A 288,358-nucleotide genomic window follows, 5' to 3' on the forward strand; every position below is an offset into this window, starting at 1 on the left:
AGAGGAAGAGGTGCAGTTCAGGGTGCAGTTTTTTCCCTTTAAAGAAGAAATGCTGCTAAGATCCCGCATCGTCCCTCACGTTTCGGGGTGTCTGTCTTGTCATTCCTGACCGTCTTGTTGTGAAGTCTTTTGTAGACACCCCAGAGCACACAACCTCACTTAGTCAACCAGTTAGGTGTCTTTCTGTAGAAAAATCAGGGGTGAGTAGCCGTGTTTTCTTAGGGCAGGGGGTGGGGGCGGAGGGCAGCTGCAGGCTGGGCAGGGGCGCTGGCTCCAGGCACCATCCTGGTCCCGGCTCCGCGCACTGCCGGGGATGGGCGTTCTGCCCCCAGGAAGGCAGAGGGCAGGGACAGAGGCAGCAGGACAGGGGAAGGTGAAGGCACCGAGCGGCACGGCGCGCTTGGCCAGCCGGCTGCCCCGCAGCTGCCCCTGGCCTGGCAGTGTGCGGTTCCTTGCTGCCTTTTACCCCAGCGTGGGCCCTGAGCTGTGGCCATTCCCGGGGGTCGTGCTACCCCAACCCTGAGCAGCTCTGCCCCTGCCCCGGCGGCGTTCAGGGCCCAGCAGGTGTGACAGGATTGTAGGTAGGTGTGGGGGCACCTGGGCCCTGGGCCCAGCCCTGGCTCTGCCCCAGCTCCCTGACCCCCGGCCGGGTTACCTGCAGGCCACAGTCTCTGACCCCGTCTGCCTGTCCCTGGGCCTCGGGCTCTCGTCTCCACTGGCCTCCCAAACAGGTTCCAGACGGCTGTGTTTTATTTGAATAGTTATTCATTTATTTCGGTATTTATTAGAAAAAATAATACATTGAACCCGTATTCACAGAAATATTGCTTACGTCGAGGCTCGGTTTTAAAACGTGAGTGGACTTTTTCTCTCGAGTCAGTTTAAACCAAAAGGTTGGGGATGTGGGTGGTGCTGACGTGCAGTGCCACAGGTGGCGCGAGTCTGGGGGATGCTGCGCGTCCGCGGTTGCCGGGCCCCTTGCCTCTGCTGAGGTCTCCTCTGAGGGCTGCCGCTGGGCCGAGAGGGGCCTCGTCCCTGTTCCCAAACCCTGACTTGAGAGAACTTGGCCTGCGTCTGGGCTGGCACATGTGCAGGGTGGGCTGCTCGGAGGGACCCTGGGGGCCTGGGCACCGCAGCGCAGGAGGCAGCGATGACCTGAGCTTCGTCTGTGCAAAGCCCTTCCCCTTAGAGCCGAGGCGTGAGGGGCAGGGAAGGGTCGCCAGGCCAGCGGGATCTCTCAGGGCCCTGGCGGCAGGGGGGCCGGCACCTAAATGCCTGGGCTGTGAAAACGCAACCCCAGTGAGTCAAAGGCAGGCAGATTCCCAGGGTCCAGCCAGGCCCGGGCCCCTGGTGGCACCACGGGGTTGGCCAGCTTGGCGGGCAGGCGGGATTGGCTCCTGAGCCCCTCTGAGCACCCCTCCTCCCCCGAGAGCGGCGATGCCAGCAAGGTCTGGTTCAGGGCCAGGCCCGGGAGGGCTCCCGGTGCGCCTCCTCTCCCTCGGGGACAGGTGAACCTGTGGGGGCGGCTGGGCCCAAGTCTAGCACTGCCACCTGCTCCAGAGCGCCTTGGCCCTGCCCCACTTTCCCCATTGACTGTTTTAAGGGGGGCAGAGGCCCTTGTCCATGGAAGAAGCGGGTGCGGGAAGGCCTGTCTGGCGTCTCGCTGGCCGCTGCATTGGCAGCTGGGAAGGAGGCAGACACGCACGCTTGGCAATGCTGCTGGAGGGCATGCATGTTGGGGCCTTCCAGGTGAAGGGACAGGTGTGAGCAGAGGCTCGTGGGCCAGATGGCAGGTGCACCCAGGAGGTGGGGACAGCTGGGTGTGGAGGCAAAAAAGCTTTGCCTGGGGGAGTTGAGGGAGATGGGGCTCGTTCCCAGAGGGCCCCAAATGCTGATCCCAGGCACTCGGCCTCGTTCCTGTGGGCCAAGGGACAGGGAACCAGGGAAGCTGTGACTGGCTGGCGAGGACAAGCTGAAATGGAAAGGGTTGGGCGAATGGCCCTTCCTGCCTCCCCAACCCTGTGGCCTGGGGCCCTGGGCTCAGGCCCGTGCCTGTCCATCGCAAAAGCACAAACCTACCCTAAGCCACACGGGCTGGCCGTGGGGAGAGTGGGCATCCAGCTGCCAGACACCTCAGGCCGCCTGTCTGCCCGGCTCTGCAAGGTGATGGCTGGCAGGCGCCACGGCATCTGCACGGAGGGACCCAAGACCAGACGGGCCGTGGCCTACCCTGGCCAAACTTACTTCTCCCCCCTGCCCTGCCTTCTGCACTGGGCAGCGCCTCAGAGGACGAAGCGTGTGCAGTCCCCGCCTGTCTGCCTGTCTTCCCCCCACATCCTCCCCCTGGAGCCCTCTGCCTCCAGGGCCACCTCCGGCCCCTTTGCTGAGTTGTGTAAGGGCTCGGGGTCTCAGAAGCCGCTCTTTAGCCCAGACACACACACTCTTTTTGTCTTTGTGCGATAATCCGTGTCCCTGGCAGAGCCGGGGTGAGCTGGGGCCTGGGAAGAGGCAGAGGCTACCTCCTCCAGGAAGCCCTCGGCCTGCCCCGCGCCGTGACTAGGGCACCCCCGTCACTGTACAGTTTCTATGGTGTGAATGAACTTCCCCCTAGTTGCTGACGGCGCTGGTACCTGCTGGCCCAGATGGCCTGGGTGTAGAGAAACCAGGCGGCAGCCACCACCAGTGTTGTTTTGAATAAAAACCCAGAAGCCTATTTAAGAATGTCGGTGTGTCTCTGCTGTTCCTTCCCCTGTGGGCAGGTGTCACGCTGGGGCTTCTCCCGGGTGGGTTTGCGGGGGCGGGAGCAGAGCTCGGTAGGCCCAGGCGCGGCCCCTGCCTGCGGGGGTCCTCACCGTCCTCGCCTGTATCTACCCTTCCCTCCTCCTGTTCCTCCCGCCCCACCCGTCCCGTGAGTGCCCGACGTGGACAGTTGTCTTTGCCTGGAGCACTGAACCCCAAAGCTGGGCAGTCGTGTGAGGGACACGCTGTGGCCACTTGCCGGCCCCCACCCCTCCTCGGCCCCCTCTGCCCCGTTTGTTCAACCTTGTTCCTTCCTTCCGCCCTGTCTCTCTCCCTCCCCTCCCCCCCTCCTCCCCTCCAGCAACTGCTACGGTTCTGGAGGTTCTGCCCTGGCCCAGCCCAGAAATGAGCTGGGTGTGTCCTTGCCCTTGGGGAGCCCCCAGTTTCGTGGGGAGACAGCCTTGGAAATGAGTCCCAGGAGTCAGTGTGCTCCATGGCATGATATGATGACTGGAAAGTCAGACGGCAGAGGATAAAAGGATGCACTGTCACTCTGAGGTCCCCTTGAAGTCTGGGGCGGGTGGGGGGGTCTCCCCAGGGGGCAAGGGGCAGATGGAGGGAAGCGGGAAGGCCGCCAGGGGAGAGCAGCAGGAGCGGAGGCTGGAGAGGGAGGCTGGGGGTGGTGCATGCCCGCTGAGGGGTCCGGACTTTATCTCCAGGCCATGGAGAAGGGAGGGGTGGGGGGCTTGGTGGGACCAGGGCACTGGCCCTGGGCTGGGAGGGCTGGCGGTGGGGGTGACAATCCAGGGCCCTCCAGGGCGATGAGATCTGAGCTGGCAGTGCATGGAGAGGACAGGAGAGGATGCCCTGGGAAGTTCTCAGGAGGCCGAAGCGATGGGCCCACAGCCAGGGAGGCGGGGGGAGGAGTCGAGGCCAAGCCAGCGGGGGTGTGCCTTCCAATATGGAGGCGCCAGGAGGGACATGGGTGTCGGGCGCGGAAGGCAATAGGTGGGCTTTGTGCACCTGGAGTCTGAGGTCCCTGGAGGGCATCCCAGGGACCGTCCTGCAGGTCTCCACAGGGGGAGAGAAGGGGCTGAGGACAAGCTGAGGATCGCTGGGGACCCCTCCCAGCCATGACGTCCACCCTGGGCAGCTAGGCCAGGTCTCCAGTGAGGAGTGAGGCCTGAGCCTCACGTCCAAAGACCTGCTGTCGACGCCGGGCCCTGGCCTACTCTGAGCAGGCCTGGCTCTGCCTCAACTTCTTTGGGAAACGGGGGTGAGATCCCTCTCTGGACAAAAGCTGGTGGCCCAGGAGCTGGGCCAGGCCTGCTGTCACGGCCTCAGGGCATTGTAGCAGCACACATGTGTGCACACATACACGCAGACCTCAGTGTCTCTCTGTCCCACAGGGAGGTAGACGCCTGGGGTAGAAAAGGCCTTTAAAGTTGTCCCCTGCCAGCCAACGGATTTGAGCAGGGACCCCCAGTGCTACGAGCAGTCCTGCCTATGGTCAGGTCTCAGCTCAAATGTTGCCTCTTCTGGGAAGCCTTCCAGGCTGCCTCGTGGCTTGGGCAGGTGTCCCTTTGTCCCACAGCTCCCACTTCTCCCTCCATACCAGCCCTCCCTCCCCACACCCTTGTCTGTTTTCCAACTGAGTCCCCTGTCAGACTGCGCTGGCCAGAGGACAGTGACCATGTTTACTTCTCCCAGCCAGCAAATGTCAGCTACTGGCTGAGTTTTGGAAGCAGTAGGGATTTGAAAGACCAGTTAGCCCCTACTCTCGTTCTCCACCTGAGGACACAGGCCTGGACAGGCAGCGCGGCACGGTCTGGGCTGCAGGGTGAGGCAGAGGCTGGCTGACCCGCACAGCGCCGCCACCTCCGGGGCCTGGAGCTCTCGGCCCGCTGTCCTCTGTGGCGGCCCCCGGGGAGCAGAGCCTGATGTGTTGTCCTCTCTCACCCATTAATAATGGGATTAAAAGCAAGTTGCTGCCAAGGAGAGAGACAGGCTTTAAAAAACATTTTAAGAGAACGAAAAACTTCAGCCATCAGCACTTTTTATTTAGACCTGAATTCATGAATTTTAACCAAATAAACAGAGGCATGTTAGGTATTAATATATGTACGATTATGCAAAACCACTATTATGGCTGTAATGAAAATTAGACTCTGACTCAGTGGTGGAGTTCCAGGAGGGAGGCATCCTCTGGTTTCTGGCGCTGTGACCTCGGATTGCCGTTGCCATGGTAACAGGGCTGCCATGGGAATCTGTGGCCAGGAGGCTGGTCCTGTGGGGAGGGCGGGGACAGGGCCAGGCCGGCTGTGTGGACCTGCAGGCCCATGTCTGGGCCGGGCCAGCGGCATCTGGGTCCCCTGGGCAGAGGCCAGCAGCCCGAGCCTCGGAGGACAGGGGACCGGTCCCCAGCTAGAGGGGACTGGTCCCCAGCGAGAGGAGCTGAGTGGGCGGAAACAGCAAGTGTACAGTGTCCCCGCTCAGCCACATCCTCGTGCTCCCCGCTGGACTGCCCCCCAGGGAGGCACTCTGCCATCTTTATAGCAAACATCAGTAGAGCACCTACTGGGTGCCAGGCCTGTGGTAGGCGCTGGGAACACAGCAGGGAAAGGTCCCTGTGCTCGTGGAGCCCGTATCTCAGAGCGGGAGGCAGAGCGTAGACAAAAAGCAAACAGACACGTGAGCTGGGCCATTTCTGAGCCTGCCAGTGCCATGAAGATGACAGAGCAGGTAAAGTGACCTGGGTGGTCCGGGAAGGCCTGGCTGGGGAGACCTGAGAACCAGAGGGAGAACCCTGCCAAGGCAGCGGTGACCTCTTTCCAGATAAGGGACAGGAGGCTCAGAGGGCAGAAGCCAGATAAGATACTGGACGCAAGTTACATTTGAATTTCATATAAACCATGAATAATTTTTTAGCGTAAGTAGGTCTCATGCAATATTTGGGGCACACTTACACTAAAACGTTATTTCTTGCTTACATCTGAGATTCAGATTTAACTGGGTGTCCTGTATTCTTCTTTGCTAAATCAGCAAGGCCATCAGAGAGGGGAGATGCTTGCCCAGGTCATGTCAGGGATGGGCCACGTTCTGCCCATTCACCCTGACACCCCTGCCCGGGTCCCCCTAGGAGGCTGCTGGGGGGTCTCGCACGCCCCTTGCCCCTGCAGCGCCTTCTCACGCTGAGCCTTGGGGTGGGGGGATCGAGGTGAGACGCCATCTGATTCCCTCTCATCGTTCCGTGGCTCCCGTGGCTCCCGGCGCTGAGCCCTGCGGGCCCTGCGTGTGCTTGTCCTCACCCACTGTCCAGTGTGACTGCATGGACGGGCCACACCCACCTGCTCTGTCCTCCCTCCCCCAGCCTCTTCCTTCCGCAGCCTTCCAGCCCCCACTCAGGCGTCACTGTCTCGAGAAACTTTCCTGCAAGTCCAGGTCTTCCCCACTTCCAAAGACTCTCTGCTCCTCACTTTAAAAAAAATCAGCCATATGTGTCTTTATTGTGATAAAATACACACGATGTGAAATTTACCATCTTAACCATTTCAAAGTGTACAGATCAGTAGTATATTAAGTACACTCATAATGTGCACCCACCACCACCCCCCACCTGCAGACCTTCTATCATCCCAGACTGAAACTCTGCACCCAGTAAACACTCCCCATTCTCTGGCCCCTGGCAGCCACCACCCCACTTTGTGCCCCTCTGCATTTGGCTGCCCTAGGTACCCCACGGGAGTGGAATCATACTGTATTTGTTCTTCTGTGACTGGCTTATTTCACTTAACATAACGTTGTCCGGGTTCACCCATGCAGCAGCAGCAGGTGTGAGAATTCCTTCCTTTTTTACGGCTGCATAGTATTGCGCTGCGTGTCCAGACCACACTGTGTGATTCGCTTTGTTGGTTCCACCTGTCGGCTATTGTGAAAAGTGCTGCTGTGAACACGGGTGTAAAATGTCTCTTCGAGTCCCACTGTCACTTTAGGGCGCGTCCCCAGCGGTGGCATTGCTGGGTCATACGGTGAACCAGGGCGTTGATTTTTGTGGGACCCGCCGTGCTGTCTCGCGTGGCTGACTGTCCCACATTCCCACCGCAGCAACTCACTTGTATGTGAGCCTGGATTGGTACTTGGAAATTTTATATATAGATTTCTTTTTGCCTCCTGTATGTTTCTCTTCCCATTTTCCCTCCTCTCTTTTTGGCGCACTTTTGCCCGCTTGCCTTGGGGGACATCTGTGACTTGCCTTGCGTAGTCCTCAAGACTTCCTGACGTTTATCTCCAAAAGCCCAGAGGAAAGCCTGGAGGGTTTGCAGAGAAGAGAGGAGAGGGCTCACAGCGAGGAGGAGGAGAGAGGGGCTGCGTTCTGGCCCCAAGAGGAGTGGCCGTGGAGAGCTTTGGCCTGGCCAAAGTCCCCAGGGCCACACGTGATCTGGAAGGAGGCAAAGCCACCAGTCCAGGCTCAAGCCCTTGGCCGCAGGGCTCACGGGTAGGACATTTGCCTCCAACTCGGGACAATGCGTGAGGAAGCGAAGCTCCGGGGTTTCACCCCAAGGAATGACCAAGCTGATTTGTAGAGAGCAGAGAAGCGGCATTTGGGCTTCTCTGAGCTTGTGGGCCGAGCACTGTCCCGCCATGTGGGGGGCTCCCCTAGCCGGCCACAGGCAGCTCCCGCCGTCTGCTCGTGGCCCAGGGTCTCCTTAGCTCCAGGGCCCCTGTGAGCGGAGGGTTCACAGCGGTGTGGTCGCTGCCTCCTGAAACCCGTGCCCGCGCGTCATCCCCTCCCTGCGTATGCTGGACCTGGTCACGTCCCTCCAATGATAGACTATGGCGAAAGTGACGGATGCCACTTCTGAGAGGAGGTGACAGAAAACCGCTCCCATCCTGCCCTCCCTTGCTGTCACTTGCTCTGGCGGAAACCAGCTGCCATGTGGTGCGCCGCCCTGCGGAGGAGGCCACGGGACAAGGAACCAAGGATGCCTCCCTCCAGCCAATGTCCAGCAAGGAACTGAGGCCTCCGTCCAGCAGCCCTCGAGGGACTGAATCCTGCCCGCAGCCCCTTGAGTGAGCTTGGAAGCAAAGCTCTGGCAGTGGAGCCTCCAGATGACACCGCAGCCTCGGCCGATGCCAGCGGGGCCAGAGGAGGCCTGCAGGGCTGGGCGTGCCTGGGCTGGGGGCCCTGCGTCAGCCTGGGGGGGGCTCAGACAGGCAAACGACCCCGCCAGGGCCCCCTCACCAGGACTAGCCCTGACCAGCCAGCTCCAAGTCTGAGCTCTTCCTGGCTGGATCCACAGGTTTTAAGGAGGATGTAAATGAGACTAAACTGCCCTTCCCAGACATCTGCGGGCTTCTGGGCCTTCTTAACTGCTGATTAATGGCCTGGCCGAGCTCACAGCCTCCCGCTGCTGTCTGATCCTAAAACCCGGAGGTGCTACTCTGAAATGGGGAGGCACAGAGGAGGAGCAGCTTCTCTCTGCCCTGCGGTGCAGCGACCAAAATAGATCCCCATGGAGGTCAGAGGGCTGGTCCAGGCTTCAGGGAGGCGGTGGGCTGCAACCCAGTTCCCCGGGGCCTTTGCCCGCAGCCGTGCGGGGCTCTGGGTGGCTCTGGGTGTGACCTGGCCCCCAGCCCCCAGCGCAGGCCTCCTCTTCCCGCTAGGATTTGTGTTCTGGGGCACATGGGGTGGGACGGGCAGGAGATGGCCTCCCCAGTCACTGTGGACTGCGTGCTGAGCGACAAGACCGGCAGCCCTCGGTTTTGAGGTGGGAAGGTGGTCCCAGAATCCTGCGAAGCTTCTGGGCTCTGCTCCCCTCTCCACTTAGAGCAGCGAGGAGGCCGGGCCTGGGTGGCCCTGCACTTCCCGCAGAGTGGGGCTGGGGCTGGGGCTGGGGCAGGCCAGAGCCTGGTGCAGACTCACCTGTCGTTGGAGGCTCATCCCACCCTGCGCTGGACCTTTCCTGGTGCTGAGTGCACTCTTGGGCTGTCCCCATCACCTCACTTTCCACACGGGGCCCAACTCCTGCAGACGCAGGACCTCCAGAGCCCCCTGAGCCTCCGGCAGATCAGCCTGCCCTGCTCTGGGCCCTTCCTCTCATAAGGATGCTGTTCCCGTCGTGGAGCTGCGCTTGTCACCTCATCAATGCCACATCACCCCTCATACTGTCACACTGGCAGTTTGTGCTCCAACATACAAATCTGGGGGGACATGAACATTCAGTTCATAACAGACTGACCATGAACTCTTGAAAGACAGGGACTGCGGCCTCAGTGTCTGGGGCACAGGAGGCCCTTGAAGGACTGTGGCCTGGCTGAGGAGGCTGCGCAGCAGGCAGGGGAGAGTGCTGGTGGTGCTGAGGGCTCTCTGGGGACATGGACCACACACACATTTATACACACAGATGCACAACATATACACATGTATGTACACGCAACACACACATACATACACGTATGCACACACACACATACACACGTATACATATATACACATATGCACACACACATGCACATACACATATATACACACACACAGCTGACCCTTGAACAACGCCGGGGCAGGGGCACTGACCTCCCCTCCCCCACCGACACGCGGTCAAAAATGCATACATAACTTTTGACTCCTAATAATCTTAACTACTAATGTGAACCGGAACATTACTGATAACCCAACAGTCAATTTTCACATGTTTTGTATGGTATATGTAGTATATGCTGTATTCTTACAATGAAGTAAGCTAGAGAAAAGAAAATGTTATTAAGAAAATCACAAGGAAGAGGAAATATATTTACTCTCCAGTAAGTGGCAGTGGGTCATCACCCTCCTTGTCTGCACGTGAGTAGGGTGGGGGGTGGGGAGGAGGGGAAAGCAGGGGAAGAGGGGGAGGAGGGAGGGGGAAGAGGGAGAGGGAGGAGGGGGAGGAGGGAAGGGGAGGAGGGCGAGGAGGGTCCGTCTTGCTGCCCCAGGGGTGGCGGAGGCGGAAGGACATCTGAGCAGAAGTCACCCACACAGTTCAAACCCCTGCTGTTCCAGGGTCAACTGTGTGTATATAAATGGGGGGGCTCATGCGTGGAGGGGGCTGACAAGTCCAAAATCTGTAGGTCAGGGAAGGTTGGGAATTCAGGCAGGATTTTTATGGCATGGTCCCGAGGCAGAATTCACTATCCCCCGCGAGCCGCGGTTTTCACTGAGGGCCTCCAGCTGACTGGGGGCAGCACGCAGCCATCTGAGCTCAGGTGCTCATCAAAACCACAAAACGCCTTCACAGAAACACCTGGACTAGTGTTTGACCTAATGCCTGGGCACTGCAGCCAGCCAGCGTGACACGTAAATCACCTGGCACGACTGGGCTCAGCCCGCTCCCCACCCCCCATGCAGTGGTGGACCGTCCACTCCAAGAGCCTTGGTGGCAGCAGGCTGGTGGCCCTTCTCTCACTTGGCCGCTGAGAGGAGCAGAGAAGGATGTGTGTGTCAGGGTCCTGGCGGGCCCGGACACCTGTCCTTTGGCCTGCCATGTCACTGCAGACCCGGCGCTGGCAATGTTGCCACTGCAAGAAGCCAGTCCTGGGAGAAGAAACTCTGCAGTGAGCAGAGGTTTGGTGGCCTCTTGATGACATGTTTGCACAGTGGGGACTCCAGCGACTGCCAGGCAAGGCCTCATTAGGGCTGCAGAGATGAGGTTTTCTAGCTCAGGGCAGGCCTCAAAGTCCTGCCACCTCTGGAGCGTGTCTAGCCTCCTGCCAGGTGAGACCGGGCTGCCCTCTGCAGTCCTGTCTGCTCCAGCGTGGGGCGAGGCCTGCCTGGTGCTCCGTCTTCAGTGCTCTGGACCACGTGATTCCCGTGCCGGGCACAGCCCCTCCCAGAGCCTGGAACCTCGGCCTAAATGTGCTGTTGCCTGAGAAACCACAGCCCCGTCCTCCAACCTGCAGCAGCCACCACTCTCTTGTCCTGGGGCTGCCTGTGTGTGCACATGTGTCCCCAACCACCCAGGAAGAGCAGGGCCACGACGGAGTCGTCTGGAGACCCGGTGGCCAGCACAGGGCCTGGCCCGGAGCTACAGTCGGCAGGGAGGGCAGGGGAAGCTTTCTCAGCACCGTCTTCCCGTTTGCAGTGTCCCTGAGCCAGGCCAAACACCTTCGACATCCCTAACCTTGCAAAGACTCTGTGCGTAACGCGAATCTGTGGGTTCGTTATAAGTGAGACTTTAATTCTGGCAAAATGGTGGGCCCGTACGGGTGAAGTGACGCCAGCTGCCGTAGCAGATACACGCCTAAGTCCCAGTGGTTTCTCCTGCTCACGTGACGTCTGAATCGGTGGGCAGCTCTCTCATACGCAGGGATTAGGGACCCAGGCACATCAGTCTGTGGCTCCACCGTCCTCACCCTAAGGCTTCCAAGGTCACTGGGGACAGGGAAGTGCAGGGAAGATCGTAGCGGGGTGCCCACCACCCAACCCCGTCCCGCTGCACAGAACGCACACAGGTGGCCACGCTCAGCTGCAGAGGACGCTGGAACCGTGGTCCAGCTGTGAGCCCCAAAGGAAGAAGAAATCACTGGGTGAGCAGGAAGACCTGCTCTGCTACAGCCAGATCTTCCTCGGGGTGGAGGGGAGGGTCTTCTGCTACAAAACACCTAAAAAGCAAGACAAGTTACCATAAACTTCTTTATTTTATGCATAGATAAATTTGCAAGGAAATAAGGAAAATTTCTGAGAGCCAGAAATGAAGAGGGAGCCGACCCCAGGACAGGAAGCAGATGCCCCGAGGCACGTGCCCTAACGGGAACCTTGAACCTCAGGATTTAATGCTCTGCAGGGAAAAGACGACACTGTGTAGACTGAGCTCCCAGGACGGTGGGAGTGGGAAGCGAGACCCTTTCTCAAGCTGGGACCCTAGAGGCTGTACCTTCAATGCAAGGGTGGGTTATAAAGAACACAACCTTCTAGCAAAGAACCATGAGAAGGACAGTCATTTGTCCTGGCCTTGGCAATAAATGAGGATAAAAGGATTCCTTCCTGAGAATGTATCAGTTTCGGCTGATGTTCATTCGGGATTGGGTTCAAATTTATAAGCTGCATGGTCCAGAAACCCCAAGCCAAGAAATTGACCTAAAGTGGTGTTAGGCTGGTGCACCTGGGCACACGGCCAGAGCCCCCACCCAGGTCCTTCGGGGTTCCAGAGATCAGGCTCAGTCTCAAACCGCAAAACACAGGTGAAAACACTCCACGATGAGTCGGAGTCAGCAGAAACCAGACGTGCGAAACGAGATCAAAAGGTGTTTGAATCATCAGAAATAGAATAAAAATAAGTTTGAAAGTTTTAAAGAAATAAAATAATTGAGGACATAGACAAGGAAAAACAGAGTAGGAAAGTGGTTCCAGAGATCAGGCTCAGTCTCAAACCGCAAAACACAGGTGAAAACACTCCACGATGAGTCGGAGTCAGCAGAAACCAGACGTGCGAAACGAGATCAAAAGGTGTTTGAATCATCAGAAATAGAATAAAAATAAGTTTGAAAGTTTTAAAGAAATAAAATAATTGAGGACATAGACAAGGAAAAACAGAGTAGGAAAGTGATAAGAGAGGGATGAAAAAAGCCAGATAGAACTTCTGGAAGTGAAAAATGTAACAACTGAAACGTGAAACTCGGGCTGGGCCGCACGGCAGAGACCCGGGAGGAACCGCGGAGTGGAGGGTGCGCCGAGGCGATCACAGGCTGCGTGACGCAGGACGGGGCCGCGTGACGCAGGACGGAGAGGAAGGACGGGGGCCAAGGGGCAGGCAGAGTCGGAAGGATGATGCGCGTCCACTTGGAGAATGAGAAGAGGGTGACCGTCATTGTTCACAGAGGTAACAGCCGAGGATTTTCCGGAATTGTTAAAACAAGACGCAAATTGCGGCTCAGGCAGCACAATAAAGCCCAAGGAAGGCACTCAAAGAAATCCACACTTGGACCCGTCACGGTGACGCGGAACAGCACAGAGGAGGTTTTACAGGAAGTCAGAGAGCAGAGACAAGCCACCTGCGGGTGGCTGCTGGACTGAAACTTCTCGACGGTAATAATTGAGGCCAGAAGCCTGGAAAACAGAGTCATCAAATACTGGTGTCAACAAAATAAAATAACCGTCCACCAGCATCTGTACATCTGTATTGAGCAAAAACATCTTTCAAGAACAAGATGAAGACATCTTCAGACAAAGCTCAAGCGAGCGTAGAGCCTCCCTGGAGCCGTTTCTAAAGGAAAATAATTCCAGAAGGAAGGTCCAACAGGCAGGACCAGGGGAGTAAAGAAATGGCTAAATGTGCTGGAAAATCTATTAATAAACACACATTCACTTTGTAGAACAATTGTATTAATAATAATGTCTCATTTGGGGAGATAAAACAGACCAAATGTTCACCATGGCGCTAGTACTTCCCGTGATGATTATTTGGATGTTTTCTGGAGAAATACTAAATATCAGATTCTTTTAGGAATGTTTCTGCTTTGCTGATGCCCCAAGTATGAGCGTCGTCAACCTACAGGATGATGGAGCACCTTGACCGGAGCCCAGAAGTTAAGGCCCTGTCTCTCACCAAGAAATCTCTCACACACACACACACACACACACACACGTGCGCACACACGCATGCACGCACCTTTCCTCTTCTCCCCCACTTTGGCCAAAGGTTTGCTCAGCCTTTTAGCAAGAGCCCACCGTGTGCCAGGCCTGGTGCTGGGCTCTGGTCAGTCCTCCCGCCCTCTGCTCTGGACACTAGGGGTCCCTATCGGGCCCTGGCGAGCCTCGGCTGCCCTCCACCCTGCAGACCCCTCCGGCCCTGCTGCACTCTGCATGCCCCAAGGGAGGCCACGTCCTCGCTCCCACTAAGGCTGTCAGCCGCCTGGCAGGGGGATTAAGTGACCGCCACGGGCAATTGCTCCCAACACACTTAAGACGTCCCCGTTCCAGGAGAAGGCCCTGCTGACAGGAAAGGTGGCTGCGAGCCTGCTGGTGGGATCTGGCAGCAGCAGCCGCGAGCTCCCAGCTGTCACGGGGAGAGGGACAGTGCTGGGTATGTTGGGGGCCTGGCTGCCCCCTCCACAGCAGGGGAGCTGCGGTCCTGGGGCTGCTGGAGAGGTGCCCAGAGCATTCAGGAACTCGGAGGTGGGGCGCCTGGGGGTGCCCAGGGGGCTGATTTATGAGGCCAGATTAAGAAGACTGATGGCCTGTCCCTTAGCCAAGAAACGAGTCCCACTGCAAACCTTTGAAGGGCACGCAGGCGGGGGCAGGAGACGCTTTGTGAAGAGCCGCGCAGGGAGTAACGAGGACTAACGGGCTGACACGGAGCCAGGTCCGCGAAGCTGCCTCGGCTGTGAAGGCTGTCGGGGCAGGAAGGTGGCTCTGGCAGCCAGTCGGGGCTGCTGGCTGGAATCGCAGGGCACCTGACTGGACAGGCGTGGGCGGCGCGGACGAGGCGGAATCGGATTCGGCGCAAGACCATCGTCTGCGGCTGAAATGGCCTGTGCCGTTGCCCCCTCCCTCCGGGCCGCCCAGCCTGCGGGGGGTCAGGGCCAGCGGCGTCCCCACCCGAGGGAGCACCTGCGGGCTGCCCCGGCCCGGGAGCTGCCAGGAGGGGTGACGACCATCGAAGGAGGAAAGCTTGGGCCCTTGCTCTCCTGGGTGACCTTCCTTAGCCTTGAGCCTGAGCCCGGCCCACGTGTCACAGGGGCCACCTTCCGGCCACAGGTGCACGGCAGGGCGGGGTGCATGCACCGGCTTTCTGCCTGGGATTCCTGAAGCAGATTCTGGTTCCGCTCACGGTCCCCAAAGCAAACGACAAGAGGTGGTCTGTTTCCTGCCTGCTGAGTGACCTACGGGGAAAGCACCGGAAGGCCAGGAAGGCGACCTCACCGCTTTGCTCACGGGAGCACCTCGGAGCTCCGGGAGCCGCATGGGGAGCTGAGGAGCTGCAGTCACACTGGGGAGGCTGCTGCATCCTGACTCCTCTATGCTGTCATGCGTGGGTGGTTTGAACTTTCCTAAACTAATGACCAGGCTGCACAGAAACTGGGGTTCTCCCAGGCTGCGGAGGCCACCCCCACGCAGGGCCCCAGCCATGGTTCCCACGCGAGTTCCCTCACTGGAGGAAGCAGCCTCTGGACTCGGGCTCTGACTCAGCGCCCTGCCCAGGCTGGGGCACAGGCTGTGTGGCTGCGGTGCCCTTCCTGGAGGCGCGGGAGCCCGAGGAGGAGCAGTGTGGGCGGCCGGGCCTGGCCTGGCGGGGGTGGGGGGACTCCCGGGGCGCCTGTGTGGGCCTCATGACGCCCGGGAGGCAGCTCCGCATTTTGCAGGTGAGACGGCAGATAGCAGGAGAGGAGGGGTGAAGCACCTTGCCCAAGGCCATGCAGGTTCCGTGGGTTTGAGCCCAGGTTTATCTGCCTCCCGGCTCATGCTCCTCCCCACCCCTCCTGCTACGCCCCACACCTCCGCAGGGTGGGTGCACGGCTGTAGGAATAGGGGTGAGATGGCCACAGGGGCGTGTACACACCCTGTCCAGAGTCAGGCAGGCCTGGGTTGGCATCTTGCTCTGCTGTTAGTAAGTCACGTGACTTTGAATGACTTGCACCCCTGTGCCCAGACTCTCCCAGAAAAAGGAGGCGGGACCTGTGGTGGGAGGGGTCCAGGGAGGTAACGTATAAAACTAAGGTCCAGCTTGGCCCTTAGGAGGTGCTTTTATATGTCCCCTGCCTTCTGAAGACCAGCTCGTGCCTCCTCCCCGGGTCCTGCTGAGGCCCCTGGGCTGTGGGACAGGGCCGACATCCCCTCAGCAAACGGCTCTCCTAGGGTGGGCCCTGCTGCCCCCACGCCGCAGCAACCTGCTCTGATCTGTCTCCTGGGACGGTCTGTTCGGCCATCCTGGGCCTGATGGTCCGGGAGGTCCTGCAGCCACCCTGTCCCCTGTCCCCCGCCGCTGCCCCCGGTCCTCATGCTGTACTTCATGGCAGCCCTGCTGTGGCGTCTGTGCCCTCCCCCCCCCAGAGAGCAGCCTCGGGAACACAAACTATTCACCTGTGGGGTTTTTATTCCCCCACAAAACGTGGTGCTTGGCAGACAGGGGTGAGAGGGGACAAAGTGCCGGCGCCAGCCCCGCGCCCGCTGAGCAGAGCCACCTCAGCCCTGGTTCCTGGGGCCAAAGCCGCGGCTTCGCTCCCGAGGCCCCATGCAGATTTGTATTCCGGGAAGGCTTTGGGGAAAGTAATAAAAGAACGGGGGCGGGGGTGGGGGTGGGGTGGGGAGCCCAACACACCTGAACAAGATTTCTCATTAGTTTGAAAGATGGACTAGCTGCTGGTCTAATGAAGGAAGTGGATCGTGTCCTGATTAAGTCGGCTGGCACTTGGAGGCGGCCCGACCTTCACAGAGGTCCCAGAATCACCAGCGTCGAACCCTAAGGGGCGCCGCCTAGTCTGGGGGGCTTTGCAATTCCTCATCAGCCTCGCCCATCGGCCTGGCCTTCCCGGGCGCAAAGCAGACGGGGAAGGAAGGGAGGGCACCGGTGGGAGGGGCCGGGTCTGCTCCAGGCCTGCCGTGTTGGGCCCGTGACTTTGTTTCTCCGGCCTCAGTGTCTTGCTGTTGGTTGGCGATCGTCGTCCTGCCTGTAGAGCGGCCCCAGGATGCCCAGTGCCAGCCGGGGCAGGCTCTCCCAGCAGCACCCTGCCCTCCTCCCTGGCGACACCCCATCTGGTCATCTGGCGAGAGGCCGGCTGCCCGGGCTGGTGCCCGGATGAGCCGCTTCCCACAGTCCCTGCAGCCGGGCCACGCGTCCCCTGCTCAGGCTTCCCTGCAGTTTTAGCTGGAGGCCGGGAGTGTCTCTGCAAGGTCCCCAGGAGGCGGACCACATTAAGCGGGGCCTGCGTAACCCAGCCCGGGTGGGCAGAGCCATTTCTCAGCCCAGATACATCTTCCTCCCGGAGAAAGATCTTGAAGCACCTAATAAACAAGGTACAGATGCAGCTCAGATCCTTCTGCTATTTATTCTCTGTTTTTGGAACATAAAAGCAGATTCTTAGGACTGTGGCTGTAATATGTTAATGGAATTTCTGCCACCTAGAGCTGACACGCAGCACCCTGCCTTTCAGAAGCAAGGCCTCTGGGGACAGCCTGTAGCTATCATTAGAGCAGATTCTACATGCTCTTAAATTAATGACCAGGTTTAACAGCTGTGGGGGCCTCTCCCTCCCTCAGGCTCTGAGTGTAACGGCTTTCCTGGTCGCCTGTCACTGCCCGAGGCCTCTTGCCTCAGCCTGTTTCTCTGCTACTGTCTCCATTGCCACCTGCAGGTCGAAGCCCAGCCCTGGTCTGGGACCAGCCCAGGCCTCGGTTTCCTGAGCGCAGGCCCTGAGCCAAAGGGAACTGAGCTTCAAGCCGTGAGAGCTTTGCTCCTGAACGTCTCTGCTGGCAGGACGCTGCCCTGGGCCCCTCACCCCGCTCTGCAGCACAGAACCCACTCAGTGTGAAGGGCCCACCCACCAGCCTCTCGCCTTTGGCGGCCCCCCAGGTGCTTTCAGAGTAAGGCGCTCTCTGCCCACTCTCCCAGCCCCTCTCAAAAAGGCGTTTGGATCATAATCCCAAAGACACAATCCTGAATGCCATAATCCTGAATGTGGAAATCCAAAAGATCAAAATCCCTAAAGTCTAAATCCCTAAAGTCTAAACCTCTAATGTCTAAAATCCTGAAAATCACAATCACAGGATAGTTGCATCATGTGAGGTGGAGCTATTGCCCTGCTATTGTCTTTATTTGGGAATTTATTATGGTTTGAGGAGATGCGTTTGAGGGTGCCAAGCTGACAAACGGAAGATCTGTGGACTTAATTTCAGGTGTCAACTTGACTGGCTTAAGAAATGCCTAGAAACCTGGTAGCGCATTATTTTGGGTGTGTCTGTGAGGATGTTTCCAGAGGAGGCTAGAGTGTGAGTCTGAGTGGACCAGGTGGGGAAGAGCTGCCCTCAGTGTTGATGGCACCATCCAGTCCGCTGGGGACCCGGACAGAACACAAGGTAAACTGGTCTCTGAGAACTGGCACAGACTTTTCAACTGCTGCTTGGACGTCAGCACCCCAGGCTTGCTGGCCTTTGGACTCCAGGACCTAGCCGGTGCCCTCCCCCGACCCCCGGCCCTCGGTCCTGAGGCTTTCGGCCTCAGACTGAGAGTTACACCCTCGGCTTCCCTCGTTCTCAATGTAAAAACATCGAAACTTCCTCAAAAATGAAGAGGAAACTCTCCCTTTGTTCATATGATGACCACAGTTAAAACTGAAGTATCCTTTTAGTGTATGTGCCTTTGTGAAAGATAAAATTTGTTGCGATCTTAGCTCTTTGAGTGACTGCATAGGTGGTGGCGATCCATTGTAGGTTTATTATTATTATTGTTATTACTAGAGACAGAGTCTTGCTCTGTCACCCAGGCTGGAGTGCAATGGCTCAATCATAGCTCACTGCAATCTTGAACTCCTGGGCTCAAGCAAAACAATGTTCCTGCCTCAGCCTCTGGAGTAGCTGGGACTACAGGCATCTGCCACCACACCCAGCTATTTTTTTTTTTTTCCTGTAGAGACAGGGTCTTGCTATGTTGCCCAGGCTGCTCTCCAGCTCCTGGATTCCAGTGATCCTCCTGCCTGGGCCTCCCAAAGTGCTAGGATTACAGGCGTGAGCCACTGCACCCTGCCCCACTGTAGTCTTTGATCAATCTCATCAAAAGACTTATATTTTTGGTCATGGTATTTCAGATGACTGCAGTTATAAAGCTGGGTGCATGGAGTTTATATTTCCCTTTATTATCTATTTCTTTACAAATGTGGTTCATTTGCTCGTACAACTGGGTGTTTATGCAAAAATATGTATGGCATTATTACCTATTTTATTGTTAAATTGGCCTATGGAGTGTTGTGGTATTTTTATATGTTTCTCAAGTAAATTCTCTTTAAAAATGTAAATAAATGTCTTTTAAAGAATTTTTACATTATTTTTTCCAGAATGATATTTTTGGGATTTTGATCTTTCAGGATTTCAGCATCAGGATAATGGTGTTTGGAATTATGTCTTTCAGGATTATGATCGACACCTCTCAGAAAGCCATGCTATGAATAGCTACAGTACCCTGGGTGGGTGTTGTGTTGTCCCCTGCCCCCCACCATGCCTCTCCCCAACTCCTTGTGCTTTGCTGATGAGCTCCTGCTAGTTTTATAAGACCTCTTAGTTTCTAAGAGGTGTCTGTGGCATCTCCTCCTCCAGGAAGCCCTCCCTGAGTTGCTGAACCCCACCAGCCTCTCACCACATTGTATAATGTCATTGCCTGTTTGGGATCCATCTGTCCCCAATGTCCCATCTCCCCCAGAAGGCTAGCTCTGCCCCAAATCCCAGCCCAAGAGACTGCCTGGCTCTGTCACTCCTGACTTCCACTTACATGGAGCCCCCAACAGAGAGTGAGATGCTCGCTGAGTCCTGAAGGACGGCGGCAGCCTGGAGGGCTCTCAGGCCAACGTGCCCCTCGGCTCGGCTCCTGGGACCTGCTCTGCTGTGTCTCTCCTTGGAGACCAGCTGCCCTGCCCTGAGGGCATGAAGGAGCCACCTGGGATTTCTGCTCAAGGGCAAAGAGCTCTGAGTCCAAACCCGCCCTGGCCAGCAGCCTTTTCTCCTAGATCCTGCTGGGGACGGCTGCTTGACATCTTCTGTGAACGTTGTCAGAATTAAAATGGAGTCACTTGCGTTAAAAATCCTGACAAACAGAGCCAGGGAAGGCCATGAAGGGAGGGTCCTCATGCACGAATGCCTGAGATCAAGAACTATCACAAAAGTCTCTGCAAAACCATAACTTTGCACAAAGGCCATTGCAATCTTACACAAAAAACTACTTCTGCAAGGACATCTGCCCTTGCGGACAGCAACTGCCTGTCCAGTCTTGGACTGGGGCCACCCTTGTCATTGATCCTTGTAGCCAAGGATAATTATCTCAGCACAACCAGGTAAGCCTCATTTTCCTTAAAAACCTTTGTCTTCCTCTACCCCGCTGAGTGTGCGTCTAGCTTACCATGTGTATTCGCAGTGCAACGCCTATTCCTGGGAATAGGAATTTTTCTTTTAGAGAGTCTCTCTCTGTTATTTAGGTTGACACTTCTTTCCCATGGAGGGGGCCGCTCAGCTCTTAGAATCCCCTGTCCCCTTTGCTCACACACTGGAGAGTCACAGCATTTTGGTCTTCATCGTCTGTTCTCACCAGGAGGGCCTGGGAGGACCAGCGTGCTGGGATCGGATCCAGCTGGAAACCCCTCAAGCGCCTGGAGAAGCGGCCCGGATTCCAGGAGTCCACGAGGAGGAGATGACGGCGACCCAGATGGATGTGCCCTGAATGTGCCCGTCCTCCCTGAGAGCGTCCCTGTCGTCAGGATGATGGGGTGGGTAGGGAGTCGGGGGAGGTTGTGAAATGTCACCGTGGGAGGAAACTTTTTTATTTTTTGACTTATATAAGCCTTAGCCACAATGTGCTCCTTCAAGACACAGTGTTCCCTGATCTTACACTGCAGGAGCCTCGGAAGGACAATAAAGTCCGTGCTCATTCCGGAGCGAGGTTGGTCTCCGCCGTCTCTTCCTCATTACCCCACGACCTCAGGGCCCAGCAAAGGGCTCAGGTGCAGCAGGGCAGCTGCTCACAGCCCTGGGGGCCTTTCGGAGTCACGGTGTCGCAGGCTCAGCTCCCCGGGGGCAACACCGTGCTGTACGGCCTGATCTCTCGAGGACAGTGTATCTGCCTTGTTCATATGCGTGTTTGGGCCCCTTCCGTGGGGACGACCGTGTGCATCTCCTCTCTTACAGGCGAAGAGATGTGTGGACCATTCACCGACTGCTGTGGGAGCCCAGAGTGGGGGCAGAGGCCCTGCTTAGGGGATCCCAGGAGATTTCCCAGAAGAGGAAGAATCAACCCAAGGCCACAGGCTTCTGAAGGCCGGGCCAGGCCTTGTGTGAATTCCCAGGCAGGAGCCTTGGCCCAGAGGAGATTATGAATGAATGAATGGCTGTCTAAACATGGGTGGGCTTAGCTTTGAGGCCTGCAACGGAGTGGACCGCGCCGGGCAGGGCCAGCGCAGGACACCCAGCAGGCTGTAGGGCCGAGCCAGGGTGCGGCATCCGGGGAGGCCTTGTGACCTTTGACCCAGCAATTCCACTTCCAGGAATTTATTCCATGGAATTATTTGCACAAATACACAAGCTATTTACTACAGCTGGGAAGCAACCTAAATGCCCCTCAAAATGGGATTCAAACACTATACCATGGAGCATTCATACAATGTCATCCCAGGGAGCCATTATCGAGAATAAAGTCGATCTGATGGGCAAAGATCTGCAAGTCTCTTGTTAGATGAACAACAGCATGTGCAGGATCATTCGTGTAAAAAGAAAAAAGAAAGTGAGGTGGGTGGGACCTTGCTCCTGGCAGGAGGGACCTAGGGCTGGGCAGGTGGCTGGCTGAGCGGGGCTGGGGCTGGGAGGGAGGTGACCAAATCATAGACCCTTCTGCTTTTACCCTTCTCATTTCTGCCTCAGTTTAAAAAGCAGTTATTAAAAATGGAAAATAATGACAACAAACAAAACTTACTTAATACTTTTCTGGCAGGAAGGAGCAGGTTGCTTGCTAGTAATGTGATGAATCTTTAAAAATTTCCCCCAAACTTAGAGGCAGGGTGACCTTGGTCTAGAACAGGGCCACGGCTGGCTCTGGAGGAGACGAGGGTTGGCCCTGCAGGGGGGTCCAGGACGGAGTGGCCACCAGGTGGGCAGGGGCACCGGAAAAGACCCAGGGCAGGGGCCGAGGGAGGGAGGGGACGGCCGAGGCTGAGCGGGAGCCAGGGAGCGAGCCGGGCAGGTCAGGGCCATGGGGTCCAGCTGGGGCCCGGGGGCGCCCAGACCAGGGCACTGCAACGGAAATAACTGCATGAACACGGGCAGTCAGAATATAATAATATAAAGATAATAACTGCTGCGGTGTGTGGCACGTCCACACAATGTGCACTTCGCCTGGCACTAGGTCCTTTTCACGTCATCTCACTGAATCCTCTGAAGATCGTGGCGATGAGCACTGCTACGATCCCATCTTTACGGACAAGGAAGCTGAGTTTCCAGCAAGTGGTGCTCAGCCAGCAAGTAGCAGGTGGGATTTGAACTCAGGACCGTGCAGTCCCAGTCTGTGCTGTTCTTCAGGGCTGCTGAGGGCCCCCGACTCACAGCCAACACCAGGTGGCTGCAGGGGCCACAGACACCACTGGGAACTCCTGTGACTACGCAGCGCAGAGCAGGCCGCGCACGATGCCCACTCTGTTTAGTTAGGGTCGTGGTGACCTCCCCGCAGAGGCCTGTTAGCGGGGTCTGTGTCCTGCTGGGCCCAAGTCCTACGGGAATTCTCCACCCACACGTGGCCTGGGAGGTGGTGGCTCTGCAGAAAGATTTGCTGTTTCCTGCACAGGTGTCTTTGCCAGGCAGAGGTGTGGGCGTCACAAACTTGACCGCTAGGTGCCCTTGAGAATGGAGGGGTCCAGAGGAAGCAAGGGAGGGCGCGGGGAGAAAGCCTGGCTGTTCCTCTCTGTGAAACACCGACCCCTACCAGCCCGGGCACTCGATGACGGTGGCCCCTTCGCTACCTGTGCAGCAGACGAGGTGGCAGAGGTGGGCTTGGAGAGGGGCAGTGCGGAGGTGGGGGAGCAGCACCCCCAGCTGGCAGCTGTGGAATAGGATAGGCACATACACTGGCAGGACTGTGCTCATGTTGAAGAACTTGGTGAATTCATGATTTTTAATAAAAGTACCTACAAAGCAGGATAAACCTGGGTACATCGTGTTCTTCAGGGCTTCAGTGAGTTCCTGTGCAAGCACTGAGGGACGGCCTTCCCTCCCCTGCTTGGGCCACCCCACACCCCTAGACGCTCAGGCATCGTGAGGCAGGAACATTGAGTATTCGTTTATTTTTGCTGGGCAGGCTTGGCTGGACTTAACGTATTCAGTGAATATTTCTGGAATAGCTATTGTGTTTTCATACAGCCAAGAGCTCTGCCTGGTGTTTTACACACATCACATCTCTTAATCCAAACACAAAATGGGGGTCATTGTCCCCATTACAGATGAGGAAATAGTGGCAACTTGCCCAGGGTCTCATGGCAGGCTGGGCCACCAGGACGCTGACTCCCTCCCAGGAGCGACCTTAGCAGCAGCTCCCGGGCAGGCGGGATGCTGAGACACGCTTGCGTCTCCCCTCGCTCTGCCACGTTTCAAATTCACCCCAAGTCTTGACTCCTTCTCCGTCGTGGGTCCCCAGGGGCTGATCTCAACAGCAGGGCCCTGGGGGAGTCTTGCGGGCGGGATCCTGGCACGGGGCCTCTCTGTGCTCCCTCCCCACATCCCAGCACTGCCTGCCCACCAGGGCCGGTCCAGAACCCCTGCAGACCCCAGGCCTGCCCTCCGCAGAGCCTCCCAACTCCTGGATGGAAGACAGGGGTTCAAATCCTGAGCCTGGGACTTCTAGCTCGGTGAACCTGGAGAAAGCTGCTTCCCCCCCCACCCCCCGCCGAGCCTCAGTTTCCTCATCTGTCAAATGTGGGCAAGAATAGGCAATTGAAGGAAATAATGCAGTTACAGCACTTAGCACAGTGCCTGCCCCCTGTGAGGTGCTCAGTGATTGTTAACTCTCATTACTGCTGCGACCCCTTTAGGTCCCTTCTCTTAGCTGCAAACAGGAGCTGAGCAGCCCACAGACCAAGACGCCCGGGGGCTCCGGGCCTGGTCTCTGGCAGACGCACGACCACGCTCCTGGTCCCTGCCCCAGCGGCTACTGGGTCCTTCCCTCTTGTCCTCCCTGATCCTACCAGATGCCAGGCCCTGCAGGCACCACATCGAGGCCGCCCCCCACAGCCCGCCTTCCTCCTGTCCCTGCAGTCTTCGGGAAACTGCGCCCCACCCCCTCCCAGGGGCGTCTCACCTGGGGTTTTGAGTAAATGAGCTTGAGAGAATGACTGTGATAATGTGGGCTGGCCTGGCCGTCAGCCATGCCCGGCTTTGGATTCGGATCCTCCAGGGCGGCTTCTTGATAGAACATCCTCGTTCAACAGTCAAGCACTTTTCTCGCACCCAGGTCTGCCCTCAGTGCTGGGGGAGGAAGGCGGTGAGCAGCGGGCAAGGCCCTGCTCTTTGGAGCTTACAGCACCTACCCACGCGACCTGGAACCTCAGCTGCTGTGCATGGCTCAGTCCCCCAAGGCTCGAAGGCCTCAGAAGGCAGGGATGGTGTGGAGGACGCTTGTCATTCATGTGGCCACCCCAACCGCTTCCTGTGGCTGGGAGAGTCTCTATTTTATGAGTGTTGATGGGGGTGGGGTGGGGTGGGAAGATCACTTCCTCTAAGGGAGCTAAAAGCCCCGCAAGTTCCCTCTCCCTGCCTTCCTGGCAGCCGGGGTACAGAGCACACGTGACTGGGGAGCTCGAGGAGCTCGAGTGAGGGGAGGGCCTTTCTCCTCCCTCCCTGGCGCAGCAAGCCTTGGCTGCCAGGCCTGGCTCTTGGTGCAGAAGCGGCCGTGGTGTGGACTGCAGGGTCCAAGGCTCACTGAGAGCGAGTTCTTGCTGGACAGCTCTGCACATGGTCTGGGACAGTGTGAGGCATTGTTTCTGGAAGCTCCAGCCCTCCCAGCGATGCCCTTTCAACACATCCTTTATCGCCTCCTTACACAGTTGGCGCCGGTGCTCACAGCCAAGAGCCCCAGCGGGTGGCATCTGGCCCGTGCCTGCTCACCGGGCCGCCTCCCCCGCCCCAGTGCGACACAGAGCCGTGCGCTGCTCAGGCCTTGATACGTGCCTGGGCTCTGTTGATTGGTTGGTTGGTTCTGAAGGACATTTATGGGCCTCTACTCAGGGCCAGGCTTAGAGCCCGCCCTTCCACACACGGGGTTCCACTTACACCTCTTTAACAGCCTCTACGGACCTGTGCGTTTTGTGTGGACAGTGGCGCGTGGAGCCTCTCAAGCCCGGGTGTGCTGTGGCTGGCAACGAGCTGCTGCTCCGAGGGCCTGAAGCCTCCGAGGAGGACACATCTGTCCCCAAGAAGTGTTCCTTGCCAACCTTCCAGCTCTGCCACCTCCTCTGGCTGGGCAGGAGGGTCTGGCGTCCCCAGGGCTTCCCCGCTGCTGTCCTGATCCCTCCTCTCTTCCCTATTCCCGTGTCTGCCCACCTGGTGCCAACACGCCCCTGGGCCCTCCATCCTGAGACCCTCCCGGACTCCCCGTTGCCCACAAGAGAAAGTCCAGGCTCCCATGTTTGTTAGTCGTCCTCCAGGGCCTTGCAGACTGTGGCACCTGCCTGCTTTCCAGAACACCCTGCCACTCACCAGCCGGCCCTTCCCTGCAGACCTGCTTGCTGATGCATGGCCCGTACGCCGCCCCTGCTCTACCTGGTGAGCTCCTCCTAGGAGACCCCGCTCCGAGAGCATCTCCTCTGCGAGGGCTTCCCTCCCACCCAGCACAGCTCGGCAACCTCTGGACAGTCTGCTGTATGGCAGCAGCGTGGACCTGTCTCTGGTCTGGCCCTCAAGGTCACAGACAAGGTCTCGTTCATCTTGGCATCTTCAGTGCCTAGCCTTGAGCCTGGTGCGTAGCAGAGGCTCTCAGGAAATGTCTGCGGTTTAACTACATTTAGTGAAGAACTATCTCAGTGCTCGGGACTACCATCACTAGCTTCCCACCTGAAAGTGGTCCAGAAGAGAACATGAGGTGGATGACACTCTGAGGCCCTGGTCCCTGAGGAGGGGTCCCCAAGCCTACCATGGTGGCAGCAGTAGAAGGAGCCTGATTCTGGGCCTTGTCACAGCCGCCTACTCTGCAGCGGGATGTCTAGGTTGGCCTTGCTCTTCTTCCTCCACTCCCCTCCTCGGGGTGGAGAGGCAGAGTGAGGAGGAAGACGGGGCAAGAACCCCTCCCTGTGGGCTACTGTGAGAGGTGCAGACGCTGCATGGGGCCTGGCAGAGTGCCTGGCCCAAGTCGGTGCCCGTCCACCACGGGCTGGGGCTTGTCCCTGGCTAGCTCTGACCTGGCCGGGTGGGCCTCTGCTCCAGCCTAGACACAGTCTAACCTGAGTCAACGTGCATCTCGACGGGCTTTGCATGCAAATACGAGTCCCTTCTGCTCCATTTGCCCGGGATCACTATGATTTTATCTTTGAGACCCCCACGATGTCACGAGATGGTGGCTGGATGAGGCCGGGGCTCTGGAGAGAGAGGCCCAGGAGAGTCCCTTAGCGTCTCAGAGACTGGCCCGCGGTAATCACTCTGATCTCCAAATCTCATTGGGGGACCTAAAGGGAAAAACAGTGTATCGCTGCGAGCCATGAGGGTCCTTTACCATTTAAAATAGATGAGCTACAGCTACAGTGGGATGGTATGCAGCATTCAGAGGAAGGAAATCCTGACACCTGCTACAACCTTGGATAAACCTTGAGGACATTATGCTGAGTGAAATAAGATAGTCACAGAAAGACAAATACTGTCTGATTCCCCTCATATGAGGTCCCCAGAGCAGTCAAAGTCATAGAGACAGAAAGCAGAATGGGGGGTTCCAGGGGTTGGAGGAAGAACGGGGAGTTCGAGTTTAAGGGGTGCAGAGTTGCAGTGGGGAAGACGAGAAAGTTCCGAGGATGGGTGGTGCTGACAGCTGCCCAGCAATGGAATGTGCTTAACGCCTCTGAACCGCACATCTAGAAATGGTTAAGACGGTAAACGTTACGTATATTTTACCACAATAAAGAAAACAATGTGTGACAGCCACTTTGGGAACAGAAAATGAAGGGATGGAAACATATTCCTCATTTCTAGAAAAAAAAATGTACGTGGATTTCCTTTATATAGATGACAAGTAAAATAAAGGGAAAGCAGAGGAAACCAGAAGGAAGGTTGTCAGCCCACGAGGCTGTGGTTTTTATAGCCTCTGGGTCAGTGTCCCTCACGTTGGAGAAAAGCTGATAGTGCCGTAACATTTTTAAAGGTCAAAACCAGCCGGAACTTCAGCCCACCGTCTAAATGCATTATAATAGCAAATTTAAAAATTAATTACAAGGTCTCTCCCGCTGACACCTGGGTGCCAGCTCACCCGGTGCAGGGCCAAGAGGGGCAGCGGCTCTCAAAGGTGCCACTGTTCTCAGAGAGCCTCTTCACTGCCTGCTTCTATTCTCAGGAGCCAGCTAAGTCCTGCTTTATGTCATTGTCCCTGGACAACAATATGTTTTGAAATGAAAACCATTCTAATTGGACACAAAGGAGACGCCTTCCAGCTTCCAAGCCCAGAAGAGAATAAAGGCTCTGCTTGGCTGAAGGGCGGCAGGAAGAGCAGTTCACGGGGGGTGCTTGGGAGTCATCTTCAAACGTCCTCAGCTAAGTGGAAGCCTTTGCAGCGTGGTCCAGCAAAGCAGACAGAGCACTAGGCCCGGGGTGGGGAGCGCCTATGGAGCACCCCCTGTGGCCTGAGTCGTCTGACCTTAGCTTTCCCCACCGCCCTGTGGAGTGATGCCATCCTCTGTTCCTCAGAGGAGCATCACAGCGCCCACAGAGGCTGAAATGGCTCGCCCAAGGCCATCAGCTCTAACAGGTAGAACCTAGATGGAGTCAATCTTTGCTCTGCCTAATGGGAAAGTCCTTTCCAACTCATTATGGCGCCTGCCTTTTGCCAAAGAAGCAAAAGACCTAGATTCCATTCCAAGCTTATATCTAGGAGGCCTTGGGTAAATGTTTACTCATTTCGAAAATGGGGATAATTTCAGTACCCATCAGTCTGGCTGGGCTTTGCTGCAGTGACAAACACACATTCATGCTACGCCCATTGCTGGTTAACTGGGGACTCTGTTCAAGGTGTCCTCCCTTGTGATACTCCAGGCACTGTGCTAGGTTCTGACAACCCTGTCCTTAGAGGACTTCTGCTCTAGAAAGGAAAGCGAGAGACTAGAAAAGGGATCGGGGTCCCTGCCTACTTCTCTGACTTCCTTCTGTGTGGGCCTGCCCTGCACTCAGCTCAATTGCCCAAGCCTGACTGGCCTTAAACTCATCCCTGCCTCAGGGCCTTTGTACGTGCTATCCTCTCTCCTTACATCTTCTCAGGACTGGCTCCTTCTCATTATAGAGATCTCAGCTCAAAGTTACCTCTTTGGAGGTATCTTTCTTAATTCCACTTTCTTTTCTTTACAGGTCTTAGCACTGAAATTCTTAGTTCTGTACTGTGTCCCACTAACTGGAATGTAAGGTCCACGAGAACAGAGATCCTGCTCGTCTTGTTCTCCATGTGTTCCTAAAAGCTATCCTGGAACAGCCTAGAATAGTGCCTGGCACAGAGCAGGCGCTCAGGAAATATTCATTGATGAATAACGTTCCACGGACACCTATGAGCTCAACTCTGTGCCAAGCGGCACTGTGCTAGGCACCGGGACATTTCAAGTCCATTTATAACGTACCATGCTGCATGCTGTATTTCACTCCATCTTTGTGAGAGCCCCAGTAGGAGGGAGCTGATATTACTTCCATTTTGTAAACCAGAACGTGGAGACCAGAAGCGTGGATAACCCATGATGATTATAACCCAGGTACCGGCTGCCTTGACTCGAAAGAGTTCCTGCGACCCTGCCCCAGTGACTGCAGACTTGGCTGTGTGGCTCCCTTTGGCCGACAGAGTATGAAAGAAGCAACCCTGGCGAGAAGTTTTGAAGGTTACGGCGTGGTTCCACCCTTTTTCTTTCTGCTCTGCCAGAGAATGTGTCTGGAGAGGGGCTGCTCCCTCAGCCCAGATCCCAGGAAGGAGATGTGGGTCAGAGTTGCCCCCGGTGAGAAATGAACCGTGGTTGCGAGCTGCTGAGAATCGGGTTGTTTGCTCCCACGGTGTAATTTATCAAAAGCTGACGAATGCATGGGCTTTGAGGATCTCGAGGAGGGCACGCCTTTGCTTAGCTACTGCCACCCTAGAGAGGAGACCCATGCTGAGCAGCAGGGTTTGCTGACCCGAGCGTTCTGGCCACAGTTTCCCCTCTGGACTCACAGTGCCCGGGATGCTGGCGTATTGTTTTGCTGAATGGGCGCCCCTGGTATACAGTTGATCCCACCCACCTCTCTAGCCAGGTCTTCCTGCAGCTTCTCTCCTTGGTGTCCTGTGATCTTCCTGCCTTTATTCTGTGCCCACCGCAAGACCAGGAATCTGGGAAAATCACTTCATCTTTTAAAACTCAGTTTCCCCACCTGCAAGAGGGAGGATGCTGACATCTCTCAGGATTATTTTTAGGATGAAATGATTTAACATGGGCAAGTGTCTAGCCCTCCTAGATGTTTACTGAATGACTGAATAAACAAACAAATAAACACTGGAGCATCTGGTGTAAAGAATGATCTGTTTTATAGGGCAGTTTCTTTGGATCTGGGTTATTACAATCCATTCTCTTTGGGCTTGAGCCCCTCGGGAAGAGCTGTTTTGCTAAAGCAAGTGTTTCTGAACCTACAATACTGAGGTGGCGGTGACCCCAGCAAGGGGCAGCCCTGCGTCATTTTGAAGCAGGCTACAGCCTCACTTGCCCAGAGGCAGCGGTGGGGGTGTCAGCTGGAGCCCCCCGAACAGAGAGATGCCTGCCTGGTGCAGCTCTTCTCTTCTGAATGCAGCTCCTGGGGACCTGAGCTCCTGGGAACAGGGCAATTGATTTCTGCAAGGCAGACACAAAAGCCCCTGCCACATGGGACCTGGAGAGCCAGTGCAACTGTCAATCAAGGCCAGGCATGGTGTTTGGCCTGTGTCCTTTTCAAAGGAGGCAGCCATCAGTCAGCTTGGTGCCCCTTGGTGGATTCTGAAAACCCAGGCACTGAAAAACGTTCTCGTCAATTAATTGAACCACAAATTCAGCTCGAGGAGCACATGCCTGTTGCAGAATCACCTGTATAGCAATGTCAGGTCAACCTAAAATCCCAGGACTATGCGAGATGTGTGGGAAATGTAGAAATGGGAGAAGGGCACTAATATTTATTGAGCATCTACTATGCACAAGGCAGCTTGTAGGCGTGATTTCATTTAATTCCCACAATAACTAGGCAAGGTGGATGCAATTACCTTCCCACACAGGTGAAGGAACAGAGGCTTGAAGGTCTGAGCAGCAGGCCCAGGGCTGTAGAGTAGGAAGGGGCAGAGCCGGTACAGTCTGATCCCAAGAACATTCCTGCAGGGCCTGCCTGCCAACGCCCCTGCACAGCCTCTGAGCAGTGAAGAGGGCCAGCCCTGGGTGACTCTGCGCTCCCTTGGGATCAGGGCTGGGCTGAGCCAGGTGGGTGCCAGGGAGAGTGCCTGCTTTTATTGAAATGTTTGTTCACGCCTGAGCAGAGGAGAGGCCGTGTATGGGGAAAGGAACTATTATGAGCCAAACTGTATCCCCCCAAAAAGATATGTTGGAGTCCCAACCCCAGGTATCTCACATGGTGACCTAAAGAAATAGCGTCATTATAGAAGTAATAAAATACAATGTGGTCATCAGGGTGAGCCCGAAGTCAACATGCCCGGTGTTATTACCCAAAGGGGAATTTGGAGGCGGAGACCGCTGTGCAGAGGGAACGCTGTGCAGAGAGGCAGGGAACAGCCACGGGAAGGCAGGGGCCAGAGCGCTGCATCTACAAGCCCAGGAGCGCCAAGGATCGCCGCTGCCACCACCAGAAGCTGGAGAGAGGCCTGGAACAGACCCTCCCTCGCACCATCAGAAGAAACCAACCCTGCCAACACCCAGATCTCAGATTTCTGGCTCCCAGAACTGTGGGACAATAAATTGCTGGTGTTTTAAGTCACCCAGTTCGTGGCACTTTATCATGGCAGCCCTAGCAAACTAACACAGGGACTGCGATGGTGGCCTCAGTTTCCCCTCTACTGTTGGAGCAATCATCTCTGTTCCCAACTGGAAAGGCCTCTTCCTCAGCAAAACCAAAGCCCTGCAGCCAACAGCTCAACCTCTGTCCCAGGTTTTAGTGACATTTCTGGTAACACCAGTGTTCCCACTGGCAGTTTCCTCCAACCTCTGTCCCAAAGGAGCTGTGATACAGACACCGCTCTGGTCTCACCACCTTGCCAGTGCTGTCATGTTACCCAAGGGACAGACGGACACGCCATATGGACTACAGACCTGGGCGTTGGCCCAGCAGGCTCTGTGCTGGCTGGCTGTGAAGAGGCAAGAGGGAAATCACAGAGAAGGGTGCATGCTCGCTCCCAACCCTATCCCAGCCCCAGGATTATTTAAAAATTCCTTAAATTTGCGATTTTAATTAATTAATCACTTGGCTATTAATATTTAAGCATCTGTATTGACTTGACTTTTCCATGCGGTAACGGTCCTGTGCTCAGAGGCTGCAAGTACTGCCATGTTCTAACGTTCAAGAGCAGAATAGAATCATTGCAAACCTCAGCAGATTCATCGTTGAAATTCACGGACCAACTGTCATTTAGGCGTCTAGACAAAATCAGAATGATAACCGCCCTCCCCCTTGGACTCATCTGCAGACTGTGAGGTGTCCTGGTTTTGTGTAATATTGTTTCCAATAACTCGACCTTCTTAGGGGAAAAAGTGGAGATTAATGAGCCACATGAAAACACTAATTTCCATATATTAGAGATGATGATGAAATATGTTAATGGCTTAAACAAAGCTAATCTACAAGATTAAGACTATAGAAGGCAATTTTAAGGGCAGAGACTCCATACTGAGTTTTTGGCAGCTGATTGGAATCCCAAAGTGTCCCAGTGCTTTAGGGGAGGGGCTGGGGGCTGTACAGCTAGTGGGAGAGGAGGCCTCTCATTCTGGACTGAATGTTTGTGTCCCTCCCAAACTCATATGTGGAAATCCTAACCTCCAATGTGATGATATTAGGAGGTGGGGGCCTTTGGGAGGTGATTAAGCCACCACGGTGGAGCCCCCATGATGAGATTAGTGCTCTTATAAAAGAGACCCCAGGGAGTTCACTTGCCCTCTTTCCACCATATGAGGATATGAGTTTTCTAGAATTGTGAGAAGTAAGTTTCTATTGTTTGTAAGCCACGCAGTAGATGATGCTTTGTAATAGCAGCCCAAACGGACTACGACACCTCCGGCGTGAGTAATCTTGGGAGAGGCAGCAGCTCGATGCTCAGAGCTGTGTGACCCTGAGCCAGTGACTCAGCCACGCCAAGGCCCTAATTCCTCTCTGCCTTACTCTCCGGAGAGCTACAAGACTAAATTGAGACGCATTCAAGTGCTCTGCCAACTGTAAAGTGCTCTACAAGTGTTAGGAAGTGCAAGGCCCGAGGGATTTGAACAGATTGAGCAGTGGAAACCTTCTGACATAAATAACCAGGAAGCACAGCTGACTGGTGTGTTGCGTTTTCCTCCCGTAGCTTCTGACATACTTTACAAGAGGAAATCTACAGGTCTCCGGATCAGGCTTGGCAGCCAACCCCCGCCTACACGGCAGCAGGTGAAAGGGACTTCGGATGTCTTGTTCACAAGCCATGTGACATTACTGTCCTTAACCGGGACCCCGGCTTGTTAAGACGATTAATGCAGCCCTCCCCTTCAATAGGGCAATGGCAATTTAGCGGCTGAGGCGGCAGAGGTGTGCCCAGTAGCGCTTCCTACAAACGAGTGAGCTGGCGCTGATCTGTTGAGCTGCAGACCCAGTTGCCTGGGAAGGAGGAAACGCAGCTGGCAGTGAGCAGGGCCTCCTGTCCCTGTCTGCTCTGCAGCCTTTGCGGAGAGGGCTGGGGAAGCCTGTCCCCCTATGGGGTCCCACGGCTTCCAGTGGCTCTCTGGGGGCCCACATGAGGATCTTGACGGACAGGGCTGCAGGTGCAAGCGTGTGTCTCCGTAAGGGCCCCTTCCCTCCTGAAAGCGTGAACACAGTTTCAGCTAAATGGTTCCTGACAGCCCCAGGGGCGACCAAGCTCCTCTTTCTCCTGCCTCCAGGGTGGGGCAGTGCACCTGCTGTGCCTCCCACGGAGACCCCCCACCCCATGCTCCCAGGCCTCCCCTCCGCCCCCGCCTCGAATCAGCTCCCCAGTGATGTCTCTTGGGGACCCTTCGCCACGGGCTTTCCGGCTGCCAGCCTGTGCTGTCTGTAGTGGGTCTGTTGTCGACTCGACCTTGTGAAGCGGACAGACTCCACGCGCTGACGGGTTCTCTCGTGAGAACCGCCCAACCTGGCCTTCTTGCCAGTGCAGGGGGACCTGCTTGTTTTCTTCCCTTTTGCTAGTTCTCTTTATCCTTGACTTTGTGCTTTTCAAGCTGTGTGTTCATTTTCATATTGGGATTAATCTAGCCTGGTACTGTTTCTAGTTCAATCCTCCGACTTTTGTTTTGGGGGCAGGGGTACAGGCAGAAGGGAACAGGTTTAGTGCTGCCAAAGCTGGCTCCTTGGGGTTGGTGTCCCGCTCTGGCACTCTCCCGCGCAAGTGTGCAGGCACAGCCAGTGCCCCGTCACCCACACCGAGACAAAAAACCAACTGACAAGACACACTAGTACGTGCCCCCACTTCATTTTTTAAAAGAAGTATGAGCATATTACTGCTTTATGTAACTGAATTCAAAGTAGTTTTTTCCCTTTAGTCTCTGTTGGCTATTTCTGGGGTGCTCTGTGTGGTTTTCAAGCGCATATTACACACTCCCCGAGGCAGAGACCCAACGCATGATAGGAAGTGAAACTTCTCCACTGCCAGGGTGAACCAGTGAAAATATTTCCCAATTAAAATCAAGTTGTATGCGTGGCTGCATGACATTTTCACGGTTTAATTAGGTGGGAAAGAGAGAAATTGGGACAATCTCTTCAGCTCCAAACTAGCTCTAAGGATGTCCTACCCCTGCCCCAACATCTGCTAATTTGGGTCTTGACATGAAAGGGCAAGGAAGGGCTGGGGGCGTGTGGTGGAGACTGAGGCTCTGCAGAATCAGGGAGCCAACAAAGGAAGATCCAGAGGGCCGGGTGGCAGCTGCAGCCAAGCAGCTCCTAGAAGGGCAGAGGACCCAGCTTGGGAGCAGGATGTGCCTGAGGGACAAGGTGAAGGGCAGAAGCAAGGCAGGGCCAGGCCAGGCCTGTCCTCCCACTTGTCTCTCCCGGCCAGGGGCACTGACGGTGAGGCAGTGACAAGCTCCAAGCAAGAAAGGCCAGAGTTCAAGGTCTGGCTTTGACCTGACACCTGTATGACCGCGGACAAGCTCCTCAGCCCTTCTTAGCCTGTGTTTTCTAACATCCACCATGGCAAAACTAGTACCTTCCTAGTAGGGTTGTTAAAAGGATTAAAAAGCACTCGCAACATTGTCAGTGTTCATTACGTGTCAGCTACTACTATTCCTATTAAACTAGAATTCTGGACCTCATCCTTGACTCGTTCCTACCTCTCAACCCTCATTTTCAGTTAATCCCAGAGCCCTTAAACTTGTACCTTTCACGCGTCTCTTTCCTCTCTCCACACTCCTACTGCCTCTACCTTCCCTCAGGCCCTGGCCCTGGCTCGCTGGGACGGCTGGGCGCTCTGTTTGCAGGAGAGAGGCGGAGGGCACCGCCTACACATTGCAGGCAGCAACGTGCACAGTGGGTTGGGAAGGACTGAAGCAGGGAGGGAGTTAGGCCGGGTGACAGCCGGGCGAATAGAGAAAAGGGGACAGAACAAGGCACTGTGGGGACAGGATGGGCCAATAGAGCCCGGGAACTGCCTGGGTGCTGGGGAGAGGGGAAGAGGAAAGATCCAAAGCGGATTCTGGAGCTAGGTCGCCACTGTCAGAAACAGGAGAGCCAGAGGAGCCGGCTGGGAGGAAGATAATGAACTCGTGATTTGTTGTGGGCTTCATAGCAGAAAATGCGTGCAAAAGTGCTTTGACATCTACAAATTGCTATACAAATGTAAGTTATTATTTTTCGACATTTAGATAATAACATGATAATCTTGGCAACGATACATGCTTTAGGGATTGATAGCTATTAGGCACATTCTGTTAGGAACTGAACAGAATAATTCATCTGTCCAAAGCAGCAAATGTATAATCCAGAAATAGAATGCAGGTTTTTCGCCCAACTCTAAAACACATTTGTTCCGTCCTTTTGAATCTACACGAGAAATTCTTACCGCATGTGCTCGTTCTCACTCTCTCTACGGCTAAGAGGGTGGGCTCTGAATTTGAATCCTGGCTTTGCCACTTAGTAGCTGGGTGACCTTAGACAAGTCACTTAGAGTCTCTGTGCCTCAAGTTCCCCATTTATAAAGTAGGTATAATAGTAGCCCTCACCTTAAAGAAGTATGGTGGGAATTAAGTGATTAATACATCTGAAGCACTTTTAAAATAATGCAAGACCCACAGAAGGCTCTGGGAGTCTCCTAAACACCCTCCCTGTCCTGCCATGGCCCTTCTGTGTCTATTCTTGACACAGCAGCCAGAAGGATCTTTTGGAGCCCTACGTAGAACATGCCATTCTCTGCTGAAAACCTCCAACGTGCCCCTTCCCCTCAGGGTGAGACTGCAGGCCTATTGTAGCCTACAAGCCCTACCTAGTCCCCACTCCCTTGCCCCTCTGTCATCCTCTCCTGCCACATCCCACCCCCACACGCTCCCCATCTGTGAGCACATTGGCTATTAGCCAGGGCCCCCACACTGGCTGTACCCCAACCTGGGAGGCACATCCCAGAGACCCTTACCTCCCTCCTTCTGTCTCGCCCAAATGTTCCCAGACTGCGAGCCTCCTCCGGTCGCCTGGCCCTTCCCATCCTTCCCAGCTGTACTGTCTCCACAGTACGTGCCGCTCTCTAACACACTACCTAAGTCACCTATTGATGGTGTTTATGGCGGATTGTCTCTCTCTTGCCCGTGAGAATGCAAGCTCCACAAGGGCAGGCCTTTTTTTTTTTAATTTGTTTTATTAACTGATGCATCTTAAACACCCCCAACGGAGGGTGTGTAGATAGTAGGTACTCAATAAGTATTGGCTGAATTGAACATATGTTCAGTTTTAACAGTCGAGGCAGTCTCCAAGTTGTTCATCCACCCTTTGGAGCTCAGAAAGCATCTCCACAGACACCCTCTCCCAGTGGCGGTCAGCCTACTCGTGCTGTGGCAGGCGTGACAGACACGCTCACGTCTCACGTCTCACTCCTGCTGTCCTGCTGGTGCCTCCACCTGGAAAGCCCTTTTTGTTCATCTTGGTAAATCCATATCTCTTATTTTGAAGGGGGAGATTTTCCCAGCTACCAAAAGCTTAGCCTTCTAGTTCTGTCCAAGAGAAGGCATTTTTCTAAATCAATTAGAATGTTTTCTAAATCCCAAATAGTCTATCTAGATGGAGACTCATCTTACTAGATTCAGATTCAGAACAATCTTTACAAATAATGACCTGTAAGATGACTCAAAACTTAAAAATATATAGACTTTTCTTTGAGGCAGAGTCCCGCTCTGTCCCCTGGCTAGAGTGCCGTGGTGTCAGCCTAGCTCACAGCAACCTCAAACTCCTGGGCTCCAGCAATCCTTCTGCCTCAGCTTCCCGAGTAGCTGGGACTACAGGCATGTGCCACCATGCCCGGCTAATTTTTTCTATATATTTTTAGTTGTCCAGCTAATTTCTTTTCTATTTTTTAGTAGAGATGGGGGTCTCGCTCTTGCTCAGGCTGGTCTCGAACTCCTGACCTCGAGCAATCCTCTGGCCTTGGCTTCCCAGAGTGCTAGGATTACAGGCGTGAGCCACCGTGCCTGGCCAAAAATACATAGACTTTTCAAACACTGTTACCTCTGCAACAATATGGACTGATGATTTGCTTATTTTATTGATGGTTGATTTAATCAGCAATAGTGAATTAAAAAATGCTTACTTTACCAACGGACAAGCTGATCTTTCTATTTTGCTAATCATTGTTTTTATCATCTTTGTGATGTGCTAAAAGCTTTTCAGTTAAATAAATGGACCATTAGGTAAGAACAGAAATGTTAAGAAAGTATTAATATAATTTATTAGGTTTCTGTATAACTCGTTTGAGAATGCTACAGGGACCCAACAGGATATTGGACCAAAAAGTGTATGGGCAGTAATTTAATGACTTAGCTTCACTATGAAGCATCTGGCAGGTGTAATACAATAATATACCATTATCTTTGCCTTCTGTGATTAAGGTTCTAGGCTATCTCTTCCTCCATGCTACAGGTGTTCTGTGTTATCAGAAAGATGTGGTATATAGTAGAGGGGACAAGTTCTCAACTGCAGCACGATTGAACACATAGATTGTGATATTTTATAATGGAATTTTACTGTTTGAAGAGCTGCAAATGCCCGAAGCCATAATTCTGCAATAATTACCATATCTTTGAGAACTTTCTGCACCATCGGTGAGAAAACAGAATTTGAAATTACCAAACAAAATCATCTTGAAAACCTAGTTTCTTCTGAGCCAATTTACTCTTTTCTAAGCCTGCCTGCTGATAAAAGGTGGCACATATAACAATAGTATGCTTGGCCTCCTCAAATTACTTGGTGTTCTGCAAAAAATAAAAATCTCTCAATTCCACATATCTACACCCTTTTATCACATCTCAGACTCGACTCTATTAAAAAATAAAGTAAAACCTAGAAAACCAGGACCCTGTTTACTGAATATGTATCTGGTTCACCAAGTTGTTCTCAATACTCCCTTTCTCTTTAAAATGAAGGCACACAGAAGAGGGGACTCCTTGCACATTTAGGACAAAGCACTGTCACAATGAACTCATTGGGAATGGATTTTGGAAACCCTTTAACCCCCAAATTGCTATGACACTTTCTTTTCAATATGATACATTTCCATGTCACCCAGTCTTTTTCTTTTATTCAGTCTGTAAAGGCCACCTAACCATCACCGACTGTGTCACTGCATAAAGTCTGAAACTAAAGTGCTCAAATTTCTGACCTGCCAGTTTTGTACATGCTATATTCAAACTCATCACGTTCTCTCTTGCTCCCAGGTTTTATATGTGCTGTCCTCTCTGCCTAGAAAATTGTGTCTCCACCCTAAGTCCCTTTGTTTGCCTAACTTGTGGTTATCCTTCAGAACTCCGTGTGGACGTCACTTCCCCAGGCAGCATTCCCTGTGCCCCTAGTCAGAGCTGGTTGTCGCTCTTCATCAGGCTCTGCCGCATACACTGTGCCTCCCAAGTCCTTAGGACCCATATGTTTACAGAGACTACCCGTTTAGCTGTCTGTATCTACACTAAACCAGCTCCAAGGACAGGGAGAACATCCATCTTGTTCACTATTGTATCCCCAGTGTCTAGCAAATTGCCTACTCATAACGGGTGCTTAATAAATAAAGAATGAACACATGAGTAATTTGACAGTAGGTAAATGGTAAAATATTTTTATAACTGCCTTATAATAGGATCCTCAAGTTCCAGGTAAAATACTTAAGAGAATAACATCTAATGAAGTATTTTTAAACTGAGATAATTACAAAGTCAATCAGAATATAGCCTTTCTTAATTTAAGCCAAGTTTGTTCTATTCATTTAACGGAGTTGGCTAAATAAAAGCTCAAATAAGTGTTTGTTAATTATACTAATTAACAAATGGTTGCATTAAAATATATGAGCTATGTAAAACCTAGTTAAAAATCTGAAGTTACTATGTGCATGTAGTAAGCACATAGTAAGTAAGGTAGTTAGTTTCTCAAAGGGACAGTTTTTGTTGCCTTAGTTGTTTGTAGGGTTTCTCTGAGTATTCAAGATATCTGATGACGCACCTTTTGGAAAGGAGCAAAGGGAGGGAGGAATGCTCTAACTCTGGAGGTTTTTCCTCCACTCTTAGCAACATACGACTAAGAAATTTTATAGCCAGTATCAAAAAGGAGATATTGCATCCTACTACCCCTTAAGAATCTACTGGCAGATCTCCCAGGTATATGACGAAAGCCTTAAGATCATCCTTATTTTACATTCCATCTTATTTCATAAAGAAGTTTATTTGTCCAACACGTCATCAGTATCATTTATTTTAATAATCCTGGAATTCACATTTCATCTCAAAAGTTACTTCCTTAACTGAATTCCTTGTCCAGGTCAAATCCTAATATCCTTTCCCAGCACCATTAGACTTTGACATTTTTGACAACCGATTAATCTATCAAATTCCTCCAGAACTCTAGACCTCAAGCTCTATGAGGACAGGAACTGTTACCTGGTTTTTGCTCCCCTCGTATTCCCAGGGCCTGGTACAGAGTAGGTACTCAAAAAGACAGAGACCTGATAGGTAAATGATCACAGAAGTCACTTTTCCCTAAGGGCATTTGCTGAGTCCAACAAATTCCAATTTCCATTTTGATGGCTTTGAAAGGTGATAGGAACAGAAATCACCTCATAAAAGGTGGGAAGTTTAACAAGAGATGCTCCTTACACTGAAGTGGAACATAATGGCTACCTAGTGAGAATGAATTGGAAACTAACCAATTCTTATGAGGAACTTAAGTCTGGGATTAATTTAGGTATTCCAGAGAACTTCAAACCGTGACCTTGATTTACTTAACCAGTGTGGTAGTACAACAGGCACTTGGCAGAAGCAAAAAACAAGTTCTTGTATTATTCATACAAATAATTTTTCAAGTGTTATGACCAGCACATAGTCAAAGATAATCAGGCACACAAGGAAATACAACAGCATGAGCACGAACCAGAAGAGACAACAAGTAACAGAAAATAACATCTAAACTAACATTTTGTTGTTAGTTTATCAATATGCATGGAAATTAGGAAATACATCTCTACACTTCTTCATGATAGGAATTAAAATATACTTGGAACCAAAAGACAGTGAAAATATTACACACCAAAACTTGTGGTAAAATGGTACAGCTACTTTGAAAAATAGTTTGGCAGTTCCTCAAAAAGTTAAACACAAGAGGTACCGTACGACTCCGCAGTTTCACTCTTATACATCTAAGAAAACCGAAAACATGTTCACATAAATGTTCACAGCAGCATTATTCACAACAGCCAAAAAGCATAAATGACCCAAATGTCCATCAACTGATGAATGGATAAACAAAATGTGGTATATCCACACAATGGATACTATTCAGCCACAAAAAGGAATGAAGTACTGATGATGGATGCTACAACATGAATGAACCTCAAAAACATTATGCTAAGTTAAAGTCAGACACAAAAAGCTATAAATTATATAATTCCATTTATATGAAACACCCAAAGTAGGCAAATTCATGCCAGCGGCTTGGAAGAAGAGAGAGTGGGGAACAACTGCTAATGGGTTTGACGTGCCTTTCTGTGGCGATGAAAATGTACTGGAATTATAATGGTGATGGCTATACATACTTGTGGATATACTAAAAATCACTGAATTATACACCTTAAAAAGGTAAATTTTATGGTATAGCAAATTTTAAAAGAACCAAGTAGAATTCTAGGAATGAAAAATACAAAAAATTTAAAAACATGATAGGATAATTTAACAACAGACTAGACACAACCGAAGAGAAAAGTGGTTAACTGGGAGGTTAGCTGGACAATCGCCCTTATTCATGTAGTATGTTCACCGTAAGTGTGACGTGTCATGATGCCTGCAATTTATTTTCAAACTGTTCAGCAAAACGTGTTTCTCTATCTAATGTGTATATAATATAAAGATGTTTAGTGAGAAAGTGAGAAAAAGCAAACACAGAAAAATGTTAACAATTGGTAAATCTATGCAATGGGCACATGGATATCCAATGTACGACTAACTGTATACTCTTGATTTCCAAACACCACGTTATTGTTTTGTTTCTACTTCAATGGTGGCTTTTTCTTAGCTTCCTTCATTGGTTCTTAAACTTTTTCCTGATCTCTGTATGTTATAATGACCCAGGGCTCAGGACTTTAAGTTCTCTCCACTATCACAACCACTTCCTGGATTTCATTCAGTTCCATAGTTCTAAATAACAATCAAAAACTAACTGCTTGCTTCCATTCCAATCTAGACCTCTTTCTCAAACTCAACTGTCATACCCAGGTGCTTACTTGACATCTCCACCGGGTTATCTAATAGACACCTGAAATTTAGCATATCCAAAAATGAATACCTCAAAATTTTCTCTATCACTTTCCTCATCTCAGTTAACGGCACCTTTAATCTTGAATTTAAGTTGCTCAGTCCAATACCTGGGATTCTTCCTTTTCTCCTCTCCTTCTCTCATATATTTATCCAGTCCACCAGTGAGTCCCTGAACTAATCAATTCCCATACACCTTCACGATGCCCACCTTGCTCTGAGCCACCAACAGCTCTCACCCGGATACCAGTGGCCTTCTAATTGGCTTACCTGCCTCACATTGTGTCCCTGCACCATTTCCCCTGCCAAAGCCAGAGTGATCTTTTATTTTTATTTTTTATTTTTTTTTTAGAGACAAGATCTTCTCTGTTGCCCAGGCTAGAGTACAGTGGCATGATCACAGCTCACTGTAACCTCAAACTCCTGGGCACAAGTGATCCTCCCGCCTCGGTCTCCCAAATAGACAGGGCTACAGGTGCATGCCACCACACCCGGCTAATGAAAAAAAATTTCTTTTTGTAGAGACAGGGTCTCGCTATGTTGCCCAGGCTGGTCTTGAACTCCTGACCTCAAGCAATCCTCCCTCCTCAGCCTCCCAAAGTGCTGGGATTATAGGTGTGAGCCACCGTGCCCAGCCCAGAGTGATCTTTTAGAATCTAAGTCACTTCATGTCATTTTGTACCCTAAATCTCTGTCATTTTTATTTCACGGAATAGAAGCCAAAATCTCTAATGGTCTTTAAGAACCTGTGTCACCTGGGACCAGGCCCTGCTCTTTGATCCATGACCTACTCTCCTGCTACTCTCCCCTTTGCTCACTTCACTCTAGCCACACCAGTCTCCTTGCCATTCCTCAAACATGCTGAATTTCTTCCCACTTTAGGGTCTGCACTGACAATTCCTTCTATCTCCTAACCCAGTTTGCATGATGAAAACTAGTTTCAGTTTGTCTGGGAGCAAGACTTGGGCATTAGTGTATTTTAAAAATGTTCTGTATATCTTCAAAATAATCAAGATTATTTTAGCCTTGAGTTGATAATCGTTGAAACTGAATGATGGGAACATGGTGACCATTACACTATTCTATCAAACAAATATAAAACAAAATTAAAGCTTCCATGGTGATTCTAATGCCCAGCAGGGGTGGGAATCACTGGTCTATAATTCCCAAACTAGATCATTTTGCCCATAAATAATCGAGACATTTCTATAGGAAAGGCGGTTTTAATGAATTAAAAAGATACACATAAGATGAAAAACATCAAATTTATTTTCTGAAATGGAAGGAAAAACGGTTATGTGTTTGAATTCACTTTGCAATACACATTAACAATAAAGACGCCTGTCCCATGTCCTACTTGTTTCAACTTAACTCCCAACACTGTGGCGTCTGAAAGAAGGAAAAGATTTCTGGCCCTTGGTTTGCAGACACTGAAACTTGCAAGAGAACATGTGAAGCGTATACCCCAAACTCAATCCTCCTAGGTCACTGCAAAGGCTTGTTAACAATGAAGCACCAGACAGTCGAACACTCAAGGGCTTCTTACTGCCCACCTATCCAAGCTCTCTAGTAGTCATCTGCAGTTTGAGGTCTCACTACAGCTTCCACTAATGCTTCACCCACTTTGAGGGAAAGTACAGAGCATGGAAGAATGAAATTCTCTTCAGTTTCAAATGAACTAGTATCTAAATCTGAAATCATCAAAGGTGGCATTTTTCTTTTTTAAAAAATAAACCACTCAAATGAAATTACTGGTTTGAAAAATACTTGTTAATAACCTAACAAGGAAAAATTAAACCACCGCTCCCCTCCTTTTTTTTTTTTTTTGCCATAGTAATGCAAATCTATAAAATGTTAACTTAAGTTCTAGGGAAGTGGAACCACAGTGAGTTCTACCGAAAATGGCTATTGAGATCATTAGACTTCATCTGAGCTCCCCTCAGAAGACTGGGGGCCCTGCAGAGACTGGCTTACTTGTGGACTGCTTTCACTCATGCTTACCAGATGGCTATTGATGACATGAAGCTGTTGTATCACCATGCTCAGATCTTCATGTAATCTAACTATTGCACTTTTTACCTCCCCTAGAAGAACTACAATGGAATTGTTTGCTTCAGGTTCCCTGGGCAAGCCTTTGGTTGTCTGAAAACTAGAACAGGACAGAGAGGTAAAGTGGTCTACATTTTGGGTGGAAAACTCTACCCAATTACTGCTAGAAATATGACTTTTCTTTTTAGCAGAATCAGAGTTATCTGGAATAATTTCCAGTTGATTGAGGTTGTCAACTTCCTCTTCATCATAAGACACTGGGCCCTTAGGAGCAAAGGGGGAATGAACTTTGGCTGTCTTATCTCCATCTTTAAAGGAGGCAGAAGACAACTGTTGATGGGACAAAGTCCAGAAGGAAGTTCCAGCCAGAATTGGGGGTAACAGATGAACTGACTTCTCTGGAGAGGCTGAATCAGGAGATGACATGGATAAAGTAGAAAAGGAAGATGTTCCCTCAGAGGTAGTTGAAACTAAAATGTATAAATGAGAAAGATTTATGCAACATACAAATGAGAGTAATAGCTAAAATAATTTTATAATGTAAAAGCCTATCTGGAAGGTCTCAACATAAATAAACTAATTAGAATTTTAAATGTTAAATATTCACAATAAGCCTAAAAAAACCCAAAGCAGGAAACTGAGAAAATCTACGGATGTATTATATATCAATAATACCATGGAAATGAAACTAAAATAGATTTATCAATATTCATCTTGATTCCCAAAACCTGCCCAACATATTTTTACGCTAAACTTAATCAGAAAGAGCAGAAAAGTATTAAACCCCATTCTACTGACTGCCAGCATTTTAAGTTGGTATTTAAAGTAGAAAGTCTGAGAAACCTGTTAAGTTTGATTCCTTCATCTTTTTTCCCCCTGCAGTGATTATTATGGCAAAATGAACTACCAACCATAAGACTACAAATACCCAAAAGTTAGTAAAATTAATCTTTTTCTCTCTATGGTCAAATATAATCAAGACTGAAGTGCAATTCATCTGACATCCAGAACACCTTAGCACATGTATATGATTTTTTTTCACTAAGAAACTGTAAGTAAAATAAAAAGCATTCTAAACCTATTTTCCATAAAATTAAAGATTTGAGAAGATTTTTACTTCCTTTTAGGCAAAATCATATTAAATCTCTTCTTTCACACTTCATTCTAAATCATTATTTCCCAAACTGTTCTGAGGAACACTGTGTTCCTTAAGATGTTAGAAGATGTTTTGTAAAAACAGGGCTTCCTAGTCAAATAAGAGCAGGCAATTGCATATTGTGCCTCCCAATAGGAGATTAACAATGTCCATTAGCATATTTAAATTTCTGAGAACTCTATAGTCATTTAATTTCTTCAAGTGTTTTCCAAACTTTCTTTCTTTTTTCTTTTTTTAACAGTCAGGGTCTCTAGCCTGAGCAAGAGCGAGACCCTGTCTCTACTAAAAATAGAAAGAAATTATATAGACAGCTAAAAAAATATATACAAAAATTAGCCGGGCATGGTGGCACATGCCTGTAGTCCCAGCCACTTGGGAGGCTGAGGCAGGAGGATTGCTTGAGCCCAGGAGTTTGAGGTTGCTGTGAGCTAGGCTGACGCCATGGCACTCTAGCCTGGGCAACAGAGACCTTGTCTCAAAACAAAACAAAACAAAACAAAAGAGACAGGGTCTCACTCTGTTGCCCACACCAGGCAGGCTGGAGTGCAGTGGCATGATCATAACTCACTGCAGCCTCCAGTTCCTAGGCTCATGTGATCCTCCTGACTCAGCCTGTGGAGTAGGTTGCATGCCACCACACCAAGCTAATTTTTAAAAATTTTTGTAAAGATGGGGTCTTGCTATGTTGCCCAGGCTGGTCTCAAACTTCTGGGCTCGAGCCATCATCCTGCCTCAGCCTCCCAAAGTGTTGGGATTATGTATGAGCCTCTTTGCTTGGTCTCCCAAGTTTCTTAAACACAGAACTTTTTTTCCTTAGAATATCTATTTACATTCACTTGTGATATGTGGTACATACAAATCAGTGAAATCCAGTTCTAAAGTCTTTGCAACTAACTCTCAACTTGCTACTTAAAAAGGCTTATTGATTGTAAATCATAGAACAGGGAAATTGATGCTTACCACTTAGCACACATGACTTATATTTCTATATTATTTTATTTTGCTTTACATATTCATGTACCTTCTAAAGTAAATTAGGCCTCCTATAAAAATTATGGCTGGGGCAGGCAGTTTCTATTTTCTGCTTCAAAGCTCTCCCTGGTCTGTCTCCTGTTCTCAGGAAAAATTCCAATCACAAAACTTTTGGGGAATGAAATGAGAATTGTCAGCTGATGAGGCAGCAGGACATGAAAAGGAAAGCAGGAACTTCCTCAGCACACGGTCAATGCAAGCCAAGAACACTTAAGAATCTAGGTCAGGCTAATCCAGACATTCTATCCTTGGGTTAAAAGATGGTACGATGGTAGTCGGTATGTCAGTGATGACAGCCTCATGTATTAGTGTCCCAAATCACACCGCTATACTCTGAACTGGGTATGTATGCTGTGTGTCTGGATAGCACTTGTCACATGACATGTCCCTCCACCATTCTCCTGTGTTGGCTCTCTCATTTTCTGTATCCCATGTCTTTCTCTTCCTCGGTGTACTCTCATTTTGGTATACATATTCTCCAGTAAGTTAATGAAAAAGGATGGATGAGAATTAAACCTTTTAGAACCTGTGTGTCTGAAAATGTCTGTACTTAGTGATAGTTTGGTTAAAGAATTCTAGGTTCGAGATTCTTTTCTCTCAGAATTTTGAAGCCCGCATCTCACTTCTTCTTGTCTTCTTGTTTCCAGTATTGCTGCTCAGAAGTTGGAGCCATTCTAATTCTTATTCATTGCATATAACCTATTTTATCTCTGAAGTATTATAGAATTTCCTCTTTATCCCTGGTGTCCTGAAGCTTCTCAAAGATGTGCCCTGAAGGGAGACTATTTTCATTCATTGAAGTAAACTGAAAGTGCTAGTTTCAATTAGGGAACTTATTTCCTTCAACTTCAGAAAATCTTCTTAAACAATTCAATCAATTATTTTCCCCTCTGTGTTTTCTCTATTGTCTCTTTCTGAATGTCCTCTTGTTCAGACGTTAGAGCTCCTCGACTAGTCCTCTAATTTTCCTATTTTTCTTTCCCATTTTCCCTACTTTTGTCTTTTGCTCTACTTCCTTGGAGATTTTGTCAACTTTAGCTTACACTCCTACCATTGAGTTTTTTCATTTCTGCTATTATAATTTCCAAGAGCTATTTTTTACCTTAATAAATTCTTTTTGTAACACCCTGTTCTTGTTTCATGGATATAAGATATTCTCTTATTTCTTTGAGGGTACTAATGATAAGCTTTTAAAAACAGTTGTCAGAAATCAGCATATCAAAGAGACCATCATGTTTATGGCAGCACTATTCACAATAGCCAAGATATGGAATCAACCTAGGTTCCAATGTAGGGGTGAGGGGAAACTTCCCCTTTCCCCCAAAAGTTCGCTGAAAGATCAACTCACAATTAAAGCAGATTAATAAGAGAAAGGTTTATTCACCGTGTACATGGGGAGAATCACAGAGTGATTACTCAGTGTCTCAATGGGATCCAGATATTTTTGTACTGATTTTCAGAGGAGAGGAGATGAGCAGTATAGGTAATTCTTTTTAGGGGCAATAAATGGTTGCTAGGGAGGGTGAATGGATGGGGGAAACAAATTGACTTGTAAATTAACCTGAGAGACAGGTATTATGTTTTAAATGATCTAGGCCAGGTCTGGTTACATTCTTGATCTTCTTTCCTGGAATATAGTGAGATAACAGGAAGAGGAAGGAAAATTCGTTGTTCTTTTTGATGTGTCAGTTGGTTTATGCAGATAGAGGGCAAGCTTCTTCCAAGGATCTGTTAATCTCTCAGAGCCTTTAATTTAAAATATTCTTTATACCAAGGAGTCATATTCTAGGGTGAAATTTCCTGAGCTCCTTCACCAACAACAGAGGAGTGGATAAAGAAAATGTGGTATGTATACACAATGAAATATTATTCAGCCAAAAAAAAGAATGAAAGCCTGTCATTTGAGGCAACATGGATGGAACTGCAGGACATCTCTGTCAAGTGAAATAAGCCAGGAACAGAAAGTTAAACACTGCATGTACTCACTCATATGTGGAAGCTACAAAAAAGTTGATCTCATAGAAGTAAAAAATAGAACAAAGGATACTAGAGGCTAAGAAGGGTAGGGAGAACAGTTGGTGGGAGATAGGGAGAGATTTGTTAAAGGATACAAAGTTACAGCTAGATAGGAGGAATATGTTCTAGGTGTTCTATAGCACTGTAGTGTGAATACAGTTAATACTAATACATAGTTTCAAATAGCTAGGAGGAGGATATCGAATGTTCCCAGCACAAAGAAATGATAAATATTTGAGATGATGGATATACTAATTACCATGATCTGATCACTATACACTATATGCATTACAACATCACTATGTATTCCATAAATATGTCCATTATGTGTCAATTAAAAAAAATTTTTAAGTTTTCCTTTCTCTTCATAGTACATGTTTCCTCAAAGTTATTTCTTTTTGTTTTTGTCTTAGTGTTCCATGTTAGAAGTTTTTTTCAGACATCTGATACTCCTTGCTAACTGCTTATGATTAAGAATATAGCCTTGATTGTGAGTATGGGACTTGTCAACTTTCAGCTGCAGTGTATAGTCATTTGTTGGGAAACAACAAATGTTCTTTTCTCTGAGGTGGGTTAGGTTCTTATGAGACTAGTTTTCCTGTCTCCTCCCTAGAGGGTGAAGGTCTAGCTACCAGTGTGCTGGCAGGCCAGTAGGGAAAGGGGGCTGCAGCATCAGCATTGGGTGTGCACAGTCACTTAATTCTGTGGTTTTGATTACAATACCCACACCCTCAGCACTACCTAGCACTCTCATTTCAGAGACCTTCCATCTACCCTCTCCAGAAAATAAATCTCCAGATTCTTCCAAGAGTTGTGGAGGTGGGCGGGTTCAGGGTAATTGTTCACCTGCTTGACAAAGTAGAGAAGTCTAAGAACTTAACTACTTTTCAAATAGTCGTTTTCTAATTCTCTTTATTTAGCACCAGATGTGGAGTAGGTTTTATAATCTCATTTTAAATATGAGGCAAAGCAATCTCAAAGAGGCTAAAAGACTTTCCCAAGATCGCAAGGTTAAAAAAGGGCAGAGATGTGATTCCAATTCAAGTCTCTGTGATGTCAAAGTATATGGTCTTAATCACCATGTGCTATACTTCCATACCATGCTACTGTATTATAATTACTTTTACTCTATTACAGAATTATGTTAAATTCTGGGTATAAAATTTAGAAGGCAAGGACCGGGTGCAGTGGCTCACGCCTATAATCCTAGCACTCTGGGAGGCCGAGGCAGGAGGATCACTTGAGGTCAGGAGTTCAAGACCAGCCTAAGCAAGAGCAAGACCTCGTCTCTACCAAAAAAAAAAACTGAAAAATTAGCTGGGTGGTGGTGCATGCCTATAATCCCAGCTACTTGGGAGGCTGAGGCAGGAGAATCGCTTGAGCCCAGGAATTTGAGGTTGCTGTGAGCTGGGCTGACACCACGGTACTCTAGCCCAGGTGACAGAGTGAGACTCTGTCTCAAAAAAAAAAAAAAAAAAAAAATTTAGAAGGCAGGCAACCAGAATGGTAAGGGGACTTGACATCTTATCTATAAGGAATGGTTGATGGATATGCTAATCTTATCCAAACAGATAGTAGGAGAAAGGAGAAGAGGCTATATTTAATTATTTGAAGACAGTTGCGAAACCTAAGTAATATCTTCTATTTCTCATATTGTGCATGAGCTAGGACTGGGAACAATAGGTGAAAGTTATAGAAAACATATTTTAGCCCAATTAATAAAGAGAATTTTCTATTAGTCACAGTTCTCCATGTGTGAAACGAGCTGCTTTGGGAGACGGTGAGTTTCTTGATACGCACAGAGCTCATGCACAGCCCGAATGGCCATTTGGCAGGGATGTTTGAGGCAAGATCAGTGCATCAGGTGATAGAACTGTATGTTGTTGATGAGATTCTGAGGTTCTAGGAGCCAAAACATTCCGGTTAAAGGACCAAGAAACTATTCTAGAAATAGAAGAATTGAATTCACTCTGGTCAAAAAGAATGATTTAATAAGAAACATTTAAGTAGACCAAGAGGAAAATGATATTTGAGTCAAATGTTAATGTCATGTTATCTTATATATTTAGACACGCAGTTATGTTAGTCACCTATAATACAATATGACTAAAAATCCTGGTATTTAACTTTATGCCGGTGATTCTCAGAGTGATGGCGGCAGCATCACCAGGGAATGTGTTCGAAGTTCTCGGGCCCCACCCCAGACCTACTGAATTGGAAACTGGGGGTTGGGCCCAGAAAACTAAGTGCTGTGTGTGTGTGCGTGTGCGTGCGCGTGTTTGTGTGTGTTTTGTATTTGTTAATTGTTTATTTATCAAGAGAAACTATTCCTTAGCCCACACATTCATGTTTCATAGTTCAGGAACACAGGTCAGTGACAAACTTCTATGTAATTGAACCCAGAGAAGTTCTTTATATTCTAGAATTACTTTGCACTCTGAAAGATTCCAGCCTTTCTCATCTCTCCAAAATCCTTCAGGGAATCATAATTGCTGTAAAAATCTGTGCATACCTTCTTTCTTGGTTCACCCACAGCAACCCCCCGGGAATACAACGAAAGCTCCAACAATAGGAAATTGCAGACCCCTGGCCGGAAGGCCACATATCAGAGGTTTCACCAAAGTACTGGAGGCCATGGTAGTTATTGTCCTTGATAGGAATGTCAACCTCGACACGTCCTGCCTGGCTGATGGAGAAGTGAACTGCCAGAAAACTCATTTTTAACAAGCCTCCAGGTGTTTCTGAGGCATGCTACAGTTTGAGAACCACTGCTTTCTACTATCTATCCACCTTGCTTTTGCTTTGTGGCCACAACTGCTGACTAAATAGCTTATCAGTGTTTACAGTTATGCAGCTTTGATTCACAGGCTACAAGATGCTTTTGCTTATAAAGAGCCACTTCATCTCTAATTGCCGCACACCAATTTACTTTTGTTTCCAAACACTCCACAGCTGTACACACACTTCAAGCAGCTCTTCAGGGCGCATCTCCACTGCCCATTTAGTTCCCCTTCCAGAAGTTATTTGGGTATCTTGTTAACATTCATACTCGACAACAGAGCTGAGATGCAACAAATACTGCAAATAAGCTGCAATAATGGCTGTATTTTAAAATCTCCTTGTGTGATATACGCATACCAATTAATGCTGGGCTTGCTTAAAGATAGCACTTATAAAATTATCCTAAATGCTGATGTGTTATCTTTAACTTTTTATACTCATAAACAATGCTGGGCCAGTTAATTGTGATATTAAAACTTTCCCTTTTAAAGCATTTAGAAGAACTGTGCTGCAAAAATAAAATAAGTACTTAATAAATTTCTAGAACTATTTAAAAACCCTTCTAAGTTACAAATGTAAATTTTTCTGTAAGCAGAAGGTCTTTAGTCAACTAAACACTTTGAACAGTTCACTGTACAACAGAGGGTTTTCTTTTTCATTCTCTAATGCTGCTGCTGTAGTCCCTAAACCCCAGGCCCTGGCCCGGTACCGGTCTGTGGCCTGTTAGGGACCGGCACGTGTATCACCGCCTGAGCTCTGCCTGTCCCCTTCCTCTCCCTACCCCCCAAGTCCTGTCCATGGAAAAACTGTCTTCCATGAAACTTAGGAAGTGGGCTGCTGAGCGGCAGGCGAGCAAGCAAAACTTCCTCTGCATTTATAGCTGCTCCCCATCGCTCGAATCACGGCCTGAGCTCTGCCTCCTACCCCATCCTGTGGAAAAACTGTCTTCCATGAAACTGGTCCCTGGTGCCAAAAAGGTTGGGGACCACTGCTCTAATGCATCTCTTTCTGTCCTCCTTGCTGATATATAATGGCTGTCAAGTTAACTAGACGAATTAAAATATTCTGATTTTGTTGTGTGGTTTAAAATATAACATTGCACACAAATGTTCACAGCAGAATTATTTGTAATAGCCAAAAAATGGAAACAACCCCAATGTCCATCAACTGATGAATGAACAAAATGTGTACAGCTGACCCTGAACAACACAGGTTTGAACCACAAGGGTCCACTTACACACAGATTTTTTTTCAACCAAACTCAGGTTGAAAATACAGTATTATTTGTGGGATGCAAAACCCGTGTAATACAGAGGGCTGACTTTTCCTGTAATTGGTTTCCCCAGGGCTGACTTGAGTATGCACAGAGTTTGGTATATGTGGGTGGTTTTGGAATCAATCTTTGGCATATACCAAGGGATGACTATACATCTTCACAATGGAATATCATTCAGCCATAAAAAGGAATGTCATACTGATACATGCTACAACACGGATGAACCTTGAAAATATTATGCTAAGTAAAAGAAGCCAGACACAAAAGGCCATGTGTTGCATGATTCCATTTATACGAAATGTCCACATAGGCAAATACATAGAGACAGACAGTAGATTAGTGGTCACCAGGAATTATGGAGAGGGAGGAATGGGGAGTGATTGCTAATGAGTCCAGGACTTTGTCCAGCTGGAAGAGTTGCTGGGGGTGCTTCCCTGGCCTCCCTGGGGAGAGTGAGGAGGGCTCCCTTCAACTCTCTGCTCTATATGGTGCTTTTGAATCAGTCTGACCAGTAGCTCAGAGATAACTGGGACAGTTTGCAGAACTGTTTTCTACCATTTTCCTCATTTCTTTTAGGGAAACTATTAATTGTTCTGGCTCTGAAGACATTTATAGACAAAAAGAAAAGGGCATGGTTAATAGGTCTTTGTGTGTGTGTGTCTGTGTGTTATGTTTCTTTGTTTTCACTAGCAAAGGTGACCTGAAAAATAGGTATACAGAACAACTACTACTGAAGTCCATGGTAAAACACAGAACCAATGAGATAGGAAAAAACGTCGAAGCCAGTGAGAATGCCCACTGCTATCCAACATGAGAAAGTATAGTTTTTTTCCCTTCAAAAAAATTAGAAAAGTCTGGTGTAGTTGAACACACTTGCCATAACATGGCTTATAAGAATGAAAGCTGCTTGACACAATATCTGGCTTGTAAGCATCTACTAACTCCTTCTTCTCTTTTTAGTGCACATTATCAATTTAATTTTGTAACACATTAAAAGAATAGCTTGAGCTACAAATAACTTAAAATTTAAATTGAGGAGGACAAATGAACTGTTCCAGGAACAGAGTTATTTAGTATCAAAAGGTCAAATGAGGTTGCTATAGCTAATCTGTCCTTCTCATTCAGTAAAAATATTCAGGTGTGTTAGGTGGCTGCCTTCACTCCCCTGACATTTGAGATCCACTAAAATATGAGTGTGCAAATATTTTAAAATTTGCCTACCTCATGCTCTCCAAAGAGTTTATAACGTCAGACCTGGACCCTTCATATAAACAAATACTTCTTAAAACAAAACCAGAAGAGACACCATCTTTATTCTCCAGTGTGCTGAGTGATCTCAGTGTCTGTAGAGACCAGCCATCCATCCTAGCCTCATTGTTTCTTGAAATCCTCAACCACAATGACCTTCAGTCCCTTCTCTGAGTACCTCCTAGAACGTGTCATCACTCAGGACTGCCCTACTCTGAAATCCTGTTTTCCAAGATTACTTTCCTTCTCACTTACTTCCAGCCTTCCTGTTCCTTTCAATACACCTACACTTCGGCCTCACTGAGACACCAGAGCCAATGGTCCTCTCGTTTCCTCTCACTCCCTCAATGCCCGCCTGGCTTTACCTCCTTTTGTGTCCAGTCTAGATCCCCACCATCCACCTCTTCAACTGCTTTCTCGCTGCTCCCTTGCTGCTGTGGATCCTGCCTTCCTGCTAACTTGTAATGCAGGGATCAGCAAAGCTTTCTGGGGAAGGACCAGATTGTACATATTTTAGGCTTTGTGGAACATACAGTTTCTGTTGCAACCACTCAGCTCTGCTGTTGTAGCACAAAAGCAGCCAAACAAATTAGCATGGTTGTATTTTAATAAAACTTTATTTACCAAAACAGGCCTTAGCCAGATTTGACCCACAGGCTGTAGTTTGCCACCCCTTGACCTAATCCTATTTCGGTTTAAATATCCATCTTTTTCATTCCCATGCCCAGGCTCCTCAGCACTACTGAAGAAAAGCACAGAACTCTGCAACTAGGATGGCACAAATTACTCCTCTCTCAGCGTCTTACCCACTCCTTCCATTTTCTACAGTGGCTATTCTAAATCTTCACCATTCCTTTTACGGCCCCCATACCACGCCAAAGCCCTCAGCCCTGGCAGGTGACTTCTGATGATAAGAAATTGAGGCCGTTACTTACGTTGTGTGGCACATGAAGGCTCAATACATCTTTGTTACTAAAAACAACAAACAGCCACAAGGTGCCTTCACATCTGATACATTCTTTCTCCTCTTTTCTTACAGGCTCTCAGGATGGGTGAGTCTCTTTCTGGGATTCTCAATTCCACCTCCCCCAGGTCACTCTTCCCCTTGGACTCCCGGCTACTCCTCCCCGTCACCCTCTGCTGTCTCCCATCTCTCACCTGGATTCCTGCAACAGCCTTTGAAATGCTCCCCTCCTCCAGTTTCACTCCCCAATTCAAACTTTCACATTCCTAAAACACATCTGCAAGGTCACTCTGGCTAAGGACCTTTAGTGACTTGAGCTATCTTCAAATTAAAGTCCAAACTTTTTAACCCAGCACACATAGCTCCTCCTCATCTGACTTAATTTTCCAGTGTTTTCTTCAATCACTTCTTCATGCGCACTTTCCATTTCTGCTTTAATAAGCTGCTTTTAGTTTACTTATTAGATACTAATACCCACTATGTGCAAGAAACTGTGCTTGGTGCTGGGGATACAATAATAAATGGCGCAGACAGGGTCCCTGTCCTCATGAAGCTGACATTCCAGTTGGGGAGAAAGACATTAAACAACTCAGAACATATGTAATTATTATTTAATTAGAATGACAGGAAGTGCTATGAAGGATAATTATAGGGTACTAAGACAGCATTCAGTTAGGGGGATTTCAAATACCCTAGGGGGTCAGGAAATCTTGAAGAAGTGATGTTTGAGCTGACCTCTGAAGCATGAGTGGGGTGAACTGGGGGAAGGGGTCTGGAGTGCTCTGGTCAGAGGGAACAGCAGTACAAGGTGGTGAAGCAACGTGGTTTATCTGACAAATTGAGGCTGGAGAGAGAGGCAGAAGTCAGGCTGCCCAGGGCTTGGCAAGCTATTTGACCCTTACTCTAAGAACATGGTGAGATGTCCTTGGCTTAAGTTGGGCAGTACTAGTGCTCAGAACACTCTGGCTGCTCAACGCAGAACAAACTGGAGCTCCCCAGAATCTCTTTGCTGAGTCACAGCTCTGTATTATTCCTCTGCCTGAAATGCCCTTTCTGGAAGGACAGGAGCTTACTTGTTCCTGACAACAAATGAGAAATTCCTGGGTACTTTTGGAAACAACCAGAGTGGATTTTGAGGGTTAGGAGGGGGCTGAGGTTCTGCAGTTCTAAAGGTGGAACTAAAAATATGTACATTTGAGTAATAACAGCCAATTTTTATATTGCACATACAGAGTACTAGGGTCACTCTGAGCACTTTACATTTGCTAATCCATTAAATCCCCACAACAGCTCAATGTGGTAGTGCCATCATTGTCTCTATTCTATAGATGAAGATGGTGACATGCAGAGAGGTCAGGTGCCTTCCCTAAGGTCACACAATTCGTGGCTGAGCTGGGATTATGACTCTAGGCAGTCTGACTCCCGAGCCTGTGCTGTCAGCAATTATGTTATTCAGCCAAGTATGAGCCCTAGTTTGACTTCTTGGTGAGGTTCAGGGACATTTGCTTTATTCTCCAATCTCCCTCTAGAACTGGGAGCTCTGCCATCATCTCCCAACAGGCTCATGCTGCCTCTTCCAGGGAGCTAACCAATTTTCAATCATGAAGCCCTCAATCAGGGAACCAAGCCATGTTCTAAATAACCAATACAGAAATAATTTGGCCCTAATTTATCAATAGAGAAATACTGTATTCTACCCTCTCTATTAAGAATTTGCAAGAAATGTTACATTGATCAATGTCACACACATATATTATGCCTCTCTCTCTCTCCCCCTTCTTCCTTATTTCCTTATTAACTACATTGGTATGAGAAATTAAGGGTCAAATGAGTATTTAAAAAAATCAATGTTCAACTTGTCGATTTCCACCAAAAAAAAAAAAAAAAAAAAAAAAAAAGCCTTCTGGGGATTGCATTGATCCTACAGAGCAACTTGGACAGAAATGACATCTTAACAATACTGAGTCTTCCAATCCATGAACATAGTATGTTGTCTCAATTTATTTAGGTCTTTAATTGCTCTCAGAAATGTTTCCTAGTTTTCAGTGCAGAGGTCTTGCATGTTTTCTGTTAAGTATTTTGGTATTTTTATGCTACTATAAGTGGTACTGCTGTTTTAATTTCAATTTCTGATTGTTCATTATTGGTGGATACCAATGCAATTCATTTTTTATGTTCACCTTGTATCCTGAAATCTTGCTAAACTCACTTATTAGGTCCAGCAGCTTTTTTGGTAGATTCTTTGGGATTTCCCACATAGATAATCATGTCACCTTTGGAAAAAAAACAGTTTTATTTCTTCCTTTCCAATATATGTCTTTATTTCTTTTTTCTGGCCTAACTTCACTGGCCAGGATCTCTAATACAATGCTGAATACAAGCAGACATTCTTTCCCTGTTGCTGATCTGAGTGGCAAAGCATTCCGTCTTTTATCGATTATGTCAATAGTACCTAACAAGTTTTTTTTTATATGCCCTTTATCAGCTTGAGGGACGTTCCCTTTTATTCAGTCTGCTTAGATTTTGAAAAAATTGTAAATGAGTATAAAATTTTGTCAAATAGGCCGGGTGCGGTGGCTCACGCCTGTAATCCTAGCACTCTGGGAGGCCGAGGTGGGCGGATCGTTTGAGCTCAGGAGTTCGAGACCAGCCTGAGCAAGAGCGAGACCCCATCTCTACTAAAAATAGAAAGAAATTATATGGACAGCTAAAAAATATATATAGAAAAAATTAGCCGGGCATGGTGGTGCATGCCTGTAGTCCCAGCTACTCGGGAGGCTGAGACAGGAGGATCGCTTGAGCTCAGGAGTTTGAGGTTGCTGTGAGCTAGGCTGACGCCACGGCACTCACTCTAGCCTGGGCAACAGAGTGAGACTCTGTCTCAAAAAAAAAAAAAAAAAATTTATCAAATGCTTTTTCTGCATGAATCAAGGTAATTATATCATTTTTCATCTTATTCTGCTAATACGGTAGATTGCAGGGTTTATTTTCAAATGTCAAACCAACCTTACAACTCTGGGAAAAAACCACTTGGTCATGATGTATTATTCTTTTTATAAATTGCTGGATTTGATTTGCTAATGTTTTATTAAGAATTTTTACATCTATGTTAATGAGGGATATTGGTCTATAATTTACTTTCCTTGTAATGTGTTTGTCAGGTTTTGGTACTAGATTATGCTGGCTTCATAAAATGAGCTGGGTACTGTTCCTTCTTCTTCTATATTCTAAAACAATTGGTATAAGATTGATGTTACTTCTTCCTTAGAATTCACTAGTAAACCTATTTAATATATGGGACTGAAGTTTTCTTTGTGAGATGTTTTTATAATATGTGTGTGTGTGTGTGTGTGTGTGTGTGTGTATTTTTCCGCAGCTTATTTGACAAACACAAAGGTCTTCTCAGGGCAGTTTTAGCCAGTTGTCTTATCCATTTCAACTAAGGTATCAAGTCTATTGCCATAACATTGTTCACAATACTCTCCCATAATCCTCTAATATTTATAGCATTTTTAGTTATATCCTATTTTTCATTCATACAATTGGCAATTTGTAATTTTTCTCCATTTTTTGATCAGTTCTGATGGGGGTTTATAAATTTAAACCTTTTTAAAGATCCATCTTTAAAAAATTTTTTATTTCTTTTATTTAATTTATTCCTATTCTTTGTTATTTACTTCCTTTTACTTTGGGTTTAATTTGTTCCTTTGTTTCAAGTATCTGGTTAGAACCTTATATCATTGATTTTTAAGGTGTTCTTCCTTTCTCATATACGCATTTAAAGCTATAATTTTCCCTCTAGCAATTTGCCACTAGTTTCACTGAATCTCACAATTTTTTATTTTCATTATCATTGTCTGAAGTATTTTCTCATTTCTCTTTTGATTTATTGTCTCATGGATTTAGAAGTATATTGCCAAATCTCCAAATACTTGTGGTTCTTCTAAGTATTTTATTGTTAATCAATTTCTAATTTAATTCCATTGTGGTCAGAAAACATACACTTTAAGATTTCAATCTTTTGAAATGCATTGTTGTTAATACTTTTTGTTTTTAATGATGCAGTTGTTAACACATGACCATGAGATCTATGGAAGAAGGAAAAGGAGAAAACTTTATTTTCAGAGAGACAACCTGCAGATTGGGGGAACGTAGGTGGAATTTGGCTCTTTATGTCAAAAGATGAACTATAGGGCACAAAGGCATTTTATGCATAATCTCTGTAAATTGGCTGAAACTAGCTCTGTAGCTGTTTATCAGGAAAGAATGTCTGCAAGGTGGGTCTCTTGTCCAGCTAGAGTTGCTGGTGGGCTCGCAAGGCTGCTGGGGGGAGTCCAGTCAGTGGCGTGTGGTCCACCAGGGTCAGCTGGGAAACCCCTGGTTGCAACTGTTTTAGCAATATTTTTTTTTCCTTTTTTAATTTTTTAATTATTATGGGTACACAATAGATGTATATCTTTTTAGCAATATTTTCTTAAGGGCTAGTTTCTTCTCAGTTTCAGAAAAGAAACTTTATGGCAGTTAGTAACATAGAGGTATGTGACTAATCCCTCTCCCTGCTATGGCTTCTTGATTCTGTTTCTGGTGCCTTGTTTTAGCCACAGGGAGTCCATTTCATCTGTCAGCTGGGGGTATATTTTAATACAGTTAAAATATGTTCTTTCTTGGTCAATGTTCATTTTGTACTTGAAAATGAATGTTTAAAAAAAAGGAAAAAGAATGTATTATGCAGTGGTTGGATGTGGTATTTTTTCTTCTTTCCCCCCTATCTTGGCATCTGCATGTATGGATGTGGTATTATTTTACAGAAGTCAATTAAGTTAACATTTTTGTTAGTGTTGTTCACATCTATATACCAAAGGATTTTTTTTATTGAGTTGTTCTATCAATTACTGAGAATGTTAAAATCTCAAATTATGATTGTGGAATTGTCTATTTTCCCCAATAATTCTGTCAGTTTTTGCTTCATGCATTTTTGAAGTTCTGTTATTAGGTGCATACATACGTACAGTTGCTATATATTCCTGCTGTGGTGACCTGTTTATCAATATGAAATGTCTCTCTTTATCTTTAATAATTATCCTTTTCTTGACATCTATTTTATCTGATATTATTATAGCCACTCCCACTTTCTTATGTTTTTAAATCCTTTTACTTTCAATCAATTTATGTCTTTGTATTTAAAGTGCTTCCCTCATATATAGCATATAGTTGGGTCCTGATTTTCTATCCAATCTGAAAGTCTTTTCCTCTTAACTGGAAAGCTTATTACATTTAATGTAATTATTGAAATGGTTGGATTTAGGTCTTCTGTTTTGCTATTTGTTTTCTATTTTTGTCTGATTTTTGTTCCTCCTTTCCTTCCTTTTTTTGGGTTAACTAGATATATTTTCAGAATTCCATATTAATTCCTCAATAGGATTTTAGCTATATCATTTTCCTTTTTAAAAAAGTATAACTAAATATGCATGTTTAACTTATCATGAGTTAAAAATTTTTCAGTGGTATAATTCCATGAACTCTCTATTATTTGTGTTATGTTGTAATATAGATCTACATATATTTTAAACCCCAAAATATAGTATTATAATTTTTGCTTTAAATAGTTATTTGTACTTTTTTATTCAGAAGAAAAAAATACAGTATTTTATATTTACCCACATATTTATCATTTCCAGTACTCATCATTCTTTTCTGTAGATTCAAGTTACTATCTGGTGCATTTTCCCATTAGTCTGAAAATATTCCTTCACTGTTTCTTGTAGTATAGATTTCCTGATGATTAGTTTTTATTCATTTGAATATGTCTTGTTTTCACCTTCATTTTTGGTTTTGTCAGATATAGAATTCTGGGTTGATCTTAACACTTGCAAGATGACTTTTCATTGTCTCCTTGTATATACTGTTTATGATGAAAATTCAGATGTCATTTATATTATTGTTCCTCTGTATGTATTATGACAATTTTTCTTGCTGATTTCAAGATTTTACCTCTGGAATTTAGCCATTCAACTATAATGTGCCTAGATATAGTTTTCTTTGTATTTATTCTGCTTGGAATTCATTTAGCATTTTGGATCTGAAAGTTTATTTCTTTCATAAATTTGGGGAGTTTTTGGCATTATCTCTTCAGATAATTTTTCTGCCCCTCTTTTCCTCACCTTCTGGAACTCCAATGACACCAATGTCAGACTGCTTGATATTGTCCTCCAAGACTGAGTCTCTGTTTATTTTTCTTTAATCTTTTTCTTTTCATTTTTTAGATTAGATCATTTCTATTTATCTACCTTCAAATTCATTTGCTCTTTCTTTCATTTTTAATCTGCTGTTATGCCCATCAAGTAAATTTTTCATTTTAATTATTTATTTTTCAGCTCTAAAACTCCCACTTAGTTTTTCTTTTCTTTACAGTTTTTATTTTGTCTGCTGAGATTCTCGTCTCTGCTCATTAAGTACTTTAAGTTCTTTAATAAATTTATAGTAGCTGCTTGTAGAACTTGTTGGCTAAGTGCAACATCTAGGTCATTTAATGGTCAGTTTCTATTGACTTCTAATATCTTCATTATGACTCATATTTTCCTATTTCTTCACATATCTAGTGATTTTAAAAATTTTATACTGGACATTTGGATGATTGTAAAGTCTCTGGATTCTGCGATATTCCTCTAAGGAGTGTTGACTTTTGTCCTAGTAGGAAGATAACTTACCAGGCCTCTTCAAACTGTCACCCCTCCAGTGAGCAGAAGTGGAAGTGTCTTCTCAGTTCTTTTGGTTTCTAGCAGGATTTTTTTTTTTTTTTTTTTGGTCAGACTCACTGGGGTCCCCCTACGTGTATAGCTTAGAGGTCAGTCAAGGATCTGGGAGGGGTTTACACAAAAACTATGGGGTTCACCTCTTCTGAAGCTTCCTGCCTTTTAGAATTTCCTTCATAACTTCCCAGCTTCTCTGCCAGACTGAACTTTCTCTTTCAACACCCAGGCCATATGGTATGAAGAATACCTTCACAGTTTTAACTTCAGCCACTGTAATTTTTAGCTCTAAAATTTCCATTTGATCTTTTTTAATAGATACCAATATTCTGATGAAGTTCTCCATTTTTTAATCTGTTTTCTTGATCATATTAATCATAATTGCTTTAAAATACTTATTAATATCTTACACCTTCAGAATCTAGATTATTTGTGGATTTATTTTTATTGTCTATTTTTTCTTCTATATTTATGGTCATTTGTTCATTTATTGGTATGTCTGGTAATTTTCTGTTGAATGCCAAAAATTTTTCATGAAAAATCATAAATGCCCCCAAGAAAGAATTTAAGTGTTTTCCTGAAGGCAGATGGAATACAAATCAATCACTTTGCTGTAGGTGAAGCTAGGTTTTAGCATCTGTAAGGGCTGTTCTATTTCTGGTTTGTCCTTACTCCTGGAGTTTAATTTTGAGCTCAGGGTGTAGCCTGCTAGAGGTCCCAACTGAAAGCCTGGAACATTAACCAGGGCCCCTACAATTTGGTATATCCTGAACTCCAATCTTTGTCTTCTTCTAATACAAGATTATCAGAATCTCTGCTTAGCTTGCTGACCTCTTAGAAGCTGCTTCCCATTTAGTTTCTTGGCATTTCATCCAGAACATATGTAGCTTAGCAGCAGGCAAATGTTTCAGTAAGAAATTACACAAAGACTTTCAGAATTTCTTCTCTTTGCCTCCTTCCCCTCTGGAATATGGGTCCCTCAAGTCCCTGAGTCCTGGGAAGCCCCATCTTTCTGCCTCTCTGGCTCAGTGAGACTGTGAAAAGCCCAGGCCTCAGATTTTTCCTCAGCTTCTATTGTCTTGCTCGGTTAATAGGCAAATGACCCAAGGGGGGAAACTGAGGTAAATGTGGGACTCATCTCAACTTCCTTCTCCCTGGGATCTGAACCCATTATGTGTTTTCTACCTTGGTTGTTTTATGATGACTTCAAACCAGCTTTTAATAATTTCCCAGAGTTAATAATTACTTTTGGTGGCAGGATTAGACCAATATTATCTATTATAACCAGAAGCAAAAGTCCTCATTGCTAACTGGTTTTAGAGGAACTTCTTGCTAAATTTTATTAAAAAAAAATTTTTTTTTGAGACAGGGCCTTACTCTGCCACCTAGGCTCAGCCTCCTGAGTAGCTAGGACTATCCGCACATACCACCACACTGGTTGATTTAAAAAAAAAAAAAAAAAAAAAACAACTCTTTTTTTCAGAGATGGGTCTTGCTATATTGCCCAGGCTGGACTCAAACTCCTGACCTCAAATGATCCTCCCACTTTGGCCTCCCAAAGTCCTGGGATTACAAGTATGAGCCACTATGACCAGCCCCTATTTTAAATTATGTTTTTGTGGAATTTGTGAAAGAAATGAACCAAAAGTAACAACTTCCCAGGGGACAGCCACACACATAAGCCATCATAGCCATCATAACCAGTAATAACTGGTTTCCACATCAGCAGTCTCAGCAGAAAAGTGAATTTGGTGACAAAACTAAGAATGAGTTTTATTACCTTTAGGCTATTCAATACCAAAAATTCTTTTTTTTTTTTTTTTTTTGAGACAGAGTCTCACTCTGTTGCCCAGGCTAGAGTGAGTGCCGTGGCGTCAGCCTAGCTCACAGCAACCTCAAACTCCTGAGCTCAAGCGATCCTCCTGTCTCAGCCTCCCGAGTAGCTGGGACTACAGGCATGCACCACCATGCCCGGCTAATTTTTTCTATATATATTTTAGCTGTCCATATAATTTCTTTCTATTTTTAGTAGAGATGGGGTCTCGCTCTTGCTCAGGCTGGTCTCGAACTCCTGAGCTCAAACGATCCGCCCACCTCGGCCTCCCAGAGTGCTAGGATTACAGGCGTGAGCCACCGCGCCCGGCCAATACCAAAAATTCTTGAAAGAGAAGTAAGGAGAATCTTTTATTATTCATTGATCTTACTAGCACCAACATAAATTTCTTTAACCTCAACATGGTGCCTTCCATTATTTGTATTTATATGTACTTTCAATCTGAGTTTAAGGCAGTTTAAAAGATTCATATTAAAAGCTTTGTATTTATACGAGTTGGTAGGCATTATTATATATAAGAACCAATAAAGTAGTATTTAGTCTTTGAAAAATGTATGAGCAAACAAATTATTCTTTTACTAATTAACTTTAAAGAAGAAATCATAATTATATGATGCTGGATTTAGTGACAGCCAACAGCCTGGAATCTCAATTGGCTTTATCCTTTATCACCCTGTCTACACAATATTACAACCCTTTTAATGTTTTATAAAGACAAAAAAGTACAATGTCCTCTGCCTCATTTGTGCTATCAGTATACAGCCCTTTTATAAAAGGGTACACAAACATATATATGTGTGTGTGTACACAAAAATATACATAACAACCAACTCTTTTTCATATAGTCTCTTAACAAGTAACCTAAATTCTAACAGGAAACTCTTATTTCATGCTAGTTCCTTCTAATTTGGTCTGCACTAAAACTGTTCAGAACTTATGGTAACCTATTCAACCAAGTACTCATAATCTACAATGATGAACTAACTATCTATTAGCCCTTTAATAAAAGGGGCACTTTCCCAAGAAGTACCTGTATGACACGTACATTTTAATATCCCTGATATCACTGATGACAAGTGAAAGGAGGGAATAAAAATAGAGATCGAAAACAGAGAAAAGTAAAAGAATGCTTCAAAAGAATCAGATTTTTTTTTTTTGTAGACTCACCCCATGTGGTTGTCTTGAGGTTTTCATCACCTGTCTGAACAATGCTGGATTGTGTTGGTTTCTGATTGTCCTTATTGATTACAATCTCCTTTGCTGGCTCAAATATTTTGAATGAGGGAGAGACATAAAGTGTCTCAACAGAGGCCTGGTTATAGAAAGTGGAATCTGACTTGGACATCCTTAAATTGTGACTGATAAATTCTTTACTTGATGACCAAAGTGCTGGTAAAGTTGTCAATGTTTCAAAACTTTTTGCAGCTGATTGCTTTTCTAGAGGCATTTGCAAGGGGTCTTCTGTTACAGCATTTGTAATGGTATGGGTACTGTCTGATTTCTTGTCCAAACTCACATTTGTCTGCAGAGATGGGCTTTTTTCTGAAGGAGTAGGCACAACATCTATAAAACAACAAATAAGAACTATAATCAAATAATGAAACTGAAAATACTCTATTTCAAATCTGTTGCAATCTTAATAAATAAGATTTTTTAATGCCTTAACAGAATTCTTTCCTATTTAGTCCTTCTGCTTTCTTACTATGCTTCCATATTCTGCCTATTTAAAGTACACCCAAGCTATAATTGATGCCTTAGTCATTTGGTAGCTGCCTTCTCCTCTCTCCTCACTGAAACACAAGGCAAGGAAAGCTTCAAATACCTTGTCTTTAAATATTTCTCCCTTCACCCACTTATCTGTCTCTGAAACCACCATATTTTTAGTACTTTCAAACTTTCATCTTTTACACGATAAACTAGGGGAAATATGCCACATCATACTGGTCTATCCTTATAGAACCCTCAGCTACAAAAAAAGTCTTTTTCCCCAAAATAAAGAATGTCTTTTTCCCCTCAGTGTCTATATGAGGCACATTAAAGAAACTCAGTACTTTAGGCAGCAGAATAATAATAATCCATGAATTATGGACCTGGTCTGAATTTCTAAATGCAAACTGCCATCAACATTCTCAGTGCTGGGGCTTGCTGTCATATATTTTCATCAGAACCTGGATATGAAAAGAAATAAAATTATTTTTAAGAGACTGAGTTCATGAAATTAGAAGGGTAACTAGGTGAAAGAGGACAAAAGGAAGATTGTAAGATTTAAAGCTCCCCAAGGGGAAGAGGATGCAGAAATTGTATAATTTGCTATGAAGTGATTATATATCACAATATATATAACACTTCATAATACATATTTATATGCTATCCTCATCACTTCTAGGCTCCGAGTTATTAAAGAAAAGAAAATTTTCTTTGACTCTAAAAACGTTCCTTTCCATTTTCATCCACAGCTAGAGGTTAGCCTGAACAAAAAAGCTGCTGGTATTTTATACAGTATTAGACAATTCAAGAAACTTATATTGATTTCTCCCTCAGAAATTCCATTTTTCTTCAATCCTCTCATCTTTTAAAACTCAATTCAAGTATCACTTTCTCTTTAAAGCTTGCCCTGACCCTTTTCTTTCCTCGCCTATTCTATTATTGTCTATCATACCATATCCTGTTTGAAGCCCTGTAGGTAATTATAAAACTTCTTATCTCATTTACTACAAGTCTTGCCCCCTACCTGACAATAGTCTTCTTGAGAAGACCTTACTTAGGAGTCATATTTGTATCCCAGCACCTAGCAGTTCCATTCCTAGAGGATGTATTCAATCAATGCTCATTGAATGAAAGGAAAAACTGAAGCACAGGGATTAAAGAAAAAGTAATGCCGTCTTTATTCTAAATTGAATATAGTTTACTTAATGATGAAAGGAAACAGAAAATAGGTAGAGGAAAATAACCTCTCCTAAAATATTCCTAATTTGCATATGACCATATTCTATTTAGTTGGTAAAAGATTCTGTTAAAAATACTAATATAAGGACAGGCATGGTAGCTCATGCCTGTAATCCTAGCACTCTGGGAGGCCAAGGTGGGAGGATTGCTTGAGGTCAGGAATTTGAGACCAGCTGAGCAAGAGCGAAACCCTATCTCGAAACCCTAGCGAAAAACAGAAAAATTAGCTGGGCGTGGTGGCATGTGCCTGTAGTCTCAGCTTCTCGGGAGGCTGAGGCAGGAGGATCACTTGAGCCCAAGAGTGTGAGGTTGTAGTGAACTATGATGATGCTACTGCACTCTATCCTGGGAAATGGAGCAAGATGCTTCGTCAAAAACAAAACAAAACAAAAAATACTGACATAAGCCAGGTGCAGTGGTGCATACCTGTGGGTTCCAGGTACTCAGGAAGCTGGCCCAGGAGTTTGAAGCCAGCCTGGGCAACATAGTGAGACCCCTCGCTCAAACAAAATAAAACCAAATCCCAATATATTCCTAGTAGAATACTGGATTTATGGTATTCCAAAGTGCTTGTATTTATCACCATATTTACATAAAAGTATTCCTTAAAAGTGAATTTCAGTTAAATATTTTTCTACTGACTTTCATTATACATGTGAGAAAAACAGAAAAAATTCAGAAAAAAGTCTTATTCTATATGTAATAAAATCATCTTAAAATTTAGCAATATGCAAACTACAATGATTCAAAATGACAATGACTTTCTGATGAAAATATAACAATCTAAATCTCAAAATTGGGATGCATGAAGTTGTCTGAATAGCTGTCATTTTAATGGTCAGTACAAAAGTTTAAAATTAAACAAACAAATAGAAGTCGTTCTATTTCCATCAACCCCCTTTCCCAATGGCCCAGAACAGACTGCAATCTTCGGTTGCTTGAACTTTTGTTAAAACTGCTTTTTTAATGTATCAAATGCTATGACCTAAAAGAAGCCTGATGACAAATCAAAAGCAATGATTTTAAATGCATAGTACATTATCTCAAATAGAAAAATGCACATAGAGAGCTAAGGAGTCTGGAAGACTCTAGAAAGCAAGTTGTACTAGATTTCTCTGCCATCAGCCTTGTTCTACCTCTGCTGTCTATGCAATGTGCCACATTAATTCTCTTCAATTCAATCATGGCTTTAGTTATTTATAGTTTATACTCAAAAATACTTCAAAAATTCCCTCTTGTATCACTGACAAAGTCGAAGTACCTTGGGTTTTAAAGGCCCTCCATTGCTTATTTCCTATTGCTACTCAACAGCAAACAAACAGGCCATTCTCATCACTCACATCCCCATGTATGCTCTGGTCCCTTTCGCTTCATTCTCCATGCTAATGTAGGTCTCCTGATCTTCATCACCACTGGTTTCTCACCGTACAACACTGGAACACCTTCCCCTTCCCCAGCTATTTAAATCCTACTAATTCTCAAGGCCCATCTTAAGTAATTGCTACATGTGGATGCTATTTCCAATCATGCCTACCACTCCATTCTAATCCTTCCCTTCTCTGACATAATGAAGTATTTATTTCTGTAAACTCATCTTTTTCACTTAATTATATACCATTTAGTGCCAAACATGCATCATATTAAGATCCTGCATTCAGACTTTATAGCCTGCATCATGCTTTTGCATATAAGAGGTATGCAAATGTTTGTTAAATTTAACCATTTCTTAATTTATAAATGATCTAATATCAACTTTTTATGTTGGTTTTGTGTATAACAATGTATACTGTATGTGAAGCCTAAAAATAAGAAAGATCAATCAAGAAACACTTGCTAGTACCTCCTGTTCACACTGGACTGGACTGTATCAGACCCTGGAGATACATGTAAGTGGAAGTCATAGTTCCTCCTGTTAGTGAACTTAAGATCAAGTGTGGATGATGTATAATATATGTAGATACATATATGCATGCATACCTGTGTATATGTATGATAAACACATAAAAATAACTAATAATACAAGTTACCAGTTCAATTTCAGAGTATCTAGAAAATTTTAGTTTTTCAAAAAATGAGTAAATGTAAAGAATATAGTTGTGTAACACAGCAATTTGAACACGTTTTAGTTTGAGTTCCCCAAAAAGCAGACTATGAGAAAAAGACCTGGATGCAAGTAGTTAATTTGGCCAATGAGCCCAAGAAGCACAAGTGAAGGACTGAGAAAGTTCAGGCCAAGAAGGGACAAAAGTCAATAAAGAGTGTGTTGAAGAGCAGGTCACCATTATGGGCAAGTGAAGCTCAATCCTGCTGGGTGCCTCAGAATTGTCCTTCCAGGGATGGGAAAGTGGAATATATTTTCAATGACTCTTGCCCTCACTGGCTGAATGTTGGCCCTGGGCATTAAGTTAATGGCACTTCCAGGCTGCCCTGCACTTAGGCTGAACAAGTTTAAGGGCCCCAGAGAAAGCTCTCAGGTAGAGAAGCAGAGAGACACAGGCACTTTCCATGTATATGGGAACTGGTCACCAAAGCTACAGCTGTACCCAGAGGTAAGCCAGGAAAATATGGGGTGGGGCAGCAATAGTATCAGCTGCAAGATAGCATCATTATCCTCTCCTCCCCAAACCCACTGAAATGACATAAGTGGAATAAAAAGGTATAAACCTACAAGGGGAAACAGAAGAGGAGAAGAGAGGACAAAAAAAGATGAGAAATGTCAACAAATGTTTTAGAAAAGGAAAAGATGATGGAGAAGTAGAAGCAGAAAAATCCTAAATGCCTACAGGGGGAAAGCCAATGTGAAGGAAACCAATTCTCTCCACAGAACTTCAGAAAGTTTCAGGAATTAGAGGACTTGGTACCTTGGAAATTTGAGGACTTTATGACTTTATGGGAAAGGATCTTCATTCAAAGATAGTTGAATCTTGTTAGGCAGAAAAAGAGGATTGTTTTTGTCACTTGGACATTCAAATATGTGTAGAAGAATGTGTATGATGCTGAATAGCCAACAGGTGGGCTGTGGCAGCCACTAAGCTACTGTCCATCAGCTTCATACCTACACCCTTCTACACTGTTTTGTGATACCTAGGCTACGACACCACAAACCACATGTATGCTTTGCAGTTTACTTTTTGTTGGGTTCTGACAATAAGAGGAGCTAGAAGGAGACTATAAGGCTGGAGTAGGAAGAAAGAACTTGCTCCTTACTGTTTGCCTTCTGCCTCTTCGAGTATCACCCTTGCGATGCTCCTTCTCTCCATTAACAGCATTCTTCCCAGTCTGCATTTTTACAACACTTGTAGAAGCAGCTTTATCATACTCTCTTAATAACATCAGCATCAGCTAGCTGGCACCCCTTCCTAAGAGGCCTGGGTCACTACCCTCACAAAGCTCCTTCTCCAAGATTCTAAATTGTAATAATTCCAACCTCTTCCCTTTACTCCCCCAGCCTTAGGGCTGGCAGCTTATCCCTGTAGCTGCTACCTCCGTATCTTGGTATAGGTTGAGTATCCCTTATCCAAAATGCTTGAGATCAGAAATGTTTTTGGACTTTGGACATTTTCAGACTTTGGAGTATCTGCATCATACTTACTGGTAGACCATCCCTAATCTGAAAATCTGAAATCCAAAATGCTCGAATGAGCATTTCCTTTGAGCATTACCTTTGAGTGTCATGTCAGCACTCAAAAAGTTTCATATTTTGGAGCATTTCGGATTTTGGATTTTCAGATTAGGGATGCTCAACCTGCATTCTCTTTTCGCCTTTTCAGTATACTTAACATTCTTTATATTAAATTCTCTCTATTGTATTATAATATTGTGAAAATGGCAGAGTAATTTTAATCGAACAAACTCTCCTGGGAATAATGGATAGAAACTTACACAATATACAAAAACTCACAACCTGAGGCAGAGGACAGTGACAAAAGTCGGTAGAAACTGGAGGAGGCTCAAGACTTAGAAGACAGAAGAATGCTGGGTGAGTTTCCTGTTTTTCCAACTCGTCACCTGAGTTACAGACAGCTCTACACTGTGCAGCTAAAATTGGGTAAACCCACAGTTTACTGGCTTGAAGAAGCAGAGGACAGGATTTAGAGCTACCATACCACTGGAAAACAAGGCGGGGAATCCTGGTAAAGAAAGAGCTCTGGAGAATACCACACCTACTCTCATCACAGTCAAACTGCTGATAAGCAAACATAAAGAAGAAAACCTTGAAAGTAACCAGAGAAAGATGACACATTACAGACAAAGGAAGAGTAAGATGAATGGGGGCTGACTTCTCATCAGAAATAATGGCGGCTAGAAGACAGCAAAATTACATCTTTTTTTAAATGCTGAAAAGAAAATTGTCAACGTAGGATTCTATATCTAGCAACAACATTCTTCAAAATTGAGGGCAAAATCAAAACACTGTAAGATAAACAAAAACTAAGAGAATGAATTGCTAGCAAGCCTTTATAATAAGAACTGTTACAGGAAGTACTTCGGGTTGAAGAGAAATTATACTGGATGAAAAGCTGGATATTTGGGAAGGAATAAAGAATGCTAGAAACGGAAAATATGTAGGTAAATGTAAAAGACTGCTTTTCCTCTTATTTTCTTTAAAATATTTACATGTAACTGTTTAAAAAATCGTAACACTGTGTGTGGAGTGTTATAACAAATATATATGTGATTTATGTGACTATAACACAAATGATGGGGGTGGTAAACAGACCTATGTGGTTACAACATTCTTATATTTTACATGAAACAGTAATACAATACTAACTCCAAATAGACTGTGATACTTAAGGGTATATAATTGAATCTCTAGAGAAACTTCTAAAATTAATCCAAAGAGATATAACCAACAAGGCCAATAAATAAGACAGAATTCTAAAAAATACTGAATTAGCTCAAAAGAAGGCAGGCAGGCAGCAACAGGGGAACAAAACACAGATGGAACAAGCAGAAAGTAACAGTAAAACCGTAGATATAAAGCCAACCATTTCAATAATTGCAGTAAATGCAATTAAAAGGCATAAACTTTTGGATCGGATAAAAGAGATCCAACTATTAAATATATGAGGGTACAAGAAACACACTTTAAAAACAAAATTGCAAATAGGTTGAAAGTAAAAGGTTCTAAAAAGATATACCATGTAACACTAAGCATAACAAAATGGAGTGGCTATATTAATATCAGATAAAATAGGCTTCAAGATAAGGGATATTAGTAGAGTTAAAAAGGGATATTTCATATAATGACAAAAGGGCCAACCATCTGGAAGATATACACATTACAAATGTATATATACACCTAATAATAGAACTTCAAAAAACATGAAGCAAAACCTCAAAGAATTAATGAAAGAACTGGACAAATCCAACTAACTCATAGCTGGAGATTTTAACACCCCTCTCTTAGCAACTGACAAAACAAGTAGACAAAATATCAGTAGGGACCTAGAAGACTTAAACGACATTATCAACCACCTTGACCTGATGGACATCTATAAGGAACCACACCCACCATGGCAGAATACACCTTTTTTTTTTTTTTTTGCAAGTTTTCAAAGTATACATGGTCTATTCACTAAGATGGTCCATATACTAGGCTACAAAGTAAATCTAATAAGCTTTAAAAGCTTGAAATCTTATATTAATAGTAGGTTCTCTGACCACAATAGAATTTAATTAAATGATATACTTAAAAGAAACTCCTGAATATTTGGAAATTTAGAAAACATAATTCACATACCCATGGGTCAAGGGTATGTGTAGTTTATTGAGTAGTAACCAAACGTCAATAAAGCTGCTAAAACCATAGTTGGCGCATTTTTTGTCTCCTGACTAGACTCTGGCAGATACAGTGCTTTAGGAAAATTTTTGCTATATCTTTAAAAGAAATGCTCTGGGGCTGGGAGAGACTAGAAATAAAGAAACCAACTAAGAGATCAATGAAATAATTCAGATTGTAAGGCTAATTTAATATCCAAACAAGTACAGAGCAACTACAAATTTAGTTACTATGTTAGAGGTATAAAGATGTATAAGAGATTCAAAGAAGTCTTCTGAAAGAGGTGATGTCTGAGCCATGCTATAAGGATGAGAAAAAAATCAGGCAAGAGAAGAACAATATGGAGGTGTCCAAGTAAAGGGAACAACTTCAGTGAAGAAATGAAGGCTGTAAACAACGTGCCGTGTGGAGTGGCAGGGCAGGTAGGAAGCATTCAGTATCACTAGTGCAAAGTGTACATCAGAGAGCAGAGGGGTGAAATACAGAGAGACAGGAAGGAGCCGGGGCTGGTGGACCTCTTGACCAACAGGCAGGGGTGATGAGGAAGAATGAAATCAAAATCTTAAGACAATGTCTTTGAAACTCATTCCCCTTGAGATGCCTCGACTGAACTTTGCTGGCTCACCTGTATCTGTCTAAGCAATCTATTATTATTGTTCCCTAGCTATGGTGCCTCTGAAATGTAGATAGTATATCCTTGACTCTTTCCTCTTCAGCCTCTACAATCTCCCAGGGTGATGTCATCTGCTACTACACTTAAACTAGAACTAGACTGTCACTTGAATGCAAGTAATTCACACATTTTAATCCTCAACCCTGACTTGTGCTGAGTTCTAGCCCTGAATACCTACCTATTGCTCTGTGCAGAAAGGTCTTACAATCCTCCAGTCTCCTCATCCCTGGGTGCTTGCTTTACTTCTATTAATATGACCATCAACTTCCCAGTCACCCCGGTTATTCTAGAGCTATGATTGCTACCACAGCCTCTAAGAGGTCTCTCTGCCCTGCCTCCTCAGTTCATTCCATACAGCTCAGCCACAGTGACCTTTCTAAAATGAAAATCAGACCATGTTATTTTTCTCCAATACTTCTTCAAACTATTTAACATGGTTTACAAGGCTCTGCGTAAATCAGTCCCCATTTACCTCTCTTGCCTCATCTTGTACCACTATTGTCCTAAAACTGTATGATCCAGCTATACTTCTTTCAGTTTTTCAAATTCCTGCTCCCTCTTAGCACTAAGCCTTTGCCCCATGCTGTTTCTTTTGCCTGAAGTGTTCTCCCTCTCTTTATATCTAACTAACTGATTTCCAACTCCCAGGCTGATGTCGCTTAGAGGTGGACATATATTTTCATGCCTCTATGTTTTTGCTCATGCTGTTCCCTCAGCCTAGAATATCCTTCTTCCCCACCTTTCTTCTCCATCAAAAACTATTTCAATATTCAAGGCTCAATGCAAACACTGCTTCCTTAGTAAAATCTGTTCTTTATCCTCCAAGTTAAAATGAATCTGTTTTCTTTGCTACTGCATAATACAATTTGAATACTCACGTTTTTTCCATTGATTTCATTATTTCAAAATTATTCATTCATTTGACAAATATTTATTAAGCACAAAGATAAGCTCCAGAAACACAGATTTGTTGTTTATAACTTCTTATAATTTCTTGTTTACAGATGTGTCATCTACAGTATGCTGCAAACCTCTCAGGGCACAAACTCTGTTCAACTTGCTCAACCCGTGGGTGACTAGCAGAGTACCTGATAGTCATTTGATAAATGTGTGTTCAATGAATCATTATCTAGATAACCTAGTCATTAAAATAAACTCAACTGTAGAGAAAGGACAAGTCTTAGGGGACATCCTAATTTACTCCCTTCATGATACACATGAGAACCTGAGACATCCAGAGATAAGTGACTTGCTTAGGATCACACAACAATTAATGGGCAGAATTAGGACTAGAATGCCAGGTTCCTGAATTCCAATGTTCTTTTTACTAGGGGAATAAAAGAAGGAACAAAACTATGGTAGAACCAGCTGCACCAAGTTCTTTACTGATGATTCTTCTAACAGTTTGACGTGTATGTATTCATAACTGACTCAGTTCTGCCTCAGGATCACTCCATTTGTCCCTGATGCTGCTTTTGAAGGTGCAGAACCACGTGAATGGGGTGGAGCTGAGTAAGTACACAGCTGGCCTATGTATCTGTGCCTGTTTACCTTTTCCCAGGGTGAGGGCTTTGTGGTGGATGCTTTCTTGAATACACATAAAGAATGAACAGCATTCATGGAAAATGTTCTGAAGCCCACAAAAACTTGAGGGGATTTGACAGAGAACAGCAATGAATGCTGTCTTTATATGTTTGAACACAAACATGTAAATGTATACTCTTGTAAACACTAAAGCAATTGTTTCATGAGGGCTTCCCAACCTTTTCTGGGAGAGAATTTCTCTGAATTCCACTGAAAAAGCAGAGAAAAGTACAGAGTGAATTAATTTGGTTGGCTTGCTTTATCGGGTTTCTCATTTTCTTTCAATTTAAACCTGAATGTCAAAGAGCTTTGTTCTCAAGTATCTATCCAGCTGTCTCCTAGATGGGAAGCCCAGTATTAAATTATGAGACTATACCTAGTTTTCTTTGTTGCACAGTGCTTTTATACCTGCCAATATACTTGATTAATGCAAAACAGGACCTTGAAACATGAATCTTATTAAAGCTGGTTTGATTATTCTTGAATTATCCTTTAGGAAGAAACTTATTCCCTATGTAAGACATCAGATTGCAAACTTAAATACAGACTATCATGAAAACACCTGAATAAGAATAAAACACACCAATAAATACCTCCATGCTTTCAGCCTAAGGAAAAAGAGAATAGCTATGCTGTTAAAGGTACTAAGAATGTTTTCGCCAGTTTGCAGATGATGATTAAATCTGTTGAAAGAGAACTTCAGATTTGATTCTGAGTTAAGAGACTTTGCCTACAGATAGGAACATTCCACACTGGTATCTCTTTTTCATTTTTCAATAATCCTACTGCCTTGTTTCAGGTATTATAACCATTGTATATTATTTTGTGTTCATTATTGTGAATCTAATAATGGGGTATTATATTCCAACAGGGGTACTGCTGTGATACAATCTCTTGTTCTGATGCATAGTATCCAATTATGGCCACAAAGCAGAAAGCTAGCAAGCATGACAAAAAAATAGATGGCAAAATATGTCTTTCTGTAGTTTAAAAATATATAAGTAAAAGGGCTTCTACTTTCATAATTAATAAAAGGAAATAGAATCTGAAGACAATAATAAGGCCATTTTGCTAAGAGGCTATAGCTATAAATTATGAATGTAAAGGAGTGATTTAAATTGTTTATTAATGTATTTGTTTAAAGTAGACAAGCCACTAAGTTAAAATGAATATTGAATGTGCAATTTAAAATAACATCATTGACATGAAAATTTTAATATATTTTTTCTTACAATATATGCATAAACCCTAAATAATCATGTTAGAATAGCTATAATCTCCCTGTGATCTGTGTTAAGGGTGTATATGTGTGTACACAAGTTCTAGGTGCTGAGAATTTCATCTCATCACATATCATTACATTTAATTGTAGTGTATAGTATACCCAAGTATTGAAAAAAGAAAATAATATTTTAAAAACATAGCTATGAAATATGACAAGCATATTTACTTTTTTCAATATAAACTTGAGATAATTTAATTTCTCATAGGAAAATGGAGATATAGACACACATAAACGTGCTTTTTAAAAAAATGTCTCTTCAAATGGGACAGCTAAAGACTTTCATGCCATGAAAATATGTCAAAATGAATGGATTATAAAATAGGTACAGGGTGCTCATTATTAAAGTTTATATCATAGTTAAGCTTCTACCAATAATAAAAATCATAATTTCCCTCCATAGACTATAGTTATAAAAACTAGAGCTGAAAATGTCTTTGTGAAGCTGGTGGTCTCTACCTATTTCAACGGTTCCTGTCTTTTAGGCTACAGTTTAGATGGAACCCGGTCTCTGGCATGTGGAAGGTCTCCGTGCTCTACAGAGCACACTCCAGGCTGAAGGATGAGCAGGGGCCTGAAGGCATCAGTGGTTGTGACCATAAGACCAATCCCTATAATGACAATAAAACCCTACAGGTGACTCTAGAAGAGTAAAAATTTAAGCTAAATTGGGTCAGAGGTTTAATTCTGATATGAATTAAATATATCAAATGTTTGAAATGGTGCCCGGCACACAGTAAACACAAGCTACTTATTTGGGTATTGTTATCATGAAACAGTCTGAAGAAGTGGAATTACAAGGAGTTCCTGCCATGGCCCTGACTGGAAGCAGATGGGAAAGTGAACAAACCAGGTGTGCTCTCTTCCCCCAGAAACTCCTGTATTTATGGACAGCAAGCAGGACCCATGCCCCTGAACCTATCAATTCATGGAAGGTGATATTTGAGATCAAGAGAACTGGTGTGCTATGGAAAGATGATAAAATGAAGAATTATAATTCTCAAACACCTTCCCCTATTAGATATACAGACAAATAATAAACTTTTTTACTTCAACATGGAGTAAAAATTATGTCTAAGTCTGCAGCACTGCAATAAATCTTTAAATATCATTTGAATCATAAATTCAGATGAAGTGTTATTTCTCATGAAGCATGAAATGCTCTATTATACAAAATAAGCCCAAAAGACACCTAGTAAAACTTTAAATATTATAGTATAACAGAGAACATATCCCTTTGGAAAAATCTTACTGAATACCAAAGATAACACATTACTCTTCCCCTAGACAGAGGCAGTTGTTTGGTCCTTGTTCTTATAGCTCTTTGCTTATATTTTTATAGTATGAGTTATAGCACTTATGCTGTAATATATCTATTAATGTTTCATTTACTCTTTTATTCCAGTGTTTTCCACATATTTCATTCATACAACAAATACTTTGAGGATGGACCATGTACTATGCGCTGTGCCTGAGAATACAAAAACCAGCAGAATTAGACTTGCAAAGCCTTTAGACATTGGAATTATTAAATACAGAAGATAAAATAACTACAGATATAATTAATGTAAAGAAATAAAAATCTTTCTGAAAGACAGGGAATAGAGATTATAAAAATAAAACCAAGCAGATCTGATAAAGATCCAAGTAGAAATTCTAAAAATGAAAAATAAAATAACTGAAATTTTAAAATAAAATGGTGGATTTAAACAGCAGATTAACCTCAGCTGAAGAGGGAATTGGGAACCGCTACCTTCCAGTACAAAGAAATGATTCAAGGCCAGGTGTGGAGGCTCATGCCTATAATCCTAGCACTCTGGGAGGCTGAGGCAGGAGAATTACTTGAGCTCAGGAGTTCAAGGCCAGCCTGAGCAAGAGTGAGACCCCGTCTCTATAAAAAACAGAAAAATTAGCTGTGTGTAGTGGCGTGTGCCTATAGTCCCAGCTATTCAGGAGGCGGAGGCAGGAGGATCGCTTGAGCCCAGGAGTTTGAGGTTATAGTAAGCTACAATGATGCCACCATACTCTAGCCAGGGTGACAAAGTGAGACTCTGTCTCAAAATAAAAGAAAAAAAAATAGAAAAGAAAGAAAAGAAATAATTCAAAAATACAGCACAGAGATCAAAGAGATAGCAAATAGGTAAGGGAGGTTAAGAGAGATGGTGGATGGAATGAGGTCTAACATCACAACTAATCAGAGTTCCAGCTCTCCTTCCAGTGTCTAACCACGGCCCGATTACATATCAGCCACTCTGTACTTGAAACGTTCCCCAACATGGCCTGTGCCATCTCACCTCTGCTTTTGCACTGGCTGCTCTCTCTTCCTGCCCTGCTCTTATACTTCTCTCCCTTCCCTCATCTGGAGGTTGACTTTCATCTGCTTTGATCTTCCCCCACACCCTCTTAGCTCCGCTCCTCCAGGGCGTTAGAACAGAGGAGAAAGAATAAAGGGACAAATGTCTGTCTCCTCCTCGTCTGGCCACTATTTGGTCACCTATTTGTTGATTGTTGCTGCTGCTTTGGCTAACATGGCCATCCATGCCCTGTGTATGGCAGGTACCCAAAAGCTGGCTTTCTCAAGAGTTGAATGTGAGAGTTTTTTAGGGTACCCTGGGGAGCCCCCTAGCTCCCCAGTTCCCTAACGTGGGATATCCAGGCCTGGTTCAACTTATTCAACTTATTCCAACTCCCTCTTTCCCCAGACTGCATCTAGCATCTTGGGACTGGGTGACAGACACTGATGCCAATTCATGGAATCCAAGTCATCTGGAGCCTCAGCAGTGCCCATAAATCCTTTTGCTTGTCCTTAGCTCTCCCGTTTCTCTCAAAGTCCATTCCAAGCCCTTGGTGCTCTCAAGCACCTTTGTCAACTTGACCGTTTCCTTCTTACTTTTAGTAGGTGACGTCCCCTATTCATCAAGAAAAGAGAGGCTTTTCAACTAATCTGCTTTAGCTTCTCACCTTCCTGCTTACCAACCCAACCACGTCCACAACTCTTCCTTCCCTGCAGTCTTGAGGATCAGAAACCCTCCTTCTCAAGTCTATTCAGGCCTGTCCTGCATCTGTCACTGAAACATCCACTCAGGTCAGTTCTTCTCTTTCCTGTCTTCAACTTTATTAGCTTTCTCCCCCTAGCCCACAGAGGCGCCCAGTCCCTTCCATTTTATTTTTTCTCATTGTTATTAAAAGTATAATTGACGAATAAAAATTGTATATATTTACAGTATACAATGTGATGTTTACAACATACAAGCAAATATACATTGCGAAATTAAATCAAGCTAATAAATATATCCATCACCTCACATACTCATTTTTATGAACATTTAAGATCTACTCTCTTAGCAATTTTGAAGTATTATAATATACTTTTACTAAAGTCACCATGCTATACAATAGGTCTCCAGAAATTATCCATCCTGTCTAAGTGAAACTTTGAACTCTTTGGCCAGCATCTCTCCAGTCCCTTCATCCTCCTGTAATCCCTGGCAACCACCATTCTACTTTCTGCTTCTGGGAGTTTAACTTTTTAAGATTCCACATATAAGTGAGATAATGCAGTATTTGTTTTTCTGTACCTGGCTTATTTCACTTATCATAATGTCCTCCAGGTTCATGCATGTTGTTGCAAATGACAAAATTTCTTTTTTCTAAAAGGCTGAATAGTATTCCATTATATGCACACACGTGTATGTGCATATGTGTACACACAAGCATACATCATTTTATTGTACTTTGCAGATACTGCATTTTTTACATATTAAAGGTTTGTGGCAACCCTACATTAAGCAAGTCTACTGGCACCATTTTTCCAACAGCATGTGTTCTTGTCTCTGTCACATTTTGGTAATTCTTGCTATATTTCAAACTTTTTCATTATCATTATATCTGCTATGGTGATCTGTGATCAGCGGTCTTTGATTTTACTACTGTAATTGTTTTGGGGCGCCAAAAGATCCAAACAGCCACAACATTCCCTTAAGCCAAAGCCTAATTTAGAGCAAGGCCCTGACTCTCTTCAATTCTATAAAGGCTGAGAGAGGTAAAGAAGGTGCAGAAGAAAAATTTGAAGCTAGCAGAGGTTGGTTCATGAGGTTCAAGGAAAGAAGCTATCTCCATAATGTAAAAGTACAAGGTGAAGCAGCAAGTGCTGATGTAGAAGCTGTAGCAAGTAATCTAGCTAAGATCACTGATGAATGCGTTTAATCTAAACAGCAGATTTTCAAAGTAGACAAATAGCCTTCTACTGGAAGATGACATCTAGGACTTTCATAGCTAGAGAAGTCAATGCCTGGCTTCAGAGCTTCAAAGAACAGGCTGACTCCCTTAGGGGCTAATGCAGCTATTGACTTTAAGGTGAAGCCAATGCTCACTTACCATTCTGAAAATCCTAGGGCCCTTAAGAATTGTGCTAAATCTACTCTTCCTTGCTCTATAAATGGAACAATGAAGCCCAGATGGCAACACATCTGTTTACAGTATGGTTTACTAAATATTTTAAGCCCACTGTTGAGACCTACTGCTCAGATAAAAATTGACTCCAATTTTGAAAGTAGTTCTAATGTGAGAAAAATACTATTTAACAGCATTTCATGCTATAGAGAAATATTTCATGAAGGGAAGAGTCAATTGATGGCGGCCAACTTTATTATTGTCTTATTTTAAGAAATTTGCTACAGCCACCCCAACCTTCAGCAACCACCACCCTGATCAGTCAGCAGCGATCAACATGGAGGAAAGACCCTCCACCAGCAAAAAGATTATGACTTGCTAAAGGCTCAGCTGATCATTAGCATTTTTGCCAGTATTTTTAAATTAAGGAATGTACATTGTTTTTATATAGTATGCTATTACACACTTCCTAGACTACAGTATAATGTAAACATAACTTTCAATATGTACTGGGAAACCAAAAAATTTGTGTGACTTGCTGTATTGCAGTGACCTGGAATCAAACCTGCAATATCTCTGAGGTATGCCTTTATATATACATACATACTACATTTTATTTATTCATTTATCAACACTTAGGTTAATTCCATATTTTTGCTCTTGTGACTATGCTGCAAGGAACATAGGAGTGCGGATATCTCTTCAACATACTGTTTTCAATTCCTTTGCATATATACCCAGAAGTGGGATTGCTGGATCATATGGTAGTTCTGTTTTTAATATTTTGAAGATAGTCTCTTCCATTTGAAATACTTCTTCCCTGGGCCCCTCAGATTGTTGTATTTCATCTTTCTCTTGCTTCTCTCACCCAAACACACTGAAAAAAACAATCTTTTTCCCATTGAATTAATTTCCTTCTTTCCTGTTCACCTCCTCAAAACACTATAATCTGGCCTCCATTCCTACATTTCAACTGAAGCTGACCTCTGTGAGGCTATCATTGACTTCCTAATTGCTAAATCCAGTGGAAATTTTCCAGGCCTTATGTCTCAGGACATCTCTGTGGCATTTAACATCGTCTAATCTCTCTCTTCCTTTTGCACCCTTCGTTTCATACATTCACTCATTCAAAAGGTATTTATTAGGCAGTGCATCACGCATTATTCTAGGTACTAAATTATTCTAGGCACTAATTCTGGGAACTATTATTCTGGGTACTAAGCTAACTATTATTCTAGGTACTAAAAATACAACAGTGAACAAAAAGACAAAGTCTTTGCCCTCTTAGAACTTACATTACAGAGGGGTTAGAAGAAATGAACAATTGAACAAGTATTTATATATAGGAAGTCAGATAGTGATAATTTCTATAGAGGAAAATAAAGCACTTAGGGGCACAGGGAGGGTCAGGGAATGAGCAGGCTGGTGGGGGACATGGCAGGGGACAGTGTTACTGTTTTATATAGGGTGATCAGAAAGGCCTTGCTGTTAAGGTGACATCTGAGCAGTAAACCAAAGGTCAGAGAGAAAATCACACGGACCAGAGGAGGGCAGAGTGTTCTAGCTGGAGGGAAGAGTCACTGCAGGAGGGTGCAGGACATGTTCCAGGACAACCAAGACGTGTGATATGGCAGTGCCAGAATGAGCAGGAGGAGAAGGGGTGGCAGAGGAAGTCAAAGAGGTAGCTGGGAGTCACTTCACAGATGTCCTTGTGTGAGGTGAAAAGTCCTTGGGAGGTTTTTAAGCAAAGGAAATGATATATTTTCTTTTTTATAGAATCACTTTGGCTTTTATGTGAAAAAGTATATACAGGGTAAGGGGAGAAGCAGGGTCACAAATTAAGAGGCTACTAGAATGACCTATGGAAGCAATAATGGTGGGCAGGACCAGGGTGACAGCAGTGGCGGGGATCTGATTCTAGATATATTCTGAAGGTAGAACTGATATGAGAGAAAGAAAAGAGTAGCGAGGACAGATTCAGATTTGGAGTGGATGAGCCTCTATTCCAGGTTGCTATTTATGACACCTTCCTGTTGGACCTCTAGCATCTTTCTGCTGAGGACTTTCTGCCCTCTGGGTAGCCCTACTTGACAAGATCCAAAATGACCGCGACAGCTCTCTGTTCTGCATAACCCACATCTGCGCAGCCCATGCTCTGACCAACTTGGGGGCACGGGCCAATCCCAATTCAGCAGGCCTCTGTGCCTTCAGCAAAGCTGTGGGTCAGCTTTTCTCTCTCCCAGGCAAGAATCAGATCCCAGGCATGAGTCAGGCACTAGTCCTTGGTGTTTCCAACTCCAGGGAACATATTTCAAAGCCTCTCTCTAGGGTTAGAGTTAGTGAGTAGCAGTCTTCCCAATGCTCACCTAAAGCGGGGTTGGGTGGAGAAACAGTATGGCAACAGCTTCTTCCCAAGAAATCTCATCAACTACCTCCTCATCAGATTCCCCATCTTCCACCACACTGTCTCTTTATAATATTTTCAAACTGTGTGTGTGTGGTGAGGGTGGGGCTCAAGAGTCACAGGGCAGGTTTTCATCCATTTCCTTAAAAAAAACCCTCCACATGTGGATTTGGTGTCTGATATCTATTTTATTATTAGCACCTAAAGCAAAAGAGACTCAGAAAGATTCCCATTTTAATATCTTCATGCACACACACAACGTGGTGAGTCTTAAGTTAACATATTAACCCACCTTCTGAGACATCACAATCCTGTAAGTCTAATTCCCTCCTCCCTCCTCAGTTACATGCTATTGTTACCTAGAATTTTAGTTCTTAAAACACCACAAATTAGATGTTATAATTACTTTTTAATCTGATTTTTGTTTTCAATTATCTTATACCTTATGATCATATAATTTGCAAATTTGTGCTGATGGTATATCTCCTCTACCTTAATCCTTCTAGTGAGTTGGCAAAAGCGCCATTACCAATTACATACATACAGTAGTTCTACACTCTGCCCTGTCTTCTTAATGCCACCAAACACCATTTTTCATTCTAGGGATATACCTCTTGGGATTCTCCAAATACTCCATCAGTGTCTCCTTTTCCCAGATGATGCCTTTGTTCTTGTTGGTGCACACACAGGAGAATCCACAGGCCTGACCTGTTTTCTGCCCAAACAGACCTGGAGACTTGGCCCAGTCTTGTGCTTGCCTTTCTTTTCCATGGTGAGGCACTGGGCACACTTCTGAACAAAAAATCTTCTTGCCCTTTTCCACATCATCTAGTTTTAATTCAGTCTTCTGTCATACACGCCATGAAGGTTCCCACTCGGGAGCTGGACATTCTGCTGTCTCAGATGTTATGATTATTTTATACAGAGGACATTTGTTCAGATTTATCTAATATTTACCAATTTCTTTGCTTACCATTCCTTCTTACACCTCATCTTCCTTTTGGAATCATTTCCATAATCTGGAAATATATGTTTACAAGTTCTTTTAGTGAGAAGGTCTGTGGTGGTTAGATTAACCAGTAGATTTCTCCCAGAATTTTATTAAAGGACTAGGCATGCTTGGTGATGACCTACATTCAAGGTTTGTTGTGTGTTTTTTTTAATTTTGAGATAGGGTCTCACTCTATTGCCCCGGGTAGAGTGCAGCGCCATCATAGCTCACTGCAACCTCAAACTCCTGGGCTCAAGCGGTCCTACTGCCTCAGCCTCCCGAGTAGCTGGGACTATAGGCACTTGCCATCCCGCCCAGCTTGTGCTTTTTTTTTTTTATAGTTATGGAATGTTCAGATTTCTGCAATGCACAGCATTCAAACACCATCTAGAAAGTTAATTTTTTTTTTTAAATTAGGTTTCTCAAGGAAAGAAAGTCTGATTAAAGAAGTAGGAAAAACAATCATCTTAAGTTCTGATTTGGTTATTTTAGTGTACTGATATTCAATATTCCCAGAAAAGCATAGGATTTTAAATGGATGTCTAATAGGCACCTCAAATGTAACATATCCAAAATGTAGCCCTTAATATGTCCCCAAAACCTGTTCTCTGCCCTGTCTTTCCCTTCTCAGTAAATGAAACTGTAGGGATGGAAAACACATGGTTTTTCCTCCCCATTATGAGGCTCATGGCTGCCATACCTATAACAAAAGACAGGTTAATAAGAGAAAAGCATAATAGATTTGACTTAATCAAAGTTTTATGTGAGACGGATAGCCTTCAGAAATGAAGACTCCGGGAAAACTGTTTTTTTATGCTTAGGTTCAGTGAAGAACAGACAAGACAGCTGTGGAGAAACGTGGTTGGACTAAAGGGAATGATCTAATGGTAACAGACTGTGCGGTGACGCCCAGCAAGGTCTGTCTATTCGGACTCTTCTTGATCTCTCTGTGTGGCATTCCTTCCTCCCAAGCATAGGGCAGGACCCCTTCCAGAATGAAAGTCTTATAACCTATTATCAGACAAGGCAGGTCAGAGAATTTCTTTATGGCCAGCTCCTACCCAGAAAGGCCCCTGCAGAAGGTTGGAGTAATATTTCTAGTTGCTGTGACCCACCTTGGGAAAGAGGAATTCCAGTTTCTGTGACCTGCCTTGGGGGGAACGGAGACGCAGAAGGAAGAAGGGCAGGAGAGGGCAGGGAGAGACTTTGTTTCCGAGGCCCTTCCCGTGTCCTTTGGTTCAAAGTTCTCAGCCCGCCAAAGCGCTATACTTTGGGTGTCTTTTTCTGAGCCCTAATAGCACCTTCACACGCTCACTTCCCAAAGGCAGAAAACCAGGAGTCATCTTTGTTTCCATCACTCTGACAACCAAACACCAGGAAATCCTGAGGGCTGAACTCCAAAACATATCTCTAGGCTGCTCACTTTCCTCCACAGCCACAGCCTCTGTCCGCAGTCACTGTCACCTGGATAGTCAATACAGCTTCTTCACTACCTCTCTGCTTTGCTCCCACTCCCTCCCCCAAACTTTATCCTCCCTGGTTTATATTTAAGTAAATATAAATCAGATTATATCACTACCCTGCTTCCAATGTTTCCACCGTTCTCAGAACTCCGTCCACACCCCTGCCCACGGCTCCTGCTGCTTGCGGAGCGCTCCTGCCTGTCTTTCCCTGGTCTCCCCTCGTTTGCCGTGTTCCAGCCACGCTGGCTCCTTGCAATTGCAAGGGTAAAGTAAGCTTTCCCCACTCCTGGGCCTTTGAAGTTGCTCTTCCCTCTGCTTGGAACATGCCTTTCCAGGCTGCTTCATCCTTCTCATCTCTCTTCATGTCATCTCTGCAGAAGTTTTCTCAGACTACCCTACTTAGAGCGGATGCTCCCATCATCACTTTATGAAGCTCCCTGTTTATATTCTTCATAGCACGTGTTACAGTCTACAATTATTTTATGTTTACTGCCTGCTACCTTCACCAGAACAGAAGCTCCTCAAGGGTCTGCCCTGCTGACTGCCATTAATCTGTGGCTACCACAGTGCCTGACACATGGTAGAAACTCAATAGTATTTGTTGAATTAAAATCTAATTTCTCAATCTTTCCTTCTGGAATTTTATGATTATTTTGCAATTAACACCTAGTTGTTGATAGCTATTTCAGTTGATGCTTGTAGCAAGCTGAACAATCTCTGGGTTTTAACTTTAATTTATAGAGTTAATTTACTAAGTTGGGGTCTAGAGAGCACAGCACCTACCATACTGCCAATCAATAAATGTAATAACAACATTCCTTATTAGTATCAAAATTAACAAATTATATGGCCTTATTGAATAGAATTCTGTATCAACAAAAAATAGGTTGTACTGAGCATTCCTTCTCTATATCCCATTCCATCTTTACCCTTAAGCTTCTGCTCTTCTCTCTTCAATATCTTACCTGTTTCTGACTCATCCTATATTCAACTCAACAAAGATTAATTGAAAGTCACCATGCACAGGGCACTGTGCCAGGAACTGGGTATACCAGGGTGAAAGGATGATGAGTGAAGTATTAACACAGTCTTACTTTCCACAACTCCACACATCATTGAATCTCCAGGGCCCTTTCCCAAGCATAGTCACCTAAATATGAAGCCACCACTGCCCAAGAGGAAGTTGCATGATGGGTGCAGAGTCAAAAGACTCAAATTAAAAATGAATAAACAAAAGCCAGATTCATTAATAACAGGGAGACTTGGAAGAATACTGGCTTAGCTTGTTTTTTTCTCCCCAGTCTAAGCTTCCACCCCAGACTAAAAATCCTCTGAGGGAAAAGATAAACAGAAGCAGCAAGAGCTAGATGTGGTGAGGGAGGTCTTAAGTCCCAAGCCTGTCCAGGGCCAAGCCTTGGGAGTTGGGGAGACAAGGGAGGGGAAAGTCCTCCATCCATCCAGCAAGTACTTCTTGAGCACCTCCTATTAGATAGCCAACGTTCTGGGCACTGGGCATTCAGCAATGAACAAACAGAAAAATCCCTCTCTCATGCTGCTTTCATTCTGAGGGTAAAGAGGGTTTCTCCTTGTTCCCCAGGCAGAGCCTGAAAACAGTGGGCAACATTTCCAAATTCCCTCACCCCTCTTCACCCCACAGCAGCAGAATAAGATAGAAGAAGTAAAATAGAAGTGGAAATTAAGTTGGTGTTAGAAGAGAGTATCTGAGTCAGCCACTCAAAGTCCCCTACTATATCAGAGTGTGAGAGATTCCAGCAGATCCTGGGGGCTAGAGAGATTTAGCTGAGAGACAGTGGCAGAAGTGAAAGGGCCTCAGGATGGGGACAAGGAGGATGCAGAGTGCATGACTTAACTGTCTTAAGCAGGGCAATACTGGTAAGATGTCAAATGATGCAAGCAGAAAGAGAACAACCAGGGACCAGATATTTTTCCCCAATCCCCAAAGCCATGATGCCAAACAGGTCTCCAGAACTTTGATGCCATCCTCAAGAGGATGAAGAAGAAAGGGAAATTCTGAATTGATCGAATTTAGGATAGGAATGACTAAGAAAACAGAATAATCAAGGTTACATTTTCTATCAGCAGGAAATTTAAGATTATTTTGAATGATAGAAAAATATAGCTACTGCTCTGGGTATACCTGAGGTCATGGTTTGAAAATATTGTGCCCACAACTCAAGCCTGAGTAAGATGCCATTTCTGCCTTTGAGGGGCCCTTCCAGCTTCTTGACAGCCCTCTGTTCCTTCTCCACCCACCTCTTCTAATTCACCACTAAGAAAGCCCCTCCACCTCCCCTCCGCCCTCCAGCCTTTCCTCCCTCACTTGTAGCCCTCTACAACCTACTAACTGGAGAGGCTACCCCAACATCTAGCAACTAGGGGAAAATCAATGCTGCGCCTCTGGGCTCCTGCCACACCAGACAGAGATCCTGGTTTCGGACCAGACTTGAAGTGATATGAAAGGAAAAGCTAAATAAACAACACCTGGGCCAACACCAATGCTCACGTGCATTCCCTCACTATATCCTTAAACATTATTTAAAATTCTATGTATTTTGAGCACTTCCTCCTCTTAGAAGATGTTAGCTAATATAGCAATCAAGTGTCAACTGGGGATGAGGAAAATTCTACAAAATTTCAAAGGACTCTGCTGGCAGTGAACCTCATCGGTGAACTTAGGGCATTCCCATTGTGCTACTCATGATGCTCTTCTTTTAAAAAACCATGATGAATCTTCTTTGAAGACACTTTTAAAGTATATGCAAAAAGTTCAGAAAGTACTGTGATGATGACTGTATTAATATAAGGGCATTCCAAATGATACTTATTCAGCCAAACATTTAATGGGGTATTTACTATATGGCGAGCACTGGATTAGAGGCAGAGACTATAATCATGAGCAAGACACAGCCCAGGCTCTCAAAAAATTATAGTCTAATTGGTTGGGGAGATGATGATGACCCAGCAGAATCAGCACCATATCTGGAGCAGGCAGACGGTGCCCTCAGAGCCCAGAGGAGGAGAAGCAACAGCCCCCGCCCTTGGCATGTGAGGGAAGGCTTCTTGGGAGAAGTGACATCTTAGCTAAACCCTCAGGAGAGCAGGATATGGACAAATGAACAGCAATGGAGGGTGGAGGCTGAGGAAGTGGCATGTGCAAAGCACGAGCGAATGTGATGTTTGGGGCAAGTAGTTCAGCATACACAGCTGGACCATCATGTGTTGCGGGTAGAAAGGAGGTGAAAGGTGAAGCTGGAGAGGTGAGCAGAGGCCAATGCAGGAAGGAGCTTAATTGCCATGCGAAGGTGTTAAGACTTTATCCTAAGGGAGCTTCTTAGAGCTGTGACCTGATCAGAGTTGCATTTTAGAAATATCTTAAGTCTCTACTTCTGTTTTGACCCTTAACTTTAGCTCTCCCTAACTTGCTCACCTGCAATGCTTTCTTTACAATGCACCTGCCGTCATCTTCCTAAAGCAAGGTTCTGGTTGTATCATGTCCTTGCTTAAAACACTTCAAAGCCTTCCCATTGTTTTTTGGACACAATGGAAACTCCTCAACATAGCTTGTCAGGGTACTGGGCATACATGCCACTACACCTAGGAAGCTCCAGGCTTACATCTGTTATCCTGGCACAATGATTAATTGTGCCCCCTTTCACTCTCAAAAGTTCCTGGTTTGGACAAGAAATATATGGTAACCTTTACTACACTTGATTTTAGCCAAAAAGCCAAGAAGCAATGTATGATCACCTTTACTGACAAGACCTTGCTCGCCTCTCCAGTACCTTTCCTGCCATCTACTTCATCCTAGGGCCGTGCTAAACTTCTTTCAGTTCTGCAAACCCGCAATGTCTCTCTTGCCCCTACCCTCCTGTTCCCCCAGCCCTGGCCTCTCCCACAGCGTTCACTTTGCCTCAGATATTCTCTTCTATCCTCACTTGGTTTGGCTCATTCTACACAGTAGGCAATATAGTGCAGTGAACTGTTTTTCAAACTGTGGGTGGTGACTGATGAGTGGGTTGTGTAATCAATTTTGTCACATCAAATCTATTTTAAAAATAAATTTTGTCACATCAAATTTATTTTAAAAAATAAAAATAACTAGAATAAAATAGATCAGAGTACACTGTCAATAAATAGTGTTTTGTAAAACTCTTTCAGGGGTGTGGGTGTGTGTGTGTGTATGTGCGCACGCATGCACTGAGTCATGACGTAAAAGGCATCTGTGACTGTGGGTCACGGTCAAGAGGTTTGAAACACATCAGCATAGGCTCTGGGATTAGACTGGCCTGGTCTAAATCCTGACTTTGCCAATTCCTAGCTCTGTGACCCTTGGGTAAGTTATTTGAACTCTCTGTGTGAATTTTCCTCATTTGTCTCAGAATATTGTTATAAAGATTAAATGAGTTAAGTAAGATGTTTAAAAGTATATGAAACACACATGACATCACTGTTGGCCACTGTTACTATCACTACCCATCCCTCAGGGTCTGGCTTGGACATCACTTTGTCCAGAGAGCCTCCCTGATACCCTCAGGCAGGGTTAGGTGCCCTCTGTGTGCTTCTGTGTCCTCACCTCATTTGTCTGATTAGGGCTGTTAGACCACCAGCCTAGAAGCTCCATAAAGGCAAGATCTTGCTCACCGTTGAATGTGTAGCAGTTGGCATATGCCTGGCACACAGTAGTCATTTGGTAAATTTTTGTGGGATGAATAATTTACTCACTCTTAGAAATAAATAAATAGCTGTTTGTTTCATTCAAATAAAAAAGTCAACTTGGGACTTCTATACTATCGAAGTCATGGTCATTTTAATAAAGAATCTGTTACCTTCATTTAGATTAAGCCTGATTCTCTTAATCTGAACTGTCAAAGAGGATGTATGATCTTTTTATAACACACACACTCATTAGTAATGCAGAAAAGAGTTTAAGTTGGATGATTTCTTGACCTAAAATTCATAAATAGCTCAAAAGTCAGTATCTCTTAATATTTCTCTTGATCATGACAATGATGAATAAAAGCTGACCACTGCAGATAGATAAAAGTGGCATCTTTAAAGGTACTTACTCCCCAGAATATTCTGAAATTAAATAAATAAATCAAATTATTTACCACCTTTCTAGTCTTTTGACTTCTACTGTAAGTGATTATGGCTTTGTTCTATCTACTCATTCATTTCAATGAAAGCCTTCAACAGTTTCATTTATGTCTGTTTTTCAGGCATGAATCATGTTTTCCCTTATTTTTAAAGTTAAAATGAGGGGGAAATTAAATTTAAAAAGATTTAAATTAGATTTCTTAACGTCAACCACATAATACAGTTACTATGTTGATAACCTCTCAAATTTCTACAGTCAGTTCTATAATTCAAGGCATGCTTTGCCATGCTCTGGTGACTGACATAAAGATGCTTTCAGGGAAATGTGAAGGCACACAGCAACAGTCCTCAAAACGGAAGACATTAGTAAATGCACCCAATTCACGAACACCACACAAAAAATTGTATGCGACTGTTTGAAAAGCATCCTATGTACCTAGAAGTGGCCAAAGAACACAGCCCAAAGTCAATGCTATGCTAGTGGCAGATTCCCTATGATACCTGAGAGTGGTCTGGGGACTCCTGGGTCAGATTATTCCCCTCTTAAATCAGAGAGACACATAAATCATACAGTATGTCAGATGCTGATAAGTGCTACAGAGAAAATAAGCAGGGAAGAAGGAGAGAGAGGGCCACTTGTGGTGGGAGGGTATAGATTTTTAATAAAACGTTCCAAAAGCCTCCCTGAGACTATCACATTTCAGCACAACATAAAAAGAATGAGAGTGTGAGCGAGAATGTGCCACATATGTGGGACTCAGGAGTGGTCTTCAGGAAAAAAGGCACTTCTCTGGCACACTGGAAAGGAAGCTAAAGGCTCCAGGAGATGGGATTTTGGGATGGATCTATTACATACAACGTGTTCATCCACCTTCTACTTGCTCTGGAAGATACTCCCTTCATCACGGCATTTAAAAAGTGTACTGGGATGCGGCACCAGCATCACTGAAGAGCTTTGTAGCAGCTGTCATCTGAAGGCTGGAGATGACAATAGGGATAATGCAATGGGATTGGGTTCCCTGATCTCAATGGGACTGGGGTCCTGGAAAAAGCCAAATAGCAGTACTTAACTCTTGGAGACAAGCTAGGCACAATAACCAGTAAGTCACAGGGATGCAATGACATCAGGGTTTTTTGTTGTTGTTGTTGTTCTTGGTTTTTTGTTTTTGTTGTTTTTTTTTTTTAATTTCAGGGATGTGTAGTGACATGAATCATAGGATCTATAACAAATAGATGGGCGGCCTACTAAGTACTGCTTGACGTTTATAGGTGGGAATCATAGTGTTATCAGAGGGGGATTCATGGCCTCTGACCCAACTTCTAAACCTAAGCCAGTTCACAAAGCCAAAAACCACTTGGTTGAGGGGAAGATCAGATCCCTTTGAGGAAGAATCCTGCAACGCAGCCACAGGTGTATATCGTAAATCTTCCCCGAAGCCTTCCCTAGAGGTACCTGAAGCCATTTACAACAATCCTCAGAGAAATACACAGACTTTTCAGGTCTTATTAGATACTGGTTCTGAACTGATACTAATTTCTAGAGATCTGACAATGCTACTATAGTCTACCGGTCAGAGTAGGGATTTATGAAAATCGGGTGACACATGAAATCTTGGCCCGGTTTCCACCTCACAATGAGCCCAGAAAAACCACAGACCTACTTGTAGTTATTTCCGTGGTCTCAGAATGTATAGTGGGAACAGATACACTTAGTAACCTGCAGAATCCCCACATTGGCTCCTCTACCCATTGAGTTCAGGCTATTATGGTTAGAGGAAGCAGGCAGAAACCCATATAAAACCCCTTCATCAAAATATCTTTCTGGAGAAACAGGAGAGACTAGTGCCACCATCAAAGATTTGAAAGTTGTAGGGGTGGTGATTTTAAACCCAATCCAGTATAACTTGCCAGTTTTTCAGAAAAGGCAGATGGATTGTGGAGGGTGACTGTAGAGTACTGAAAATATAATCAGGTGGTGATACCAATCATAGCTGTAGTTCCAGTTGTGGTATCTTTACTAGAGCATACCAACACAATCACTGGCACCTAGATATAGTTATTGGCCTAGAAACTTAAAAAAAAAACCTATTAATAAAGATAATTAGAATCAGTTAGCTTTCATGTGCCAGGGATAACAGTATACCTTCACTGCCTTGCCTCATAGCTATGTCAACTCTGTTTTCTCTTTTAATAGAGGCCAGACCAGAGGGACCCGAATTTTCTTGATATCCATTCCCACAGAACATCGCACTGGCCCATTACATTGATGATACAATGCTAACGGGACTTATGCAGGAAGTAGCAAGCACTCTTGGTGCTACATGCATGCAGAAGGTGGGAGGTAAGTCCTGGGAAAGCTCAAGGGACTGCCACACCTGTGATGCTTTTAGAGTATTCAGTGGTCTGGAGCATGTCAGGATATCCCTTCCAAAGTGAGAGATAAGTTGTTACGCTTTGAACTAACCAATATAAGGAAGGCATAATAATCATGGGCCTCTCTGAATTTTGGAGGTCATGAGTGTGCTCTTCTCCCCATTTACCGGCAGTTTAGAGTGAGGACCAAAGCAAGAAAAGGCTCTGAAGCAAGTCCAGGAAACTGTATAAGCTGTCCTGACTCTTGGACCATATAACCTAGCAGGATCAATGGTAAGGCAAGTGCCTGAGGCTGTCAATGGAGCCTCTGAGCAGCCGCAGTAGGAAAATAACAGAGCTGACCCCCAGGGCTTTGGAGTAAAGCCATGCCTTCTTCTGCCTACAATTATTATCCATTTGAAAAGCGACTCTTGACTTGCCACTGGACCCTGACAGAGACTGAATGCCCGACCAGAGGGCACCACGTGACTATGTTCCCTCATGTAATGGCTGTTACCTGTCCATAGAACATGAAACTGGACATATACAGTAGCATTCCACTGTCAAGTCAAAACAGCATATACGAGACCAGATAAAGCCAGTCCAGAAGGCCTATGTAAACAACACAAGCAGGTGGCTTAGACACCATGGTACATGTTCCCATTCCTTCACTGCCTCTCCCTCAGCCTATGCCTATAGCTCCATGGAGAATTCCCTATTGCCAGTTAAGAGGGGTAAGTATAGGACTGGTTTACAGATGAATCTGCGAGTCTGCCAGCACTACCCAGAAGTGGATGACTGCTAAGTTATAGCCCAATTCAGAAATGTCCCTGAAAGACAGTAGGAAAATCCTCCTAGTAGAACTGCAAACACTACATTTTTACACAGTGCACCTTGGAAGGCAAGATGCCTAAGAATTAACAGCAATTCCTTGCAGTGGCTAATGGGTGCTGGCCAGGGTCTTGGAATAAGATTAGAAGATCGATGACAAGGAGCCATGTAAATGGACCTCTCAGGATGTGCACATGATATGAAGATATTTATGCCACTAAAAATGCCTGCCAGGGGGACAGCCACTGTGGAGGAGGCTCTCAAAAATCAAGAGGGAAAAATGCTCCATATAGTGGCTGTTAATAATTCTCTTTCCCTAGTCATTCCAATGGTTGTTCAGTGGGCTCTTGCCATGCAGCAGGGATGGCCTTAATAGTCATGAGCTCAACAACATGATCTGCTCCTCACCAAGGTGATCTGGCTACTATAAATGCTGAATACCCAAACTGCCAAGAGTGGAGGCTAATGCTACATCCCTAGCAGAGAAAACAGCCAGTTACCTGGAGGCAGGTTGACTATATCGGACCTCTTTCATCATGGAAGGAGCAGTGTTTGTCTTCATACGGAGAGAGACACATTTTGGATGCAGATTTGCCTTCCCTGACTGCAGCCCTTCCGCCAGCACCACCACTGGTGCACTTACAGAACACCTTCTCTATTTTCACAGCATATCGCAAACAACCCTAAACAAACTAGTCCAGAGTATGAAAAAGAACAAATACTTTTCAACTCTTTTTATGAGTCTAGCATGACCTTAGTATCAAAACATGACAAAGAGAATTTTAGAAAAGACAATCCTAGCTAATTTTACTCACAGACACAGATGCAGAACTCCTAAACAAAACATTGGCAAATTTAACCTAGCAATATATAGAAAAGATAATATATCATGACCAAATTGAATTTATTCCAGGAATTCAAGGTTTTTTAATATTTGGAAATCAACTGATTTGTGAAATTAAGACCTAAAGGAGAAAAACCTATAACTGTCAATATAAATACTAAAAATGGGGAAAATTCAACATATAGCCAAAACAAAAATGTTAACAAATTAGGAGTGGAGATCTGCAAAAACACACAGAAAACCTCTCTCTTAATGGCAAAATGTTAACATAATTCTCTTTAAGATAAGTCTAGGAATCCAATGATCACACTTTCATTCAGCACCGTATAAGTAGTTCTGCTTAGTATGGTGAGGTAAGAAAATGAAATACAAATTATATGATTTTCAAATGGACAAATAAATCTGACACTATTCACAGAAGAAATGATTTTCAACGTAAGAAACCCGGAATAATCAACAGATAAATTAGGAAAATTGGTAAAGTTAAGCCAGGTTGCTGGATACAAAATCAATATACAAAAATTAATTCCATTTATTTTTATCAACAATTATAAATTAAACATAATTTATAAAATGAGATCTTTCACAGTGGCAATGAAAGTATATAAACTACCTAGGACTTAATCTAACAAAAGATATACAGTAGTTGTATGTAAAAAACTATAAAACATAATACATTAAAGAAAAATTAAATGAATGATTTGATATTGTAAAGATGTCACTTCTCCAAATTGATTTAAAGATTCAATGCAGTGCCAATCAAAACCCCCACAGGTTTTTTTTCAAGGAACTTGACAAGCTTTCCTGTGGGAAAGCAAAGGGTCAAAAATAGCCAAAACACTCTTGATGAAAGAAAAGTCACCAAGAATTATTACAAAGGTAGCATGATTAAAACTATTTACTGGTGCAGGGACACTGATGGAAGAGAATAGAATAGGGATCTCAGAAACAGATCCATGCATGTGTGTAAACTTGCTTTCAGATGCAGACAGTAATTGCAGTTCACTGGGGAAAGGACAGATTTTTCAATAACTAATGCTAGGACGGCTGGCCATCCACTTAAAAGTAAAATTGGATTCATGCCTCAATCATACACCAAAATCAATTCCAGATGCACTAAAGATTTAATTGTGCAAAGCGAAACTATAAAAATTTTTAGCCTATCTAGAATTATCTTTATGGTCTTGAGACAAGGAATAATTTTTTTAAATAACACAAGATTCAAAAAGTACAAACCATAAAGAACAAAATTCTACCTTATTAAAATTCAGAACTTGTTATTCAAAAATTTCATGCAAGCAAAAAGACAAGTCATAAACTGGAAAAACATTTACATCTTGTAAATGATTAGTTTCCAGAACAAAGAACTCCTGCAATTTAATTAAGAAAAAGACAAACAAACAGAAAAATGACCAAAGGAAATGAACAGACATTTCACAGATGAGGAGACATGAATGAATCATATCTATGAAATGTTTTGACATATAAAAAGATGCTCAATTTCATTATAAAAAATACATTTTAGAAAAAATGATACCAATTGTCACCCACGAGACTGGTAATTTTTTAATAATAACAATAGTAAGGGTTGCTGAGGAAACAGAATAAGTAGAACTTTGGAAAACAATTTGGTATTACCTAGTAAATTTGAAGATGTTCATATCTAACCATATAGCAATTTCACTCCCAAATATGTGCCCTAGAGAAAGTCTTGTCCAAGAAAACCAGGAGTCTTGTACAAGTAAACAAATTCATAAACTGTGCTGTTTGTAATACAAAAACTTGACATATAATACTGATGACAGTATTCCACAAAATAAATAATTATAATATATACATATAATGAAATACCATACAGCAGTGAAAAAATAGATGAATCTTGAAAGGGGTGGCCCTGCAAAAATAACAGGAAAATATCTAATCCCACATAGGAAAATACCTAATCCCACAGTTTCCCCAGTAACGGTTACAAAGATCAATCCTCTGAGTTGTGTAACAGGTACCCTGCAGGAGCTCTGTTTTGCACAACTTTTGAAAAAGCTGAATGAACAGAAAAGACATGTACATCTCTTTCTTTCGAAATTGGTTTGGTTTTTTTTTTTGAGACTCTGCTTTTACAGAGTTCATGAGTAAACAGCAGAAGAACGAGCTACAGCCTCAACCATATCTCGAGGACAGAGTCACATCTCCTGTGATAATCCATTCTCCAAGGAAGGGCAGGAAATCAACTTTTGGACTTTGACATCCTTGCAGTTTTTGTTATCTACCCACTGCAGCTGCCGTTTTTGTTCTCAACTGACAGCCGTCACAATGTTTTTCTCTCTTCATCCCCCTTAAAATCAGGGAGCGCTTGGCCTCGCTGCTGGCACCCCCTTCTCTTTCTTTGGGATGCCACGCCATCTCCCTGCTCTCTTTCTCTTTCTCTCTCTCCCTCTCATTCTCTGTATCCTTCTGAGAAGATAAACTTTTTTTACTTTTATATCTTAATCTCTGAGGACTCTTTCTCCACCCATGCCGTGAGCACCTACTAAGCTTTCCACCCTAACATATCTTTCTTAAGAAATAATAATTAGTGATAAAAGAAGTCACAGAAAAATAAATTCACAACGACTCCATTGATATGAAATTTAAGAGCCTGTAAAACTAAATAATATACGGTTTAGAATATAAACATATGTACTAAAACTATAAAGAAAAGCAAGGAGTGATGAGGACAAAATTCAAGAAATTGGTTCCTCTGCAGGTGAAGGAAAGGGGTGGGCTCGGTGAGGCCAGTATCAAGTGCTGGCGAGGGGTTTGAGGAAGTAAGTCCTGTATTATGCAGGCCACGGTGTGAACAGCAGGTCACTGTGGGCCTGTGGAGGAAAAGGCAAGGGAGAAAAGAAGAACTGAGGATGCTGTACCAGAATAACTTTCCTACTTTATTTTTGTCTTGGGCTGAAGTTGCCAAAATCATAACATGGAAATTAGAACCATCTGTTGACAGGATAAGTTAGTGAACTGGACAGAATTTACCAACAGAAATTCAGAATGTATTTTAGAATCTGTGTCAAATCATGGGAAAGTATAAATAAAAGCCTACTTTATTTGAGAGGGGAGAAATGATGTCATTTTATTATTGTTTATAACAGCAAAAATATGGAAATAACCTAAGTGACCATTAATATAATACTGGTTAAATAAAATAGAATACATTAATGCTATGGTATACTTTAATAATAGTCACAAAAAATTAAACAGACCAGGGAAAGAAAAGGGAATCAATGGAAAAGAATAGAGTTGTGAAACAGGTACTATTTAGTACAGGTTAAAAAGTCATTTCAAAACAATAGAGAAAAATGGACTAGTCAATAAATGTTGTTGAAACAACTGGCTGCCCACTGCCCTTATCTAAAACCATTCACAAATACTTTAAATCCAGATAGATTAACGAACTAAAACAATTAAAACAAATATTGGTGAATATGTACTGTGAATTTGGTATAGGGGAAGCCGCCTTAAAAAAACAAAAAACAAAAGCTATGAAGAAAAAGAGGAATAAATGTGACTATACAAAACATAAAACTTCTATCAAGATACCATTAATAAAGTTGAAAGACAATTCACAGACTGAAAGATGATATTTGCAACACAAATAACAGAGAAAGAATAACATGTATATAAAATGCTACAAAATCTACTGAAATGAATAACCCAAAAGAAAAAATATATTAATTATAAAAATAGGCAATCCACAGAAGAGGAAGTAGAATATATGTAAATTATACTATGTAATACAACTTTTACACAAGTGATAAAAATATAAGATTTGAAAACATCAAGCATTGGCTAGGGTATGAGTAAATACGATTCTTGTGCACTGCAAGCCAGAGTGTAAACTGGTATGGATATTTTGAGGGGCTATTTTGCAGTATTAATTAAAATGAAAATGGGCATACATTGTTAGGGATTCCATTTGTAGGAAAACACCCCAAAGAAACACATGTGAGCACAAGGCTTTTCACCAAAGCATTATCTGTAACAATGAAAAATATAAAACATCAAAATGTCTGTCAGTGAGGGAATAAAATATAATATCCAGGTGTTGCAGAATTTTAAAAAAATAACATGGTAAATCTCTACATACTGACATACATTGAAGGATAGCCAAGTGACAGTCTTAAATTTAAAAAAAAATTTCAGAAAAATACAGAATAATGTTCTAAAACAAAGTCAATTCTATACAGTTCTAAAGGTACATGTATGTATATAAATGCACAGAGAAAGGTCTGGGGGGTAACCACCAAACTGTTAACAGTAACTCTGGGGGAGGGACTGTGTTGGGGTTAAGGGACACTCAAGAGAGGTTTTAGCTTTATCTATATTACTTGAAGTTTTAAAAATAAGAGTATATTCACTTATTACTCATGTAATTTCAAAATAACATTTATAAGATAATTATGATACAAAATTATAAATTTTGGGGTTTTGGCAAAGGCCTGGGGGAACACAGTGAAAGGAGAAACTAGTTTAGCATGCAGAAAGATCTTATAGCAGTAGTCACATTTTCATTGGGCCTGATGTTTAAATAGGATTCAAGCATTTATAATTTGATGGAAGATTGTGGCAGATTATATTTTCCAAAGATGACTGTGCCAACATACATCCCATCCAATATGCTTTTCTTTCAACATGACATTGACACTCCATGGAGAGTTGTGGGGGGGGGGTGTCTATGTCCCTGCCCCCTTGAACTTGGGCAGGACTTTATGATTGCCTTGATGAACAGAATGAGGTAGAAGTATCACAGTGTGACTTCTGAGATTATTCAGCTTCTGCCTGGTTCATTCTTTCACAAAGTGCTCACCCTTGGTATTCAGCCATCACACTGTGAGGAAGCCCAAACTAGCCCATGAGGAAAGACCACATGAAGAGGTTCATGTGGAGAGGAACTGAAGCCCCCAGCCGATAGCCAGCATCAACGCCAGACACGTGAGCAAGCAAGCCTTCAGATGATTCCTGCCCTAGCCTTTGTGTTCCCCGGCTGAGGCCCAGATATGCATCATGGAACAGAGACAAGCCATCCCCACTGTGCCCTGTCCTCATTCTTGACCCAGAGAATTCAAGAGCAGAATAAATGATTACTTTATACCACAAAGTTTTAGGGCAATATGTTACACAGCCAAAGTAACTGGAACAAAAAACACTCTAAAGAGAAGAAACTACACAAGTAAATAGAACGTCACAGAGCATCATGAGTATCAGCAGTTTGGGGTGATGATACCCAACGTCTGGCTGGGATCAGACTATGAAAAGTCTTATATAGTACTATTTTAAAAATTAAGACTTATCCTGTTGCCGGTGAAAAATTGTTGAAAGTTTTTAAGCTGAAAAGTAAAATGCTAAGATCTACATTTTAGCAAGATATCTCTGAGACTACTGTCAAGGAAATATTACAGAAATGAAAGACTTAAAAACAGAAAAAGCCCCCCTGATTAGGATGGGTCCTAGCCAAATAAAATGGTGGGATCACCCCTCAGGCTACATGTTTTGTGACTTTTTTCCTCTTTACCGTTGCCTTTGATGTTCATTTATACTCAATTTCTCCTGTGTTAAAATGTTTTGAGGGAAAACTTTTGTCCACACGAAAACCTGCCACAGATGTTTATAGCAGCTTTATTCATAATTGCCACAACTTGTAAGCAAGCAAGATGTACTTCAGTAGGTGAATAGATAAATAAACTGATACAATCCTACTCAGCACTAAAAAGAAAAGAGCTATCAAGCCATGAAAAGACATGGAAGAACCCTAAATGCAAATTACTAAGTGAAAAAAGCCAATCTAAAAATCACACATACTGTATGATTCCAACAATGTGACATTTCGGAAAAGGCAAAACTATGGAGACAGTAAAAAGACCAGTGGTTGCCAGGGGTTGGAAGAAGGAGAAATGAACAAATAGAGCACAGAGGATTTGGGGGGCAATAAACTACTTTGTATAACATAGTGATAGTGGATACATGTCATTATATGTTTGTCCAAACCCACAGAATGTACAACAGCAAGAGTGAACCCTATTGTAAACTATGGACTTGGGGTGATTACCATGTGTCAATACGGGTTCATTGATTATACAATAACAAATGTGTCATTCTGGTGTGGAATAGTGATGGTAGGAGAGGCTATGCACATGTGGGGGCAGAGGGGATATGGGAACTCTACTTCCCGCTCTATTTTGCTATGAACCTAAAATTCTCTAAAAAAGAAAATCTCTTTCAAAAATGTTAGGAGGGAAAAATATTAGGGGATATTAGAATCCAAAAAAAAATTTTTCTTACTGCTCTTCTGTCAGGCTTCTGGATCTGTTTAAGAATACAATGCAAGCTGTCTAAAAATGATAACCATTATAACTAATTATTCATATAAATAATGCCATCCTTATACGAATATAACCATAACCCCCAATTTCTTATTTTTGTGTTCATTAAAATATCTTCATCATTCTCACAACTGGCTTTATAAGAAAACTTTATAAATTTGAATTTGTAAAATAAAATAAATCTATGCTAATAAATTATTGCATTTACAGTTTGGATATTGTGAATCTATATAAGGGGAAAATTTGAGGTTCATGGTCCAAGAAGAAGGAGAAGATGGAACTCAAAATATAAGGTGCCACCTCTCTGATAAGGGAAAGGATGCCTGGATGAATAGAAAAGCAAAGATTTATGAAAGGATGAAAAATACTATCAAGAACATTTCATCCTCTTCTTGGCAGATCTTCCATCCTACTTTCTGAAAAAATCAAGAGAAAGAACACACTGAAAATTGAGAGTTCACGGAGAATAAAGACAGGATGGAGTGAATCAACCAGATTCTAAAGGATCTAGAGTGGTAGCAGAGCCCAGCTGGAATTCAACAGTGTAATTTATTGGAGGCCAGTTTTGTATAATTTTATACTATGTCTTTCTCTGGTGTTAACCATTCAAGAGATGATTAACCAATTTGCAGGATACTATGCATCCTGTCTTTTCACATTTTCACTTAAGGCCTGCTTATGTAAGATGTCATAATTTAGATTCTTTATCAAATAGGAGTTAATAAAATAAGAAAAGGAACGAAAATTAATTTTCTGCTTTTTTTAACCAGTTGAATAAGATTTAAGGCTTACGTTAATTTTTGAAACAATGAAAAAGAAAAAAGTAAAATAGAAAGAGAAAAACACTGAAACAAATGCTAAGATTATAGGACCACATTGTGGCTTGAATTTATCCATGCTAGTCCTGTTCCTCATTATGAAAGCTACATAAACGCCAACTGCTGCTATGTTGCACAAAATAAATCTGACAAAAAACAAATCCTTCCCAGTGTTTCTTATTCACATTTCTTTGAATAAACTTCCTATTCCTTAATCAACTTACCTGGATCCGAGAGGATACAAACTTCTGTTTCCCCTTCTGACGATGATGTAGTTGAAGGGATAATGGAAGGAGGTATTGTTGGTAAAAGTGGCTTCGGATCATCGTCATAAAATAGTATCAGGTCCTGAAAAAAACACAAGAATGGGAAAATTGAAAAAAAAATTAAACTTACTGTATAAACAATTTATAGAGCTACAAAGTGTCTATATGTGCAAACATCATCATAAACATATTTTAAGTAACTCACACATAAGTTATCTATATATTTGGGTGTCTACTGAATATAGGGTGGTTTTCTACCTTTGGGAATCCCCATTCCTTGCTGAAGACACCTTGTGTAGATAGCAATGATTTTGTTTAGGGTATTACCTTTCTATACCATTCCTTGAGCATCCTCATAGCATACTATCTCAGAGGTCAATTATTTTGTTTCACTGGTAATAATTAAGCTACCTGTATCTTTGATTCATATTTTAAATTTTTAACTTTTTATCATGGAGTAAAATGTGGACAGAATAGATAATCGATCCAATCATGCAGGTTAAAAAATAATCAACTCATAGTTAATCTTGTTTCATTTATATCCCTACCATTTATATCCCATCTGTTTTACTTTGAAGTAAATCCTAGAATACTTATTTCAGTATGTACCTCTGTCTTAGTCCATTTAGGCCACTAAAACAAAATATTAATACCATCAACTTGGTGGCTTACAAATAACAGAAATTTCTTTCTTATAGTTTTGGAGGTTGGCAAGTCCAAGATCAAGGTGCTGGCAGATTTTATGTCTGGTAAGGACCTGCCTCCTAGACAGTCATCTTTTCACTGTAACCTCTCATGGCAGAAAGTGGCCAAGTAGCTCTCTTGGGCCTCCTTTATAAGGGCACTAATCACCTGCGAAAAGTCCCACCTCCTAATACCATTACTTTGGGGGTTAGGATTTCAACACATGAAATTTAAGACAGAAACAAATATTCAGACCATAGCAATCTCTAAATGATAAGAACTCTTTTACATAATAATTGTATTAAACTGATAAACTTCACAACTCCTAATGTCATCAATTATCATTGATTTCCAATTTCTCACAAATGTCATAATTAGGATTTTCTACTGCTTGTTTGAAAGAAGATCCAAATAAAGTCTATAGAATAGGATTGGTTGGCATGTCTTTTTTTCTGTGAACTGAGGATAATTTTCTTCCAGTACATTGTTGATGTATAATTAACATAGAGTAAAATGCACAAACTTTAAATGTAGATCTCAATAACTTTTATCATGTGTATGCCTATCCACGCTTCCTTCACTCCAGAAAGTTCCCTCAAGCTCCTTTCCAGTTGATACCATACCCCCCACACACTGTAAACACTATTCTATCTCTATCACCATTAGTGAATTTTGCCTGTTCTTGGACTTCAAATGAATGTAATCATTCATTTGTGATTATGTGATTACATACTGCAACAAAATGTTTGTGCTATCCATCCATGTTTTGTTGTATTACCATACTGGTTATCCCTCTCTCCCTCCCTTCCTACATGTAAGAAATATTCCATTGTGTGAATATATCACGATTTGTGTATCCATTCTCCTGCATTTGGATACTTGGCTTATTTCCAAATTTCAGCTATTACAAATAAAGCTGCTATAAACATTCTTGTACAAATCTTTTTGTGGAGAAATGTACTCATTACATTTAGCTGTACCATTCTGCATTCCTACAATATATGAGTGTTCCAATTTCTCCACATTCTCACCAGCATTTGGTGTTATCACCATTTATTTTAGCCATTTTGATATTTCATTGCATGTTTAAATTACATTTTCCTAAAGGCTAATGATGTTGAACATCTTTTCATATGCTCACTTACCATCTGTATTTGCTGAAATGCCTGTTCCTATCATTTGCCCATTTTCTAACTGGATTGTTTGGTTTTTAAACTGGTGAGTTTTGACAGTTCTTTATATGTTACAAGTATTAGTCCCTTACCAGATGTGTAGTTTGCAAATATTTTCTTCCAGTCTGTTTCTTGCCTTTTCATCCTCTGAACAGGGTCTTTTGCCAAATAATGTTTTTTAATTTTGATGAGGTCTGATTTATCAATGTTTTCCTCTTAAAGATCACACTTTTGCGGCCAGCTCTAGATCTCAAAGATTTTTCTCCTGTATTTTCTAAAAGTTTTATAGTTTTATGCTTTACATTTAAGTCTGATTCATTTGTAGTGAATTTTTGAATAAAGTTTAGGTTGGGATTCATGGTTTTGTTTGAATGTCCAGTTCATCATTTGTTGAAAAGACTATCCTTCCTCCACTGAATTTCTTTTGCACCTTTGTCAAAAATCCACTGGCCATATTTGCATGGGTCTATTTCTGGGTTCTCAATCCTGTTTCACTGATCCAAGTGTCTATCTCTCCACTGATACCGTACTCTCTTGATTACTGTAGCTACACATAGGACTTAGTATCAGGCAGAGTGATTACTCCCATTTTATTCTTCCTTTTCAAGATTGTTTTAGCTATTTAGGGCCAGTGCCTTTCCATATCAATTTCAGCATAAGCTTATTATCTATATATACAAAAAACCTTGCTGGGATTTTGATAGGAATTACATTAAACCTATAGAGTAATTAGAGGCATCTTTATTATGTTGAATTTTCTAATCCATGTACATTTGGGCCTTCTTTATTTGGATCTTCTTTAATTTTTCTCATCAGTATTTTATAATTTTCAACATACAGATCCTGTACATGTTTTATTACATTTATACCTAAGTATTTCAATTTGGAGGAGTGATTATAAATGGCATTACATCTTAATTTCAGTTTCCACATGTTCACCATTAGCATGTAGAAATTCAACTGATTTTCGCGTGTTAATTTTATATCCCACAAGCTTATTGCTTATATGAGGGTTTGCTTACTGGTTCTATGAGGTTTTTTAGTTTTGTTTCCTTGAGATTTTTTATTTAGACAATCATGTCATCTCTAAACAGGGGGAGTTTTCTTTCTTCCTTTACATTTTGCATGCTTTTTCTTTCTTATTCTTGCCTTATCACAATGCCTAGAACTTCCAGTATTATGTTGAGAAAGAGTGGTGAGAGCAGACGTCCTTGCTTTGTTCTTGATCTTAGAGGGAAAGTATTCATCAAGCATAACGTTAATTGTAGGTTTTCTATAGATGATCATTATCAATTGAAGGAAATCCTCTTCTATTTCTAGTTTGCTAAGAGTTTTTTTAATCATATGTGGGTGCTGAATTTTGTCAAATTTTCTGCATCAATTGAGATCATCCTATGATTTTTTTTCTTTAGCTTGTTGATAATTATACTGATTGATTTTCAAACGTTGAACCAGTCCTCCATACCTGGATTAAATCCTCCTTGGTCATGGTGTATAATTCCTTTTATATGTTGCTGGATTCAACTGGCTAATATTTTTTTTGAGGATTTTGACATCTAATTTCATGAGGGATATTGGCCTGTAGTTTTCTTTTTTTGTATGTCCTTGTCTGACGTTGGTATCGGGATAATACTTGCCTCATAAAATGAATTGGGAAGTGTTCCCTCTTCTATTTTCTGGAAGACATGGTGTAGAACTCCTGTTAATTCTTTAAATGTTTGGTAGAATTCTCCAGTAAAGACATCTAAGCCTGGAGGTTTCTGTTTCAGGAAACTTATATTACAAATTCAATTTTTAAAATGATTATAGGATGACTATTAAGGTTCTAGTTAATCTTGATTATACATTGGTAGTTTACGTTTTCTGAGATATTGTTCTATTTCTTCTAAATTGTAAGCATAAAGTTGTTGGAAGTATTATCCAACAATTATCCTTCATTATCCTTTCATCTTTCATGGTTGAAGGAACTGCAGTGATATCCTTTGTTTCATCATCTTGATATTGGTGATTTGTGTCTTCTCTATCTTTGTCAGTCTTCCTACAGGTTTACCAACCTTTATTATTTTTTAAGTCATTTATTGTTAGTTTATGTTTATTAATATTATTTTAAAATTTTTTTCAAAGAACTGGCTTTTTGTTTCATTCATTTTCTCTGTTGTTTTCCTGTTTTCAATTTCATTAATTTCTGTTCTTTTTTATTAATATTTCCTTTCTTCTATTTTTTGTGGTTCATTTCACTTTTCTTACTTTCTTGAAGGAATTTAGATTGATTTTAGACCTTTCCTTTTTTCTAATGTAAGCGCTATAAATTTTCCTCTAATACTTTAGCTGTATTTCACATATTGATATGTTGTGTTTTCTTTTCATTCAGTACTATGTATTTTGCAATTTCCTTTGAGACTTCCTCTTTGACCTATGAATATTTAGAAGTGTGTAAAATTCCAAAAATAATTTTTAAGGTAAAATTTATCATGGGTTTATACTGACATACTTCCAATTCAATTCAAGTCTATCAGGTTATGACGCTCTCTTCTCTCTTATATCCATTATCTCCTTTCTCCCATGCGGAGAATACCAGTTCTCAAGCCATCAAGGATGATACAAATATAGTATCATCACATGATTATCCATTTGATTCATCACACATTATACTCACAATAATCTCAAAGCAAAATACCAACATTGCAGAATGAAAACACTAACTAAATGCAAGATACATTCATTTAATTTTACTTTACATTTTTAAGGATTACTTTTTATAATTATGCAAAATATTTCCAGGGTCCCCATGACAAATCTAAAAGCAAGGTATATTCAAAGAAATCCTGCTTTTATTCTTCCTCTCCACCTTATTCCCTCTACCTCATTGCTGCCGAAAGTTCAGTACTTGTCCCCAAGACTGCATCAGAAGATCAAGGACAAGTGGTTTAAGGAGAAGGAAAGAGTTGTTTATTATTAATTTGCTGGCACATGAGGAGGTTGGCAGACTCCTGTCTCAAAGTACCAATGTCCTGCCTCTGAGCAGAAGTACAGAGCTTTTAAAGGTTCTCATTAATCCCATAATCCCATCTTTGGCTAAAACAATCTCACTATTTCTGCCTGGGCAATTCCCTTGAGCCATTTCCTGTGGCACAAAGAACAAAAGATACTTTCCTGTCCCTCCTGACGACTGGCCTGAGGTAGGGATATAGGTTTTAGTTCTCAAAAAGGATGAGGGGGTTTTGAAGAGATAGAAAACATTTTGACGCTTTTCCAGCCATTTTCTCTGTTACACCATTATGGGTAATTTCTTCTAATTTAAATTTTATAGTTTATCTTTAAATGTTAGTTCTTTAATATGAGAAAATGAAAAATCCAGGAATGGAACTAAACATAAATGAAAACTTATTATGTGATAGAAACCACAATTCAAATCAAAGAGAAAAGATGAATTATTCAACAAATGACACTGAGACAACTGATTATCACTTGTATTAGGTAAGCATGAAATGTCTGATTTCCTTAAGTACTAAATTTGATTATCAAAATTGGTATCTCTGACATTTAACTTTCACACTTTTTTTTATATTTATTGTGAAGGTACACCTCATTCTTTCAAACGCATGGTTTGGCTTGTGATTATCTTTCAAAGTTTTTTTAAGAGCAATTTTTGTGAAACCATGGGTAAGTAAAAAATTCATGTTATTTTCAAATATGAGTTCTGTAATGGAACCAATACTAAGCAAACAGTTCAAAATATCAACAAAGTGTTTAGGAAAGATGTGGCTAATGAACGCACAGTATGTAGATGGTTTGAGAAGTTCTATTCTGGCAATTTTAATATTGAAAATGAGCCATGTGGGTGACCTGAGACTGAGGTGGATAATGATGAGCTGAAAGATATAGTGGAAGCAAATCCATCTCAACCTATGTGTGAATTAGCAACAAGGTTTGACGTTACTATTCCAATAATATTGGACCATTTGAAATACATCAACAAGGCAAAAAAGTTGGATAGATGGGTGCTGCATGAATTAAACTAGCATCAGAAGAGAAATCATCTCAAAGCTTGCCTTTCTTTGCTGTCAGGCCATAAAGGTAAACCATTTGTACACCGTATTGTTACATGTGATGAAAAATGGATTCTTTTTGACAATTGCAAGCATTTGGCACAATGGCTGCATAAAGATGAAGGACTGAAAACCAAATATTCATCAAAAAAAGCTAATGGTGTCTGTTTGGTGGTCCAGCGCTGGTAGTATTTACTATAGCTTCATGAGTCCTGGTTGATCAATTACAACCAATGTCTGCTGCAATCAGGTGGAAGAAATGATAAGGATGCTTGCAATTAAGCAGCCGAGATTGGTCAATAGAGACAGGCCAATTCTCTTGTAAGACCATACTGGATGACATGTCACACAAACAACACTGCTAGAACTACAGAGGCTTAACTTGGAAACTCTCTGTCATCCACCATATTCACCAGACCTTGCACCAACTGACTACCACTTTTTCCAGGCTTTGGACCACTCCTTGCAAGGAAAAATATTCAATTCTCAACAAGCTATGGAAAACACCTTTCACAATCCCATCACTCTCCAGGCTTCTTTGCTGCTGGCATGAACAAGCTACCATTAAGATGGCAAAACTGTGTCAATAGTTTAGGTGTATATTTTGATTAATGTTTGAGATATAATAAACTAAAACTTTTGATTCAAAATTGGACATTTCATACTTAATGACCTAATAAAAATAAAATTTAAAAAGCAGATCTCTTTGATCCATTCATCAAAACAAATTCCTGATACGTAAGTTTTAAATATACAAAAATATTAAAGCATAAAAAGCCAGGGTGATACAAATTACTAAGGGAAAGAAACCAATCTGAAAGACTACATACTATATGATTCCAACTATATGACATTCAGGAAAAGGCAAAAAACTATGGAGACAATGAAAGGATCGATGGTTGCCAGGCACTGGGGGGAAAAAGGAAATGAACAGGTGGTGCACAGAGGATTTTTAGGGCAGGGAAACTACTCTGTATAATACTATTAATATAATGGTGGATACATGTCATTACACATTTGTCCAAACCCACAGGATATACAACACCAAGAGCAAACCCTAATGTAAACTAAGAGCTTTGGATGATTATAATGTGTCAATTCATCAATTGCAACAAACTTAACACTGCGGTAGAGGATGCTGATAGTGGGGGAGGCTGTGCATGTAGGATGGGCAGAGGGCCTAAGAGGAAAAATCTCTCTATACCTTATACTAAATTTTGCCATGAACCTAAAATGGCTCTAAAAAAAAATAGTCTTTTTTTTTTTGTTTAAGTCAGGGTGAGAGTAAGGAAGGTTTTTCTAAGAAATGACTTAAAATCTAGAAGCCATTAAAAAAAGCTGGCAAATTTGACTACATAAAAATTAAAGGTTTCTATAAGGCAAAAAAAAAAGTCATTAACAAAATTTAAAAATAAAATGAATAGACAGATAAAGAACAAGACAATGGGCTAATTCTTTAATAGACAAATAGCTTTTAGAAATTGGTAAGAAAAAGATGAGAAACCAAACAGGAAAATAAGCAAAGGACATGAATAGAGTTAATAATAAAAAGAAACACAAATGCCCAATAAACACACAAAAAGTTGTTCAACTGCAATAAAACAAATTAAATTTTTTTACCTTTCAGACTGACAAAAATGTAAACATTTAATAAGAGTATTTGCAAAGATGAGGGAAGTCAATCTGACATACTGTTGATAAATATAAATTGGTGCAACATTTGGGAAGACAATTTCGCATTATTTTCAAAATGAAATAGAATCTTCCAGCAATCCCCCTTCAGAGACAGTATCATAAAAATATATGTACAAGAATTATCATTGCAACACTGCTTTAAAAAAAAATCCCCAAATGATTGCCAATGGGAAATGGTTAAATTAAGATTCATTTATATGTCAAGAATACAGCATAGCTATAGGTACTGATATAGAAATATGTCCATAATATGTAGTTTAGTAAAGAAAACATATTTCAAAACAATATACATTGAATGATTACATTTATTATACAGAGAGATGTCCAAGATACATTGCTTGGTTCAAAGCATGTTGTGGAGCAATATATATTGAATAATTCCATTTAGGTAAAAGAAATGAATGGACACAGAATTTCTCCAAAAACTTCATTTAGAAACTGTCATAGTTGCCTCTGAGGAAAGAAACTCAGAATAGAGGATTAAGGAGAAACTCTGTTCTTCACTCTTTATCCTTTTATATTTTTGAATTTTTCAATAAGTGTTTTCTAATTTAAAATAGAGTAATAAAACACAAATATGAAAATAAAACAGGATTTTTAAGCATACAACAATGAGGAAAAAGGAATAATGAAATAACATAATTAGAATAAACATAATTTCCATTTCTCTAACAACTTTGATGAGTTCAATTTTTGCAAATATAATAAATGACATGCTAATAAACCAAAGGATAAAAATTGTATAATCTCCATTTAGCAAAATAACAAATCTAGGCAGTAGGAAAGAAACATTTATTGTGTATCACTATCAATTTAGTAACTCACAACTAGACTGAAGGTTTTGGTCAGCTTTAATTTTGTGTGGACCAATTCACAGCATCCCTATCTGTTTCTATGGAAACAACTGTAACTGAAAAAAATCACAACCTCATTGTTGAATCCCCTCAAACAGGAAAAGAAGGTCTTTTGAGGTGATGAAAAGCTACCAACAGCCTTATTAATTAGCAAATCAAATAATAAAAATTCTGGACAGTATATATAGAGAAAACAGATCCATGTCTGTCAGAAATTTAAAGGCTTTCCTTAGTTTGGAAGTATCACTTAGGCAAGCACTAGTCTGCTTTTAAAAGTTCTCTTCTGTTACAAATTTTATTTACTGTTTTTCAGATAATTTATGTTTCATTTGTATAAAGAGAATAGTTAAGGAGGTTTCTATCTAAATTTTTTAAAAGATATTTTAAGCACCTCTCATTCTGCCTAAGCAATGAACAATGTCATTTCTTTCTCATTCTGTATTAGGTACATGAGAATTTTAACGTAGATGCAGCACCTCTTATGCAGTACATTTGGCAACAGCAATTAGATTTACTGTTCAACTTGCTACCTTTGCCTTCTGCTACAAGAGGAAACTACTGAAAAGGACATAATTGGATTGCATGAAATGCTCCTGACAATAATAAGAGGAGATGCTTGTCAATGGGATGACAGGATACTGTTACAATATAGTAATGCTTTGAAAAAGGAAAATCCAGCTTCTAAACTTAAGAGTAGGGCACTATTTTTTTCTCACTGAAATAAAAATGGAATGATGTAAATCAGTAACAGTGGGTTTCTCTAAAGTAAGAAAAAACAACAATAATCAGGACTTAGAGACTTTTACCAAAAAACTAGGTGACATTTTATGTCTTTGGTTCTAAAGCACATAGGATTATTCAAGTCTATCTTCTACCTCAAAAGCCATCAGCAGCAAATAGACTGATCTCAAATTTAAAAATCATTTTAATTTAATGCCTTATCTTTTTTTTAGAGACAGGGTTTCCCAGGCTGGAGTGCAGTGGCTATTCACAGATGTGATCACAGTGCACTGCAGTCTTGAACTCCTGGCCTCAAGTGATCCTCCTACCTCAGCCTCCCGAGTAGCTGGGACTACAGGTGCATGCTATCTTGTCCGGCTGTCTTATTTTTTAAAATAATCTATATATTTTCAATCTGTGAGCTATTATGCAATTAAGGAACACGGAAAATTTAATTGTATGTACTTTTCTGAGCTACCAAAAAGCAGTTGAATCCAATACCTAACCGGATTGAGGAAAGGGGCTGGGAATAGAAGGTCAAGGAATAATTCCACCCTCTCTCATAGGAATTGTGGCAGGGAATAGTAAACAAAGTACTTGGTGCAGAGGACCAAATGAGCATCTTTCATAGGAAAGGAAGAAAAGCTAACATTTATTGTCTGTTATTCATTCATTTCTTCATTAACAAAAATTTATCAACCGAAGATTCAATAATGAATAAGACTAAAAAGGTCTCTAGTCTCAAGAAGCTTTCCTGTCAGTGGGAGATACAGACAATAAAGAGGAAAACAAATGAGTGAATGAGGTAATCTCATGTAGTCATGAGTGAAATCGATTTCTAGTTAATATGGTTCTCTATGTTCATTATTTGGGGATATCTCCCTTCTCCAAATACAGAGCAATGAAAGTGAAAATACAAATGTGAAACTTAAAAAGACAGAGTTATGTTCAAAAATATGATTAACATATTGATAGATCAGAGCATGAACAGAAACACGTAATGGTAAAGAGAGGCTGAAGCTGTGGACTTTTGGAGCTCTGGGTCCAGAAAATGGCAGAGAAAACCAGGAGCTCAACTCCTAAGGGCTAAAAGTGTCCATCCAAGATACAAAGGCTGAATATGGCCTCACTGCTTAAAATTATGCCCAGGCATTAGGACGCCCTGCTTATAAAGGAAGCTGAAATAACCTGTCATCAATCACAGCCTGGGGTTATAACTTCTAAATGTGTTATAATCAGGTAGGTGAGAGGATACAAACTTCTCCAGCAACTGAACCACGTCATCCCTTGGTCTAGGGACCAGAGACCAGATCTGCAATATCTCTGATAGCAGCAAAAGAAAGTCACCTCCAGCTACCAGTATAAGTCTTGAACATGCATGGGTAGTCCCAGGTGTCAGGTGGAAGCAAATGAAAACTTAGGTAGGGAGAGGTAAGCATACAGAGAGACAGAGAAAGAAAGGTTTTAAAAAACAAAACAAACCTTGAGCCACTCAACATGAGCTCACAATCCAACATTCCAAAACACAGAAAGAAAACTGAGTTCACTCCTGACAAAATGAAAATAATAAAGAAATCTAAAAAGTATTTAAAACTAAGTATGCTTACGGTCTTCAAAAAGATAATGGGAAGGATAACATTCATTTACAGGAATAAGAAAACAAGAAACAAAAACAGGCAGAGATGAAATATTTACAAATGGATACAAACAAGAAACAATCTTATATAATAAAATACTAGAGGACATATGGACCTCAACTTTTACAAGAAAAAATAAGAGATTTTTTATCACATTGGGATAAAAAAGAATTTAAGATTTTTTTAAAAAACACAGATCATAAAGGAAAACTTTGATAATTTGACCTTATTAACATTTAAAACCCTGTATAACAAAAGACGTCAAAAACAAAGTTAAAAGACAAGCAGAGCTTCTCTTAGAACACACAAAGCTGGAAAAGGCAAAACAAACAAACAAACAAAAAAAACCCTAGATTGTCCCTTAGGGCACTGGTCTCCAACCGTTTTGGCATCAGGGGGTGTTTTCATAGCAGATAATTTTTCCACAGACGTGGAGGGGGCAAAGCAGAGGCGGAGCTCAGGCGGTGATAGGAGGCCTGGTTCCTAACAGGCCACTGACTGCTACTGGCCACAGCCTGGGGGTTGGGGGCCACAGCCTTAGGGCCTCCAGAAAGGAACACAGCCCTGAGGACAGCTTAATTTTAGCCCAGTGAGACCTGGGTCAGACTTCTAATCTACAGAACTGTAAGATAATAAATTTGTGTTGTTTTAAGGCACAAAATTTGTGGTAATTTGTTAGAGCAGCAATAGGAAACCATGACAATGACTTACGTCTGTTGATTTCCAAGCATTAATCTTGAGTGGAAGTGTTTCCTGGGACAACACAGTTCCCGTGGGCAACAGAATATCTTGGCACTGCTCTTGTTTTAATCCTGCCTTGGAAGCATTTTCTGTCAACAACATAAAGCTAAGATTTTATTATGGCAAAAAACAGTAATGTTTTCATATTAGTTCACAATTTTTAAGTTAATCACTTCTGAAGATTCATTTTGCCTGCTAAATATGCATCATCTGCCAATGGTAACCTATAAGTATTAATCACTAATATATCCCTTTATAATAATTGACAAGTTCAGAATGATTTAAAAAGTATAACTTTTCTAGCCCTTTCCCACATCAACTCTGTTATAACTTCATTATTTGAAACATATTTTTTAAAATAAGGTATAATACAGTATAGAAAATAGTCTGAAAATGTGAAAACTATTCAAATGAAATTTTAGCAAAGCAGGAACTATAACTATAATTACTCTAATTAATATTTAAAAGAACTTTATTACTTCAGTGTGACTTTCATGTATTCTAAGAGAGACTGATCAGAAATATACAGATTTGATAAGAAAACTTGTAACACAATTTTTAAAATTTAAGCATAAAAGAAAATACACTAATGAAAATAAACTGATATTTCTGCTTACATATTTTTACTAAATTTAATGTTTTTGCAGTCTCATCACTTCCTTCCTCTGTTAATTGCTATGTATTAGTACCAATTCTAAAAGTCTAACTCTAAAGGTATTTAGTACCAACTCTTATCTCAGTACATTGTTGGGTACATTAAGTATAAGAAAGCAAACTTCAAACTGGTGGTTGACAGTACGGAGGTATGTAAAGACCTCCCAAGGACTAGGTGGGCATAGTTTTACAGGAATCAATTTCCAGATTAGCAACTTCCACATATATTCTTTCCAAAAACAAACATGCCTGAGAATGTGACTGCACAGGAGCATCAGGCTAGTTCTTCCCCACCCCCTTCCCTCTCAATCACTTTTCTCCCATTTTACAAAAGACGGACATATCCTCACCCATCTTATGGTACATCTTCCCAAAGCAAAAGAAACTCTAAGGCACCAAGCAATAGTAAAAAAAATACTGGTATAGGGGAAGCCTCCTTTAATTAAGGCATGGAAAATCCAAGGTAGAGCTTCAAGATTGTCCTGTCTTTCAACAGTAAAGCATGGAATAAGTAACAAGGTACTTTGGTCCATACCAAGATGTTTGGTATTCAGATATAATACAGTATGGAGCAGCAGGAGAGCTGAGGAGTTTCATTTAATGTCCTTGCGCTTTTCATCCTTCAACTACTGTCAAAGAATGCTTCACCCCTAAGGCAGGCTCCCCAGAGAGCAAAGCAAAGAAAGCCTGGGAGGCAGGGATACCTGTGTTATCAATGCAACAAACTCAAGGCAAAGCTCCATGCTTTTGCTACTCATCTTAGGAAAAGAATTCAGGAGTGTGAAGACAATCAGAGCAATGCTTATTTACACATTTATTTGAATAAATAAAGTAAGACATTTCCTGAAAAAAACTTAAGATCTGATTTGGCTAAGTTGTTTTGACAATGACGGTTGGTGTTGTCAACTAGGTTATATGGTAAATCTTTTCCAAAAATTAAATGAGTCAAATCTGCAGTTCTGAAGAGTTGATGAAAATATATTTAAAGCATATGATACAATAAAATCATTTTCTCAGAAATTGTTATATTGACAGACACATTGTAACTAATATCTTAATTTTCTCCATATTTTCTGAGTATATTGGGTTAAATTAAAGTATAACAGATATAATTAACAGTTATTTTGATAAATTCGAGTAAAGCTTTTTGGTATTATTCCCAGAAATTGAGAACGTAAATTACTCCTAATGACTGCTTAACAAATCTTTTTCTAAGTAGGGTGGTTCCAATTCTTGCTTTCAATAACACTGAAGAAAGACCTAATCAAGTTAACTGTCAACAAGACACGAAAAATATTTTTATAATAAATTACCATATAATTTTTGGCATATTACTTGGAAAGAATTCATAGAATTGTCATTGCTATAACAAAACACTTTCTAGACTCACTACAATTTAGGTGAACAAGTTTTCTAAGCATTTACATCTATAAAAATGTAAAACAAACAGAATTTATGCTGAACTCTGCTTGTATCTAGCAATAAGTAATACTCTTATGTGAGTAAACACGCAGTCCCATGTGTCTCATAAATGAATTTCCAATTATATTCTTTGATAAGTATTCATAAAAATTTATAATACATTTATGTGGTTCTGATGAACTGTACACTAACAATGATTATATTGATAAATCAATCTAGAAGAAATATTAAAACCTCTGGTCATTTAGAAAATTTAGAAAAATAATTACAATTAATATACATATTTGACATAGAGAAGATTTCCAAGCATAAAAACACTTTATATTAGATAAAGCTCTGTGAGGGATGTGGAATAAAAATATGACTTCAAGGAGAAAAGGGAATAATTTAAAATTTCCAACAGTTAAGGAAGACTTCATGTGTTTTTTTCAAGTGAATAACTACAGGTATTGATTACAATGCTATTTAGATTCCTTTAGAAGACTGATATAACAATTTTGTTTTGTTTTTCTTTTCTGTCTTTAATGTCAATATTAGCAATATGCCAGAATTATATCCTTTGCAGTTTATTATAAAATTTCACATGTCAACTTAAAAATGTGTGAGGTATGTAATTTTTCAATATTATTTTAGAGGTTGTGTAAGAAAAATATCTTGAAAAACAATGATACAAGACATGGTTTTTACCTTCAAAAAGTGTATACCCTTAGTAGCTGAAATACAGACTTACAGGAAACAATCAGAGAACAATTATATGCTAAACTTTCTTGAATTAACTAACTTTAGGAATATACACTCTAAGGAGGAAAAAAAAGCAATGTGCACCAGAGTAATCAGAAAGATTCTCAAAAAGGAAGTAAAATTTGTACAAGGCTTTGAAGGATAAATGTAGAGGAAGAGAAATTATTCCAAGCAGAAGGAACTATGTGGGCAAAAGGAGCAAGTATGGTAGATGCCAGAGATACTAAAGAAACAACAAGACTCTTTCATCTATAGCTGTAGCTTTTCATTTTGTTGTAACTTCACATGAAAATGAATAATTAAAATGGACTTATTTTGGAGTTGGAGATTTTATAATTAACACTGGCAAACAGTGATGACTTGGGGCTTAGATCACCTATCTACTTTCATTGGATTTATTCAGGAACTATATTATCACTCCAGCATTCAGCAATAATCTTTGAAATGATAAGGACTCAGGTTTTAGACATCACAGAAGTAAATTAATATAAATTTCAGAAAGTCAATTTTGAAGTAAACTGCGAGAGATACAGAATTGTGAAAAACATCTTGCATTTTTGGAGATGTATTTTTGCCTAGAATAGCTAAAATGTTATAAACCTATCTTAAGTTATTTTATGGGGCAAGAAGGAAAGCTATGGAATTTCATTAAATTTTTCTTTGAGTATCAGATACCCCAACACTGGAAGTGAGGTGTGCTGAATTAGATTAGGTGTTATACATTTATTCCTGGATTTTCACAAGCAAGTGGAAGTGGAGAACACATATTTAGTTCCTTGGTGGAAATGAAGTCCCTTTGGTATGGTAAACTACTTATTAATTCAAATTGTGAAGTCACAAGCCAAGAAGGACTAGTATGTGAATGAGAAACTTCAGGGGAAAAAGTGAAGATGCTGCAGGAAATGAAGCTATTGAGTCACTCAAAGATGAATGTTTAGATAGCAAGGCTGTAAGTACTTTGTAGAAACTATCTAGAGAGAAGCTGTGGATCTCATTGAGCATGTACCACTCAGATAATACCACAAAGCAGAACTGGTAAGCCCTGTGATGATATTTCCTATCAAACTGACATGCAAACTATTGATGCAAGAGTACATTTTGGAACTGAAATGCTCCATAGATTGAACAAATTTCCGAACTCTTCCATTTATTAATTAGCATCTAATAAACACTGCTGCTATGGATTGACAGTGTCCTTTCAGGTGTAGTTTAAGTAAATTAAGTAATTTACTTAAAATTAATTTTTAATAGAAAAACATATTTCATCATAGAAAATACTCAGTGGGCTAATGATGAACTGATAAGATATAAAAGTAAAGTCTCGTGGTTAAGTTTATATCTGACTTTCACAGAATCATGAGTTTGAAACTTTGACTCCGTTGTCTTGGCATATAATTATACTTAAGCATCTTCAAGTAATTGATATTTGTCCTGTTTTTTAAAAAACTTTCATTTGGTAATAATTTCAAACTTACAGAAAAGTTGCAATATTACAATGTCCATAAATTCTTCATCCAGAGTCACCCATTGTTATTATTTTGCCCCATTTGCTTTATTCCCTATTCTCAATTTATGTACACATATTATTATTGCCCTATATTTTAAATCTAGAGGAAAAGTCATTGTCGTAGGTTGGGTTCCCCAGGAAACAGACTCTCAGACTCCAATGTGTACGTGGGAGAGGTCCATTAGAAAGCACTCTTAGAAACGGTATCTGCAAGGAGCGAAGGATGCAGGATTGGGCCAAAGGAGAAACTGAACTGTGAGCGGCTGCAACAGAGGACTCAGCAGATCCTTGCAGGAGCTCTGAAGCTGGAATGGCTCTTCACAGTTGTCCAGCGTTGAAGTCCAGATCACATCCACAAGTCACTGGATGTAGGATCCCGTAGGGAGGGGGCATGAAATTGAGTGAAGAGGCTCTCTTCAACTATTGGGAATTCCCAGAAAGGGACTCAGCCGAGAGCCCATAGCCACCAACCTTCCCGGCAGCAGAGGGAATGAGTGCCTCGATCCTGAAGCAAGGATCTGGGAGACACACACAGCATCCATAAACACAACCTCTATGCTTCTGCTTTATTACTCTGCTTCTATTTACTTCTGAGAAATGCTTCAAAAGGACAGGAGATACAGTATACAAATACTGTAAATCTTTCTTGACAGGTGAGATTAGTGGGGGAAGGGCATGTTTTTTAAAAAGGTGAAAAGAGAAAGACAAAGAACAAAAAAGTAGAGATGTTTAAGCAGATGATTTTTTTTTTTTCCAGAGATGGGGTCTCATTCTGTTGCTCAGGCTGGAGTGCAGTGAGTGGCACAATCATGGCTCACTACAGCCTCAAGCTCCTGGGCCCCAACGATCCTCCTGCCTCAGCCTCCTGAGTAGCTGGAACTACAGATGTGAGCCACCATGCCCAGCTAATTATTTAATTTTTTGTGGATACAGGGTCTTGCTATGTTGCCCAGGCTAGTCTTGAACTCCTGGCCTCAATTGATCCTCTCCTGCCTCAGCCTCTCAAAGTGCTGGGATTATAGGCATCAGCCACTGCACTCAGACCAAGTTTTTAAAATTAAATTTGAAATAGGTAGATAAGAAAAAGTGAGAAAGAACCAACTTTTATTGCTGGAGATCTTAAAGAGGGATTTCAAGTAATTTTATTTCAGCATTTTGTTAACAATAGTATATAAAATTGAGTCACTGCCAATAGTTCTCACGTAAGAATAATGGGAAACAGGAAAATTCGCAAACTATGTTAAATGCTCAGCTCCAGGGACAAGGAGAAATAAACAGTCACTACAAAAGCAGGCTTTGATATCCAGGTTTGATATCCCGGGTTAAGATAATGTGAAACCACAACACAGAATTCCCATCACCCAATACTTAATGAGATTTTTTTAAGGTAACACTAATCAAAAAATTTTACAATAGTAATCTAACATGGAAACAGATATACAAAAGTAATTTCTAAAAGAAAAAGAATAAAAATAACTGGTGGCTGAGAAACAAAATCTAGGACAAATAACAGCCAAAGTTTATTGTGCTATATCTACATTAGCTATATTGCTTCTGAGATAAGGGTAGGATTGCAAAAGAATGAAATTGGACCCTTATCTCACAAAAATCAACTCAAAATGGATAAAAGACTTAAATGTAAGACCTGAAAGTATAAAACTACTAGAAGAAAACATAGCGAAAAAGCTTCTTGACATGGGTCTGGGCATAGAATTTTTGTATATGAAAAAATTTAATATAGTTTCCTTAGTTTTATATTGCTGCTATAACAAATTACCATAAACTTATTGGCCTAAAACAACACCCATTTATTATCTCATAGTTGTGTGAGTCAGAAGCCAGGCAGGTTGACTGAGTTCTGTTTCTGGGTCTCAAGACTAAAATCAAGGTGTTGGCCAAATTGGATTCTTATCTGGAGACTGTGGGAAAGAGTCCACTTCCAAGATCATTCAGGTTGGCAGAATTTAGCTCCTTGTAATTGTAGGACTAAGGTCCCCATTTACTGGCTGGCTGGCAACCAGGGACCATCCTTAGCTTCTTCTAGAGGCCACCTGCATTCCTTATCACTCTATCTTCAAGCCAGTAGTGCCTCAAATCCTTCTCACACTTAGAATCTAACTTCCTCTTCTATGGCAGCTGAAGAAAACTCTCCGCTTTTAAAGGACTCATCTGATTGACCAGGCCCACCTAGATAATTTCTTTTTTGCCATATCAATGTAACAGTCATGGACGTGATAATTCATCATATTCACAGGTTCTACCCATGCTCAAAGAGGAGGGGGTTATTGAAAGGCAAGGGTCATTGGGGCTTATTCTCAGAATTCTGCTTACTTGTAAGAGTCAAATTTATAAATGCTTTTTAAAAATAGTTTGCACTTTTATGTTCAAGAACTCCTTCTCTATCTCAATGTAAAAAAGATATTCTCCTGAATTTTCTTCTAACATTTTAAAGTTTAGCTTTTTTACTTTTAAATCCTTCATTCATTCAGAATTTTTTAATGCATAAGGTAGAGACCTAATTTCATGTTTTTCAATATGGATAAACAATCATCCTACTATTATTTATTGAGCAGTTCATCTTTTCCCCACCAATGTGAAACACCACCTTTGTCATTTACTGAGATTCCGTGGTCACACAGGTCTGTTTTCTGGACTTAGAGCTCATTCCATTGGTCCATGAACCCATCCTGCATCAATACCACTGTCATGATTACTATAGTTTTAGTCTTATTATTAGAAAGGCAAGCATTTCACCTTATTCTTCTTCAGGAATGCTTTGGATATTCTTGACCTTTTGATTCTTCCAGATAAATTTTGGAATCAGCCCTTCAAACTCAATTTTTAAAATCCTTTTTGGATTTTGATTGCAATTGCACTGAATGAGTGGTTCTCAAGTGGGAGCAATTTTGGCCCCCAGGGGACATTTGGCAATGTCTGCAGACATTTTGATTTTCACAACAGGAAGGGATTTGTGCTAATAGCAACCAGTGTGTAGAGGCCATGGTCGATGCTTAACATCCTACAATGCACAGCCCCCACAACAAAGAATAACCTGGCTCAAAATATCAATAGTACCAAGGTTGAGAAACTCTCCACAAAATTTAGACAATTTGGAGAGAACTGACATACTTGCATTATTATTTTAATAAACATGGAATATATTTCCATTTATATAGGTCTCCTTTAATGTATTTCAATTATTATAACCTTCAGTGTACAGATCTTATACATTTTTTGTAAGATTTATTCCTAAGATCAAGATTTTTAACTATTACAAATGGTATTTTTAAAAAACTGTTTACTATTTGTTACTGATACATAAAATATAATCTGATTTTATATCTTGATGTTATAGCCAGCCACTTTGCTAAAACTCTTATTTTTATGTTTATAAATCTTCTCGAGTTTTCTATAGAAAAATCCTATCATCTACAAATAATGTTTGTTTTTTCCATTCCAATACCTATTTTCTTTTACTTGTTTTACTGTGATGGCTAGGACCTCTAGTGCAAAGCTGAATTAGAAGGAGAATGGGAATCCTTTTCTTCTGATTCTAAAAGAAATATTTTCACATTCAAAAGTATGGAAACTTATTTATATTTTTTATTGACTTCAAATTCAATGGTATTTTGGTCAGAAAAGGTGGCCTATGTGATACAGATTTTTTCAAAATGTAAAGACTTTCTTTATAATAAAATCAATTATAAAATCTATATTTTAAAAAATGTTTTATATACTTCACCTATCAATAGCTGAAAGAGATGTTTTGAAATTGTCTACTATGGGCTGGGTGCGGGGGCTCACGCCTGTAATCCTAGCACTCTGGGAGGCTGAGGCGGGAGGATCACTTGAGGTCAGGAGTTCGATACCAGCCTGAGCAAGAGCGAAACCCCATCTCTACTAAAAATAGAAAGAAATTAGCGAGCCAACTAAAAATATATAGAAAAAATTAGTCGGGCATGGTAGCGCATGCCTGTAGTCCCAGCTACTCAGGAGGCTGAGGCAGAAGGATTGCTTGAGCCTGGGAGTTTGAGGTTGCTGTGAGCTAGGCTGACGCCATGGCACTCTAGCCCAGGCACCAAAGTGAGACTCTGTTTCAAAAAAAAAAAAAAATTGAAATTGTCTACTATGATGGTAGATGTTTCCATTTCTGCCTGTACTTTACCAGCTTTTGCTTTATATACCTTGAAGTTATTTTATTGGGTATATTCACATTTAGAAATGCTGTATCTTCCTGGGGAATTGAACATTTCATCGTTATTCTTAATAATGGTCTTTGCTTTAAATTCTACTTTGTCTGATATCAATATAGCTACACCAGCTTTCTTCTAGTTAGTATATCCTGATTTATATTTTTCCACCATTTGCTTTCAACTTGCCTGTGAATTTATACTTGCAGCATATATCTGGATTTCTTTTTCCCCAATTTGATAATCTCTGCCTTTTAACAGATGAATTTAATCTGTTGTTATTTATTGTAATTATTAATATATTTTGACTTGTTTTTAAAATTTTACTTTTTAATTTCCATTTGTCCCATTTTATCTATGTTTATTGCCCTTCATAAAATTTAAAATTTTTTCTTCATTCCACTTGCTCACCATTTGTTTGTAATTTATTCACTCTATTTCTCCTCTTTTAAAGCCTATTAAGGTCATCATGCACATTTACCTTTAAGAGTTTAGAGTCAGATGTTAACCTTCTGTCAAAAAATACAAGGGCTTTTAAAACACAACTATGCTGAGCCACTCACCCCCAACTTACATACTATGACTATCCACTATTTTAGCTGTCTTTTTTAACTCAAAAATTAGACATTATTTAATACAGAAAATATTTATTTAATTTTTACATGTTTACCATTTGTTCATCATTCTCCCATGCATTTCCAACCATCTTTCTGGAAATATTTTCCACTTTTTGAAGTACAGTCTTTAATCTAGGTCTCATGGTAGTAAACTCTCAGTTTTTCATTCATCTATAAATAACTATTTCACCCTCATCTTTAAATGATAGCTTTGCTGGGTACACAATTACAGGCTGTTATTTTCTCTTAGCATTTTGAAGATACTATATGACTGTCATCTGGCCTCTACTATAGCTGATGAAGAGAGTTTGCTGACATGGTAACTGTCATTCCTTTGTAGCAGTATCCTCCATATGGCTTAACATAACTTTCATATTTTCCATTTTCTTTGGATATATCTTCTAGTTCACTAAGTTTTTCAGTTCAGAGGTATTCTCATTTCTATGAGTTCCCTTTTTTCAAATTGAACCATTCAGTCTTAACAATCTCTTGATAATTGGTGATATAGCCTTCATTTATTTAAATACATAGCTGTCATACATCCTGAATCTGACCTTAGCAATATCTACAGTCTTTGGGGAACTAAATACATTCTTTGCTGCTGACTTTCTCCTGTTTCGGTGATATTGGATTGTGAGGTCATTGCTTGCTTAAACTGGTGAAAATCCTAAGGACCTAACTTGGGAATTGAGTCGATTTTCTTCTTGCAGAGAGAACTACCCAGGACCACTTCAGCCTCTGAGGATCTGGGTTCAGTATAGTAATCCAAGGTTTTCCTTCCCAATGTTCAAGACAGGCCCCATTTCATTTTCTGAATATTGATGACTTCCCTTAGGCAACTCAACCCCTATAGTCACATGCAGCATCCCACAGGCAGAGCTCCAAGTCACTCTGACCCCAGTTCACATGTTCTGTTCTTATTTTTTTTTTTAATTTACTTACTTATTTTAAATCATTTGAAGGAGAGATCCCTGAAGACTTCGCATACCTCCTGTGAGGCCAGTAATATCCCAAATAGTGTGTCATTTCCAGGCTTTGGTTATTCTGCGATAGATGGAGCTCATACTCTTATTGCCATAAGTAGACCTTTAATACTTTTTACTAAAAAACAGCATATGGAGGCCAAGGTGGGAGGATCACTTGAGGCCAGGAGTTCAAGACCAACCTGGGCAGCATAGCAAGACCCCATTGCTAAAAAAAAAAAAAAAATCAGCCAAGTATAGTGGTGCATGCCTGTAGTCCTAGCTACTTGAGAGGCTGAGCCTGGAGGATCACTTGAGCCTAGGAGTTTGAGGTTGCAATGAACTATGATTGTACCACTGCACTCTAGCCTAGGTGGTAGAGCAAGACCCTGTCTCAAAACAAAACAACAGCATATAGTATATTTTTATAAAAATAATCTCTAATTATTCATCTCTCTATGTGTATGTATGGATAGAAAGACACCTAGAATTACATTCATCTAATGTTAATAATGGCTATTTCTGAATCATGAGACTGGAAGTGATTGATTCTCTATAACAAGGCTGTATTGTTTTTGTAAGAATAGAATGATTTTCTAAAACAAAAACAAAAGAAGAATAAGCAGAATGGAAGCAAATATAGGCATATGTAGCTTAAGAGCAGGGATACGTTTTGAGAAATACATTGTTAGGCAATTTTGTAGTTGCGCAAACATCATAGAGTGTACTTAGAAAAACCTAGCTGATAACACACCTAGGCCATATAGTATAGCCCATTGCTCTAGGTTACAAACCTGCGCAGCATGTTATTGTTCTAAATACTGTAGGCAATTGTAACACAATGGTAAGTATTTGTGTACCTAGACATATCTAAACAAAGAAAAGGTAAAATAAAAATACAGTATTATAATATTATGGTACTATCATCATGTACGTGGTCCATTGTTGACCCGAAAGTCATTATTCATGACTGTACTCAAAGAGGTTAAGAATGGTTGGTTTGGGGTGGTAGGGATAGTAAGTTATTGTTATTTTCTTTTTTCTACATTTTTAAATTTAAAAAAACAAACTGCTTGACATTTATCAATGTAATTGTTTTAGTAACAATTACAATTTGCACCATAAGATTTGCCATCTCATCTGTATGTGAAAAGACAACCAAGTATGACTCCACATCAACTCTGTTAGTAATGTTCATTTTAAGAAGTAATAACATCAACATTGATGTTTTTGATTATAAAAGCATAACAACTGCTTAACAGTACAGTAAGTCCTTAATGACATCGACAGGTTCTTGGAAACTGCAATTTCAAGTGAAACGACATGTAACAAAACCAATTTTACCACAGGCTAATTGATATAAATGAGAGTTAAGTTCCTATAGCATATTTCTGGTCATAAAAACATCACCAAACTTCTAAATAAAGACCAAAACATTTCTAATATTAAACATTGAAATAAATGTGAGCTATACATACATTTAAGAAAGATTAATAAAAACAAGTAACATAATTACTTACCTCCTGTGTTCAGTTCAGGGTCGTGGGTGGATGGAGCCTGCCCTAGCAGCTCAGGGTGCCCGGCAGGAACCAACCCTGGGCAGGACACCAGCCCATCACAGGGAGCACACACACAACTCCCTTACACTGGGACCACGCAGACATGCCAATTTACCTAACACGCACATCTTTGAGATGTGGGAGGACATTGGAGTACCTGGAGAGAACCCACACAGACATAGGGAGAACATGCAAACTCCACACATACAACCTTGGCCGGGAATTCATTGTTTTTCTCATCAATGTTATAACAATGTTAAATGAAACATTATTCAAGGACCTGTTGTTTAATTTTTGGTTCAACAGCAATCATACAGTTTGCAGGGAAATATTTCCATGATACAGAATGCTATTACATTTAACATAGACCAGAGCAATCTTTCCTTAATACAGGTTCCAATGCAAAGAATGATTCTATAACACTAAAGAGCTCTTTATGAAAGATCAGATGACCAACATGGGTAATGTTTTGCTGATCTGCTTGTAAGCAGCATCTCTGGAGATAGTTTGTGTAATAATCATCTCCTGTAAGGAAAGAGCCTAACTCTGATGCTCACGGCTGAGTTACAACTGTGCTTTTTGTAGGGTTCTGCGTTACCATCAAACAGCAATCATCCTTCGGCCCATCTCTGACTTCAAATATCAAAATCACCTAAACAAAAACCACCCAAAACTATCTACCAGAATTAAAATGTGGGGAAAACATCCAGGAATAGAAAAAAAAAAGAAGTGGTGATGTGTGTATAACACCTTCTTTAAAGTATCTCTTTTCCCTTGCTAATTTACCACAAAGAAGCAAGGCACAGCTGTTTTAGTTCTACAGCCTAAAGCCTGGGAATCAGATTTTTAGCAACACATTCAATTTTACATTTCACTGTAACTAAATAACTCAGAGGCGTCTTTAAATTCCTTCTGATGGAAATTTACCTGTATGATACCATCACTTGCCTCCATTTTCTCTAACTCAAATGTTAGAGTAATTTTCAATTTCTCTCTTTCTTTTCCAATATATCATCCACCTACCCAATGCCTCTCTATACTCTATCTTTAAACATTACTGTTCCCCCATTTTTATAACCCTAGAGCAGATCCGGGATATCTAGATTGAAACAACTCTTACAAAGCTTCCTTCAATTTGTATCTCCTTCGTTTCTACACAAAGCAATAAGAATTATCTTTCACCAACAGCTGTTTTCAGTAAAAAGAAAGCTAAGTTCTGTGACTAAGCTAAACATCCCTTCTGTTCTCCAAGCCCTACAATGGTTCCTAGTTGCTAGCTGTATCAAATTGAAATTTCCAAATACTATTAGGTCCTTTATGAATTGCTCTGAGTATTCTCAACTGTCAGTATTTTTCTACATACTCAAATAAATATTTTTTGTTCCATTTAGTCAGACAACCATATATTACCATGCTTAATTCACTCCTTATTTGTATTCTCTTCCATGATGATAGAGACTATTTGCTATCTCCAATACTTATTCTCCCTATCTTCCTTAACAATACAATCTCTTCACTTTCTTTCTGGGCACACAGCTGCCCAGTATAACGACTGTATCTCTCAGCCTCCCTGGCAGCTAGGAGCAGCCATGTGACTAAGTGCTAAACAGAAGTGTAAGCAAAATGTTATGAGCAACTTTGAATAAGTATCCTTGAAAGGACATATATTCAACCCTTCCTCTCTCATACTGGCTAGAATGCAGCTGTGATGGCTAGAGCTCAAGCAGCTATGAATCTGAAGTGGGGGTTAAACATTGAGTTTGGTAGAGCAACAAGACACAAAAAGCCCTGGACACGACATCACAGAGAGCCATGTCAATCCTAGAATGCCTACAATGAATTACTTTAGGAAAGAAATAAATTCATATTATGTTTAAGCCACTAGCATTTTTGTGACCTCTACTACTGTCACTTGTGGATACACCTAATTTTCACTGATCTACCCATCTTTAAGTTTTCATTTGCTACTTGCCCTGTCCCACTAAGAATACCCCCACTAAACCTTGCTATCTTTTCCCACCCCACCTCCCAAACTGTTGGTTCTCTTTTTTCTTTTAAAATACAGCTACACATTCAAATGCCCACATAGAAATAGCATTGCCAAGTTTACTTAACCCAATTGCTCTTTTTTGAACACAAACACACATATCTAAATAACTAGTATGTATCCGTATAGATAGTAGATAAATGAAATAAAAATAATGCACTAGGTTAATAAGTACGAAATGTCCAGTTTCCTTAAGTTTGACAGTTGGTCTCTGTGACATTTCACTTTGATCCTTCTTGTTTTATTTTTATTATGAAGGTACATCCTCAGTCTTTCAAACACATGTTTTGGCTTGTGATTATCTTTCAATTTTTTTTTTGAGACAGAGTTTCACTCTGTTGCTCCAGATAGAGTGTAGTGGTGTCATCATAGCTCACTGCAACCTCAAACTCTTGGGCTCAAGCTATCCTCTTGCCTTAAGTCTCCCCGGTAGCTGGGACTGCAAGCACATGCCACGGCACCCAGCTAATTTTTCTATTTTTAGTAGAGATGCAGTCTCACTCTTGCTCAGGCTGGTCTTGAACTTCTGAGCTCAAGCAATCCTCCCGCCTTGGCCTCCCACAGTGGTAAGATTACAGGTGTGAGCCACCATGCCTGGCCCCAATTTTTTTAGAGCAATTTCTGTGAAACCACAGATAAGTAAAAAATTCATGTTATTTTTGAATATGAGCTCTGTCATGGAACCAATGCAGCACAGACAGCTCAAAATATCAACAAAGTGTTCGGGAAGGATGTGGCTAATGAACGCACAGTATGTGGATGGTTTGAGAAGTTCCGTTCTGGTGATTTTAATCTTGAAAATGAGCCACATGGGCGACCTAAGACCAAAATGGATAACGATGAGCTGAAAGCTGTAGCAGAGGCGAATCCATCTCAACCTATGTGTGAATTAGCAGCAAGGTTTGACATTACTATTCCAACAATATTGAACCATTTGAAACAAATGGGCAAGGTAAAGAAGCTGGATAGATGGGTTCTGCATGAATTAAACAAGCATCAGAAGAGAAATTGTCTTGAAGCTTGCCTTTCTTTGCTGTCATGACATAAAGGTGAACCATTTCTTCATCATATTGTTACTTGTGACGAAAAATGGATTCTTTTTGACAATTGCAAGTGCTTGGCACAATGGATGCATAAAAATGAAGTGCCAAAACACAGTCCAAAACCGAATATTCATCAGAAAAAGCTAATGGTGTCTGTTTGGTGGTCCAGCGCTGGTATTATCCACCACAGCTTCATGAAGCCTGGTCAGTCAATCACAGCGATGCCTATAGCAACCAACTGGATGAAATGAGGATGCTTGAGATTAAGCAGCCAAGATTGGTTAACAGAGACAGGCCAATCCTCTGGCAAGACAATGCTCGACCACATGTCCCACAAACAACGCTGCTCAGACTATAGAAGCTGAGCTTGGAAACTCTGTCACCTGCCATATTCACCAGACCTTGCACCCACTGACTACCACTTCTTCCAGGCTCTGGACCACTTCTTGCAAGGAAAAATATTCCATTCTCAACAAGCTATGGAAATGTCTTTCACGATTTCATGGCCACTCACTCTCTAAGCTTCTTCGCTGCTGACATAAATAAGCTACCGTTAAGATGGCAAAACTGTATCGATAGTTTAGGTTTGATTAACTGTCCTGCTTGAGATATAATAAACTACACTTTTGATTCAAAATTGGACGTTTCATATTTAATGACCTAATACCAGATTTTTTTTTCCTTTATCAGCAATACTATTTATTTATTTATTTTATTTCAGCTCATTATGGGGGTACAAAAGTTCAGGTTATATATATTGCCCATGCCCCCCCCATCCAACCAAGTCTGAGCTTCAAGCGTGTCCATTCTCTAGACAGTGCACATCGCACTCATCATGTAGGTATTTACTACAGCTTTTACATCCATTCTCTATTCACATTAAGTGGTACTCTCACTATAGATTTGCTTCAATGATGCTATCATTGACCAAAACTCTTTTGTAACATCTTTTAGTGAAACAGACTTGAAAGCAAACAGTACATCACAAGATATACACTCCACTAGAGCAGAAATACACTCGATTTGCTTACCATGCCTAGAATAGTGTCGAGCATTAAGCAGCTAGTCAATGTGTTTGTGGTATTAAAAAAATAAATTGTAGCAAAAGTTGATTTGAAGATGGACTGATTTTTGTAAAAATAGTCAAAACCATTAAGAGCTCAGTGTAGGAAATAAGATGTGTCATAAAGCTGGAGAATATCATTATGAAAAAAAACCTACAATCTATGACTATAAAACAATACACTAGAATTTCTTGTATGAATCCTAAAATCAGACTTGAGTTACTTCTGCATCTATTTAGGGACTCACTTCTGAAGCTTACAATTAACCAGGCCAAGTCTGCTCCAGTTTCAGAGCATCTGCCCCTGCTATTCCCACTGCCTGATACACAGGCACACCTTAAAGATACTGCAGGTTTGGTTCCAGAGCACTGCAATAAAGTAAATATCACAAAAAAATAAGTCACATGAATTTTTTGGTTTCTCAGTGTACATAAAAGTTATGTTTGCCCTATACTGCAGTCTACTAAATGTGTAATAGCATTGTCTTAAAAAATGTACATACCTTAATTAAAAAATACTTTACTGCTAAAAAATTCTAATGATCATTTGAGCCTTCAGTGAGTCATAATCTTTTTCCTGGTGGAATATTTGCCTCGTTTGGGTGGGGAACCTGTGGCCTTGGGGCTACATGTGGCCTCTGGATCCTTTAGGGCAGCCTTTTGACTAAATCCAAATTTTACATAACAAATCCTTTTATTAAAAGGGGTGCAGCACAGAAAGATGAAGCTTTTCTTGTGTCCTTTGGTGCATTAAAAAAGAACAATCTTGAAATCAGAAGGCTGCAGGTTCCCCACCCCCTGGCAATGCTGTTTGATAGCATTTTACCCACAGTAGACCTTTTTCCAAAATTGGAGTCAATCCTCTCAAGCCCTGCTGCTGCTTCATCAATTAAACTTATGTAATATTCTAAATCCTTTTTTGGCATTTCCACAGTGTTCACAGCATCTTCACCAGGAGTATATTCCATCTCAGGAAACTAGTCAGGAATGATGGCAGGTGTCCGTAGTCCCAGCTACTCAGCAGGCTGAGGCCGGAAGATGTCTTGAGCCCAGGAGTTAAAGGCTGAAGCAAGCTATGATTGCACCACTGCATTCCAGCCTGGGTAACAGAGCAAGACCCTGTCTCTAAAAAAATAAAAAAGAAAGAAAGAAAGAAAAAGAAATCACTTTCTTTGTTCATCCATAAGAAGCAACTCCTAATCCATTCAAATTTTATCATGGGATTGCAGCAATTGAGTCATATCTTCAGGCTCTACCTCTAATTCTAGTTCTCTTGCTATTTCCACCAAATCTGCAGTGACTTCCTCCACTGGAGTCTTGAACCCCTCAAAGTCATCCATGAGGGTTAGAATTAACTGCTTCCAGACTCCTGTTAATGTTGATATTTTGGCCTCCTCCCATGTATCACGAACGTCCTTAAGGACATCTATTAATAGAATGGTGAATCCTTTCCAGAAGATTTTCAATTTACTTTGCCCAGATCCATCAGAAGAATCACTATTCACAGTAGCTACAGTCTTATGAAATGTATTTCTTAAACAATAAGACTTGAGAAAGTCAGAATTATTCCCTGATCCATGGGCTGTAAAATGAATGTGTTCTCAGGCATGCTAACAACATTAAACTCCTTATACATCTCTATCAGTTAATTATAAACACATATCCATTAATTAAACAACATTAATCTCCTTGTACATCTCCATCAGTGTTCTTGGGTGACTAGGGACATTGCCAATGAGCAGTAATATTCTGAAAAGAATTTTAAGGGCTCTAGGATTTTCAGAATGATAAATGAGTATTGGCTTCACCTTAAAGTCACCAGCTACATTAGTCCCTAATAAGAGAGTTAGCCTGTCCTTTGAAGCCAGGCATTGACTTCTCTTCTCTCGCTGTGAAAGTCCCAGATGTCATCTTCTTCCAATAGAAAGGCTATTTTGTCTACATTGAAAAATCTGTTGTTTAGAGTACTTTCATCGATGATCGTAGCTGGACCACTTGCTACAGTTTCTACATCAGCACTTGTTGCTTCACCTTGCACTTTTATGTCATGGAGATGACTTCTTTCCTTAAACCTCATGAACCAACCTTTGCTAGCTTCAAAATGTTCTTCTGCAGCTTTCTCATCTTTCTCAGCCTTTATAGAATTAAAGAGAGTTAGGGTCTTGCTCTGGATTAGACTTGGCTTAAGGGAATGTTGTGGCTGGTTTGATCTTCTATCCAGATCTCTAAAAATTTCTCCACATCAGCAATGAGGCTGTTTCACTTTCTTATCATTTGTGTGTTCACTGGAATGGCACTTTTAATTTCCTTCAAGAACTCCTTTGCATTCACAACTTGACTGTTTAGCACAAGAGTCCTAGATTTCAGCCTATCTCAGCTTTCAACATGCCTTCCTCACTAAGCTTAATCATTTCTAGTTTTTGTTTTCAAGTGAGAGACATGTGACTGAGACACACCACTCCTTTCTTTACTTGAAAACTTAGAGGCTATTGTAGGGTTATTAACCGGCCTAATTTCAATACTGCTGTGGCTCAGGGAATAGGAGAGAAAGAGAGACAGGGGAACAGCCAGTCAGTGGAGCAGTGAGAACACACGTAGCAATTAAGTTTGCTCATCTTTTATGGGCATATTTCACAGAACCCTAAAACAAATACAATGGTGCCGTCAAAGATCACTAATCACAGAATCATAACAATGAAAAAGTTTGAAATATTCGGAGAATTACCAAGATACGACACAGAGACACAAAGTACAAACATTCTGTTAGAAAAATGGCACCAATAAACTTGCTGGATGCAGGGCAGCCACAAACCTTTAATTTGTTAAAAAAAAAAAAAAAAAAAAAAGCAATATCTGTGGAGCACAATAAAGTGAAACACAGTAAAATGACATATGCATATACATGGCCTGCTCCCTCACTTCATTCAGGTCTGTTTATTCACTTCCTCTAAAAGGCCTTCCTTCCCTCACTTCCTGACCTAACATAAAGCCATGCCTGTTACTCTCTGTCCCCTGATGCTGCTTTCCTTCTCTTTATAGGACTTGTTGCTATCTGACATGTTTAAATCTATTTTCTTTATGTGACAGAGACACCGTGGTCTCTTTCACTAGAATGTTAGTTACATGATGAAAGGAACTTCATTTTATTCACTGCTATAGCTCCAAATTTCTGCTGGATATCCAAATTTTAAATAGTAAATTCAATAATTATGTGTTTATAATTAAAAAGAGAAGTGAGAAGAGAAATGGAAAAAGAAAGAGTAAGAAAGGTAACACAGAAGTAGCAAAAGAGGTGAAGAAACTCTGGGTGAGTCATAGCTGGTTGTTTTGCTCTGTTACTCTGTTTTTAGTGTCAGTTTGAATTCAAGGCTTCCATGAGAAAATTTCAGGATGGGTTGCTGTCACTTTGAAGATTTATTTCAAAAGAAATGGGAACTCTAAAGAAATAAAGTCCACTGCTTTTAGAAGCATTTGGGTAGTGTTCACTACTATAATTGCAATGGCCACCTCTTTTAATGTCTTTCTATCTCCCCAGTCCACAAGTATAAACTGAAGGAATATTTGAGGACTCTTGACTAAGAGATGTACTTGAATGAATTTTAGCATGATTAGTTTGTGTTGGTATTACTATTAACATTTTTAAATTTCCATACTTAACTGACATTTGGAATTATCTATTCATATTGAATACCCGAAGCTCTTTTAGGATCTTGCTTAACGATGTCTTAGCTCAGAATGCTATAACAAAGGATCATAGAATGGGTGGCTTATACACAACAGACACATTTATTTCTCACAAACACACATTTATTTCTCACAGTTCTGGAGGCTGGAAATCCAAGATTAGGGTGCTAGTACGATTGGTCAGGTTCTGGTGAGAGTTCTCTTCCAGACTACAGACTGCTGAGTTGTTCTATCCTCACATGGCAGAAAGAGGGTGCGATAGCTCTCTGGAGTCCCCTTCGTAAAGGCACGAATAACTTTCATGAAACCCCCACCCTCGTGACCTGACCACCTCCCAAAGGCCCTACCTCCAAATACCATTACACTGGGGATTCGATTTCAACATATGAATTTTGGGGTGACACAAAGATTCAGTTCATAACAATAGACTTACAAGATAAAGCTAGGAGGCAAGCCTTTGAAAATACTTGGTACTATATTACTCCTACTGTGACCTTCACTTAAGGCACAAAGTTTAGTTCCTTTCAAGGGTCAGCTGTGTATATCACATTTCATTAATGTTTTTGCTTCCTCAAATTGTTCATTCCTCATACATAATTTATCAACAGTGTTTGTACTAGAGAAGTTAGAGCAAAATGACATTCTTTTAAGTTTTAGCAAATTTGGCAGAAAACACAATACCGCTTTCCTGCTGATTTCTATTATAATATTATAAATAAATTCCTTTTTTAAAAAAGGTCAGTAGTCCAGATTTAAAGTTTTAGACAAAGGAAAAAGTATTGTCCCGGAAGAATTTTTAGAGCACCTTTAGGATTTTGAGGCACATTTCAGAATTCAATTTCTTGATTTATAGGATCAAATAGCACCCATGCACACATACCCAGACACCTAGTCTCAGAAAACAATACTCCTTCACATTCTATTTATGAATAAAATCTTATAACTGAATCACATCTTTGTTCGCTACATTATGAAGTCTAATACAGTAATAACGGTACTAATATAGTATTAATAATAATTTAGTAATAAAACATAACATTTTATGCTTTTTAACTGTTCTTAAATGATATCTATTGCATGTTAGGCCAATGTTCATTATACGCACTTTGATTACGTAGCCTTGCAACCTTAAGAAGCTTATGCTTCTTCTCTGAAGCAGGAACTTCTGGTGTAGGGGCAGAAGCACATGCTGTTGGTGAGTTACCTCTACCAGGTAATTTTTTAGGAAATGCCATAGAGTAGGAGGTACGCCGTCTAGTCCGACATGCCACTTCCCTCTCTTTATATAGCAACTGTTCATCCATCAGCAATGTTATGACTTGCTTAGATTTTTCTCGAATATGATAACCTGAAAAATACATTGAATCTGCTTAGAAAAGAAAATACTAGTTAAGGCTGTAATAACTTTTTATTCTATAGAAAATTAAGAAAAAATAAAAACGTGAGCAGTGAAAAAACCTATAGCAAATAAGGAATTGTCAATAAGTATACTTCCTTTCTTAAAGTTTAAGTAGTAAAATCATTAATATATGATAAAACCGTATCATACGTTGGCATTACATTTTCACTTTAAGCACATTATTGGATTTTCCTTTTAAAAGCAATGCATACTCTGCAATAATCAAACAACCTAGGCATACAAAGAACAGGAATGAATTAGATCTAGATATACTGCCCTAGATGTACGACGACCATGACATATGGCTAAAGATTTAAAGTAATATACATAGTATGGTTTAAAGCTGTAAAGCATAGGGGAAAATAAAACACTATATACATACATGGAAGGGAGAAGTAAGTAGAGAAATACATAGATTGCTATGGTTTGAATAGATGCCCTCCAAAATTCAGTTCTTACCAATGTGATAGTATTAAGAGGTGGGGCCTTTCAGAGGTGATTAGCTATTAGGACTCCTCCTTTGTGAATAGGATAAAGGCCCTGATAAAAGAGAACATTTGTCTCTTGCCTGCCTTCCACCTCCGTCATGCAAGGACATAGCATTCCTCCCCTCCAGAGGATGCAGCATCAAGTCCCCATCTTGGGAGCTGAGAGCAACCCTCTCCAGACAACCAAACCTGCTAGTGCCTTGACCTTGGACAATCCAGTCTTCAGAACTGTGAGAAAATAAATTTCTGTTCTTTATAAATTACCCAGGCTATGGTATTCTGTTATAGCAGCACAAATGACTGACTGACAGGCAGGCAGGCAGGCAGGCAGGCAGACTGTGTACTCACAACGTTGTTAGTATCTGTTGCATTAAAGGTGTACAATTGGGGTGAGACAAGAAAAGGGAGCACAATTGGCTTCTGACATACATCCTATCAAAAAAACTTGTTGCCATTAATAGAGTGACAGAGCACAAAGACCAGAATTCTAGTGATGGCCCTGCCTTAACCAGCTGTGTGACTTTGAGCCAGTCAGGTGATCTGTCTGGACCTGAGTCTCCTATTTGAAAAGCAGTTCATCTGTTCAGTCTAATTCACAGATACAAAAGTACACTGTAACCTATAACTCACTCAAATATAAGGTATTAGTATTATTTTCAACCTTCTCCCACAAGAAATGATAAAGGAAATCACCTACCTCTCTGCATCTTGGGACCAACCTACATAAACATGTTAGGTCTTCCCAAGCCACCTTCCAGAAGTAAACCAAAAAGTCCCTGAATATCCACTAGTATGTTTATTTCGGCCTCTAGTTATGATGAATAAAGTATTAATGTTTCCTAACTATAATTTACTAGCAATAGGAGTAATGAGAAATGGTCAAATTCAGGGTATATTTAGATGACAGGGGCCAACAAACAATGTTCTCTAACTGCCAGTCACTTCATTAGGCTTGATATGGACAGTGTCAGAAACCTTTGCTCAAGTTGCCATCTTTTCCAAGATTATTTCATCTAACCTCACTTCTTAGTCATTTCTTTCTTCCAAATTTATTTTATAACTGCTTCAAATCTTATCATTCTAAACAACCTTAACTTCCTATGATTAGTTTGCAGTCCATAATCAAAAAATCCCACAACGTTTTAGGTTACCACTTCGTGTCACACGGTAAGTCTGCTGTGAATTTTAGCCTTTGGGGACAACATGTCAGACACTATCTTTTCCCTGGAAAATTGACATACCTTGGTTTTGGAGGCATAAAAAACATGTTTTCCCATTCTTAACCTCAGAAACTCATCTCCTTCCATTTTCTCCCTCACTGCCTCTACTGTAGCCACCCCAGTGCCTTATTCTGCAATACTACCATGCTCTTCATCCGCTTAGAGCCATGTACTGGCAGTTGCTTCTGCCAGGAACTCTTTACGTGGCTAAATCCCTGAGATTCATTCAGGACTCTACTCTTCACCTCCTCAGAGAAGCCTTCCTTCTGCCCACCCTCGCTAACTAAAACAGCCCACCCCTATCATTCTTTATTCCCTTAGCCTGCTTTATTTTCCATCTTGGCATTTATCACTACATAATATTATATATTCATTGTTTACTTGTTTGTTTCCTCACCAAGAATATAAACTCCATGAGGGCAGAGAAATCTAGAAGAGTGATTGGCCCATAGTAGATGCTCAATAAATATTTACTGAGTGAATTAATCAATAAAGGAACAAACTACCACAAAGTCTCTAATTTTCCCTTGACATAGTGCAAATGGCACAAGATTGATGAAAAATACTGTGAGCCAATTTACAACTTAGCTGCCTAAAAAGTTGTTTATCCTTAAATAATTTCTTGCAACACTCCTATAATTAGGTTAGAACTATTATAGAAATTATGGGACAGATGTGGAATACTCTCCTGGGAGTCTGTGTGCATTGGTGCAATTTAAGGGCAGCTGCAATAGTTCTAAGAGACAAGCAGTTACACCAAGCAGAAGTCCAGCTGCAATGGTGGAGGACTTCTCCCAGAGCCTCAGGGCCCCTCCTTGAGGTAGCAGTCAGCAGCACTAGCAAGGCCAGGCCACAGCAGTTTACCAAAAACAGGGAAGAAATCACCCAGAAGAAAGCTTCTGGCCAATGCCCTAGCTGCCTCTCTCCCACCCTAGAAATGCTGGGTATTAACCTGGCTGTTCTAAAGCATCAAAGCTAAAAGTGAGAAAAATCCAAGAACTCAATAAACCTGCTTCAAGAAGTGAAATAATAACAAGAGTAATAATAAGATGGCATCTACTGACTTCTAACCAATATGTTTCTTTTCTTCTGAAAAGAAGGAAGGAGGACATTGTATAAAATAGAATAGTACTGGAAATAGAATAAACTTAGGCAGCAAAAGGAAGAAATGGAGGCAGGGAGGTAGAAAATACAGATTCTCTGAAACAAGAAACTATGCCAAAAGATTAATATCCAAAGACATTACATAAAACACATCGAGATGAAGGGGTTGTTAGTTGAACAGCAGGTTAAAATGAAGATAAAGTTAAATACTGTTTTGATCAGGAATCTTTTGGTTATAAGTGACAGAAATTCTACTTGAACTGGGTAAAGCAAAAGTCACGGGAAAATCAAGGTTGCAACTAGGTCTCAGGTACAAATGAAACAGAGACTAGAAAACCACAAGAACCTTTTTCCCTCTCCCATCTCTGCTTTTCTCTGTGTAATGCCTTTTTTTTCCTTTCTGCAGATTGGCTTCTTTTATCTGGGCATGGAGATGGCCACCAACAGCTCCAATTCACACCTCACACTGCCACCTGAGAAGTCTCCCTCTTCCTTACTTTGAAGTATCAGGAGAATGACTCTGAGTGGCCCACCTTGAAACAGTCACATGTCCATCACTTTGGCCACAGAGTGCAACATGAAAACTAGCAACCTCCATCAGAACACAGTGGATGGGATCCCCATGATAGAAAAATGAACAAGTACAAAGCCAACTTGAAGAGTCCTCCCAAACACAAAGTAAAGGACAAGGAGATCAAATTACTAGAGCAACTTATAAGAGATCAACATCCAAGGACATTCACTTACACAGTCAGTTAACCATTTCTTGAACACTTCAGTTTCAGGAAATGTACTAAGCAACAGGAGTGCAAGTGAGGAAAAAAAGAGACAAGGTCCCTGCACTTGTGACACTTACACTGTAGTTGGCTGAAATATCCAATAATCATAAACAAGGTAATTTCGGATAAAAAATAAATGCTTTAAAGGAAACAAAGAAGGGTGATATGTTAAACATTAATTTGGGGTGCAGTCATGGAAAGTCTTACCGAGGAGATAATATAGCTCAGTCTTGAACAAGAAAAAGCCAGCCACATAAAGATAGAGCACCAAGCAGTGGAACAACAATTCACTTCTTCGGGGAGGCCTTCCTCTGACAGTTAGCCACCCTCCCACCGTGCCCTATACATAGACCCAGGCCTCCGACTTGGTCAGGCTCTGCTTTCATACACTCCATAGCACCTTACGCTTGCCTTTTATAGTACTTCCAGTTTATAATTGCCCATTTAATAAATGTCTTTTTCCTCCATTAGTCTATAACATCGATGAAGGCCAGAACAATATTTGTTTAAGAGACACTTAAGAAACGTTTGTGAAATGAATGAATATGCTGAGGAAAAATTTCCCAAATGCTGGAGAGGAGTCTATTTAAGTTTACAAAGGAACATTATGTAAAGAGATTTGTAAATATGGTAAATTCAAAGATTTGGGGCATTGAGATGCATCACCAGGAAAAACACATATCATAAAATCTTTTTTAAAAACTAGGTATTAGGCTTCAAATAGTTATAAAACATCTTAATACTCCTATCTCTACTCCTGGCCCATTGCCCTACTAAAATCTACTCTTCTTCTCATATTCCTTTGTCAGTGACTTTTACCTCTATTCTAAGTTAGCAATATAAACATACATTTCCCCAAATTTAGTTATTCACATCTATTGATTACACCTACTAAGTATCTTCCAAATCCGCTCTCTCCTCTCCATCTCCCTTGGTTCAGATCTTAATCACACTGGTGGCCTGTGGTGTCCTAAATTACTTATCTTTAGTCTCCCTTCCAAGCTACCTTCCACAATGCCTCCAGGGGTTGGGGCAGGGGTGCGGAGGGAGGGGAGAAGTATCTAAAATATCTGATTAAGTTGTTTTCAAGTTAAAAAACCTTCAGTCAAGTTGGCACAGTAAGTTCATGCTTCAAAGTATCCCTCTGTTCTGCTCCAAATACACAGCAATAATAGACACTACCAGTCTCAAAAACAAGATAAAAACCTCCATGAAGCAGAAATATAAGAGAAATGAAAAAGCAGTGAACAGGGCTAAAGTCACAGGCTGCTGGGTTCTTGATCTGGCAGCCAGGAGTTCAACTCCTCAGGTGCTAAGGAACCACAGCTGGTCTCATTCGCTGATGTTAGGCCGTCTGTGTTTGTGAGAGAAGGCCATGGAAAGAAATGAAAAAGAAAAAAAAATAGCTGCTAACTGCTTCCTAGGCTATAACTTATTCATAGCTGTGGGTCTGTTTAAAAGCAGGAAGACACACATGCAGGCTTAAGACTTGAAACTAAACTAAGCCGTTTACTTGCTCAATCCCTGGGTCTGTGACACTCTACTATTGTCCTAAGGCATGAGCCCTGAGCACTTTTATAAGGCCTGTGCTGAGGCTCTAGGGGAGCTGGTAGAGGGAACTGAAAAACCAACATAAAGGAAAAAGTGAACATGCGTGGTTGTGGGAAGAAACTCCCACTCAAGGAGCCTAAAAACTAAAATTCTAAAATACATTTTTTTGAAAAATCTAATACTATGAAAGACAGCCAATATAATCAGCAATGGAAACATAAATTCATTCCAAATGAAATCAATGTTTCTATGGGATCTTCTAAAGACTCAATATCCTGTAGGATTTAAAAATCTAACAAAGATTTTTAAATAAATGACTGAGAGAGTAATACATTACTCATATCTACAAGGAATATGAAATTATAAAACAAAACAAAGATAAGCAGAAATGAAACAAGAACAGACAGATATGAAAAGAACCAATTAAAAATCCTAGATATGAAAACTATAGTCACTGAGATTTAAAAAAACCCTTAACATCCAAGATAAACTCCGGACTCGAACAGTTGAAGACAGAATTGGTAATTGGAGAACAGTACAATTCTTCCAAAGTACAGCAAAAAAAGATAGGTAATAAAATTTAAAAGATTAATTACTAGTCATAAAGGATATATCATAGACCTACATATTCATGTAGAAGAAATTTCAAAAGAAAAAATTCAAGGCAGTCCCAAAAAGCAGGAGACAAGAGCTGAGAATTTTGTAGAAAAAACATGAATCCTCACATCAAAGATGATCTCCAAAGACCAAGCAAGATAAATAAAAATAAATCTATACCAGAAACATCACAGAAAAATAGAAGAACATTGAGGATGAAGAAGAAATCTTAAAGGCTACCAGTTCCTTCTTTGGGCTTATAACAGCACACTTGCCATTCAGTCAGCCCATCAGTCAGCAAACATTTATTCCACCCCTCACCACAGCAAGTGATGAAACAGATAAAGATTAAGTAACCTCAGCTCTCCAAACCCAATGAAGGAGGCTGACATGTGAATCAACAATTATAGCAGTGTGATGGGGCTACAAGGGACATGTAGACAAGGTACTAGGGACAAGCAAAGGAGTGACTGCTTAACTCTACAGGACAGCAAAAAAGACCTTCCTAGTGAGTATTTGCACTGAGCTTTACCTGAACACGAACATATGTTCCAGGAAATAAAAACGATAAAAGTCCCAGCCTGAGCAAGAGCGAGACCCCGTCTCTACTAAAAATAGAAAGAAATTATCTGGCCAACTAAAAAATATATATAGAAAAAATTAGCCGGGCATGGTGGCGCATGCCTGTAGTCCCAGCTACCCGAGAGGCTGAGGCAGTAGGATCGCTTAAGCCCAGGAGTTTGAGGTTGCTGTGAGCTAGGCTGACGCCACAGCACTCTAGCCCAGGCAACAGAGCAAGACTCTGTCTCAAAAAAAAAAAAAAAACAAAAAAAAAAAAGTAAAAATCTATCAAGGACTAACAGTATTAGCTAACATTGACAGATGACTTACTATGTGCCTAACTGTCAGATATATCTCTAATCCTCACCCCAACCCTTAGAGTGAATTATTCAGTCCATTTTACAAAAGAGAAAAGTAAGATTTAGGGTGATAAAGTAACCTTCCCAAAGTCACAAAGCTAATAAGCTAGAAAGCAGAGATTGGCTCTATGAAAATAACAAAATATAGACTTTATTATCTTTGAACTTAGTATATAATTATAAGCTGTTTTATATGATGAGAACCTTAAGGGAGAATAATTCTGTTGACACAGCACTGAAAGGGCTAAACTGGTTGCCCTCCCTTTTATGTTTACTGTACTTTGTCATCCATGTGAGTACAATAAATAAAGAGCACTATAGGAAGACTAGCCAGTTGCACAAAGGTCACATGTAAGTTTAAACAATTTCATGCTTTGCTCTTGCTACCATGATTACCAATAACCACATGTGCTGAAAAGAAAGACAAAGCTATCTAAAATATTCAACTATTTTAAATAAAAAATTTTTGTTTAAACTCACAATAACATAACTTCTAACTACAAGGCATATGATGATGTAATGCCTGTAACATATGTTTGTTAAAGGAAACTATTTGTTCATCAAAAATATTTGTTACAGGTTGTGTGGGACGGTTCGCACCTTTAACTCCAGCACTTTGGGAGGCTGAGGTGGGAGGATCGCTTGAGGACAGTTCAAGACCCACCTGAGCAACACAGCAAGACTCTGACTCTACAAAAAAGAAATAAATTAGCCAGGTATGGTGGTGTGTACCTGTAGTCCCAGCTATTGAGGCTGAAGCAGGAGGACTGCAAAAGCCCAGGAGTTTGAGGCTGCAGTGAGCTATGACCACGCCACTGCACTGCAGCCTGGGCAACAGATTGAGACTCTGTCTCAAAAAAAAAAAAAAAAAAAAAAAAAAAAAATTTGTTACAGGAAATTACATTTACTCACTTAAGCTATAAATGAACACAGAAGCCTTGTGTTAGTTAACCCACCACCAATGAGCATACCCACATGGCATTACTTTATTAGTCAACCACCATATGTCAGGTAGGTTCTCTGATTAGAGAATTTTGACTAGTGCTGACACTGGCAGGAAAAAAATTAAGTCTGCTCCACTTTGAAGCTAGATTTTTTTCTTATAGTGCTTAGCCACTATATCATACTGACTAGGAACTGCCTGCCTCATGCTACCCCAAATCCAGTTCCTTCTGTAAAAGTGGTAATATCCCCAAATTTTGGTTATTTGGCTTTATAGCCTTGACATGGTTAATCAACATCTAATTTTTTTTACACTTTTTTAATATTTTCTTTTTCTTGAACTTATTCTTTCCAGGTATCTTGGTTCTATCCAATTCATTATAGCTGCCTTAAAAAGGAAAATCTTAGTCATTTCTTTTTCCTCCTACTTGCTCAAGTTCCTTCTTTGTCTAAATCATTTCATGGACCAAATACCTGGTGTATTCTCTCCTTCCATGGGAACCTAAACTCAAAAAACCAGCTTCCCTTCCTCTCAAAAGAGATCTTAATATTTTATAACCTAGTGTAAATGTATTAAATAAATAAATACATTATGTCTTCCAGAGTATTAGCCTTTTGCATTTTAATTTCTATCCCTTAACATGGCTTAAAAGGCAAAATTCTTAGTTCAAGATATTCAAACTTTGGTGAGCAAACTGGTAGGTGACTGGTATGAGCATACCCCTGAGTTTTGGACAAAACAATGGGAAAGGCAGTCTACACATAAAATCAGCCATGAATTTAAAGTATATAATTCCTAACTTAGGTGACTGATAATAGTGAAAAGCTAAAATGGCAGGAATGTCACCACTGCATGCTACTTCTCTTATAGTAAAATAGCTTAACTTGTTAATAATGTTGAAAATATATTTCTTTAAAATGTACCCCTTTTTTAAAACTATGTGTTTTAAATTTACATGTGTATGTATATATGAAATAGCCTATTTAAATGAAATTAACTGCAATTTCATAACTTAACCTAATTGAAAATAAAACAGCATATAAACCTATAATTCACACATTTCCTAGAATCTGAATTGGTTTAATGAATACCATAATTTGTATAAATATATACTTTGATGATATTAAAACGCTTTCACATTTTATTGTATATTTTCTAGACAATTATTAAGTTCGTTTAGTAGTTTAGTGAAACGCCAGTTGAGAGACTATTTAGTCTCTCAATTAGGATACATGAGTTCTAATTGTGCTCAGTCATTAATTAGCTGTGCAACCTTACTCAAATAACTTAATCTCTCTGAGCTTTGGCTGTTTGTGTAAGAGAGAGATAATATATACCCTTCTTTTCTCATAAGATGCTTTAAGGATCAAATTAGATAATGTAGTGGAAATGTTCTATTATCAAAATCTAGTAATTCTCAACTGGATACCTTAAGAAGGACTTTGACAATGAAAATAAACATGAAAAATAAAATTAAATTTAAAAAATTGGATACCATATGGAAAACAATAAACTCTACCTCCGTCTAGATAGATCACAGACCTAGTTAAAACTATAAAATGCCTAAAAGAAAACACTGGAGAATATCTTCCTTAGCATCGGCAAGTTTCCCAGACAAGGTACAAAACGCATTAATCATAAAAGAAAAAATGAATAGGACTTCATCAAAATTACAAATTAAAAAAAATTTTTTTTACTCTATGTTCTCCTACAAATGAATCTTGAGATCCTGTTTGGAGGTTCTAAAAGGGAAGCGCAGTTACACCTATACCTTGACTGAAGAACAATCCTCCTCTATCAGGAAAGGTCATCCTCTTCGACCAAGCGTGCCACTTTGGGAGAGACACACATGGAGGAGTGAAGGAGTAAAAGGAAACCTGCCTAGACATCCAGATGAGATGAATCAACCCTGGCAAATTGAAGAGGTCACATACTGCAGCCAGATCACTCTCACATGAAAAATAACAAACTTTGCTCATCAAAAAACATTAAAAAACTGAAAAGACAAGCTAAGCTGCAGACTTTTTTTGGAGAAAATATCTGTAATATATCTATTTTACAAAGAACTCATATCCAGAATGTATAAAGAATTCCCACAAAAAGACAAAAAAAATTTTAAAATAGGCAAAATACTTGAACAGGCAAAAGATGTCCATATTGCCAAAAATCATATGAAAAGGCACTCAACAACTTTTCAAGGAAATACAAATTAAAACCAAATTGAAACAACATTATACACCCATCAGAAAGGTTAAATTAAAAAGAATAACATTCCTAAGTGTTGATAAGAATGTGAACAACTCTTATACACTGATGGCAAAATTACTTAAGAAAGCTTTAGTTTCTATTTTTATTTAGTGGCTCCTCTGACCCAGAAATTCCACTTCTAAGTATACACCGAAGAAAAATGAATGCATATGGCCTAATAGAATTGAATACATATTATATAAGAATGCCCATAACAGCTTTATTCATAACCAAAAACTATAAACAACCCAAATATCCACCAATCGAAGATGGATGAACCATAAAAGAAACCAGTTTTGTGGTGTATTTATACAATGGAATACAACTCAGCAATAAAAAGAAATGATACCATTGATATATACAACAACAGAGATGAATCTCAAAAACATTGTTGAAAGAAAGAAACTAGAAACAAAAGAACACAATACTGTATGCTTCCATCTATATGAATTTTAAGAACCGCAACAAATCTATTAATATATAGTTAAAGAAATCAGAAAAGGGGAGGAGGGCAGACTGACCGGAAAGGGTGATGAAGGAACTTAATGGGGTGACGGAAATGTTCTTTATCCTGATATGGGTGACAGTTACATTCATCAAAATTCATCAAACTGTGTATGCTTAAGATTTGTGTATTTTAAAATGTGAAAATTATATTTCAATAAAGTATGATTAGCATGAAAACTACTTTTAAAGTTTATAATAAAGAAATGGAAATTTTTTATTAAAGTAGTCAACTCTGACATTTATTTTTTATCATTCTAAAAAAAGTCAATTGCTATAAATTTGCTAAAGCTATAATAATATCAAGGTATTAATCATTCATTCATCAAATATGTATTGAGTGATCCTACCCCTAGGCAAGGTACTAAGTGCTAGGAACACTGTTCCTGCCCTTGAAATATTCACGGTTTTGCAAGGGATACAGACATGTACATAAATGGACTATGACAGAGGTATATAAACAGTGTGGACATAAAGGAGAGAGTATCAGACTACCTGAGAATGTCAAGGAGATTCAGGACTATTAGCTGGGAAGCTTGAAATATCTGTGGCAACATGGGGCCCATTCTCATGAGGCTGAGCCTAAACTGTAACAGGCTCTAACCAAAGATAAAAGAAACTAACCCAACCAGGCCAACTGTTTCTAGATATTTGCCCAAGACCATCAAATTATCTAGACTTAAGTGAAAGATTTTTTCAGCCATGAGAGCCACAATAAAGAGAATAAGGTATATATTTCTTAGACCATCTTTGACCTAAATAATTTTGAAAGATACAAAAAAGGATAAACTTGACTTCCAGTCCAAAAATGTAAGAAGCTGGAGTTACCACTCCATCCTAACAAGTAAAAAACTGAATCAACAACTCTTCTTAGATCCATCAGAGAGGTGTAGTCATAGAGCAAATCACTGAGCCCCAAACTGGCAAGAGTGACAGGCAAATACAGTACAGAATTGTAGCTGCTGGAACAGAAACCCGCAAGCACAAACCTCCAAGGGAACAAGTGCTGCAGGCTCAGAATGGACAGGTGTGAGAGATAAAACTCCAGGGGGGTCTCAGCCATCAGGAGCCCCCACACTTTTGTGGGTTTTACCTCAAGGAGCTTGACCAAATTCTCACAGTGAATACTAGAGAAAAAAATCCCCTTGTGCTTGTGGTAGGGGGAGGGGAAAAAGGAACCATTTTGAAATATTTCAGAGCATTCTGTTCTTAAGTTCTGCCATCAGAACTAGTTAACCAGAGCCTAACCTGATGGGGTATTATCAGAGCCGAACTGATGTGGGAGAAAGGAAATGCCCGACTCCAATCCACTCTAGCCATCCTGCCCCACTGAAAGGGGAGGGGGATGGGACAAGAAAACACTGAGAAGCACATGTGAAGTTCACGGCCCACAGGCACAGGCTCACTAAAACAGTGAACTTGTTCACAGGACTATGGAACGCTTCCCCGCCCTCACACCTTACCACCACATTACTAAAGGCCTATTTACTGGCCTTCCTTTCACCTGTACCTCATGACCAGTAATTAAGAAAAAAATTACTTTGTCCTTGCTTTGTCAGTTTGAAAAAGAAAGAAAGAAAAAGAAAAATTGCAAGATATACTAAAAGGCAAAAATCACAATTTGAAGAGATTGAACAAGCATCAAAACCAGATTCAGATATGACAGGGATGTTGGAATTACCAGATAAAGAATTTAAAACAACTATGATTAAGATGCTAAGGTTTCCAATGGATAAAACATACAACATACAAGAATAGATGGGCAATGTAAGCAGGGAGATGGAAATTCTAAGAACCAAACAGAAATGGTAGAGATAAAAGGCACTGTAACAGAAATAAAGAATGCCTTTGGTGGGCTTGCTGGTAGACTGGACACAGCTGAGGAAAGAAATTCTGAGCTTGAGCTCAATAGAAACCACAAAAATTGAAAAGCAAAGAGAAAAAAGACCAAAAAACCCAGAATATCCAAGAACTATGGGACAACTACAAAAGGTATAACACATGTATAGTGGGAATAAAAGAAGAATAAAGAGAGAAAGAAACAGAAGAAATATTAGGAACAATAATTAACAATCATGAAGATTTCTCCAAATTAATGCCATACACTAACCACAGATCAAGGAAGCCCCAAAAACACCAACTAGGAGAAATGCAAAAACAAAAATAACAACTCTACATCTAGGCATATCATTTTCTTTTCTTTTTTTTTTTTTTTTTGAGACAGAGTCTTGCTCTATTGCTGCCCAGGCTAGAGTGCCACGGCATCATAGCTCATAGCAACCTCCAACTCCTGGGCTCAAGGGATCCTCCTGCCTCAGCCTCCTGAGTAGCTGGGACTACAGGAGCACACCACCACACCCGGCTAATTTTTCTATTTTTAGTAGAGATGGGGTCTCACTCTTGCTCAGGCTGGTCTTGAATTCCTGACCTCAAGCGATCCTCCCACCTCTGCCTCCCAGAGTGCTAGGATTACAAATGTGAGCCACCATGCCCGGCTGGCATATCATTTTCAAACTACAGAAAATCAAAGATAAAGAAAACATCCTGAAAGAAGCCAGAGGCAAAATATCATCTTACCTATGATAGAAAAAAAGGTAAGAATTGCATTCAACAATTCCTCAGAAACCAAAACAAGTGAAAGAGAAATAAAGACTTTCTTAGACAAGTAAAAATTGAGCGAATTTGTTGCCAGTTACCTGCTTTGCAAAAAGTATTAAAAGAAATTCTTTAGAGAAAAGGAAAATGATAAAAGGTCAGAAACTTTGATCTGTATTAAGAAAGGAAGAGCATCAGAGAAGGTATAAGTGAAGGTAAAATCAAAACTTTTATTTTTCTTATTCTTTATTAATCTAACAGATAATTGTTGAAAATAATGATAGCAACAATGTATTTGATTAATATTTATGCTTATGTTTATATTTTCTTATGCTTATGTATAAGCAAAATGAATGACAGCAATGATACAAGGGATGGGAAGGAGGAATTAGAATTATTTTGTTATTATAAGGCACCAGCACTACCTATGACATACTATATAGTATTACTCATTAAAATTAAAAATTCCTGCTCTGCAAAAGACACTGTGAAGAAAGTGAAAAGACAAGCCACAGACTGGGAGAAAATATTTGCAAAAGGCATATGAGATAAAGGATTGTTATCCAAAATATACACAGAATTCTTAAAACTCAACAATATGAACATATAAAAAAACCTGATTTTTAAAATGGGCCTAAAACCTTAACACAGCATTCCCCAACCTCTAGGCACCGGGGACCAGTTTCAGGGAAGACACTTTTTCCACGGATTGGAGGGAGGGGGAGGCATAGTTTTAGGATGATTGAAGCGCACTTCATTTACTGTGCAGTCAAACCTCTCTGCTAAGGCTAATGTGTATTTGCAGCCGCTCCCCAGTGCTACTGCCACTGCCTCAGCTCCACCTCAGATCATCAGGCATTAGATTTTCACAAGGAGCGCTCAACCTAGATCCCTTGCATGCGCAGTTTACTAGGTTTAGCACTCCTATGAGAATCTAATGCCACCACTGATCTGACAGGAGGCGGAGCTCGAGCAGTGATGCAAGCGATGGGGAGCAGCTCGCTCACCCACCACTCACCTGCTGCCTCGCAGCCCAGTTCCTAGCAGGCCACAGACCAGTACTAGTCCATGGCCCACGGGTTGGGGACCACAGCCTTAACAGATACCTCACCAAAAATATATACAGATGACAAACTGGCATATGAAAAGATGCTCTAGGCCAGGTGGTGGCTCACACCTGTAATCCTAGCACTCAGGGAGGCAGAGGAAAGAGGATCGCTTGAGGTAAGGAGTTCGAGACCAGGCTAAGCAAAAGCAAGACCCTGTTCTCTACAAAAAAATAGAAAAATTAGCTGAGTGTTGTGGTACTGCCACCACTCCCATCACCCCCGCCCAGATCCATGGAAAAATTGTCTTCCATGAAACCGGTTCCTGGTGCCAAAAAGGTTGGGGACTGCTGCCTTAATATAAACTTTGGACTGTGGGTGATAAATGATGTGTCATCGTGTATTCATCAATTGTAACAAACGAACCACTCTGGTGGGGATGTTGACAATGGTGGAGGCTATGCATGTATAGGGGGAAGGGGGAGGGGGAACTCTGTATTCTCTCAATTTTGCTGTGAATCTAAAAATGCTCTAAAAAAATAGTCTATTTTTTACAATTTTAAAAAATTTAAAAAGGATAAACTTCTCAGCTTCTGTTCCAGGTCAGTGAACAGAGCTAGTTCAGTTCTCAGGCCCTTCCATCCTACTATATATGTCACTGGTTAAATACTCGGTCAGGTCTGGAAACATGACACATGTGAACAGGATGGAGTAAAAGGGTGAACAGAATGATCGGGACGGGGATAATAACATAATTCATTTATCCATTCATTCAACAATATATTGTAGCTATTAAGAACATGGATTCTGGAGCCAAAAAGCTTAGACTGTAATCGTGACTCTGCTATTAACTAGCTGCGCGAACGACTTATTCAATCTATTTGCACTTTGGTTTCCTCATCAGTAAAATGGAGCCAAAAACATCACCTATCTCAGAGGGCTGCTGTGAGGATTACAGTGCTTATCATAGTTCAGTGCTATCAACTGCTTGCTCATAAAGGGGTCCAAAAAGTCAGCAAATATAAAATAAATGTATTTTGAAACAGCATGTTAGTTACCTTTTCAAATAATATGTCAATGTTTTTCTATAGTCACTGTTTCAGGTAAAGTACCTCTAAATGTGAAACAATGTGTCCAACTATTGATTTTTTAAAACTACAATAAATATAGAATGTCCCCAAATTCTGGAAACATAGGGAAAATCATGTATTTATTTTTCAGATTAACAACTGGACTTATTGTTTAAATTTAGAGATACATTACCTGAAAAGCTGTCTAGACATTAGAGATTAAAGAAAATTGTATTGATATTATTTGAAAAACTCATTATTTAAAAATAACTTTCTCTTATGTTTCTCAACTTTTCTGATTTGTTTTCCCTACTTTTTTTCTCCTGTAATAATTATTAATCACTGAGCATGTACCACATGTTAGGCATTGTTAAAGATACTGGAGATGGAGCACAGACAAAGCAGCCATAAAATGTCCCTGGCCCTCGTGAAAATTACACTTTAGCAAGAAGAGATAGTATATATTCTATTTTATCAAAGATCTGACATAGTGCATATCTTATGTGATAGATATGAGAAGTGCTACAGAGAAAAAGAAAACAGAAAACGTGGCTAGGACATGTGAGTGCAAAGGGGAGGGTGGGGCTGCTTTTCTATAACTAAGGGAGACCTAGAAGGACTCTCTAGTAAGACCTTCTGAGAGAGGCTGAAGGATGCAAGGGAACTATGCAGGTTTCTGGAGAACAGCGCTGCAGGCAAAGGGAACAGCAAGTGTAAAGAAAGCCAAAAAAGTCTTTTTTTCTAAAATACCTTCTATTATCCTTCTGTCTTTTTTTTTTTTTTATTTTTGTCCCTCTTGATAACCTGTATCTAGAGTAGACTCCAGATATCGATTACTTGGATCACTACAGTTTCTTACATTCACTTCTCAGTACAGACTTCACACTCTGCCTTCCTCTCTCATTCAACAGAATCATTTTTATTGAATAGTTTTTCTCTTGCTTTTTTATGACTTCCATTTGATAAAAATGTCCTGTCTGTGTGCAGGCCTGATGGTGAAAAGATGATTAACATACGGTACATGCCCTAGGAATCTAGTTAAAAAGACATATATAAAAATAGATAAAATAAAATATACCATAAAAAGCAACACACTGATACAAACAAAACTTATAGCAATTAATTCTGCCCAATGAGGGAAACAGCAATTGGGGGTACAGAGAAAGAGGATTCTGAGCTAGGATTTGAGGACTAAGTAGTTCAACAGACAGTTAGCAAGGAAAGAATGCTCCAGGAGAAAAGAAACATCTTAAGTACAACCACAAGGATGTGTAAGCAAATATATTAGGGATGATTATTAACACCAATGTGCTAGATTGACTAAGGTAAAAAGAGCAGAAAGGCAGATTGGAAATATGTTCAGGGGCCTGACTTTATCCTGAGAGCCAGTGGTTTCCAAATTTCTTTGACTGTACACCCCACCAGTAACAAATTGTGCATGTATCCATCCCCAGTAGATGCACATTTAAGTAAAAATTAGATTACACCAAGAGATACTTTTCTATATCACATTCATTAGAAAATAAACACAAAAAGATAAACATGAAATATTCCCGATAGAATCTCTTCATTAATTTTTGTTAATATTGGATAGAACTGGAGACCATTATCCTAAATGAAGTATCTCAAGAATGGAAAAATGAACACCACGTAGTCTCACTAATAAGTGGGAGCCAAATGATGGGCACACATGGTCATAAAGTGGTGTAAAGGACATCAGAAACGAGGAAGGGGGAGACTGAAAGGGGGCAAGGGATAAAAACTTACCTACTGGGTACAATGTACACTATCCTGGTGACAGGCACACTAAAAGCCCTGACTTCAGTATTATACAGTGCATCCATGTAACAAAAACACTCGCACCCCTTTAATATTTTGAAACTTTAAAAATATAGTACTAAAGTACTCTGGCCAAAAAAAATTTAAACTTTTATACATCAAGAAAGTAAAAAGAACCTATAGAATGGGAGAAGATATTTGCAAATCGCCTGATAAGGGTCTTGCATCCAGACTATATAAAGAACTTTTAAAATTCAACAATAAAAAAAAACCCAGGCTGGTTCGAAGGTAGTGAGTTATCTCACTTGATTGTTCACAGGCAGTTACAGATTGAACTCCTTGTTCTACTACTTTCCCCCCTCCTCAATACTGCACTTGACTAGTCTTAAAAAAAATTTTAAAAAGAATTAAAAATAAATAAAAAAATAAAAAAAAAAACCAGTTAATAATGGGCTTTGAATAGACATTTCTCCAAAGACATACAAATTGCCAGGAAGGACGTGAAAAGATGCTCAATATCATTAATCTTGAGGGAAATGTAAATCAAAATCACAATGAGATACCACTTCACATCCAGTAGGATAGTCATAATCAAAAAAAGAGACAATGAAGTATTGGCAAGGATACGACAAATTGGAACCCTCTTACATTGCTGGTGATGGAGAGGAATGTAAAATGGCACAGCCACTATAGAAAAGTTTAGCAGTTCCTAAGAAAGCTAAACACTGAATTAGCATATGATCCAACATTTCCACTCCTAAGTACATACCCAAATGAATTGAAAGTCAGGATTTGAACTGATACTTGTACTCCAATGTTCATTGCAGCACTATTCACAACAGCTAGAAGGTAGAAACAACTCAAGAATCTATTAACACATAAATAGATCTTTTTAAATGTGGCATGTACATACAATATTATTCAGCCAGAAAACATATAAAGTTCTGATACATGCTATAACATAGATGAACCTTGAGGACATTATGGTAAGTAAAACAAGCCAGATGAAAAGAGTATCGTGTGATTCCACTTACATGAAATAACTAGAACAGGTAAACTTAGACAAAAAGTAGATTATGGGTGGAGTGAGAAAGGGGAGTTACTGCTTAGTGGTTACAGAGTTTCTATTTTGGGATGATGAAAAAGTTTTGGAAATAGTAACAGATAATGGTGATGGTTGTGCAATATTGTGAATGCAATTAAGGCCACTGAACTGAACACTTAGGCAAATTTTATCTTACATAAATTTTATTAAAATTTTTAAAAATTATGTGAGGCCGGGCATGGTGGCTCACACCTATAATCCTAGCACTTTGAGAGGCCGAGGTGAGACGATCACTTGAGGCTAGGAGTTCAAGACTAGCCTGAGCAACATAGCAAGACCCCATCTCTACAAAAAAAATGAAAAACTAGCTGGGCATGGTGGTGCACCTGTAGTCTCAGCTACTTGGGAGGCTGAGGCAGGAGGATCACTTGAGCACAAGAGTTTGAGGTTACAGTGAGCTATGATCACACCACTGCACTCTAGCCTGGGCAACAGAGTGAGATCCTGTCTCAAAGGAAAAAAAAATTATAATGTGACATACATAAAGCCATATAATTGTACACTTTAAATGGGTGAATTTTATGGTATGTGAATTATATCTCAATGAAGCCGTTTTAAAAGGGGAGGGGGAGAAATGAGTTCTCAAGGTATGAAAAGACCTGGAGAAATCTCAAAGGCATATTTCTAAGTGAAAGAAACCAGTTTGAAAAAGCTACATACTTTACGATTCCAATTTTATGACACCCAGAAAACGCAAAACTATGGAGACAGTAAAAAGACCAGCAGTCCAGGGATTTGGGGGAGGGATAAACAGATGAATAAGTGGAGCACACGGCATTTTTAGAGCACTGAAATGATTCTGTATGATACCAAATGGTGGAACCATGACAAGCATTTTTCAAAACCCACAGAACTGTACAACACAAAGAATGAATACTAATGTAAAATATGAACTTTAGTTAATAGTAGTTTACCAATATTTGTTCATCAATTGTAACAAATGTACCATGCTAATGTAAGATGTTATTAATAGAAGAACTTGTATATGGGTGGGGAGAGGTATGGGAACTCTGTGCTTTCTGCATAATTTTTCTGTAAACCTAAAAATGCCCTAAAAAAAGGTCTATTTTTAAAATGCATACTTAACAGAGCCTGTACTAAATTTTATCCTCTTCTCATGATTCATAAGACTATTTCTTTTAAACACAAATTATAATTTTACAGTAGATGGAGAGGAAGGGCTAATTCTTTTACCATTGTAGAATATCAGGCACTACTGAATCATCTCAGTATTCTACATATCCTTTCCCTACTTCACCTCCTCTTCCACCCCTGAAAAAATTATTTTATGACCTAAATTTTTGTATTCATGTAACTATTTCCATCTAGTCTTTGAAGATTCCATCATCTTTGGAAATACTTAATTTATGACTAAATTCCAGTTTAATTATAATTATGAATTTCAGTGACATTATTATGCCAAATTGCCATACCTCCTGTTTTATTCCTTTTATTCATTTTCTAAGAGGTATCATTTTTATCAGGAACCTGTGTTAGTTTTACACAACCTTTTTAAAAAACTACATTGTTCTCTAAGGCAGCAGTCTCCACCTTTTTGGCACCAGGTACCGGTTTCATGGAAGACAAATTTTCCACAGAAGGAGTGGGCTGAGGGGGGCGGAGCTCAGGTGGCGATGCAAGCATGGGGAGGGGGGTGGCTGTAAATACAGATGAAGCTTTCCTGGCCCACTCACCTCCTGCTGTGCACCACCCCAGCCCACCACCCACCCCACACCAAGTTTCATGAAAGATAATTTTTCCACAGACTTGGGGGAAGGGCTCTGCAGCCCAGTCCCTAACAGACTGAGACTAGGGGTTGGAGACTGCAGCTCTGAGGCACTGAAGACTCGACACAGGATTAAACTAGATACTATAACTGTCCCAGAAGAAAGATATCTAGCACACTGAAGAACTCGGAAGACAGAGCACCTCTAGTCCATGACATGCTAGAGACTGTCTCTTCCTGGTTTGCAAAACAAAATTAAAAAAAAAAAAAAATACTTCCTAGATCCTGATTTTAAATGAACCCCCTCCTAATCTTTATTGGCACACTGTATAAACTTCTTTAACTGTTACCTTGGTCTTTTCCAGCTTCATCTATGTGTTGAAAATTCTTTAGTGTTTGAAGGTTACAGAACCCCTCTCTGCAATGCTGAATGACTTTTTTTGATCCATTCTTGATGAGATAATCCATTAGCGTAAGAGACTTATACACATGGCGCCAGTTCTTCCCGTGGTCACTGAGTCTCTGCCATAGCATATTCATAATCTCTGAGAGAGAAATTGTGTTGAAAGTCAAGTCACTGATATCTAACATCAGAGAACTAGAGGGACCCCAAGGGTCGTTAGAAGTTGCTTCCCTGACTTTTATTTCAGCATCTGAGTAATTTTTCACAAAGTTTTTCACTTGCCTCCTGAATGCCATAGTTAAGACAAGTTTGAAGATGAGATGGAGGATAAGAGAAATGGAACGGCAGTTTATGTGATCAGTTTATAAAACTCTTGACAGGTAATTGGTCCCCAGTTCTGCTGCTCCAAAATACAAATGATTAATCTTCATGTTGACAAGTGTCAATTTTCTACAAGGAAAGCACAAAAAAATGTGTAAGTTAAATATTTTTTTTAATGTCTGTAGAAGACCAAATCAGTCTGAAAATCTAGGTTTAGTTTCTAAGTCAGCCCCTCACTTGTATCAGCCATATATAAGTGGTACCATATAAATGTTCCTAGGATGGGTACAGGAAAATCCCTCATAAGCGATTGGCCTATATTATTTAAAGAAATACAGGTGGTCTTTCTAGTCCTAAAAGTTCCTGCAGAAAATACCATTCAACCTACTTGGCCAGAAATATATTGAGTATAAAACATTACATAGACAGTGGACAGGTTAGTATAAAAATGGAACTTACACTCTGACATCTCTTTATATAGTCATGTATAAAAATATTACATCGTAAAAGTCATTAAAATGAGGGTAAAAATCTAGTCTTAGGATCAAGTGACCCTATGATTGTATTCTTTTTAGAACTACAAGTCATTAGAATCAGATCTAAATATGGTCCACTTTCTTGCTAATCTAAGAGGAAGGCTGGTCAACTACAAAGACAAATAGTCACACCTCAGTGGACTCCACAGCTAACTCATAGTACCCTAAAGCCAATACTTTAGTTCAGATAAGGCTGGTAAATTTGACAGGAAGGTTAAATTACATTCTTTACTCACCTTCAGGAAAAGTATAAGTTTAGAATTAAACAATGTCAATAGTAAGATTCAAATAGAGTAAGGATTTCTCTGAAACCTGTCAGATCAGCACGTGCCTGTCAGATCTCAAAACAAGTACACAGAGAGGCCCATTTAGGTTGATACAAAAATACATTAAAACTTAAAAGGGGTGTGAAAGTCTTAAAACTTTACATGATACTTGTGAATTATCGATTCACAGTTTATATGAAAGCATTCTCTTCCACTTTTTCATTACTTTGTATTAAGGTGAGCCAGTTAGTTTGCAATTTCCCTAGTGATTCACCACTGATGGCCACTAAGGTAAGGTACCAAATTGATTTCAAGCCCTGACGAGCATCCAGACCCAATGAAGCCTAGACGATCTATAATCAGATTGTACTAGAGAAACTGCACACATGCAAAAGAAAAATGTTAAAATCCATAACAAATGTGTTTGTTATTTTTAGTTTTGTTTCTTTTGACCTTCTCAGCTACTAGCTCAGGCTTGATTAATTTCTGTGTGTGTGTTAAAGGAAGACATAAATTTCCAAAAGCATCCTAAATGAACTATCACTTTTTTAAAAAATAAGAGGAGATAATTAACCTCCTTTTTTGTAAAAATACAATGCACCCTTAAATAAGCAAGAGAGAAAATGTATTGGCTTAATTAAGATTTCTCAGATAGAGACTATTATCAACCCTAAGAAGAAAAAGAGAAGCTGTATTTCTACAATCTTCTGATTTTCTTGTTTGTACTTCAAATACAGGCATTTTTATCTGACTCCCTCCTACAGCAAAAATCTGATTTAGATTGTTTCAATAAGCTATTAAAATTTTCAATCATGAGGGTTTTCTTTTTCTATTGTCCTTTTTTCCCCTCTGCCAAACCCACTCAATGCAGAGATGCACTATGACATTGACTTAGAGCAACAAATATTGATCTGTTGCTACACAAGTCCATTAAAAAAAAAAAAACTGTTAGAATCATAACTTGCTGGAATTGAACAACAGACATTAAAACCTTTTTTCTTTTTTGGACAGCCACCTATCTATATTTTAGAGAGACAATCCTAATTTTTAGGTTTTCCTATATTCTCTAACCTGCATTTTAAAATTTCCAAAAAATGTTTCCTTAAATGAATTTTCTGCCCCAGAAAAATATCAAAATAATAGGCTTCTAATCCAATCTAGTAGCTTAAGATGGATGCACTTGACACCATACCAAAACTAAATAAACACACTCCCAGCCAATAGAAAAATCACAAAAAGTCTGGATAAGTGAATTGGTATCACTAATGTATAGTCATGAGAACTTTACTTTGTGACATCAACGTAGAATTTGTGAGACATCATTCTACTATCGATGTCTTTTCAGGCTAACAAGGAGTTCAATTAATTGGTGTAAGCTGTAAACTATATGTAGGTTTATTATGTATTTTAGACATCTGACTACATGCAAACGCTCAGTTTACTCACACCAATGAATAATTTTGAGATTATAATTATAGTGACATGATATCTGAGATAAAATTAGTGCCCAAAAGGTTAATTTCCACATCAGAATCTCAGTTGTCTACTTACCCGAATCACTATCATATTCAGAAATAGAAGGAAGAAGGTATTTCACGTCATAAATCTGAGAAGTCTTCACTAATCTTGCTAACTATTAATACTTAGATCCTCCCATCACACTCTCTTCAGTACCAGGTCAATTTCCTTCATGGCACTTACAACAATCTGTACTTATGTATTTGTTATTTGCTCAACCCTTCTCCATGGCCAGACTAGAAGCTCCTACAGGGCAGGGACCTTGACCATCTTATTCACCACTGTCATCCTATGCCTAAGAGGTACCTAGCAACAGTAAGTACTCAAGAAACGTGTTGAGTGACCAAATGACTGAATGATTCTGCTTTGGGATAAACTGCACTGATTTTACAGCTTTATAATTATAAACATGACATTTAAAAAATAAAATCTAGCTCTTGTAATTGTCAAGTAAAACTCTAGAGTTTTGAGCAAATATTTTCAAATCAATCATCATATATTTCTTGAGTAACTACCGTTTACACAGCTTTGTACAGAAATATAAAACATGATACCCACATTCAAAAAACTTACCATTTAGTTAAGGAGCCTTCTCCCTTAAATAATTCCAGACCAAATAAATGATGAAGTAGAAAGGATCTCTTAATTTTCTTTTTAGATCTGCCCACTTCCACAACGCTGTCTTTCCCTCCCATCTTATCTGAAATCATTTGAGTTAGCAAGTGACATTAAACTAGTTCCCAATCTCTTATCCAAATCCTCTGAGGCCAGTTGAGTTGTGGAATTTGATTTTTTTTAAATTTTTAAGACTAGTGCAGTGCCTATACCATACATTACATGATACCCACAGTATGGCGTGGAGTCACTTGGACCAAATACATTAACATGTACATATTTAGAATAAAGACTATATAAATGGGCCAGGCAAGGTGGCTCATGCCTGTAATCCTAGCACTTTGGGAGGCTGAGGTGAGAGTACTGGTTGACACCAGAAGATAGAGATGAGCCTGAGCAACAGTGAGACCCCGTCTCTACAAAAAAATTAAAAAATTAGCTAGGTGTAGTGGGGTGTGTCTGTAGTCCCCGCTACTCAGGAGGCTGAGGTAGGAAGATGGCTTGAACTCAGGAGTTTGAGGTTGCTGTGAGCTGTGATGACACCACTGCACTCTAGCCCTGGCAACAGAGCGAGACCCTGTCTCGAAAACAAACAAACCAAACCAAAACAAAAAAGACTATATAAATGGCCTAACTTAAGTTCAGGCCAGGTTTTGCCACCAAATGAGTTGGGGGGAAATGGTTTTCAAAGCTTTCTGGATTTCAGAATTGAGGAGCTGAACTGACTTTATCTTAAGACTTAAGACAATAATGACAATAGTATCTAAGAGGCTGAGGGCCCAGAGCCATCTCTGGAAAGATGTATTTAGGGTGGTGCTACGAAGAGAGGGCTGCTCTTATATTTGCACATGTTTGACTAATAGGCATGAATTCCACTCAGGAAGAAATAAGATCTGGCCAAGATTGTTACAAGGGAATGATTATAGAGAATACCATGGAATTAGGAGGTGTTACTGTTGTGATAGAAAGAACACTGCAAGAGGCAGAGAAACTAACCTTTTTGAGCCCCACCTGTGTGTTCATTAATTCATTCAACTAATAATTTTCCAGAGCTTACCATGTGGCGGGCTCCATCTTAGGAAATGGAGAAACAGGCACACAAGGCACAGTCCCTACCCCCAGGAGTAAATGGCTACTCTATATTAAATGCTCACACCTGGTCATTCACATGCCTCATCTCACTACTTTAATTAGGATTCGAAGCCACGGATTTGAGGTCCTGCTCTGCCATTTCCTAACTAAGGCTTAACAACTTCTCTGAGCATGGAATAATCACCAGATGGGTGGGGAAGAAGAAACAAGATGCTTCATAAAGAATTTTGACAACGGAGGGTGGTAGCTGGGAGAGAATCAACTTTCTGCAGACACGTCCTTTCCTTGGCATCCACGTCATCCATTTGACCCCCATTTCCGATTGGCCACTGTGTACCAGGGTGGGCCCAGTGCTGGGCGCTGGGTCAGAGAATCAGACCTGCGACCACCCTCAGAGAGGACGCACTTTACTGCGAAGGGAGACGCTGGCCCGCGGGGAAGATTCTAGAAGGAGGGAGGGACAGGACAGTGTCACAAAGCAGGGATTTTCCCTCAGTCCGACGGTGATGGCCTCGACAGTGCGGCCCAGGCCGTGCCGGCAGGGAACGGAAGGTGGGACGGCAGCCGACAGGCCCCCTCCGTGCCCATCCCCGCTCCCAAACAGAGGCTATTACCTGAGAGAAAGATCCTGCCCCTGGGCAGGGGCCCTTTTCCACTCGAATTCAAACCCCTCTGTCCCAAGGCTGTTCCGTCTCCTCGAACCAGGCCCAAGCGCCACGCGCTTCCCTACTTGGCTTCCTCACTTCCGCTTCCTCACTTCCGCTTCCTCACTTCCGGCCCGTGGTGCGCACGTCTCCGGCCCTCGAGCAAGATGAAGGGTCTGGGGTTAAAATGCCCCAGCCGGAAGATATCAGCGGAATGAAGGCAAATGTCTTCATTTTACACTCTGTTGGGCTGTGACACTACGCTAATCCTCCTTTCAAAGAATGTTTACAAGAATGTTCCTGCTGTAAGTTTAACTGACTAGAAGCACGAACGACACCTGATTGCCACCCCAAAGGATAAAGAACGTACTAGTAGTCTAGCGATAAAGAGCAGTGTGTGTGGTGGACAGTGATGGAGTAGTTCCAATGACAGCTTCGGGTACCACTGACGGACGGGCAGTCCTTGATACAGTCAACTGATCTTCAGTGAGCACCCACTTGTGCCAGGCAGTGAGGACCCAGAGATAAAACGCATCCCTATGCTAGGTAAGTTTACAGGCTAGTGGAGGTGACAGGCACCATCACAGAAGATTGTGACAAGATATGTATAGCCTAATAAGAGAGGAGAGAGCATCTAATTCTGCCAAGGAGTATTTAAGGGCAGCTTTCACAGAATAGTTTACATCTGAATTGAATCTTAAAGGATGACAGGGAGTTCACTGGACGGACAAAGTAGAGGAGGACTTTGGAGGCAAAGGACGTATCATGTGTAAAGGCATGAAAGCCTATTATCTTGGCAAAGCTACAAGTACTGCAGTTACTATGGCTGTCACAAAGGCTATTAGTGGGGGAGCAGAGGGAGATAATGTGGCAGAGGGAAGTCAGATCATGAAGAACCTTGTCCATACTACTGGGTGATTATATCCAGTAGGCATTGAAAATATAATCAAACCCATGTTTTAAAGTACGTTGGTGGCCAAGTGGAATATTAACTAGGATGGGCGGGGCGGGGGGGGAGGGCGCAGAGGGAATAGAGAATAAGAAATTCCTTAGAGAATAGGAAAATGCTTAACAGACTAAGGTAACATTTGTTTTGAGCTCCTACTAATTCAGTCATAGTAATAGCCCACATTATTGACACTGACATATAGATAAGTATAATATAAAATGATAGGAGGTATGAAAGAAGTTGGTGTGTTTGAAATATTGTTTAGCTGGCTGTAATATAGAGTAATGGGGGTGGTGAACAGAAATTGAAAAGGTGACCTGGAAAACAGATTGTTCAGGGGCTTGAATGCCATGCTAAGGTATTTGGACAATAAAGTAGTGGGCAGATAAACAAGTATTTTGTACATTGAATTATAGTTTATGAAGATTTTTTATATGTGTCTTATATACATTTCAAAGGCGTGCTGAAAAGTAGGCATTATTATCCCATTTTACAGATGAGAAAGCTAAGTTTGGGTAATATGCATTCATTCTACATTACTGAGCACCTGCTGTGTGCCAGGCACTATGCTGAATTCTGAGAACACAAAGAAAGTTTAGTCTAATAGTGTAATAGAAGAAACAGAAATAAACCAGCAATTATAATAAGTTGCCATAATAAAGATAGGCATAGAGTGTTATGAGAGTAGAAAGGGGACCTGTCTAACTCTATGTAGTCAGGGAAGTTTTCCTGGAGTAGGTGAGCTTGAGCTGAGTTTGTAGGAACAAAGAGGTTACCAAGAATTGGCCAGAAATATTTAACTAAGTAAGCAATTTAGCTGGAACTAGAACATAAATCTCCTGTGTCCAATTCTATGCTATTTTCCCTACTCTAAGGACCAGTCTTTGTTCCTTGATTTTGACCTTCATGGACATTCTCAGTCACAAGTCTCCCTATTATATTTTGAGAAGGTCAGAGACTCCAGTTTTTCCTTTTTAAATCTACTCATTTTCTCCTTTTAGAATGAATCTCTGCATGTGTTTTAATAACAGATTGGAAGCAGAACAGAGGAACTGGAGGAGGAACAGAATGTTATGATAGTTCCGACAATAAGTGATGAAGGCCACAACTAAAGCAGAAGTAATGGGCACGCCAGGATACCCCACCCTGCTCACTCTCCTTTTACATATAATGTTAAAGTGTAGAAGTTACAGGACTTGACCCCAAATATATGTGGGAGTAAAGGAGAAAGAACAGTCTACAGTGACTCTCAAGTTTCTTTTTTGGGTGACCATGTAAATGGTTGTTGCTGTTCACCAAGATGAGGAATATGGTCTGAGGAGCAAGTTTGGCAGGAAAGATGGTAAATCTTTTCGCAGACATTTTGAATGTGAGGAGCCTGGGGGGACAACCAGGTGAAGATGTCCAAGCAAATTGAGTAGAGAGAAGTGGAACAAAGGAAAGGGGATTGGGCTAGGTTCACGGCCTTGAGAGTAGTCAGCATATAGAAGGTGATCAAAGAAGCAGATGGAAATAGGAGACAGGGCAAGGTCAAAGACAGTCCAAATAAGCAGTGAGGGAGTTAGCTAGGTTCAGCAAAAGTGTAAAGTATTATTAACCTAGTGAAATTAACCCTGTTAAAGTGACATTACATAAAGGGTCTTTCTTACCTGCTTTCCTCCATTTGGGGGCACAATTTAGTTGTAATACTGCAGCATCCACTAAATACAAATATTGTTCTATGATAATAACTTGTGGTTTTTCTCCATTAATAATTTGAACTTAGGAGTTTTATTAATATAATAGTGAACAAAGTTTGCTTCACCTGATTTTCAGGACATCATGTCTCCTTCTCTTCCCCTTGACTCATTTCTTCTCAATTCTATGACTTCTCAACTTTGGAGGGGGTCTATTCTCCAACCTCTTGTCTTCTCTATCCATATTCATTCCCAAGGTGATGTTATCCAGTCTCATAGTTTTAAACACAAGTCAATTCCAAGAACTCTCAAGGTTTTGTCTTCAGCCCTAATCTCTCCTGACCTCCAAACTCACATATCTAACCACCTTGACCTCCACACTGGTATGTCTCGTAAACATCTCAGATTCAATAAGTCCTGATCCTGTCTTCCAAACCTGCTTTCCCACAGTCTCTCCCGTCTCAGGAAATGACACACCCTTGCTTCTAGTTTCTCAGGCTGTGAACCTTGGAGCCATCTTTGACTCCCCCCTTTGTCTTTCATATCTCATATCGTATCCATCAGCTTACCTTTGAAATACAGGGTGGCTACCAAGTCTTATCTAGTGATACTACATTCCAACACACAATACAATAACATCATGTTTCTAGACTTTATCATCACCCTACATGTTCCTCCACCACCCTCTTCTAAGCTACCACCATCTCTTACCTGGACTGTTACAGTCACCTTCTAACTGGTCTCCCTGCTTCTGCTCTTGCTCCCTTACAATCTAATTTCAACAGAAGAGTCAGAGCTATCCTTTTAACACTTAAAACCCAAGTCAGATCATACCACTCCTCAGTTCAAAATCTTCCATTGGCTCCTGTCTCACTCACAATAAAATCCAAAGGCCTTGCCATGGCCAGCCAGGCCCTATGTGTTTGGCTCCCTCTCTGACCTGCATCCTGACTCCTCCCCCCATCCCTCGTGGTGCCAAGTGTGTTCCCACCTCAAGGCTTTCCACCTGCTAGTCTCTGCCTACGAAAGCTATTTCCCCGGATAGCCACTGGGCTGGCTCCCTCGCTTTGTTCTGGACTTTGCACAAATGTCCTTTGATCTCCCAACATAAAATCACAACCCGCATCTCAGCCACACTCCCTGTAATTCCTAAGCCATTTTATTTTTCTCCACGACAGTACAACATCTGACATACTTAGTGTTTTTCTCTTTACCAGAATGTGAGGTCCAAAAGGGCAGAGACTATGTTTTGTTCACTGATACATTTCCAATACCTAGAACAGGTCTAACACAGAGTAGGTGTTCAAACTTTATTTATCGAATGAATGAAAAGAAAATGTCTGTATCCACACTATTGAATCAGAAGTACATATCTTACCATAAAGTTCAATTAAGCATAATTATGTATAAGAAGTTCAGATATTAACAGCTATCCTTTGAAAGGAATGGCTAAAAAATTTTAAACAAAGAAAAATTCTGCATGGTAACTCCAGATTTCACATCGTCCTGAATCCTCCCATCTTGCTGCTGTTTTGCTGGGTGTCCCATGCTGGTGAGGATGGCAACACTGGCATTCTCGTATTGGGGTCTTTATTCTTAGGCTCTGCCTTTGCACTTGCTCAATTGCGGAGCTTTATAAAAATAAACCACCACTCAGGTGGCCTTGCTTCCCTCCCAGTGTGCTCTGTAACACGTCTTTCGGTCAGTACTTATTCCCAAGATGGCTTCTTTTTAAGACTTCCCTGTTTTGTACTCTGCCTCTTGCTTGTAAAGGGAGGGATTATATTCTCCTCCCCAGGTGGGTAATGTCCTGTGGGAAAGTAGCTTCCCCCTTCGGTTAGGGTACAAGCTGAAAACACCGTACTTTCTGTATTACACCACTGAACATTTTCCCTTCCCTCCTGCTCCCCAGCCATGGAATTTTAGGAACTCGTTGTTTAACCACCTCAAAACCACTGACTTGGGAGCTATTGAAGAGTAAGGACTGTGGCAGAGGGTTTCCGTTTGAAAACTTGTCCATGGAGCTGTTCCATGTAATGATGGGATCCAAGAAGGTCCTTGGACCATGAAGGCTGAAGAACTCTAAGGCCAGCATTGAGATGTTATTGTTTTAAAATCAGCAACATGCTGTTATTTTTTAATTTTTATCTTTATAACATGTGGAAAGAGTGAGGATCCTGTTCAGATGTACCTTGGACTTAAGAAAATTTGACAAACTTGCATTAATAAAAGCCCATTATTGAGGAGTTAGGAGTAGCAATTTATTTCCTTTAACTCATCTGACCGTTATTTACTGAGCACCTTCTCTGACCAAGGTACTGTGCTGATTAAATGCCAGATTCTTTTCTCTTTCAATAAAAATGTTGAGTAATTATAACCAAGGAAAACGTTTTAAAAAGGAAAGTAAATTTTGAGCAAGATTTAGATATAAAGGGGCAAAAAGATAGAAAAGGATGCCATTTTACATTGCAGAGTGAGTTTACTTTTTTTTTTTTTTTTTTGAGACAGAGTCTTGCTCTGTCACCCAGGCTAGAATGCAGTGACATCAGCCTAGCTGCAACCTCAAATTCCTGGCTCAAGCGATCCTCCTGCCTCAGCCTCCAGAGTAACCGGGACCACAGGCACGTGCCACTATGCCCAGGTAATTTTTCTATTTTTTGTAGAGGTGGGGTCTCGCTCTTGCTCAGGCTGGTCTCGAACTGCTGGGCTCAAGCAATCCTCCCACCTCAGCCTCCCAGAGTGCTAGGATTACAGGTGTGAGCCACCGAGCCCAGCCTAAGTTTAAATTTTAGAACCTCAAATTGAGTCTTAAATGACACCCTCCTTGGCATTCCAAGGATTAATGCTAGGAACATCCCTATGAGCCAACATTTCCCTCTTCAAACTGTGAGTGGAGCTACTTAGCAAGTAGCAATGTCTCTAATTTTCTGCAAAAGATGCAACGTTGGCAATCCACTCTCTAGCAAGAGCAAAGAGAAAGGAAGAGGACTTCACAAGTTGCAGTTGGTATGGGGGGGAAGGGTGAGTTATAAATCTGAAGGTAAGAACTAAAGAAGTTGAAGATGACAAAACTCAAGGTCAGTGAAAAATTTTAAAATCCCAGAAAGACTTTAGTCCAACTTGCTCAAAAGAAAGTGAAGTCTCAGAAATCTAAGGAACTGGTCCCAGCTCATGCTGGACTGTGGCAAACCTGGGATTAGAACTCATCATAGCTCAGAGCTTTTTTTCTTTTTTTGTCAAGTGTAATATTATGGGCTAAGAGTAATATTATAGGCTGAGTGCACTAAGAAAACATTTTCTCTGGGATTTTAACATAATGAGTGATCGAGGGTGGTCTAAAATAAGTTCCCCCAAGAAGCCCTAATGTTTCTCTGGATGCATGAATATACTAAGAGAAAAATGAGGGTTTTCCTTAAGATCAGCTTGCTGCTGGACCATATCTAGGATTAGAAATTTTCTTATGTGAACATAAGTGTTCAGGGGGGATATTGTTAAAACTGAAACCAAGCATAAAGAAGCAAAAGTGTTCCAGTGAACCTCCTGCATTTTAGTTCAACACTGGCAGCAAGAAAACAAAACCGCATAATCTGAGGCTCACGCCCAACTCTCTGAAGCCCTGTATGTGCTAGTTCCTGTGTGGTTTGCCTACAGACTGCTGGGCCGACTGGGGCCAGTCTGGAGGAAGGAGTGAGAGGTAGGAGGAGGAGGCACTGTTAATGGATCTATAAGCTCACACCCTCTTTCAGTGTGGTACTTGGAAGACAGCACAGGTGGATCTGTATTCTGAAATGCAGTAATTTTGATGTTTGAATTCATCTTCCTTCTTGCAAGAGAGGATTCTAAGAACTCGGTATCAAAGCGAAGACAAAAACTCAACCTCTTCTCTTCCAAAAGGTATGTCATCATACAACATTGGCGCATATACTCTAGAAACCTTGAACAGTTTTATAATTTGCAGAATGTTCTCTATGAGTCAAATCTAATTCAAATGAATCTTATGGGTTTTCTAAATATTGCTTTTAATATTTCAGTCCCACCAGCTAAGGTCTCTAAATCTTTTGCCGTGACAATGTTTGTAGTGATGGGATTTGACTTCTATCAAATGAACTGAGAGAAGACTTGTTCCTTACTCAGTCTGTGACAACAAAAATGCCACTTAATTGGCTTCAGAGCCATTTCAGGGAAAGACTTTAGACCTTAGGGTCACAGAGGTAAAATTGCATTTCACCGTAGCCAGCATTGAATCCAAATCGGGCAGATGGGTGGTTGCGGCGAGGAGGGCTGAGCAGCAATGAGTGAACGCCAGCACTCTGAGGACAGTTTTCCTCTCTTTGCTCAAATTTCCAGTTCTGTTGGTATTCTTGTTACCTTTACAAAGAACACCAGTTTGGGTTCCTTTACAAGAAAAAAGAAAAATCTTTAAGTTGAAATATATTTTGAGAGGGTATTGCCTATCTTCGTGTCTTTATTAATAGTTAGGCTATATCCATCCGTGTGGCTGTCTCTAGTTTAGGTGTCCAATCTGAAGATAGCTCCTTTGTGCTCTTTGTCCCAGCTGTTCCTGAACAAAGGGATTGAGTCCACCCACCACAGATTTCACTAGCTTAAAAATTAACATGTTTACGTACCTGGAATTAGGCTTTGTTAATAAAATATATGTAACTTCATTCGCACATTATTGAAAATATACATCCCTAAGCAAATTAAGAGGAGGGAAAATGTTTAGGACCTGAAAATCCAATGGGAAAAATGTGAGGTGCTCATGCTATGTTATCTGAGGGTGGAAACTTCATGTTGAAGAATCTTTTGTTCTATGCAACTACATTTATCATAAACTGTTTTGTTCTTTAGTGAGTCCCTTTGTTTTTATCTTATTTTTGGTTTCAGAAAGAAGATTGAGTATAAGTTACTGTAACAACACAATATTGTATATAAAACTTCATATTTGTAAAATAATTTTATAGTGACCTTCTTTACAAAAGCATCCACTATTAAATAAAGAACATTATGTAAGTAGAGAACCACTTAAGTGCATTTAAATTTCAGGTTTTTTTAAAATTCTGATTTGTACCCTTTTTGAGAACGTTTTTGGGTTTTTTTGTAAAAGAGAGGTAGCCCTGTATTATAGAAAAAACTACCTTTTTAGATTTAACTTTGAGTGTCTCCCATGTAGTAAAATGAAATCTTACTCTCCTTAAGTTGTAATAGACTTTATCTTTTTTAAAATGACTTTACTGAAGCAGAGAGGAAGGAAATGATTGATCTGTTCAATATGATGAAATATCTCTGTTGCTAATATCCTTTTGGATATCTTCCACATCTTAGGCCCTGATGAAAACCCCTTTTCTTTTTTATTTCAATTGTTCAATGTCTACCTCACGGGGATATTGTGAGAATAGATGAGTTAGCATAGATATGAAGTGCCTTAGGAAAAAGGCACTATGAGAATGCAAGATGATATCATTATTAATTATTTCTTTGAATCTTGATCATTTTCTCCCCACCTCTTATACAAAATGTATCTCACGTACTGCCTGAAGCCAACTCTTTTAGAACCCTAGCCTTCTGGAAGAGCTGAAAATGATCCTAGTTCCCACATATTCATTGATTCTCCTGAGAACAACATCTGCTGGTGTTGGTGACTTGTAGGGTTCATGCCTAAACTGGAGTAGAATTGACTCTTTTCCTGGATCGAGAAAAGTCTACAATTGTTCACAAATGTGTCATTATGTGTGATTTCGTCAGGATTTCTCAAATAAGTAATGGTTGCTGCTGGATTAATCCTAGGGACAGAGTCTTCATGTTTGCATCCCCGTAAAACAAACTCAAAACTCATTCAAGGAATTTTCATAAGCTTAGTTGTTTGAATCAAAGGATAGAGTTGATTAGCCCACATTCTGTCCATCTGAAGTAGTTGACCAGCATATCTTGATTCATAAAAGAACAATACAGCCTCATGTTTCTCTGCCTTTTTTTTTTTTTTTTTTTTTTTTGGCCACCTGACAATTCTCAAAAAAGCATAGCCTTGTTTAACAAATAAACATTTTACAAACATTTATTGAGCAATCACTATGTGCCAGGCCCTGTGCTAGGTACTGAGTTCCCCTCAACAATGTTAACATTAGGTTTCAATAAACTTAAACCAATAGGAATTCAGGAAATAATTTTAAAGATAGTTTTCCTTTTAAATATGCATTTACAGACAAAAATTTTAGAGAATTAAAAGAAACTATTACAAAGTACATGATGATAAAAAGTCTTGCATGTTCTCCGAAGAAGATGTATTGTAAGACATTTATCTTATGAAGAAAGTGAAGAAAATATCCAAACATAAAGTTGAAATATTAGTACTCACTACCTAGGCAGCTATTTGCCATATTTGCTCCCTCTATATGTATTTCTTTCTGAATTACTTGTAAGTTTCAGATAAAATAATACTTCACTCCTGATTAATTCAAGACACATCTAAGAATAAGGACATTCTCCTATATAACCACAATACCATCATTATACCTAAGAAGATGAACAGTAATTCTTTAATATCATCTAATATCTAGTCCATATTTAACCTTCGTTTGTATCCCAAATGTCATCTTTACCATTTTTCTAAAAAAACAGAATCTAATTTTAAAAATTTTTTAAAAATATATTTTAGTTGGGTTTTATGTCTCTTTATTCAACACTTAATTTTTTTTTTTTTTTTTTTTAGAGATAGGGTCTCACTGTGTCACCCAGGCTGGAGTGCAGTGGTGTGGTCATAGCTCACTGAAGCTTTGAACTCCTGGACTCCAGCAATCCTCTTGCCTCAGCCTCCTGAGTAGCTGAGACTACATGTGGATACCACCATGTCCCACTAATTTTGTATTTTTTTGTAGAGACAGGGTCTCACATGTTGCCCAGGCTGTTCAGAAACTCCTGGCCTCAAGTGATCCTCCTACCTTAGCCACCCAAAATACTAGGATTACAGGCATGAGCCACCACGCCCGGCCAACATTGGACTTTTTAATGATGAGGCCAGTTATCTTGTAGAATGTCCCACGATCTGAATTTGTTGGTGCCTCATGGTTATTTTGTTCCTCTACCCCCTGCATTTCCTATAAACTCCAGGTTAGGACTATAGTCATGATTAGATTTTGATTGAAGATTTTTTGTAACGTGCTGCTGGGTGTTCCATATTGCATCTTATCAGGAGGCACCCATCGCCAGGTGGTTCCTCTATTTGTATTCCAAGCTTGATCTTGGCTGAAGGTAGTGATCTTGCTCTGAGGAGCACATAGTCTGAGGGGGTGACACTTCGGCACTGTGGTAATATTCTATTTCCCAACAAATTTTCCCTCAATGATTTTAGGTGATAATCTTTGTCTAAATCGATGACTCCATTCGGGAGGTCATACGTATTTTTAATACACTTGGAAGATGGATTAGACACACAAATTCATCATGATCTGCAGCAGCAACAGCAGCTGTAAATATTTATTGAGTGCATAAGTTCAGGTAATAATAATAATAATAATAATAATAGGTAATATGTACCGAATGCTCGCCGTGGAGCCAGACAGCCTGGGTTTGAGCCAGGCTTTGCTTACTAACGGAGTGAACTGGGACAAGTTATTCAGTCTTTCTATATTTCAGTTTCTTAAGCTATAAAATGAGAATAATAATGGTACCTATCTCATGGGATTGTTTTGAAGATTAAATAACTTACACCTGTAAAATTCCTAAAACAGTGTCTGTTCTTATGATTGCAAAGCATTGTTCGAATAGCTTGCAGGTGTTAACTCATTTACTTCTCCTGACGGCAAGCACAGTGAAGAAACTGCTAATCTTACCCTTTTCACAAATGAGGAGGCTGAGGCTGAGGTACGGAGAGGAAGGACCTTGGACAAGGTCACTTAACTAGAACGCAGTAGAGCCAGGATTTGAACCCAGGCAGTCTCACTCCAGAGCATTTTCTCTGAAGACTGGCACATGTGATGAGGAGTAACACAAACAGAACCGAATGGAAACCAGCAACAGGAACGCACACATGCACACACCCAGATCTGAAGTCATTGAAAATCTGGGAGCATTGCTACCCAAACACGTCTGAGTTAGAATGGGGTCGTGCTAAGCATAGATACATAGACTTACCATATGTACATGGCTTAAGGCTCTGTACAAGAAACTTTAAACACAAATTTCTTGGAACTGAAAAAAAGAGTAGGAGAACTGTGCAGGAATAGGAAGAAAAGAGCCTGAAAAGAACAATGCAAAAGGGGAGTTATGAGACCTCAGAGCCTCGGGACAGACGATGGTATTTTGATATAGTTAGGAAGGAAAATATTCCTCTCGTTTTTCACACTCTTGTACTATGTAAGATTTTACCACTAAAACACAAGAGGATAAGCCATTGTCAGATTTATAAAAGACCACAGTGGATTTCCTTACGGGACGAAGGATGACTCCTGTTAGCAGGTAACTTCCCTGGCCGGTTATCACCTGTACTCAGATATTCCGTAAGTCAGTCTATGGCTTCGGAAACATATAACTGCATTCAGAAAAAGCCCTGCAAACTAGGTATTGGTCCATGCCCCTTCATTAGCATTACAAAAGGGTTCCACTGCTGCGCCAAGCCTTTTCCACTCCTTAAATTGCCATTACAGAAAGCTCTCAAGAGTAATTTCCTAAAGAGAACTAAAAATAAACGAGAGAAAAAAATCCAGCATTAATAATTTTTTTTTGCATTTCTAACATAGTCATTGCTAAATCGGTTCTGCCTTTTTATGTTTTTTAATGAAAAGCATGATCAATTGGTCATGAATAATACTTCTGCATTTGTTTTTCTCCACACCCCCAGGCTTCTAGAACCATGGGCCGAATGTGTCCGCCTACAAATGGCTTATGATTTGTCTTTTGTCTAGTGCTTTATGGGAAAATATTAGAAACAAACTGCTGAGAACTCAGTAGGAACTCAGTAAATAATAAGTAGATAGTTCTCTTGTTAAATACGATTTTAAAGAAAAATGTTTCTAAATAACTAGGAAATATTACAAGGGAAGTACAAAGTTGGGGGGGAACCTGGTTGATTTGTAATTTGAAATTTCTATTCATCACTGTGTAGGTCATAGATTTATAGCCCTTTGTGGAACAAGATGTGAAGTCAGATACCTGAAAGGTCTCTCCTCCAAATAGACTTATTCTGATGATATGGATTATTGAATCAGTTAGACTAGCAAGAGGATCTCAACCATAAATTAAATCTAAGAAAATTGTCATATTTCAATGCCTTATATCAGCTCTTTAAGTTGATGATAAATTTGATGCTATCCGTAGCACACAGGTTCTCTACTGGCAGTGAGGGGGTGAGTAGGGGGAAGCGGGTGTCACACATACATTTGGGATGCTGATGAAAGCTATGAGAACTCTCCCCAGAGAGAGAAGAAAGCAACCATGCCTAAGACACATGCTCACACAACTTTGCCCAGAATCCCCTGTGGTCCCTGGATTCCCTGGTGTCCATCATATATCCTCAAAAGGAAAACTTTCCTTTATCTAGATTTAGTGCACACTGATCCCGGTAGAGCTTTAAAAAGAGTTTTCATTATCTTGTTTGATCTGGCTATGATCTTTGAGGTAGATAGACCACATATTTTACCTCTCATTTTGCAGAGTAGGAAAAGCGAAGCTCAAAGTGTTTAGGAGAGTTGCTCAGGGTAATTTTGCTGATGTCTGCCAGGACTTGGCACCAAGGCTGTTAGGTTGTAGCCCAAGCTCCTTGTACCTCACTGGTCCAGGTATAGCATTCTGGAGATGTAGGAACCCTTGATGGAGCTTCTGGAAAGCTGAATTCTGACTCTATCAGGACCTGCCTACGTGATCTTGAGTAAGTCACTTAGCCTCAGTTTCCTACTCCATCAACTGAGAGGTGAGAGCACATGTTCTCTGAAGCCCTTTGGGTTTTTTTTTTTTTTTTTTTGGAAACTACCTAATCACCCTGGGTCCAAGAACAGAGGGAAATAACCTTATGCCATAGATGGCAAGACCCTTCCCCCTGCCCCGTAGGTCATAAGAGCTGGCATCCGATTCTTGATGGATTCCTTTGCAATGTCCAAATCCTGTTAGAAACTATAAGCATCAATCATGCTTTTGTGCACTGCTTGTTTGTCACTCAGCAGGGCTGACTATCTCACCGCTGTTACACTCTAACCCTGTGCTCTGTACCAGGCAGATATACCATGATACTTTATTACCCCCTTTGGGTGGTTCAGAGTGTGCTATGGAAATAAATAATGCTGATAGACTTATTTTAGGCTGATAGACCCTATCCTTCTAAAGAGGTTATTCCTCTCGAAGGACACAAAACCTTCCAGCTGATTTTTCATTATTAAAAGTTATATCCTTTGATGTCCCAGAAATGTACTTGAAAGTTAGAGACTCATGAGAGGGCCTGCAGCTCTGGACGCAGAAGCTCTGAGACTAAGAAAGAACATAGCCACCCTCCCTTGGCCTTTGGACTAATCCAAGCTAAGTGCTATTAGCATGGACAGGCTGACTACCTCAATAGCCAGGAAGGTGACCAACTCTATTTGTGATTATCAGCTGATGATAGGAAACTTGGCCTCTGTTTCTCAGTCTTTACTCTTCAAATTTTCTAAGTATGTTTCAGGCTGACGAGTAGAGTTCTATCGACTTCTTACAGAGAAGCGTGACCGTGTCAGGTCCTTGGACTGTGGGAGGTAACACTGCCCAGCGGTGAGAGTGTGAGAGCTCCTGTGTCCTGTGTTGTGTGCTTAGCCTCACAGATGACTCAGCATGTCCCATCCACTCCTCTGGCCTTGGGTGAAATGACACCACTCCTTAACCCACTGTACAAGAGACTTAAGAAGATTCATGTGTTGCTATCCCAAAAGCATTTTTGCATCTTTGATATAAATATATCATATCTGATTTGTACAATGCATAACATGATGCTTTCTTATTTAAACAAACTCATTTTGGGCACTTTTGATTTTTCAGATCAGTGTCTTTAAATGGACTATTAATTCATTTTAGAAACCAGGTACCATAAGATGTTGTGACTTGATATTTGGTGCCCTGTAAATATCCAAAGAAACAAAGAAGAAGAAAGTGTGAAGTCCAGGAATCCTCTAGCCAAAAAGAAATTCCCATACCTGGAACAAGAAAAATGGAGATTTTAGACAGTAGACTTTGTTTTTCTCCAGCATAGACACACAGCTTCCATTTTTAAATGCAAGATGTAAGGAAGTAAGATTTACTACACAGTCAACTTTGTCAGCTCATATTATTTCATAAAGTGAAGGGTCAATTAGGTATTATTATCATCAAGACAGCATGCTGTAATGCTTTGTCATATAGATGTTATAAAAATTACCTGTCTGGTTACTTTAATTCATCTTTTGGCTACCGTCTGCAGAAATTCCCTCAACCCCTGGCTCAAGGGTACCCAGATGTACTGAGAACGTTTAGAGTAATAAAAACAGAAAGACATAATAGGGTCCTTTTCCCTAAGGAACTAACAGTGTATTAGGGAATCTAGGACACACAAACCAAAAAATGCTACCACAAGGCAAAACTCGTGATAAGGAGATAACAGAGTGAACAGTCGAGGTGGGGATTTTTGGAGAGGGCCTCTTACAGGAGGCACACCTGCAGGCCCAGGGAGGTGGTTTGGCAAGGGGGCATAAATGCATCCACAGAGTTTTTCACTTCAAGGAAATCATCGGAGGAACAGGGTCTTCTTTGCTGAAGATCTGTTTATTTTGCAAACAACCAAGGGAAGGCCACTGTGAAGTTTTTTCCTTGGGGAATTCAGAAATTAAACTTCCACCACTGGAAACTACCTCAAGCTCTTTTCCCAGGTAGCCTGCTCTTCCCCTACTTCCAATCACATCCTTCAAAGTCTTCTTTTCAGGCCTAAATATCCTTGGTTCTTTTAACCACTCCTCCTATGATGTAGTTTTGCACGCTGCCATCGTTTTAAGCACTCGCCTCTGGATGGACTCCAGTTTAAGACGTCTCCTAAATCCTGGTGCCCAGAATGGAACAGCGCTCTCCAGGAGTGGTCTAATGATGCAGAATGTCATGGGGTAGTTGCCTCCCTTTGTCTATACCCTGTACTTCTATTAATATGGCCCACAGTTACGTGTGCCTTTTTGGCATTCATGTCACACTGCTGACTCATACTGAAATTGTGGTCAGCTAAAACCCATGAGTTCCCATGCATTACTATTAAGCCAGATCTTCCTTATTCTGTATTTACACTGTTAATTTTTTTTAAATCCCTAGGCACAGAGGTTAAAATGTAGAAACATTTATCCCTATTACACTTGATCATATTGATAACAACCTGTCAAAATATTTCAGAGCTAGCATGTTAGCTTTGCTTCCCAGCAGGTGAGTACTTCTCTGCTGCTGTAGCTAATCCCGTGCTGGATCCCTGGCTTCAGAAGCCCCAGAACTTTATTCTCTCCTTCCTATCCAGAAGTCATCTGCAACCCTGGACAAATCTGCATCTTTAGACAAACTAGAGGGCCTCAGTCTTCCTAACTGTAAAATAGGAACAAATGTGAATGGCCATTCCTTTGCAAGGATATGCAACTATGAGTTGGATGTCTGCAAAACCCTCAGTAAATGTGACTCAGAGGCAGTATTAGATGAGAGGAGAAAAAATTTATTTCAGGCTTTTGGCAGCTTTCGTATCTGGTTATCCTTATCACTACACGTTACAGTTAATGGCATTCATTTTTGCAACTGTTTTAAAGATATAACTGGGTTATCTCATTTTTGGTTGTAGTGACAATGTGTGATGTCAGTATAATTTTTGCACAGAATTATTTGTAATTTGAGCAAATGCCATAAAGTATATCTATTTCATTGCAAGACCCTCTCTTCTCTCTCTCCCCTCCCCCAGCCTCATCCTCTTCCGTTAGTAACACAGGACTACAAAGACCTTGAAGTTTCGGTTTTTGTTAGACTTTTGGAAACCTCTAAAAGTCTTACTAAACTAGCTTAGCAGTGCGTAGGCTTTTATCCCTGGCCAAAGCAGAGAGCTCATAGGTAACTTGCATAATATTCATAATGTGAAGCTAATAGAAATATCCCATTTCAAAACATCTCTGTGAGCAGTTTTGTTCATTATAGAAAGGTGGGGAGGGGCGGGAACATCCAAATTCTTCTAGTCTATCATTCTTATGCAAAATTTCATGCTGCTCTTGTGACCCTATGATTATTAACATGCCAAAAGCCCATCCCCCACCTCTCACCAGTGATTTTGATGTAGGGCCTCATTACTGATGGCAGAATGTGATCCCAGAACCAGTAGCATCGGCACCACCTGGGAGCCCGTTAGAAACGAGGACCTCAGGCCCTGCCTCAAACCTCCTGAATCAGAATCTGAACTTTAAACTGCTCCCCTGTGACTCTTATGCACAATAAAATCTGAGAAGAACTGATCTAGGGTTGAGGGATTTCACCTCATTTTACCCCTCATCTACCTTGTGCCATGATACAAAACTTACAAACTTCCATTTGGTGTTTATTAAGTGTTTAGAGTCGCTGGTTAAAATTTTACCAGATTTAGATATTCTGTATACATCCAGCTATGTCTCAACGTATGTGCAACTGGCTTTAAAGTCCTCTGGCCTCTGGGTTCTCGCAGAGCAGGGGTTCTCCCCGCTACTCCAGGCCACCCCCAACAAAGACATTTGGCAATGCCAGGAGACATTTTTGATTGTCACAATTTGGGGGAGGGGGGACTACCATGGGTAGAGGCCAGCGATGCTGGTGAGAATCCTGCAGCACATAGGACAGCCCTCACCACAAACACTTAACCGGCCCCAAATGTCAACAGTGACAAAGTTGAAAAACCCTGTTGGTGAGGTAGATGATTTGTAAAGACTCAGATGTGCAACCATAAATAGTGAAATGCTGTAGGAAAATGGAGCTATGTAGCCTGCCATGATATGGCCAGGCAAAGGACAAACCGACTGGCGGCGGCCGGAGTGATGGTGGGGTGGGGGCTGGGCACAGGAGACATCCTGTGCAGACAGTAACCCATGCTCTGTGCACAAAGGCAGTCGGCTTTCGATGACAAGGCTGGGGTTCGGCGACTGCATGCCAGGTATGAGCTGCAGAGGGCTGGGGGAGGTGCAAGCTGGAGAGAGAGGGAGAGAGAGAGAGAAAGAGAGGGGGCTTCAGTCTTAGAGTGGATACTGGGCATTATCTCAAAATCATGTTAGACGTGGAAAACAAGAAATGATTTTGAGTACTGGCATGGGAGTACAAGGGCAGATTTCAGGTAAGTCCAGTAAGATGTGGATTTAGGAACAAGGCAGAATCCTGCTTGCTGGAACTGGGACACCTCAGAGCCAGGCCAGCAGCAGGGGTGACCTGATGCAGAGCCAGCTGAGTGTTCAGCTCCAGTGAGCTTCTTAAATCCCTCCCAACCGAGAAAAGGCTCAGCGCTGAGCCTCCTCCGGCAGGGTTGACTTGCAAGAAGGGGTCAAGTGCTTCCAGCTGCAGAGAAAGCTGGGCAAGGAGCAAGCCAGGCCCCGACACTGGCCACTGGAAATCATGGCAGAAACGGAATAGAACTTGTGAGGGCCTCTGGGTCGTTTCCCTACTGCAGGGCACCTAAATCACTTCAGAAAGATTATCTACTCTTCAACTTTAACACTTCCAGAGAAAGATTTCTTAAGGACCTGTCAATGCCTTATAATCCATCTAGGTCAAAACTTCTTCCCCATTCCTAACCCTAAATACCCCTTACTGGGCTGTGAGTCGACTTTCTTTCATCCTACCCTGCACACAGTGTGATTCCTAATATTTAATAACGATAAATAACACTAATCACCCTCCACAACTGCCAAACTCGGCCTTCCCTTTTCTAGGCTAAAGAATCTCAATTCCATTAGCTTGCCCTCAAAGTATCTCCGTCCTCTTGATCCCTTTGTTATCCTCTGGACCTGCTCCAAGTCCTGCCTGCTTATAATAGTCGCCAGCAAAATGTATTTATTAAATGTATACTGTGTGCAAACTGCCCTTTTGACCATGGTAAATAAAGAAGGGAAAATATAAAAGACTATGCACAGTTCTGCTAGTTTTTATTAGTCTCTCTCTTCTCTCTCCAAGGAGTTGTCAATCTGCTGAATCTACAGTTTAATCAGAGCAGTAGTCCTTAGGCTAAATTCCACCAAAACATTTCTGTTGTCCTGCAAATACTTTCACTACGATCCTCACCTAAGGACAATAGAGTACACTATCATATAAAACAGTTGTAATGTGAATTTAGCTGTCAGTGAAACTAGGATAAGTGTATTTGTTCAGTTCCAGAGAAGGCATTATACTGTCCCGTGGATTTTGTTTGAAATGAGCTACAAAACAAAGTTTTTTTCCCATGGAAAGGGATTTATTCAATTGAATTCACTCACTTTGCTGCAACTGGATTAATTTCATTTGACATCATGTCTCTAAGCAGAAAAGTAAACTGATTTACAGGAGGCTAAATGGATATGTTGATGCATCCAACATCAGTAAGATTTATTCCAACTAGATTGCAACAATAATGGTGTTCCTGGTTGTTTTTGCTTCTATAAAGTAGTTGCAAAAATGCACCATTTTAGTATGTGCTTTGAAAAAGTTTATTAAGGTTACAATAGCTGGGGTGTTGTGGGATGAGTGAGAACAGAGATATGTCAAATGAGACGAGCATTCATTCCTCCCTTCTTAGATCTTGAACCAGTCTTTTGTTCTCCAATGTTATAAAAAATATTTATTTTATTCTATTCCCATGAAAGCCACCATTTTATATTTTTGAGTTTCACAGGGCACTGCTCAAGATAAACACCTAGCCCCGCTTGGGCAGGCAGTGACCGTGCGCGTGCTCCGTGCCAGCATGGTGCCGAGAACCACCCCACTCCTCCTCGCTCCTCCTCTGCTTTCTGCTGCACACTCGTCCCTTTTTTCTACATCACTCTCTGCTTCCAAAGCCACAATCTTGTCATCTTCCCAGGACTCTCAATCTCTGTCTATATGTTGGGGCCCTTTCCTTTCTCCCAAATTGCTGATTTTATTCTAGCCTGTGCTTCTAACACAATAAGGCTGCCAGGGAAACTTTTTCTGATTTCTATAGCTAGTAGCTTCTATAACTGGAAGTTACTTTCAAAGGAAATAGCTTGTGGAGATGAGCCTGGGGTGTCACGGGGCTGGTACATGGATCGAATGTAAAAATGTGTAGAAAAAAGCAATTTGTAAACTGTAACATGCTCTCCAAAAGTAAATTATTACTGTATTATTTGACTTTAGGGTTTTCAAAGCAGCTGGATGATATGTAAAAATTCAGTAAAGCTTGGTAGCATAGTTGGAAAAGAAAATTAGAAAATTTGGGGGCGTTGACGCCTCCATCAGCAAGCGAGGGGCCTCTCGACATCTTTTATAGCCAGTGCACACCCGCTGAGCTGAGAACGTGCGCTCCGTTCCAAGGCCTGTGTGCTCACAGTTCTGGACCAGGGGCCTCCACTCCTGCTTCCGTTCCGCTATCCCTCACATTGCCACCTTCCAAAATCCCAGCCAGCCCTCAACCTACCTCCTCTTCCCAGCTCTTCCCCAGACAGAGTGAATCTCTTCTCCAGCACTCACAGCAGTCCTACGTTAGAATTATTTACGTGGGCATTGATCTGCCCGGGGGTCCTGTGACCTGCTGCAGGGAAGGGGTCCTCTCACCCCATTAGTGCTTTGTCACCTCTAAGAACAGAAGTGAATGGAAGGAATAGCTCAAATTAGAGTGTCCAGAGGATCAAGAAGCGAATTCTATGGACCAGAAGTGTCCTACGTAAAGGCTTTGGTCTCAGATTGGAAAAGTCCTTACCTGAGGACTGCAGGTCCAACTGTAGCACCCCTCTGAGATGGAATCAGGCCTCAATTGAATAGACTCATCAAAACCCCAAGAGTGATGAGTTTGCTGTTATTATTCTGTGTACATTTCTGTAGATTTGAAATGTTTTATATTATAAAATGAACATAAAAAAAAACCCATCGTATTTAAAAGTTAGTGAGTTGAATAAGTTTCACTGTAACTTGATTTTCTGCCTAAAAGTTTTCCTATAGTTCGAATTATAAAAGTCATTCTTCGCTTCCTAGCTTAGTTGTATTAATAGTTTATCAACTGAATATGATCCACCATGCAATCATGAGTTCTTAGACTGTGTTTCACACAACGCCAGGGTGCATTGCACCGTTATTGAAAGGAACTCCATGCGCAGAGCGTGGGGCTCTTGGAGGACAAAAGAACCACTTTTAGCATGTTAAAAAAAATCCTTGAGCCGTTTTATATTTTTTAATACTTTTCCTTTGGCAAAACAGAAATGATTTATTTGGGAATTTTGGCAGATAATATTTTTAGGAATCATCTTTGAAACTATTAGCCATATGACTATTGCCAAGTACATAACAGGTGCTCAATGAACATTTATTTATTTTATTTTATTTATTTTTTTTTTTTGAGACAGAGTCTCACTCTGTTGCCCGGGCTAGAGTGAGTGCCGTGGCGTCAGCCTAGCTCACAGCAACCTCAAACTCCTGGGCTCAAGCGATCCTCTTGCCTCAGCCTCCCGAGTAGCTGGGACTACAGGCATGCGCCACCATGCCCGGCTAATTTTTTCTATATATATTTTTAGCTGTCCATATAATTTCTTTCTATTTTTAGTAGAGATGGGGTCTCGCTCTTGCTCAGGCTGGTCTCGAACTCCTGAGCTCAAACGATCCGCCCACCTCGGCCTCCCAGAGTGCTAGGATTACAGGCGTGAGCCACCGCGCCCGGCCATCAATGAACATTTTAAAAAAAAAAAAAATACTGTATAGTTAGTTCTAAACAAAAGATAACTTCAGTCATTTTAAAAAGCAAGTTAATGGGTAGAGTTTTCAATTGCTTCTCTTTGGTATTCATTAAAAATCATTAAAAAGAGGAAAGTTGGGGAAAAGATCAGACAGCATTATAGGAACTGCATTGATGATAGCAGATTGTAATTTTGTTGATAGTAGCTTGATATACAATCATTTGAGGGATTTATTGTTCTCATGGATTAAAGCTGTGTTGTTATTGCAATAGAAGATTGGCCCAGAGCCCTGGCCCCGTGCAAAGCTCTCTAGCATCACCTCTGTTCCTTCATCGGCAGCCCAAGGCCCCCCTCTCTACAACTTGGAGCCACGCAGCCCTGGCACAGACCCCTAACCTAAAACTCCAGCCAATTTCCCTAACAACACACCTTCTCCCTTCACCTGCCAGATGCTTCTTGTTCGCAGACACTGCGCCCTGAAGTCAGGAGCTTTTAGTGAGTTAAAAAGGGAAATATAGAATTACCTAGCTTTATCAGTGTTTTAAGTATACTTGTAGACTTAAATGAGAACTCTTGTACAAAACCACTTGAACTCTTTCTTAAGATATGCTAATTTTTTTTTTTTTTTTACTCTTTGATTGAACTGTTGACCTTCTGGATATATGACTAGTTATTACCTCAAGTATGTTTGGAACTATTCTTGCCCTAACCATTCTAAAATGTAATTAGCGTTGAGATATTATTGTAGGAGCACATCACCTGGGGCTGGGATCTCATTAGACGGTAAAAATGGAGCAGAACTGTGCCTGCTCCGTGCTCAAAAAATCTCTAAGAAAAATTCATGGCATTGGAGGAAAAGTTAAAATTGGTGATTTCATGAACTCTCTCTTGCCCACATATTTGATTTGTGCAAGGATCCAAACATAAAGGAGATTGTGGTTCTCCTGTTTGAAAAATGAAAGCAACTCTGTTTTCTTAGAACTCTGCCTGTGCAATGTGGCTGCTGCCACAGCTCTGGGTCAACAAAAAACAAAGTAATACATTTTACAGAGCTAGCGTCCCCTCACCCTTCAAGAAACGCAGATCATTTTTAGGCATCATCCCATGTATCCTTGCAACAACAGATGTTCTAGAGAATGAATATTCTCCAGGAGGTAGTTAACAAATATGGGAAAACTGAGGCCCCAAAGAGGAACTGTAACTCACGGGTTATTCACGCTCCTCCTGAACATGCCCCATTTCCTCCACTGCAGAAGGAGCTCTTTATTTTCTCAATTGAAAACCATCTCATGCCTCCTGCTCAGTTATTTCAGTACTTGCTCCTAAGTTTGGCACCAATCCCAACTATTATGAAATCTTATATGAATAATAATGACATTCTCCATTCCTGGGATCCCAAAAGGTTATCATTTCTAGTTCATCGGAGGGCACTTTGGATGCCCCTATCAGGCTCTAAATGATTAGAACCATCGGGAAAAGGCTTGCCTGACTCTGCATCCTCCTCATTTGTAAGTCTTAATGCGCAGAGTTGTGTTGTGTCGTATAAAAAATAATTTCTCATTATAATAACATTTTCCCTTAATTGCAAAAATATTTCTGACCTAAATTTATTCTTGTCATAGCTGTGTGAGCAAGTGGAGTCTTGTTTGCCTCTACAATGTATTAATAATGTATTAATTAGCTTCCCAGGGCTGCCCGAACTAGGAACGGAAAGGATTTATCTAAATCATGAAAACTGAAATGGAGCTAACACTTTGGTAATTATATTTTAAGGGCAGTCTCAGCATCCGTTAGTGTGGCATAATTTAGACCTACTTTCGAGAGAAGATAACAGAAAACACCACTCAATTAACAAAACATTTATTTAGCACCTACTGTGCACAAACTCTGAGAGGCAAAGGAGGCGATTACAAATAAAACAGGCCAATTTGGTTTTATGGCCCTAGTTATAAGGCAATAAAAGGCAAAGTGTTATAAATGTTTTGATTTAGTGTTGATTAGATGAAATATATTAGATTGAACCGTATGAAATTGACAATGTCCAACCTTTATTTTTAATCCAAAAAGTGGCAGCCTTATATGATTCAACCTAATTGTAAGTACTTGTGTCATATGGTTCCAGTGCCTAAAACATTATACTTTTCATTTTCTTTCTATTTTTTTGAATGAAATGGTTCATTTCCAGTTGAGACTGTCATTACTAGATAACCAACAGAAGGTAAATACAGGTCAGAGATTTGACTCCTGTTCTTTATATTTATTTATTACTGTAGACTTGCAACATGTATTTTGTAGTCTTAAAGTTTCTGATTATATAAGACCCTGCTCTTAATTCTGCTTAGAGTCATTGTCCCTGCCACCTGTCCTTCGTGTGTGACATTCTCCAGCCCAATTCTTCATGACAGTCCCTCTGTAATCTTCAAGCAAAATCATCATCTCTGTTCCCATCTATTTATTCTGCAGAGATGTTTGATTGCAGAACAATCATCTTTTTTTTTTTCTTTTTTGAGACAGAGTCTCACTCTGTTGCCCAGGTTAGAGTGAGTGCCGTGGCGTCAGCCTAGCTCACAGCAACCTCAAACTCCTGAGCTCAAGGGATCCTCCTGTCTCAGCCTCCCGAGTAGCTGGGACTACAGGCATGCGCCACCATGCCCGGCTAATTTTTTCTATATATATTTTTTAGCTGTCCATATAATTTCTTTCTATTTTTAGTAGAGATGGGGTCTCGCTCTTGCTCAGGCTGGTCTCGAACTCCTGAGCTCAAACGATCCGCCCACCTCGGCCTCCCAGAGTGCTAGGATTACAGGCGTGAGCCACCGCGCCCGGCCAATCATCTTTTTTGAAATATTGCTCAATAGAAATTAAGTCTAACAACCCAGTTTTGCCAGTCTGTCCCTGAATTGCAGGTTACCGAGCAGCCAGAACAGGTAGCCATACATATATTCCACTAAATCCATTCTTCTAGCTCCTTCAACACTTAACAGATATTTACCAAGCACCTATTTTGATCAAGCATTGGAGTAGATCCTCTGACAAATATGAAGTTGTATAAATAAAAACATATATATTAATGTAAATACAAGTTTAATGCTGGCTATGTACTGTTCTAAGCACTTGACACATATTCATCTATTTACTCCTATCCAGGGGGATAACCATTTTAAAGATGAAATTTAGGCCAGAGAGGTGGCCTATCTGCCACTGCGCCCCCGGGACACACTGGGACATGCACATTGCCCAACGTATTCCTGCAGAGTCACTCATATCTTACCCCCAATCTTATTGCAACCCTGCCAAAGGCCAGACACTATCAAGAAAATGTTCACTCATCTTCCCGTTATGCCCAATGTGTGAGCACTGATAACACATCTCAATTCGAAGAAAATCAACAGAAGTCAACTCAGTCAACCTGAAAAGTCTGATGACTCATTCCCACCCTTCTCACAGGGCTCCTGCTGGGCTGCCTGGTTCTCCTGACCTGGCCTGCAGCCCCGGAGCAGCTCAGAGCCCGATGGCCCTCTCCTCCACAGATCAGAGAAGTGTTGACTTTCCCCTGAACAGGCATTTGAGTTGCATTATGGGGCAAGCTTCCCCTGTTCTGTGCTGACTGTGACCCCACTGTGTATGCCCCAAGGCAGGCGAAACAAAGTTGTCTTGGAAAAAATAACAGGGAAGAAGATGCTGACTCTTCAGCCCCCAGAGTAAGTTCCATCATTCTTGAGGTAAAAACATAATATCTAAATATGACTTGATTTATGTCAGGTCTCATAAATACATATACACATATGGATGCTGAAGCCCTGTATTCCCTGACAGCCAAAAACAAAATAAAACAATTTACTGTCTCATTAGAAAGACAAGACCTGGTAGGCCAACTCACCTGAATAAAGAATAGGAAAACAGTACTTTAATCTCTCTACACACAGACACACACACACACACACACACACACACACTGGTGTGATAAAGAGGGCCAGTTGACCTGGCAATGGAGGACAATTCATATATTCAAAGATCTTCTTGTTTACATTTAAACTAGCCACTTGAACTTACTAAGCTTTCTCGAGCTGAACTTCAGGCCCGCATCCTCACCTGGAGGTCTGACATCTATTTCGGGCCCTAGCAAAGACTCAGAAGCTTTGAAGTTTAGCTCGACCACTTACGAGCTGTGAGAGCTGGGTAAGTTACTTGGCCACCTTAAGCCTCCATTTCCTCACCTATAAAATGGGAATAATGAAATGTGGGTTTGTTGTGAGGATCAGGTGAGATAATACATAGTAAATATTTAGAACAGTGCCTGATTCCGAGTACGCCATCAACACATATGAGTTATTTGTAATAGTAATTTGAAACAGGTTCACGTATCCCAGTAAAAAAACCCACTGAGTTCTATTTTATTTTTAACTATAATCTTTGAAGCACTTTAATCTCATTTCTTCTTTTGTGTTTGTGGAGAAAGAGGATGTTTAGCCATCCTTGGAATACGATCTTTCCTTTTGTTAAAAACCATCATTAAGTCTCTTCAAGTTTCTCTTCTGCAGTAAATGATCCAGATTGTTTAATGGCTCTGTTTTACATGCTTTAATCATTTATTTGAACTTCTGAACCATCTCCAGATGTAGTACACACAGAAATATTGTCTAGGAAAATCTGGTATTGAAATTCCTTATCATGTGCATCCCATTAGCTCAAATGTTTAAAACCCGTTGTCCTTAAGAGCAAAGCCAGTTCTTTACCATGTTGGTCAATTGGTTTCACACTGTCATACTGTGAAAGCCACATAATTTTCAGATGCGTAGTCAGCACAAACCAGACCAGAAGCGACCCAGGTCATTCCTTCATTCATTCATTCAGTCAACATGAGCGCCTACTATGTGCCAAGCACTAAGATTGCAAAGAAGATACTCCCTACTTGGAGGAGCTTACAGCTTGGGAGGGAAGATATCAAAATCAACAAATTATTACCGATGCCTTTCTGTTGGGTGCCATACTTGAAATGAGAAGGTGAGGCCAGGATACCCTCAGGGAGAAAGGGAGAGAGGAATGAGCTCAGGGATGACTTTACAGAGAAGGTGACATTTGAGCCATATTAAAAAATGGCAAGAATTAAGGAGTGCCAAAAGGAGGGTGTTCAAAGAAGAAACACCTAGGGATAATTTGCACGTCATATCGCCAGTTAACCTTATGTGGGGCGGCTACGGCTCAGGCCTGGGGTCAGGGAAGAGAACAGAGACATGAAGCTGCCCAGGTCGGCCAGGGCTAAGAAGGCTGGCTGAGCTCCATCCTGCGGGAGTAGAGAGCCAGGGGAGGGTGGTAAACAGAGGCAGGGCACCATGTGATCTGTGTTTTACACCAATCACTCTGCAAGCAAGGAAGAGGGAAGAGTGGAGGTGCTTGAGCCTAGAGTCAGGGAGGAGAAGCAGGATTCTGGGTCATGAAGAGACATTATAAATCCGGCACAGAGTTGGAGAAAGGTGAGGTGATAGAAAAAAGGACATCAGTTCCAGGTATATTTAAAAGGTCATGTTTAGAGACCCACTCAAGAGGGGTACCAGATCTGGGAAAGAGAGGAGAATGACAGGAAGGAGTCCAGAAGGAATTTCCAGATTTTTGCTGTGAACAACCATGAGGGCGACCGTGCCATTTAATACCCTAATGGAGCAAATACAAGTTGGCACAAATCTGTCTCCCAGAAAGGCACCTCAGAGACATGTGTCCTGCTGAAGGTCAGTAGGGAAGGCCAACTTCATGTGCCAAGTATATATGTATTTCTTACTAGCTCTTCTTTTTAAAATACTCCGTAACATATGTGACATACATGAGCTAAGATAGTATTCATGTAAGACTTTTAATTTTTCATTTTCTGGCAAGTAAGTTTCAAATACAATAAGGTGTTGGCATTATTTCAGTTATCCATGCCTGGCACAGTATATATTGACAGTACTTATTTATTATTTCCTCCTACCCCCCACTAGAAGACAAGCTCCATGAAGTCAGGGACTTTGTCTCTTTTGTCCTCATCCAAATCCCCAGCCCTTAAAACCCTGTTGGACTCCTGATAGGTGCTTAATAAATATTTATTGAGTAAGTGAATGAATTTCCATGTGGGTAAGAAGAAACAGTCATTTCCCTTATTAACAAGCAAAGAAAAGGCAAAAAAAAAAAAAACCACACAACAAACAAACCTGGACTTAAAACAGTTTTTCACAAAAAGATCCAATTTGCAAAAATGGAACTGAAGTTTCAAAGCTATTTTTCTCCTTGCAGCTCTACTTCTGGGAAAATCACAGCTGCCAGCTTAGAGGGTGGTTTTAACTGCCCAGTTACAGATTCTGCACAGTTGTACATATTGGCAGTGCTCAGCTTCCTTAAATGCCATTGGATCAGTAAGGAAATGGTGATTTTCCTTATTGATTTAATGCCAGTTCCTCTTTTGTGAAATATCCCATGTGCTGCTCACTGGCACACGTACCATAAAAACCGAACGTTTGGGGCCAGAAATTAAATAAGTCACTCATGTTCCTCTCCAGCCATATGATGTTAAACCATTTCTACTTTCGGGCTGGAGTGTGGAATCTTTCTCCCTTTAAATTTAGCAGAGTGATTATTCCTCCTGGTGTATTGCACATATGCTCCTTTTGATCTGTGAAATAGCTCGTTCCTGGATGAACTTTAAGCTTCCAAGAAACACATATAAAATACTGTTTATGCATCGTGGGAGAAATGTTTCACATTCTCATTACTCCAAAATGGTCGCACCAAACCTCTCTCTCCAAGATTCCTTTTTTTCCAAGAAGAGGGAAAAAGAACTTCAGGCAGCAGCACTATGATGACAATCACCATCATCATCATCATCTTCATCACCCTTTCCATGGATTTTATGCAGTAGTCTCAGAGTGACAATGCAGGAAGCCCATTCATTAGCAAGTATTTATCATGAGCAGGACACTGTGCTAGGTCCGTGGACTACAAAGAGGACTGAGGCTCAAGTCCTATCTTCCTGAGCTTACACGTTAGCTGGGGAAGCAAAACACAGACCACAAAATGAAATTAACTGTCACCAATGAATAATACTGTCGGTAAGTGCTACACAGAGTTCAGAAGAGGACAGGGTAACGAGACAGCAATCCTAAAGGAGACGGACTTGAATTTGAGTTGGATCTTAAGTGGGGGCTGGAGTGAGGAAAGGCGGAGCAGTGGGAACACTCGTGGACCCTGTTGCTAGATGTCCTGCCTGCCTGAAGTGGGGGTTGTGGCAGGAAGGGTTGGAGACAGATTGGGAATGGCCTTGAATGCCACCCTAACGACTCTGGATTTGGTTTTATAAGTAAATTGGATGTACTGAGAGTTTTTGAGTAGAAGTGATGTGAGCTAAACAATGCTTTTGAGAAATTAAATCTCACAGGGATCAGTGCTAGGAATGAATTGGGTTTTTTTTCAGACTCGAGATCTGAAAGACCCTGACCCAGGCTGGGGACTGTGGGATGTCTCCATCATACAGCACATTCCAGTGAATACTTCTTAGGGATTCATATAAAATTGGGCCTCCAAGTGCCTAGCTGTCTCTGCACCGTAGGACAGTGATACTGTGATACCATGTGCTGCTTGGAGCTAGTCTAGTTCCCTTAGAGCCCACAATTTGTCCATGGAATAGGCCCAGGTGTGGACTGTACACAAACCTCAGAGAATCCAGGCAACATAGATTGTAAAAGCTGGAACAAACCTTGGAGCCCTCCAAGTTCACCTTCTCAACTTAGGATACAGAAGCTGGCCTTGGCTCAGTTTCACATGGCTCCTTAATGATGGATTCGGGCTGTGACCTCAGACCTCCTTCCTGCACTCCAGGAGTGCTCCCGGGCTGGTCCCAATGCCACTTGGAAGTGTGTGTGCACAAATTCTGGCAGAACCCAGAAGCATTTGGACAAGTGAAGGACTTGCTCCTGTTTCCTCGCCCGCATCGAGATAGCCGAGGCTCCTCTCCTTTGCTCAAGCCCAAGCCCAAGTCCCCGCCTGCCACTGCCAGCTCCAGCCTCACTGCTCTCCCACAGCACCCTGCCGTTTCTTGCACCTGTCGCTGATGGTGCTGTCCTCTTGTCTGAACCCTTTACAGCCTATGTAGGCCTCACCACCTTCAGGAGAACCTCCACGGCCACAGCCTTCCTGAGGTGCAGGACAGTTCCTCCTTGGAACTCCCCGCCACCCCACACAGGGCTCTAGCGCGGTGTCTCCATTATGTCTTATGATTGCCCATTTATGCGTCTGCCCCTCAACTGTGAGCTCCCTGAGGGCAGGGACTGTGGGTACAAATCATTAAATACCTAGCATCTATCACAGTGCCTGGTACATACTAGGTATGGAAATACCTGGTGAATGAATGAATGACATTAATAGTTGCCTATTTGCCTTCTTTGTGCATTAATTCATTTAATAAATATTTATTGAGCAATTACTTAGGATCGGATCAGCACTGTGGAGTTACACTTAAATGTCAAAATAAGCCTATGCGCTCAAGCTTCAAATTATGCATGCATAAATTATGCATGTGGAGTGTTAACATGCACACACAGCAGAGAGGGGGCATATCTACAAATACCAGAGCTAGCAAATGCAATAAACCGTGTGCCAGATGTCTCTGCAATTTACAAAGAACCAAGAACCAAAAAAGACAGTTAGCTCCGTAAGCCCAATAAAAGAAAAAAGAAAAAGGAAAAAAGGAAAAAAAGGAAAGAATAAAAGAACCTCAAGCAGAAGGAAGTGGCTATAGTTTTTTTATGCGCTGGAGCCGGGGGTGGGGAAGATTTATAAAAGCAGTCTATGCTGGGCCCGTTCCTGTAAGTCTGAGTTCCTCAAGGGCTGGCTGTTAGGAGCTGTTTGGAAAATTCATTGCCATGCATGAGTCTGGGGAGCGTTTTTTATTCCACTGGAAATTGTTAATGGGGACTGCATTAGCGGCCCCTTATCGCTTTGCCTGATAGAGAGACAGCAGGCTCGCCCAAACAATTCTGGAACCCTGATCACTGCCAATTAGGGGAACATTGTCTGGCTGACATAATCAAGTAAGTATAAATATATTTATCGTGATTGGAATGGGGAAAGGAGACAGCAGAAAGATCGAGGCAGCAGCCACCACCTGCTGCCTGGCTCTAGCCGGGATCAAGCCCAGCGTCACCCGTGCTCAGCAAAGGCAGCCACTGGCTTTCTAAGGTGGAATGCGCAGCTGAAAAGTCAGGACTAGAATTGCTTTTCCCAGAAGGAGCCCTGTCTCTTCTTATTTTTCCTCCTCTCTTCTTCCCTTTTTTTTTTCACGTTCACTTCTGTGAAAGCTGAAAAGAGAAGAGGAAGCAGATGTCGCATTGATCACATTTTCATTCTGCCCTGTCGGCCATGCTGTCCCCACTTAGCTTCTCTGAGGTTCAAAGTGATGGCGGGGAACGGTGCCCTGACAGGACCCCCGGCCCTCTTGGCCCGCCTGTGTGTGCGAGTGCTGCTGGCATCGGGTTTATTTCATCGTCAACTTGTGGAGCTTTTGTGGCAATATCTGTGATGTGTCTCAGAGCTGGGGTTGAAAGACCCTGATGAAAATAGTCCCCTTTAGTGGACTAGATAAGGGAGGAATTTCTCACATTTAAATGGCTGAAAAGGAAGCACGTTTAAGTCACATCTGGTGGCGTTCCTGTTGTCTGACTGGAGAGCAGGGTCTGTTTGAGCATCTGCACAGATTTCAAAATGCAGGTGGCATCCATTCGTCCCCAAACAAACGGCCAGGGTCGGATGCGAGTAGCCAAATCACATCGTTGTGGGGGAGGTCAGTGACAAAACTGATCTCACGGCTGAATTTCAACCCAGTTGATCAAAGGCATAGCCCTTTTTTCCTCACCCCTGACCATTCAATAATGGCCATTTACGGAGCTAAGTTGATTTCAGCTGTTTCCCTCGCCCCATCACATATGTGCTGCTCTCTTGCACCCCTTGAGGGCTGAGGACCCTTTCCAATGGCAACGACAGGGTAAGGAGACCCCTTTCCTGTGTCCTGTCCTCTCCATCCTGTGGTTTGTCTGCACCGTGGCAAATGGCTCTCAGGCCTGTCTTCCTGGTTGACAAAAATGATTTTATTACCGGTAGCACAAACATGATACGTGAAGACGTAGTGGGAAGGTGTAAATGCACAGAATAAATAAGCAGCCCACGCAGAAGAAATGTCATTTATAGCGATCACTCTGCCTGAAGGCATCTGGCCACCCATGTTCCTCCCTCTTCCAACCACATTATTCCTCCTTTGGCTGCTCAGAAATTGTCAAAGCCAAACTCCTTCCACCTGGGTACCAGAAATATGTATTTCCTTTGCTTTTCAAATCTTTATTTTTTAGTTTTTAGAGACAAGGTCTTACTCTGTCACCCTGTCGCCCAGGCTGGAGTGCAGTGGCACAATCATAGCTCACTGTAACCTCAAATTCCTGGGCTCAAACAATCCTCCTGCCCCAGCCTCCCAAGTAGCTGGGACTACAGACACGCACCACCATGCCCTGCTAATTTTTCCTTATCTTTTGTGGAGACAGGGGTCTTGCTATGTTGCTCAGGCTGGTCTCAAACTCCTGGTCTCAAGCAATCTTCCCGACTTGATTTCCCAAGTGTTGGGATTACAGGTGTGAGCTTTGCTTTTTAAATCTTAATGGATGAAACACTTTTTTTTTTTTTTTTTGTCTTCCACCTCTTGCCAGATCTATTGTTTTTTGAGAACCAGAGCTCATTTATCTCCAGGGGAGGAAGAAAGTCATTTCATGTGTACCCGTTAACAAATTACCACTTACTGTGGAAATACAGGGAACTCTCTCACTCTCTATTAATAAACTGGTTATTCACCTTGGCTGGACCTTGGCGGATGGACAGCCACCGTTCGGGTCAAGCTGACTTAATTTTCTCTCCTTGGCTTTCATTTCCTTGAAGCAAAGAGATTTCTTGTTTCTTTCCTTCTTTGATTCTGCTTTTGAGGAAAGGCTCCTCTGGGTTTGTTGTTTAGTGAGCTGGTTTGAGTAAGTCCCTAGCATGTATTAAGAAGCCTGCTGTGTTGGGGGCCGTGGGTTCCTCTGAAATTCTCCGCACCTGAAAGTTAAATGGAGTCACCTATCTGAATACTAACTTCCTCCTAATCCATTGGTTTTCTGCCGTGTAGACAGGGGCATGAAGTAGCCAAGAGATAGTGTGGTGTCATAAACTGAGCTTGAGTCCTGATGTCAGCGAGACCTGGGTGGTCCGGGGGTGTAATCTTGGGTACGACGCTTCTCTTTTGAGCCACACATCCCTTGTTATAGATGCTAATGGTAGCAAGAGAACAGCCAGTTCGTCTTCGCTGTTCTCCACAATGAGATAAAGCACAGCAGGCAATGAAAAGCCTGATCTAACCACGTAATATTGGTGCAAATTACACGTGGTCATAAGAAGGTGTTTTTGACCCCAGTGTTTCGGTGACATTTAGTTTTGTATTTGATGCATGTCATTTAGTTACAGGAAGAAACCCTCCTGAACACACATAAAGCTCCTGAGCTGGTTGAACATTATATCTTACATCATTTTGATTCTCTTTACTCAGGATTCTTCCTGCTAGGAAGTAATAAAAGAGAAGATGGAAGTCCAGTTAATGGTATTGTGCCATGTCAGTTTCCTGGTTTTGATACTGTACCATGGTGACGCAATACATCTCCCTTGGGGGAAGGGAGGTGAAGCGTACAGGGGACCTCTTGCACTATTTTTGCAACTTCCTGTGGATCTATAATTATTTCAAAATAAAGAATTTAATGAGAGAGAGAGGGAAAGGAGCGGCAATTAGAAGAAATGAGTGCTCACTGGTTTTAGTCCCTCACTGGGCAAATATTTACATTCTGTTTGCCTCTTCCTCCCCTTCTCACATACAGGTTTGTGAGCAGTCATGAATAAAAGCAAGGGCTCCCTTTGCCATGGGAGAGAAGAAAGAAAATAGAATGAGCTGAGAGACCCCTGCCCACATTAGGTTAGAAGGCCACCTACTTCCTGCCTCTCCCCACCCCCTTTACCTACACGGATTCACCTGCACCCATGCTCACCTTGTCCTCCCTCCTTCCCATTCAGAGGGAGACACCCCCCCTGCTGCTGCAGATGCACTCCTGCACCTGAGCAGGGCATCCCATCCCTTCCTGCTGCTTCCAAAGGCTCAGTTCATCCACATTATCCCTCTGGGTGAATTCCTTATTACTCGGGGTTTTAACAACCGTCTATATTAGAATAGCTCCCAAATTTATATCTCTATCCAGACTTTTTTGCTAAGATCTACACCTGCATATCCGAGCCTTGCCTGGGAGTCTCCACCTAGATGCTTCACAAGCATTTCAAATTCTTCCCAAATTATCTCTTCTTCCTATATCCCTTTATCTCAGAAAATGCCACTTCCACCTGCCATAGTGCCCGTAGCAGGAATCAGAGTCATTTTAGACCCGTGCTGTACCAAGTACTTCAAATGTGGCCAGTCCACATTGAGATGTGCTGAAAGTATAAAATACACACCAAATTTCAAAGAGAAAGGAATGCAAAATATCCCAGTAATATTTTATATTGATTTCATATTGAAATGATAATATTTTGGATATGCTGGGTTAAATAAAGTATTAAAAATAATTCCCTTTTACCTTTTAATGTGCCACTAGAATATTTGTTTGTTTATTTATTTATTTTTGGGACAGGGTCTTGCTCTTTTGCCCAGGCTAGTATAGTGGTGTCATTATAGCTCACAGCAACCTCAAATTCCTGGGTTCAAGTGATCCTTCTGCCCCAGCCTCCCGAGTAACTGAGACTACAAGTACATGCCACCACACCTGGCTTATTTTTCTATTTTTTGTAGAGACGGGGTCTCGCCATGTTGCTCAGGCTGGTCACCAACTCCTGGTCTCAAACGATCCTCCCCCCGCCCCAACCCGGCCTCCCAAAGTGCTAGGATTCCAGGCTTGAGTCACCAAGCCCAGCACCACCAGAATATTTAAAATGACATTATGTGGCTCATATTTGAAATAGACTTATATTCTATTTCCATTGGACAGCACTTTATAGACTCTTCTCTGCCTTTTAGCCACTTCTAGTTGGTCAGTAATTCACAGTGATTCTCTTGAGTTAAGACAGGGGAGAGCAGTGGTTAAGGGCACAGGCTGAGTTTGAATCCTGGCTCCACCATTTTTTGATACATGTGAACTTGGGCAATTATTTAACCTCTTTGAGTCTTAGCATCTTCATCTGTCAGCTGGATATAATAGCAGCTCTTATTTCTCAGATTCTTGCAAGCATTGAATGAGACAACATGTGTAAAGCTCTTACTGCAGAGATAAAGCATGGGGAAAGACCCAATGCCAAGAGAAAGAGTGTGCCTCTCACTGCAGTAGCTCAGGTCCTCGCCACTGCCAGCCAAGACTGCTGCACCAGTTTCTCCATCTCCAGCTCACCCTGCCCTCCAATCCTCATACTGCTATCAGATTAAACATTCCCTAATGCAAATGTTCTCAAATTTTCAGACTCCCCATCACCCTTGGCTTGAAGTCCCAAGTCCTTAGCATGCTATGCAGGCCCTCCCTGGTCTGCCCCCACTCCAATCACTGACTCCACTTCCTGCCAGTCCACAACTGAACCAGTTGGGTCCCCAACCCCTGTTTGCACACACAGTTCTCCCTTTGTGGCATACGTGCTCTCTACTCTGCCTCGCTGCTTTCTGCAATACTCACCTCAGTTGTTACCTCATTTAGGAAACTTCGCCCGATCCCTCCTGTACCTGTCTCCAACTCAGGCTGAATTAGGAGCCTCTCCTTGAGGCTCCTCGACCCTTGAGGTTTGGCTCCTTATTACGCTGATGGCACTTATTTGGTTGGCCTGTCTTTCCTGCAAGACTGAGCAATCCTAGGTCTAGGCTGGGCTGTCGAATTCACCCCGGACCTTCATGCTCCGCACAGTGGCTGGCACAGATGGGGCCTAGCAAATGTTTGCTGAGAGAATGCACAAAACACATAGATACTACTGACATAGATAAGGTGAAGGAGAGCCCAGTGAGGTCAAACAGCAGAAAATATGAAAACTAACCCGGCGAGAAATCATCACTCCCTGCAAGTGTAGATAGAATCAACGAGGAGAGAGAAAAATCTGAGCAAGGAGCAAGTAATGCAGGATTTGAAATGCAAGAATATAAAAAAGAGATCATTAAAACAACAGAACCACATTTGGTGCTCTTGGTGGTTTTTAGTAACTTCCTCTAAAATGGTTCCAGGAAGAGACAAGGTTCTGGGAAGGCACAAATCATATAAAGAAAGGATGAGGTATTATCAACTGATTCAAAGATTATTTTTCATCAGGACTAGATACATGGGCGATATCAGTAAATGTCAAGCTGGTGACTATGTGATAGAAATAGTAATAATTTACCGGGGCTGGTGCCCAGGAATCTTTCACTGTGATACAAATGCCAAGCATGGAAAAATTTGACAAGTTGTAAGTATAAGAAAGTAAATGGTGAATCTGAAAATAATGATATCAAATGCCATAATAATCACAAGAGAAATATTAAGAATACGTAAGAGGGCTTAGAGGATTCTTGCCTTACCACAAATAGGAATTATAAAAAAATTCACTGATAAGAACAGAAATTCCAAAATATAAAGCCTCCTTATCAAAACACATAGTATTCCAGAATATATAATGGTAAAAGCATGCCTTTTGACACACACGATATTAAAAGCAGCAAATAACACGAGAAAAGTAGAGTTACTAGGAGGTACGGCATCCTGCGGCTCACAGGACATGTGAATCAGAATATACTCTACACACAAACCACGACCTTCACTGGAACATGTAAAGGCTTCACTCCAGGACCTCAGCTCTGACCCCAACGGCTGGCCCACGCCCCGATTTTCATGTAAGAGATCTCATGGGACAGGCATTGTGTGAGGTGAGGGGACATCAGGGAAAATCAAGAAGAAAGCGTGAAAATAAAGAGCAGATGTTTCCTGGCCAGTACTCTTAGCGAGGCTCTAGTCCACCACTTTGAAATTTCTGTGGAGAAGGTAAACATTTGGGATATACTTATGTACTAAAAAACTACTGGCTGTTTATCTGAAATGCAACTTTAACCTGGGAATTTTGCATTTTATCTGGCAGCCCCGCTTAGTGAGGTATATACTCCCTCAGTCACACTCCCTGTGAGCCACAACACGTTTCAACAGTTGTTAGCTGTTCAGTGTCAACTCGTCAGAGTAACAATAACAAACAACTATTGAGTACCTACTATGTGCCAGGCACCATAGTAAGTGATTTAGATGGATATTTCATATGTTCTTTCCAAGAACACTATGAAACAGGTACTGTTATAATCCCTGTTTTTAAAATGGGGAAACTGAGGCTCAGAGAGGTTAAATAACTTGCTCAGGGTCACCCAGAGAGCTACAGGTAGAGCTGGAGTGTGAATTCTGGCGCCCTGACTCCAAAGCCCACATGCTTGCCCACCTCACAAGACATGGCGGCAGCACTAGGGAGGGGGTAGATACATCAAGTCCCCAAGAATAAGAGAGTGCAAGACCACCTGGTATGATGGGGTCAGGCCCTGAGGAAGGCCTTAAAAGAGCAGCTGAAACTAGACCAGGTTCCTTTGTTTAAGTAAGAAAAATGTGCTCCTAGTTCTAGGCAGAATGCAGCCCCACACTAGGACTAGAAGAGCACTGGATGAATTTCAGCCCCCACTACAGCCTCAGTCTTGTGCAGTGAACAACCTGCACAACCATATGGAGCTGTGTGAGTCACATGGCAGAAGGAGGACCAGTGCAGAGGCAAGAATGCAGATGGGGTGCTTAGAGAGCAATGAGAAGCCATTTACTGAGGCACGTTTGCATGGGGTAGCTAGTACAGTTTTGAGACACAGGATGGGGAGAGATTGCTGAAGGCCTGGAATGGCAATAGTAGAGACTTGAGTGGATCTGGGAGGTCATGTGACAGTGTGCCATTGACAAATTCTGAATGGGAAAATGACCCTCAGGAAGAGTGGCAGAAAGCTTCAACACACAGGGGTGTTGCTCCACCAGGGAGGAGGGATAGGCTGGAGGGGGATGGGCACAGCAGGTGAGGTGGCAGCAGCCTATTTAGTGACATAACTAAAGGAAAGTCTGTGGCCTGGAAAAGAGCACAAGGAGCGGGGAGGACAACACTAAAGAGGGACAGTGAGTGGGAAGATTAATTTCTCCCACTTGGCATCTCCCCAAGTACCCAAAGGGAGAGTGAACCCTGTGACAGTTTGTTTCCTTTTCCTGCGGGGTTATTAGCCGGCATGTAGGGAGAGGGCGGTGGGCACAGCACAGCAAGGCATTTCCTGACCCCCTAGGGGACCAGATGAAGATAGGCCCTCTGATAACTTCATCTGCTGGGTTGCAGCTGACGCTCAAAGAATGTTGATGAGCGGGTTAGTGTCAACCTGGAGGGGTCGCTGGGTAAAGAAACTGAGTTCAGAGATATCCAATTTGCTTACGGTCACACAGCTGGGGCACGAAGGAGCCGGGACTTGAGCCCGGCCGTCCTGACCCCAAAGCCCATGTTCCATTTACGATGAAATAAAGGCCGAAGGCATGAAGTTCACTTACAAAAGATACAACCAGAGGGTTAGGAGCACAGATCCATGCCTGAACGAACTGTGAGGGCTGAGCAATTGGCCAAAGGGAGAGAACAAAACGAGACGGAAGTTAAAAAGCTTAAATGTGAGGTCCCATATTTTGGCTCCAAAAAGTCCGTTGCAGAGGTGGAGAGGCCTGCCTTGACCACCTGCCTGTCAGGAAACACCTGGTTTTTTTTTATAGTTGCATAATTCCCAAATAGCCAACAATGTAACACGATTATAAAAATCTGGGTTAAAGTAATAAAGTAATTAAAGTAATTAAATCATCCTATTCCACTCAGCCCAGCTCAGACTGTTATCTGGAATATTGGGTTCAAGTCTAAAGAGTTCACTTTGAGAAGCACATCGAATAGCTGAGATGGGGCCTGGGGAAAATGACCAGGAGACCAGGAGTCGGAACCCTGTCACACAGAGGGTGCTGGGGGAGCCTGGGCTTATTTACAGTTAAAAAAAAGAATTTGGAACTTCTGAACTTCTGACTGTTATTTTCATTTTCTTCTTTTCTTCTCTTCTCTTTTTCTTTCTTTCTTCTTCTGTTGGGTTTTGTTTTGTTTTGTTTTGTTTTTTTGTTTGTTTTTGCTTTTTAGGGCAGAATTCAGACTGAAAGGAAAGACGACTTTTGGGCTCAGTGTAACCAATTCAGCAAGCTGTTAGCTCGCTCTTCCCATCCCACTCTGCCTCCTGCCCGTTCGCTACTATCTCAGTGGATTAGGGAAAGGCTGACTTTCTGGAAGTAAGATTTACAGCCCTACTTGATCAAAACTGGCAATTAAAAAGAAAGAGAATGACTTTATATATATATTTTTTGAGACAGAGTCTCACTCTGTTGCCCTAGGCTAGAGTAGGGTGGTATCAGCCTAGCTTGGAGCAACCTCAAACTCCTGGGCTCAAGCAATCCTCCTGCCTCAGCCTCCCGAGTAGCTGAGACTGCAGGCACATAACACAACACCTAGCTAATTTTTCTATTTTTAGTAGAGACAGGGTCTCTCTCTTGCTCAGGCTGGTCTTAAACTCCTGACTGCAAGTGATCCTCCCACCTCGGCCTCCCAGAGTGCTAGGATTACAGGCAAGAGCCACTGTGCCTGGCCAAGAGAACTACTTTAAATGAGACAAATATAGATGCTCCTTAGTTGAGCCTAACTCAAACAAGGAAGAACCAAATTTCCAAAAATTAAGAATATTATAATTATTCCCTTAATGAAACGGATTTGCAATATTATCCCTTTCACTGGCAATTTTTTAGTAACTTTACCAGGTGACTTGATATATAAAAACGCCATTAGCTCCAACTTTTCAGGGATAGTCTTATTGAATGAATCAAGGTTAGCTGCTATCTGGATTAATGTTCACTTTTGCAAGCTTTGAGACCAGTGAGCTAAAAAAATGACCAGCATTCGGATAATAAACGAGGGCTCGGAAACATAAGTAAAAGTGACAAAAAGATGAAAATAATTGTGGTCATGCAGTCGTCTGCTCTACGATTTTGTACCCAAATAAGATTTAGGTAGCCCAAGGCACAGACAGTGAGGGACAGGAGCTGAGTGTGTCTGTAGCATTCGTGAACAATGTCACAGCCCTGGTGACAACAGAGCAAGAAGATGGTGCCTTTCAAATACATGACAAATAAGCTTTCAGAACCCAAATCAATAAAAACAAACACGAAGTGAGCAGAAGGGAGGGTGCCATAAAATCCTGGTGATATATTTGGGGAGAAATCATGATGTGACTAGAAAATGGGAAGCGGAAAAATACAGTGAAGCCCGGAAATTTGTGAAATGTCTGTCTGTCTGTCTCTTGTCTTTCTCTGTCATCTCACCCGACCCCGCCCCACACCCCACCCTTCTGGCAGGGCTCATTATATGCCTCCTGATCCCAGGTGGGTCTTTTCAATGCTTCATTTATGTTTCGGTTTTGCCAGCAGGATTCTTGGTGTTTCTGCAGACAATTGCTATTGCTCGAGGAGACAATAAGGATAAAATGAGGAAATGGCAAATGACACACCAGCCTCACCGCAGAGCCAGAGTGGGGCTGGTGGGCTCTTTCTGATTTATTTGTGCTGTTGTTTTGGATTGACGTTTGCATGGTGTCATTTTAATAAGAAACGTGCGGGAGAATTAAAAGCAGAAATATTGTAGACTCACAGTTTTTGTAACTAGATTCATGGTAAGCTACCAATGTTTCCAGGGGAAAGAGAAAGAACTTCAAAAAGAGCAGAATATATTGTGGGGAAAGTTGATGACGGGAAAGGTAAGAAAACTGTGAGGGGGAGGAAGGGAAAAGGAAGGAAAGGAAACGAGCAACAGATTGTAAGTTTATTAACTGAGATTGTTTCCATTTCTGCAATTGCCTTAAAGCACATGATTGCTTGGTCCGAGGTCAGCAGGGCTGATTGCAGTCTTCGTCTCTTTGACCAAGAAGTAATGGGCTTGAATTTCTCCGGTGTGTGAGAATTGCTCCTGCCAATTTCTTGGCTGAAGGACAACCACCCAGAAAGGTTTAGGGGGCCCAAGCTAGTTAGCAATTAGCTTGAACTAGTAGCAGGACTTCTGGTTATCTTGCTAGTACCAGCAGAGGCAGAGCGGCAAAGTAAAGAGAGCGCATAGCCTGGGGGCCAACAGACATGCGCTCTCGTCTCTCGCCTCCGTTTCCCATCTATAACATGTGAATGGCGACAATAATAACAATAAAGGATGACCTTTTGAAAAGCCCCTGGCACCTGGGCTTATAAATGGTAACTTATTCTGAGCTGGTTCATGTGTCTAGACGTTGGCAAGGCTGGGGTGGGGTGTTGGGACTGTTCGTGGCTGTCCTGGCGCTTCCTGTTTAAAGACTGCAAGGCAGTGACTGAGCTCTGGGTGGGTGGCAAGGAGTAGGAGCCAGGTCAGTTTTCTGTTTCTCTACCCCGCCTTTCCCCCCTTGTCCTTAGTGAGTGCTGTCTTCTTTCTTTACTGGCTGGGTCGTCTTGGTAACCCTGCAGCTGGGACCTCATAGCTGGTAGAGAGAAGCTAGCACTTGCGTAGGGCAAGTGAGGAGGAACGGGTGCTTGAGAGGCTGCAAAGGAGTATATGCTTGGCGGATTTACACTTTTTAAAACCTGTTTTGAAATTTTCTTTTCTCTGCAAGCAAGGATAGTAGCTAACTGCAATGCAGAAACTCTTGGGAGAAGAGACACTCAGTGGTCAAACACCAACACTGAGCCACACGTTCTACATCCTCTTCCCTGTGACACTGTGGGCTGAGGGTTATCATCAGAACTTCTGAGAAACTGAGACACAGAGAAGCTTTTCCAACCGCCTAGTAACCAACAGGACCTGAGATTTGAAACCAGGTCGTCTGACACCTGAGTCCTGTAAGCCGCCCACTGCGGCGGGAGCCTCACCTTGCAGAGAATGGCGAGTTAGGGAAAAAAGAATGGAATTTGCTGGAGTTTAACAGAACATATATATACATTATGCTTAAGGAAAAAGATACTTTTCTTACAAAAACTTTGAGGACAAATGAGATTTTATGTGGTATGCCTTGCACTAAAAAAAATTAAATTATATAAGCCAGACTGGTGTTGATTAAGGAAGAGTAAGGTGAAAATATGCAGAGGAAGGAAGAGCAAGTGACTGATCCCTTGTCTTGGGCATCACCCAAGTTACAAGGCAGGGGAGGGGGGACCTGTGTGGGGACAGTTTCCTGATGTGTCTCCTCCCTCTTCTACTTCCCTCCCCTCATCACCTCTCCCCCACTGAAACCAAAAAACCTTAAGCAGGAAAAAGGGAGCTAATTTAAAAAGAGAAAAACATCCTGGAGACCAATGAAATCTCCATAATCCACAGTGACAGACAGGGACCTGCAGAAGAGCAATTTGATTAAATAAGGATATAAGGGATTTAGAGAGACTCTCCAGTTGTGTAAAGTGTGCTCACAAGTCTGAAAAATACATTTATTTGGCTTCCAAACCTGAAGACCTATTGCCTTCTAACTGGGGAGATGGTTCCCATTTGGAAACCGGAAGTAATTGTGAGGCAAGGTCAAAGGGTTCAGGTGGGGCTGGGGATCCCAGGTAGGATGGAACCCTGAGAGGCTGGCCGAGGGCTTGCAGGAGGGTGTTGGCTGAGGCATTAGAAGGTAAGGGCAGTGAGTGGTTGTGGGCTAAGCCCGAGCCCTTCCCAGACTGGGATGAGAGGGCAGCACACCTCCCCTGCCCACGCTCAGTGTCTCACTCAAGAACCAGCTGCCCATTAGTCACCTGTCATCAGAGACAGCTCTGTTGGCGGCTTTCTGCAGAAGTGAAGCAGCCAGAGGATGAATTGTTATTCCGGGAACACACCTGCGCACAGGACGGGAATGGATGGGAGATGGGGAGCGCCCTGGCGGTTTCTATTCATGAGCCATCCTTGTGGTGTCCAAGACCAGCATCAGCAGCTCAGCTGCTGATGAATTATTGTTCTTGGACAAGCTGCAGAGGGCCCCCTCTAGTTCCATGTGTTCACCCCCGCCGCTCATGCTGGGGGATTTATACTTTCCTGGGGCTTAGGAGGGGGAAATAATGAGTCACCCAGGAACAAGAGAAAAATAGGAATGTCCTATCTGTGCAAAATCACTTAAAATGGAGGCTTTTAGAGGGTACTAAAATCTCAGCCAACTAGCCAGAAGCGGTTTGGTAGGGTATATTTTGCTTGTCTTTGCTTACTTTGGTTGCAATACAATCAGAAATGTTTATATCCCCTAAAGAGAGCACCTGTGCAAACGGTCCAGGTCCCCTTGAGCAGACTGTTTATTCTCCCAGGATCCTGAACCCCAAAAGAAATAGTCCTGTGTCTCCGATTTGGGAGGTCCAGATAGGCACACGAACTGTTGGCTGAAAATCTCAAGCAGAGGACCCCGAGGACCACTCCCAACTATACGACTATCTGCAAGCTTGATCTGGTGAAGGCCAGGTGGGGGACCCAACATGGGTTGGCTGTGGCCACCAGGATTCCAGCTCCCACTCTACCCCCTGCACCTGGCCACAGAGCCGCATCTCCAGAGAAACCAAAGAGAAAGATTTGAGAGTCTCTATTTCAAAGACTTCAGAGGATGAGTTAGCAGTAACTCAAGAGCAGGTGCAGCAAAGAAACGTGCAAGCCCTGTTAGACATTCAGTAAGAAGGTTAACATTTCCAGCTTGGCCGGCTGATTAAGAGGTATTCTGTAAGCAGGATTCTGCTGGTTTAGAATGAAGTGGAAATCTTGTCATGTGAGAGCCCAAAACAGGGAAAGGCCAGACCTTGGTCTCCTGGCTAAGCCCAGCCTTTTTTTTTTTTTTTTTTCTTTTCCAAAATAGATTGGTTTGGGTCTCTAGAAGAATATTTAAGCAGCGGCTGACAGGTGAGCTGTAAGGTAGTTGGCAATGCTATGCTCACAAATTTTCAAGAAGGGCCATCTGCAACCTTTCTCGGTTTCCTGTTCCTAATGTCCGATGCCCAGCAAGGGTAATAAACTGAGACGGAAAGGCCCCAAACACAGCTGTAAGGTTCAGATAGAAGAAAAACACACAGTAGGGGTTTTAGTACAGGATCATTAACCTAGAATCAAAGCAGAAGTGAGGGACTAGTCACCACGAGAGGCATGGGGACCACCTCTCCGGGATGCTCAGGTGTTTTAGCATCAGAAAAAGTGTAGGAGAAGGTGACTTCTAATTCTTTTCCACCTAAGCAATTCTGTATTTTATAGGTTTTAGACTCTTCGAAATGTTAACATTTAGGTGCCTTAAAACTCACAAGAGACAATGAGGACAATCACCAAACCTGTCTGGGTAAAGGTTACAGGGACTCGGGATGCAGAGAAAAGTTAGGAGACGGAATGGACGGTTCGGGGTGCACCATTGCCCTCTATTGGATTAAATAAATCCGACCTCTCAGTGGGTGCGTTCCACTATCTCCAGCTGAGTTTGCTGAGAAGTCAGGGCACCTGTGCGTGGGAATTTCATTGATCCTTGTAAATGGGTCCTCCTGTGTGCTGCCCCTGCCCTGAGGAAATCAACTTTATAGCGACTCTGATGGCAGGTCATTTGCATGTTTTCTTTGACTCAACAGACATTTGCTAAGTGCCTACTAAGCACTGGCTAGGTAGTGTACAGAATCTAGGAATAAATAACAATGATTACCATTCACTGGACACCTACTATGTGTCAGTCTACACATTAATACACCACAACCCCACGGAGTAACCGTGGTTACTCTCATCTTACAGATGAGGAAACAGCACACTCAGGAAGTAAGTGGCACATTTTAGATTCAGATCCAGGTCCACCTCCCTCTAAGCCCCACACTCTGTCCACTAAACCACAATCCTTCCCCTCAAGAAGTTTACAGATTATTGAAGGAGGTAGGATATAGATATAAATGTGTATATCAGTGTGTGACAAACTACCGCAGTGGGCCTAATTCAGCCCTTCACTGTGATTTTGACCTTGGCTAAGATGGGTTTTACAATTTTAAATCATTGGGAAAAAAATCAAAAGAATAACAACACTTCTTGACATGTAAAAATGCTATGAAATTCTGATTTCTGTGCCTACAAATAAAGTTTTATTGGAACACGGCTACACCCATTCAATTACTATCATCTAAGGCTGCCTTCCCGGCTCTAGTAGCACAGTTGAGTAGTTGTGACAGAGACTGGACAGCCTAGAACACCAAAAATATTTACTCTCTGGCCCTACACAGAGAAGGTTTGATGACGCCTGGTCTATATTCCAAGGTGGAATGTTCTGTATCAATAGGAGAGATTTTTCTTTAACATGCTTTAGGGTTGAGAAGAAAAGCAGCAAATATTTATCTGGCCCACAGTCTGCAGAGCTAGAGGGGATATACAGGTGTGCTCTGTTTTAAGACTCAACGCATGAAAATCCAGACTTTAAAACAGATAAATTAAAAGGCAGTTATTTGCATAACAAATTTTGCTTTCATTTTATAAAGCGATTCACGACAGGGTTCCTTTATAGAGTGAGCCTCCATAATACATGCTAATATGATTCCATTTACAAATACTCTGTTCATAATAACTTTTCAGGAATATTCCTATTTCGTACAATGCAGCTTCACTATAATCATTTTTCCCTGGCAGCGTGCGGTTTCCTGCTTCTGGAAAGTAATTGAACTGACCTTGTCAATTCGATGGGTGGGGGAAGCACATTCCCTTATTGTCTCCAAGAGAGGCTTAACCTGTCGCACAGAAAGCACAGAAAGGCTGTGGAGTCTAAGTCTCCGAATTATGTGACATTAGGCAGCTGGTATAATTTTACATTTTTTTTGCTAAGCTCCTCTCGGTAGCTGCAGCCAAAGTCCTCAAATGTAAACTATTCTCACTATTCTCTTACTTCATTTCATATACAGGATAAACTAATAAAAACTGTTGCTAATGTCCAGAAGTAGGAAACCGCACGCTGCCAGGGAAAGATGATTATAGCTAAGCTCCATCGTATGAAATAGGAATATGCTACAGGGATACTTATAAAAAGCAATGTTGCTCTCTTTTTTTAAATCCCAAGATATTATCTTATCTGAATTGCAATGTAAACTGGGGCAAGGATTCAAATTAGAGCTCTCCCCAGCAAAATAGGAAGTGATATCAATTTAGGACCCGTCTCCCTCTGTCACCAAGGTCCTGAGCCTGAATCTTTGCTTCGTGGTGTTATGCAATTGCTCTTTCTGAGAGATACATAAAATGGAAACCTTGGCTATTCATAGCCAACTTAGGAGGAGCTGAAATTGTTCAAGAAGTTTCTTGTCTGGTACCATTTTGATGCTAACTATGCATTTATGAACAAATCCACTTATAATCTGGCTTTCAGATGGAGGTTAAAAAGCTGTCTCATGGCTTGTTTTCGGTCTCTGTGATGACTATATTTCAGAAGTAGACAAGCATTCTTGGTATATAGCCTGAATATTTTTTCAGGCTTTTTGGTGGTAAAAGAAGCTTACGTGGAAATGCAAGGGCAGAGAAAATCATGTCGGGGCAGTGCTGTGTGGCATTACCCTGTGGTGAAGCAGGGTTGCTAATGGATATTTCGTGCAACTCACAAGGGGGGAAGTGAGAGAGCCGCAGAGGGCTGGGAGAAGCAGAGCGAGCACTGGGGCGACAACTGGCAGCATAGCGGGCCTAGCAGGGTGGGGGCGGCGCTGCTGGGGGTGGCTTGGCTGACCCTGGAGGCTGCAGCTTCTCATGCTGCGTGGCAGGCAGCATTGCAGTCATTTCTAAAGCCCGTCACTGGCAGAGAAACACTTCAAATCCCTCTGTGAGGTACTCTGAAGAGAAGTCTCTCTCTTCATCTCTCCCGAGGTCAGAAGCACGGAAATGGCAGCCAGTAGCAAGAAGGCTCCGTTGCACTCTTGAATTCAGGCTGTTGCACCTTCTCTCTCCCCCAGTTCCCTCTCCCTCTCTGAAGTGCTGCTACCCAGCTTTTTTATCACCGTCATATTTTTTTTGTTTCCCAGATGCAGTCTGCAGTTTTATAAGCAGGTACAGCTTATAAAACAAGTGGATAAATACTGAATAAACTATATTAGTTCAGGGCTCTTTTTCCCTGGTAGTAATTTTAAAACTTTTCAAAATTAACACTAATGAATATAGAGAAATGGGATATAGATTTCCCATGCATTTTTATGATCAAACAGAAAACCGACCCCTGGGGGTTGCATATTTGCCATTCTCTGCTGTTAGGGTGTTTCAAGAGAAGAGTTTTCGAAGCCCTGTGATTTGAATGAAAAGAGAACATAACCCACCCCACCCTAAATAAGAAATGGGAGCAAACGAATTTTTTCCAAGCGATTTCATGAAGAGTGGGCCTGTTTAATTGGGTTTTTTGAGCCAGGATTAATACCATAAGCTGGGAGCTCTGTGATATGCCTGTGTCGTTGGCTCGGCCACACTGCCTGCCTCCTGGGGAAGGCAGAGAAAAGTGCCTCTATTCAGAAGCAATTTTACTTCTGCTTTGGCCTCCTCACCAAAGTCATTTACAGCCAGCCTGGACGTAGCGCCCAGGCCTCAGCTGAGCTACATGTCATGTTGGAAAGATCTTCCCCAAATCAAGGTCATATCTAGAGCATGCCTTGGATATTTTTTCATCTCTAATTTATGTAGCTTTCTAATATGTTTAGCATTTGCCCTCCCCTTGTCTCTGTCCTGCTGATTAAGGTAAATTTGCATAGAAATGGGATCTCGGTTTTCAGGACCATTCACCTGACACTTGATCCCTTGAGGTGACCAGTGTCTACTGTTGATACGATGAGGATGACCCACAGAAGCCACGTCTCCCTGCAAACTAGACGCAAGTCCTTAATGAGGAGAAGCCTTGCATGTTAAAGTAATGGGGTGAATCAAATCAGCAAAGGCATTTAGCTGATTTCTTTCCTCTCAAGTGGGTCGTCCTAGGTCGCAAAAATTTTAATTTGCCTTAGATGGACAGATCTTGAAGAAAGTGTGCAAAAGGTATATTTGTGTTATTGTTGTTTGGAAATAAGTTTTGACTGGTGATAAAGCTCAGAGAGTTAACTATGACATTTACTTTGGCTCCTAAGCTATTTTTTGCTTAATATCTACCTTTGGATGGGTAATATTCACCTTCACTTATCACCTTTGGAAGACCAAGCACATGTGGAGGATGAGAGAAACGAGCCCCTTGCAGGTGGCTGTAACCCTTGGGTTTCCTGGCGCTGTGCCCGCCCACCAGCGGCACCTTCCTTATTTACCCAAATCCTGGCCATCTGAGCAGAAATTCCCACTGAGAGGACAATTATGGTCCCAGTTTACTGGTCTCTGAAAGTCCATTAGGTTTGAGGGTACTGATAAACTAACCCTGAGGGTTTCAGACCTAGAGAAACTTTGAAAAACATAAATGCCAAACAAGAGCTTTCAAGATTGTCCTGAGAGTGAGCTGTCATAGCAAAGAGTCAACGGGAGTTGATAGTCACGGAGACCAAGCATCACATTTCAATAAGAAACGTTTATAGGAGATGGGAGGCTCAGTAGAAAACTTGTGTGTTTCAGGCTACCTTTGCTGGAGGAAAAATTCATTCCATAAAATTGCTTTAAAACATAAATACTATTTAGCCTTATCTTGTGTAATGCTTTGTATCTGTTATCTAATTTAATCTCACAATTTTATTAGCTCAATATTATGATCTCCATTTTACAGATGAGGAAACTGAGACTCTGAGAGTCTTAATTACTTGCCCAAGATTATATAGGTATTCGCCAAGAGAACTAGGATTCAAGCTGGCTCTCTTGCTATTCCATCCTCACTGTCTCCTAAAAAACAACTCTATTTCCTACTCCATGTAGAATGGAGGCTAACTCATATATCTTTACACAGGTCTATGAGGAGGGGGCCAGTATTTTAACTCAATTCAAAACTATTAAAATCAAAGTTTCCAAAGTAGACTTGGTTTATACTCTCATAATAAAATAAGTAATCTGACTAATCAAGTCTTCCAACTAACAGACCAAAATGCTTTCTACTCTCAAACCATGCAGAAGGAAGCTGAGTTCCCCAATGGCTAATGCTGTCTAATTCTCTTAAATGATTCAGATGTAAAAGAGGAAATGGCATCTGTCTAATTAACACTGCCTGGTTAAATATAGCTGCCAAGGGATAGACTCGGGACAGTGTTTACAGAATAGTCTTTCCAGCCCCTTGGGCCTCAAGTTACAGATGATAGCAAGCCTTCCGTCCTTATCAGCTGGAAACAGATGCCCCCAAAAGTGGTGTCAGGCCAGGACCAGCACGGGGAGATGAAAGGAAAGGGGAAAGGCTGTCGCTGGCTTTTACTTCCTGCTCCTGGCATCCGGGGATTCAGAGAATGATCCTGTACCCAGATCCTAAGGACTCCAGCAGTTCTTCTGGCAAACACAAGCCCTCTCTGTGTGCCCGAGTCTTGCTCTCCGGCCTGGAGACACTCCTCCGACCCCTCTCCTATGAGCTGCTAAGGCTGCGAGGCAGCACCGTGGGCTCTGCTGCCCTCCTCCTGGCAGACAGGCACAATGACCACGTTATTTCTCTTCCAGCTTAACGTGACACCATGGAAGCTGTCGCCAAGTTTGATTTCACTGCCTCAGGTGAGGACGAACTGAGCTTTCACACTGGAGATGTTCTGAAGGTACGTGCCGGGGGGGCCCCAGGGGAGCGATAAAGAGTTACTTGAGTCTGGCCACCGAAGTAACCTAACAATCCATGCCTTTGTCTCTTAAGAACTGCACTCAATTCCTTTTAAAAAGAGAAGTTCACCTCTAAACAAAGGGTGCCTTCCGTGCACCTGTGTGCCGGACACCAGGCCAGGTGATGGAAATGGAGTCGACATAAGCCGCCATCCTCATCCTGAAATGCTCGTGGTCTGGAGGGGGAAAAACACCCATCCAAAGGGCTGCTACAGATGCTGCTCTTGGCTCAGTGCTCAAAGAGCACAGGTGATGGAACAAATGATGCCACCTTAAAAGATGGAGGGTTGTAGGAATGTGTGCAACACGGGCTTTTAACGAAAGCCCAGTCGTGCAAGCGCATGCTGAATTCAGAGAGCATTGCCAGGTTCAGCACGGCTGGAACTTAGGAGACGAGGGTGTGGGAAAGGCAGCCAGAAGGGATGTGGCTTGACAAAGGCCATGCACACCTGACCACTCAGGGGCTTCTTAAAACTTGTCTTCAGCCCACACTTCAGTTGTAGTGGCTGCTTGCTGAGCTGAAGTGGCCTTGGATTTCTCCCACGTTTCGCACACCACACTTACAGACTCTTAACCCTTGCTTTTTGCGAAAGAGCACAAGCCCTTTAAGAGGCCATTTGGAAGTATGTGAAGCCAATGCCCCCCTGCCTGACCTCAGAGCACCCTTAGGCAGCCCACTCCCTGGTTCTCAGCCCCCCAGATGGCCAGCGTGGTCTCACCACCAGGAATCTTGCTTGCCAGAAAGAACCCTCTCAGCATGTGAGAGGGTGACTTGGAAAGTGTCCACTGACCACAAAACACATAGAACAGCTTCTTTTGGAATTTGAACATGCCCAGTGTGTAGCCTTCTAACTGCTCTCAGCTTGCGAGTTCTGGGAATAGTGGTGGCAAAGCGTAGGCCTTCACAAGCTTAAAATATTGGTTGGGCTGCTGACCCAGGAAAAGGCGGCCTTCACTGCTTTGATCTACCAGCGTCCTGGGGGACTTGCGGCTGTGAGAAGTTCCTCCTTCTCTGTGGGGTATTGTGATCGTGTGATTGTCAACCCCTCTAGAGCATCCTTGGGCCAACTCCCACCCTTATCTCCCATTGCAAATAGAACCTAATATCTTGCTTAAGTTTTCTCTATTCCCCAGAAACGTTAAAAAAACAAACAAACAAACAAAAAAACCGTTTCTCAACTCTGCTTCCCAATCCAGTTCCTAATTTCTTTTCTCTCCTTTGTCGTCAATACTGGGAAGAATTCTCTGCACTGGGCACTCTCCACTTCCTCGTTTCCCATTCATTCTGCAACTCTCTGGAGTCGACCTTTCACCCCCAGCATTCTCCTTAAGTCCACTGGTGCTCTCATTAACGTGCAGTTAACGTCCCTGGGGGAGGTCTGCAGCCTGCTGCCTTCCGCACTCTGCCTCTCCAGAAAGCTCTTCCCGCCTGTGGTCGGCAGCTCCACCCTCTCTTGGTTCTTCTCCTCCCTTCCTGGGCACTCCTAGAGGGGGGTCTCATTTTGAAATGCTCTGTTTCCTCTCTTTCTGACTTGAAATATATGCTTCCCTGAAGGTTCTACCCTTGGCTTTCTGATTTTTCTCCTCACTCTGAGCCATCTCACCCCCTGCTCTGGCTTCAACTCTCATTTCTGGGCCAAAGACCCTCAAATCTATGGCCCTCACTCCAGTTCTGATCTCTCTTGAACTCCAGAACCTCGCTGCCAATTGTCTGTTGGATGTCACCACACAGATGCCAGCTCCTAACTCGTGAAGTCCAGAATCACTCAAATCCCCCACACCCGCCTCACCCCTACTTCTGCCCAAACGACTCCCCATCCACGTTCTAAGTGCTGTCAGCGGTCACTCGCCAGGCCAGAAGCCTCAGTTCCCATCCGCACCTCCCTTGCCAAAGCCCGATGATCCGTAACCAAGGTCTCCTTAGCTTCTCCTGTCGGGCCAGGGTGTGGCCACGTGGTCTGCAACGTTATTTCACTATCTCAGCAGATCTGCTAGGCAGGCACTAATTTTCCCTCCATTTTACAAATGGGGGGTTAAATCACCTGTCCAAAGTCACACAGCTAGAGTGTGACCGAGCCAGGATCCGGATGGAGCTCTGCCTGACTCCTGAGCACTGTGCTCGGCTCTGAATATTCTCCCTCCATGGTATCTCTCAAGCAAGTCCGTCTTCACTAGAAAGGAGAGTGTTACAGTAAAGAGGAGCATAGACCTTGGAGCCAGATAGATCTGAGTTTGAATCCCAGCCTACACACGCACACACACACACACACACACATCTCTGTGGACACGATGCCCCCAGGTCACACTGCAGCGCACACACCGGCCTCTCTCAGGTTCTCCACTGTCCATACCCCAAGTGCCCTTTTATGCCACCCCAGCAACATGAACCCTCCCTCTTCAGCTCTTCCTCAGCAGCCAACACACACCTCACTCATTTCCAGGCACTGATGACCTTGCCCCCCATGACCGTTATGTATGGGCGGGCGCAACCCTGTGGTCTCACACACCTCCTCTTCTATCTCTCACTGCTGCCCTTGCCCCGTGGGATCCTAGCTGCTACTCCCCTGGCCAAAGCTCTGCAAGGGCGGGGCCGTGTCTGCCTCAGTGTCTAGAACGGTGGTGTCTAGAATTCCCTAATGTTTGATGAATGAATGAACTGTCGATTCCTCCCCTGGTGAGCTCCCTGAGAGCACAGCCATGCTGGGTTCTTCTGTATCTTCACAGCATCTAACACAAGTCACAGCCAGTACATAGGTGCCCAGTATGTATTTCTTGAATTGCAAAATTGCATTTCTGCAAGCTCATTTCAAATTCCATCCAAAGCCAACGACCTCCTTCTCTTCAAAGTCTGTCCAGTTCAGCCGTCGTGATACAGAGAAAGGTGGAGAGGGCTTGTTGCCTGAGCCTCCCGGATGTCTGTGGGACGGTGGTCGGTGCCCGTGCCTGGGGCTCCCACATGCGACTGCAGTGTCTGCCCTCCCCTCTGGAGGCGGGTGACACACCCAGGATCTTCACAGTTATTTCCAAAGCCAGCTCTTCATTGCTCCACAGCAATTCACTTCCGGGATGCTCTGTCTCTTGTACGGTCTTTAGTGCTAACCACTAAACAGAGTCCTTCATTAGGAAGGCACAAAAAAATATCTGACTAGCTCACCAGACACCCACCCTCAACACACCCCAAGTTCCTCGGGGCAAAGGCCCCGGCTTATTCATCTCTACATTCCCAGCACCTAAGTGCAAACAACAAGTGCTCACTAGATGCTGATCTGCACGGAACGGTAAACAAGATGGTAGACAGGGAACTCCTGCCAAATGACTTGATCCCACTTGTCCTGTAAGAGAAATATGTGAAAAGTCAGGAATCAGATTTTTTTTCTGTTCATGCCACAAACCTCTGCACCTGCAGCTACACACGGCACCAGACTTAACATTTAAATTTGCCTTCGAATTTGCCAGTAGCTTTGAAAAACGTCTCGACCCAGTCCATTTCTATCTGCTTCTATAATGCATCTAACTCACCCACATCTCTTCCTACTAAAACAGCAACCTAAAAGCACTAAGAGTTAATTCTACGTAATTAACTTCTTCAATCCTTCTGCCATGCTGCTAGGAGCTATAATTCCATCCAATTTAAAAATCCTCCCAGCTGTACTTTTGGTCCTTCTCTTCCCACATCTAACTTATTCTCAGGCCATGTGACCCAGAAAATTATTCTCTCAGGGAACATTATAAGAATCAGGGTACAGTAAATTTAAGTGTAAAACTTCAGATGTTCAGGCTGAACTCCGCAGGTTTATGTGATGAGTACAAGAGATAGGGGGACCGAATAGATGGAGAGATAGACCCGAGGGGCAGGAAGTGCGGGGCCGGGGCCCACAACGGCAGAAGGAAACCACCTCTCCCCTCCCCCAATACCTGTCTTTACGGAAAATGAGATTTTTTAAAACCTCACCTTCTCTACCCCGTAAAAAGCCCGTAAATTCACCTCTCAAGAAACACAATCTCCGGCAGAACAGGCACCAGGTGGTGGAGAGAAACGGCCGGCATTGTGGGATAATCTTTCAGTGTCTAGAGGAGGTGGATGAATATGAGCCGTGATTACTAAAATTACAGCTGCTTTCAGGGCAGGGAACAAAGCACAGAGTGTGGCTCTTACCGTGATAGGCCAATTTCCAAATGGCCTCTTGCACCTCATCCCTGCTCACTTCTGCATTTGACACGGGCTACCCTGGCCAAACGCCACATTCCCATGTGATGGAGAAAGGAATTCTGAAGCCGTGAGTTCAGGAGCGCTGGCTGGAGTGACATGTCCTTGTGTTCTTTGTGTGGCTGCCGCCGAGTTTCCCAGCTCTTTTGACCTAGATTTTCGGCCTGCCCCTGCCCCCGTCGGCACACACACACCCAGGCGTCCTCGGTGATAGCAACAGTCACATTTGATGTCAGAAACTATAAAGTTTTCTGTTCTCAGCAATCTCGAACTCAAATATGGGACACACTTTTATTTCTTCAGAACAAATGATTAAATTCAAAACATACACATATAATGCTTTAAAGAACTTATAGACCCTTCCATGTCCTTCAGAATGGACGCTGCAGTCCTCCCTCATAAGAATATCGCATTTGATGGAATTATATTTTTTTTTAAAAAAAGAGTCCACACTTTCTGAAGGACTTTCAGGTTCCAGGGCTCATTTGATCCTCGCATGGGCTCCGTGAGGCCCTAGGTGGTTATTATTGTCCCCGAGTTTCAAATGGCTAATTGACTCGCCCAAGGTCACACAGCTAGTGAAAGAACCGAGCTAGAAACCAGGTCTTCCCCTTCCAAACTCTCAGCTCTGTCTTCTTTCCACCGTGGGAGTGATGTTAGAAATAGGTCGTCATCGCCTCTCCAGTACTTAGTGCTCTTTCAATTCTCTTCCCATCTTTTTCTTCGGGAGAGAGAAACCCAAGGGACCCATGACTTCAACGCCACCCATTTTCAGATTCCGAAATCCCAAACTCCAGCCCAACCTCTCTCCTGGCTGCAGACTCCAGCTGCTCCCTGAGCTTTCCTGCTCAGCTGAGAATTCAACTCAAATCCCCGCATGTGACGTGAAGTCCAGGGGTCTTTCCCCAGCCCTGCCCGCTCCTGTGTTTTCTACTTTGTAAAGGCCGCACCACCCACTCAATCTGCCAAGCCAGAAATCCCTTCTCCCTTAGCTCCCAAGAACAGTCATGAAATCCTGCCCGTTTTGCCTCCTGGATCCTCTGAAATCTGTCCTCCCCTCTTCTCAGCCCAGGCCCGGTGTCTCGTGTCTGGAGGGCTACACTCGACTTCCTGGTTTCCCTCCCGACTTTGCCCTTCATCTGTCTTCACGTTCTGACACAGAACTCTTTCAAGCTCTAAATCTTACTGTTATTTTCCTGCTTAAAATCTTTCCATGGCTCCCCATAAATTTCAAGATAAAAATTCAAACTCTCCCGCCTGGGCCACGAGGCCTGTGTGTCTGTCTAGCTTCCCTTGTCTCTCCTCCTGGATCCACCATCTAAACCCCAGCCATGCCAGGTGTCAGTTCCCTCCTCGGATCCTAGAAAGAGGAAGTTCCTTTGCATCTGGGTCACTCCTTTCACGGACAGGGCAGGTCGCTCTTCTCCGAGGAGTCCTTCCTATCCACTTCTGCTCTCCCCTTTCTCATCGTACTTTTACCAGTGCAGAGACTTTCAGCTGCAAGAAACAGAAACTAAAAATGGCTTAAACAATAACAAAGCTTGTCCAGGCATGGTGGCTCACGCCTGCAATCCTAGCACTCTGGAGGCCAAGGCAGGAGGATCGCTCAAGGTCAGGAGTTTGAGACCAGTCTGAGCAAGAGCGAGACTCCCGTCTGTACCAAAAATAGAAAGAAATTAACCGGACAACTAAAAATATATAGAAAAACTTAGCCGGGCATGGTGGTGCATGCCTGCAGTCCCAGCTACTCGGGAGGCTGAGGCAGGAGGATTGCTTGAGCCCAGGAGTTTGAGGTTGCTGTGAGCTAGGCTGACGCCACGGCACTCTAACCCGGGCAACAGAGTGAGACTCTATCTCAAAAATAAAAATAAAAATAAAAATAAAAAAACAATAACAAAGCTTTATAATTTCTCAAAGTCCAGAAGCAGGAGGGCTCGCAGGTGGTTAATTCAGTGGCCCAATGACATTTCCCCTCGTTCACTCTGCCATCCTCATTTAGAATTATTCTTCAACTCTATGTCGCAGACTTTAGAAACATTCTTAGTCAGGGGTGGCACACATTTGTCTTTTAATGAAAATAAATCTCATTTTCTGAAATAACCAGAAGCTACCTAGCGTCAAGCCTGGTGAGTAATAGGCATAATCAAGATAGGCGATAACACGTGGGGTCACAGTCAGCCGTAGAGGGACGAGACAGAAGTTTTGGTTTTGCTTCTGATCTGGCTCTAAGAGCAAGATTAGAAAAGGCAACCCAAGTTCGATCCAAATGATTGATGAAACACGCACAGCTACTGTTTCCAACACTGGCCTCACTTGGATTAAGTTTTAATCTGCTTGTTTAAAAAATAAAAACAAATTAAATTTTTAAAAGTTCCCTGCTTACCTGTAAGAGAAAAACAAACAAAACCACCATGGAGTAGCCATTCTTGCTTTCCCATCATCTGCTCAGAGGAAGAACTTAAGGTGCTAAGATCTGGGACAAACGAATTTCCAAGATAGAAGGAGAAAGGAATTCAGGGAAGTCCCTGAGTGCCGGGTCTGGGAGGCCAAGCCACAGTGGGGTGACTTGAGTGGGTGGCCCAATGGGACAGAAATAACTTGGGTTCAAGAGAAGCCAAACTCCAAAGATAAGGCCACTCTCCCCGACCGGACCTGGGGTAAGTCCCAGGGCAGCTGTTTGGTTCCTTTGGCTTATTTGCCTCTAAGTCCAAAGGCCCTTCTTTGCCCTGCAGCCCCTTTCTCTTGCTTTTTGGTATCGTCCCTGCAGTGTGTTTGTCCTTCCTTCTCCTCTGTGTAGATTTTAAGTAACCAAGAGGAGTGGTTCAAGGCGGAGCTTGGGAGCCAAGAAGGATATGTGCCTAAGAATTTCATAGACATCCAGTTTCCTGAGTAAGTATCTGCAGCCTGCTGAGACGGGCCTGCCCACACACACTCCTCTCACTCTTTCAGCTGTCGCTGGAATTACCCATTGCACACCTAGGCCACCGTCAAACGCGGCTGCCTCTGGAGCTCCTCCCAAGAGCCTCCAGAACCACACATCAAAAGCCAGGGCAGGAGGGAGATTTTGCATTTTATTTCATTGCCTTTTGAATTCCACACCATGTACATGTATTGCCAATTTAAAATTTTTATAAAACAAGTTTATAAACTCAAGTCATGTACAGTGATTGCAATCACAGGGTTTCCAAGAATTGCAAAGGGGGCGCTGTCGGCTACCCCACTTCAAGAGCTGCTACTTCAAGGCACTTCATCACCTCCCAGCCCCACCTTGCAGCTAACCAGGCTCTCCACCGTTCATCGGGTGGGAGCATGCGCACTGCCTGCCTTCCTCAAAGCGCGCTCACCCCAGTGAGAGAAGTGGAGGGGGGGGAATTCCCTTCATAAAGAGGAAATGAAAAATTGAGATTGGGTCTCCTGTGTCTTAAGAATTGACCACAAGGGTTAGATAGAAATCTAATCTTGTCTCAGAGCCAGGGTCTAGCCCAAAGAGCAAAAGTTTGTTTGGAAACCAAAGTGGTATTGGTGACTCCAGTGAGTGCAACAGCAGCACTCATGGTGAGCTAGTGCTGACCACGAGACAGTGGAATGAACACTGACCTTGACCCTGCCCTTGATGTTACCAATAATCTGCTAGGTGACTGCATGACCTTCCCTGCTCCTCAGACCTCCAGCCTGTCCCCCACCTCACTCTCAGCCCATGGCTTTGCCTCTAGGTTTTCTGGGACAGTGAAAGCTGCCCGAAGAGAAGCTCCCCATCCCCGCCCCCACCCCTACCACATCCGCCCGCCCCTGTAACTGCTCAGACTCTCTGCCTTCCCTGCAGCTGTTTGGAAGGAACTGTCGGTGCTTCTAGCGGAAATTCTCCCCTTTCTTTCCCACATTAACTTTCCTTCCTTCTCTGCTGGGTCATTCCCATCAGCAAACACACATGCTGTAATTTCTCCCAGCTTACCAAAAAACAAACAAACAAAACAAAACAAAACCTCTTCATCTCAAATCCCCTTCCAGCTGCATTCCATTTCTTCAAAAGAAGGCTGCGTTCGCTTTTTCCTACTCCTCCTGGCGCCTGAGCTTCCTGTCCAGGGGGCCACAGGTCCCGTTCTCAGCAGACTTGACCTGGGCTTTCTCCCTCCCATCGGAACACTTTCTTTGCTGGGCTTGGGGACACCCTTCCTCCCAAGGTGGCTCCTCCCCCTCTCTCTGCGGGTTCCTCCTCTTCTCCAATCTCCTGAGGTTCAAAATATCCCCTTCTCGGTGACATCTTTCTCGTCACCATATTTTAAATTACTCTCCCACCCCCACTCCCTGTCCCTCCTCTCTGTTGTCATTTTCTCCGCAGCACTCATCATCACGTGACACACGTATGTTTTAATGATTTTGTTTATTGCATGACCCCCCCCCCCACTAGAATGTAAGTTCCCTGAGAGCGAGGTGCTTGTCTCTTCTGCTCGTCACTCTGTCCCCGGTGCCCGAAGAGGCACAATAGTAGACGTTCAATAAAGCTGTTAAGTGAATGAATGAAAAGCTTTGGAATGATATGTAATACTGACCTCCTGGCCACTCATGTCTAATATGTAGTATGTGTAAATTTTGCAAGTCTTGAAAGAAGCCACTTATCAAAGAAGCCACTTATCAAATTCCAGTTGGAGGAAAAATGTTTATTTTCTAAATTCCCCTAACTGCCCGTAGCCTCTTCTAAAATATATCCTTTGCGGGCCGGCTGCTGTGGAGTGCATCCCACTCCTCTTGTCTTCCTGCACATGGCGATGCTGTGGTGTCACTTGCTCAGCCCTGTAGGGTTGTGTGGCAAATACTCTGGCAGGATCTGCAGGCCACCAGGAACCCCTGCTTTCAGCCCCCTCAAAGCACAACCAACCTTCCCCTGCAGTCCCAGGTCTGGAATAAGTACACCCTTCCTGCTACCCCTGTCTCAGAATCCACGTTCCCAAATTCTAGAAAGCACAGGGAATTGCTCACAAAGAAACCCAAAGCCTAGGCCTGTTAGGCATTTATCTTAAAGGGACATGAGTACTAGCCTTCTTGTGGCAGCAATTAGAGCAGCCACCTTGAAGGAATGTGACACAGTCCCACCTTTGCCCACTGAGTGATTGCAAACACTCATTTTGCGTGTCTGTGATGGAGAGAGGTTTCTGGCCTCCTGCCCTGAGCCTGTAGCCACTGTTTGCCTGCCCTGTGTGTTTGCCTTTTTCATACATGCCGTGCTGTGTGCAGCAATAATTCCAGAGGCTGCCACCCTGACTGTTCTCATGGAAGAGCAGTTTCTCCTCTGTTTTTCTGTTTGTTTGCACAGTAAAGATTATTTTCCAGCCTGGATTTTTTGGGGAGGGCCCAGCTGCTGTGTAGACACTGCTCTCTGGCTGCTGCCAGCCCTGCTCATCTCCACACGTATATGCAGGACTCCCTGGGTGCCTCGGGGCCTCTGCCGGGCACACTGAGCAAAGCATGCCAGCCAGGTAGCAAGACCCCCCAGGAGGGTAGCTCTCCTTTAGTGCCCTGGGGAGGAGCGGCCACTCTCAGCCCGGTGGCCCCAGCGCCCGAAGCTGCCGCTTCCCTCCCTGTGCCTCTCTGTCCCTGCAGCTCTTCTCTGCCCCTCATGCTCCCCACAGCGAGTCACTCCCACACTGCCCCATTTTGGTGCAGTGGCACATTTCCATGATTCAGGTTTTCCAAGCCGGAGAGTGACTTCTCCTGGAGGGAAGGAACAAAGAGAGTGAATCAAGGGGAACTCACTTGCCTTTCCTGAGAACTGCCTAGAGCATTGGTTTGGTTTCAAAAAGCACCTGGCCGCTCTTTGGTCTCCCTCTGCTCTCTACTGAACAGAGTCCCCACCTCTCTCCCTTTGGGTCACCTGTTCTCCGTGTCTCCCTCCTGCCCCTCACGTGTCTCACCCAGATCCTCGTCTTTTATCTTGCCCAATAGATGGTTTCACGAAGGCCTCTCGCGACACCAGGCAGAGAACTTACTCATGGGCAAGGAGGTTGGTTTCTTCATCATCCGGGCCAGCCAGAGCTCTCCGGGGGACTTCTCCATCTCTGTCAGGTACTGGCCATTCCCAACCCTGCCCTGGCCCTTCGCAGCTGTAACTACCCAAACTACTGAAGCCAAGTGGTGACCTCTGAAGGTGACCCAGTGATCGGAAGCGTGGTAGCCAAGGAGACCAAGTATGGCAGCATCTAACAACGGTGCTACCGTCCCTTTCCTTCCCAGAATGAGCATACATAACTCCTTAGGGCATTGGTTCGTGTTCAGAATTATTTATACATTCATCTGCCTTCCCCTCTAGCCCAGACGCTTCTGGAAGAGCAGGAATTTTCTCTACTTCATCTCTGTGCCTTTAACAGTGGCTGGCACAGATGAGTGTTTGTGGAAGGAAGGAGGGGAGGGAAAGGGAAGGGAGCTTCCACTTGTCCACATCCACTTGGAGGCTTGAATATTAAGTTTTTCTTTTACTACTGATGTATGTCTGAAGAAGGGTAAGAGAAAAACAGAATCCTCAGTCCTTGCTGTAGGATACGCAGGGAAGGAAAAGGGATGATACCTTTCTTCCCCAGCCTAGGGGTCACAGCCCACACTCCTCAAACAAAGACAGTTTAACAAGAGAAAAGCATAATGAATTTGTTTAATCAAAGTTTTGTGTGATTAGGGAGCCTTAAAAAATGAAGACCCAAAGACCCAGGGAAAACTGTCTATTCTTATGCTTAGTTGTGATAAAGGGTGGACAGCCATGTAGAAATGTGACTGGACAGAAAGGGTGTGATCTGCTGGTGACAGACTGGGCGAGGAAGCCCAGCAGGCCCGTCTGTTCAGATTCCTCTCAGCCTCCCTGTGGCATTCCTTCCTCCTGGGTACAGGGCAGGACCCTTCTGGAACAAGGTTCGTATGGCATACTATCAGACAGGGCAGGTCAGAGAATTTCTTTATGGCCATCTCTTACACAGAAAGGGGAGGAAAAGCTACCATTTTATGGCCTGCTTTGGAGGAGAGGGGTTCTAGTGTCTATGATCAGCCTTGGGGAAGAGGAATTCTGGTTTCTGTGACTCGCTTTGGGAGAGAAAGAGGGCAGGAGAAGGTCAGAGGGAGACTTTGCTTCTGAGGCCTTGCGATCCCCTTTGGTTCAAAGTACTCAGCGTGACAAGGGGAATCATTTTCTAAGCCCCAAGAAATACAGATATAGTCACAGGCAGCTGAACACACAGAAAGGCTACCTCGGCTCGGTGCAATACAGCAAAAGTGAAAACAGCAGAGCCAAGGAGGGCCAAGGGTTGGGGGCTGTCGCAGCGAAATGTCTCTCATGTGCAGCACCTGGGAGGAAGTGACTCAGTCCAGGCGTAGACATTACACAGCCCCAAACTCAGAAGCCCCAAGTCTGAACGCACGGCGTGTGGTCAGCACGTTGGGGATTGCAAGTCACGCCTTAGATTTGGTGACCACATGTGAAAGTACGAGAAATAATGCTGATAGCAGATTAGGAGGCGGGTGACAACCTGCACTGTAAAACCTTACCGTCGACTTAATTAACAGGAAGTGCTGACCCGGATTGTTCAATATATGAAAGGCACGCAGCTTTACTCGTTTTAAGAACAGAAATCCAATCTCAGGTAATAAACGGTGGCCATGTTGCTATTTAGAAAGAATGAATGTTCGTGAATATTTTAGAGGATAGGTAGGAAGGACTTACAAATAATGGGTCAACCGTTGGCTGCACACGTGCTTCCAAGGTACCTGAAAATCGCTTGGTCTCTTTAGCGTTGTCCTTGCAATCTTGCTTAAACTCTCAATTTTCCCTAACAGAAATTTTCTTTTTCACAGCTTGGGTGATGGTAAACTTGAGCTCAGGCAATATTGATGTATCACAAATTCTGAACTTGTTAGGTCTTCATTCATGAAATTTTGCTCTCTTAATATATCTTACAAGTCAAACCTATTTCCTAAGCCCCCTCCCCACCCCACCCCCACCATAAACTGGACCAAGTAATCTCTTAGATTGAAAGGCATCTCTTGGTGTCTTTGGTTTGCATGAAGGTGACTCTGACTTTTTCAGATAGGAATTATGGTTTATATCTCCTTTATCAGAGTGAGTTCTACAAACAGTCAGCCTTGACTTCCGCCACAGTCTTCCCTGACATCGAGGCGATGCAGCGTCTTGGCATGGTGATGATTACCATACTGACTGGCACGTCTTCTGCAGGAATGTAGTATCATGTACTCCAGAGCGAAATCATTTTTATTTATTTTCACATCTATTTTCTGTCATTCGCACAGATAATTAAGAGCTAATTGTAGCTGTATAACTTAGCATTTGGTAAGGATCTAAAACACTAGAATTTGGAGTCTAGAGTCCTGAGTTACATCCTTTTCTTGTCTCTCTTAGGACTTGAGACAATGGTTAGGCCATTTTCTCTCCGTAGACCAAGATGACCAACTGCAACCCTGACATTCATCCTTGCAGCTTACAAGAGTGAAATGGATACTGTTTCACACTCTAAGTTCTTTGACTATGAAGTGATGGATGAATAATTATAATATCACAAGACTACTTCCTCCTCCTCACCCAGACTATGAGTTGAGCCATGGAGTCTTGGAGTGAAGAAAGTATCTGTTAGTGGCCAAAAGCAAAGGGGAAGACCATGCAGTGAATGCAATGTGTTCATTACTACCCCAAATCAATCAAGCAAGAGGTTACTGCACAACCTTTAGCCTCACCCAGCTATGAGCAGAGCCCAACACATGGGATGAGACTGAGGGTCAGAATTTCTGTCCCCTTCTGAACACAGATCCCTAAATTCATCCCTAAGAACCTTCACTTACCTTCAGGGGTATCTTTACTCTCCAAGACCCTTTAAATTTTTTATCCTTCTTCTAGATCAGGCAATTGGTATCATTAGTGCCAGTTTATTTTTAGACAGAAATGTATGTCTGTTTGAAAAATAAACTTTACATCCAAAAGAGAATGATTTGGCAATGGAGTAAGACTGGGTCTAATAGCAAAGGCTCAGTCCACCCTTCCCAGATGGATAAAATCCAGTTTCTCCAGCCATGGTATGAATGTGCCCCATCTCTGTGAGTCCAGGCTGGTATCAAAAGGTGCTGATCGAAAACCAGACAGCATGTTTACGTGGCGCGACAAGCTCACTGGACTGGAATCAGAGACCCAGGGTCCCTGCCCCAACTCTGCCACTCTCTCACTGTGACCTTGACCAAACCCTGTGCCTCTCTGGGTCTCAGCATCCTCATCTGTAAAATGGAGAAGTAAGGCTACCCAGTCTCCAAGGTCCTTTCCTATTAAAACTCTACAGCTCCATACAATGCTTTTTCCCGCCCCCCAAATTCAAAAGACTTGGTAACTTTATTCATGTAAAACGTAAACCAAGATCAAGAGATCCTCATTATATAGAGAATAAACATGACAGTTTTATTAGGGAAGCAAGTAGCTTCTTACCCGCCAGTGCAAGTTTATGGTTATAGTTTGAAGGAGACGCTTCAAAGTATTTCTAACAGAAAGATAATGGGGCTTGAAAAACCGCCTCTGCTGCTGAGTCCTTAACACCTGCAGTCCCCTAACCCGTGGGCCTTGGACCAGCACTAGGAACCGGGCCACACAGCAGGAGGTGAGCGGTGATGAGGGAGCAAAGCCCCACCTGCACCCACAGGTGCTCCCCGTCGCTCCCATCACTGCCCGAGCCCCACCCCCCTCAGATCAGCATTGGCATCAGCCCCTCATAGGAGTGCAAACCCCACTGCAAACCGAGTATCGAGGGATCCAGGTTGCACCTCCCCATGAGAATCCAACGCCTGATGATCAGAGGTGGAGTCAAGTTGGTAATGCACCCTCCCCACCCCCTGGTCCATGGAAAAAACTGTCTTCCATGAAACCGGTCCCTGGTGTCAAAAAGGTTGGGGACCACTGCTTAACACAGTACAGGATGTGGGTGTTGCCATATTTCAAATAAACATTGTAAAAAGGACTTTGATCTCTTAGTCTTTAAGGCACTGGAACATTTCTTTCTTGTAAAACGTTGGTTCCAGTGTTCAGGACAGATTCCAGCTTATCTGATTACCTTGTGATAATGTGAAAATCTAGTGTAGCCTGTGTCCTAAGTGCTCTGTCCCACAAGCCTCCTGCTAAAGCTTGGCTGGCCCAGCTCACCTGCCCAGTGATGAGTGATCCAGGTCTACATTTCCTGCTCAAACAGAACTCCACCATCTCTAGATGCAAGCAGCCTGGAGGCGGGGCCATTGTCACCATGTAACATACAATTTGGGTTTGCCTTGGTCTCCAGGCATGAGGATGACGTTCAGCACTTCAAGGTCATGAGAGACAACAAAGGTAATTACTTCCTGTGGACTGAGAAGTTCCCATCCCTAAATAAGCTGGTGGACTACTATAGGACGACATCCATCTCCAAACAGAAGCAGATCTTCCTAAGGGACAGAAGCCGAGAAGATCAGGTATGCTCTGGGTCCCAATGAACCCCAATCTAGAAATTTTAGGCAGCTCAAGTTTCTATGTGAACCACCAAGAAAATGCATCTGATGGGCAGATCCTCTGAGTATCCTGAAAGGCAGAGTAACTCTGAAGTCAGATCTCAGTTTAAACCCCAGCTTAACATTTCCTAGCTATGTGACTTTGGAAAGTCCTCCCATCCTCAGTTTCCTCATCCATAAAATGGGGGTAATGGTGATACCTACTTCACGGGGTGGTTGCGAAGGTTGGAGAAGATAATTCGTCCTCATCCCTTCCGTCATTCCCAATCACTCAACAAATATTAGCTCTTGGTGTGGATGCTGTTGTCTTGTTATTCATAGACATTGCTATATCCTGGTTTTCAGCCTAGCTCAGGAGTTGACCAAGGATGATGGAGTCGGGGGGCTACAGACAGGGATCGTAAGGAACAGCCTAGAGTCCAGGACTAAAGCAGCAGGTGGAGTTTTGTGATGGGATTGGAGCAGGGGTGAGGTAGGGGGACATGGGAGGAGAAAACTGTACCTGAAATTCTTACTCTTAGAACTGTTTGGAACATAGACTATTGTTTTAATAGAAAATGCATCAGACAGACCTGGCCTTGAATCCTGATTTAATCCCTTAACTACCTCTATTACCTAGGCAAGACAAGAAACCTTCCTGAGTATCAGTTTTCTCATCTGTAGAATGGAGAGAACAACAATACCTCCCTCACTGGGCCATTGTGAGGATTAAATGAGATAATATAGCTAAGGATGGCCACGGAGCCTGGCCCATAGTCGGCACTAAGGAAACGTTAACTTGCCTTCTATAAATAAATTCACACACACACACACACACACACACACAATTTATAAACTATTTTCCAAAGGAAATAACATGGTTACAAGAGACAGATATTGTAAGAAGAAGCATTCACAAGAATAGCTGAAATCCTAGGCACAGGTTACTTGAAAAGGCACCAGGACTGTGAAAGCAACATGTGCTTTGCGGAAGGACAGAAAATCCTGCCTTTCACGCCCTTGGTTGCTTTTAAGCCTGAGAAGTTACTGTCAAAGGAGAAAATGGTGCCCCGCCAAGTGCATACAAAAGTTCAGAAAGGAAAACAAAGGTTAACCAAGACCATGTGAATTATTTTAACCAGGAAACAGAGAGATTAACTTACTAGGATGTGTGTTCAGAGGTAAGAGAGGCAATATATAATTGCATGAAACTGGATTAAATGAGTTAATATTTGTAAAGTGCTTAGAACAGTGCTTGGTATATTCTAAGCCCATGGGCCCTGTGTAATTGTTTGTCAAATAAAAGTAACAATAAAGTATTTCTGATGCATGAGGTTGTTCTAACATTGAGCAGAAAGGCTTTGCTCCTTCCCAGCACGCCCAGAGGCCGCCTGGTTTCCATGGTGCCGCGGGAGCGTTGCTGTTTGGGTCTGGGTCACCAGGCCATAAATGACAGTTCAAAGTCATGCAAAGTCAACAGCGGAGCTTATCTGGAGGGTAGAATGTCCAGCAGAGTGGCAACATGTGATAAGGAGGGGTGGCATTGTGTCAGTAAAATGGAATATTTAAGCTTGATTACACAGAAAAACCGACAAGCCCACTAGGAATGGACTGATGGGTACAGCAAGGAAAGTGTGTCTGTGAACCAGACACCTGAACTCCTAACACTGGGAGAATCTGAGAACGCAGAGGCCACTTTTGAGAATGTGACGGTCTGGCCCATCCATTCTCTTTACCGTGAACCGTCCCTCCAGCTATTTCTTGGCGCCATGGTGAGCCAAGTCTAGGAGCGACTGCCGGGGCGGGTGGGGCCGGAAGATCCAGGAAGCATCTCTGTTCTCTCTCCCAGGGTCGCCGAGGCAACAGCCTGGACCGGAGGTCCCAGGGAGGCCCCCACCTCAGCGGGGCTGTGGGAGAGGAAATGCGGCCCTCCATGAACCGGAAGCTGTCGGACCACCCGCCGGCCCTGCCCTCGCAGCCCCTGCAGCCCCTGCAGCCCCCGCAGGCGCCCCTGCAGTACGCCCTGGCGCCGCAGCCGCCGCCGCAGCGCTACCTGCAGCACCCCTCCTTTCACCAGGTAGCCTGAGAGAATGGAGAGGGCACGAGAGGGTGGGAAGGAGGACCCGCCCTCCCCCCAGGCCGCGCCGAGGCCCCTCTGGTCTCCCAGAGTTCACAAAGAAGATCCTGGGCTCCCCATGTGGCAGAAATATGGAAACTGCTCTTGGCAAAGAAGCCTCTGCGAATTAAACGGCTCCCTGCCTGAATACGCAGCAATTTCTCCATTTTCCCATCTGCACAATTCTAAATCTATTCCTGCCCCTTAACCCATCTGGATATCGAGAGCCACAGGCAAAAAGGATTAATACCCGCCGTGGAGCCTTGTTTATTTATTTATTTATCCTCAGCCTTGGTCCAGATGGGATTTCAGGCAGCTTACCGAGAGGGACAATACAGGGACAATACAGCCAGATAACATCGTTCCTAAATTCCTTAGCAGGCCACACAAAGGCCTTTGTGAGCTGCCACATCTATTTCCCAGACTCATCTCCTGCGCCCACCCCGCAAACATGCGTTCCAGCGACCCTGCACGACCTTTAGTTACCTGAACGGTCCATTTCACTTCTCTCATGCCTTTGTGGCTGTTTATGTGCTGATCCCTCTGTCCCGAGTGCCCTTCCCTGGCCAGTCCTGCTCCTCTTTTAAGCTGGAGAGCAAGCACCACCTCTTCTACGAAGCCTCTCTGACTTACCCTGGCAGACTTAGACACTTTTCTCCCTGCTCACTTACCACGTACATGTGCACGGTGTCCGCTCTGAACAGAAGCGCCCCGAAGCCAGGGACCTTCTCTTTGCGGCTTTATATCCCTAGTGCCTGGACAGAGGGTCGGAGCTTGCTAAATATTTCTTGATTGAATAAGTGAAACCCGTGTGTTTGCCTTCAGAGTCTAAGGCCCCGTGGTCCTCCTTCCCCCTCTCCGTCATCAAGGGTTTATTGCCGTTGTCAGCAAGCAGCAAGTATCCCTGGGATACTGGCTGCGTGGATGGCACCTGAGCACGGCCCTGGGGGAGCCCTGCAGCGGGGTGACAGGTCCTCTGCTGCCTCTGTTTCTAGGAGCGCCGAGGAGGCAGCCTCGACATAAACGACGGGCACTGTGGCACCGGCCTGGGCAGCGAAATGAACGCGGCCCTGATGCATCGCAGGCACACAGACCCGGTGCAGCTGCAGGCGGCAGGGGTAGGTGAACTGTCCCTCTCCAGACTCCCCGGGGGGAAGGCTGAGGGACTGAGTTCAATGGCGGAGGCAGGGCAGGAGGGACCCACACTGCACAGAGCTCAAACTCGAGGCGAGAGCGCCTGGCGAGTGTGGGGAGGTCTGGGGTGAGCCGTCCCCGCAGCTCCACCCAGTCTGCTGGCCCAGTCTGGCTGTCGGGCCTTCCCTGCTGTCATCGTTCTTGGCTCTGGTCTTTGTCATCATTATGGCAGTTCTTTATCGCTGCCTTTATCACCAAGGTCTATCTTCACTCGTGACTCCATCGCACTAACACGGGGGGCCATTATTCTGGGCATGTTGCCATTCTGTTTGTCACTTGAAATAAAAACACCACCTACTGATGTGGAGAGAGTAATTCCCAAGGGTTCTCTAGGGGCTTTGGACAATAACATCTCTGTCGCTAACAGTCCCGAGTCCCATGCTCAGGGCTATGCCCCTGCATGAGCTTTAGGTTGCAGCAGGGTCAGCCCTGGGCTCTGGGAGGATGTGGCCGTGGCCAGAAGCCAGCAGGCCCTCTGCTCCGAGAAGAGCCCACCGGCCGACGGCTCAGCAGAGCTCCCTGTGCTTCCCCCAACAGCGAGTGCGGTGGGCCCGGGCACTGTACGACTTCGAGGCCCTCGAGGACGACGAGCTAGGATTCCACAGCGGAGAGGTGGTCGAGGTCCTGGACAGCTCCAACCCGTCCTGGTGGACCGGCCGGCTGCACAACAAACTGGGCCTCTTCCCTGCCAACTACGTGGCACCCATGACTCGATGAACCCTTCAGGGGGCCAGAGGCCTTTTGTCTGAAGCTTCCCACAAGAGAAGGGACAAGGAAAAAAGGCTGGACTGCATGACTACATATACATACATGTGTCTATGTATGCCTATGTACACACACAATGTTTTATAATAGTAATTTATTGGCAACTGGGTTGGCTAATTAGTTGGTATGAACAGGAGCTTGGATGGAGAATGATATTCATACTTGTTTGTCTATTCCGCTCCGGGGTGTGCAGAAGGCAGTAGGGGGTATGGGGAGGGGGGTGCAGGGAAATGAAATGGAACTTCCTCCTGTCCTTGAGCTCGCAACGCTTCCTCCTTGCCTTGGGTATTTTCACGGAGAGTAGCTAAGCTGAGACCACACCCCGGTGTTGGACGGCATTGGACGCAGAACAGCAGGGTGGAGTTGGACTTGATGGGGCACGTTCTGGCTCCCCTGCAAGCTCCGCTCCCCTGGAGGGTGTGCAGGGCAGCCCTCTTCCTGCTCTCCACGGGGTGGGCCCTGCTGCACTGAGAAACCCAGGTGCCGATCCAGTGCCGCAGGCAGCCGAGCAAGTCTGAGCTGGGAGCGGGCTGGGGCGGAGAGGCAGCGCAGTGCTGGAGAGGCCCGCCTGGCAGGGCTGGCCTCCTAGTCGATGCGCAGCCGAGGCTTTCATGTCCCTCAAATGAATGTTCCCTGCGGCTGACAGGAGGGAGTGTCTCCAACACGGAGAAATGGACACGCTGTGAGGAGCCCGGCACTGGGAAATCGAGGGGTTTTTCACAGCCCCCCAGTGGCTACTCAGATGTAAGCTCCGCTTCCCCAGCTGCGAGCAAAGTAGCATCCTAGATTCTGCAGCGTGCTGGGGAAGCCCTGGCTGAGAATGCCAAAGTTTAGAGTCATCGTTTGATGGTTACAAGGGTGTGTTTTCAGGGCTCTGTTTGTTTTTCCTCTTGATCTTCTGTGATTTGAAGTGGCCCTGCCCAGTGGCACGGAGAGAAGCCCACTTAACAAGAGCATCGGCTATTGATTGATTGATTGAACATGGCCCCTGGCGGAAGCTGGCTTTGAAATGAGCTTCCCGTTCGAGCTGACCCACTGCTGGCCTCCCCGCAAGAGCTGCACCTGGGGAGAGGAGCCATCCCACCGCCACTGTCCCTCCTTCTCACCTCAAACCAGAATCCTGTGTCCTAGGGCTCCCAGCCTGGCTGGGGGGAAGAGACACTGCAGAGGAAGCTCAGGGCCTTAGTGGGGCCTGCAAGCAAACGAGTCTGCACAGAGGGCACCTAGAAGGAGTGTGTGCGTGTGCATGCACGCTGCGTGTGTGTGCGTGTGTGTGTGTGTGCACCCTGCGTGTGTGCGTGTGAGTGGGTGGGAGTGACCTCTGCGTGCACGCATGTGTGTGCTCGTGTGCTGAGCAGGAAAGAAAGAATTGGAGTGAAAGTGTTGGTGAGGGGGCCTGGGGTGGGGTTCTCTTCCCCAGCCCTTCCTGCTCTAAGGAGGGACCGGGGAGCAGCCATTGTTGAAGGTGATATGAGAAGAATGAATTTCTGACTCAGAAGTAATGGCCAGTGTAACATAAGCTGTGTCCCTTGTGACTCTGATTCTACGGTTCTCTGATCTCCGTGTTCCCTTTAGAGAAAAAGCGGGGAAAGGGCCCCTGGGTGGGTACTGGGAGGGGAAAGACAGTAGTCTGGGAGAGGCGGGGGAGACGAGCACCAGTGAGGCGCATCTGCAGCCTTTGGAAGTGAAAGCAGGAGAGGAACAGCAGCGGACACATCTCAGAGGGCCACGGAGCAGCGCCAGCTGCACAGAGGGAGGAAAGGGAGCCAGAGGTGAAGTGGGCCAGCGGGAGAGCAGGGTGACAGCCAGTGGCAGGCGGGGCGCAGGAGGGAGGGCCAGGCAGGTGGGCAAAGGCTGAAGCAGCGGCTGCAGAAGGCAGGGAGCAAAGAAGCACCAGAATGAAAAGCACGAGGAGAAAGAGCAAAGGCCAAGGAGACTTCATAAGCTATTCGGGGCTGGGTAACGTGAACTGGGACAGTAAATGAAAGCCGAAAGCAACGTTTGACTTTACAGTATCTACAAACCATATGCTTTAAGCAGCCCACAAACTTCATCCGTTTGTCTGATCCTGTGGGAGGACCAGCCCCGGTCAAAGGTACATGATTCGATTGTGGGCTAGATTTTGTGCCTTGAAACACTTCTCGAGAAAGCAGAAATAAAACAGGTGTCCTTGTTTTGCTGTGCTGTGTCTGGTATCTGTGTCGCGTGCCCCTCGGATTCAGGGCAGGAGTGAGACCAGTGGGTGGCAGGGGTCACTGGCCTGGAAAGGCCGACCACGCGGGCGTTGTGAGCAGAGTTTCGGAACCCCCAGAACTGCGTGTTCTGTTCTAGCAAAGGCTACTGTGGGAGTATGTGGGAGTATTTGTTATCGAGACACTAAAACTGCCTTGCCCTGCTCATCAGCGTGGCTCAATTCAGAAGGAAGCGATAGAGTCACCCAGATCACCATGGAGAAAGAGGGACCGGATAAGAAGACAAGGACCAAACTGTCCACACTGAGGGGGAGGAGGAGCTCACTCTCCTCAGCCCCTGGTGCTGCCCAGGGGAGCAATTTGCTGTGTGCCCCCTGAACCCCAGTTTCTACCTGGCAGCATTTCGGCGCCAGGGCAGTGTCCACCCGGTGCCTCTCGCCAGCCACACAACCAGCAACCAACACATTGTGTCTGCATTTGCCTGCAATGCTCTACGTGACTTGGCAGCAGGGAACTTCCAGAGAAAAGCCAGTTCCTGCTGGACCAGTTGGGCTTTCCGAGCCGCCTGCTGCGGCACACTGCATTTCAAATGCCTGCACCTGCCACTGCCCACCCACTTTTACATGGCCTAAGGGTGATCTAAGGTGAGGCTTCTGAAAATTTAAAGTGCCGATGAATTACCTGGAATTGCCTGGAGATGGAGACCGTGTTAAAATGCAGATTCCAATTCAGTCCTGAATTTCTAACAAGCTACCAGGTGCTCTGGCGGGGTCCACACTTTCAGTAGCAAGGGCAAAGAACTTAGCAGAGAGCTAAACAGCTACAAAAATCTAATTCGATTCTTTTTCTGGGGATATGCAGCCATTTTTCTTTGCTGCTAACAAACAAATGACTTTGGCTTTGGAACACATGCAATTCAGAACTGTCATTATGACATCATTCATATTATCTTAGCATCTTCATCAGCAATCAGAACACTTTAGAGCGAGAGACATTCAGATGAAATACAAACAGGAATCTCCTAATAATAATTATTTTAAACATGAGCAGAGGTTGCAGAAGAAGCTGTGAAAGCTTTCTCAGGAAATCTTTAAACATAAAACTGATTCCCATTGGATGTGGCCCTGGCTAAGGCAGGGGAATAGGCCTGTGTGACAGCATTAGCTCTCAGCTAACCTAAAGCACGACAGCCCACACTGGGGACAGATGGCATGGTCATGGTTGAAATATTTGCTGTTTGCCTTGTCTAAAGTCAACATTTCAGCCTGTCTGTTCCAAGGCAAGAGTGTGAGAAAAATCTTTATTGTCTCAATTCTTTTTTTTTTTTTTTTTTTTTGAGACAGAGTCTCACTCTGTTGCCCTGGGGTAGAGTACAGTGGTGTCATGATAGCTCACTGCAACCTCAAACTGCTGGGCTCAAGCGATCCTCCTACCTCAGCCTCCTGAGTAGCTGTGACTACAGGCATGCGCCACCATGCCCAGCTAATCTTTCTATTTTTAGTAGAGACGGGGTCTCAATCTTGCTCAGGCTGGTCTTGAACTCCTGAGCTCAAGTGATCCTCCTGCCTCAGCCTCCCGGAGTGCTAGGGTGACAGGCATGAGCTGTTGTGCCCAAACTGTTTCAATTCTTTTTAAAAAATACTTCTCAGGTTCCTGCATTCACTCCATCACCACAGCCATGCCACCATCATCTCTGCCTTCGGAAACTGTCTTAGCCTCCATACTTTTCTCCCTGCCTCTTTGTCCCCAATTCATTCTCCACATAGAAGCCAGGGCAATTTTTACAAAAATCAGTCTGATCACATCACTCCCCTTCTCAATGGAGTTACGCTTAAATTTGGAATCCTAATGTGGCCCTGCGAGGTCTAGCCCCTGCCTCTCTCCAGCCTCCTCTTCTGCCTCTCCCCGCCACCCCCACTTGCTTTCACGACCCTGCCCCCTGACCTTTGAACCTCCAGGTGGCCAAGGATTTGTCCCCAAATCGTTCCACCTACTATTCCCGCTGCCCAGAATGTGCATCCCGCACATACTCCATGGGGCAGGGGTCATCTCTGTTTTGTGAACCATGGTATGCCCAGCATCCAGCAGCATGCATGGCACACAGAGGCTCCACAAATCCTTGTCTAATGGATGAACAAGTGGACCTGCCTCATCCCACCCATTCATTCCGAAACCCAAATATCTCAGGCCTTCCAGACCTGTAGAAGCAAACAAGGTCATATTAACATTATGCCCAGGTTACAGCAGCTTCAGCCACTGCCCTCAGATTCTCCTCCAGTGACCTCTGAGAGCCCAAGAGAGTCCACGTGTTCAGGCGCCAGTCCGCTCAGGCTTCCTACTCGGGTTGTGTTCTGTTGCCCCACAGAACACGTCCTCTGCTGACGTCGCCTTCCCTGATGCCGTGGATCCACTGTGCATCGCATTTGTCTGCTGGTGAAATGGCCTGATCCCTCAGGTACCAGATCTTCCCTGTAGTCCATGTGGCAAGGAGGTTGGGCAACAGGTGGGGTGGAGAGTGGCCTATTCTGAGGGGCCCTGCTTGGGCCCAGGGTCCCTCACGGTCCGCCATGAACCACAGCTTGTTCCCTTCTAACCTGCACCCTCTCCCCATCAGACAGGACACGGGCTGCCAACGCTTCCCTCCAACTCTCCTCTCTCTCTGCTGCCCCTTTCTCCTTCAGCTGAAAAGAAATGACTGATAGCTCTCCATTTGTGCAGTAGACACCACACAGGGACCACATGGATGTGCACCCAGTTGTACAGTCTGCTCAGCTATAATTCATTCACTAAATCAACAAATGTTTACAGAGCACTTCCTAGGGCTCAGATCTCTCAACTCTGTCCTCTCTGTGTCCATCCCACAGACACTGCCTTATTTCAAACCTCTCAATTCTCTCCCAGGTGACTGCCATAGTCCCCCTGCCTCGTGGCTATCCCCCTCTAATCTAGCCTCCTCTGCGAGAGAGATCTTACGCACTTGCAAGCTGATGACATCAGGCTTCTGCTCAAATCCTTCAGGAGCATTCCATAACTTTCAGGCTGGAGTTTAACCTCCTTAGCTTTACACTAAAGGCCTTTTGTGATCTGACTGCTGCCTGTTTGCTCAGCTGCATCTCCCACCTCTCCACTCCCAAATACTCTTACATCAGTCCCACAGAATTATTTGTGGTCCCCAGAATAAATCATGTTGTCTCAGACCTCTGGGTTTGCCTGGAATGCCTTTCTGCCACTTTTTTGTCTAGAGCCATGCTGTCCAATAGGACTTTCTGCAATGATGCAAAAGTTCTATATCTGCTCTGTCCAACGTGGTAGACGCTGGGCACACATGGCTCTTGAATACTCGAAACGTGGCCAGTGCATGTGAGTGAAACAGCCACGTGTGGCAAGCGGCTACCTTACTGAGCAGATGGGTCCAGACAACTGTCACTTCTGAACACTTAGCTCAGGGCTTAGGGTTTCCACTGGGAAATCATCTCAACATTGTGGACGACACATACGCCCCCTCTTTATGTTCCTGTAGTATCCTCGTTCTGCCTCTACCCCAATACTCAGAACACTGTGCTACCATCAGGGGTTCATTGATCTGCCTCCCCCACTAGACTAAAGAGTTTTGAGAACAAAGGCGAGCAGTTTGCTCCATAAATGGTTGGTGCATGAACGTGGTGCTGTGTTGCTGAAGGCTTAACAATCGGCTCTCTGAGCAAAAGCCCGATTTGTAGCACTGGCCAATCCCGTGGTGTAAATACTCCCACCCTGTGTCAAGAGAGTAAGAAGACAAGCCACAGACTGGGAGAAAGTATTTGCAAGAGACATATCTGATAAAGGACTCTTATCCAAAATATACAAAGAACTCTGAAAATTCAACAATAAGAAAATGAACAACCTGATTTTTTTTAAATGGGCAAAAGACATGAACAGACACCTCACTGAAAAAGACACAGATGGCAGATAAGGACATGAAAAGATGCTCCAACTTGAATCTTGCTTATCTGATGGCAAATACTCTTTGTACCACATGAAGTTGGTAGTATTGTTACAGCTGATTGCACAATTGATTGAATATAATTAACGTGTGCTGTATAAAATGAGGGGGAAAATTATTATTTTTGCATATTAAAAAAAATAAAAAATAAAAAGATGCTCCACATCTGCTGTGAGGGAATTGCACACTACAGCAGTGGGATATGGCAACACACCTACCGGAATGCCCAAAATCCAAAACACCGACAGCACGGATGCTGGTAGAAATGTGGAACAGGAATTTGTTCATTGCTGGTGGGAATGCAAAAGGGTACGGCCACTTTGGAAGACAGTTTGGTGGTTTCTTACAAAACTGAACCTACTCTTACCATACAATCCAACAATCACACTCCTTATTACTCACCAAAAGGAGTGGAAAACTTATATCCACACAAAAACCTGCACATGGATGTTGATAGCAGCTTTATCTGTAACTACCAAAACTTGGGAACAACCCAGACGTCCTTCAGTGGATGAACAGATAAATAAACTGGTGCATCCAAACAACAGAGTACTACTGAGTGCAGAAAAGAGAGGAGCTGGCAAGCCACGAAAGATGTGGAGGAAACGTAAAACATGCTACAAGCGGAAGAAGCCAGTCTGAAAAGGCTACATACTATCTGATTCCAGCTAGGTGATATTCTAGAAAAGGAAAATCTAGAGAGACAGTGAAAGCATCCAAGGTTGCCGAGGGTTAGAGGGGAGCGAGGGGTGACTAGGCAGAGCGCAGAGGATTTCTAGAGCGGTGACACTGTTCTCTGTGGTGCTACCACAGTGGACACGTGTCATTATACATTTTTCAAAACCTGCCGAATGTACACCCAAAGTGAACCCTAACATAAGCAATGCACTTTGGGTGATTACGGTGTGTCAGTATAGGTTCAACAGTTGTAACAAATACATCACTGTGCTGGAAGATGTGGACAGTGGGGACAGGGGGCGTATGAGAACTCCCTGTACCTTCTGCTCCATTTTGCTGTGAACCTAAAACTGCTATTAAAAAAAAAACAGTCTACTTTCAAAAGAACAACTCCCACCATGGCTGATTTCAAGCCACCAACGTGACATCACTGAACTCAGAGGTGGGAAGAGACGTGCACGATTGGCTGTCATGAGCAGACAGGAGCCAGCTCCAGACGGCACCGCACGAACGCATGAATGAATGTGCTAGACGCTGGGACTGCAGGGGAAGCCTTTGGGCTCCTTCGGGAGCAGCCTGTTCAGACCTGCAAGAAGCTGGGACTGCGGCCGCGGGTCCCATTTCAGTTCCAAGCCAGGAGATGGAGGATCAAGGATCATGTCTTTGATTTACTCAGTAAGAGGCACATTATTCTCCTTTGGGTCCTTTACCGTTAATACCAGGATGTGGCCAGGTGTCTACCGAGTGGCCCACTCAGACGCCTGGAAAGTGAGTGAGCCTGTGGCCAGAAAATAGGGGCCCAACCAAAAGTATCTTAAACACAAAAGGGCTTACGATCTCTCACGACGAGAAGTCCAGAGGCCGGGCAGCGTTGGCCCGCATCAGTGTGACGTGCCTCCAGACACCATGTGCAGACACCGCCATGTCCAGCGGAGAAGGGGCGCGGTCCCTCCTGGTTTTAATTAGCGAGGAAAACCTTCCCGGGAGTCCCTCGGCAGCCATTCCTCAGACCCCAGGGGCCAGGCTGGATCACAGGCCTTTCTTAAACCTACCATTTCCAAGAGGATGGGCGCACCGGAATGGGCGGGCAGGACCCTGCGGGAGGCAGAAGCTGGGGCCCCAGGCAGGGTCTGCCCACAGGAGGAAGCCGACAGGCGGAGGGAGCAGTGGTGCGGGACGGCTGTCAAGACCCTACGGACAGGGAGGATTAGAGGAAGAGTCATTTATTCTACAATCAGGTCATTTCTTAAACATTCCTAGAGATAATTATGGAACAAGAAGGTAGCACAAGGCAGCTCAACTCCCCAGCTTTCCCCAGTACGGTGAAATGCCTACGTGAACACACACACACACACACACACACGCACGCTCACACACACACACTCACACACTCTCACACACACACTCACACACACTCTCACACACATACATGCTCACACACACGCTCACACATTCACACACACACTCTCACACACACTCTCACGCACACACACACATTCACACACATCTCACGCACACACACACATTCACACACATTCTCACACACTCACACACTCACACACACACACACATGCTCACACACACGCTCACACTCACACACTCTCACACACTCACACACACACACACACTCTCTCACGCACACAGACACACACACACATATCCATCAACCTTCCTCTGTGGACCCCCACATCCACACCAAGCCAGCAAGTCAATGGGGACAGGTTCCACGCTGTTCAAAGCCATCAGCCCTGTACACAGTGAGGCTCTGTGTCTGCTCTGGGGACGGAGCCTCAGCCAGCCCAGGGCTGTGCCACAGTCCCAGCGACTCTCTGATCCTGGCGTGAGATTCTCCCCCACAGGGCCTTCCAGGCATGGCTCTGTGCAAGGTCATTAGTGGCCACGTTGTGACGTGGGCTATCCCATTTATACACATCTGAATTCCCCAGGGTGGGCAGCGAGTGGCTTCTCACTCCCCAGGCTCTGACCTGGTTATGGGGTGTTGCCAGGCAACGGCTTCCCACACTGGAGGAGCCTTAGTTACCATGGCAAGTCCAGATGGGTGGGGGGCGCAGGGGAGAGGGAGCACTGGCCTGGCGTCAGCGCCGGGACTCTGTCCTCTCTCTCCTGAGCCACTGGACCTTAGGGAAATCCCTCTGGGCCTCAGTTTCCTCTTCAGTAAAATAGAGGGGCTGGGTTTCTTCTGGCTTTAAACCACTGAGGCATGCAGATGGCATAAACTAAATAAACACTGATCCTAAGACCCCTCTTAGGCAAGGAATGACTCAAGATAGGTGCAGAAAAGGAATGTATTAAGTTTATTTGTGTTTTAAAAAATAGAGAAATTAGCAAGCTTGTGTCTCCGTTAGGATAAATGAAAGTTAGGGAGATTCTCCCTTCTGTTAACAGAAATTTAGTTTCTGGAATTAGTATTCACAAGTCCCCAGGGCTCCCTAGGTCCTTTTAGAACCTAGACTCCCTAAGGAATAAATCACAACGTGGGCCCCCAAAACACTCAACTTGCTAGAGCCCGATGTCCTGTCAGACAAGGTCTACCAGTTCTTGGGCTCTGCTGGCCCTTCTGCCCCAGGTGGAGCCGTGGCACTAGCCCAGCCCTCCCTAGGTCACTAGAACCCATCGTAAGCCTCCGGTGTGGACCTCTGCACAAGCCTCTTGGGTCTGCTACTTGTCCCTGCCTTCCTCCTGAGACCCGGCCCCACCTTCTTCCCTCGTTCCTGCGACAAGATCCCTGCCAGGCCCAGATTCTGGGACCACTGCAGTACCCAGCTCCTCCCTCCCCTGCCTTGGTCATACCAATCCCCTTCCCAGAATCCAGATGACGTGTCCTAACGCTGGCTGCCATCCTCCTGGCAGCCCACCTGACTCTCCACATTCTGGAGGCTACTGGTCCCTTCCCTGCCACGTGCTTCATCCCCTCCGGACTCCGATGACCTGGTGCTGGAGCCCCTGATGCCGCTGGCTGCACAGCGCCACCACCGCCATCTGTGCCCACAGTCGCCAGGGGCTTCTGTAAGCCCAGAAGGCAGGTCAGGCCCTGTCACACCCCCAGCTGTTGGTCTGTCCTCCCCCTTCCTCCTCCTGGAGGCAGGGTCTGGTTCTACGTCTTGGCCACTCCTGATCCCTCCCCACCACCATACAAACAAGACAAACAGGGCAATGGCTGAATGTGGCCAAGGATGCTGGAGCCATATATCAGGAAATTTCTCCACTCCACCTCAAAAGCTGAGTTTCCCCTCGGCTGAGAGCAGAAGGAGGAATTCATACCTTGCACACAGGGAGTGAGAACTACCGGGGTGTCAAGGTGAATGATCCAATGGTATCAGTCTCTCAGCTGACAGCTTTATTCTGGGGCATATTACAACCTTCCAGCCCTGCTGAGAAAGCCCCGTCCTTGAGCTATGCACCCTACTCCCTCCCTTCCTTTCTAACTCTCCTCTACTCTCTCCTCCAGGCAACATGAAACAGTGGAAAAGGCACAAGCTTTGAGTCAGACGCACTTGGGCCCCAGTCCAGACTCTGCCACTTACTGCATGAGCCTGAACAAGTTACTTGACCTCTCGGAGCTAATCTAGAGAACTGGGGCTAAGGGTGCTGAGTTGTCAAGAGAAGTAAACAAAATTATAGGAACTACTTGGCAAGGGCCTGGCAAATGGTGGGTATGTGGCGACTATTTGCTTTCTTCATTCTTTTCATTTCTATGGCCCAGGCCAAGCAACAGGGCACGGAAAAGAAGGAATCCAGTTCAACTCTTAGGTTCCTGCTGGCTTTTGACCTCCCTGATCCCTGCAGGAGTCTTGCCTTCCATGCCCAGCTACCCTCCTAGCCCCTCGATAGCTGTCTTCCATTTTTGGCAGAAACAGCCTTCTTCACCCCACCCCGCCCCGCCCCATCCCCAGTGAGGACATGTTGCTGCGAAGGCCTCCTCTCCTTTGAAACTTGCCTGTCCTGTATGCTGCCCTCCTCGGGGTAATCTGCCTGCACCCATCCAACCGATAACTTGCTGACGGAGCACGTCAACTCTGGGAGAGTTCTCCTCCCTCGCCTCACCTCTTCCAGGTAATGCCTGCCCTGCAGTGGCCACCTGCAAAGGACAAAGCGCTGGGGGTGCTGGCCAAGCAAAGGAATAATTCTTGAAGGGAGAATGCCAGGCTAGGCAGGGGCGTGGGCAGCAGCCCAGGGCCACCACAGGGATACCAGCCACCTTGGGTTTCTTCCGTTGGGGGCCCTCCGCTACTTTACCCAGAACCTCACCCAGATCAGGCACTTTTTATATTAGGAAGCCTTTCCCCTGTCATGCTCTGCTTGGGGTTCAAGCTGCCTCCTGGGGGTGGGGCTGCATGGAGGCAGGACATCTGGGCTGCTCTCACCCTTGAACCTTGCCATACATTTTCCTTCTTTGGTGACTGTGTTCATGCAGGTCCCTCCACCTGTGGGCCCCTTCCTTTCTATTTATGTCTGTCCGCATCTTAGCCAGCCTTCAAGGGAAGCCACCATCTCTGTCACAAAGTTGCCTTTGATTCCACCCTCACCCTAGATGGACCAGCCCATGCTCCACGTCTCTGACAGGTGCTCTGCCAGCCTTGCCCTGGAGAGGTGTGTGCACTCAGGGCCTGAGCCCTGCGACGTCCAGGTTACAGGCCCCAAGGGCAGGGATGAGCAGACACTAAGGAAATAAGTAATTCCAGCCCAGGAGTCTTGCCTGGGGTCAGAGCTGTTTTAAAATTTGTCTAAAAATGTTCCTGGTGTTGCCAGCAATGGGGCGGGGGCGCCCCACCAGCAGCAACGCTCTGGGGGGTGGGGGGTGCTGTCTGCACGGCCTAGCAGGGACTGCGCTCCAGGACTCCCCGTTTCTGTGCTGCTGCCTGGAAGAAGAGAGAAAAGACCCCATCTCTCCAGGAGGTTCCCTCCTAAGACCTCCCTAGACTCAGAAACTGAGCAGCCTCCTTTTCGTGATACTAAGTGTTGCCCCTGGTCCTGCCTGTGCTGTCAGGTACCGCCAGCTCAGACACCATTTTTATCCCGCCATTTCCCAGCTCATGCGTCTTCCATGGCTCCTCGCTGCCAACAAAGTTCAAACTCAGCCTGGAATTCAAGGATTCAAGAATTTCTATGAGGCAGTCTATATTTCCAGTCTGATCCCTCTCCCTGTCCTTCTCCCGTCCTTGAAACACACACACGTACATATTCACATACGTACACACAATTCGCTCAGCACCAGGCCTGTTTCAGAGCTGGGGCACAATTTTCCTGCTTCCCCCCTTCGCCACTGCTTTGCTCCCTGGGAGATCAAGTTTTTACACACTCCTTTCTGGCGCTTCCCAAGTGTCCCACCCCACTGCTGGGAAGAGATCTGATGTTAAATTAAGCACCCAACTCCTCTTGATGTCTCTGGTTCCCTTCCTTGGGTTTTTAGGAAAGGCATTATCAGAGCCTCCCCATTCCTGTTCTTATTGAGGTATCTCCAAAGATGCCACCTGAGGTGTGGGACATTAGCACCCCAGGAAAGGCACAATACGTACACCCCTTTTCTATCTCCCTCAGAGACCCTACTCACTTCCCCTGTAGGACTCAGTAATATCCCCTTAAGCTAGATGACCTTAGGGGACTCATTACCAAGCCCCTCATTGCTAAGTTTTTCCAGTCTGGCCTCCTTCTCTCTACCAACTCCGCATATAACACCCCTGTCCTTGCAGTGAGGAAGCCTGGTGGCTCCTACCACCTAGTCCAGGACCTGCGCATTACTAATGAAGCCGTCATCCCCCTCCGTCCAGGGGTCCCCAATCCTTACACTCTGCTCAGTACTATACCACCTGACACACAGGTTTTCACTGTCCTTGACCTCAAAGATGCCTTCTTCACTCTACCTCTCTCCCAAGACTTATTTGCTTTTACCTGGACCAACCCTGACACAAACCATTCACAACAGCTCACCTGGACCTCTTGGCCCCAGGGGTTCCGAGACGGCCCCCACCTCTTTGCACAGGCTTGAGCCCAGGACCTGTCTGTGCTTTCTCTACCCCACAGCTCACTTCCACAGTATGTCCATGGTCTCCTTTGCAGTCCTGCCCACTCTACTTCACTCCATAACACTACCCTCTCCTCCCACACTCCGCTCACAAAGGATATCGGGTTTCACCAGGAAAGGCCCAGATTAATCAACCCACAGTCACTTGGGGTTCCAGTTGTCTCCAGGAAAGCGAGCTATTACCACCCAGCACAAACAACTTATTTCCTCTATGGATCCCCTGGCAGCCAAAAGAGATCTTAGAGCTTTTCTGAGGTTAACAAGCTATTTTCGTATATGGATTCCCCAATATGGGCTCATTACTAAACCCTTATGTGAGGCCCTCCGAGGCCCAGAACAGGAACCTTTAGATTGGAAGTCCCCTCTCCTACAAACCTTTAAGAGCCTGAAAGCTGCACTGGTAGAAGCCCCTGCTCCAGCTTCCTAACCTGAACAAGCCTTTCTATCTGTATGTACATGAACCGGGGACAGTGGCTTTTGGAGTCTTAGGACCAAAGTCAGGACCCGATTTCAAGGCTGTTGTTTTTTTCTCTAAGAATTTGGGTAACACTACTAAGGGATGGATACCCTGTCTGAGAGCCCTGGCAGCCACAGCCCTCCTTGTCCAAGGAGCTAATAAACTGACTTAGGGACAGCCAACTCAGGTTTATACCCCTCATCAGGTTCTTGTCTTAAATGACAGAGCTCATTGCTTCCTAACCTTTAGCCGTATCACTCAGTACCAGATCCTACTTATACGTAACGCTTCCATCATTCTTCTCCCACGTTCAGCCTTAAACCCTGCTACCTTGCTTCCCATTTCTCCTGAGCCCCCAGAACACTCCCGCCTAGAAATTTTGGAGGAATCCACTGCAGTTAGACCGGACCGCTCTGATTCTCCACTGCTTTCTCCAGATCGTAGTCGGTACACGGATGGGAGTAGCTATGTTTGAGATGTCCATCGCAAGGCAGGATACCCTATTGTCACCACTACTCATACAGTAGAGCACCTCCTCTACCACCTGTCACCTCCGTTCAAAAGGCAGAGCTAATCGCCCTGAGTAGGGTCTTACAATTAGGTAAAGGCCAAAGAGTTAACATTTACACTGACTCTGAGCCTATCATAGTCTACACTGTCACGCAGCTATCTGGAAAGAACGAGGGCTTCTCACTGCACAAGGCACTTCTGTCAGACATGCCAGCCTCATCAGACGACTCGTACAGGCAGCTCCGTTACCCAAACAAGTAGCTGTGATCTACTGCAAGGCACAGCAACCTCTCAGTCCCTTGAGGCCCTGGGGAACAACAGCTCAGATGAAGAAGCTAAAATGAGCAGCGAGCAGCGATGCTTCCCTTCCCAGCTACTCGAGCCCTTTCCCTTCAACCACTGTCCCCAAACTACTCTGCTAAAGAAACTACCCAAGTTACACAAGCAGGGGCTTTTTGGAACGGACCCTGGCTTTTCTATAAAGGCAAATTTGTTTTACCTTCTCAACAAGAGAACTCTATCCTCCACCACATTCGCACCTCAAGTCACATAGGGAGTCGACCTTTGACAACCCTCCTGTCCTCACTCCTTCATTGTCAGAACTTAGAAAAAAAATTTTTTAAATTACTAAGGACTGTTCTATTTGTCGGCAAGTCAGCCCTCGGGGCACCTTAAGTCCCCTCCTTCTCTTCCTGCTCATCAACTCCAAGGTCGTCTCCCCGGACAAGATTGGCAGCCAGACTTTACACACGGGCCTCCTCACAAGGGACATAAATACCTTTCAACTCTGATAGATTTGTTTTCGGGTTGGTTGGAAGCTTTCCCTACTAAGACGGAACGAGGCTCTGAAGTCACCCAAGTTCTTCTCCGGGAAATAATCCCCCCTTTGGGCCCCCAACTCCTCCCCAGAGAGATAATGGCTGAAAGGGGCCGCCTTGCAAAAATAACAGGAAAATACTGAACCCCACCGTTTCCCCGGTGATGGTGAAAGATCAGTGGGTTCTCTCACTCCCAGATACTCGGCAGCTCTGTGTTGCACGACTTCTGAAGAGAGCTGAAAGGACAGAAAAGAGATGTACATCTCTCTCTTTCAAAACTGTTTTTTGAGACTCTGCTTTTACAGAGTTCCTGAGTAAACAGCAGAAGAACGAGCTGCAGCCTCAACTCTACCTCGAGGACAGAGTGACATCTCCTGTGATAATCCCTTCTCCAAGGCAGGGCAGGAAATCAAGTCTTGGACTTTGACATCCTTGCAGTTTTTGTTACCTACCTGCAGCTGCTTTTGTTCTCAACTGACAGCCGTCACTATTTTTTTCTCCTCTTTCGTCCCCCTTAAAATCAGCGAGCCGCTTGGCCTCACTGCTGGCATCCCCTTCTCTTTCTTTGGGATGCCACGCCATCTCCCTGCTCTCTTCCCTGCTTTCCCTTCTCTCTTTCTCTTTCTCTCCCTTTCTCTCTCTCCCCACCCTCCTTCTCCGAAAGGATAAAATAAACTTTTTTTTACTTTTACATATCTTAATTTCTGCATGAGAAATCTTTCTCCACCCATGCGGTGAGCACCTACTGAGCTTTCTACCCTACCATTTGGTGGCTAAATCAAAGCCGGCTAAATCTCCTCCCTTACGCTGTCTTCAGACTCCGTATCTCTCCCTGAGCACCTTTGTTTCTAAGTCCCTTTGAGCCGCTGTATGGGCGCTCAGTCCTCCCAACATCTTTCCCCTCAATGTCCCCACCTCCTCTGGGTACCTACTTGCCAGCAGTGAAGTTAACTGACAACTTCTAGGAGAGTATGCAAATGTACACCTTCTTCAACCTCAACCTTCTGATTTAAAGGAGGGGCAACCTCTGCAGCCTGGTGATTGGTTTTGCTTAAAGATCCTCTAGGACAAACAGGCCTCTTACAACCATCGTGGAAAGGTCCGTTTCAAGTTATTCTTACCACCCCCACTGCAGCTAAGCTTCTGGGGACCCCTCCTGGATTCACATCTCTCGGCTCAAACGTGCAGAACCTCCAAAACCTGCCACAAACACCCTGAGAGCCCACCGGCTTATACCTGCCAGCCCGTCACAGACACTGGACTCTGATTCACTCAACATAAGCTTCAAAACCGTGAGCGTTAACATGCAGTGGTATCTAGGACATCTTGCAGTTCTCGTACTTCTATAACTCACGTACCGAGCTTATTCCCCTTTTGCCCATGACAAGGACCACAATAACAGTCTGACTTCACACACCCTTACCGTGGGGGTAATACAGCATCCTTATTTGCCTACAGTCCAAGAGGCCCTCCACCTTCTTAAAACTGCTGACCCTTCTCAATCCTATGCAAACTGTTGGATATGTGCCAGTATTTCTCCACAAAACGGGCTTGTCGCTATTCCTGTCCCACCTCGTGAATGGAGTCAGCTAGAGCCCTATGTAATCCCTCCTACTCTGATAACATGGGGTGGACTCTGAACCCAGTATCTCCACTCGAAGTAGACCAGCTCCTCCTAAACCCATCTGTACAGCAGAGCTAACCTCAATCTCCAGGGAGCAATGCTCACCTCAGTCTCACTGGAACAGCAAGCTCCCCTGTGCCTAATTAGTTCTTCTCGCTCAGGCCCTTGGGTGGGAAAGTTTTCTGATGGCTCCCAGGCTTGCAATCGCACTTTCCAGTTATCTACTAACCGAGTTTGGGTCACAGTGCCTGCTTGAATTCCTTTCGCAGCATATACTTTCCTAAACCCCATAATGTTACCACCAACTGGACCCTAACAGGTTGCGGGAAAAATACCATTTGTCCCCCATCTCTGCAATCATGCCCCTTTAAAGGACATAACTTTTGGTTCCAACCTGATAATATCAACCGGCGGGAATGTCAGAAACTAAACACCTCCCAGGCGTATGAAGTAGGATGGAATTCTACTATTCCTTTTTTCAATTGGGCATATAACCTCTCCACTGTTCCTAAATATACCTCACGCTTACCTCCATTGGCTGGAATGACTTTAGCTTCCACTTATGGAGGCATAGAACACTTTAGAGACCATCTTACAAAGCCTTATTTCAATATATCCATTGATACTTGCCTAGATCCCAAAAATCGATCTTATTTTCTTTGTGGATCAAATGCTTATCTCTGCCTCCCGGCCAATGGGAGTGGAACTTGTCCTCTAGTGTACATACTTCCTAACCCCACTCTGGTCAATGATACTATGCCTCTTCCCATTTATTCCTCGTACCACCGGGCCAACCGTGAGGCCTTTGGCATCCTTGAAATTATTGGAATAATAGCTGGACTTGCTGCTGGCACCACTGGTTTACTTAATTCAATCTTTTCAGCACAAAAACTGTCTTTAGAAGTAAGCCAATTCGCCACAGAATCAGCCCAACAAATTACTGTCTTACAGCAAATAAACTCCCTGGCAGGAGTTGTCTTCCAAAATAGGAGAGCTCTCCAGCTCTCAACTGCCATCAGGGAGGCACGTGTGCTGTGCTGGGAGGAGACTGTCGTTTCTTTGTTAACCAGTCAGAGAAAATACAAACTAACCTTCAAAACACTCTAAAGTGGGCAAATACACTTCATGAGCACGCAGCTGCTGGTGGCTTCGACTGGTGGGATTTAAAATCCATGTGTGGTCCTGGTTCTCTTGGTTAGCACCTTATTAGGGCCCCTTGTGTTTCTGGTTTTGGCTCTCATTTTCCGACCCTGCATTCTCCACTATCTGATAACACTCGTACAAAACCGAAGTCAGGCCCTCGCTGCTTCTCTCCAGCGAAACCCCCATTCCACCTCTAACCTAGCGTTCAAGACCGCCCGTTTTCAATCCCTCCCCCTTAATGATCCGAATGAACTCTGTCCGGCAGGGCCATCGCTCCATCTCTAACAAGCAGGAAGTAGTTTCAGAAGAAGAGACCTCCAGCTTTAATCCCCAATTTTCTGAGTTTATTTTAAATAGAAATTAAATTTTAATCAGAGAGAGGAGGGAATGAAAGGGGCAGCCTTGCAAAAATAACAGGAAAATACCTAATCCCACAATTTCCCCAGTAACAGTTAAAGATCAATCCTATTAGTTCTCTCAGTAACAGACACTGCAGAAGTTCTGTTTTGCACAGCTTCTGAAAAAGCTGAATGAATGGAAAAGAGACGTACATCTCTCTCCTCCAAAATCAGTTTTTGAGAATCTGCTTTTACAGAGTTCCTGAGTAAACAGCAGCTACAGCCTCAACCCTATTTTAAGGACAGAGTCACACCTCCTGTGATAATCCTTCCTCCAAGGAAAGGCAGCAGAGCCATCCTTGGACTTTGACATCCTGGCAGTATTTGTTAACTACCTGCCACCAAGAAGAAAAAAAGGAGCGGAAGCAGCAGTTTCTGACTGTACCTGCCATTTTTACAACCCCCCCCCCCTTAAAAAGCTGCAGTAGCTGATTTTCAGCACATTCTTCCTCTTTCCACCTCTGTGCTGGTCCTTTTCCCTTCCCCCAGGAAAAAGTAAATGAACCTTTCTTTCTCTCCTAACCTCTGTCTGGGGAAATCTTTCTCAAAACCCGAGTGCACCGGCATCGCCACCCTAACAGTGGAATTCCTGCTTCCACGGCAGCTTCTGGGAAGGGTAGACAGCGGAGGAGACAGGAGGGCTTTGGAAACCCCTTTGTTTTCTGAGCTCCATTGAGCAGGGAGTGTGGGTTCATGTTTTTCCTAAATCCCCTACAGCATAGTGCTCCATGTATGTTTGCTGATAGAATGATGGTTTTCATTGAGAATAATACTCAAAATACAGTGTAATAACTATTCAGTGAGCACACTCTGGCCTGATAGGAAGGGAGGAAGGCGGAGAAACAAAAAGGCAAACACACCCAGCTCCTAACCCTAGAAACCTAAGCTAACGGTGGAGGCAACTGTATGCTAATGACTGTGCTGCCCTCTGGGAGTGCTGCCCTCGGGTGGGGCCGCTCTGGTCAGGCAGGACGCATCTGACAGGGCAGTGGGAGACGGGAGGGACTAAACCCTGGTTTGGGTCCTAAGGTTGCCTTGGCCCATCTCCTTCAGGAATCCTCTCCTGCTGGGGCTAAACCAGTGGAAATAGTTCAAGCAAGAGGCATTGAAGACCAGAGAGCAGAACTCAGGCTAACCTGCCGCAGTCACCTCTGGGCGACCAGCTCTTGCTCTGGGTCAGCGCACACCAGGAACACACAATGGGCTGATAAATGACCGGGGGAGGCAGGGGAGGTGTCTCTAGGCTGAGAGAAGCACCAAACACCTGGGCCTCTTCCTAGGCAGGCTTTGGTTGGACTCTGCCCCTTCTTGATCCTGGTCCCCCACGCCCATCAGTTGGAGAAAGGGCCTCCTTTGGTCCATGCCTCCCAGGAAGGCATGGATACTGAAGTCCTTCTTCATCTTTAAAGATGACCAAAAATGTCCACTGGGTAGTGTGTCCTACCACACATAGGCGCTTTCTCTCTCTCACTCGCTCTCTCCACACACACACACACACACAGTCACACTGTGCAACCGAATAGCTGAAAAAACTCATGTTCAATGAGCTGTCTTTTGCACTCCAGGTTCTTATTTGGATGTTCCTACTTTATCTATGGTAGGGGACGAGAGAAAATCCAAATCAGTTTTTTGTTCCTATTTTTATCTTTTTGTTTTTCTTTTTGTTCTTTTGAGACAGGGTCTTGCTCTGTCACCTGGGCTAGAGTGCAGTGGCGTCATCACAGCTCACAGCAATCTCAAACTCCTGGACTCAAGCGATCCTCCCACCTCAGCCTCCTGAGTAGCTGGGACTACAGCCACACACCACCTCGCCTGGGTAATTTTTCTATTTTTGTAGAGATGGGGTCTCACTTGGGCTGGTCTCAAACTCCTGGCCACAAATGATCCTCCTGCCTGAGCCTCCCAAAGTGCTACAGGCACTTTGGATTACAGGAGTGAGACACAGCGCCCGCCCCCTACCCAGTTTTAGGAAAGTTTGAAGTAAAGAGGTGGTAAGGGGGGTGGGAACTGGGTGAAGTCCAGTGGTTAGGACATAACGCCTAGGAACACCAAGACAAACACGACTGTCCTGCCCTCAAGGATCTTACAACTGCTGGGGGAAACAGAGCTTGGGTGCTACAGTGGAGCTAGGCGGCAGGAAGGGCACCTAACCCAGACTTAGAGGCCCAGGAAAGACTGTGGAGGAAGTAAACACCCAGCTGAAAATGAAAGGATTCGGAAGAGTCTCTGGGGTCTGGTGAGAAGAGCGTGTCAGCAGCAGGGGCTTCCTAAGCAGAGGCCCGACATGTCCAGGAACGGGGAAGCACAGCAGGTTAGGATCTGAAATGGGCTTCAGCCTATGGGGAATGGGGAACCAGAAGAATTTTATGCAGGGAAATGACATAATGATATTTGCTTTTAGAAAGGAGAAGACTTCAGTTAGGGAGGCCAGTTAGGAGGCTCTTGCAAAAATGCAGCGTAGAAATGAGAGGAAGCGAGGAGTGGGGAGTGGCAGCGGGGACGGAGGGAAGAGGACTGACGGGAACACATCCCATCTCATCCCAGAGGAAGCCTCTTCTGGCCTGGTGGCTACAAGGCAGGGGAAATGAGCCCCTGTTTCCCACGTGTGCAAGATGGCAGATGGAAGACGGCCAGGCCAAGTCATTCCAAAGGTGGGAAAGCAGGAGGAACAGTACGAGGGGGGACAAAGGGGAAGGGCCTGATGGCTTCCATTTGGGACATGCTGCACTGGAGGCACCTGTGGGACATCCGAGCAGAGGGGACCAGCAGGCAGCCTGGTAAACTGGCTGGGAGTGGAGAGAGCTCTATAGTTGAGTCTTCTGAGCACAGGAAGTGAGATACTCACGGAGCGGGCGAGATGGAAAAGACAGGAAAGCCAAGGATGAGCCATGAAGAGCACCCATGTTTAAGGGATGGACGAAGGAGACAGAAGACGTGGCAGGGAGGTGAAGAAAAACCAGGAATCACCAAGTCAGAGAAAGCAGCTCAGCAGTTATGGGAGAGGGAGCCTAGACGCCTCCAAGGCGGCAGGTTCAACAAAGTCCCGAGTCTGGAAGATCTGTTGGGGCACGAGCTTGCCTCGTACATAATTAGTGCTCAATAACTAATCACTGAATGACTGGACGAAAGCCTTACGTAAGTGGCTGCAGGTGCAAGGCCGCAGTGTTTCCATTTCTTGGGGCAGGAGAGTGGGTCGGAGGGGAAGGCCTGCTCAGCTTGTTCAGGCCTAGGACCTCTGCCTCTCCTCCCCGCGGGCCGGCAGAACCTCTTCCCCTTATTCTCTCACCCTCTCTGGGGATAGGAGTGAGCAAGAATTTTACAGAGGCACGAGAGAGTCCCTGAAGTATTATAAGAGGCACTCATGACACAAATTGCTATGGAGGAAGAAAGTCACCCCTGGAAAACTTATCTAAAAATATATCATGAGGTGGGCTATTTGGGGACTCAAATTACACAGGAGGGCCTGGGAAAATAGACGTGTGCGGGGATGAACACAGCTGCAATTAACGTTAACTATAAGGTGTCATATCTTTATCTTGTGAACACACAGCCCGAGGTGTGCGGCGGCAGGCAAGAGGAAGGTGAATTAGAGCCAAGTACCCAGAAGGGCACAGTTGGTGTCTGTCCGAGGGAGGAAGAGGGAGCAGAGTGGGAGGTGCATCTGGAGGAGGCAGGATTTCTCAGGAAGGTGGCAGTCACCTTGGGCAAGGTGGCCTCCGACGTTGGAAATGCAACCATGACCGGGCCCCACCTAGCTCAGGGAAACTCCAGACTCAGGGCCAGAAGGACCAGTAGAGGACCAGGGGCTTTCCTAGGGGGCCACCGCCCCACAGATGTCCCTGGATGAGAAGATGCCGTAGCTTGATCTGTAGGGCCGGCACCTAAAAGAAAGCACTTTCCCCGAGAGTAAGGCTTTTTAAGAATCTCAAGAGCAATGCACAGAGTGTTTAGGTGTGGGCAGGGTGGAGGGCCTGGGGATCAGGCTATGTGGATATGCGCCCCAGCATTTCCAGTGCACAGCTGATAACCTTGAATGGGACACCTCCTGGAGCCGCAGTTTATTCATCTGTGACACCCAACAGTAATCCCTTTCACAGTCTACTTCAACAGATTTGGGGGGAGGAAATAAATCAAATTAGATAATTATACATTAAAATGCCTCCACAGCCTGCGACCTCTGTGTGAACGCCATTGTATCACTTAGCGCCCTGCCTTGTCAAGATTGCTGTGAGAATTTGACTCCCAGCTAAACTGAGGGACCCACCAGGACAGCTAGTTATTATGTCCGATTCCTCTTTCTTCTATTATTCTCAGTGGCAAGCATGTTATCTAGTACACATTAACTGCTCAAAAATGTTGGTTGAATAAAGAAGTCATTGGTATGTTAGGGTGAATATTACAAAAAGACCACAGTGTGTTTCATCTCAGATCTAGGAAAGACCTTTTCCAATATGAACTGTTTATTACTAAAATATTCTGCTCTGTTTCTAACCTTCCGTCCAATCGCAACTCACATCACATAACATTTGTGCTCCGTGACAGCAAAAACCATGTCTCACTCAAGTCATTAGGTAACAAACTAAATGCTCTCCCACCTAAAGACATAATTTGTCTATGGGTACTTAAGAGTGGAGTATGACCAGCAGTGAAGCCTTCCAATTCCCAAGATGAGCAAAGGACAAGTGAGGACACATTGCTGCTTGGCCACCCCCAATCTTTGGGCACAGGATGTCAGAACTGATTATGGTCATAAAATTTGTGGGTATTTGAAAATCTAACCCTTTTTCCAGACCATCAAAGGAAGGCGTTAGAAATGGTAAGCAACCTCTTCAAATCCCCTGGAGTTAAAACCAGGTCCCCAATAACCTGTCATTTCACAAGAAAAGGAGAAAAGGCAAAGGTGGCTGTGATGTAGAGGGAAGACCTCCAAGACATGGAGAACCTAGCAGTCCCCATGTTCTGCCTCTCCTTTGCAGGAGACCCCAGCAAAGCACGTTTCTAGGCCTCAATTTCCTCATCTGTAAAATGAGGGGGTTGAACTAATTTAAAAGGCTCCTTCCAGCTCTAAGATGCTGCGCTATAAAATGAGAGAAATGTGAATCTTTGGTTGCTATGATCTGAAAATATTTTGAATGTGGAGAATCAAATTGTACAGCAGTGCATGAACAAAATAATATGTTAATGACTAAGAAGACTGTATTTAATCCAATGGGAAACAGCAGAACTGCTGCTGTGTGTGTGCACACATGTGGCTTCCTTCCTTGAGCTCAAACATATATTTTGATTCACTAATATAGTAATCAGGCCTCTGGCAGCCTATCTTGCCCAAACACACACACACACACACACACACACTCACCACTTCAAATTAAAATGGGGTGGGGGGATTCCACTGCTGCTGTTTACATCCTTTTTGTGTTTGGATGGATTTTTTTAAAAGAAATTTTTATAGCGAAGGTGTTGGATTGACAGCCCCTGGAGGCCTCTGATCTCAGAACTGGGATGCGTGGGAGGAAGCTAGAGATTTCATTAGCATTTCGCCTTGCACACCAACTGCCCCCTCCCCAGCCGTCACAATCCTGTCCAGCAGCGGGGCCCCCAGACCCTCAACTAGGGAGGGGTCAGATCCGCGGCCCCGGAGGCGCCCGGCCAGAACCGGCCGGAACACGTGCTCGGGGCACTACCAGCTTCGACAATGAACGCCCACAGCGATGCGTCGGGCGGGGGCTGGCGGCAGGAAAGGTCAGGTCGCCAACCTTGGCCCCACACGAGAGTCGGGGCCAGGAGGCAGACGTGGGCCAGAGGCCGCACGTGGGTCTAACTACCGCCGGGCTCTGTTTCCACTCTGGGGCTCCCGACCCGGCCGGCCGTGCAGGCCGACGCCAGACCGCGGCCGCGGGGAGGGCCCTAGGCCCCGCGAGGCCGGCACGGGCGGCGGGCGCGGCGGCTCCTCCCCGCCCGACGGCCGCGCCCGCGCTCCGGCCCGCGCGGATTGGCCGGCACGCGGCGGCGGGCGGGCCGAGCCCGACCCCGCGGCCAGGTGAGGCGCCCCGCCCCTCGGCGGCTCCAGGTACGGCGGTGGGACCTCGGGGCCGCGGTCGGGCCGGGGCCGGGGCGCTATGGCCGAGTCCCAGCTGAGCTGCCTGGACGAGGCGCACGTGAACGAGAGGGTGACCGAGGCGCAGGCCGCCTTCTACTACTGCGAGCGGCGGCGGGCCGCGCTGGAGGCGCTGCTGGGCGGCGGCGAGCAGGCCTACAGCGAGCGGGTCAAGAAGGAGCGGCTGGGGGACTTCCTCTCCAGCCGGGAGCGCCAGGACCTCTGCGCCGCCTGGATCCCCTACGAGGACGCCGCCCCCGCCGCCGCCGCCAGGGGCAAGAGCAAGGCCAAGGCCAGGGCCCAGGCCCCCGCGCAACCCCCGGACGAGCCCGGCGAGTCCCTGGCCTACTGGCCCGACCGTTCGGACACCGAGGTGCCCCCTCTGGACCTGGGCTGGACGGACACCGGTTTCTACCGCGGCGTGAGCCGCATCACCCTCTTCACCCACCCCCCCAAGGACGAGAAGGCGCCGCACCTCAAGCAGGTGGTCAGGCAGATGATCCAACAGGCTCAGAAGGTAGGCCCTGCCCCCGACCCCCACACCGGTGGGACCCCAACCCCGGCCCCTTGGACCAGGCCCCAACTCCGGGCAGGGCCTGGAGCAGGCCGCCCTGACGCCCGTTGTACAATGGGCCCCAACCCCCCCTCATGGGGCTATCATGAGGCCTCCATCTAGAGAGTACGGACGTGAACGTGGTTAGCAAATTAGAAGGTGCTGGACAGATGTTAGTCATCGTTACTACAGTGTCCAGAGGCGCTGGCTTTGCTCTGTACTTCTGGAATTAACTTGTCGTGTCCATCTCCCTAGGGAAGAGTGGATGCCATGAAGGAAAATGTTGAAAAAGGGCCACTCAAAGGTCTTGATAATAACCCATCTGCTGCCCAGGGACTTACAGAACACATCCCTCGCCATTTTCTCATGTTATCTTCAAAACTACTCCAGGAAGTAGCCGGTGGTGGTGGCCTCCCCACCCCCATCCAGGCATGTTGCTCTTGGGAGCACCCCCACCCACAGTCAAAGCCGGCCTGTCCCCCTCCCTTTCACACCCTCTCCTGGGACCAATAAGAGCTCAAGCAGCCTGGAATGAATGAGGGGATGTATTTTGAGCACCTACTATGTCCTTGGCACTATGCTGGGCACTTTGACAAGGCAGGCCATTGGACTCCAGCTCAGGGAAAAGCTCCTACTTAGCACATCTGCTCTGCTGGAGAGTTGGGAAGAAGGGTGTTTCCATGGTGGCGGGTTAGGAATACTGGTGGGGCCAGTAGGTTGTGGAGCAGGGGAATGACTTTAATCTTTACTCTTCTGTGCCTTTGGGTAGGAATATCTGGGTAGGGTAGGAGCTTCCAAGTGAAATACAGGATGCCCATTAAATTTGAACTTCAAATAAACAGCACATAACTTTTTAATATCAATTTATCCAAAATATTACTGATACTGACATTCATACTGAAAAGTTATCATTGCTTATCTGAAATTCAAATTGAATGGGGCATTCTGTATTTTTATTTGCTAAATCTGACTCCCCTACACTGAGATTTGTTAAGAAACACCAGCAGCCTTTGGTGCATAATTCAGAATACACAACAAAAGTAGCTTGGGTTCACCGTGCTGATTCAGCTCAATGAGTGTGATTGGAATTCTGTTTCCCCTGGACGCTGAACAGGAAGCCATAGGCCTAAGAAGGGAAAAGTAAGCTAGAAAGACCAGTGGCAGGGCTCCTCTTCCTGGAGGGTTGATCTAGGTAGTTGGCTAGACTGGCTTCCAGAAGGAAGGGTTAACTTTTCATTGTCCATGTTTCCACCCCCCTTTCTAAATAATTCCTCTTTGTCTGACTGAGCTTTCTTTATATATTGCATTCTGCAGAAGAAAAAGGCAAGACTGAACGCAGAGGAGGGGCAAGGGAAGTGAGCAGCAATACTGGGCAGCAGGCTGCAGCTGGGGTCAGGGGTCAAGTCTCATGATGTAATACTAACAAAGCCTCCATTTATTTAGCACTTAATGTGTGCCAGCCACTGTGCATTTTCTCATTTGCTTTTCACAACTGGGTGAGATATGTAGTCTCCTTAGTTTTGAAGAAAAAGAAATCAGGATTCAGAACAGTTAAGTTTCTTGCAGCTAGTAAGTGGCTGAGCCAGGCTCCAAACACCAAAGCCACTGTGCTACCCTGCCCCACTGTCTGAAATAATGGTGCAGTAGGGATTAAGCAAGGAGTTTGAATGGAGCTAGCCTGATCACAACCTGGGGGACAGGTTGTGTACCCCTGTTACAAAAAGGGAAGGACAGGGCCCCTGGCCACTGAAGCTTCTAGTCCTGCATAGTGGGGTGTTCTTAACTTTTTAAATATTTAACAGAAACTTTAACAATTGTGAACCAATCCAATATGTATAGATTAAATCAGCAGTTATTTCCTGTGTGCCTACTGTGTGCCAGGCACTAGCCATAAAGAAAACACAAACTGTAGCCTTGTAAGAGTTTACTCAAATGCTGGGGCTCTGCTGGAAGGGAAAGAGTTTGAGGCTGGATGTGCCCAATCTGGGAAGGCTCCCTGAGGGAGATGAGTTACAGAGTTGGAAGGGGAGAGGGAAGTAAACTGGAATGGGCAGTTTAAGACTCCAGAGCAGGAACGAGAGATTTTCGCTTGAAAAAAGCAAGGCAGTTTGGCAGGAAAAAAGAGCTGTCATGGTGGGAGCTTAGTGCTGGGTGAGGCCTGGTGTAGGGACCCTAAAACTGGGCCCAAGGTAGGTGACCGCCGCCCTGGAAGCACCAGCGTCTGACCCTGTCTGTGCCCACTCAACTCCTAGGCTCTCTGGGCCCTCACCCTGAATCACTGTGCCTCATGTATGTGTAGCCACTTCTTCTCAAAGACTCTGTGAAGTAGGTAGGACAGAGAGGTTGACCCTGTCTCACAGGGGAGGAAACTGAGGCACAGATGAGGAAAGGGGCTTGCCCAAAGGTCATGTGGCTGGTTATGGAAGAACCCAGATCCCTAGCTTCTGCTCTAAAGGCTGCACTGTCTGACACCTGCCTGGCCCCCACCCCCACACTGGCTTGTCCAGCTGGCAGGGAACCTTCCGTGGCCATTAAACTAGATCCTTCCTCCTTCCTTTTCACCCTGAGGGAGGGAGTTTCCTTTGTTTCCAGTGAGAGTCTGACTGCCCAGAAGCCGGGTGGGGCAGGCTGAGACGGTTTATGTGCAGAGACACGGGTAACATGGAGGGGAGGCAGAAGGACATGCTCACGTCCAGTTATGTGCCGGAAAGTTTTGTATTTTATTTAATTTAATCCTCAGAGTAACCTTGTAAGTTGCTATTGTTTTTGTCCCCAAATGACAAACAGGAAACTAAGGAGTTGCTATGACTTGCCCATGGTCACAGACCAGCGAGGAATTCTGTATCTGGTCTTCGGGGCTATGGAGAAAGGAGCCCAATGAAGGGACACTTTGAAACTATGATTGGGAAGGAGGGGCAGAGGGTGGTGGCCAGTGAGGAAACAGCCCAGCAGGTGTGGGGCTGGGGCCATGTGGAATGGGAGGAAGGCCTTTGAGGTCAGCCTAAGCTCTCTGCTCCCTGGGCCTCTGCAAATGGCAGAAAGCCCTTCCCAAGCCACACTGGGCAACTGGCATTCAAACAATGGGCTATTTACTTGTGGGGTGGGGTTTTTTCTGCTGTCCCGCCCCCCCCCCCCCCCCCCGGAGTAATCTGCTTATGATGTTCTTTGTCTGCTTAAACCACAGGCGGAAAGGGTACCTTTAGGGATCCAGAAATGAGCCCCAGCCAGTGCCATGCCAGCAGAGAAGACCAGGGGAAGTCGCTGCTGCGTAGGCTGTTCAGATCATTATAACTGCCAGGCAGTGGACTTCTGGCAGGACTGTTCATAGACAGAGCAACTCTGGGTTGTTATTCGCAAAGCTGGAGTAAGAGAACCAGACAACTGCAATCTGGATGGGTGGTCAACTTGGAAGGATTATGCATCCATTTGGTCATAGGACAAATACTCGGAGGTCTACTGTGTAGTAAGCATACGTTAGTAGAACACAGACATGTAAAACACCCCTCCGCTCTTTAATAGCCTAATCATCTGCTGATCCATCCAGTATGAGGAGTGCTTGATGGGGGCGTGGCAGGAGGGGCACTGCCCAGCCCCTAAACCCGGTTAAGAAGGGCCTCTGATGCTGAGGAGCTGTATACGGGCACGTCCGAACGCAGCAGGAAGGATGAGGTGGTGCTAAGCCGTCCACGCACCCAGGCTCCCTTGGGATGGGCTGCATCCATTTTTGAGGCTGCTGGGCAGGTTTAGAGAATACTGCCTTGTGCTTCAGAAACAGAGGAAACCTTACTGGCCCTCACCTTGAAGATTGACCTTGACCCCTGCATTCCTAGGCCCTACCCTTAAATGCACCAGCTTCCCAGCTCTTCTCAATTTATCACAAACTGCCCCGTTTCCTTGGAGCCTCGATAACTGTGTAAGGCAGGGTGTTGTCTTCATTTCACAGAGGATCCCTCTGAGGTCCAAAGAGGTGAAATGATTTGTCTTTAGACCAAGGACAAGGAGATTACACAGCATCCCCAGGCCCTCGGTCAGGAATACCAATGACCCCACGAAGATTATAAACACAACCCGGGAGAGGGAGGCCACTGGAATAGGTAACTATTATTAACTAGGAGCTACTCGTCTGATTCCTGTTGTAATTAGTGGAATAGTCCTGCCAGGTTGATTGAGGAGCGAGGAGTGGGTAACCAGGCTAGTCCTACCCCATCTCTGCCTATTGATGGGTTTGTCCCTTTCCTTCAACGCCTGGCTGAGAGGCCACCTCTTCCTTGGCATTTTATCAAATTTTCAATCCAAAAGTTCCACACAGCTTGCCGTGGGAGAGCCCATTTCATCCTGCCGGACTGGGTGCTTTAGAAGAGCAGAGACTCTGTCTTACTCCTCTCAGTCTCCTTTGCAGGACCCCAGTGGTGCCCTGACTGTCAGAGGTGGTCAACAATCTGTTCAAAGAATTGAAGACTGTCTTCTATTGGCCACCTGTCCCTCTAGGGAAGTAAGTGTCTGGAGACATCCCTGTTGCATTGCACATTACTCAGGGGACTCCTTTAATCCTCATTGAAACAAGCTGTCTGGCAGCAGAGAGAAGAATACTCTAAATTAGAGCAGTAGGGGGACAGAGAAGAGGGGTGGGTTAGAGGGATTCGGGGAAAGATGCAGAGCATGAGGCATGACTGGCCAGGTTAGCGGCCAGTCTAGGCCACTGATCAGCAGGTGTAGTGAACAGCTGGGATACAGATGCCCAGGGGTGTGGCAAAGTCTTGGAGTCATCAGCTCACCTCACCATGGGCCTCAGCTTTGCAGATGGCAGCCTCTGCCTCTGAGTAGGGCCCACTATCTTTCTGCCTTAAACTCGGTTGACACTTCTCTCATTCAGCTACATCCAGCAAATAGCACCGATCACCTTCTGCATACCAAGTGTTGTGCTGGGCATTGAGATACAGAGATAAGGCAGATGCCACAAAACCCCAGCGTACATATATAATTTTCTTAAAACGTAACTGGTGTTTGAATTCCGAGAGTCAGATTATGCATTCATTAGCTACCTCACCATGTAGTTCGCATGCTGGTCCCAGTTCTTGACTTGGTCCTAATACCTCCATACCTCCCTCCTTTCCCCATTCTCCTCCCCTTCCGTCTCAGAGGGACAATAACTTTACCCAGGAGCTTCTGAGCTGCCTTTTGGAAGCCCGATTTAAATGCACAGAGCAAGAGGAGGCCTCTCAGGCAGTCCAGGGCCCCACAGGCCCCACACACTGTCCCCTCTCCTAACCCTTCTGCCCTTCCTCAAGTGACCGTTCCACACGAGCTTTGTTTCAGAGGCACCAGGCAGTTCCAGAGTCCTCGTCCCAGGAAGGCTGGTGGGCAGTGGCACAGCTGCAGCTCCAGGGAATAAGCACTTCACAGGCCTTCCGGGATCTTGCCCCAGCCTGTCCAGGCATCCCTGGCAAGCTCGGGGCACTTTGGCTATTGGGTTCTGAGTCTCTCTCTTTTATGCTTAACCACTGATCCCAGGCGCTGGGATTCCTGAGCAGTGAGACCCAGCTTCATGTCAAGAACAGAAGACAGGCTCTGAAGTTGAAAGATTTTGGGTTCTATCCTATCTGGCCATTTACTGGCTGTGTTCCTCTGGGCAAATCACCGCCCGCTCTGAGGCTCCTGACTGATAAAATGGGGAGGATAATATCTAGGTTTCTGAATGGTTTAAAACAAACTAGAGAAACTGGTGTGTGAAGCTGAGAATACTAGAAAGTGTCATACAAATGTTCATTGTCTGGGAAAGTAACTGTTGCCTTCTCCCTCTTCTTGCAGGGGTGTGACCAAATTTTCTCCCAGGAAGTTAGGGTACCTGACCCAGGAGATTAGAGTTAGGAGAGTTAGGAGTGGCTCCTCCCTTGAGTGAGACAGGAGCAGCGGCTGCCCTGCCCATTCCCTCCCCTCCTCGAATTTATCTGTTTGCCTTGATTTGGTGGGGGTGGGGTTGGTGAGGACGGCCTGCCTGCCAGATGCTGTGGCTTCTGAATCCTCAGCCCTGGATCTTCTCTGGGCTCTGCTGTGGGCAGAGAGAGATAAGACAGGCAGGTGCAGAGGCTCCCCTGACCCTAAACCAGCATTCCCCTGAGGATGTTCCCGGCACAGTCATCCTCAAGGGCCTGACTGGCTGCCCAGGCCCAGCCCAAAGAGCCCCAGGGCAGTCTGGAAATACCCCAAGTTCTTTTACTCTGGAGAATTAAAGCTTTCATTGGGAGAAGAGGCCCCGGTAGACTGGGGTGTGGGGCAGGGTGTAGGGGTTACCTATGAGTAATCACAGCCTTGGGCTGTGTTTCTCTTTGGAGAAGAGGGAGTGGAGGGTTGGCTCCTCTGAAATCTGACACTTTGGGTTCCTGAAACTGTATGGACGGGTGTTTCTGGGAGAGTTCAAAAGTAGAAGATGGGGCTTCAGCAAACTTTATGACCTTCTCTTAGTTTCTTGGTAGCAAAGCCAGGTGTGATGGGCAGAGATCTCAGAAGGCACAGGCCGCTGCCAGAGGAGGGGGTCCCCTGCAGGGAGCCAGCCTGGGAATCCTCACTCTTGCTCTTGCTGTCTCTTTCCTAGTTCACTGGATGGCCTTTGCTGGGCCTCTATGTTTCCACATCTGTAAAATGGGGATGATTCTTGCTTTCTTGCGCAAGATTGTCCTAAGAACCTAAAGCACGTATGCAGGTAAAAGGGACTTCTCTAAAGATGAGATAGGTGACCTGCATGCTATTTCCTTTAACCCAATCCTCAGCACCTTGCAAGGGAGGTGGTGGTTTCCCTGAAGGTCAGGGAAAGCGTAGGCCATAGAACTCACAAGAGGCTCCTGGGATTCCATCTAGTCTGAGTTCAAGGCTGTGTCCTTCCACTACGAATGCAGGTTACCCTTGGGAATTTCCCTCTGGGGCCACCTCTTCCCTCTGAAACTTCCAGAAACATTCAAAGTTTATTGGGAGGCTTTCAGACTAATTCTGGAGACAGACAAATACCCAACTGCTAGCTGCTCCAATCTGTGCCACGTTGGGGGAGAAAGGTTCTTTCTTCCTGGTGACAGCGGGGCAGGTGACACAGGGAATCTGGTATAAGTAGCCTCTAGAGACCTATTTGACCTCTTCGTGGCCACTTTCTGGCCCCCTTGGACTTGTGCCGCTCCCTGACAGGCTGAGGCCTTGAGAGGATTCCCAGCCCGGCCCCTCCATGTTCTCACCCCCTGGGATGCTGACTCACCTGGTGGCCAGATCCACCCCTCTTGTCTTAGAAGGTACAAAGCAGAGGCTGTTTGAGGCAGGCTTCCAACCCGAGCTGGGGGTGGGGTGGGGAGCAGGGCAGAGAACAAATGAGGCCAGGGCTGGGTCCTGGCTGACCACTGGCTTCTGCTGTCCTGAGCCGCCCCTCAGGCTGAGTCACTCTAGAGATCCCTCCCCCATCCCTTCCCCCTCCCCCACCACTCCCCACCTCCCAGGTGCCCACTGTCAGCCTCAGCTGGGGCTGCTGCTTTCCCTGGTTTTCTTTTTCCCTCTCTAAAATCCATGGAGTGCGTGGACTTGCTAATGATCCCAGAATCTTAGTCCTGGAAGAGAGCCTGTGGCTTTTCTAATTATTAGTCTCTCTGGCCCAGATTTCCAATAATCTGGAAACATCCCTGGTACAGCTTGTATGCCGGCCATCATTCTGTTGGGCTCCTTGCGGTACTGGCTGGGCATGTAGGAGGCTCCTCCTGACACGGGTTCTTTTTGTTTTGTTCTTTAGCAGTGAGTCAGGAGATGGTGGGGTGGAGGTGGGACCAGGACTCTTTACCTTTCAGTGAGTCTTTGAGGACAGACTGCGAGTGTCCTTAACTCCCTCATCTAGGAGGGTCTCTGGACTGCCTGGAGATTCCCATTTGCTCATCCCCTCAACATATTTTCCCGAGAACCTACCATGTGCCAGGCATCAGAAATTTACAGATGAATCAAATGTGGACCCTCAAACTCTGTGGACCCTCAAACTCCTGGCTTCTGCCTCCCAAAGTGCTGGGATTACAGGCATAAGCCCCTGTGTCTGGCCCCAATAGCTATTATTTATTGAGCATTTACGTGCCAGACATGTGCAGCCCTTTTAGAATATATTATTTCGTTTAATTTTTACAACAATCCAGCAACTTCCCATTTTACAGGTGAGGAACTGAGGTTCAGAGAGGATAGGGTCACACTGCCAGTAACTAGAGAAGCCGGATGGGAACTGAGATGAGTCCGATTCCCAGGCTTACGCACTTGCCCTGAGTTCCAGGTGAGCAGATGCTTCCTGGGAACTGACGGCTGAGTCAGCCAGTGGAAGGGCAGGGCAGGCAGAGGCAAGGCTGGAGGCACGTGGACTCACGCTGTTCCCATCACCGGAATGCCCTCCTTATCACCTTCACCAGCCACACTTTTCCCTGCAGTCTCAACTTGCCTCTCTGGGTAAGCCCTCTCAGGTAACATCACCTGGCCATAGCCACGAAGTTATCCTTGCCGCCTCTCAGAACCTCCCAGGCAAACTGCCAGCTCCAATTGTCTCACCCCGAAGGATCAATCAAATGCCTTGAGTCCTGCCTTGCTCTGCCCACGTGCTGCATCTTGCAGAGAGCTCAAGCCTCGTAACCCAAACCAGCAGATGATCCTAAAAATCGTTTGTGTATCTTCACTGGATTTTTTTTTTTTTAGCAGTTGATTTATCTTTGTAATTATGTTTGGCTTTAAGCTAATGTTAAAATGAGCTTGCATTAGATAATTTTCACTAATTAACACCAACTTAGTGCTGGGGATGTCATCCCAGAAGCATGCTGTGGGGCAGGGAAAAGCTGGCCTGGCCTAGGATCTTAGAAAGAATTGTGATGCTTACTCCCTGGCGGGGCACTATATATGGCTCTTCATGGCTGAATTAGTTGACCTTGCTCACGTGGGTGCAGTCTGTTCTCTTTCTCTGCAGAGCTAGCCTGGGTCTCCTTTGTATGTTCCGTCTCATTCAACCTTGTTTAGGGAATGTGTTTCAAAAGTGATGGCCTCAGAGGGTCAGCTCAACAGGGAGTGAACCCCAGTGGGTGCAGCAGGGAGACATGACCCACAGGGTCGGGAACAGCCCCACACTGAGGTTGAAAGGCCTGGGACAGCATGTGTCCTGGCTGGGCAGAATTGGGCTCCATTGCTGCCAGTGCAGAGAGGGAACTGGTGTTTAATGATATCTAATTAGTGAGCTGAAACACTGTAACATGGCTGCAGACAGCTGGGAAGCCGCAGCTGACAAAGCACAGATGCCCTGCTGGTGGGGAGGGGGCAGCCTGGCCTCCACATTGGCAAGAGGACCCATTGGAGCTCTGGATTTGGCTCTGCCCTCTTTGTGGGCCAGAGCTCAGGCCCCAAATGCATCCGCAGCTCACCTGTGTGGAGGTGTTCTGTTCAGAATGTTTACTGTGTGCCAGTTTTTGTGCAGGAAGGAATGACAGGTCTCTGTCCCCCACCGCTCATGGGTAGATGGGGGAAGCTCCCGTGTGCTTAGACAGACAGTGGCTTGAGCAGACATGCATCCTAGGGAGGGCACACACTGCACTAGGGAGTGGAGACAGAAAATAATCCTGAGACAGTCTTGGGAAGAGTGGAACAAGGACCTCCACAGAGTTAGAGCATTCCTGTTACCATGGGAGTAGGGTGGTGGTAGTGTGAGTTAAGATCAGAGCTGGAGCCTGCTGGGTGTGTTTGGAGAACATAGAGTAACCTCATGGGGTGTGAGCCGATTGCCAGGGGAGGAGGGGAAGAATGCATCTTTGGGCTGGAAGCACACGCGGAGGGTCTTCAGCCAGGCTGAGGGCCTTTGACTTGATTCTGTGGCAATTGAGAGCCACAGAGTGTTTGAGCAGGGAAGTGATGTGCTTGAGGTTGTGTTGTGAGATACATCTGCCGAGAGGGGAATGATCAGGGCAGAGTAAGCTAGTGTTGCATGAAGCTGACATGGAGCACCTGTGGCCAGGCACTGTCCCAGAGGAAGGCCAGCGCTCGGCCCTTGGGAGCAGGTACAACACGGGGCTTTATCACGTTTCTTTTCACCCTCATAAGAACGGTAAAGTAGCCTTGTTTTACAAATGGAATTGAGAGGGGTTAAGTAACTTGTCCAAGGTCTCACAGCCAGTGTAGAATCTCTGACACTTTCCACACTGCAATACACTTTTGGACTGTGGGACTTAGAGAGATGAATCGAGAGTCCAGGGGTGGGGAGCAGGCTCTGTGGGGGTCACGCCGAGTGAGCCATGTGCAGTTGTGCAGACCTCCTCTCCTGGGCTCTCCTCTCCTCTTTGTCCCCAGGGTACATACGTGGGAAACTCAAGGTAAAGCTTTGTTTTACACCCTGCTGGTGTAAAAACAGGTGATGATTCGGAGGGGGCCTGCTGCAGTCTTGATGACGGAGGAAGTCTTGGCAGTGTACCCAGAGTACTTACAGCGCCCCCCACTCCCCAGTGAATTGCTTCCATACTCCAGCAGCACCTTTTTATGCTCCAGTTAATGGCTGCGCCAGTTATAAGGAGTCGCCTCTGTTCCCTGGAGCCCGCCTCCAGGTACTTGACTCAGGTAGCAGTTTGTTTTCTTTTTTTAGAGACAAGGTCTCCCCCTGTTGCCCAGGCAGGAGTGCAGTGGCGCGATCATAGCTCACTGCATGCAACCTTGAGCTCCTGGGCTGGAGCGATCCTCCCTGGCAGTGGTTTTCTGAGCAGTGCGTTGCGATTGCATTGATGGGGGTGCTGGTGTAGACGCCAAACATCACTTGACTAACAGTGCATCCTGCAGACTCTTCCTCACTTGGGCTGCCCTTCCCCTCAATTAGATCATTGTGACCTTTGTGAGCGCATAGTGTTGCCTGGGCTCTAATCACTACTCCAGGATGGGCCTGCTGGGCTCGGCGTGCAGCGTAGGAGCAACATCTCCACCTCGGTGTCTGTGCCGCAGCAGGCGCTGGCTGGCTGGCTCCCCAGGAGCTCAGCAGGTCCCCGCTGGCTGGCTCCTTCCCTCCTGCCCCCTCCTCTGAAGTGATGGCCCCTTTGTTCCGGGCTCCATCTCTGAGGATAGAAGAGGGCACCGGCATTTACCTGTCGCTCACAACAGGCCAAGCACTATGTTGTCATTCCACCTGCATTGTCCCATTTAAAACTCAGAGCAGGCTGGGCCTGGTGGCTCATACCTGTAATCCTAGCATTTGGGGACGCCGAGGCAGAAGGATCACAGGAGTTTGAGACCAGCCTGGGCAACATAGTGAGACCTCATCTCTTAAATAAGAAATGAGTAAATAAAACTCAGAACAACCCTGTGAAGGGTTCACCTCCCCATTCTAAAATGAGGAAACTGAGGCCTAGTAAATGACTCACTCAAGGCCACACAACCAGTGAGACTTTCTGCTTCCAGACTATATATTATTTTCCAAACACCAGCCTTCACTCAAAGTGTGATCCATCTACCTCCTGCATTCAGTCACCTGGGAGGGAGGTGGAGAAGGGGTGTTGTTAAAATGCATTTCTTGGGCCTGAGGAATCAATCTTTGAGGATGGGGCCCTGGAATCTGCATTTTGAATAGGCGTGCATGCACACACCCCCCCACCCCACTCCCAGGTGATTCTTTGTGCACTGAAGGTTGTCTGCTGGCCTGTGGGCCTTGATCCCTCTCTTTGGGGAGATCAGAGGAGATTCCACAGTCAGAGCTGTCTGAGCCAGAGCCTGGTTGGGCAGACCCAGCACTATCCTCCATGGGAAAGGGAAGGACTCTGCCCTCTGGTCCCAGACAGACAAACTCCCCTGGGCTGACAGATGGACGGCCATTCTGAGAGGCCGCCTTCAGGCTGCTTGACCTGTTTGTGCAGCCGCTGCCCTCCCTACCCTGAGGGACCTTGGGGCTTCAGGTGTGGGTAGTTAGCTCCATTTGCCTTGTAGAACGGGAATTTAATGATTCCTCTTAACTTCACAGCATTTTCCTGGGAATAGGCGTGATCCCATTGGGACCCTCCCACTGCCCTGGGAGGCAGGTAGGGAGGCACAGGGTGCAAAGTGGGGCCCCAGGTTCACATGGGTAATAAGTGGGAAAGTGTCCCTGGCTTCTTCTCTTCCTCCCCCAGGAAAAGTAACCATCAGCAGCAGGCCCCTGAGGTCAGCAAGCTTGGCCTATGGCCTTTTCTTTTTCACACCACAGAGTTGGTAAGGAAGGAGTAGACTTTGGGATCTTTGCAGGCAACAGCCCCAGAGTCTCGAGCTCCACACCAGCAGGGCTGGGGCAGCCAGCAAGGGGAAGGATGGTACTCTCTGTTTCTAACCATGCAGCTCAGTTTGCATCCTGGTCTTGTGTGACCAGAGGTGGCCTATGGTCCTAGCCAGAATAGATCTGTCCCCAGAGCCTGACATGTCCGCACTGTCTAGGGGTGACAACTTGGTGTTGTAGAAAAGGTCAGGACTGGGATCAGAAGCCTAGGCTTTAATTCAGCTCTCCCAAGACTCAGCTGGTAACTTTAATCCCTGGGCTGGGCCAGATGCCATCTGAGTTTCTTCCTACCTCTGAGATTTGTTGAGCCTGGAATGTCTTGAGTGTAGGAGTCAAAAACAATGGTGGGCACAGTCCAGGGGCTTTGTCAGGGCTAACATGCAGCCATACTCTACTTCCTGGCCTTGCACTGCGTCACAGGGAGGCGGGTGCTTGTTTGTAATGTACACAAAGGCACTTGCTATATGTGCTGGTGGCAGCCCTGCCTCCTGGTCCGGTTTCCTCGGGGTGGTTAAATACTGTCCTCAGTCAGGGTTGGCTGCTCCTTCAAGATCTTGGGTGGAGTAAAGACAGAGACCAGACTTTTGAGCTGTCACTCAGGCAACTGTCCCAAAACGTGCTAACTTCTTTTCCCTTCTCTGCACCCCTGTGGGAGAACTTCAACGTCCAGCAAAATGATCTAACCAGGAATCTTGCTCAGCATTTTTTTTTCCCTTCACCTTAGTGCCTTGTCATTAATTAAATAAAGGAGAAAACTGCGAAGTTACACCTACACGCAACAAATAAAGCAATAGACGTGAAACTCCCTTCATTTAGCCATTTATTCCACAAACATGGAGAACTGACTTTGTGTTGAGCTCTGTGCTAAGGATGGAAACTCTGAAAGAATCAGATGGTTCCTGCCGTCCAGGAACCCAGAGAACTGACTTTGTGTTGAGCTCTGTGCTGAGGATAGAAACTCTGAAAGAATCAGATGATTCCTAACGTCCAGGAACCCAGAGCCTCCTAAGGGACAGAGACACTGAGTAGACATTCCAGTAAAGCGTCAAGGAGCTCTGTTATCTGCCTGGACTACAATGTGGGCAGGAAGCAGGGAGTGGTTAACGCTATTAGATGGGGAGAAGTTCAGGAAATTCTTAGCTGAGTCTTGAAAACTGCATAGATGTTTTACAGGGGCGTGGAAGGAGGAGAAACAAAGGACTTGAAACTACCTGATACCTACAAGGTTCTTGAGGGGGAGGGGCACAGTTTTGCCTCTTAAGAGACATTTGTCAATGTCTAGAGGCATTTTTGGTTGTCATGACTAGGGGTGATGCTACTGGCATCTGGTGGGTCGAGTCCAGGGATGCTGCTAAACATCGACAACAACAGAGAACCATCCAGCCCCAAAGGTCAGTGGTGCCGCAGTGAGACACCATGTTAAGGTAACCGTAGGGCATCCTGTGTGGCTGAGAACTGGGGCAGAGGGGAGATATGGCCCAAGATGTAGCGGGGCCCTACAAATGCCAAGTCAAGGAGTTGGGACCACTCCTGAGGGCTGCAGGACCCAGTGGTTCATGAGTCTGTTTTAGGGGGATTACTGCCGCGGAGAATGAATGGGATGGCGGAGATGGAGCAGGAGAGAGCAGTTAGGAAGCTGTTCCCGAAGTTGGAATGAGGAAATGAGGAGGGTCTGAGCTAGGGCGGCGTTTCTAACGGAAGCAGAAAGGAGTTGACCCAGAGAAGGTCCCGAAAGTGGAGGACTACTGGACTCGGCAACTGATGGGCTTTGGTCAGCGGGGAGGAGGAGGAGGCTGGTAGGTGTGGGCTTCTGGCCAGGGTGCCTGAGTGGATGTTGGTTTTGGGGGTGCCTGTGGGACAGGCTGATGGACGTGTCCAAGCGGCAGTGAGCTCTGTGCGTGTGGACATGTGGCAGAGCGGGGCCTTCTGCAGCCTGGATCATCCAAACACACCACGGCAGTGTAGGCAAGGTAGAGCCCTTTTTGTCATTTTTGTTATCTAATGGTTATTAAAGCGTCCAGAAGGAGACTCGGAAAAGCTGGCAGTTTAATTAAAGTTGAATGGCAGATAGAGGGACATTCGGAGCCTCCCGAACCCCCGCTCCCTCCCCACCCTGCTGCCTAGGCAGGACATCAAATGAGGAGATGTTGAGCTCATGAAACACCCGATGAGAAGTCTTACAACATCAGAGCCTCTTTGCCAGCACGCCTGCGACAGCTTATAAAAACTACTGCCACCTCAAATTAACCTCTCTCCCTGGGTGTTTCCTATCAGCAGGTGACCAGGTAAAGGACGCCGGGGGTAGGGAGCCAGCCAGGAGGAGGGGTGATTTTCTCTCCTGACAAACTCTGTTTCCCTGGGTTCTGAGCCAGTGTCGTCCTTTTTTAAAACCCGATTTTGCATCTACACTGGGAGCCTTGACGTTTGGCTTGGCATGGAGAATCACATGGGCGGTCAGAGACCCGGCAGAGGGAGTGGGGAGCTGGTTTTCCTGGGCTTGGATGTCAAGCAGGGCCCTCAGAGGCCAAAGCGGAGGGTAATTATCACTTCTCCACAAGCAGATTGCAGGAGTCCGTGAGCAATTGATTTTTTTCCTACTACAGATATTTCGTTGTTTAATTGGTAGTGACACAGATGGCTGGCTCTCACCAGGGTGTTGCAGACCAAGCCTCCTGAAAGCCAGGCCCTGGGGACGGCTGCCTCTCCAGCATCCTTAGGCCGGTCGCTGCTTATTTTCCAATTACAAAACAAAAGGAAGAGTGCGAATCCGAGAAGTGCTTCTGTGAACCAGTCAAGGACGTGAGTCAACTGTGAGTTCAGAAATGAGAAGACAGTGAACTCTGGCCTGGACAACACTTGGGAGATGAACTCTCAGGAGCACCATGAGATGGTGTCAAGTATCTGCCCCAGGAACTGCGTTTCTGATGGAACGAAGCCTACACCCTGCAGGGTCATGTCAAAACCCTCCGTGATCCAGCCCAGCCCTCTCGTACCTACCCGGTACCTACCCTGAACCGTGCCAGCCCCGCTGGAGGACTTGAATGTGATTTTTCTTTGTTTGATTGGCTGGCTTTTTGGGAACTCAAGTGCAAACAGCTGTTTATGGACCTCAGTTCACAGTCCTCGGCCATCATCGACCTGTGGAATGTCCCTCTTAATTTCACCTTTCGTCTTCCCTCCTCTCCTTTCTCCTTCTGTAGGCAGCCACCTTGATGTGTTCAGTATATATCCCTGGGCATGTTTGTATCCTTGAAAAGCAAGCAGTATTATTTTATGTACTGTGTTTTTGTTTACGTAAATGGTACTGTAGATCTCATTCTCTAACATTTTCAATTGAATGATCAATTTTTTCTTCTTTTTTTCACCATGCCATCAAATGGAATATCCATTTTATTCATTTAAGAGATGGGGTCTTGCTCTGTCACTCAGGCTGGAGTACAGTGACATGATCATGGCTCACTATAGCCTTGAACTCCTGGACTCAAGCAATCATCCTGCCTCAGCCTCCCAAGTAGCTGGGATGACAGTCACATGCCACCACACCTGGCTAATTTTTTATTTTTTGTAAAGATGGGGTCTCACTATGTTGCCCAGGCTGGTCTCAAACTCCTGGCCTCAAGTGATTGATCATCCCACCTCAGCCTCCCAAAGTGCTGAGATTATAAGTGTGAGCCACTGTGCCCGGCTGGAATATCCATGTTAAAAATAACTATGCAAGTTACTCCATGTGGAACTAGTTCGTTGCTTCTGTCTGCTATAAAACATTCTATCACATTCCTCACATTTTCCTTATCCAGTCTTCTAGAGATAGACATCTAAGTTGTTGCCAACTGCTTGCTGTCTCCAGAAAAGCTGCAGTGAGCACCTTTGTGCCTGCCCCCTTATAGACCCGTGCAGAGATCCAGGAGGTTCCCAGGGTGCCTGGCCAAGAGTGGTTCTGCTAGCTTATAGTTATGCACATACTTAAATCCACTAAGTTCTGCCTGTTGCTCTATAGAATAGCTGCACCATTGTTCCTTCCCCCCAGCAGTGAATGAGGGTTCCCCTCATTCCTGTCAACAGTTAGGATTACCCAACTTTCTAATTTTTAGTTAATCTTATAAAGCATTCTCTCTCTTTCTCTCTCTATTTTTCTGTCTCTCATCTCTTTGTTTTAATTTGAATTTTCTGACTACTAATAAGATCTGCTGCTTTTTATATACTTATTAGCCATTCAGGTATCTCCTCCTGGGAATTGGCTCTTCATATCCTTTGCCCATTTTTCTAATTAGTTTCCTGTCTTTTTCTTGCTGATTTGTAGGGATCCCATGTGTAATATTCTTTCTGGTTGTAGACACTGCACTTCCTGTCACCTATTGGTTACCTCTGTCTATGACCTCTTTATTTGAACAGAAAAATCCCCAATTTGTCAAATGCATCTTTTAAATTTCATTTTATTTGCCTTATGGTTTGTGCTTTTGGAACCTTAAATCCTTTCTTATCCTATGTCATGAAGATATTTTTCTACATTTCATAAATTCCCTTATTAGTTTTATCTTCCACATTTAGGTATTTAGCCTATCTGAAATTCACCTTTATGTATAGTGTGAGGTAGGGATGGATCCACCTTTATTTTTCTCTATATATTGTAGTAAGCCAATTTTCCCAATAGCATCTACCAAACAGCATTTTTTCTCCACTGATTGTGATTCTACCCTTATACATAAAGGTGTGTGTGTGTGTGTGTGTGTGTGTTTCTGGTCTCACCATTCTGTTCCACGGGTCTATTTGTCATTTCCTTCCTACCTGAGTACTGCAACTCTTATTACTGTGGCTCTGTAGTATATATTACTCTCTATTGAACGGGTGTCTTCTTTTAGCTTTTCTTTTTCAAAATTGAGATAGCGGTTTGTGGATCTTTATTCTTCTTCATGTGCTTGAAGCATTTGAATTTCTCAAAAACATTTACTAAACTTTTATTGGAGTTCCTTTGACTTTTATTAATATGGGGAGTATTGGATTTTTTAAAATAGTAAATCATAGTATCTTTTCATGATTTATCTCTTCATTTATTCATGTATTTTTAAATGTCCTTTAATAGGGTTTTGAAAATTTTTCCCTAAAGATATTAATTCCTAGATACTATGTGCTTAGGTTGCAGTTGTGAATGGGTCTTTCTCTCTTTCTCTCTCTGTCTTTCTTTCTTTTTTTTAAGTTGATGATTATTGCAGTAGAAGAAGGCTATTGATTTTTGTAAGTTTTTCTTGTATCTGGCAATCTTGCCAAGTTCTCTTATTCTAATAGCTTTTCTCTTGATTCTACTGGATTATCTATGAAAATTATATCATTTCTAAATATTGGTAGTTTTGTCTCCTCTAATCCTGTGTCTCTTATTTCTTTTTGGTGTCTTATTGCATTGGTTAGGACAATACAATGCTGAACAGTAGCAGCAATAGTGAATATCCTTGACTTTCCTGAGACTTAAAGGGAATCTTAAGTTCTCTGTTAACTGAAATGTTTTGTGTGGGTTTTGGTAAAAGGAGGATCCCTTCTATTTTTAGTTTTCTGAGAATTGTAATCACAAATAGCGATTTAGCTTTATTAAATACTTTTTAAATTATTAAGATAATACATGATTTTCTCCTCCTTGACCCTATACATGTTTTAAATTAAAATGATACATTTTCTGATGTTGAATCATCTTTACATTCCTAGAGTAAACTTTACTTGATTATGGCATATTATGTTTAGTTTGCCTTTTTAGTGTATTAGCCATATCATTTGCCTTTTAAAATTCACCAATGTATAATATATGGTATATATATATTTTTTTTTTTACCATTTTTACTATTTCTTAAAAATATCTATTATGGGCCGGGCACAGTGGCTCTCGCCTATAATCGTAGCACTCTGGGAGTCTGAAGCAGGAGGATCACTTGAGCTCAGGAGTTCGAGACCAGCCTGAGCAAGAGCAAGACCCTGTCTCTACCAAAAATAGAAAAATTAGCTGGGTGTGGTGCATGCCTGTAGTCCCAGCTGCTTGGGAGGCTGAGGCAGGAGAATTGCTTGAGCCCAGGAGTTTGAGGTTGCTGTGAGCTGGGCTTATGCCATGGCACTCTAGCCTGGGTGACAGAGTAAGACTCTGTCTCAAAAAAAAAAAAAAAAAATCTATTATGTCTGTAGTTATTTCTCCTTTTTCTTTCAGTATTTTATTTACATCTCCTCTCATTTTGTCAATCTTGCCAGAATTTTGTCTATATTGTTTAGTCTTCTTAAAGAACCAGTTTTGGATGTGGTGTGTCTAAAATACCTCACAGAGGTCCCTTCTCTATGAGGCAGTGAGATGAAGACCCTGGAGCCAGGCTGACCTGAGCACCTTGCTCTGCCGCATGCTGGTTTTACAACCTTGGACACACGACTCTGCCCCTCTGTGTGTTTACTTCCTTGATTGTGGAGTGGCCCTTCCTTGCAGAACAGTTGTGAGGGCCAGATTAGAAAATTTACCTAATGCACATGCAACAGCATGAGGCACTGAAAGTATTTGGTACACGTTAGGTCCCATCCTCGGTACCTCTGTCGGTCAGGGTTCTCCAGGGAAAGAGAACCAATGGGAAGTGTGTGTGTGTGTGTGTGTGTGTGTGTGAGAGAGAGAGAGAGGGAGAAAGACTGAGAGAGACAGAGAGAGACAGAGATTGATCAAGTCTAAGGAATTGGTTTACGGGATTGTGGAGAGTCAACTCCCAAATCTCCAGGACAGGCTGGCAGGCTGGAGACCCAGGGAACAGTTGCAGTGCAGTCCGAGTTCAAAGGCAGTCTGCCGACAGAATTCCTAATTGCTCCGGGGAAAGTCAGTCTTTGTTCTATTAAGGCCTTCAACTGATTGGATGAGACCCTCCCACTTTAAGGAGGGTAATCTGCTTGACCAGTCCACTGATTTAAATTTCAATCTCATCCAAAAATCACCTTCATAGAAACACCCAGAATAATGTTGACCACATATTTGGGTGCCATGGCCCAGCCAAGTTAACACATAAAATTAACTATTACAGTGCCTTTGTTTGTGCTGTGCCCTTTGCCTTAAATGTTCCCCTCGTCGGCCCCTGTGAGGCCATGTGGCATCTGTGTGTAGATTAGACAAAGGTGACCCTTCCTCGGGCAGGTGAAGCTCCCACTCACCTCCTCCCCGCGGTGCCCGTGTGCAGGGCACACTCTTGCTTGGTAGCCCAGCCAGCTTCCCTGCTCGCTTCTCCTGCCCATTTCTCCCGGTGCCCAGAGGCTTCCCATTCTTCAAGCTTCGGCTTCCTTGGTGAAGTCTTTCTTGCTCTCCCGTGACTGCTAATGATCTCTCTCTCCCCCATCCCCCTCTAACCCACATCACGTCCTTTGTGCAGCTCCTAAGGCATTTAACTCATTTACCTTATATGCAGGTATTTTGTGTAAAGATCTTATCATTCCACCTGGATTAACCCCTTGCAGTTATCAGTTGTAGCTTATCTGTTTTTAGATCCTCACTCTGCCTGAGGGGCTCAGCAGTCATTCATTCTGCATGTGTGGGTGACCCGTCAATACGTCAATACGTTGACCTAAGAGGAAGAAGCAGAGGCAAAATGAATATGGAGAGTTTATTTGGGCCGAGGTTTAGGACTGCAGCCTCCGACACACTTCCAGGTTGCCTTGGACAGTGCTCCGGGAACAGAGGAGAGGCTCAGGTTTCTAAAGAAAAGAGGATCAATCAGGAGAGGGGGGCAAAGTGGTTGGTCAGGAATTCTCACTGTACATTGTCAAACTATAGGGTGTACGGCATTGCGTGCCTACTTGGTGTCATTCAGGCTAGAACCCCTATAACAAGTGGCTTCCAGAGGTGGTTATTTAGCTCAAGGAGGAGTAGGAAGTGACCACTGTCACATCTCAATGCATGTTTGGGTCCAGTAATGTAAAGAGATTTTATCATGGATTCCTCAGATAAAAAGGTTTTTTTTTTTTTTCCTTTCTCAAAATGTAAGATCTGTGAAGAGCTTTCCCTGATACTGTATGAATGTGGGGTCAGGGAGGCTTTAGAGGCAGGGGTAACGGCAGAGCGCACGTGTGTAGGTGGCACTGGTGACGGTGACTAGCGCTCATCGAGCTTACCACGTGCAGGTCCTGCGTTCCGTGCTTTCGTGGTTCGTCTCACTAAGTCCTCTCAACAACCCTCTGAGACAGGTGCAGGTGTTGGCTCCATTTTGCTGCCAGGAAGCCCAGACCAGACATGGAGGTGGCATCCCAGGCCCGTCTGCCTGACTTCAGAGTCTGCGCTTTCAGTTAAGACGGCAAGCAGGCTCCCTGAACTATCCAAACAGCCACCATTTATTGAGGACTTATTGCACTCCAGGCATTGGGTTTGGTGCTTTACAGATGTTGTCCCTAACCCTCGAGGCAAAGTACCAGTATCCCCACTTTGCAGATGAGGAAACGGGGGCTCATTAAAGTTCAGCGACTTGCCTAAGGTCATACAAATAGAAAGTGGTGAATCCAAGATTAAAACCAGATCTGACCCCAAGCCAAGGCCCTTTCCTCTGCATCATGTGCACAGTGTTTGGGGCCGATAAGAAAACCCTTGTGGCTGGAGCAGAGGGTGGTGTGTGCAGGAAATTGGAGGCAGCTATGGTCAGAAAGGTGGATCTGTCCCAGGCTGCAAAAGGCCTCACCTTCCAGGTTGGGTAATCAGGACTGACCTTTGTACATGAGGGGTCCTGAGCAGTGACCCCGATTTGAGGATGGGGTAGGATGGGATGGACACCTGGAGGCCAGGGAATCCAAGCCAACTGGAGCTCTGCCCAGATCTGTGCTTGGGGAAGCACAGGGCTTTGCACAGCTGCAGGGAGATCAAAGCACCCAGGCCTGCTGAGAAAGTGATGTCTGAGCAGATCTGTGACTTGTGGAAACAAGCCTGTCCCTTGCATCTCAGCGATGGCATCTCCTTACGCTTGTTTGTTTCCCTAGGGCACCAGGAGCAACTTTCCTCAGCCTTCTAGATCTCCTCTGATAGGGCTTCTGAAGAGCTGCTGGAAAATCCCCAGGGTGGGGGTGGGGTGGGGATTTGTCCAAGATGAAGCACAGGCAGCATGGCCTGCACCCCCAGGCCCATCTCCTGGGCTCAGATATGCTCAGAGGTGGGTGGGAGCATGGAGACCCAGGAGTGGTGGAGTTTTTGACTCTTGGCCGCCACTGTTATCCCAGGGTGAGCTGGTCCTTTGTGGGTGGGGTGTATGTCTGTAGATGTTTAGTCGCAACGTGCCTCACCAGTGCCCTTCCCTGTCCAGGTTATTGCTGTGGTCATGGACCTCTTCACTGACCGTGATATCTTCCAAGACATTGTGGATGCTGCCTCTAAGCGCCGGGTCCCCGTGTACATCATCCTGGACGAGGCAGGAGTGAAGTATTTCCTGGAGATGTGTCAGGGCCTGCAACTCACTGACTTCCGTATTCGGGTAAGTTGTCCCACTGGAGTGCGGGTGTAGGAAGGTGGGCAGGAAGGAGACAGACTCCCTCTGTCCCTTCCTCTGGCTCCGTTTCTGTCTCTTCCCCAGTTCAGAGACTCTGGTGAACTTCAAGATCTCAACTCCTTTCCTTCTGTCTAAAGCCTTGACTCATGAACTGATAACCGCTAAATTACATGTCCAGCTTAAATTTTATCCCAAGGCTGCTGAGGCTGAAGGAGGCAGCTCTGGCCCAGTCCTGGGGTGCTCAGCCTGCAGAATCACTGACTTCACTGTCAGGTTCAAAGTTAGGGCTGTAGTTCTCTCCTGGGCAGCTGTGGGAACAGGTAGGACCCACTCTGGGCTTGTTCATGCCCGAAGCAAGACTTGGGGACTTCCTCCCACTCACCAAAGAGGGGTTCACGTGTAAGGCTGTAGGAAGCAGAGACTCTCGTGAAGGCAGCAGGAGCCAGCAGGTGGGGTCCGTGGACAAGCTAGCTCTTCCCCGACCCAAGCAAAGACTTGGCGCAGAGCCTCCTAGGCCCACCCAAACTGGGTGTTGGGGCCCTTTTCCTCTTCTCAACAGAACATCCGTGTCCGCTCCGTGACAGGCATCGGCTTCTACATGCCCATGGGGAAGATCAAGGGGACCCTGTCATCAAAGTTCCTGATGGTGGATGGTGAAAAAGTAGCCACTGGATCTTATAGGTGAGTTGGGCCAGGTCAGAGAAGGGCCCAGGAGGCCTTATTCTTGATAACCGTTCAGGAAAGTGCTAGACTGGAGCCTCCACAGTCATGAGTTTTAAGAAGTACTGTCTGATTGAATGGCAAAGAACAGCCTCCTGCCCAGTCCCTTCCCTCAACTTTCTGGTTGATGAGTTATTTTAGAAAGAGTCAAAGCACTGCCTACCTTTCATGGTCCAGTGCAACTAGTTGCATTTTGAGGCTAGTTGGTGGGTGGCACAGGCTGGAAGTAGAATGGACCAGACCTGGGAAAGAAACGTGAGGGTGTGGTATGGCAGGAATGTCTCCAGAATTTTGATTTAAAAGTAAATTACCAGGAACATGAGAGACTGTGTCTGTGTAGTCTCTGCCCTCCAAGTAAATGCAAATCTAGGTGAGGAGAAGAGATACCCAAGCACATGAAACAATTAACAAATGGCGTAAGTTCTCTTATGCGGTTAAAGGATGAGTTTTGTTTTTTTTCTTTAAAGGATGGGTTTTTGCACACACTTAAGTGCTCTAAAAATTCAGAGAAGGACCAATAAAGAATGGGATAATATTAATAATAGTGGCAGCAGCAGGTACTTTTTATTAAATGTGTGTTTGTGTCTAAATGTTTTCTGTAAGTTATCTCCTGTGAGCCTCACGACAGCTCTGAGCATGTGTCCTGTGAGCTCTGCTTTACAAGGCACGCCAGGGTATAAGCTGGTGAGTCCAGGCCTGATGTCCCAACCTCTTCCCTGCCTCTGCTGCTTGCTTTCTGCATTTGAGGCCAAGATCTGGAGAAACGAAGGGTTTGGGTCAGCGGAGGGAGAACAGTCCAGCATGGACGCCCAGAGACACCTTCCACCGGGCAGCAGGGGTCTGGCGACAGCACAACATGAGGTTGGGGTCAGGCAAGGGGCTGTGAGGTGGCTGCTAGCAGGGCAAGAGAGGCCTGGGCACACGTGTCTTGTTTTTCTGTCCCCATGCTCCCAGGTTCACATGGAGTTCCTCCTACGTGGACAGGAACCTTCTCCTCCTCCTGACAGGGCAGAATGTGGAGCCCTTCGATGTAGAGTTCCGGGAGCTGTACGCCATCTCCGAGGAGGTGGACCTGTACCGGCAGCTGGGCCTGGCAGGCAGGCTTGGCCTCAACTACTCGTCCACTGTGGCCCGCAAGCTTATCAACCCCAAGTACGCCTTGGTGTCAGGCAGCCGCCACCCGCCGGGCGAGATGATGCGCTGGGCCACCCGGCAACAGCAGGAGGCTGGCAGCAACCCAGAGGGGCAGGAGGAGGGCGGTGGAGGTGGCGAGTCAGCCCGGCGCCTGGAGAGCTTCCTGAATGACCTGGTTACAGTGGAGCAGGTGCTGCCCCCCGTGGAGCCCCTTCCCTCGGGAGAGCTGAGCCGGAAGGATGGCAGGATGGTCTCTCACATGCACATAGACCTGAAGCCCAAATCCCGAGAGGCACTTACCCGAAATGGCACGGGAGAAGCTGCCAACGGGGAGGCTGCCCCCGCCAAGGATGGCAAACGCTTTGGCAGCAGGTTCTTGAGTCGACGGGCCAAGAGGCCTGCAGCGCTCAACGGCACGGCCAGCTCCCTCTCCACCGAGACCTATGCCGAAGTGGGGTTTCTGATGGGGAGGAGGCCCAATGAGGGTTCCAGTGCCGATGTCTCAGGTGAGTCCTCTTCCCTCGGGGCCAGGGCCTCCCCAGGCCGCTGGCCCTGCCTCCGGCCCCATCTAGGAGCAGTGCCCCGTGTCTGCAGAGGGGCAGCCGTCCACCCGCCAGCAGGGGGAGAGCGGGAGCTCTGGGGTCAGAGGGCCTTGCTTCCCATTCTGGCTCCGGCCTGTGTCTGCCTTGTGGGCTTGGGCAAGTCACTGCAGTTCTGAGTTAGTTTCCTCTTCTCTGAAAGGGGAGAATGATGCCTGCCTTGCCCAGCTGTGCTGAGGCTATAAAGTGCCCAGTGTAGTGCTGGCCATGGCATAGTCTGAGAGCTTTCATTACTACTCCTAGAGAACATTCACATTGGCCCTCACGATAACTCAAGTAAATAAAGTAAGCTTAGAAAGATTCTCCATTGTCAATGAAGAAATGGAGGCCCAGCACAGCTGGGTGGCAGGGCTAAGGCCCCACCCCTGGCTTGAAGTCTAGGGCTCTTTCTAGCAAACCTTGTGCCTTGCCGGATCTCCTGTTGTCAGGATCTCACCTGGTCAAACACACCCCACCCTCACCTGTGCCCTACCAGTGCCCTGACCCACTTTCCTGCCTCTGTTGTAAATAGTTTGTTTTTTCCGTGTGTCTATCTGATAAGTGGTGTGCCCTGCTGCTCACTCTCTGGGAGAGATCATTCTGGAAAGCCTGTCTCTCTGGGATCCCCGAGAGCCCTGGTCTTTATCTTTTTCTCCGGAGCAGTCTCTGGTGTGGCCAAGGAGGCTGGTGGTGACAGCCAGGGCTGTGGTGGTGCCTTTCTCATCTCGGCATCCCTGAGTCGGAGGGGTTTCCGTGTTGGATTCCTCCCTCTGTGGCTGTGGGGCTTTGCAGCAATGAGAACTAGGCTCCCTGGCTGGCGACGTAGGTGATGGCTGGGACTGAGGTCTCGCCTGTGCAGCCTGAGGGCTCCTGGGACCCACACGTTCCCAGAAGCCCCAGCTTTGACCCGATCTCAAGTAGCTTCAGAGCAGGGACCACAACCATCTTCCCCTCTGCTGGTTCCCCAGCACCTGCTACAGACCCTGACACACTCAGTCTGTGCTCAGGAAATGTCAGATAAATTTGCTTCTTAGAATTAGAGCAGGCTTGGGCGTCTCTGTGGCTGTGGGCACAGCAGGGGCGCCAGGGTTTTACCTCCATTTGGCCTGGAAACACTGGCTAAGCACCTCCACCTGCTGGGTCCTGCATGGGTGCTCTCTGCTGTCCGCCCCCACAGCAACCTTCAAGCACAGAAGTGGCAGGAGAAGCTCGGAGAGGTGAATTAAATGGTCCCAGGGCATAGGAAGTGGTAGTGGAGTCAGGACTCAAACCCAGGCCTGGGCCTGGGGCCACGTCCTGTCAGCAGAAGGGTGGCTGGCCGTGTCCCCATTCTTCCTGGGCTCCCTGGCCCCCCAGCACCAGATGCTGCTACTGCTCTGCACCTCTGGTGTGGAGGAGGGTTGCCATGGAGAACACCTGGCAGGAAAGGGAGCGGGAGGGGTAGGCCCCCCCCCCCAGCAAGGACTGATTCCCAGGTCCTGACTGGAAGTGAAGTGGGAGCTTTCCCTTCCTTCAGCCCCTCACCCCGAGGTGTTGTTTCCATGGAAACGCAAGGCCCATTGTCTTGTCCCTTCCTGCTGCCTTCAGTGTGTCTCTCAGCATCGGGGTCCCCTGCATGGACAACTCCTGCGGTGGCTGCCGCTGCTGCTGCTCTCTGGTGTTTGCACACAGTGCCTGGAGCCAGCCAGGCAGACCCTGACTGTGCCCTTGGGAAGCTCCTCTCGGAGCGTCCGATGCCCAGAGCCGTCACCCTCCTCCTTTCCACCCTTCAGGAGAAACACAGAGCGGCCCCTCCGCACAGCCCCTGCCCGCCCGGCTGGGCGGCCCAGACCCGCGGCCCTGAAGTCCACGCTCTCCAGCGAGACCTTTCCTCTCCCTGCTTGTGTCTCCCCAAAAAGGCAGGGGGAGCAGGAGTGCCGCTGCTGGCCTTCAGCCTCCTACACGTTGGAGTGCCGCCCCTCCCGGGACAGCGGCTCCGGCTCCGCAGCCAGGACCTAGGACCGGGCATGCGAGGTCGGTGCCCAACAGAGTGGGGCTCCCAGCTGGGAACTAGTGAGAACTTTGGCTCCCTTCCCCCAGCACAGCCATCACCCCTCTCCTCAGGACACATCCTGCCCCTCCCCCAGGCTGTTCCTCATCTGGAAGAGGAGGGGTGAGCCAGGGGAGGTTTCTGGGGTCCCCTCGAGTTCAGATTCTGACTCTCTTCTTTCTTTCTCTGCTGCCCTCTTGTCAAGGGAGAGCCTGGGTTGGTGACAGATTCTGTCATCAGAGAGAAAAATAGAAAAAGCTAAGAACTGACAGGCTGTAAAATTGCTCGATAAGAAGTATATAGTTGTCAAACGGCATGCAGATTTTTGCAAACCCAGGTGTGGCCCTCGGGAGAACCTGTGGGGCTGCCGATGCAGGGGGATGGGGGGCTGCCCAGTGGTTTGAAGGCTCGCAGCCCCCTCTAGTGGCCGAAGCCGGCGCCGCTCACCTCCGCGGGACCTTGCTCCTCTCCGCACCGGCGCGCGCCGCCGTTCGGGGCTCGCCGTCTGCGCCCATCCGGGAGCTCTGCCCGGGCTCTCCGGGGCGGAGATCCCAAACCTCAGGGGGCAGCAGTCAGTGGAGAGCTTCATTAAAAATGCCATCAATACAGTCCTGACCTTAAACAGGGGCTCTGATGTTCCAGTGCGGTTCTCCAATGTAGGGGTCCTCAGGCCAGAGACTTTGCAGTGACACAGAGGACACTCAGACAAGACCCCGCTCCCAAGGTGCTGCCAGGCCGGGAGAGGAGGTTCCAGATGCTGTACCCGAAACCCCACACCGTCCCTTCAGGGAGATGGCCTTACTACGTGCTGTCACACAGAACTGGCATTGTCCTCCCAGCCAGCCCACCTGATGACAGCGTCTCACAAACAAGACCCCTGAGGTACAGAGAGGCACACCCCTGTGTCCATGGTCACACCGTGAGGACAGGGCCTTCTGCAGAGCATCGTGGCTGTCTCCAGAAGGCTAGGATTGCCACCATTTCCCTACATCCCTAAAGACTGTTGGGAAGGGCCAGAGGCCTGAATATAGGACTGGCCCTACCCCTGGTGCCCGACCAGCTGAGCGGCAGAGGAGAGGAGTAACTTCCAGAGTGCCTCTGGGTCATTACCTTCCCCAGAGCCCCTGGGCCCAGGCTCTTCTTCCCACAGTTCTGTGAGGTGACAGTGCCTTTCCAGAACTCTCCTGACTTCCCCTGACTCGTGTATGGATGGGCTACCCTGGCTGGCAGCGTGTTCTAGCTCTGCAGAGCTGTGACCACTGGGCTCCTGGATTTGGGGACTTCCGGCTCTCCTGTGTCATCGCTGGGGGCTGGGGGTCTCAGATCTCTCTTCTGGAAATCTGGGTCCCTGTCAGGGATGGAATGTTGGGGAAGTGCTTCCTGGCTCCAGAGTTTCGTAAGGACCTAGGTGGGCCCGAGGTCTAGGGTCAGTCTACTCGGTGCTGTCTTGTCAAGGCAGGGTTTCAAAATTCAGTGCAGCCCTGAGAAGCCCAGGTCAGGCCCCAGCTGGTGTTTGGAGGCTGCAGTGTGACCTGATAAACCTGAGTCCCTTCCCCTCAGGGGGCGAGGGGTTCTGCTCCCAGTGTGGGTGAGGGGAGCAGAGTGAGTGTCTTCCTAGGGACCGATCCCCCTCAGCTCTAGAAAAGAGGCAGCTGTCCTCATTCTTACTGGCAGGCGTCATAATCCCTCTGTCCTTCTAGTTTCTCTTGGGCCTGGCCAGGGCACACGTCATCACCCCAGGGAGTACTAGGTGAGTGAGGGTGTGTACGTCACCCGACCCACATCTGCCGTTGCTGCCGTTGGTACTGTTGTTAGTAGTGCTCTAAACCCTTGAGTAGTTTGCCATTGCCTGCTCATTCCTTTTGTTCCATAAATACGTACCTATGAAATGTCTGCTCTGTGCTGGGCACTGTTCTAAGTTCCTGGTACAGCAGGAACAGAATGAACAAGTCCCTGCTCCGTGGAGCATGTTACACTGGGGAGGGGCAGGGAGTGGCCCTTGTCTGAAGGGCGCTCAGGGAAGGCCTCTCTGGCAAAGGGGCTCTGCAGCAGAGACTGGAATGGAGGGAGAGCGCCATGTGGCCATCGGGGAACAATCTTCCAGCTGAAGGGAATGTGAAGCCCTGAAACCATAGGAAGATGGAACTCATTGTCCTGGTCATGGCCTTCTGTATGGGTGTTCCCTGCCTCCCTCTCGGCTGTACCACCTTGCTGGCTGGCGAACCAGACTAACTGCAGGTCCCCGGTGCCCCAGGCTGTCCCCCCGAGCCTGACACCTACGTCACGCTGCTCCACTACATTGCACGGCCCCCTCCTCCCACTGGTCTCTCTGTTTTCAGCCTCACCTCCAGTTATCCCCCTTTGTTTTTTGTTTTTAGAGACAGGGACTCCTTTCATTGCCCAGGCTAGTGCAATCATAGCTCACTGCGGCCTCAAACTCCTGGGCTCAAGCGATCCTCCCACCTCAGCCTCCTGAGTAGCTGGGACTACCACACTACCACCCCGGGCTATTTTTATTTTTCGTAGAGACGGGGTCTCAATATTGCCCAGGCGGGTTACCCTCCTTTGAAGCTTGACTCTCTTAGTAGGCTTCTTTGGGCCACCATACCCAGGCCACACATACTTCGTAAAAAAAATTTTTTTTGTCTATTAATGTTTTCTTCCCCATTGATCTTAGCAGGCCTGATTCGCCTGCACATGGTGGTCTCCCAGTACATGAGCACTGAAGGAATGTTGGAACACAAAGAATTTTCCTCAAACCATATTCCCTGTCAGAGGCATGGGGATGAATTCTGAGTATAGGTTCTCTCTCCCGGCTTTCGTCGAGCCCTGTAAAATAGTGGCAGCACGTCCTGGTGAGGACAGGCTCTTCCCAGGCCTCTCCTGGGCGGAGCTGGGCAGAGTGCAGGCCTTGGAGGCAGGCTCCGCCGCCCTTGCCACCTCTGCCCCCCAGAGCTGTGCTGCTTCCCAGCTTCTTCCCCTGCGCTGAGATCTGGGGACTGATTTGCTTATCTGCTCCAAAACGCTGCTGCCTCTGGGGAGGAACCAGACATCTGCTTAGTAGGCCAAGCAAGTAAAGCAAGCCCCCGAGGAGAGGAAACGGGGACAGAGGTGTGCATTGAGCAGTGAGGGGGCTCTGGGATGGCAGAATTTAATCACTGCAGCAGAGCCACACCAGAAAGGCCCTCGGCAGCACCATGGAAGGCGAACCCCAGATCCTTGGCCCCCAAGCCCTCAGGGCACGGTCATCCATCTCCCCTCCTGCCTCTTGGGCAGCCTCCTGCCCGAGTCTGGGGCAGGACCGATAACGAGGGCTCGGCTGGGTTTGTAGTAGGTCCTGAAGAGTTAGTTCAGTCTGGCCCAGACAAGGCCATGGTTACCGAGCGCCAACGACGGGTGTGAGCAGCGGCCTGCAGTGCATAGCGGGGCAGGTGCTGCCGGCACCGGGGCTCCAGGTCCGGCTCTGTTCAGTGTCTCTCTTGCTCACAGCCCAGGAGAGGAGGCAGACGCCACCTGAACTAAACTCCCACCTGAAGTGATATGGGGAGGTGGTGTGAGTGCCAGGGAGACAACCTTGCCGTGTGGAGGTGACTGGTGGGAAATAACACGCACAGCCCCCGCCCGGCAAAGGCAGGCAGCAGTCGAGGACACTGACCCAACTCGCAGAGTGGGAGGTGTCAGGTAAAGGTCTCACCTTGGGGTCGTAAGGGAAGTGGGAAGAGGCCTGGGGAAGAGGAGAGACAAGCATCTCTGGCCTGGAAGATGGCAGCTTTCTCTCCCCATCCCTCCCCTCCATGCAGGGTATTCCTCTCCACCCTGTCCCTTTAAACCATCTCCTAAGTAGTGTGGTCCTCCCCCGCAGGGCCTGGCTCTAGGTCAGCGCCACCGACCCTTCCTGAGGTTCAGGCTTTTCTTCTTCCAGCACAGGCGGCCGGAACCACAGGAGCTGGAACTGGGTTGGCCAGACCAGCTCTGGCACTGTCGCTCACTGGCTCTGGGGGCTGTGGACCCCCGGCCCTGGGCGTAGTAAAGGGCAAATGGCACCTGGCTCAGAGCAGGGCCACCGTGAGGAGCACCGGAGAGGACTGTGGTTGCACTTTGTGAGCTGTGATGCCGCCTATGACATTGGCTGCCGGTGAACGGCCTCTTGGCAAGACTAAGTCGCCGATTGCTGTTGATTCTGGAGTCTGGATCTCTTCCCCAGCCTCACCCCTCTGGTTAGGGGAAGGCAGACCCTTGTTGTCCCAACCAGTGGGGTCCTGCTGAGGCTGCCAGGGCAGGAAAAGTCTTTCCTTTTGCTTTCCTGGATGCCCTGTTGATTTGGTTGCCAGATCTCAGCAGCCTGGGAGGGAGACAGTAACCCCAGCCCTCAAGTTGGAGGTATGGATGGTGCACGGGGTGGGGCTGGAGGCAGATCCACTGAGCGCTTCACTCACATCCTTCCCTGCCTGTGTCCCTTGCCTCCACAGGTAAAACAAGTCCTGGTGCCAAGCCCAGCAAATGCGTGATATCCTGAGCCGCAGGACGGTGGTGGGCAAGACCGGTGGATGCCCACCTGTCCTGTCCTGGGCTGTCAAGAGCACAGATCACACCCTATACCAGTTTGCACATCAGACTCCAACTGACCTCCTGCCCTGCAGCCTCCGTCCTGGCCTCAGGGACCCTGAATCCCAAATGGGAGGGTCTGAAGCATCTCAAGATGATCGCACACCTCCACCAGACTGCCGGTGGCTGGGCAGGGTCACTGCTGCCTTGTTTACATGAAGTGGAAGCCTGACTGGTGTCCGTTCTCCTTTATGCCTGACCCTCCCTCCACCGGGCTAACCTCGCTCTGCAGGTCCCCATATGGGGCGAGGGAATGTCTTTATACCTTATCAGGATGGGGTCTCAAGGGCAGCCCCAGCACCCTGGATTCTCCTTACTTGAGCGTCCTGGTGCTTCTGGTCCCCCTGAGACTGCCGGAATAAAAGGGAAGAGCACAGGGCTCAGAGCCAGGCGCCCTGAGTCCCAGCCTTGCTCTAGCCTCTGAATTCAAGGTGTAAGAGGCAGCTGGGACAGCAGGGACACTGGCTGCTGTGGCCTTTGTGGCCCAGTCCCTGCAGGCTCCTGTACTAGACTCTGATGCAACGAGGGGAATAGGCCTTAGCCTTCCTGCTGCCAGGGACAGAATCTGACACTGCCATTCTGAGAGCCTTCCTACTGAGGTCTCCTTTCCCTCCGTGCCATCCTCGCAGTCTTGGCCTGCGCGGCCCAGGCCTCTTGGCTTTGCCTGCTGCAAACCCTCTGGGGCTCCCGTAGTGCCTTTACCTGGACCACACCTCCCTCAGCATGTCTTGGTTAGCAGCCCAAGGCAGGGGAGGGCTTGCCAAGGGGGATTGTGGGAGGCTGCAATCCAACCCAACGGGGGATAGATTGTGAGACAGGAGCATTTGCCCTTTTCCTCCACCCCTCAGATGGTCCTCAGTCCCCTTCACCAGCCAGGGCATCCCCCGTTACATCTCAGCCACAGATTATTAGCCTTAGCCCCTGCGAAAAGTCAGGCCACGTTTAGGGGCCATAGCTTCCCCAAAGCAGTCGGCCTGAGCGCCATGATGCTGGGCCAGGGGGACAGATAGACGCTGCCACACTGCCTCCTCCCCCGTGACTGTGGGCAGCGTGAGGGAGGGTCAGAGCCTCGGGAAGCAAAGGGCTGAGCTCCCATGAAAGGGCCTTGGCCTCTGACCTCTGAACTAAAGTCTTGTCCTCTTTATTTTCTTCTGAAAACCCCTGGGACATCACCAGCACCTGAGGGAGGGGCACAGACGTCTGCAGGGCCACCCATGTGAGAGGCAAGAAAAGGGTGGAGGGGCTGCGGTGAGCCAGCCCATCCTCTTGAGAAAGCAGGAAGTGGGCACAGCCCGGCCGCCATTAAGGAGCTTCCGGCTGAGGCAGTGGGGAGGGGAAAGGAAGGACGAGCTGAGCCTCAGGCACCCCTGCTAGTCCTCAGGTGAGCATCCAGGTGTGGGGGAGGGACCCTGACTTGCCTCTCTGAGCTTTTGTGAGGATTAAACACTTCTGGGAAGTGTTTCCTTACGAACCAAGACCTGGCAGTGTGGCATGAGCTTGTTCTGGAGGGGAAGGAGAGGGGAGGGGGTGACGGGGATGTGGGGGTGTCACACCTCAGCTCCAGGTGGTCACCTTGAAGGCATGAGACATGAGATGCGTAAATTACAATGGGGGAAAGACATCACCCTCCCTATAGAGGGTGGACACCTCCAGGGACAAGGGAGGAGGCCTAGGCAAGAGACCAACTTCTAAGCAGGTCAGCCCAGGGCTTCTTGTGCCTCTCCTATGAGAGAAGCAGGCCTCCTTTATCCCTGTGCCTGCTCCCGACCCAAAGCAGGCCCGGCGCTTCCCCTGCCCTGATAGATTGCCAATTGGAAGTTCCAAATCACTGCAGACTTGAGCAGGCCTTCCTTTCTGCCTTAGTTTCTCCATGTGCCAAGATGGGTTTTTTCTCACTTTCTTGGTAGAAATGAAGGGGAGACCATATGTTGAAGAGGAAGCAACTGAGTTTAGTGGGAAGAGTGCTGGCCTGCAGAACAGGGCTGCCCAGGCAGGGCACCTCCCCCCACAGCCTCAGCATCCTCATCCTTACAGAGTTTGGACAAAATGGTCTCTGGCCCCCTCCAGCTCTGAAATGCTTGGGAAAGAGACTGTAGTCCACAGATTGCTGAGGATCTTGAAGTCGTAAAATGCAGCTCGTAATGTTTGCTTGTCTGCCTAAGCACCGGCCCACTCTGTTCTGCCTCTTGGCTTCTCAGCTTTGAGTACATCTGCCCTCTGTTCCAGCACTTGCACACACTTGGTGAAATACTCTTACTCATCAAATCTCAAGGGTACATCTGGCCTTCCCAGTTGGATGGCAAGTTCAAGGGTGGATCATGCCCTTGGTCCCCGCACAGCAGCTTCCACAAGGCTGGTAGCGCTGTAAGGGCTCTGGGGGGAACAGGATGGAGCAGCAGCCTCGGGGCTGGGGGCTGGCATCGCTCCCCCCTTCCCCAAGCTGCTGTCTCACTTGCTGAGTCCAGCATCTGTAGGGTGAGTGTTACCAACTGGTGCAGCTCTTTGGCAAGGTCCACCTCCCAGGGAGCCCCTGGGGTGGCTGCCCTGGCGTCTGCCCCATAAGGGCAGGAAGCACAGGACTCCTGCATGGGGCTGAGGGGCTGTCCCTTGAGATTCAACACTTCCCATCTCCTTTGTCAGCTGTCTGTCCTCCGGATATGTTTTTAAGACAGCCTCTGCTAACAGCGTTACCCGTGCCTGTATAGAACTTTATAGAAAGGCTAGACAAAAAATGAGGCCTAGAGATATGAAAGAAGCCGATCAGAAAGGGGAAGTGGGCTCTTTTTTTTTTTAAACTACTGTGTTACTTTTCTCTTTTTCGTCTACTGAGTGCCCACTAAATGCCGTTCACGGTGCCAGATGTTTTAGTCACATGCAGGTTTCAAGCTAAGAAAAGCTCAGGAAAGGGCCCTTTACAAAGTGAATGGTTTCCCTGTGTGTTTGGGGAGTGAGCCTCGTAAAATTGGTGGGGAGCCGTGCAGGTTGCATTTTCCCCGCTTTTCAGATGAGGAGGTATCCGGCTGTCTCCAAATCTCACATCCCATAAAATGCAGATCTGAGCCTGCTCCTTGAGCTCAGGGTTGTAGCACTCGTGACACTTTGGGGCCACAAAATCCCCTTGGGGAAAAGGCTGTCCTGTGCATTGTAGGATGTTTAGCAACAACTGCAGCCTCTACCTACTAAATGCTAGTAGTACCCCTCCTGATGAGGCAACCAAAAATGTCTCTAGATGTTACCAAATGTGCCCTGGGGTGTAGACACGCCCCTCGCTGAGCTTGCCGGCTCTACTCTGGGGCCTGCGTAGCCTGCTGCTCTGAAGTGCTCCTGAACACCCTGCCCAGGGCATGTTGGACACAGTGCTTTGGCCAAGGTGGGCTGACTTGCCTGAGACGTTGCTTTGTGGGACAGACATGATAGCATCTTCCATCTCTGTTCTAGTTACTGCCTTGTGCTCCCCAGAACAGGTGTGTTTATGTGCACGCATCTGCCTTACTCTGCTCAGCTCCCTGTCAGTTTCCTCCCAGTCTGCTCCCCTTCCTTCAGTCTCAGCTACATCCTGCATGGAAAGCTCCACTGGACATGCCTGTGTGTGCCCAGCAGCGGCCCCACCTCCAAAAGCAGCCAGGGCTGACCGCAGAGAGCCTTCCGTACTCAAGTCAAGCCAAGCAGGGATTGCTACCTGACTGTCATGACCACATTCTGAGTGAACATCAACAAAGACCCCTTGGCAGCTAATTAGCCCTGCCATGTGCTGTGGATATAGTTTATCATCTGGTGGTGTGCCACACTCATGCCTCCCTGCCCAGAGGCCCCAGTGGCTGTCACTGATCATCTGCACTGCTGTTCCAGTGGCAGGAGGCTTGCTGCAGAACAGGCAACCTGGGCACAGTGTTGAGCCAGACTAAGGTTGGGTGAGGAGAAGGGCAGGAAGTGGCAGGCACAGACATGAGAATGTTCTTGAGCTAAGTAATTGTGAGGTCAGTCCCAAAGCATCACAAAGTTAGGCAGCCTGAACTTCTCACCCCTCCCCTGAAGCTTCTGCCCTCCCAGCCCCGGACTGCAGAAGGCCTGGCTTCCAGGTGCCATGGGCTGCTGCCTGACACGGTAGTTCCCCATCTGTCTTTGGGCTTCCTGATCCTGGAGACCAGGCTCTGAGCACAGGAGCCTTGCCTGTGTGGCTCACTGTTGTAACCATAGTATGTGCTTGATACCTATTTGTTAAGTGATTGAAAATTTGACAGCCACTCTATACAGAGAATAAGCTGGGGTAATAAAGGGGAGGTGTAAGGGGTTAGAGGCTCCAGAAGTGATCCTGACCCCTTCTGTCTTCCTGACTCCCGATGCTGCACATGGAAGCCAAATAGGATTTGGCTATTTAATTTCCTAAGGACTGGGTGTATCAAAACTCCCTCCTGATCTAATCTTTTCCTCTAGGAAAGTTTCTCCTTTCACTGTGTGTCCTAAGTGGATGGTCTTCATCTCCCAGGCCCTCCAGACTGGGTGGAATCCAGTCCCCAAGCCTCAGGCTGCTCAGGGATGACCCTCTCTCTCTCTGCATGCTTCCTTTCAAAAGGTTAACACAGAAATGGGAGGAGGCATGGGGCCTTAAAGCTGTGGGAATTTGTCCAAAGTCACCCAAGAAGTCACAGGAAGGGCTAGAACCCGGTTATCTAGACTTTCACTGCACTGTATGGCCTCTCCAAGTGACAGCCAGCTAGAAACAAATTTTCATCCAGAAAAGTGGCTAGAAGTTAGGGCACTGCCTGCAGCCACCTATAAGCAGTTTCAGGAACAGATGTCCACGTTGTAGAAGGAGACGGGCTAGGACCTGCCATGATGCCAGCAAGTGCGTGGGAGCCTGGTGGAGGAAAGGAGCAAAAGGCAAAAACGGGCAGTCAGCCGGCAGTGCCCACGGGGCCCTGTGCAAAGAACCGTGATTCTCACTTCCTGCTTGTAGCTTTGACTCCCGGACTCGTCTCTTCCAGGAAGTGTCTTGGAAGTCAGGTGATTGGACAGGCAAAGGTAGCTCACTGCAGCACGTAGGGAGCATTCATTTGTTCGTTCAGGGGATATTTGTGGGCACCTGACCTAGGGATATGGGGTGAGCAAGGAAGGCACTGGTGGAGCTTATGGTCTTACAGCGTTGTGGCTGCATGCTGCTCGCTGTGACCTCGGTAGGGGAGTGTGGTGGAGAGAGGACAGGCCTCAGAACAGGCAGGCACAGGCTGGAATCCCGACTCTGCCACTGAACGGCTAGCACCTGGGCAAGTGACTTCATGTCCCAATTTGTTTCCTTGTGTGTCAAATGGGGATGATCTCGGAACCGCTCTCCTGAGGCTGGGGGAGTGAGCACATGAGCACCCAGCGCAGGGCTGGCGCCCGGAGGAACTTCTGGGGCTGTGCTCCATCCAGTAGCTTCTTACTTCCCTCTTGGGACATTCTCTCCTGGATTCTCTTCCTTCCTCCCCGCCCCCGCCCAGCCCCCTATATATTTGCCACTTTCATGTTGAGTAGTTGGCACACAGCACCACATGCTCGTTCACTTGGAGAAAGTTTCAAGGCCAGAGATGCCACCTGTGAGCCACCTTGCTTGGCAGGGACCTGTGTTCCTCTTGCACAGGTCTGTCCGTCCCCACCTCAGAAAGAGGGCCACGGTCTTATCTGGTTGTGTAAAAGTCTCACAACTTTTCTTGAGTAATCATTTTGGGTGAAATAAACAATTTTAGTTTGTTTGGAGAATCCTTTGTGTATAAAATACAAATAAAACCTAAACTAAAGAAACAGAACAGGTCCAGAGGAGACTGCCAACCTTACGCGAAGCCTCTGGGCTTCCCCCGCCAGTCCTGCACTCTTCGTGTAGACGCCAGGCCTCCCCACCTGTCATGTAGGGGACACTGCCTGACCGTCTCCCAGCCAAGGAGGCGCTCAGGTCCTGCCTCGGTGGAGAAGTTCCTTAAGGAGCCCGTGCGGCTGGAAGTGTGGTGGTGAAAGGCTGACACCTTGTGGCTGGCTGGCAGCATGTGTCCTTCCCACTCTGGGCTAGACTGATGGCCCGGCCAGGGGTCTGCAAGCACTTCCTGCAAAGGGCCAGAATGTAAATATTCTAGGCTTTGCAGACATTCGGTGTCTGTTGCAACTACTCTAGTAGCACCAAAGCATCCATAGACAGTACATAAATGAGTAGGTGTGGCTGTGTTCCAGTGAAACTTTACGGATACTGAAATTGGAATCTCATAATTTTCATGCATAACAGGTATTATTGTTCTTTTTTTCAATCATTAAAAACATGTAAAAACTATTCTTAGCTCGTGGGCCGTGCCAAAAGGCAGTGAGGTGAATTTGGCCCCCAAGCTCTAGCTAGCTGACCTCTGGCCAAGGATGTCTCTATACCTCTGCTCCCAACACGGACTCTCAACTATCACCTTTACTTTGCATTGTTCTGTCAAGAGGAATCTCCTACTCCCACTCCTACAACCAGATTGCTGCCACTAAACCTTCCGAACCAAAATTCTGGAGCTGTCATTGGCTTTCACCCATTTCATAAGTTTACGTAAGTACGTATTAGGTGCCCAGCTGTGTGCTGAGGTGCATGCAAGATCCCAGAGGGTTTGTTTTTTGTGTTTGTTTTAGAAATGTTTGCTCTATTGCCCAGGCTGGAGTGCAGTGGCATCACCATAGCTCACTGCAACCTTAAACTCCTGTGCTCAAGTGACTCTTCTGACTCAGCTTCCGAGTAGCTGGAACTACAGGCACATGCTGCCATACCTGACTTTTTTTTTTTTTTTTTTTTAGAGATAGGGTCTCACTAAGTTGCCCAGGCTGGTCTTGAACTCCTGGCCTCAAGTGATCCTGCCACCTTGGACTCCCAAAAGTGCTAGGATTACAGGCATGAGCCACTACACCTGGCCAAGAGCCCAGAGTTTTAACATACATTTATTTAATATTAATTTTTACTCATTCATTCATTTGTTCAGACTTATTGGGAACCTACTGTGTCTCAGGCAGTATGATAAGACAGACCTTGTCTCTGCCCTCAAGATTTTCATAACCTGGTTGGGAAGATGGACGCTGGGAGGCAAGTGCTATGATGGGGAAACACAGGACATATGGAAGCCCAGAGGCATTTAACCTGGGGGTGGAGGTCAGGGAAGGCTTCGTGGAGGAGGAAGTGATCTCTGAGCTGACTCCTGAGGAGTGAATGGGGAAGGGGAGGAGAGGCAAGGAATTCCAGGGAAAGATCCAGAGCCTGGACAGAACTCTTTCAGGAGAATTGTAAACATCAAGGACAAAGTGAAGACTCACATATTGTTTTTGCCCTCAAGCCCTTCTTGATTGCTGGATGAGACTGTCTACGGCAAGCTGCTTCAAGGATGTAGAGAGAGGTTTAAAGCCGTTTTCCCTCCACCCTTGTAAGATCGGGTTAACACTGAGCCTCAGGAAGGCCAGCGATGGCAAGTGAGCACTCCTGAGGCCAGGCTGGGGTGGGTCTGACTGCATGCGGGGTACTGAGAAAATCTGCAGGGGGAAGAGAGATGGGCCTGGCGTCTCTGCTCCAGATAGATGCCCCTTAAAGGAGGAGTTGGGGCTTGAACTGCACTTGGAAGAAAATGTAGGCTTGGGTGCAGGGAAAGGAGGAAGGGGCATTCTGGGCAGCAGAAACTGCATGGACAAAGTCACTGAGGAAGGATTGGGAATGGCCCGGCTGAGGGCTCCTGGGTGGGAACATCCTTCCTTCACTGGTCACCTTCACCAGTTAAAAAACCATGTGGCCTTGGGCAGTTACTTAACTTCTCTCTGCCTTAGTTTCTTCATCTATATCTACCTCATAAAGTTGTTATGAGGATTGAGTAAGTTAATACATATGAAATGCTTAAAACAGAGCCTGGCACTAGGGCCGGCTTCATGGACACGCAACCTTTGAACAAGGAGCCCCATGCTTTCATTTTGCACTGGGCCCTAAAATTATGTAGTCCATCCTAGCAGAGCATGTGCTTTAATATATTAAGTTGTGCCATAATCTTACAAATATGATTCATTATATTCATTTTAAAAATGAGGAAACTGAAGCTCAGATAGTTTATGTGACTTGTATAAAGTCATGCAGCAAATGGGCTGCAGAAGGAAGGCTGGAGCTAGAGAGGGGAAAATTGTAATCCTAAAGGTTAAAGTAGGATAACGACCCAGCTCCCATCCCACCCTCCACACCCCCATAAGACAACATAAGGAGAGAAGTGCAGACAGACTCCTTTGCAGGAGCTTAGAGAAAGAAATGGTAGGAAAAAGAGCATGAACAGTTGTAGAGGTAGGAGGAAAGCTGGCTATTTTGGGAAGCAAAGAAAATTCTCGGAGTAAAACGTAGTGGTGAAGCCATGGAAACAAGGACTGAGAAAGTCTCTTGGATCTTGGCCACAAAAAGGTTATAGATGAGCATACAGAAATGAGTTTCAGTAGAGAATCAG

At 44.5% G+C, this 288,358-nt stretch overlaps 3 protein-coding genes across 3 annotated transcripts; 2 read left to right on the forward strand and 1 right to left on the reverse strand.

Annotated features, from left to right (window-relative positions):
* Window positions 1-42,738: 42,738 nt before the first annotated feature.
* ENTHD1 (ENTH domain containing 1) lies at window positions 42,739-152,850 on the reverse strand. The gene is made up of 6 exons (XM_069491506.1): window positions 152,499-152,850; window positions 132,181-132,423; window positions 111,557-111,675; window positions 99,993-100,116; window positions 63,094-63,489; window positions 42,739-43,340 (listed from the first exon to the last, which is right to left on the reverse strand). Exons 1-6 carry the CDS (start codon window positions 152,845-152,847, stop codon window positions 42,739-42,741), a joined length of 1,833 nt encoding a protein of 610 aa, XP_069347607.1. The 5' UTR covers window positions 152,848-152,850.
* Window positions 152,851-164,011: 11,161 nt separating this feature from the next.
* GRAP2 (GRB2 related adaptor protein 2) lies at window positions 164,012-224,564 on the forward strand. The gene is made up of 8 exons (XM_069490878.1): window positions 164,012-164,062; window positions 205,696-205,787; window positions 212,850-212,941; window positions 215,993-216,112; window positions 220,354-220,522; window positions 222,387-222,614; window positions 223,649-223,771; window positions 224,385-224,564. Exons 2-8 carry the CDS (start codon window positions 205,710-205,712, stop codon window positions 224,562-224,564), a joined length of 990 nt encoding a protein of 329 aa, XP_069346979.1. The 5' UTR covers window positions 164,012-164,062; window positions 205,696-205,709.
* Window positions 224,565-248,576: 24,012 nt separating this feature from the next.
* Window positions 248,577-279,810, forward strand: FAM83F (family with sequence similarity 83 member F). The gene is made up of 5 exons (XM_069491710.1): window positions 248,577-249,071; window positions 270,651-270,818; window positions 271,393-271,514; window positions 272,508-273,193; window positions 279,764-279,810. The coding sequence occupies exons 1-5, from the start codon at window positions 248,577-248,579 to the stop codon at window positions 279,808-279,810; spliced, it is 1,518 nt and encodes a 505-aa protein (XP_069347811.1).
* Window positions 279,811-288,358: the final 8,548 nt, after the last annotated feature.

The sequence above is a fragment of the Eulemur rufifrons genome, chromosome 16, assembly GCF_041146395.1.
Source record: "Eulemur rufifrons isolate Redbay chromosome 16, OSU_ERuf_1, whole genome shotgun sequence".
Classification (NCBI taxonomy): Eukaryota; Metazoa; Chordata; class Mammalia; order Primates; family Lemuridae; genus Eulemur; species Eulemur rufifrons.

Excerpts from the sequence above, each read along its gene's own strand:
- GRAP2 (XM_069490878.1), top strand. The coding sequence starts at position 205,710 with ATGGAAGCTGTCGCCAAGTTTGATTTCACTGCCTCAGGTGAGGACGAA. Across the intron at positions 205,788-212,849 it reads ACACTGGAGATGTTCTGAAG|ATTTTAAGTAACCAAGAGGA; the intron begins GTACGTGCCGGG and ends TCCTCTGTGTAG. Across the intron at positions 212,942-215,992 it reads ATAGACATCCAGTTTCCTGA|ATGGTTTCACGAAGGCCTCT; the intron begins GTAAGTATCTGC and ends CTTGCCCAATAG.
- FAM83F (XM_069491710.1), top strand. The coding sequence starts at position 248,577 with ATGGCCGAGTCCCAGCTGAGCTGCCTGGACGAGGCGCACGTGAACGAG. Across the intron at positions 249,072-270,650 it reads TGATCCAACAGGCTCAGAAG|GTTATTGCTGTGGTCATGGA; the intron begins GTAGGCCCTGCC and ends TTCCCTGTCCAG. Across the intron at positions 271,515-272,507 it reads GTAGCCACTGGATCTTATAG|GTTCACATGGAGTTCCTCCT; the intron begins GTGAGTTGGGCC and ends CCATGCTCCCAG.
- ENTHD1 (XM_069491506.1), bottom strand. The coding sequence starts at position 152,847 with ATGGCATTCAGGAGGCAAGTGAAAAACTTTGTGAAAAATTACTCAGAT. Across the intron at positions 100,117-111,556 it reads ATGCTTGGAAATCAACAGAC|GACCTGATACTATTTTATGA; the intron begins GTAAGTCATTGT and ends TGTTTTTTTCAG. Across the intron at positions 43,341-63,093 it reads CCTCAAGACAACCACATGGG|TTTCAACTACCTCTGAGGGA; the intron begins GTGAGTCTACAA and ends TATACATTTTAG.